The sequence below is a fragment of the Lissotriton helveticus genome, chromosome 6 (genome assembly GCF_964261635.1).
Source record: "Lissotriton helveticus chromosome 6, aLisHel1.1, whole genome shotgun sequence".
NCBI classification, from domain to species: domain Eukaryota; kingdom Metazoa; phylum Chordata; class Amphibia; order Caudata; family Salamandridae; genus Lissotriton; species Lissotriton helveticus.
The window spans coordinates 142,098,421-142,386,778 of record NC_136067.1 but is presented as its reverse complement, the minus strand read 5'-3'; the positions used below and the strand labels follow the sequence as shown (position 1 = coordinate 142,386,778).

At 45.2% G+C, this 288,358-nt stretch overlaps 2 protein-coding genes and 1 pseudogene across 2 annotated transcripts; 2 read left to right on the top strand and 1 right to left on the bottom strand.

The window, feature by feature from the left end:
* The first annotated feature begins 93 nt into the window (after positions 1-93).
* LOC144761254 (ubiquitin-conjugating enzyme E2 G1 pseudogene) lies at positions 94-1,157 on the top strand (annotated as a pseudogene).
* A 45,439-nt stretch (positions 1,158-46,596) lies between these two features.
* SLC4A1AP (solute carrier family 4 member 1 adaptor protein) lies at positions 46,597-165,734 on the bottom strand. The gene is made up of 14 exons (XM_078647497.1): positions 164,354-165,734; positions 149,537-149,729; positions 130,566-130,697; positions 117,363-117,423; positions 113,555-113,694; positions 110,936-111,096; positions 109,585-109,654; positions 102,715-102,904; positions 102,090-102,183; positions 98,592-98,838; positions 91,057-91,161; positions 87,461-87,531; positions 51,327-51,399; positions 46,597-47,154 (listed from the first exon to the last, which is right to left on the bottom strand). The coding sequence occupies exons 1-14, from the start codon at positions 165,515-165,517 to the stop codon at positions 47,105-47,107; spliced, it is 2,751 nt and encodes a 916-aa protein (XP_078503623.1). The 5' UTR covers positions 165,518-165,734; the 3' UTR covers positions 46,597-47,104.
* A 391-nt stretch (positions 165,735-166,125) lies between these two features.
* On the top strand, positions 166,126-259,502 carry SUPT7L (SPT7 like, STAGA complex subunit gamma). Its single transcript, XM_078647498.1, has 5 exons — positions 166,126-166,239; positions 170,253-170,914; positions 201,942-202,266; positions 206,309-206,546; positions 259,160-259,502. Exons 2-5 carry the CDS (start codon positions 170,499-170,501, stop codon positions 259,420-259,422), a joined length of 1,242 nt encoding a protein of 413 aa, XP_078503624.1. The 5' UTR covers positions 166,126-166,239; positions 170,253-170,498; the 3' UTR covers positions 259,423-259,502.
* Positions 259,503-288,358: the final 28,856 nt, after the last annotated feature.

The window sequence follows — 288,358 nt, the reverse complement described above, 5'->3', positions numbered from 1 at the left end:
ATCTCTCAACCCACTCACATCTTTTGCAAGCTTTCTGTCACTGGTGGATCTGCTGGAAGTACCTCTCCATATTCAATCCTGAAGGGGGAATTGAGTCTGTCTGGGCCGGAGATATTGGAGTGCTTATGGCAGCTGGGCTCCTTGCAGGCCCTGTGTTCTGACCCGGAGCGGCTCCAGTCCACGCCCCGCACTATGGCCGACCAGTCAGTACTTCTACTGAGAAAGCAGTTGGCAGAACTGAACAAGAACCCTGTGCAGGGGTTTTCTGCTGGCCTCATCGACGACCATGACATTTACAAATGGGAGGTTGTTGTAATTGGACCACAGGATACTTTATTCGAGGGTGGATTCTTTAAAGTGCATCTGACATTTCCTCACGATTATCCTTTGAGACCGCCAAAGATGAAGTTCATTACCGAAATCTGGCATCCTAATGTTGCAAAGAATGGGGATGTCTGCATTTCCATCCTTCATAAGCCTGGTGAGGATAAGTTTGGTTATGAAAAACCTGAAGAGCGCTGGCTTCCAATCCACACGGTGGAAACCATCATGATCAGTGTTATATCTATGCTGGCAGATCCTAACTGCGACTCTCCAGCAAATGTTGATGCTGCAAAAGAATGGAGAGAAGATCCCAACGGTGAATTCAGGAGAAAAGTTACTCGATGTGTGAGAAAAAGTCAAGAGATGGCGTTTGAATGAGGTTTCTGCAAGCAGATTTCAGCGCAAGAACATTTTCTCAGTACTTGATCCTTAAGCAATAGTTTTCACTTTGTGGATAAGAAAGATGGGGATTTCATGCTCTCGCCGTGAGCTTGAAATTTTGTATTTCATGCCCCATTTCTCTTCCTCTTCTGAATACTTTGCCTTTTTTGTTTTTAGTTTTTTAGTGTATTCACTGCATAAATTATGAATGATTGGTATTCAATCCCGCCTAGGACTGTACATTTATTTATTCCAAATAAATATACCTTTTGAAAATGTAATTTTAAAATGACTTTTATATGTTCCCCTTTATGCAGTACATAATGTTTGCAAATGTCTTTTTCCCCCCCATGTCTTTCTTGTTGGTGTAGTTTTGGAAAGGATTTTTGTCACTGTTGGTTGCGATGGACTATTTGTTAATGCAATTCTTGGTTATTAAATAAAATATTTTTTCAGCAATCCTGGAGATACTTAGCAGATACCAGTCTCCAACGAAACCCAGATGATGAGATGCCGCCATTGGGTGGGCTGATGGGTATTATTTCTCTCTCTCTACTCTCCTAATACACACTGCTCATGAATTAATTTGTTCACTGCAGTTCCTTGCCTTAGACCCTTAGCATCCCTGTTGTTTTTAATAGGACTGAACTTAGTCTGGTTGCTCGATTTTTTGCGTCTATCTTGCAATCCACATTAATAAGGGATATGGGTCTGTAGTTCCTGGGTGCCAAGTGGTCCTTACCCTCCTTTGGGATGACTATAATGTTGGCTTCCGACATGGATTGTGAAACCAACCCAGTCTCTGCACAGTGATGAAAGACCCTCTTCATGGTGGGTTTTAGCTGCTCTAGAAAGGTCTTGTAAAAGGTGGCTGTGTAGCCATCTGGCCCGGGGGCTTTGTTATCTTTCATTGATTTGACCGCCATTTTAATCTCAGGGATGCTAATCTCTTGCCCTAATCTATGTGCGTCTGCGCTGGAAAGCTGTGGGAGTCTGAGTCTGTTGAGGTATTTTGTGCAAGCCTCCAGATCTAAGGTCTGGTTGTTTTTGTAGAGTTCCTGATAGAACTCCTGAAAGGTCTTTAGGATGTCTTTGCGTCTCATGTGGGTTTTGTTGTTTGAGTGTGTGATAGATGAGATGGTAAATTGGTTATGTTTATGTTTCAGGTAGGAGGCCAGTAGTTTCCCCGATTTATTAGCTTCGCATAGGTTAATGGCCTTGTATTTATTGAACCACAGCCAAGCTCTCTCGCTCAGGATCTTGTTGTATTCATACTTTTTTCTTGTCAGGTCTGTCAGGAGTTTGGTATCATGTGTGGCCCTAGCATGGGCCGTTTCTAGGCTTTTGATGTCCTGCTCGAGCTGAGTCAGCTGCAGATTTGTGTTTCTGTTTATTTTGGATTTAATGTCAATTATTGTACCTCTGACGGTCGCCTTCAGTGCGTCCAACACAATGAAGGACTCTGAAGAGAAGGTGAGGATCCATATCCTCCAGGGATGCCAGTCGGCAGAGCTATGTTCCCTCATCAAGGGAACTTGGAGAGTCTCTTTCACCTTGCTGTGCTGGTTGTGCCAAGCCTTAGTTTTCCATCCAGTGACTCCTAAGATCTGCTTGAAAATGTAGAGATGAACTCATCGGGACGATGTGACATGAACATCAGAAGAGGGCAGTGCCTTATTCAGGAGTGGTTGAGCGTTACTAGGGCGAGAGGTAAATTTGAGCATTTGGGTGCCCATGTCATTGTGTGAAGTTACTTTATCCTGACTATGTGCCTGGATCTAGGGAATCACTGCTGTACATGCATGGGGTTATTTTTTTCACTGTGAGTAGGCCAATAGAATATGGTGTACTGTATCCAATACTTTTATAGTGCGGACCTAGCCGAATGGCAGCACGGATACTGCACATGGTCAATGGCAAAGACACAGTTAATGTGTGACTGGAGAGGTACCTGGTTCCTAAGGGTGCAAGTGGACTGCTAGTGCATTATAATGTAGGGTTCTTTAAAGAAGTGAGCACTTAGGCCTTCTCTAGATTAATGCAGGGTAGGGGGGTACTGTTGGATACAGGGAAGTCATTCCACATCATGGGTGCATTGGTGAAGGTCTGTTGCATTAATTGTTTTTTTCTGTATTACCGCATCCGTAAAAACACGGTAACACCTCATATTTCCACTGTTGCAAGGTGCAAAACCGCGACCTTTGTATTTTACTTTAAACAACAATTTCTCCACAGTTTAGGGGTGTGGGAGGAAAATCTGTGTGGCAAACTCTTCTTTGTGTGCCATTTGGGGGCTACCAGGTTACTCAGAATGAGGCCCTTAGTGTTCATGGAGCAGATTACCCAGATGGTGGCACCACCGGCGATGCATTATGGGATTGGCTGAGACTCCTGTCAAAACTACGCAGAAAGCACCCGGCACCGCAACGCACGTCCTGTTCTTGTCAGCGTCAACAGCACGCAGCGCCCAAGGGCGGAACTGAGTGGAAACCAGGAGCCACACAGGCAGTTAATGCGTTTGGACCAGGGTGCATTGTGGGATGACTGAGGGGGCGGGACTTGTGAAACTGAGCCCGCGTGGGGTGTGCAGCCTGAAATCCAGACCATAAGGCACAATGGAGGGAGCTAGCGCTCAGCTTCTGTCAGACGCGTAAATAAATATCCTAAGTTAAGGTCATGGCGGGCAGCAATCTGCGGCCTCGATTGAGCTCTGTAAATTTCTGTTATTCTTTACAAGGTTTAGCAGGAACAGACCTGGTTCAGTTTTCTCCAGAAGGGCTGGTCAAGGTCTTCTGACAGATCATTTATCACCGACTCATGGAATATGTCAGACTCCGTGCACTGCGAGGTCTCACGTTGCAGCGACATTTCACTGGCGTGTGTGAAGCCGGCATCGGAGAAAGAGGTTACCACACGGCTGCAGAGACCAGCTTCCTTCACCGAACCAGTGAAGGATTCAGGCTAAAAGTAGACTGTCTGACTGGGCGCAAATAACTAAACTATTATCACGGAATACACTGGAGAGAATTATAAACACAACTATGGGATCCATTCAGAAGCGGTATAGATGTCACACATGAAGTCATCACAGTCGGCATAGGTACCACCCTTGTAGTCACTCGGGAGTGACTTAGGTTCACACATGAACTCTTCAGAGTCGGCATAGGTGTCACCCATGGTGTCAGTCACAAGTGGCATAGGTGTCACCCATGGAGTCACTTGGGAGTGACTTGGGAGCGACATAAGTGTCACCCTTGGTGTCACTCGGAAGCAACACAGGTGTCACTCTTGGAGTCACTCAGGAGTGGCATAGGTGTCAACCCTGGAGTCACTCAAGAGGGGCATAGGTGTCACCCATGGAGTCACTTGGGAGTCACTTAGGTGTCACTAATGCTGTTACTCGGGAGCCACATAGGTGTCACCCTTGGAGACACTCGGGAGCGGCATAGGTGTCACCCTTGGAGACACTCGGGAGCGGCATAGGTGTCACCCTTGGAGTCACTCGGAAGCGGCATAGGTGTCACCCTTGGAGTCACTCGGAAGCGGCATAGGTGTCACTCATGGAATCACTTGGAAGGGACATAGGTGTCACTCATGGAATTACTTGGAAGCGGCAAGGATGTCCCCTATGGAGCCACTCAGGAACGGCATAGGTGTCACCCTTGGAGTCACTCAAGAGCAGCCTAGGTGTCACACTTGGAGTCACTCAAGGACAGCATAGCTGTCACCCTTGGAGTCACTTGTGAGTGACTTAGGTATCACTAATGCTGTTACATGGGAGCAACGTAGGTGTCACCCTTGGAGTCACTCGGAAGCGGCATAGGTGTCACCCTTGGAGTCACTTGGAAGCGGTATAGGTGTCACCCTTGGGGGTCATTGGGAAGCGGCATATGTGTCACTCATGGAATCAATCGGAAGCGGCAAGGATGTCACCTATGGAGTCACTCAGGAAGGGCATAGATGTCACCCTTGGAGTCAGTCGGGAGTAGCCTAGATGTCATCCATGAAGTCACTCTGGGTAGCATAGATGCCTCCCATTGAGTTTCTCCGGAGCGGCATAGGTGTCACTCATGGAGTCATTCAGGCACATTATAGGTTGGAGTCACTCAGGAGCGTCAGGTGTGTCACCCACGGAGAAACATCACCCAAGAAATGGAGCGTCTTATATCTAATAATCTGATCTACCCAGAAGCAGCAGGGAGATCAGAAACCATTAAATGAAGATACTTATATCCAATAATGTGATCTACCCAGTAGCAGTAAAGGCGAGACCCAGGGAGATCAGCAACCAAGAAATGGAAATACTTCTATCCAATCAATATTTCATCTCCATGCTTGGGCAGATTAGGTGCTACCTAAGAAGGCGCAGTTCACGAAAACAATCAACTACCTTCAGCCCATTGGCCTTCCCAGGAGCGCTACGGATACTGCAGATAAGGACTCCATGGACCATTTGAGTTTAATGTTGATGAAGGAGGAGGGGGTAGTAGACTGGGAGGGTCAGGAGCAGAGATATGGCAGGCTAGTTTGGAGAAGCAAGGTTCTGGGCATTGACTTTACTTGTGAATGAACCTATATGGATGTAGGGTCTCTGCCCTCAGGCTCTCCTAGGCCTGAACAGAGCCAAGCAGGGGAGTCAGCACAAAGAATTGCCCTATACCTTCGATGCCAGGGGAATGGACATCTTGGAAAGGATGAATCTAAAATCTAGAGCCTTGTCACGTGATCTACTGGCCTGGGTCTGGCTAGCCAATCACAATATAGTAAGCAACTATTTTACACTACAGCAAACTGTGGACCCAAGAATTCTATAGAACTCTGACCCTCTGATTGCAAGCAGAACACAAGTGTGTGTGTAATACTTTATTCAATATATTTCATATCATAAAAGTACGAACATAGAAATACATAAAACCAATTTACAAGTATTACAATCGTCATCACTTAAAAACTTTAAAAAACTATTTACAATTAAAAAAAAGGTTACAAAGAGGGTGCATTCCTATAAATTTCAATCATCTCAAGGGGTAGGCATTTAGTTTTGAATATTGCATAACAATTTAGACCGAATGAACCAAGCACTGGCCAAGTACTTTGCAATCCCACAAACAATATACAGTGATGTAGTATCAGATAAAAAAAATACGCAACACAACCCTAAAATCTCTGATGCCCATTTCCCTGCACACAGGTTTCCACCATCTTGCTCTAAGAAGCTTGTAAGCCTTACAAGCAAACAGGAAATGTGGCAGGGATTCTTTCTTACATGGGCAGCCAGGGCAAGTGAGATCATGGTCCCTCACTCCTTTCCACCCCTCTGTGAACTTTTTAAGGGGGAGTGTACCATATCTCATCTTCAAGAAGAGGGATCTGTCTCTTGGAATTTGTATGTAGTCCAGAAAGGGCTCTAACCTCCTCATTGGCTTATGCTCGAGGAATTGGTTTGTCAACTGCCCCCACTTTGTGCTTTTTAATTCCTCTGAGTCAACCCACTCCCAATATATTTTCTTAACAATTTGTTTATTGGGCGGGGACTGGGAGTTCCAGAATTCAACCATTCCTAAGCTCACAACCAACTGTCTCAGATTGTTTAGCCATTTTATCTTGTTTGAGACATTCAGGGCAATCAGCTCATCCAATACCAAGGCATATTTTGATAATTCAGGTGTCCTTCTCAGACGCACCCAAAACAGTAGAGGGCGGAGGCGTACTTTGTCTGCAATTGATCATTTGTCCATGTCAATAAACAGGGGTTTCAATGGGGTTGATAAAGGAAGTGAGACCAAATCTCTCACAAACTTATTCTCGGCTATTGTCAAATCCCTTACATTCTCACACCCCCACAGTTCTGAGCCGTAGTCCGCAGAGGCCAGTGCCTTTCCTTCGTAGACCGCAAGGGTTGCAGCTATTGGCCTACTGATGGACAACCATTGGTTCCTCAGGATAATTCCAGAGACCCTTTTTAGGTTTAAAAGCATTTTTGCTACATGGGAGTCCCATTTCATATTATTACTCAACCTGACTCCCAGTTAGTCAAACTCTTCCACCACCTCTAGAACTGACCCATTTAGGGTAAGGCTAATCTTCCTAGCTTTTTTCTTAGAAGATAAAACCATCAGTTTTGTTTTTGCAGTATTTACAGTTAGCCCTCGTTCATTGTAAAATGAACTAAAGCAGTCAAGAGGTTTCTGCAGACCCGATGGGGTTATGGACATCAGGAGGGTGTCGTCCGCAAAGAGTAGGGTAGGTGTTTTTCCCCCGGCCAGGACTGGGGCATCGGCAGGGTCCCCCCTCAAATGGTCTACCACCCCATTGATAAAGAGGGAGAACAATGTCGGGGCCATCACACAGCCCTGGCGAACCCCTCTGCTAACTGGCACCCTCTCTGTTAACTGGCCCTGACTCCCCCAAAGGATTCTGGCATAATTACCCTCCAGGAGTCTAACAACCATCTGCAAGAGGTGACAGGGAAGCCCCATATCCGACAAAACCTTCCAAAGCTTGTCACGGGGAATGACATCGAATGCGGTTTTGAGATCACAAGTACAAACACAGCAAAGGGAAATCTAAACATAAAAATCACATTTTCTATAACGACCATCAGTTACTTCATGCATTAAAAATATGTTAGTTTTGAAAACAGTGGCTCCTCAACCTTTAAATAGAAAACAATACGAGCAAACTAACCCACTGATAATGACGTGAGAGCAGCAGGAAAAACGTCAGGGAGGGCTTCACAGAAATGGGTCGAACTGGGAACCATCCTGCATGAAGCTTGCGTAAAGATCTGCCTTTTGCCAAGCCTCTGGGTCCTTGACTGCGCCTGCTGGCCTAAATCCTGGGCACCCATCTCACTGGCCGCCTACTACTAGCTGGATGATGCTCAGGTCCCTCTTCATATTGGGAGAAGGCACCTGTCACCAAGAGGCAAAGTGCATGCATGATGACAGAAATACCTGCAGCTCCACTCTCATGGGCCAGTGGACCCCACCCCTGTCCTACTCCCCTGGGCCAACTTTCGGCTTCATTCTACTCCAGTTCAGAAGGTGTGCAACCTAGGGGTAATATATATTTTTTAATAACAAGATGTTATTGAGGTTAATTTTAGTGGATAGCATCATCCACATAGAAGTACAATCAATGAGTATCAGCTGAACAACCTAGGGGTAATATTTAATAAAGATCCATTCCCCGTGTCATCGCAACCATCTAGAATGCTCATTGTGACTTGTGACTGGCGAGAGTGGTTCTTCCTCAGCTGCACTCCAGCACCTCATAAGGCTTTGACTACTCTACAGCCACATACTAAGGGCCTCTGAAACTAAAGGACAAGTCTCAGATCTTCGATACTGAGATCGCATCAGGACCACCCTGAAAATCCCAAGGTGGGTACCTGTTAAACAAACCAATCTAAGACACTGTGCATCACTCTTAAGGCACTCAAATGCCACATGGGATCAACTTCTTGCCTCACAAACCTTCCAGGACCCTGAGTTCAGTGACATGAAACCAACTTGTCATATAGCCAGCAAAAAAGAGAATGTTTTAGGGGTCTAACCCTTCCTTAAAAGAGTTGTCACCTTAGACAATCGCCCCTATAGGACCAAGAATATAAGATTTCCCGAAGTGCCACAGGAGTCTCAAGAATTATCGCTTATGGTCTGCAGGGCATTTTACTACCCAGTGCTACGCAAACAAATGATGGACAGAATGCTGAATAAATCCTACATTCACCCCCAGTCAAGAGATCTGGGTTAAATCCATCCTTCTTTCACTCAGTCTTGACCCTGTGCCTCATGGGAACAGTTCAGACCGAACTGCCACGCCAGGTCCTCCCCGGACCAGAAACAAGCATCCTGCAACCGGTTTCTGGGTATTACCCTTCATCAGCCAGGCTAGCTTGAATCCAGTGGCACAGTGAGTAAGGAACCCACGTCTGGGCATACCCATCCCACTTAGGGTGAATGGTGCTACACAAACAAATGATGGACAGAATGCTGAATAAATCCTACATTCACCCCCAGTCAAGAGATCTGGGTTAAATCCATTGTTCTTTTGCTCTCCATGCCACCCCAGTTTAGACCGAGCCATATGCAAATCTGTCTTGACCCTGTGCCTCATGGGAACAGTCCAGACCGAACTGCCAAGCCATGTCCTCCCTGGACTGGAAACAAGGATCCTGGGACCATTTTCTGGGTATTTCCCCTCATCAGCCAGGCTACCTTGAATCCAGTGGTACAGTGAGCAAGGGACCCACGTCTGGGCATACCCATCCCACTTAGGGTGAAAAGTGCTACACAAACAAATGATGGTAGGAATGTTGAATAAATCATACATTCACCCCCAGTCAAGAGATCTGAGTTAAATCCATCCTTCTTTCGCTCACCATGCCACCCCAGTGTAGACCCAGCTATATGCAAATCAGTCTTGACCCTGTGCCTCATGGGAACAGTCCAGACTGAACTGCCACGCCAGGTCCTCCCTGGACCAGAAACAAGCATCCTGGGACCGGTTTCTAGGTATTACCCTTCATCAGCCAGGCTAGCTTGAATCCAGTGGCACAGTGAGCAAGGAACCCACGTCTAGGCATACCTATCCCACGTAAGGTGAAAGGTGCTACGCAAACAAATGTTGGACGGAATGCTGAATAAATCATACATTCACCCCCAGTCAAGAGATCTGGGTTAAGTCCATTGTTCTTGGCACGGTGAGCAAAAAAACCAATGGATTTAGGCCCAGATCTCTGTACTGGGGTGAATGTATGACATTGTTCTGCATTCTGTCCATCAATTGTTCTTTTTGCATCTGACCAGCCAGAGCCTTTGATCGCCAACATAAGTTCACCCACTTGTACGACCACCTGATTAGTCAGATGCCTCTGACTGCCCCTCATCACCCTCATCAACAAGCTTGTATGGCAGTTGATGCAGTATGAAGATTCAAGGCTAGTCTTTGCATCCTAGTGTGTGGTCCAAGGTGGGCTCACGGGGGACTAGACAAGAACACTAATCGACTCAACCTACCCAGCATCGTGCCCAAATCCTGCCTAGTGTGCCAGGAGCATTCAGCAAAGGTGACCTGTGACTCCTGGCAGAGCATTACAAGAGTATAAACAATATGCACAATTTCTTGTCAATATTCGAGAAGTGATATTATCTGCAGTGGAAACAGATCCATCTTAAATTTGTTGTACTAGTTCTGAGCACCTTCATCAGTTTCATGCCCATGTTCTGATTAAGTGCATCATCAACAAGAAAAACAAGCCAAACATTTCTTGGAACACACTGGAGCTGAAAAAACACCCAGGAACATAAGGACATCATTTACTCATTCCCATCTGATCGCTGTGGGTGGTTTTGTTTAGTGGCTTCATAAATGTCATTATCTGTGTCCTAAACTGACTTTTTTTCCACTTTTACTTCTTGAAAAACAGAACATTATTGGATGTGTGGTTCTTCATGAAGCATTTGCTGATGCTTTACAGCTTGGATAATAGCACAGTCAGGGGGCATCAGGGCAGACATGGCCAGACTGGCAATAAAGCACCACTCTGGCATGAATGTTGCACCATCACACACTGCATCGAGGAAGTGCCGGGATTAAGCCCGGGAGAACAAACTGACAAGGAAAAGAGGCTGCTTCCAATCTCTGGTATGTAATGCCCGCAAGAGGCTACCGGATAGAGCCTCACTAGGCCTGGGTAGCACAAGTACAGAGGTAGCAGTACCCAGAAGGAGCAAGCCTTCACTTCTGGTAGATGTTTAGCAAAGAGCTGACTGACCGTCCCGGGCACTGGGCTATTGAGGTCAGATCAAGCACAGTGTTCTGGGCTTGCTAGGTGTGGTTAATAGGTTAATGCAGTCCTCTGCTGTTTTGTAATGATGATCTGGCGCAAAGCGCCATCTGTATCTGTGGAATACCAAGCACTACTATCGGGTGATTTCCACTAAGAGGTACTTCCAAGTGCCTGCATTGAGAGGGTTTGCCTGCTGAAGGTGTCAGCTGAGAGGCCCCTGAATGGGTGCATGGCACTCTCACAGGACCATATAGGAGATGCAGAAATGGGCAACCACCCACAGTTGTGAATCTCGCCCACCTCCTGTCAGTAGTATCCCGTAGCTCTTTTATTTTCATGCTTTAAGTGTGCCGGGCATGCCCAGATGTGGGTCCCAGGCTCACTGTCCCACTGGATTGAAGCCATTCTGGCTGATGAGGGGTGAAACTCCAAAACCGGTCCTAGGATGCTTGTTTCCGGTCCAGGGAGGACCTGGCTTGGCAGTTCAGGCTGGACTGTTCCCATGAGGCACAGGGTCAAGACTGATTTGCATATGGCCAGGTCTAAACTGGTGAGCAAAAGAATGAGGAATTTAACCCAGTTCTCTTGACTGGGGGTGAATGTTTTGATTTGTTCTGCATTTCGTCCATCAATTGTGTGACTTTTGCTGCTTTCAACATGGACAGGAGTCTCCTGCTCGGCGATCTCCGAAGGATGTTCGCACAGATGGGATAGGCACCCGCTGAATCCAGGTTTTATGAACGTGACACACAAGCCTTGCGCGCACCAGCAGATAAGAAGAAACCACAAGACCAAATATACTTGCAGCTGGTCTTCAGCACAAACGAGAAACGGGCAATTTGTTTTTACTAAAGCACATCATAATTAAAGAATTGTAAGAGAAATCCCTCTTTCAATAAGGGAAGACCATGTGTTAGAACCCCTTTCAGGGGGCCGTGGGGCAGGCACGGCCTACTGGGCCCAACCGTGGAGGTTGAAGACATTTACTCCTGATGTCCCGGACCCGACCTACTATGGATCCTGCACAATTGGGGCAAGAACCTCTTCTGCATTTGACTCTCAGTAGTAACTGTAGTAGAGCAGTCAAGATACCCTCAGGGGAGAGGGATATGTAGGGGGGGTGGAAGATGTAGATTCATGTCAGTGAACACGACTCATAACTGGAAGTGCAAACAGTGCGAACAATAAGTTAATGCCCAGCCAAATACTTGCTTTTATAAGAAAAAGTTACATTTTATTTCCAATTTTACACATGCAAAGGAATATGACATTCAGAATCAACAACACAATCTCAGCTGGTCGAGGCTCTAATAGATGCAGGCTGAAGAGGACGTGCCATGGAGTGCACACCGAAGGACAATGCTTCTCCTCTCTAATGAAAGGAACAGTAATACCGCACCTCTGCCCAGACCTATGAAGACCTTCTAAAACATAAAGTAAGGACTGAACAGAGAGTCCCAAATGACCAAAAAAGAAGAAGAAAACTTCAAAAGTTGAAGGGAAAGTGTCCCAGTTGATTTGATTTAATTTAACTTCATGAAGAGATCCTATAAAACAAACTTTCGGCCCTGACGAAAGCCATCGACCCATAGGGCGCATAGTTGGCTGAAACATGTTGACCTGGTTCTTCCAGAGACAGATGTGAGAGACACCTAATACCTCTCTTTTCACATCCAACATTTTTTCATCATACCACTACCTTTGTACTTCTTAATAAAATATGCCTTTCTAAAGGTAGGAGGTATTTTAAAACATTTTTGTGTATCCCATATGGTCTAAGATTCAATAGACAATCCCTCTTGGTGGAGGAAAAGAACCAATGATGTAACGATCAGTGGTTAAGTACGCCCTCTGGAGACATGCCTTTGGCGGAACAACACTGTTGAGGGTCTCACAACAATTTTGGTGTTTCCCTGCCAACCCCCTGTCTCAACACAACTCTTCCACTCCTTGTGATTTTACACATCTAATAGTTGCCAGACAAATTCCTGATTCCACTCTCCTTCGTGTGACGTGTCCAGGTTTATCCCCATTCACTGGTGGCCGCATCAGGGAAGGAAAATTATTAGCAAGACTCAAGAGTTCTCCCTTCTGACCTTATAAGAGCCTAGTCAAAAGTGTCTATAGTGCTGCAGCACCATTAGCAACAAGCCCCCGGGACCCAAAATTCGTTTTCAGTCTTACCCACATCAGCAGTATGGCAGTGTTCAGTGAGTGCCATCTGATCAAGCGCTCCCAAGTCCGGATCCTTTAGGATGAAGTCAGGTCGCTCGCATTGGACGTGGCAGCACCTAGTGGTTGTGAGAAAGTGGCTCTATATGTACTGGACCAGAATAAGGTACAGTGTGTATATAGTCCACAAACCCCAGAGGTATACCAGAGGTTAAAGCCTGGTGTGACCTTATTCTCTAAAGTGGTAGCTTGGTCGAGCAGTAAGGCAGTACCAGAGGACAGTACACTGCATTTGTTGTACACACTCAGTCAGCAAAAGGTTTCACACACTCAAAGACTGAACTCCAGGCCAATTTCTTTTTACATCAAAGATATAGTTGTTTTATTTCTAGAACCAACAGGTATCAAAATATACTGTTCTCAATATAAGAGGTCTCAGGTGAGTACTTTGCAGAGAGGCAATAAACTTTGTAAGCACAATAGGTACAGGGGTTGCAGTAGGCAATACAATTCTACACACAATTTAGCATTGAGCTCAATGGATTTTCTTGTATAAACACAGTTGATTACTTGTTAGATTACTTTGGTAATTCCAGGACTGGCTCCTAGATTCAGTCCTGGGGTCTAAGCTGGAAACAGTTTAGCAAAAACGTTTTAGGTATTGGAGTGATTTTTCAGGAATAAAAAGCTATTTTAAAAGTTCACACTTAGAAACTTTTCAACAGAAATCTGGCAATGTTATCCAATGGGAGAAAATTCAGGTTGCAGCTAAAGTCCGATCTCGTTACTTTCGTAATCCAGTACTGGGCTCCTGGGGCCAGCACTGGGATCTCAACTTAAAACAGGTAAGTAATTACGTTTCAGTATTTAGTATGATTTTTAAAGAATATTTCTAGTTTTCAAAAGTAGACACTTAATTTCATAGAAAAGCAGACAATGGATTCCTATGGAGAAAATACGAGTCACTAGTAAACCCACTAGGGATTACTTTTGCGGTTCAGCACTGGGCTACAAGGTACAGTACTGGCTCCTCTCCTGATCACAGGGGAGTATTTCGAAATTCGGAATTCGGATGATTTTATATGAATATTTTAAGTTTTCAAAAGTAGACAGAAGATTTTTCGAGTCAAACCAGTCAATGTTATTCAATGGCAGGTAAGTGAGTTACCGGTTTCCTGGTGAGTGCTCGACTGGTGAAGTTGTGGTTCTGGGCATAGACTCAGGGGTCCCACAGGGTCAGGTAGGTAAAGTTGGTTCACCCTCAGCGGCGCAGGGGCGGCCGGGTGCAGAGGTAGTTATGCCCAATGTTATCCAATGGGGGGACAGGGAGCCTCCGGTTGGTGGCTGCTGGCTAGCAGGCCATGCGGCTGTGGGAGCTGGGCTCCTGGTCACTTGCTCAGGACAAAGGTGGAAGCAGGATAGGACAAAGGTGGCACAGCCAGCGGTACTCGGGCGGCTGGGTGCAGGGTGCTTTTGAGCCGTCGGGCGCTCAATGTTATCCAATGGAAAAGGTAAAAAGGGAACAAAGGCTGCAGGCTCGGGGGCGGAGACTCTCCAGGGGCGACGGGCACGTCGAGAGGTAAGTTGGGATCCTGGAGCACAGGTAGGTACCCCAAAGTGAGGCACAGGGGGCTGTAGGGCGCCGGGTTCAGGGGTGTCGGAAAAGCTTACCCTCAGCTGGTTGCGGTTGGGGGGGCCCTGGTTCTGAGTCTGCAGGCGTCGTCTGGTTCGTCGAGGAGGGTCTTTGGGTACTGGACTTCGGGTCCCAGTCGTCGGGGGGACGTCCTCGTGGTCTTGGATCACTGGGTCACGGGCCGGGCTCGGCGGGTGCAGAGTGGGCTGGTCCGGAGCTTCCTGGCTGGCACCAGGGGGGTTGTTGCAGCAGAGCCTCTGCTGATGGGAGTCCCAGTCTTTAAGAGGGTCAAGGCAGGCAGGTCCTCTGGGTGTCCCAAGGTTGCTGTCCGCAGGAATCGCCGGGATTTAGGCAGGAGCAGGTTCCAGGATCGACAGGACGGTAGGGCTGGGGCCAAGTCAGTTGTTGTCGTCCTGTTGTTAGCAGCTGCGCGGCGGGTCGTCTTCTTGATCTTCTTTCTTCTTTTGGTATTGGGATCTGAGGAAGGAAGGTTCAGGGAGCCCCTAAATACTGAATTTAGGGGCGTTACAGGTAGGGCAAGGGCATGGACCTATAGGTCCCTGTCCTGTGGTGGGTACACCCCTAGCCTGCTCCTCTCCTGTGAGGGGCAGGATCTTAGCTGTGATTGGGCAGGGCTCCCCATCTTCAAGATGGCCAGGGCCCCGGGGTCGTGCTTTACCTCGTCTCCCCCACCTGAGGGGTAGGGTTGGCACCGGCTGGCACCCCCCTTCCTGACCTTTTTCCCACCAGTCTTCCCGCCAGAGTGGGGGTCAGGACTGGTGGGGGCCAGTTGCTGGGTACAGCAAATGGTCTGGAGAAGCTCACAGAGGCGGCATGCCTTTGAAGCTCCCCCCTGCCCATCCTGGGGGAGGAGACCTAGCACCTCGCCCAGGATGTGCATTGTTGCAGGCCCAGGAGAGCGGGGGCTCTCCACCCAGGGGTCCAGCAACATGTCTGCTGTGTGGCAGCCACTCAGCCCAGACGTGGATTGTAGGTTAGGTTTTCAGGAGGCATCTCTATAATGCCCCTCTGGTGCATTTTACATTAAATCTCACACTGGCATCAGTGCAGGTTTAATGTGCTGAGAAGTTTGGTACCAAACTTGTCAGTCTTCAGTGTGGCCATTATGGTGCTGTGGAGTTCGTAATGACAACCTCCCAGCACCATATACTCTAAATGGCATCACTGCACTTGCAGTGCCCAGGAATGGCCCTGGGTACTGTAGGGGCACAGGGCTCATGCACCTGTGCCCACACCTCTGGCATAGGGCACCCAGCTAGAGGGGTGACTGAAGTATGCCAGGGCAGTGGGTTCTGTGGGCATGGCACACAGGGATGTGTGCCATGTCGACTCTTTGTTTAGTTCTGTACTTAGACACTCAGCCTGCAAAGGCAGTGTGTGGGTGTCAGGGTACAGGGCCCCTGAGGGTGGCACAATAAGTGCTGCAGTCCTCAAGGGTCTTCTCTGGTCACCATGCCCAGGGTACCTAGGGTACCATTTACTAGGGGCTGACAGGTGGCCAGAGATGCCAATTGGGTTTTAGTTTCAACACAGCTTTTAGGGAAGGAACACAGGCCCTGGGTACCTGGTTGGCAGGAACCCAGGGCACACTCAGTCAAAGCACATCAGCAGTTCAGAAAAAAGTGGGGGATTAACAGTACAAGAAAGATGGCACTTTCTCACAGTGGTGCTGGCTCTTTCTGTGGACCAGAGCCACCAATTGGGTTCCAGTGATTGGACCTGCTGCCGCTTAGTGAACAAAAAAAGCAACTTGGTCTTTCCCCTATCAGGGTAAGAGAACTGATGTGATCATCCAGCTCCCAACCGGAGCTCCAATGAGGGTGTGATGCACTTGGTGGTGTCTCAGGAAACATCATGGACTTCATCAGAAGCAGATCGCCGTGTGCGGGCTTGACCCGCTGTTCACAGCAGTTCTTCCTTGGTCCGGGGCAACGCCCGAACTCTAGGCCAAAACCAGTACCGGTAGTCCCTTCTGGCATAGAGGGTTGCTGTGGTACTCACAATCAGGGTTCAAACACTCCTTAGGCACTTGGCCCCCCTAGCATACGGGGTAACAGATCTCAGAAGTCACAGGTCCAGCGCAGCTGGCAAAAACTCAGTTCAATGTTGACCCCGTCGGGCATACAGCGTCACTGCAGCACAGTGATTCAGCTTTGTGCTTCCCGTCCAGCACTTTCAATATGGCTCAGAACAACATGGCCCTCTCCAGGCATACAAGGGTCGTAGAGCCGATACTGCACACGGGCAACAGCTCGATCAGTGCACAGCCTCGCACCCCGCTCAGGGAATCCTTATGCAAGGCTCCCCACAGGCTCTTTCTCCCTCCAGCGCTCTCCTCTCCCTCACAGGGCACACTGGCCTTGGCAGGCAGGCAGGTGATGGTGCTCCAGGCTCCAGGGCAGGAGATCTTCGTGTCCGGAGTGATATCCCCTCACCCCAAAGGGAAACTAGCAGACCTTTGCTCCCTAGTCCTGTTCACATGCAGACACCAAATATAATTTAGGGACTGGGTCTTTGAAATGTTATGTTGGGTTCTGCTTCTTTTGAAGTAGGCACTTCTTCCTTTCCTCTTCCTTCGTGAAAGCGGTCTGTCACAGCAAGCACAACTCCGAAGCTGATCGCCCACAACATAATTCATGGGAGTGACCAGAGTTTACACCTGGATGTCAGGCACATTGATATGTGCATCAAAGAGTTATTCCCAGACTCTCAGCCTACTCTTTACCTTTCTCTTATTAGCCCCATCTCCCTTGCTGAGATGTATCCAGGCCCCTCCCATTTTGATCTATCACTGAATCAAAGAGTAGTTTGTGAAATGCAAAGGGAGTCGGTTCCCTCCAGTGTGTCCTCTCCCAGATCTCAGGAATGCAGCAATCCACAAATCTGTCTGAGAAGATTTCTCTACTCCTCATGTCTTCACCAGGCAGGCTTGGGCTTCCCAAAATGGAACCCATGGCCCTCCATGTAATGTGCCATTGCAGGCACTGCACTCAGTATACATTCATAGCACACTTTCAGTTCAGCATTAATGCCTCTATGCATTGTACCCTCGCATGTATCAATGCGTCCAGCACACACATTCCATGTGCACTACTCAGCACTAAAACGTTCCTTCCTTTAGCCAGTGAGTGTTATTTCTAACACATGCACTGTCAGCACACACATTCACCATATGCATTGCACAACTCTTCACCCTTCATATATTTTACTTCATGCAAGCACATATACATCCAGCACATGTAGTCCCCACGTACATACTGCACAGCACTAGAACTCTCAGATAATACATTCCTCTCAGGCATGCCTACACCGAGCACATGTAGTAACCGCACGCACTGACTAGTACTGCTCCATCCTTGTACGGTACCCTTCCCAGGCACACATACAATCAATGCACAGTCACTACTCCTATGCTGTACAGCACTTAACTCACCCTTGGCCTACATCAGGTAGTTGTGAAGCACACTGAACCATAACTTATAAACAGTTGAGTGATTCTGTAGGCCTCTCCCTAGTCACACAAGATAAAATGGTCCTGTTCATCACTACTGATCACTATATGATAGGCTGACACCAACACACTTGGCTGCTTAACTCTTGGTGAAGACATTAGCATTCGACAACTCGGAGGGTATCGCTTTGGGCACCGCTTCCGGTCCAACAAGACCGCACTCAATGAGACAGGCCCTATGTTATGGCACACATGCACGCCCCTTGTTCCCCATAGAAATAAAATCAGCATTAGAGATCCACACAACAGCACATTCCACCAAAGTAGCATGCTTCATCATCGGCCGAGCTCCTCGCTAGGTGGGCGCTGCAATGCTCAAAAGTATCCTACGGTGGACTCTTTGCCGGAGATCTTTTAGTCACGCCCTCCAAAAAACTAAACGGTTGAGTGTGTGCCTATGGGTTAGTAACTGACAACCTGTATTGTTCAGAAATCCCATTGCAAAGGTTAAGAACAAGTATAAGAACCTACCAAGGAAACCATGGGCCTTAGGTTCTTAAGATGGGGTAAAAACCTAGAAAATCTACCACTTTCCCTTCCGAGGCAGGCATAAGGCATCCACTCAACCGTTTCATTTTTTGGCACATTCCCGGATGTACTAAAACTTGTCAACCAGGAAATGTGTAAAAGGCTAGACTTTCCTTGCAGAGGCGTATTGTGGAGAAATATGTTTATTTCCTCTTTCTACACGTGAGCATTCTGTGCCACACATAGAAAGAGGAAAATGCCTTTGAGGTAAATCCTGTCTGTAATAGAGGCACCCTTGCACCATGAAGCAAGAGTTCCTGCGTTAGCGCTACGCTGCACTGTGTGCGCCAGCGCAGAGAGAGAGCAGTAATGCACCATATGTTAGTAAATATGGCGTATTTCTGCTCTCTCCATTTGACGCAGCAAGTTATCTTTTTGTGTTGTGCTGCGCCAAATAATAGTAAATCTGGGCCGCGGTTTGACTTCTACTGGAAGTAGCCGTAAGTCTAAAACTTCAGCTGCATGTCCGATCACCATGGCAAATGATGCAAATTCATCTGTTGAGGGACCAGGGTTAGAGAGAGTGGTGTTAAGGGAAGTGTACAAACCTGTGTCAAGGGAAGTGTCCAAACCACTGGCCTCTTGTAAATCCATAAACAAGATTGCTATCATCATAATAGTGGGATGCCCATCCCCGTCATCATCATTGCCATCAGCCACGCAATGTTGTTTGTTCAGAATCTGAACCAAAAATGTTCTAACGTGCATGTGAGTGACTACAAAGTAGTGGCTAAGTTTTGTCTGAGTCTGAATGAAATTGGACCAGTTGCTTTGCGGCTTGTTAAGGACTCGACTTCGGGTCAAGGCCGAGTAGGATTCGTTTTGGAGTTTTACAAAATATTCAGAGTCAGACATTGGCGATGTCAGGACCGGCTTCGACGTGGCAGGAACAGGAGTGGGTCTTGGTGCCAGGATAAGAGTTGGGTTGGGAGTTGTCGAGGGAGTCAGGGTGGAGTTAAGAGTCACAGACAATGTCAAGGAAGGATCCACCAACAGTATTCTGACCGGAGGTACCATTTGATTCGCAGGGCTTGAAAACGCACCAGAGGAGCCAGAAGGGTGCTATATTTACAGCACCGCTCCTGCAACTCTAGTTGCATCAGGATCAACTGGAGATCAGTTCCTCGGTAGGCGACCGTGATCGAGGTAGAGAGGTACCTGGACGTCCATTTGACTTCTCTGGTTAAGGGTGGTGGAACAGGGATGAATCTCCCTTTGATTTCTTTCTTTTCGTTTTCTTCAGCGTACCTGAGTATTTCCAATAGGAGTAAGTTTTGTCATGGCAAGAGTCTCAAGAGTTGGTACACGCTATCAACTTTGACTGGGAGTGGGACCTTTGCACTTTCCATGAGTGTTCGGCAACATAGGGTTTAGCTTCACGGACCCAGATTGCCTTGGTGTTCATCCGGGCCCGGTCCATGCAAGCCACAGAGTTGTGCGAATATACTAGGTACTAGAGATGTACCTTATGGAATTCTGGCACATACATCTGCAATGCTTACACCCAATGGTTTTAGGTGGTGACAGGTTCTTGTCCACCATGAAAAAATTGTAGCAGAAAAATATTGTCAAAGACAAGGGAACATTTGTAAAGGAGCTCCAGTTCTGCATCCAAAGGCATAGAAAGAATTGCTGTCAGCTACCATGGTTGGTGTTTATATGTGTCTCCGATGTCACTTGCGGGGGCAGATGAAGCTGATGCGAAGCGGATACCCGGGCATATTTACAAGGTGAGGAATCAAAGGCTAGAAATTTCCACCAGAATCCATTTTAATCAGGGTAGTACATTTGCACATTTCTGCAAAGCGTGACCTAATTTCCAGTATCGGCAACTAGGAGACACATTTAGCTAGACCTTTGGTCAGTCAAAATGACAATTGTCTTTTGATTATTCGCTGTGCTGCTTGCTATTATTGTATTAAAAGCATGTTAGACAAGAGGAATTCCTAATGTTTTGTGTTCTGTTTTTATTAACAATGGTAATCAGGGTTGTGAGACATGGGGGATTTATGGTGAGTTGAAAGATAGTGAGCGGATTGGTGGATGTGGACATGGCAGTCTATGGACGCCGCCAGAAGGCCTTGCAGCTTTTGACTGGAGCTCAAGGCTTGAGTCTTAGGTAGACTGGACACTCTACAATGTCTCTTCAGTAATACCATTTGTTGGGCTCTGGAAGGGTTGGGCTTACAAAGAGCAATGGCAAAAGCAAGAAACCTGGCAATGGCAACTTAGGTGCAGGCTGTTTCCAAGGGAGACTGCCTGGTCAATTTTGCAGCTGACAGAAGATTCTTGTAACTAGTGCTACTAGCCTTCATATCACGGTCTGACACTGAAGTGTAAGCGCTCAGCAAGTGATGGCCACTCTTCCACGATTTTGGCAAACTACAGCACTTGCATGTACATCCTCTGGATATTTTCTCAGAAATGTGTGTGAGCTCCTGCCCCGTAAGTCTTTTAATGCCCCCCCCCCCCCCGGTTAACTTAGAAAAATGCCCCCCAGCACCTTGAATCAGTAGGTACAGAGCTTATCACAGACAGTGTCTGTGTCATTGGTCAAGTGGTTGCAAAATGTCATTGGACCATCTGACGTGGAATTTATCTGGGATGATGCAGTCAGGCTTACACTGTTTTACCTTACCGTCCAGACCAGGGATACATGACTGTACCTACAGCCTAATGAACCTATCCTCGTGGGTGGTAGTGGGCATTATTTCCCACTTAGCAAAGGAGCCATTGCTAATCTGGAGATTTATTGTATAATGCACTAATCACCCGCGAAGGTATTGATGCGATTGAGCAGGTGTGCATGCATGAAGTCCCCGTAGAGGTAGTTGAAGAGCCAGGTCTTCAGCTTCTTGTGGAACTCCAGAAGTGAGGAGAGACTATGATGTGTTGTGGGAGGTCATTCAATGTTTTGGGTGCAATGTAGGGGGACGGTCGACTTCCTGCTGTGCTTTTGTGAAAGCTGGGGTGGGGGGAGGAGGGGTGTGCAAGTGAGAGGGAGGCTGAGTGTAGATGTTTGGCAGGCTGGTGAAAGTGTATGCAGCAGTTGAGGTATGCTTGCCCAGTGTTGTGCAAGGCTTTGTATGTTTGCCTGAGGAGTTCGAATTGGCTGCGTTTGTGAACAGGCAGCCAGTGGAGCACTCTGAGGTGGGATGAGATGTGGGTGCGGCATGGGAGGTTGAGTATAAATCTTGCGGTGGCATTCTGGATGGTTGAAGGCTGTGTAGAAGATGCATAGGGATTCCAGTGTAGTGTGTTGCTGTACTAGAGTCTGCATGTGATGAGTGCTTACCTGACGGTCCATTTGGTGCTCTGTGGCAGCCACTTGAAGGTCTTTGGTAGCATACGTATGGAAGCAGGCAGTGCTCACTACATTGACGTGTGCCGTCATGTTGAGTTTGACGTCCAGGAGGATACCCAGATTTCTGGTGTGGCCAGTGGGTGTTGGTCCTAGCTCTGTGGGCCACCAGGCTACGTCCCACAGGGAGGTCCTGTTTTCAAAGACAGTACTTCCGTCTTGTCGGAGTTCAGCTTCAAGCTGTTGGCTTTCATCCATTCCGATACCATGGTCATGCAATTAACTAAGTTGGCTCTGGTCGGTAGTTGTCTTGTCCACCAGGGAGAGGATGAGTTGGGTGTCATCAGCGTAGGAGATGAGGAAGATGCCTTGGGATCAGATGATGTTGGTGAGTGGAACTATTTAGATGTTGAACAGGGTAGGGCTTAGAGCGAATCCCTGGGGAACACCGCAGATCAGGCTCTTGGTTACTGCCCAGGGAGGTGTTTGCCCAAGGCTGAGGGGAGAATGATCCTTTGCCTCTTGACTGCGCCTTGCTCTGAACAATGGTATTCAACTATCTCTACACTCTGGCCCACTACAGACCAGCAGTAGAGATATTCTAGTCCTCCCAGGATTACATTTGTGACCAATACAGGACCAGTTCCCTGAAGGTTAAGAAAATGCTTTAAATGGGCTGGTACTCACTAGTGGAGTACTGGCACTTTTTCATTTTCTCCCATTGAGTACCAGAACTTCTCCTAAGACAAGGAGAGTACCAGTACTGCTAGAGGCCTAGCATCAGCACAGGTGCTGCTCTGCTCAACAATGTATATTCAAGCCGGCATGGTCAGCATGCCAAGAAACTTGATTATACACCAACCCCCAGTCCGAAGGTAAACCATGCAGAGAGCAGTATAGCTAACGCTGGCATTCACAGCACCTCTACCAACCACTTCAAATAGCTGATTAGGTTCAGCCGAGGTGGAATGTGTAGGCTGTTTCAGGAGCAGTCTGTGTCTACCTCTGCTGTTCAGTCTTGGACTGCCTTTGTACCGCCTGGCCTTGCCTAGGACCGGTTAATCAGAGGGTGAGAGGACCCAGGTCTGGGCTGACAACCACAGAGCTCCAGGACTCTCAATCGAACCCCCCAGGAGACAGGAAGACTAAGGGGGCCTTCAGCTTCTGGTAAACTGCTGGAAACGAGCCCTGTATTAGCCATTGGCACTGCAAAAGTGACATTTTCTAAAGACCAATGACAGGTACTCGCTGTTTCTGTGTTTAGCCCGTAATATGTCTAAGTGTTGTACCCCTACAGTAACATGCCGTGTGTGCCTTGCGCAATGTAAAACTTGAATCAATTCAAAACCGTGTCAGTGAATGGCCAGAGGTGCCAACTTTCAAACTTGGGCGCAAGGTTCGGGTCCTTGCGCCGGCTCAGTATCATGTGATTCTGAACAAAATACCTAATGTCCCTGTTCTTAATAAAAAAATCTATATGACCACGTGTAATGTAAAGCCTTACAAAAAACACACACACACAAACATGTAGATTAGATTTTTACCAAAATTATTTCCCAACGGCAAGCTTTATTGTGATAAAATTCTGTCCAGTCCAAGTGTAAAGGTTACTTTGCGTCTGGTACAGAACCTGACAAAGTGTTGATCTCACCTCTGGACCCTCTTTTGTTACAACATGAGTAGAACCATTATTGTTGCATCAGGTATTTAGGAGCCGGGCTTTACACTGTCATTCCTGTATCAGGTCCTTTTAATTGTGTCAACAGGAAGAGGAGGCAAAGGGAGAGGCCCAGCAACCATGTTTCCCAGACCCATGTAGGAGAAGCTGACACAATCAGTTTTTTTTCTTTGCATTCTGGTGTTGATTTTTTTATAACATAAACAGGACTATAAGTATAAAGTGCAAATAAAAAATCTTGACTGGATGATTAACTTAGCAACATCAATATATAAAATGATGGACGGCGGGGCGTGGCCAAGATGGCGACTGAGGAGGACGTGCCTGTTCGTCGCTCCTGCTCGATTCCCGGGCCCTGGCATAAGTCTTGAGAAACGGACCTACTTCATCTGCCCCGGAGTTCTGGGGCGGGGCAGGTGATCGCGTGGAGTTCTCTGAAGGCTGTGAGCGGTGCCTGGTGCTCAGCTGGGACAGAGAAGGAACCGCTATGGTGCGATCTCGAGTGGGGCCTGGTCGAGCTGGCCTGAATGGCGGTGCCGTGGGAAGCGGACTGACCCCCCTGATGAGGGGCGGATTACATGCACCAGCATGTAGCAGCAGAGGTGTTGGTCTGGACCTAGCTGTCGCAGCCGTCCCGACATCTGGCACAATTGCGGAACGGAGAGGTGAGGCGTCCGACCCAGCGAGCTGCCTGAGGGGAGAGAACTGTGGCTTGCGGAGTGGCGAGCCACTAGAACCGAACAAGCGGTGAGCGCTTGGGGAAGCTCCCCCCCTGCCCCCCACCACTCCCCCCCCCCCCCCCCCCCGAGTGTCGATGAAGCCTATTCAGCCTGCACAGAGGTGAGCAAGCGGCTCTGGGCAGGAGTGACGCAGAGATCCAGGCCCGAGGGTCTAGCATGCAGCAGCGATATCCCGACCCGGCGCGCGGATGAACCAAAGGCTCAGGTGCACGCAAAGGAGCCGGTAGTGAAGGGCTGTCAGTGAGGGAGGCGTGCTGGGACAGCGGACCCCCCCTGCCCTCGATTGGCCTGCTCAGGCCGCACTCGGCCCGCGAGTATCGACTGGGCGGCGCGTTGGGCACTGCTGAGAGGCCCTACCCAAAGAGTGATGGCATCGGGACCGGCCGGAGGGGCGAGAGAAGATAGAGAGAGGAAGCCGGGACCACGATCCTCAGCTGGACACACCGGGAGCATTTAACCGCCTCACTGCCATGAGCCAAGCCCTGGTGGCCTAAGAAGAACCCGGATTGCTTGCGTACCAGGGAGGTGGTGAAGCAGAAGGTGGGGGTGCTGCAGGGCCCGACCACTGAGAAACTACACAAGTGGGCTGTGGCTGGAGGTGAGAGTCAATGCCCCAGAGAAGGGACGTGCTACAGAGCTGAGGCGCCGGGCCCCCCCACACAATATGGCAGCAGTAATGAAGAGCAAGACATGGCACGATCTTCTGGTCGAGTACTCCATAACTGTGATCCCGGGGACCCCCCCCGAGAAGACAGTGCCTAACGCTGCCATCGACTCAACACATGTACCTCCACACCAGAAACTCATAGGTTCAGGGCAATCAATGCAGCAAATGGAGGGCCCCCCTAACCCCCTGCAGGAGCAGCAACAGGGAAACCCGCCCCCGGACCACGCACAAGAGAGAGGAAGGCCCGCACACCAAGAATCTAAACCATGGCAGCTGCCAAAGGGGGGGGGGGGGGGGAAGAGACAGAACAGTCAAAGAGATGTTACTTCAAACACCGGCAACAACCAATGTGGAAGCAATAGAGTTGGCAGACGTTGGTGAAGCCGAGGCCCCACTCACTCGAACATTCATAGAGACCCTGTTTATTCCTTGCGAGAAGATCTCAAACAGATGAAAACTGAAATTGAGCAGGAAATCAGAGAGGTGAGGAGGGGTGTGGACTCCTTGGGAGACAGGGTAGACACATTAGAGACTCAGAGCTCGAGCAGGGAGGAAGAAATCGAAACCCTTCAGCAGGAGGTAATTCGACTGCGGGACCAGCACCTTGACCTTCAGGACCACGAGGAAGACCTAGAGAACCGCTCTATGAGCAAAAACATCCGTATCCGCAATGTCCCTCACGGGGCAGAAGGTCAGAACATAGCAGAGTTTGTGGAGGGTCTCTTTTGGTCTATTCTCGGCGCCCCAGAGGAAATGGAGATCAAATTAGAGCACACACATCTGGTGGGACCCGGGAGGCCAGCTCCGGCCCCAACCCCGATATTCTAACTTGCATGCATGAATTCCAACTGAAAGAGCAAATCCTCCAAAAAGCCAGAGACTGCAGTTCTCTACAATATATAGGGCACCGGTCTCTTCTGTTCCAGTATCTAGCAACGTCAACCCTCCAGAAGAGGAGAGCGTTCCGGCCCTTCTCCACGCATCTCTGGGACAACCAAATTCCATACTCATGGCGGCACCCGTTAAGCCTTATATTCCGCCTAAATGGGAAGATCCAGAAAATTTGCATGGTCAAGGAGGCTCACCAACTGCTGAAGGCTGCAACGGGCCCGCCCTCACCTGTTGGTCCCGGCAGAGGTCGCGGTATGGGTAGTTGGAAAACAATAGGCTCAGATCCTCTGAAACGGCATCCCGACCCAGATTCTATAGCGAGAGAGAGACAGGCTGTCTTGGCGTCATTGGAAGACTCCATGAGCCCGGCCTGAATCGGTCGAAAACAGAGCTTGAACTCAAGTATGCCCCACACACTAAAAATCAATCTGGGGCACTCATACCTTCCTAACAAGACTGGGGCCCGGGGAGACCGGGGAGACTTGAAGATCCGCTGCATCTGTGACCCTTATACTTCTTACACGAGCACCAAACTTGGACGATACACCATGCCAGTACACACACAATATCTTAATTAGCACAGCGTAGTTCCTTAGCTCCCTCCCCCGTAGTGCAGCGATGATCCAACCCCTTAAAATATTGACCCTGAACGTAAAAGGGCTGAACAACCCCATCAAACCACGGGCCATCTTGTCAAACCTGGAGCACTCTAACGCCCATATATGACTGCTCCAAGAGACCCACCTCCTAGCAGGTGATACCCATAGGCTCCTCACACGTGCATTCTCACACCAGCTTTTTCCTTCCCTTTCCACAAAAAAGGCAAGAGTCGCAATCCTTCTATCTAGCAAGTTCCCTGGCAAGATGGGACTTAAACAGGCAGAACTTAAAGGACGGCTTCTAGCCTATTCCTTTTCTGTGGGCTCACAAAAGCTTACCATAGGGCCAGTTTACGTCCCTAATGAGGGCCAGGAGGAATACCTCTGGAAAGTAGTGCATGAAATGAGAGCCTCCCAGGATAGAGTGGTCCTCCTGGGGGGAGATTTAAACATCGTTTTTGACAGCTCCCTAGATACATCAGTCCAAACACAGGGACAGTCAGGGGCCTTTTCCGAAGGTGGGAAGCAGATGCTTGCGAATGCGGGTGTTAAATTTGGGGGTCTCTAGTTGGCACAGGTAGGTACTTGTGACAAATAGGGACCCTTGCCTCCAGTCAGGATAAGGGGATTACACTCCTAAAATAACCTCTGCTCACCCCCTTGGTAGTTTAGCACGAGCAGACAGGCTTATTTCAGAGACAGTGTGTAAAGCATTTGTGACCACATACAGTGACAACACTACAAATGGACACCACACAAGGTTTTTAGATAAAAAATAAGTATACTTTATATTGAGTTACCACTAGACCATAAACGACAAAAATACACAATACTGTTACTTTAAGATGGTAAATTTAGCTTAGTTAAGTTCAGTTCATAAGATGCAACACTTTGCGCCCATGTACCTTAGGTTCCGTTGCGCTTCCACGACAAGCAATGTTGCAGCGAGGGAAATGCGGCAAAGTTCTAGTACAAAGAAATAAAGATGTGAAGATCTTCCAGATGCGGCACGCTTCTCCGGGGATACGAGAAGTTCTCGGTTCGATGCGTGGACTGCAGCGGCGACACCCTTGTTCCGCGATGCGACGGCAGCAGGTCCACCTGCGACACTCTTCTCCCATGATGCGTTAAGCTTCCGCATGATGCGACAACTACAGCGGCGACATTCACGATGCGACGGCAGCAGCTCTGATGGCAGTGCGCTTTTCGGGGATGCGAGGCGCTTTTTCTTCGATGCAGTGCAGTGCGACATACCAGCGGCGACACCCTCCTTCGGAGTTGCAACCACAGGCACAGCGATGGTGACACGCTCCGACCTCGTTGCGAGACTCTTCTCTTGATGCGATGCAATGCGACAGCAATAGCGGCGACACCCTCCTTCGGAGTTGCGACGGCACCAGCAGCGACAGCGACAGCGACAGGCTTCCTCTTTGTTGCGGCACGCTTCTCTCGATGCGGTGCAGTGTGACAGTTCCAGAGGCGACACCTTCCTTCTGAGTTGCGACTGCAGGCACAGTGACACACTTGTTCCTCGATGAGTCGCGCTTCCAGCTCCTTGCGACACGCAGTTCCTCAGAAGGCCCAAACCAGCAGCAGGCACTTCCAAAAGAACTCTGGGGAGCTGGGGGTTGAAGTCTGTTGTCCCTGAGACTTCAGCAGGAGGCAAGCTCTTTTCCAAGCCCTTGGAGATCCTTCACAAGTTGAAAGTAAAGTACACAAAGTTCCTTTCTCCTTCCTTTGGCAGTAAGGCAACCACTGCAGGCCAATCCCTCAAGCAGCACTTCAGCTTGGGAATAGTCTCTCCTCAGTTTCCTCAGGTTCCTCTCCTCAGTAAAGGTTTCTTCTTGTAGTCCAACGTGATCTAATTTCATGGGATCAGGGTCCCAATATTTATACCCCAAAATCCTTTGCCCTCTGAGGGGAGAGGGGCCTTTGCCCAGTCCAAACCAGTTCTGAAGCACTCTGTTTACCAGACCTCTCCTTTCCTTTCACAGTGCAGGGCAGAAACATCAGACGCCCCACAGGAGGTGGAGCCAGCATTGTGGCAGGCAAGTACAGTCCTGGAGCACTTTGTTTACAGGATTCCTTCTCTTCTTTCAGTGTGCAGGACAGAGACATCAGCCGCACCCCAGGAGGTGGAGCCAGCATTGTGGAAGGCAGGCACAGCCCTATTCAAGGTTCAGGTGCAACTCCTCCCTCCCATCTAGATGCAGATCTCTCTATTCACAACTGGGCTGACTCATCCTGCCTCTTGCAATCCCCCAGCCCTGTCACTCACAGAACCAGACAAAGGAATACACAACCTAGCAGAGGCAGGCTTGAAAGGTTAGACAAGCAATTACCTACTTTCTAAAAGTGGTATTTGCAAACACAGAATGTTAAAACCAACTTCACTAAAAGATGCATTTTATCATTCTGAGTTCAGGCATACTAAACTCGAATTTCTACCATGTTCTCTGAGTCAGTTAGGATTATAAAATGTAATAATTCTAACAGCCCATTCTGGCCTATGGAGAACAGGTAGCCTTGCAATAGTGAAAAACGAAAATGGTTGTAATTCACTATTAGGACATGCCACACACACACCAGGGCTTGTCCTACCTTATACTTACAATGCACCCTGCCCTTGGACCTACCATAGGGGTGACTGATATGAAGAAAAGGGAAGGTTTAGGGACTGGCAAGTGGGTGCACTTGCCCAGTCAGCATGACAGTACCAGGCTGCACGCAGGCTCTACAATGGCAGACCGTAGACACACTTTACAAGGCTGCTTTGTGGGTGGCACAACTAGTGCTGCAGGCCCACCAGCAGCATTTGGATTTACACGCCCTGGGCACACTCAGTGCACTAGACTAGGGTCTGACAAGTAAACCAAATAGCCAAACATGGAACCACTGATTAATACATCAATTTACAATAGGGAGCACTTGCACTGTGGCACTGAATAGCAGTGGCACAGTGCCCAAAGCATCTAATACCAGCAAAAACACATGAGGCAACAGCAAAAATGGAAGGGAGACCCACACCAATGGTGCCAGGTCTAACCGCGGGGTTAGTGGAAATATTGAGGGATAAGCACCCTGAGTCTAGAGAATATTCCTTTTACTCCTACTCCCACAAAACGTACCCTAGACGTGACTATTTCTTGGGCACATCAAGTTTAACACCTTATACCACGCAAATAGATCTTCAACCACACACTCTGTCTGCCCACTCAGCAGTTACTCTGTCCCTCTCATTGCCTCATGACTTGACCATGACAGGATGCTGCATAGACCGGCGGTGGTTCAACATATCGCTACGGCACAGCAAAACTATTTGGAAGTGAATGATACCCCCGAAACCCCGATAGCCGTCCTCTGGAATGTTCTGAGAGCAGTGGTGAGGGGAGAATTCATTGCTATCACAGCTTCAGACAACAAATTGCGCAGGGAGAAGAGAGAGCTTTTAACACAACAGACACATGAGCTAGAGCATATACATCAAAGGACAGGGGCCTGAGGGTGTGGCGACAACTGGAAGCGGCCCGCTCTCAGTTAGCAGTGCTTGACCTAGACAGAGCAGAGTACACAGCACTTAGGCTCCGACATAACTTTTACACAGGAGGCGACAAAGCAAGGAGACTATTGGCGCACAGGCTGCGAACGCAGAGGCAGGCAGGCATCCAATGTCGCCTCTGTGATGGCTTCCAATGGGCAAGAGATGATGACAGATCAGCAAATTGCCAAAACCTTTCGTCAATTCTACGCATAATTTTATACTGCACAAGACCTACACAGGGCCAAACGCAATATCTCATTGAAGTCCCCACCTCCAAAGTTACAGCTGACCAGGCAGAGGAGATGGCAGCCCTGATAAGAATAGAGGAAGTTATCTCATCTCCAAGCTTAAACCACTATAATCCCCAGGTCCAGCCGGCTTCTCTGCAGCATTTTATAAAACCTTCTGTCCCATACTGGCCCCTATACTCAATAGAGGGTATAATGCTATAGGGTGAACATCTGCCCTCAACAAGACGATGCTCGAAGTTTCCATGATTGTCATCCCCAAAACAGGGAAAGACAAACTGCAGTGCGCTTCATACAGACCCATCTCTCTCCTTAACATCGATTTTAAGCTGTTCACAGGCGTTCTTGCATTCCAACTGTCACCTCTCTTGCCTGGGTTGATAGTTCCGGACGAGGCAAGATTCGTACCCAACTGCCAATGAGCAGACAACACCAAGCGCATACTCCACATAATTGACAAAGTGCAGCATTTCGACACAGAGCAATTGTTACTGTTAATGGACGCCGAGAAAGCATTCAACAGAGTGGACTGGACGTACTTAAAGGCGAGGTTTGTTGCGTGGGTCTTCAGTGGATATACCAACCCAGAAGCTACTGCCCGTGTAAACGGCTACACTTCCTCCCTGTTCCTTATAAAGAGAGGGACCTGCCAGGGCTGCCCTCTTTCCCCCTTACTTTTTTCCTTATACATGGAGCCCATGGCTCAGCATATCCGAGACCACCCTCTGGTCTGTGGCATTCGCTTTGGGGGGGACACATACCATCAGTCTATACGCGGACTATGTCATAGTGACATTAGCAAATCCCCAGACCTCTATCCCTGCGGTGCTGTCGGAACTGGAGTGCTTTTCCCAAGCCTCGGGATTAAAAATAATCATCCATAAATCACTAGCCCTCAATCTCACCCTGAAGCCTTTTACACTTAGCTCCCTAAGAAATGCCCTCCCTATTCAATGGGCCACATTGCAATCCCCTACTTAAGGATTCAACTCGCAGCGTCAATTCCTGACACCATACACTAAATTATACCATTCTGCTCCGACAGGTTAGGGACGACCTACACAAATGCCGGTCACATGCGCTGTCTTGGCTGGGCCGGATAGCGTCCGTCAATATGGCCTTACTGCCAAACATCTTATTCTTGTTTCAGACCTTGCCTTTGGATCCATCCTCAGGCATGTTGCACACGCTCCAGCAAGAGTTAGAGGCCTTTGTCTGGGCGGACAAGAGACCCAGAATGCAACGCAACCTTAGCTACAGACCTCCGACTAAAGGGGGACTGGGGATCCCCAACTTACTGGATTACTTTCTGGCTACTCAGATCAGGGCGTTCGTGGAATGGGCACGCACACTCTACAAAAAGCACTGGCTTTTTATAGATAAAGCCTAGCAGGGAAGTCATTATGGCAGATTCTTTTTCTGCCGAAAATGGCCAGACCAAGGAATCTCTATCTCTCTTATGCAACGAGAGTTCCCCTTAAGGCTTGGGATAAAATTGCGATCAAGAGAGACCTTACCGGGGGCGTGGTCTGCAGCCGAGAGGAATGGCCGCACTCTAAGGCGGCTCCTCCACCCTCGCCGCTAATCCTGATGTCGATCCTGTGCCTGTGCTCTTTTTGCCCCTGTGCGAAGAGGCAAAGCTTCGCTGACCTGACTGGACGGGCCAGTCTGGTCCCCGCTTGCCTCCGGACTCCCCTTGCCGCGGCTGGCTCCTGGGACCCGGTAGCCCTTCGGGCCCAAGATGGCGGCCGGACCCGCCGGCGGAGATGGGGCCTGATGCCGGGGCCGCTGCGAGACCCTGAAGGCCATTGAACTGATTCTCCGGCCCGAGCGGAACTTGGAGGGGCGGACGCTCACCGACCCATGCCGGTCCCATCCTGCTGGGCCCCACAGGTAGCGAGCGACACGGCCGGAGCTGGGCCCTCCCCGGCGCCCGGGCACTGATCCACGTGAGTCCCTGGCTTTGGGCCTACTGCCGGGGACCGCTTCTGGGCTTCCTGGACCTGCCATGGCCCGCTCGCTCCGGTCGCAGCCCTCTGCGCTGCTTGGGATGACCACCCTTTATCGTCGTGACCTGCTGTGACAGCCGCGCAACACTCACTGGCACCCTGTGGAGCCGCGCCACATACCGGGGACCGGAGCACACAGGAGCTTGGCCCTGCGGCGAGGGGGCTGGTACTCGCCCTCCCCGCATCTACTGACCAAAGCGAGTGACCTGTGCCCACCCCGGCCTCTGGAGCCTGCGGGGACTGGGGTGTTTCGATCTGGGGGAGACCCTGCACATCCGGCGCGGAGAGGGCCGGTTTGCGATCGTTGCCGAGTGACGTCTGGTCACGGCCCTGGACCTGGCTCTGGCGCCTAGGGGGAGCCCACTCTGACATCTTACGGCCTGGTGCGCCGGCGAAGCGGTCTCTCCCACGGATCCTGATATTTGCTGAGTGAACTGGTCCCGGGGTGTCTCCCCCCCTCACTCTACCTGGACGGACTACATGGCACCCCCTGAGCTGTGAGCCACAGCACGTGATCTAGGACCTACAATAGTGTGAGTGGAGCGTTGTTCCCCCTGTGCCCTACTGTCGCCTAGCCTCCTTTTTCCTTGCTCACGCTAGGTCCCGGGACTCTCTACCTGCATCGTGTCAGGGACCCCCTCTTGCCTGCACGCGCCTCGACCCTGCCCCGCTGGGACATACTGTACGCTTCGGGCTCTACGATGGCCTCTAACAGAGGAAGTAAGCCCTCCACCCAGAGACAAATCAATAAACTCTCATGGGGTTCTAAAGGAGAGACTAAAGACGCTAACCCTGACAATGCACCTAAAACCGTGACTCCTCCTCCTGCAGCGCGGACCCTTACTCTAGAGGATGTGATGGAGGCGATCGCTGGTGTCCGTACGACGCTGGAGACCCGCATAGACTCTGTGAACATCGAGGTAACTCTGTTGCGGGCGGATCTCCGCAAAATGGACACCAAGGTGAAAGATATTGAAGTTAAGAACACGGCGCTTGTGGACGACACCTCCACCCTTCAACAACAGGTGGCCCAACTCCAAAAGCAGCAGCTACAAATGGGGGAGCTCCTTGACGACTATGAAGGGCGCGCTAGGCGCAACAACCTCCTCATACTGGGAGTTCCAGAACGAATGGAGGGGCCTACTGCTGATCTCTTTGTGGAGAACTTGGTGCTATGACATCTACAGCCGAAGCAGCTCTCTAACTACTTCTCCATCGAACAGGCACATAGGGTCCCGGGTGGTAAGCCGAAACCGGGTGCTCCCCCCGCCCCATTATAGCCTAAGTGTTTAACTTTTGCGACCGTAATGTCATCCTTCAGACGGCGCGGGCGGGCCCGCCCTTGCACCTAGACAACGCCCAGATATTGTTCTTCCCTGACTTTACAGTCATGGTCCAGGCTCGTCGGCGCAGTTTTCAGGAATTCAAAAAGGCACTCCGTGATCAAGGCATAAAATATGCAATGCTTTTCCCCGCCAAATTGCGAGTTGAGTCGGACGGAAAGACTTGGTTCTTTGAAACCCCCGCTGAGGTTTGAGACTGGCTCGAGGGGTGGCGTCGGCCGGATTCCACTCAGAACCGCTGCCTACGATCGGCCGATCACTCTGGCCCAGATGCTCTGCTGGAGAGCCAAGATTTGTTCACTGACCCTGCGTAATGACAACAATGATGCCCTCAACTGTCTGGCTCCATTTTGTTGGTAGATCGGGAGGGATTTTTGCTCTACGAACTGCTACTTCTTACGGAAATCTGCTACCCTTGACCAACCCAGGGATGATTGGTTTGTATTGACTCCTGGTCTCCAACCACTCTCCTTTGTGAACTTGACCCGGGGGTCCGTCCAGTCTTTTCTTAAATTTTGGAATATGTAAATGTCACTGCTGTCACCATTGAACTTCGTTGCACTAGGCTCCAATATCTTATAGTATCTAGGCGGGGGCACTCTTGGCTCTCCACACACCCCATCTATGCTCGGCATCCTGCTTGCTAAACGCCCCATAGCTATGAAATGGGGCTCTGTTGATAGGCCACTGCTGGTGGGTTGGACGGCAGAAATGGACCGCTGTATGCTTGCCGAAAAAACAGTATACAAACTTAGAGGTTGCCCCGCAAAGTGGGATAAGAAATGGGGGCCCTGGAATAGGTACCGTGGCGAGTTATGTGACTCCCCGATGGTGGAACTAGCCATTACTAGAGTTGAACCCTTATCTCGAATTTTGCATTGATGTACCACTGTATCCATTTTGTACCTTGATCCTACTGCTGCATATTATATGTGATTGTTTGATGACCCTGCTTTCTTTTCAATAAAATCTTATGTTAAAAAAAAAAAAGAGAGACCTCACCACCTTTCTGTCCCCTTCACTCCTGTTGTTGAAAATTCCTACTTTTCTCCGGGGATGGATGCAAAGGCTTCTGCACGGTGGACAAGGGAGGGGAGTAGATCGATATGAAATTTTCTTGACAAGGACTTCCGCACCAGTCGGACCTCCCCGAATCAGAACACTTTCATTACCAACAGATAATACACTGGGTCATGCATCCTAAGGTCTGCCCGCTGGCGCAGCATCACCTCACTGCCTTTGAAAAGTGGCTACTATCTAAAACTGACAACGCCCATCTCAGACCACAATTATATTGCTTAATTAGGCAGGCCCCTGCACCTCACAAGACGCCGAGCCAATAGAGGTGGGAACTAGAACTGGAATACACGCTCACCCAGCAGGAGTGAGAGGATATCTACTACAGAGCCAAACACACCGCGCGTAATGTGCCTAGTGTAGATACAGCCACTAAATTAGCTACCTATTGGTACTACACCCCTGTCAGGCTCCACAAATGCAATCCATCAAAAGACCCTCTGTGCTGGCGCGGGTGTGGTTCACTAGGCACACTGACCCACATATTGTGGGAATGCTCTAGGTTAAAATCATACTTGGTGCAGGTACTACAGGACATAGACACTCACTTCGATACGGAACTGCCCCGACTCCCAACATACATTCTTCTAGGTTTACCGAACACTCTCATGTTCCCACTCAAATCGTGCAGGGGTCACCAGATAGCTTTGGCCTTGGGGGCGGCTCTTCAAAATATTCTGACACATTGGTGAACCAGTTGCCTTCCTACTCACACGGGTTGCTTGCATCGCATGTGGTCCATTCTTGGTATGGAGAGAATCTCCCTTTCCCTTGTTGATAAAAGTGCTTCCTTTCCCACTCTTTGGGGACCCTTTTTATCAGTGTTATCTACCGAATGTAATGAAATCACCTGCCCTAAATACCTGAGGTTACTGCGCCTCTCTTCACGGATGCAGGGTGAGCCCCAGGGCACAATATATAATTGTGGTGAAAACTTTATGGCGGTACATGGGGGAAGGGGTTGGGTCTTTCTTTTTAGGGGTGGGGGATGATGTTGGGGTTGAGTTATTGATACTACAGCTTCCTCCATGTTGAGGAAGGTCAAGATGGATATTCGTCTCGCTGATGTTGTGTCAGTTGAATGTAAAATTCAATAAAGTAATTTAAACATAAAATGATGGATGGAGTGTTGAAACTTTTCAAACACTCACAGATTTGGATTTAATCCATGATTATTTTGCTCGCCACGTCACTCCAGTTTAGACCCAGCTATATGCAAATCAGTCTTGACCCTGCTTCCCATGGGATGGGAACAGTCCAGCCTGAAATGCCAGGTCCTCCCTGAACAGGAAACATGAATCCTGGGACCGGTTTCAGGGCATCACCGCTCATTAACCAGGCTAGCTTGAATTCAGTGGTGCAGTGAGCAAGGGACCCATGTCATTGGACACTTACAATGCATGCAGATTCTTTGAAGTTTGAAAAAACTATTCATCTAGCCTGCACTCGCCCTGCCCTTAACCCTGAAAAAACAGCGGCGGAGTGTGGTAAGTGCTGCTGCTCGCACTGATTTTTAGTGGCGGGAGTTTGTCTCCCACTGTAAAATCACCTCAAACTGCACTGCGCGGCGCACCAAATGGAGCTTCTTCTTTCTGCCGCTCGAGCAGATATTCTACTCAAGCGGCACCTTCCTCAACGTGAGAGGCAGATTTCTTAGCTCGACCTGCATTGAGGAAGGTGAAGGTCTAGCACGCAATTTTTTTCGCTTGCGCTCGCCAATTTAACACTGGCGGAGCCGCGCAACAGAAAACACTCTGCTCCACGTCACGACACAGAGCTTTGCGGAATTCCGCGCAGGGCAAAACTCAGCAAACTTCGCCAGCAGAGCGGCATTCTTTGCCCATTTCTAGTTCTCATAAGCCAATGGGGGCGATTTCCTTCCTCTGTGCACTTCTAATATGTATACTAACTAATTCCGAAGCACATTTTGAACCAGAACTTTTCTTCTGCGTTGGAAGGCAAAGATACAAGAAAACGCAGGCTTTAAAAACCGTCGCCAAATGTAGTCATCCAAAGGCACGCAGTGAAAATCGTTAACTTGCTATAAATTACGAGGACCTTACTAGACCCGGGGAGAAGCACGTATGAGGCCTCGTCTCAATAAATCTCCCTGAAAACAAGCACCGTGCCTTTGAAAGAGGCATTTGTGAGGCGGGTTTGGGCCAGCTCTCGGGCTGTGGCATTCGAGAGCGCTCATACTGAGAGCAGTTAAGTAGGCAATTAAATGGTTCACGAGGAACCGCAATTGTTTCTTTAAATATCAAACATGACACTGTTGAGGGCAAACTGGGTCTTTGGAAAACATGAGCAGCTGCAGAACTGGTTTCGTTTGCACGATGGGGAAGCTGGGCAGGGCAGTGCAAGATAAATTAAATGCATTCCTGCACAACTCCAGGGGGAAGGAAACAAAGGGAGTTCTGATGGCTTTAGCAGACACAACCTGTAACGTTACAGAAAGAGTTTGAGCCAGCAGCGCCATCTACAGGTTACATTGTGAATCTTTGTAGATCCAGGTTTGCACGGATTCAGACATACTTAGATGAGATTCTATGGTTCTCATTACAAGTTGCACGAACACCACTTATTTGTGTAGGGTTGGCAAGTATAAGGGGGCGATCATAATGTAAGCCACTGTAATGAAGGCCTAAGCCCCCTTCAGATGCGCCCGGAGGACGAATTTACTATTTTAACTCCAGTCCTAGAATATGTGGAAAAAGTACAACTGTACCTACCCCATGTAGTCTCGGAGGCCCATTTCCTGTTCTAACTCTGACCCTGCAATGCTTTGTGGGAAAGATTAAAAATTCTCCCAATATGTTTTTTAATTTAAAATAATGAATGAAATGTTGTGATTTACAATTGTTATAGGATAGTTAGTTAAAGAAAAAGACATGCAAATATTCTGTGCATGGGTACCTGAGGCCAGGTGAGCAAAACAAGCATGTTGTAATGGTAAAATCCCAAACCTGGTTGACCTAAACACGATTTTTGCAGTTTTAGGTTGCTGTGTGCAAATGCAGAAATTACACCAGTTGGTTGAAATTACACCATTCGTAAATTTAAGGACATGAATGGGGTGTTTTGGACGGACGGCCAAGCAAAAACGCTCACAATTCTGCAAGTCTGTGGATTTTCAAACACCTCTTGTAGGTAGTAGTCCACACACCAAAAAACACATATAAGTACAGGAGAACGGGTGTACTCTACTGAATAAAATAATTTCCCTTGAAAAAAATGAGACGTCCAAGATCACAACACTTCAGATTGTCGACTTGTCTAATTTCTTCCGAATGTCTCTCTCCTTCCTTTCCATTTTCTGCATGCCTTCTCTCTCAGGGAAGTTTCCGTTGCAATATACCCACGCCTTACTGCAAAGGTCACAACCTCTGCCTAAAGGTCATACCCCTGCAGTCTACCAATACCTAATCCTCTGTAGCTCATCTATTAAAACAGCCAAACAATGCTTGAATTCACGTAACCTAAACCCCCACTGCTTGACACTTAAACACTCACATAAGACAGAGCTGCTAATGGGCATGTCTGCCACCAAGTACTGTGCCAGTCCACAGCAACAAACCACCCATCACCAACGGAACGGGCAGTGAATATCTGAAGAAATCGCCCATGCCGCTGGTCCACCACTGCAGGTCCCAACTAGCTACACACAACTGCTTCTTGCCATCTCAGAATGGCACAAAACATGCGTGTCACAGTGGTGAACAGTTGCACAATATAACATATTGGACTTAATCTTGATTATTTAATCAAAATACGACATCACCATATGTCCATTCAAAGAATGATTGTGATTTTATTTCATCACAATATTCACAAAAGATTAAATCAAGTAAAAAACACAATACATGTCACAATAGACGTTTAAAATTGGTGCACAGAAGGTGGGGAGACAAGTGCATAGGAAGGATTTGTGATAGTGATGTGGGAAGGGAAGGTAGTGTACATTCTATACATCAGCAACCAACATTTTCAGCCTATCCAGCCAGACACCTGGCAAATACACCTATGGCAAATCATAACATAATTGAGAAGATGCAGATATACAATCTCTGTCATCTATGTTCGACACAGAAAAAAACAACACTGTTGACGTTTCAACCCCTATGGACAACAGGAAACTTTGCGCCTTAACAGGGTGTCTTCATCAGGACCAACGTGAAGGAGGGGGGAGGGAGGAGGGAGAAGGCACCTATGGACAACAGGATAAGGTCAGTTTGGTGATGCTAATATGTGAACGTATCAATGGGTAACAATCTGTAAAGGTATTTACCAACATGGAACAGCAAGAAACTTCAGGCTGTAAATATGATGAGTGGGCCCGACAGACTCCTAAAGGAAGGAAGCAGAGACTGCACCGCTAGGGTAATTATTCTCACTAGCCGGTGGAAAGGTTATAACGAGCAAAGTGTCAACCCATGAATCGAAAGGTCCACAGGTAATCAGGGTGATGAATCGGTTTCAGAGCCAAGGTTGATCACTAACCTATGGCTGGGGGAGGAAAAGAAGAGAACCTGCGTCAGGGGACTGTACATACCAGTACAGATTCCCACCTGAATTTTGCCGGACAGCAAAATATGGCATTGTTTATATGGTAGTGCGCTTAATAAAAGCTTATAGATTAAGGCAAATTATGAGTGCAAATAAAGCAGATATACACACAGTGGTGCGCTTAAAAATTGCTCAAAATCATGGTATGCGAAAAGTGAATAGATAGCATCGGTGACATAGTGAATTAAGAGTTAGCAGAGGCTGCTGCCACTCAATCAGCCTTGTGGGTGATTAATTCCAATATGTTATGTTGTGCAACTGTTCACCACTGTGACACACATTTTTTGTAACATATTGCACCCGGGTCCAGTGGTCCTTCGGGTTACCCCGTTGTTATATAACTATCTCAGAATGGCAATCAGATATGGAATTATATTAACAAAGTCCATCACAGCATATCTCTTCACTATTTTTCCCTTAAATCTATGCCTTCTCTGGACTATTAACTTTAAACAAAATTTCTCAGAATGGATAACTCTGTGCAATAACTAGCTATGTGGACTGTGAACATAAGAACGACAATTAAGGGACCTGCAAAGCTGCCGGCTTGCTGAAAACCGTAAAATACGTGTCTTCATCCATTGCACTATTAACCCGTAGACCGTGGCGCGAATTCTGCCGCGGTGTGGGCATTTTAATCAGTAGGTGGGGTTTGGACGGCCCCTGGTCGTCCTCCACACACGCCCACCATCACGTGGGAAGGCTGGGGGCCCTCCTCAACATCGAACGGGTTAAGTGCTGCGTCCCATCACATGATAAACACACCTCAATGGTCCTCACTAAAACAAAGACGACACACTTCCAACCACACATACATGGTGTAGCGTGCTACCCACACAGGCAAGCCCTTCAGCGCTCCACATAGAGGTAGTAAGTACTATATAAATATTAGAATATAATACAGCTGTGTTACATTTACACAGGTAGCAGTAGCGGTCGGCAGTAGGAGTTACTGCAGGGCGGTGACGTGGGCAGGGGGTGGGGCAGGGTGGGAGGTAGTAATGTATGGATTACGGAGTTTTACAGGTAAGTAAACATTTAAATGAATAAAACGAATTTCGTGGCGCGCACTGCATCACCAAATGTGATGCAGTGCGCGCAACTAAATTAATTTTATTTATTTAAATGTTTACTTACCTGTAAAACTCCGTAATCCATACATTACTACCCCACACCCTGCCCCACGTCACCGCCCTGCAGTAACTCATACTGCCGACCGCTACTGACAGGTAGAGTTTACACACTGTTGTAAATCAGCAAGAGCAAACGTTACAAATCGGTGTCTGACTTCAGTAGATTTTTTGGAATACTCCTGGAATCATTTTGGAATCACTGATCAGTTGGAAGGTATTCCAATCATGAGTGATCATATTGGAGTAAGCGTCCGGCTTTGTTATACAGGCATAACATGATTTTTGATTGCTATCAGAAATAATGATTCAGGGTCATTGGTAGTGTGGTGCTCATGGTTGCTAGGGCAAGTTGCCACATAAGATACAGACACTGCCATGCGATGGAATCTATCTGGTGCATCATGAGACTTTTAGTGATGGGTATCATGACCGCTGAATGTTTACTGATAGGTACAGCCTTCATGGGCTCAACTGTATCTTCGGAATGAGAGATGTCAGTGAGGTTGACAGCTCCAGAGAGGCCATCTTGGATTTGTTAGAGGAAAGGTCTGAGAGTGACAAGCTGAGCAGACAAGCAGCTTTACACTTAACGTGCACTATGAAAAGTTATGTTATGTTATGTTAAATAGAATTTATTGAGCGCACGTACGCCCGTAGGCTTCATGGCGCTATTGGAAGATTTGCAGAAACATAACACAGCAACAGAAAGAGGCAGAAATTAACTATGGGTAGGCTTGCCTAAAAAGCCAAGTTTTGAAAGCTTGTCTGAAAGCCAGAAGGTCTTCATGAAGTCTCAATGTCAGTGGCAGAGAATTCCAAAGGGAGGAGGCTAGATAGTGAAAAGAACCGCCTCCCTGGCGTTGTTTCCTAATACGAGGCACAACTAGCAAGTTCTTGTGACCTGAGCGAAGAGCACGTGAAGGAATGTACCTAACAAGCAGGCTGCTAATAAATCCAGGGCCCTTACCTTGTAGAGCCCTAAAGATAATGCATCCAGCTTTAAAGGTTGCTCTCTGCGCTACTGGCAACCAGTGGAGACCGGCCAGACCCGGCCTGATGGACTGCCACTTGGGTATCTTACAAATCAACCTGGCCGCTTGGTTCTGAACCAGTTGTAGTCTCTTGAGCTGCCCGGCTGGAAGACCCAAATACAAACTGTTGGAATAGTCCAGGCGGGACAGCACGAGAGCGATGATAACTTGGATCAGAGCAGAGTAAGTTAACAGGTGGGCAATCTTCCTGATCTTACGGAGTTGGAAAAAACTTGAGGATACCACCGTCCCTACCTGACTTTTAAGAGAAAGGTCTTCATTAAAAGTAGCCCCTAGGCTTTTTACCGTTTGGGACTTGGCTGGAGGATTTCCCATTTCTGGAGGCCAAAAATGTGGCCCCCAGTACAGTTCACTCTTCCCAGGCAAAATCAATTCAGTCTTGCCTGGGTTGAGTTTTAGGTGATTTAGACTCATCCATCTCTGGATGTGGACCATGGCCTCCCGAAATTTGGTGGCAGCGGCAGGGGAGTCCAGACGGAAGATCAGTTGCAAATCATCCGCATAGTTAAAAATTAAAACTTTAAACTTTCTTAGTGAAAACAACAAGGGTCGTAGATACAAATTAAATAAAAGTGGGGACAAGGACGATCCCTGAGGGACTCCGCATTCATTTTTAATTTTAGGGGCTGTAAAGGTTCCTAGTCTCACTGCCTGGGTACGATCCGAGATAAATGACTTCAGCCATCTCAAGGCCGAGCCTCTAAGGCCCGCCTGCTCGACACGGTCGACCAGGATGGTGTGGTCGACCGTGTCGAATGCGGCCGACAGGTCAAGAAGTACCTTGAATATCCTTGTCCGCATTGCATCTAAGTACATTCTGGACCGCCAGTGTCACCATCTCGGTGGAGTGCCCCAGTCGAAACCCAGCTTGATTAGGTTCCAGATATCCAGTGGATTCAACAAAACTAGAGAGACAGCTAGCAGCATGTGCCTCCAGAATTTTTTAAAGGAATGGTAGCAAGGATATCGGACGATAGTTTGATGGATCGTGAGGGTCCAGGCCAGGTTTTTTAATCAAGGGAATGAGTAGAGCGTGTTTAAACCCTACGGGTACCTTTCCCTGATCAAGTGAATCATTTAGCAGAGGAAAGATCCCCTGAGGGATAGATTGCCCTATTTCTGTAAAAATGTGGGGTGGCAGATGTCGTCGGGTGAACCAGACTTGACACGTGCCAGGAGAGCAGAAAAGATTTTGGAGTCTATGGCAGGGAAGGCATCTAACGTGGCGGGATTATTAAAAATATCATCCAAGGGAGATGATGTAGGAGAGCTTGCGATGTTGCGTTTTATTATTGCAATTTTCTCTCTGAAATATTCATTCAGAGAGTCGCACAACTTCTGAGTGGGAACTATTGAGGGGGCTGTCCTGTCATCGTCGCAGAGCTTATTGACTATATTAAATATATCTTTAGTTTTATTGGAAGAGGATAAAAAATTTTGGGAGAAGTAATTGGTTTTATGTTGATGCAGAATTTTTTGGAACTCCTTCCTAGCAGCGCAATACACTTCTCTATCTTGTGGGGAGTAATTTACTCTCCACTTCCGTTCCTTTTGTCGTACCCCTAATTTAAGATTTTTCAATTCTTGGGTAAACCATTTATGTAAATGTAAATGTAAATGTAGTTGAGCTTATATACCGCACAGCTACCCGGAGTGGGTTTCCCGGCGCTTGCTTAGGGAACCCTTCCTGGTATTCCCCTGTGAAGATAGCAGGGTATCCACAAGGTGAAAGTCAGGCATCCCGCCGCGAGGGGCCGTTGTGGAGATTAAGCAAGCTATTGCCCAGAGTCACAGAGTGTGAACCCGTGAGTCGAGGAGGCACCGGGGCAAGAATTATCGAGTCCGTGGAATTTTTAGCCCAAGACCCGCCGAGGCGGGGAATTGAACCCTGGTCCAGGACCGATCTCAGCTTCCGGGTCTGCTGCCTCTAACCCCTGAGCCACACTTCTCCACAGCCACACTTCTCCACAGCCACACTTCTCCACATGGGCGTCGTTCTCTCTAATACTGGAGACCAGTACAAGGGGGGCTGAAAGGTCTGCTGCGTGGCGTAGCCAGTTTGACAGAGATCTCTCGCTAGTTGGCTACAATCTTAGATTTGCTACACCTCTGTTCAAGCAATTTGTCCACAACAATCTGGGAACCCAGATGCTGCCATATGCCATGACTCTCCCACCACATCCATTGACAGTCCTGGTCATGCACATGCAGCCACATATTTTAATATGCACAGTACAAAAAGCTGAGATTTTCAGACTTTTAAGTGGAATCCTGTGACAAAAGAAATGCAGGCTCTAGCTAAAATCCTTCTGATCTGATCTGATCTGGCACCTTCAGACCGAGGAGCTTAACTAAGCCAATGTGAATTGGTGTGGTAATGTTATTATAGCTTGCCTGGTAATGTTATCATAGTAATGTATTAGACATGTTGCTCTTTACTTTTTAACCTTTTCTACTTCCCAGCAGAAGTACTGTTTCTAAAATATATGGTATAAAGTACCACATGCAGTATATTATTAGCCTATTGCAAGCCACCGACGAGTTCCAGTACCTTATAAAAGAATGAGGTTGACAGCAGAGTACCTTTAGAAGGTTATGGAATGGCGAGGTGACTTGCAATTTCTTTAGCATGTATGGCAGAGGTTACTTTCTTTATTCCTTAAAATACAAGGTCACACCATCGCCATTCCCACAAAGCACTTGTCTCTGGCCTGTAGCTCTTTCATATGAAAGAGAGGGTAGGCTTGCAAACATGAAGAATAATAAAAATAGAATGTCTAATTAAAAATTAAACACATCAAAAAAGTTGTTAGATATTTGTTGCAAAAAGATATTAGAATTAATTTAATACATCACTTTTTAAAAGAAGGTGCAGTAGCTCAACATGTATACAAACATGCAGAAAGATTCTAACTTTTATATAATCACCTAAGGAGCGCAAAAAATAAACGTTGCCATAAATATCTCCTTTCTGCAGGTGAGTGTACAGATAGAAAAACAAAGCAGAAGAAAGAAAACCAAATGATTCGTTTTCATTCTCTAAACAGCTGCTTTAATTATGCTCTGTGACTGGACCTGCCTTTCCCCATGGCTCCTGGCAGCAGGCACTGTGATGTCAGAACTCAACTGTAACAAATTATTACAATTGAGCAGATATGTAATTTGTTCACAATAGGCAACTGGGCGCATCGCAAGTCGATGCTTATAAATAACGTAAATAGAGACTTTTTTATACAGGTGTTGCAGAATTCCACGTATTATAACTGTTTATTTGTGTCAGCTTTTTATAACACTAGCAGCCCGCTCATGTTGTTTTGCTTTCATTCTGTACTTGTTTAAATTGTAATATGAATGCTTTTTCTTCTGGCTTGCACAAGACGCGCCATGTAATCCATATATTACATCATTTGAGGTCAGCTGCCTTTCTCTATCAGCTTGATATTTAGGCTTCCACATGAAAGTGAGGCCCATGCCAACTAATGTAAGGAGGGTAGTTGACTTTCGCTGACCGAGGTTCACATCCAGTGATGTAAATCAACCAAAGAATGCAACTCCTGTAGGCCCTGACTTCTGAGGACAACACAAAACAGCACAGGGGGTCCTCCCTGATTGGGCACAGTACAAATAAGAAGCACACAATACGTCGATGATATTGTTCTCCTCGGTAAGACCCCACTGAGCTGCATCAGTTGATTAATCAGCTACTGGGATACACCAAAACCCTGCGATTAAACTTCAATTATAATAAAACAAAGGTTCCTTGTTTCAAAGGGAGAGGCAGCAACAGGCAGATGAAACTTAGGTGGCGGGCTGATGGTAATGTATTAGAACTGGTAAACACCTACAAGTACCTTGGTGTACATCTAGACTCCCACTTAACCTATAAAGTCCATATACAAACAAGACATTCGATTGCTTTTAAAACCTTGAAGCGTAAGACTTTAGATACCTCTACGTGCCACCTACTTCAAGTTGTGGGAGCCAAATTCCTGCCTTCTATATCATATGGTTGTGAATTGCTCAAGGGGAAAGAAGTTGTACCTCCAAACAACTTACAATCAAGTCTTTTTAAGAAACTCTTCAATTCCAAGGTATGTGTCGCAAGCCCAAATTAGACTGGAAGTTGGCCTATTCCACCAGGGTCCACATAGGCAGGGTGCCCTGGTAAAATTGTGATGGAGAACCAGGGCAGCTGAGGCAAATTCGCTTGCACATCTGTGTTGGGTGGAAACAGAAAGGCAAGCCCTCACAAAGAACTCTGTGTGCTCAGTAGTACGGGACTCAATCGTTAAACTGAATCCAGAGGAACCTTGGCACACCTCCATGGACCACAACGCTTTTAAATGTATTGCAAATAAAGCTGCCAAATTATCATCCTTTACCGTAGACAAAGCTGCAGTAGCAACTAAAAACTTTGGCTGGACAATCTTGCCGTCGCATGAAACTAGGGGTTCCCAGCAGTATTTATCCGCACATTTTTCAGTGCATAAGAAACATGACCTCCTGCTGCTTCGATTGGGCATGTTTTTATCTGAGGACCTTTTGCCCACATGGAAACAGCAATGGCTAACTTCAAAATGTCGGCTTTATGGCTACACAAATGAATCCCTGCTCCACTTGCTGTGGGGCTGTCCAGCCTTGTTCGTGCAGAGTCGAACACTTCTACGACCTACATTGAGAATTTTGCCAGTTAAGTCATGTCGACCTGCTGTCATCACATCATATGTTGCAAACAGAGAATGATGCTTTAAAGATTTGGTCCATGTTTTACAAATGTATATTCGGGATGAACGTGAGATCTTGTTTTTTTATGTACATGCACTGGCTTTAACTAGCGAACACTTTAATGATTTTGCACTTTATGTCTGCACTACTTTGACATTTTTAGTCGAATAATCCTTAAGTATATTGCTTGAATGGCCTGCTTGCTCTATTTGGATATTATGTTATGAAAAGCTATTGGGTGCAGGAAATGTTCTTAATCACCGAACCAGATGCACTTTATGCAAACTTTGCACTGTACATACGCACTTACAAATATTAGAAATAAAAAAGGGTTCCCCGAAAGGTTGGATTCAGTCTTGTGTAGGTTTATGGAGTTTGGTTTTTTGGTCCATTTTTGATAGTTTTACATTGTCATTCTGTGAGATTGCTCTGGATGCAAAGCAAAATAAGATTTTGTATGTTAACTATGCATTAATAAACTTACTTACAGTGCTGCCAACCCTCGTAAGGCTATCTGGAAAAACTGCCTTAAATTTTAACCCCAAGTGCATGAGAGGAAGCATACTGGGGTAGTTGTGGTTGAAGTTACATGAATAGTGGAGTTGGGCACACATGCATCTCTTCAGCTGTATAAGTTCTTGCTTCAGTAATCCAAATGTATTTGTCTGTGGATTTGGTGCATCAGGATCTTTTTATTTATCTATTTACATATTATAAAAAAAGCAGTGTTGACCGGATCTTAGTCACTGACCAGACCACCACCCTGGCAAGTGAAACCCGAATACCGGACCTGGCAGCTGGGTCCATGTAAAGTGCAGGGTACATTTGGGAATAGTGCAAACACAAGCTTTTCTCAACAAATCTATCCATATCATTTTTGACAGAGTTCATACATTTAGGTGGTGATGATTTTGTATCCAGTAACAAGAACGTAAGCATAGAACGATGTGTACATTGCACAAAGCACAAGTCCATAATATAGTTGGGGTTCCGTGGCACTCGAGTCCAGAGTGTCATAAAAAGTCATACAACAGTTGCAGTAAAGGATCTCCCATCCATCTAACACCGTCACAGACACTGATGCGGTTCAACAAGGCGGAGGATCCATACCCGCAGAAAACACCCGGATACAACCATCCAGACAATCAGATTTTGATATCGATGGAATTTAATATCCATATTTCTCGTTTAGATGGGTCCTGCCATCCCCACTTTGCCCTAGGAGGAGGGAAAAGACAAAAAATCATTTCCAAAAAAACATGTTCAATTTCCAACAAACACATCATCGTCAAATAAAAGACAAATCTATCATGAAAGGTTGAGACATCTTGGTGTAAAAGAGAAAGACTTTATTGGCCAAAGGCCAGATAAGCACCAACAGATACCAAGATCTAGTTATAAAAAATCACCAGCAATTCTCAAAAGTCCCTGCCATGCTGGCGGAAGAGTTACTCTCAGCTTTGCGAAAAGTGTCCGATACCATCATATCTGCGCACACTTGTCTACCCTACAAAAAAAAATATATTCCATCTTGGAAAGGAGACTTTTAGAACCCTATTTGAGACTTACTTAAAGAACTATTTCCTGGGAGCTGTCACGTGATGTTGATGGCTATGGTTCCAAGATTGTAAGAGAGGCCCTGACAGCTAAAGTTCAGGTTCTGCCCTCCTGTAACAAGTGGTACAAGTGGTTGCCGGTGGTCTCCAACAGCACTGGTTTTTTTGGCACCCCAGTGGATGGCAGTCCAGCCTGGCTGAATCTCTCAGTAAACTGGAATCTCAGGCTGGCTGCCCCTGAGTGGGAAGTTGGTACCGGAGAGGGTCCTAATCGCTGATCGATTAGGGGCACCACCCAATACTACTGCTGACTGTCATGACATTCCACAAGGCCCCACATTCACATGTGGAGTTTTGGAATCAGCACATTCAGGATGATATAAGACCCAGATTAGGCTCCAATACTCCACTGAAACTTGTTGCATAGCTTCCGAAGTTTACGTCTTCCTTCAATTAGCTTGTGCTGAGAAGAGAAAAGCTTCAAAGAAAGTGAGCCTCATCCTCAAAGGCATGAGAACATCTGCAACCAGAGGTTTACGACCTTCTATGGGTGTAGGCTTACTCATTTCAAATACGTACATCTGCAACCAGAGGTTTACGACCTTCCGTGGGTGCAGGCTTACTCATTTCAAATAAGTACATCTGCAACCAGGGGTTTACGATCTTCCAATGGTGAAGGCTTAGTCATTTCAAATACGTACATCTGCAACCAGAGGTTTACGATCTTCCAAGGGTGTAGGCTTAGTCATTTCAAATACGTACATATGCAACCAGAGGTTTACGATCTTCCAAGGGTGTAGGCTTAGTCATTTCAAATACGTACATATGCAACCAGAGGTTTACGATCTTCCAAGGGTGTAGGCGTACTTATTTCAAATAAGTACATCTGCAACCAGAGGTTTACAACTTTCCATGATGTAGGCCTACTCATTTCAAATAAGGACATCTGCAACCAGGGGCTTACGATCTTCAATAGGTGCAGGCTTACCCATTTCAAATAAGTACATCTGCAACCAGGGGTTTACGATCTTCCAAGGGTGTAGGCTTAGTCATTTCACATAAGTACATCTGCAACCAAAGGTTTACTTCCTTCCATAGGTGCAGGCTTACCCATTTCAAATAAGTACATCTGCAACCAGGGGTTTACGACCTTCCATAGGTGCAGGCTTAGTCATTTCAAATAAGTACATCTGCAACCAGGGGTTTACGACCTTCCGTAGGTGCAGGCTTACTCATTTCAAATAAGCACATCTGCAACCAGAGGTTTACAACCTTCCATGGGTGAAGGCTTTTTACTTTCAGGATTTCAACAAAAACTTGCAGGTGATGCTTGAAAACCTGTGCCACTCGTAGATTTCCAGGTCTAATTCTTGAAAGGTTTTGTGTATTTCATTTTTTTTCGCAGGTGAGAATTTTTGTATTTTGCACGAGAAACAAAATCATCAGCTCAAGTGTAAATGCACTTGCTAACTTTTCTGTTTTTTCTCCAATTTTTATCTCTAGGACAAAACCCTTTCATCAACACTTCGAATTCCATTACCGTTCCCAACCGGTTAAGAAATGTACTCTTGTCGTTGACAGCAGCAATCTCCAAAATGGCTTCTAACCTCAAGAGAGAGGTTTGAGAGTCAAATGCATTTTGAAAAAGTCTCGCAAGATGTAAAGCTTTTCAAAGTGTTGAACAGATGCAAACAAAAAGACATGATGCTACCTGAGCCTTGGAGAAAGCTCTTCGTACACATGTTTTAATCTGCCACTTGGACTTCCTTGGCTTGTTCAAGTAGCTGAGGTGCACGAGGACTAAAGGGAGATGAGGCTGTTGAACTGAGAGTGAAATTAGCAGACATTCATAGGAGTAATCTGAGAAAGAAGTTCTGCAACTAGCAGGACGGGGATGTTGAGTATTTCACTGCTGCTGGGCTCTACACATAGAGCAACAACCCATAGTCCTTCCAGCTCCAGTAGGAAGCCAATAAGAAAGACCAGCATCTTGTTCGACTGGTTCATATCCAGCTCTACACAATCTGGTTCATGCTCCTGGTCAACACTGTGAAGGGACTCGCTCCTGAGGGACAGATTTCTTGCAATTCACTTTCGAGACCCAGTTTGGTAGGAGACGATGAGGAGCATTCAAAATCACTAGAGCTGTGACACAAATGGAATTCCTAGTCATCCACCCACTTCTATGTCACCCCTGCATTGGTTGCAACACTGGCTCTAGCACAAAGAACTGGTGGGGAGCAATTGACAGTCTTGGCAACCTAGAGCTCATGAATCACGGCACACAACACATTGGACCCGAAAAACCAAGTGGTAATGGCAACTCCCAAGTGGTTAGACTTAAAGGACTGTAGAGGCTTCATGAAGCCTACAATGACTCAAACGCAGCTAGAAGTGGAAGAAGTCAGAGACAGCCCCTCCCCGGCCAAACATTATGTAATATGGCCAGTAAATCTGTATATAATAAGCCCCCAGAGCTAGGCACCAAGCCCACACAGTCCGGTTAGCAGGTGCATAGCTGGTGGCAGAAAGCTACGTGGTTGCGACATAGGCTTCCCAAGAAGTGATTGAGTCGGCGATCAGAATTTCAATATCTTGCATAAGAGGTCCTTCTCCATACAATTATGTAGAAGCTTCATCTGATTCCTACCTCAACGAAACTTCAAATTTCACACTACAAAACTATCTTTGACTTTCATAGTGGTATCAGGGAAGTGACAGGGTAGATATATCTTTCTGTCTCACTGACAGCGACCAGGGAGCACCCTTGAACCATAGTCCAAAAGGAGCGTCATGTCGCCGTGGGGCATTACGGCACAATCCGGACAAAACAATGGACCTAGAAATAGGGGATCATTTCAAAGAAAACCACTTACAGTTTTTTGCCATTATGAGATCTAAAACTCTCAAGGGGTCCGTCCCTCAAACGCTATGCCTAAATACGCTCAAAAAACCAAAAACTGCACAAAAAGTGCTTAATAGTTTTAAAAGGTATAGGGACATGAACGGATCCACAAATAAATATAATCCAAGGATTTGAATGCATTAATAATGCTGAAAGGGCGATGCTCCATTAATACTACTCCACAGTAGCCGGACTCCATTCACTCTATTGGGTGAATAACAAGTGGTCGCCCACAAGGACGGAACCAGTCACTGCCCAGCTCTTAAATGCGCAAAGCCACAAGATATCCAGCACCAGGCCATGAGAGGACTTACAACTGGGAAGGCTGGAAATGGTACCTCTGCAAATCTTATCAATATAAAAAGGTGGTAAGTGAACTCTAGTCCAGACTGTTTGGATACTAATACTGCCTGCACAGCTGAAAGCCTTCTGTGAAAACTGCCTTCGATGTGGATTCACATCATGCATCGCAGGTAACTTCTCGCCTTCCCGATGGCTTAACGGGTTAATAGTGGTCAATATAGCTTTTTTTGGAAATCAATGAAGTACACAAATGGGAAGGCATTTGTATTGCTGCAAAGTTAAAAAAGCGAAGGGAGAGAAATGGGAAGAGAGGGGAGGGAGACAGAAGATAAGCGGAAGGGAGGAGGTGCGGGGCAGGCAGGGGAGAAAAAAGGAAGTCAGTCAAGAAAGAGAGTGAGACCATGGAGAGGAGAGCGAGAGAAAAGAGCCCATTCTTATTCACCCAGCCAGGAGTATGAACTTAGACAGAAAGTCACATAAAAGGTTATTTTATTTTTGGACTTGTGTAGAAAATGCAGGTAGGCAGCTTGGTCATTGTAGTCCAGACTTCTTTTATAATTAACTTTTTAGGCATGTTTGGCATGAAAGGTCATCAATGAAGTGCCTCAACTCAACCAATAACTCACCTGCAGGGGGCGTCCACACACAGTAGTCAGGGTCATCCTCTGGGTAACGTTTGGAAAGGACATTGCTTGGAGGCTGCAAGAGACCAAATCACAGCTCATCACTTTAGGCCGCTCCTTATATTAATATCATAAGGATCAAGCAAATGCAAGCAACAAGAAGCAAGGATAACAGTGTGGCCTTTTTTTATACAAACCCACACAATTAGCATTAATGCACACAGGCAACAGTACTAAAAAAAAAACTTATACAAGCATGTACACACACACAGACAGCAGAATTACAGGACCACACACACTCACAGACAACACACAACAGCACATACAGGTGGGTAGAACTAGAGCTGTAACAGTATAGGTGGAGATAAAATGATGGTTGGTTGGTTGCTGGTGCTTACATGTATGAGGGTGGCTTTGTGTATGAGGCTCAATGAACGTGGGCGAATTAACAGGAAGATATATGGGTGTGGGTTGTCGGGTGACTACAGGAATGGAGATGGACAGAGGTGGGTTGATGGCTGATTCAATGTATTCAATATTGGTTTTTTCACAGTCAGGGCACAATCCGAGTAGGATGTTAGAGTACTTTACAAAATAATTGATCAAGATAATACAACCAAGGTGCACAAAGAACAACTATCAGGAAAGCGAAACACAAGCTGCAAGTAAAAACACTTCTGAAAGATACAAGCAGATAAAAGTTGGAGGTTTTTGCAGGTATCAAGTGCAGCGTAAAGTTTAGCGGCTGGTACTTAGCTGTGGGTGAAAGGATGCATTACGTCAGACGCATGGGTGCTTGGATGTGGATGGAAGGCATGTGAATAGATGTATGTATAAATGAATACATGGGTGTTTGTGGAAGCATCTGTGGAAGTGGAAACATGAGTGAATATATGCGAGTGGTTGGAAGGATGAATGGATGTGGATTGATGGATGAATGAACATAAATTGATGCACGGGTATGAGTTAATACATTAATCTATACATAGGTTAGTTGGTAATGTATGAGTAGTGGGTGGGGTGTTGACTCACACTTTAATGCTCTCGGTTTAATTTTCCCTACTTTTGACTTCTTGTTGATCCGAAGCCCATAAGGCTCCATATCAAGTCCAATACTTCCAGAATATATTTTTCCTGTCAGCGGAGTATATGAATCTCTTTTCTCTCAGAGACAGCTATTAGCAACCCAGGTGCTGGAAAGGTCCTGAGGCTGAGCAAGCTCACACTGCCATTAAGAAGGGTGAGCTTGTTCAACCCAGGCCCTTCCATCACACCCGCATGGGGCAATGGCACAAACTTTGGACCAGCTCTCAGGAGGGACAGTCTGGACTTGCATGCCCAATCCATGAGCTGACCATACTATAAATAAGCACCAGGATTGGAGGAGAACCCGGAATTTTGAAGGGTACATCCTTCCTGATTGGCCAGGTCTGGATATCAGAAGCAGCTTTCTTCGGCAATGCTGTGTTCACTGGTTGACTCTACTGAAGTGGAGGTCCATTGCTCCAGCAGATGTAAAGAAAACAGAAATATAGCAGAGTTGGTCTACAACGGAGCCTGTGGACTGGACCAGAGTCTGGAAAACCTGGACAAGTCAGGAAAATATGACCTGCTTCTCGAGACCTTAAAGAAACTCTATGGGCGAGCCTGGATGGACAGAACAGTCAAAGACAGTTGGTTGCCCCAGCCAGGTACCCAACTGACCAGCACAATGACCTATGGGTCTAGGAGGCATTCCACCTAATCAACGTTTCTTTAAGGTTTCGAGAAGCAGGTCATATTTTCCTGACTTGGCCAGGTTTTCCAGGCTCTGGCCCAGTTTACAGGCTCCATTGTAGACCAACTCCAGGTCTAGATTTCTTTTTTACATTTGCTGGAGAAATGGACCTCCTCTCTGGTAGAGTCAACGAGTGAACACAACATTGTCGAAGGAAGCTACTTCTGATACCCAGGCCTGCCCAATCAGGGAGGGTGTACCCTTTCAACTTCGGGGTTCACCTCCAATCCTGGCGCTTATTTATTTATAGCATGGTCAGCTCATGCAGTGGGCATGTAAGTCCAGACTGTCCCACCTGGGACCGGCTTAGGCTGGTCCAAAGTTTTGTGCCATTTCCCCAGGGGGTGTGTGTTCATAAACAGTATTAGGGAAGGGGGAGGCTTCACAAAGTCAGGGAAGATGCAGCTTGGATTTGGATGGCACCCTCACCCAGTCAAGAGATAACTGGTTTGGGGAGAGGCGTTAGGAGATATGTGCATGTAGATACTAATGTGCAAGACAGAAATGTGTAACCAAGTACACAGGAGGCTTACTATCTTATGCAACACATACACACACTCTTCTAATGGACTCCATTAATCACTCGTCCAGGCTCATATAGTCATGAAGGCAAAAGTCACCAGTTAAGGAGCACTCAACAGACTTTACATGGAGGCGCTGGCATGTTATTCACCCCATCCAATGCCCTCTCTCTCCCACCCACCCTACAGTGGTACTGGTGAAAAGGTCTGTACCTTATATTAAACATTAGCCTGACACCGCTACCAGTTTTAATTTGCTGGTTCATATTTCATGCCCTGAACTGCGCCCATAAGGTAGTAGTGGATGTGGCAGACACTGGAAGTTCAAATTTACTATTCTAACTCCAGCTCTAGAATATTTGGGCAAGAGCAAAGCCCCCCCTCCCCATCCCCCCTCAAAATAAAAAATATTCCAGGAGGCTTATTTAATAGAGTAACTCCAGTCCTGGAATAGTTTGGGGACAATTATACATTTTCCAAGTATTTTTAGGAAGGGTTGAAAAGTAGTAATTTTGAGTTGCAGAAAGTGCTGCCCTGAGGGTACTGCTCAGAGCTAAAAACTATGAATACCTTTAAATTCAGCATGTGCAGTTAGGCAGTATTCAGCTTCAGAAAGAATGGCACATTTTGGTCCCCTCCCACATCAAAGCCCATCTCCTATGATGCAGTCAATAAACCAGCAGTACCTTTAGTAAGCTAACAGGACTGTCTGCCTCTCTGAGGGTAAAAATAAATCACACAGCAGCTCAGAAAATGTACAAGCACTTTCTTTCTAGCACCAACAAAGTTAATTTTTGTAGAGTGTGGTTGAGGCCTCGAGCACAGGGCTTTGCCAGTCGAAAAATTACATAAATTAATACACTGAACAATTCCTTCCGCTAGTGCTTGCACACGAATGGCTTCCCTACTCCTAAGGGAACATGCGAGGGAAACAGGTGGCACATCTGGGCTTAGTTCTGTTCATGTAACGCATAACTGCCCATTGGACACAGACGGTATGCAATGCCCTCTCTGCACAGATTAAGAAATATGAAAGTAGTATGCTATGGCAAAAGTTTAATTAATGAGGAAAAGAGAGACCAACTTTGGACTATGCCTTGGATGCCTACGTAGACCCGTTTTACCTATATTCCTAAAGGCAGGGGGGTGTAACCTAATCCAAGATAGCTCACCCTTCAAAGTGAAGTAATAGCCACTTATAAAGCCACCTTGACAATCAGATGTGTAAAGCATGAAGTGCAAACAGGCTCCAAAGGCGGTGGCATTAAAAATATTAACACCGTACATAAGGCCCATGGAGGGTAGACACATTTTGTGGCACATGTGAGACTAGTATGTTAAATAAAGTCATATCCTCAGGTTTCGGATAGGACAATTGTGATGAGAAGTGTACTTTAATTGTGCATACCCTATCTGACCATCTAACAGAGTAAGTATAGAAGCATGTGTGATCTTGACACAATTGAAGGCAAAGACTTGATCATGGGAGTTCTTTTGGGGAAGAATTAATTTTCAAAAATGTTTTGCTGGACAAAATCTCAAAATAAAGGATTGCTTTGGAAGAACCTTTGTCTGTATGCACAAATTTGCAAATGCTACGTTTTTGCAACTTAGTTAAGTTTGTTACATTTGCAAACATTTATGGGGGAATTTGTACATTCTGTACTAGTAAACCGTCTGGAGCGTCAGCCTGCTAACAGTGCACTCCAAATAAGGAAAAGAGAAAGACTCATATCTTCAGAGTATAATGTAGATGAGTCAGCTAAAGTCAGCGAGCACTCTCCAAGACAAAGAAGAGACGAGAACTGAACAAACAGCTAGGAAAAAAGAGATAGAAAGTCACCAGAGGACTTCTACGAGGACTTATATGCTAAAAACGAATTGGTAGCTGGAGATAAGATTCAGGAATACCTACAGGAGTGTGAATTACCAAAGTTAAAACCTGAACAGCAACTTAGTCTTAATGAACCGATCTCAGCCAAAGAGGTGCAAACAGCGATCAGGGGATTGAAATGTGGGAAAGCACCGGGGCTGGATGGCTTTACGGCTAAATTTTATAAAAGCTTCGCAGCAGATTTGGTTGATCCTCTTTTGAACCTCTTTCATGAGTTTACGGAGTCGGGGGAGGTGAAGGGCACGTTGGCAGAAGCGACTATTGCAGTTTTGCCTAAGGACGGCAAAGTCCCGTCATTACCAAAGAATTATAGGCCGATTTCCCTGATTAATCTGGATTGTAAAGTGCTAGCCATGATCTTGTCAACCCGGTTGCAAAAAGTCCTCCCTACCCTCGTACACCCGTCTCAAGCGGGTTTCTTAAAACATAGACTGTCTAGTGACAACACTAGAGTACTAGCCCATGCCCTAGAGAAAGCAAAACTCTTGAAAACTCCCACGGTAGCTGTTACACTAGATGCAGAGAAAGCCTTCGACAAGGTAGATTGGTCCTTCCTTGAGGCAGTTTTACACAACTTTAATCTAGGAAAGACGTTTACTAAACTTGTAATGGCTCTGTATGCCGGCCCTACTGCTAAGGTCAGAGCGGGTGGTTCCTTCTCTTCCTCCTTTTGTTTAAAACAAGGGACGAGACAAGGTTGCCCGTTATCACCATCTCTGTTCTTACTAGCAATAGAACCCTTTCTGTGGCATATTAGACATAATGACGCCATTGCTGGGGTCCCATTTGATGACTGTACTGTGAAATTGACTGCATACGCTGATGATGTGCTGATACTAACGGAAAAAGCTGACGAGGCTATCCCGGCCTTGATGAACACAATTGAGGGTTTTTCTAGAGTATCAGGATATAAACTGAATAAAGATAAAACAGAAGTTAAGTTACTAAACAACATCGGGGGTAAGGAAATCCTGGGATCATCCGGTCTTACTTGGCAACCAAAAGCTTTTAAATATTTGGGGCTAGATTTCGAGAAGGACTTGATTACAACTCTGAAATTAAATGAAGACTTAACGTTAAAAAAGATATCCATGCTGCTAGACAGCTGGTCACCTAAATTTTTGTCCTGGTGGGGTAGGGTTGAGACTCTTAAAATGATGTGCACGCCTCTAGTCAACTACCTAGCTTGCATGCTCCCCATGACTTTCTCAGAAGAATTCATCAAGAAGGTAGACAGGTTGTTCGGAGAGTTCCTGTGGCGAGGGAAAAAAGCCAGGATATCACAAAAAAAGCTGCAACTAGCAAAAGAAAAGGGCGGCCTGGGCCTGCCCTCGTTCAGGAACTACCAAACAGCCTTCCTCTGTAAACAGGGAGCCCTCTGGCTGGTTGATGGTACATCCTACACTCCAGTATGGCTAACTATTGAACGTTCGCTAATGGCACATGCACCCCTCTCGGCTCTCCTCACCATGGACTTGGCCCATGTACCCCACTCTAAATACATCCTACTTAATACCAGAAGAGCACTTCTCCGACTCGACCAGTCCCATAAAACTGCTTTGGTGGTCAAGAGATCCACCCTGCTCTCATTATGGCATAATCCTATGCTCCGGATAGAAGGGAAGACCCTTTTCTGGGAACTATGGGCTGCAAAAGGTATACACATAGTGAATGACCTCTATGATAATGGTAGGCCCCTACCCTTTTCGACATTGCAAGAAAAATTTGATTTACCACCCATAGAATTCTACCAGTTCTTGAAACTAAAAGCTGCTATCTCCAAATGCTCCCTCAATAAAGACTCGCCCTGGCTGGTGACCCGCCTCCGAATACTGTACCATGCTGATCATTTTGTTTCCAGAATATATAAACTACTCCTCCCCCTGCCCAAGAAACCACATAGGTTAACCGAAAGTAAGTGGGAGTCGGAGCCTAACTCCACAGGCATTGTGTTAGACTGGGAGGTGATACACAACACTGCGCTAACAAACAAGATATCCCCGATCCTATGTCAAACGAAATATATGTTGTTAAATAGAGTGTTCTGGACCCCTCAGAGATTGTTTAAATGTAAACTGAGGGATACGCCTAACTGTTGGAACTGTCAGGAAGCACCTGGTGACTTGGCACACATGCTTTTTAATTGTTCCCTATTGCGACCATTTTGGAGTAAAATATTTACATACATTCAACAAGTGCTTGGAATCACACCTACCCAAGAATTTATATACGTCATTTTGGGCCCTCTGGAAGCGCAATTGCCGGACATTCATGACAGACAACTGCTTGATATTATGCTGACATTGGCGTGCAAGGTCATACTTTACAAATGGAAAGATTTTGCTGGAGTCAGCTTCAAAATGTGGCTAGAATGGCTCTCCTTCTTAAGAGGGGCGGACAATCCTGCACTACAGTCAGCCACTTGGAAGCCCTCGAACTCCAAACTCTGGTCATCCCTGGATGCGTCATCCTCCCACTTTGAACCCCCGTGAAGCGCATCCCAATAGATAGCTTCCCAATATAGGATCTATATAGAATTTGGTGTGTCTGATTATATATGCCTACTGTATATTTCCTGTTACGCATGCAACGTGTTAGGTCTGGGTAAACCAGTTGCTATTGCTCTATGGATACACCTGTCCTCTTTTCTTCTCTCTCTCTCTCGCCTCTTCTCTCCTCTCTTCCCTCTTTCTCTCTCCCCCCTTTTCTTCTTATCCTTCTCTTTGATTTGCTTTTTATTAGTGTAAGCGTCCTTATGCCAACATTTTTGTCCATTTGTACACTGTAAGACTTATTGTATTGTCTTTATTTTCATCTTTACTCTTCAATAAAAAAGATTTGAATTAAAAAAAAAAAAGAAAGTCACCAGAGGCAGATCAAGGATAAGAAAAATAGCATAGAAAAGTAATAATTGTTTCTCATCAGAAGCAGGATTGACAATAGAGAGGAAGGAGAAAAATGCTTTACTGATATTCTCAATATATTGATCAGAAGAACTGATCACGGCTCAAGTGTGGAAAAACCTATTGCTACGCTGTTGGACTTGGCCCTTTCCCCCGAAATTTGTCGCCTTTCACCCCCCTATTGTAGGATGTCTCCCCCTTGGTAAATAAAGTTGTATAGGCCATGTGTGGTATGAGATGCCCTGTTTAATGTTAAATGTGACGCAATGGTGTGCGCACCGGTAATACCCCTATTGTGGAAATGCACCCTGGTGAAATGCTGCATTTAAAATGGATGCCATGGCAAGGTGTTGTGCCACCTGACTGCAGTAGGTTAGCGGTCTAGTTGTTAGGTACCCAGCCGCCCCAGCATTTGGAGGGAAAGCCTGGCACCCAAGGTGCTCTACTCCTCCCCCTGTGCCAGTGTAAACCAGTTCACCACAGAATTCTAGAAGGCTCTGGCACTGTCTGGAAGGTGGGGTGAATAGAATATAAATAAGGGGGATTTGCCACCATGTGCTGAGACAGAGCTGGGACAGGAACGTGAGGGGACCTGCTGCCAGGGGATACCGCCACTTGGGCCTGTGTGCTGGACCCTGCACCCATCTATCACCCCCCTACTGGCCCCAGGGCTAGTGGAAGCCCCACTTCAGGAGTTCAGGCTGCTGTTCAGGAGGAGGCCCACGCTGCAGTGGAGGATGGTGTCAGCCTATCGCCCTGTTTTGATGAAGCCCCCACTGACTTGACCTGGCCCAGTAGTGGCTGCTGCTCTGTCCCCCCCGGCCCCCTGAAGTAGGAGGGCCCTCTCAGGTCCCTGAGCTGCCGGGACCCTGCGCCATGCAAGTGCTGTGCCCAGAAGCGCCTGAAAGGGAAGGAGCGCCTTGGACTGGACCCCCCACCACTCAGTAGGTGAGAAGAGTTACCCCGAGGCTGGCTGCTGGGACTGCCTGCCCCCTAGGCGCGGTAATCTTCAAGCGCTGTGCCGTGAAGACGCTGCTTGGCCTGTGAAGCGCTATACTGCTGGAGGTGCTACTGCCTGTACTGCTGTGTAGCCCTGGAAGAGTGCTGCCTGCTAAGCGCTATAATCTTGAGCGCTGTGCCCCTTGGAAGCGATGTGGCCCTTGGAAGCGCTGTGTGGCCCATAGGAACTATTTTGTTGGGAGCGCCGAGGGTGCCTAACCTGAGTAGTGGCGGCGCTCTGGATGCCTCAAAGAAGCTGGAGCCTACCCCGCATGTTACAGCCTTTAACGGGTGCCCACCCCGTGTAGTGCCACCTTTCTGTGCCCATTGAAACTGACGGGAGCCTACCCCGTATTGCGCCACAAGGAGCAACTCACCGCGTTATCGCCGCGGCCCCCCCCCCTGAAGCCTGGGAGGGCCGCCAGAAGAAGGAGAATAGCGGGTGCCTACCCCGCGTGTGCGCCGGAGTCACCGCCGCGGCCCGGGAAGAGCCCGCGCCGACGACGCGATGCGAAAGTCAGGCCGCCCGGCCGGAACAGGGGTGGAACGTCGTCAAGGCCCGGTTGGGCCTGGAGAGCCGCGCAGTGATTGGGCGCCGGTCGCTGCGAGGCCGGAAGTCCCGCCCTGTGAAGGCGGGAGCAGGAAAGAAGCCGACCCTAAGCCCCGGGTCCCAGGAGGGAACCCGGGTGAAGACCGGAGCAGGAGCCCACCCCGCCGGTCCGAGCCCCGCAGGAGGACGCCGGAAGCATGCAGGTGTGCTGCCGGGGCCCCCGCGGTGGAAGGGGAGCCCCGCCTGCTGCCGCGAGTGAGGGAGGCCATCCGAGGAGCAGCGGGACCGACTAGCAGGAATGCAACTCTGACGTCCGCGGGGCCCCGCAGGGGAAAGGAGAGCCCCGCAGCCGGTACCCAGGAATGCAATGCTGACGTCCGCGGGGCCCCGCAGGGGAAAGGAGAGCCCCGCAGCACCAGCCCAGCTATAACAGAACCCCGGGACAACGGCGGAGTCAGCGGTCGTCTGCAAGAGCACGGAGGTGGGGGGCCTTGAGGCACATTGTCGATGCCTGCCCCCTCCCGTCCCGCGCCCGCCACCAGCCGCAGGAGAGGAGTCATCCTAAGGAGCCCGGTGAGTGGGGGCTCAAGTAGACTGTGTTGGGGGGCGGAGGGCCAGAGAGGAGAGCGGGGCCCCCGAGGAGCGAAGAGGGAGCCACCGTGGCCGCCCCTCCCCGCGGGAGGAACTGTGGTTGGGCCCAGTTGGCCCCAGTTGCACGGACAAGGACCCCCGGACTGGGCAAGAGCCCACAGTGAGAGTTGGATGACTGTTTGGCTAGTAGAGTAACACCTTGTTAGGGGGTTGTCCTTGGTAGGCTGCCCTCACGCAGGAGCTAGGAGACCCGACTTTAGTGATTCCCCTGAGGTCCCAAATGATTACTGAAGCCTGCCTAGGGAAAGGTTGCCTGTCTCTCCACAAGTGGGATTTACTCCAGCCTAATGAAATGTTTACTACGGCCTAAAGAAATGGTTCTGCCCATGGCCCCTTTATAATGACAGGTGGCCTGAAGTCTAAAGGAAGGTGAATGCACATGTTTCTTTGAAGGAGTATTACGTGAGTCCCAAGGCTAATGCCCCATAGGCCTACTGTTTTCCTAGGATGGATTCCGGCCTCGTGATTTAGGCCTGCTCCGCCCTGTGCCAGATGTTGATGCTAGGTGTGCAAGTTTCTTTTTGCAGGAGATGCTGATGCAAGTTATGCTGTGTCTTCATACCTAATGTGCTATTTTATGCTAATGCCTCCTGCCGAGGATTAATGCCTACGTTTTCCTTGCAGTATTGACCCTGATGTTTCATGCCATTGATAACGCTTTGTTTTTATTTCAGCCCTGGAAACTCATGGACTTACCTCTTTATTCTTTCTCCCATTTCCCGTGTAAAAAATCCCCCTGGTGTACATTGCCCTGGCGCCCGTTGGCGCCCCACTGTGATTACTGTGTCTTACTTTTGCAGGTTTGAGACAATACAGGAGTTATTCTTTTACTTCCAACCCAGTGTCGTGTCTCTTTTGTAGTGTGCCTGGTGTGTCGTCTGTGGGTACTGCGTGGATGCTTCACACATGTCCTCAGGAGTTTGGCCTGCCCGCTCTGCTCCATGCTACCCCCCGAAGAATTGGCTACCCCATTTCTAACATACGCTAAATAAAAAATAAGGCTCTTTGAATTATTGTACAATGTACTCACTTATTGGGCCAAAAATTTGAGAGGTAAAAGCTCATGTGGCTTGGCTACAAGATCAGACGGGTCTTTCAACTGCACAGTGGGAGCATAGAGTACTCCTTCCTCCAACTCATAACCATGTCTCATTAAATGATCCCTCGGCACCCACTGACCCCCTTGACCCACACACTGCCCTCCCCTCCTCATTTACCACCAGTGTAGGTGGTAAATGAAAGCATTAATCTGCTTGGAATAGGGAAGTGCATGCATAGTATGACGTGCAAAAACAGTTCTACACGGTTATTCCCCATTTCTGGGGATTAACTCGAAGGAGCCAGATATGGGTCCGAGGATAATGGCCACATGGTTTCCCGGCACTTAAATCCGGCTCACTCATAATCAAGGCTCAAGAGGTAAGATGCGATGCAGTAGTCAGCAAGCAAAAGTACAGTGTTGTACCTTGTGTTAGCTGAATATGTTGTCAGGTGTGCTGAGTGTGTAAATTAAGGAGTAGATTTACCTGGATTTGTGGATGATACACTTTTAATACAAAGCAAACACAAGGAGATGATGGACGGAGTGCTCACTCACCCCCAGTCACAGATCTGGGTTGAATCCATCATCATTCTTTAGCTCACTTTGCCACCTCAGTTCAGACCCAGCTATGTGCAAATCAGTCTTGACCCTGTGCCTCATGGGAACCGTCCAGCCCGAACTGCCAAGCCAGGTCTTCCCTGAACTGTAAAAAAAGCCTCCTGGGACTGGTTTCTGGGTAACACCCTTCATCAGCCAGGCTAGATTGAATCTAGTGGCAAAGTGGGCATGGGACCCACGTCTGGGCATACCCTGCCAACTTAGGGTGAACAAAGCAAACACAAGGAGATGATGGACGGAGTGCTGAAACTTTTCAGACACTCACCCCCAGTCACAGATCTGGGTTGAATCCATCATCATTCTTTAGCTCACTTCGCCACCTCAGTTCAGTCCCAACTATATGCAAATGAGTCTTGACCCTGTGCCTCATGGGAACAGTCCAGCCGGAACTGCCAAGCCAGGCCTTCCCTGAACTGGAAACAAGCATCCTGGGACCGGTTTCTGAGTAACACCCTTCATTAGCCAGGCTAGCTTGAATCCAGTGGCAAAGTGAGCAAGGGACCCACGTCTGGGCATACCCTTCCAACTTAGGGTGAACAAAGCAAATACAAGGAGATGATGAACGAAGTGCTGAAACTTTTTAGACACTCACCCCAGTCACAGATCTGAGTTGAATCCATCATCATTCTTTAGCTCACTTCGCCACCTCAGTTCCGACCCAGCTATATGCAAATCAGTCTTGACCCTGTGCCTCATGGGAACAGTCTAGCCCGAACTGACAAGCCAGGTCTTTCCTTTTAATACAGGTGTGCATGGTTTGAAAAAGAAATGCCTGCATTTATGCCAGATAATACACATAGGAGATTGTTAATTGCCCAGGGAACAGACATGGAAGTGGCAGCCACCATGAAAGGAGCTCACAAGATAAAGTACAAAAATGTAGATGAAGAGCAATTCTAGAGGTTATATCAGGTATGCAATCTAGAAAAGCATGCGTGCCACCAAGAAAAGCTAAAAGAGGATAGTGTAGTCCCTCGGGATAATGTCAAGGTTGAGAAGCTTTTCAAGCAGAGAGCTACAGCATGGTTAAGGAGGTTACTCTTACAGGGGCTTCTGACCTTCCTACGACCAGCAAATACTAGGTGAAGGAAAAGAACGGCAAAGTTCAACAAGGACACAATGTAACTAATGTTTGGCTTCAGTGGAAAGGTGGAGGCCAACACAAAGGCCAAGTATGAACGGAAGCTAAACCAAAGAGTTTCTGGGGAAGGAGATTAAGTTTTTTGACATCAATGAGTGCGGGTGAGGGGTGACTGATTTAAGGCTCTCTGGATGCAGCGGATTATAATATAGGTGTTGGGTAGCTTTTGGGCTGTGAAAAGCAGATTGTCATGTGGATCTAATGGCATTCTGCTCAGCTCATTATCCTACAGATTAAAGGTTCTAAGCACTACACAATCAAAACAGGTCAGGAAGATCTGAACAGCTGAATACTGCTAGGTCTAAAGATTTATGGGGTTTGAAGAATACATTTCTGAGGTTACTATATATATGCGAGCACAGTACAAGTTCCTTAAAAGCGATTTCTTTTCTTTTTTTACTTTGTGTTGGGCAAAAAAACAAGTAGAGACAATAGTGGAAACAACACGGCTGTAAGCTTTTCAAAGCTTTTTGGGCCAGTTTCTGCATGCGCAAACGGGTTTGCGACCCGTTGGCGTATGCAAAACCTACATGGCCAATGTACAAACACTATTTTCCGACTCACAAAAAATTGCGACTCGAAAAAACAGTGTTTTGCGACTCGCTATTAGGAAGGGGTGTTCCCTTCCTAATAGCGACTTATAACTCATGTATGAATGTTTTGCGACCACAATTGCGGTGGCATACCACTTGCCACTTACCGGCTACTTCAAGAGGGTGGTAATGGAGTCGCAAATGGGAAGGGGTCCCCAGGGGTTCCCTTCCCCTTGTGACTGGCCCCAAAAATATTTCTTAAGGGCAGGCAGTGGTCCCAGGGACCACTATCTGCTCTTAAAAAAATGAAACGAAAACGTTTAATTTTTAAAAAAAAATGCATTTCGTTTTTCTTTAAGGAAAAGGGGCTGCATTAAAAAAAAACAGTTTTATTGAAAAGCAGTATCAGACATGGAGGTCTGCTGAGCCGAGCAGGCCACCATCCCTGGGAGGGCCAGCCATTTCCAATGAGGTCTCAAACTGCAAGTGGCTCATTAATATTCATGAGCCTCGCATTTTGCGACCTCATTGGGAATCGCTAACAGTGTCTCTAACACTGTTGTACATTTGCTTTTTGACACGCATTGTTTCGCAATTAGCGAGTCGCAAAAGCAAATGGCCGTACATCTGGTCCTTTGATATTTAAACACTACTCAACAAATATGGATATTGTAAGACCATAACTAAGGACTCACAGTCCCGCAAGTTAAGTGACCACGGGAAATGGGGGGTGGGAGGGAGAGGAAAGGGGCTCAACCATGGACTCTAAAGGAGAAACCAACTACAGAAAAGCGATATCACCCCTTATCGCCAAGCGCATATACAAGAAACAAGAGCACCCAATACTGATGGCAAAAAAAGGCCGATCAAGTCTTAGAGCCCCCAAGAGATTGGCCCTTGTGCAATTGTGTTTTATTGTTCACGAAGTCCACAGTAGCATGGGGCCAAGTGAAAGTCAGGGTCCTACTTTCATTTGATACTCAAAATAATGTGGGTAACTGGAGAGGCATCGACTTTCAAAGCAATCACATCCTTTTTAACAAGCTGGAATTTCTCAATGCTGTCTCAGAGTGCACAGCTTAAGTTAAACAAGCATTGAAAATGCAATAAGCCAATTGCTTTGCTAATGGTATTGTATAGCAACGCAAGTGGCTTTAACTTAATGAAAGGCGATACCGTTTGCATTTTTAATGCTTGTTTATTTTCGTAAGGCACAGGGAGACTATTTTGTCCAGAATCACATAATGCTGAGACTAGAACCTGGTTCCTCAGTTCCAGATCTGGCAGTTCTGGCCGTAACGCCACATCCTCGTCTTGAAAGTACCACCGGGTGACCTCTACCAAGAGTAATAGAGTGCAAGAATAGCCATATATTCATTTAATCCTAATGAACGGGTGGTATATGAAATATAGTCAATCAATCAATCAATCATAACATTTGTATAGCGCGCTACTCACCCGGAAGGGTCTCAAGGCGCTTGGGGGATGGGTCCGCTACTGCTCGAACAGCCAAGTCTTGAGTTGTTTCCTGAAGGCGAGATGGTCCTGTGTAAGCCGGAGGTGGATGGGGAGGGAGTTCCATGTCTTGGCTGCCAGGTAGGAGAAGGATCTTCCTCCGGCGGTGGCTCTTCGGATGCGTGGTACGGCGGCGAGGGCGAGGCTCGTAGAATGTAGCTGGCGGGTGGGCGTGTAGAAGGTTAGGCGGTCGTTGAGGTACTTGGGGCCCAGGTCGTGGAGAGACTTGTGTGCGTGGGTAAGGAGCCTGAACGTGATCCTTTTGTTGACGGGGAGCCAGTGCAGGTCCCTCAGATGGCTGGAGATGTGGCTGCGTCGGGGGATGTCCAAGATGAGTCAGGCGGAGGCGCTCTGCATGCGCTGGAGTCTTTTCTGTAGTTTGGCTGTGGTTCCCGCATAGAGGGTGTTCCCGTAGTCCAGTCGGCTGGTGACGAGTGCCTGGGTGACCGTCTTCCTGGTTTCGGTCGGGATCCATTGGAAGATCTTTCGGAGCATACGCAGGGTGTTGAAGCACGATGAGGAGACGGCGTTGACTTGTCTGGTCATCGAGAGGGAAGAGTCCAGGATGAAGCCCAGGTTGCGTGCGTGGTCTGTTGGCTTGGGAGCGGTGCCCAGGGCGGGAGGCCACCAGGAGTCGTCCCAGGCGGAGGGCGATGGTCCCAGGAAGAGGACTTCCGTCTTGTCTGAGTTCAGTTTCAGGCGGCTGTTCTTCATCCACTCGGCGACGTCTTTCATCCCTTCGTGTAGGCTAGTTCTGGCGGTGGCGGGGTCTCTGGTGAGGGAGAGGATCAGTTGGGTGTCGTCGGCGTAGGAGATGATGTTGAGGTTGTGTTGGCGTGCGATGGCCGCGAGGGGGCTCATGTAGATGTTGAAGAGGGTGGGCTGAGTGATGATCCTTGTGGTATGCCGCAGATGACTTCGGTGGCCTCGGATCTGAACGGGGGGAGGCGGACTCTCTGGGTTCTTCCGGCGAGGAACGATATGATCCACTCCAGTGCCTTCTCTTGGATTCTGATGTTGCTGAGGCGCTGCACTAGGGTGCTGTGGCAGACAGTATCGAACGCTGCAGAGAGGTCCAGGAGGATGAGGGCCGCTGTTTCCCTGTTGTCGAGCAGGGCTCGGATGTCGTCGGTGGCTGCGATGAGGGCGGTCTCGGTGCTGTGGTTGGCTCGGAAGCCCGACTGCGAGGAGTCGAGGGATCCGTTCGACTCGAGGAAGGCTGCAAGCTGTCTGTTGACGGTCTTCTCGATGACCTTGACAGGAAAAGGGAGGAGCAAGATGGGGCGGAAGTTCTTGAGGTCGGTGGGGTCCGCTGTTGGTTTCTTCAGTAGGGCGTTGAGCTTGGCATGCGCTTCCAGCTCTCCGGGAAGGTGGCGGTGTTGAAGGAGGAGTTGATGACGTCCCGGAGTTGGGGTTCGATGATGGAGTCGGCCTTGTTGAAGACGTGGTGGGGGCAGGGGTCGGTTGGGGATCCGGAGTGGATGGTGTTCATCGTGCGGGCTGTGTCTTCGGTGGTCACCGTGGTCCAGGTGCTGAGGGTGGTGGTGGGGGGCGTTGGTTCGACGGTTGGGCGCGTGGATGGTGCGCCGAAGCTGTTGTGGATGTCGGCGATCTTGCGGTGGAAGTACGAGGCGAGAGAGTAGCAGAGATCTTGTGAAGGAGTGATGTCGTTGTTGCCGGTGCTGGGGTTGGAAAACTCCTTGACGATGCTGAAGAGTTCCTTGATGTCGTGGGCGTTGTTGTCCAGTCGTTCCTTCAGTGATTTCTTCTTGGTGGTGCGGATGAGCTGGTGGTGCTTGCGGGTGGCGTCTTTGAGGGCGGTCATGTTGTCTGTGGTCTGGTCGAGGAGCCAGGCTTTCTCGAGGGTGCAGCAGTTCTTCTTGGAGTCCTTGAGTTCGTCGGTGAACCAGGAAGCTTTCTTGCTTCTGAGTCTGCTGGGAGGGTTCTTTAGTGGCGCGAGGTCGTCGGCGCAGGCGGTCAGCCACTGCGTGAGGTTGCGTGCTGCTTCGTTGGGGTTCGTTGTGCTGGCGGGTGGGTTCTGGCTGAGGGAGGTGGTGAGCTGCTCGGCGGTGATCTTGCTCCAGCTCCTGCGAGGAACCTGTTGCGGGTGGCGGTGGGTCGTGGTTCTTCTGAAGCTGAAGTGGACGCAGCTGTGGTCGGTCCAGTGAAGTCCGGTGGAGTGGCTGAAGGGGATGTGCTTGCTGGATGAGAAGACGGGATCAAGCGTGTGGCCGGCGTAGTGGGTGGGGGTGTTGACCAGTTGCTTGAGTCCGAGGTTGTCCAGCAGGGCGGCGGTGTTGCGGTCTTTGTTGTTCTCCAGGTGGAAGTTGAGGTCCCCTAGGAGGATGTAGTCAGCGGAGCGGAGGGCGTGCGGGCTGATGAAGTCCGTGATGTCTTCGCTGAATTGTGTACGTGGTCCCGGGGGTCTGTAGACGAGGGTGCCTCTGAGGGTCGTCTTTGGATCGGTGTGTATCTGGAAGTGGAGATACTCGGCGGCGGCGAAGGTGTCGTTGGAGTCGGTCGTGATGCGGATGGTGTTCTTGTGTACGATGGCGATGCCTCCTCCAGTCTGATTGACGCGGTCTCTCCGGATGATCTTGTATCCGTCTGGGATGGCGATGGCGATGTCGGGTGCTGAGGAGGCGTTCATCCAGGTTTCTGTGAGGAAGGCGACGTCTGGTGAGGTTGTGTCGAGCAGGTTCCAGAGTTCGATGGCGTGTCTGTGGATGGATCGGGTGTTGAGCAAGATGCACTTGAGGTGGCTGTTGTTGGTGCTCGGCTTGGCAGATGTCGTGCAGGTCGGGAGGCAGGTGAACTTGCAGGCTTGACAGGTGAAGGGTCCATGGGTGCGTCTCGGGGTGGCTCGGTGGCAGGCTCTTGGTCAGTCGGGTTTGAGTGCGATGAGGGTGGCGGCGCCGTAGGTCCGACGGGGGCCAGGGGCCCTGGTGCTGGGCGCGGGCGGGCGCAGACGGGCTTGCCTTTGGCGCGCCTTCGGCGCACAATCGGTGCGCCCGCGTGAACGCTGCGCGTACGCGTGCACTCTGCCATAAATGGAGAGTGCGGAGGGGAGGGGCGAGCAGCTGGGAGGCGGCAGCGGGGTGGGGGAGAGGGGGCAGCGGTGCGGTGCTGCTGGAGGGAGCGTGGGTGGGGCTGGGTACACACGGAGACACGGGGCACAAAGCGACACAACAAGTACAATCCAAGGGGAATTCACAGAGAGTACAATATCACACAACATAAGGACGGCGGAAATTCACAAAGAGTACTGTATCACAAATCACAGGGACGGCGGAACGAGTGCCCTCTGTCGCGAGCTACATGAATATAGCAAGTGACTAAGGATTGTAGCGGGCTGAAGGCCATGGATTAAGATGTTTAATAGAGCTATGGAGAGCGATGTGGCTCGCAATTTCCTTATAATACACTCTAGGTATAGTAACAGAGGATCATGGACTACATATCATCTGACAAAAATGTTGTGTCATGAATGTCTTTTAAAAGACATATCACCCATTAAATTCTATAGACAAAATTGACACCAAAGGATACGATACTTTTGTAAGCAATATTTAGGACACACTATTATGTGAGATGATCATTTTGTCATCCATATCCTGACAAACGATTGACGATATGTTAAGATGTTATTTTAATCCTTATAAAACTTAATTACATTACTACCGTTCACAGAACCCTCTTTAAAGTCCTTGGTTTCATGTTCCTTCTTATGAAAGAGATCTTGAAGTTCCGGGGAGTAAAACACGTGGAATTTGTGCTGTGAAAAAACACTTACCAATGTACACTTTCAAATTTGTTGCAAAAATATTTTTTCAGTAGTTAAATGATGCGTCACTTTGAAAACTGACAGTTAAAATATGACGTACGACACAGATATAGTCCTGATTGATTTATGAAACTCCTACTGTGCAATAAATAACCTACCTTTGATGTGTCAAAGCCATTTAAAGATAAACTAATTATTATCGTTAGGTGCTGAGGATGTGTCGTTCTTTCACCACACCCGTTTCATTTGAAATGAAAGTCGTTTGAAAAAAGACACAGAGGAGCTCGACCAGAGAGAGATACCGAGACACATTTAAAATGCATTGAATCGAAAGGTGGCAGTTAGTGGAGGGAACATACTGAGCAAACATATGATCTTGATGAGTGAATATACAGAAGACCTCTGCCTCCTGCACCCAGCACCGTAGCTAGGAAAGCTCTGGAGCTGTTTCCCCGACTGCACAGCTGTTATGATAGGTGGCTGCGTGTGTGTGTTAAAGCTCCTCCTCCCAGAAGCGCACTTTTGGGCTTGGGACAAATTGCTTGCAATTTACATTTTATCTGTTAAAACAGCAGCTGGGTCAAATAGCCGCAATTGAAACTGAATCCGAAAAAACAGAAGGGCAAATAAAAATGTTGGTTCTTAACCCCTTCTGTGCTGCCGTCGGCGGCACTACCTCCCCAGTGCATCGAGGCCCCGCCCGTTTTGCGGAAGTGCCGCACTTCTGCAAAATCGAGGCCGCCGTAATCGGGTTAAACAGAGCCACAAAGCAGACGGAGAATCACAAACAGAAAGCAAACTTTGCAGAATAATAAGGGACGATGGTGTAAGTGTACCAACATGCTATGCACTACATGTTCAAGTGACGCTATGCACGTTCACATTTACACCAATGCACTTATTAGCACTACGTTCGAAATTAAAGAGGGAGTGAGCACCAACAGCCCTGGCTACAGCGAACTTTCCAGTGCCTCGAATATTCGTAAAAATATTGACACACTTTTGTCAGACAAGAATTAGGTAGTAAATCTTCGAAAACAAAAGTCATCCTATGGGCAATTCCAAAATAACACTATTTGAGTACAAGTATCAGATTTTTATGTTACTTATTTCACATATTAGATATCAAAATAATTCAAAGTGTTCCTTTAGAGTTTGTTGAGCGGCGCCTTTACATAATGAATAAAGCACAAGAAAGTGTCCAAAGAAAACATTATAATCGGATGTATGGGATAAATTTGTGTCCATAAGCCCAAGAACTGTTTTTTAGTGCTCGTATACAATATAGCCTATGTCCAACCCAACCGATGGGGGTGGTGGAGGGAAAAGAAAACCCCCTCAGAGGAGAGCAACCAGAGCTATACAAAGGGAGAAAGAGGACCCATGGGAACACGAGCAGTATAAAGCCCGGCGGGCGAGCAGGAGTTCATAAATCGATTCCCCCCCCCCCCATTAATTGCCTGTTCAAAAACCACAAAATGGAAGCTAAGTAAATCCCACTACAACTGCATAACCCTGCAAAGTGCGACTGGGAAAATCACTCCCCACCATGCACGCAGTGCAAACCAAATAACGCACCCGTTTCAATCACAGCCCTCCTATAGTACCTGTAAGCAAAAAGAACCATAACCCAGACAGCTTACCATGATAAGCAGTGGAAAACTGCTACTGAGTCTCGCCTCCTAACGCGGTAGAGTCGGGACAGATGGTTTGGCTCCCGCGCACCATTTTTAAAGGCGGACGGTGATCACAATATGGAACAGCTGCGGGGGGCGTATTCCAACACTGCCTTCATGTAAGGCTGCCGTACCCTAATACCATGACAGCCATTTTGTAGTGGAGTGCACAAAACAAAGTAAGGAAAATGCTACTTACCAGTATGCATCTGTTCTTGGCATGTAGAGCTGCAGAGTTACACACTATGCATAGATGGCCACCTAGTGTTGGGCCCGGATGTTTGCAGTTTGTTTTGTTGTAGAAAAGTCTTTGGAAGTCACAGGATAGGTGACTCCTCCTTTGGATGATACTGCGCATGGGGATCGGCTCCATCTCCAGATTGTTTTACGCCATTAGGGAAGTGATGGAGCTGTACAAGAGGTAGTGATGTCCATGTGATTTGTATCTAATTAAGATAATACTGGAACAGATAAAGGTAGCCGGGGAGGCGGGTGGGCGTGTGTAACTCTGCAGCTCTACATGCCAAGAACAGATGCATACTGGTGAGTAGCATTTTCCGTTCGATGCATATGAGCTGCAGATGACACACTATGTATAGATTGTATAGCAGTACCCACACCTAGCGGCGACCACCAGAATCTGTTGCAGTTGTTTGAAACAGTGTTTTTAGTACAGCCTGGCCCACAGTGGCTAGTTGTTTAGTTTGCACATGTAGCTGCTCTGCATATATCATCTAGGGGAATGTTCCCTAAGAATGCCATTGAAGCCCCTATTTTCCTTGTTGAATGGGCTTTTGGAGGAATTGTTAACGTACGTTTGGCTTTCTGGTAACATATTTGTATGCATTTAACAATCCACCTAGCGATCCCCGATTTTGATATGGGGTTGCCTTTATGTGGCGGTGAAAAAGACACAAAAAGTTGATTTGTTTTACGGAAAGTTTGTGTCCTTTCGATATAGTACAGTAATGCTATTTTGACATCTAAGGTGTGTAGAGCTCTTTCTGCGACTGTTTGAGGCTGCTAGAAAAATACGGGCAGCTCAAACGATTGATTTAGATGGAATGGTGAAATGACTTTAGGAAGGAATTTAGGATTAGTACGAAGAACCACTTTGTTATGATACATTTGCAGAAAAGGTTCTTGAATGGTAAATGCTTGTAGTTCACTAACCTTTCTGAGAGAAGTAATTGCTACTAGGAAAGCTACTTTCCAGGTTAGGAATTGCAATTCACATTTATGTAATGGTTCAGGGAGGTCCCATTAATCTTGTGAGAACAATGTTTAAGTTCCACACTGGTGCAGGTGGCGTTCTGGGAGGAATTATCCTTTTGAGTCCTTCCATGAAAGCTTTTATAGCTGGTACTCTAAAAAGAGATAGATGTTGTCTATTTTGTAAGTATGCTGCAATGGCAGCAAGGTGTAGTCTGATAGATGTATAGGCTAAATTACACTTTTGAAGGTGTAATAGATATCCTATGATGTGTTGAATAGACACGTCTAAGGGATTTCTTTGGTTGTTTTGGCAGTATATGACAAAACGTTTCCACTTAGCAGCATAACATGCTCTAGTAGTGGGACGTCTAGCTTCTTTGATAATGTTCATACATTCTGGAGGAAGGTTGAGGTAACCAAACTCTATGACCTCAGGAGCCAGATCGCTAGATCGAGCTGAGCTGGGTCCGGGTGTCTGATCTCTCCATGGTTCTGTGTTAATAGGCGTGGAGATAGGTTTAGTTTTTTGTGTGGTACTAGAGACATCTGCAATAGCATGGTGTACCACGGTTGTCTGGCCCAAGTTGGAGTGACTAGAATGAGCGTCAGGGAATGTTATTGTAGTTTGAATACCACTAACTGAAGTAGTGGGAGAGGAGGAAAAGCGTGCGCAAATAGTTTTGACCAGTTCATCCATATCGCATTGCCTTTGGACAATGGGTGTGGGTATCTGGCGGCAAAGCTTGGGCATTTTGCATTTTCGTGGGTGGCAAAGAGGTCTATCTGAGGTTGTCACTCGTGGATCTGCTGTGTTTGTCGACTTAGCAGATCTGCCATAGTGTTTTGTACTCCTGGGACGTGTTGGGCTAAGAAGAAGATCTTTAGTGGTAAAGCCCATCTCCATATCTGCTGTGCTAACTGAGAGAGCTGCAGAGAGTGTGTTCTCCCTTGTTTGTTTATGTAGTACATAGCTGTCATATTGTCTGTGTGGAATAAGACAGCTTTGCCTGACACTTGAATGTGAAATGCTTTTAGGGCTAGAAACACAGCTAGCAACTCCAAATGATTGATGTGGAGTAACTTCTGTTGCGGTGTCCACCTGCCTTGCATGGTGTGATGCAGTAGGTGAGCTCCCCAGCCGGAGAGCGATGCGTCCGCTGTCATGACTATTTGAGGAAATGGCTCTAGAAACGGTCGCCCTTTGGATAGGTTTTTGGTGTTTCACCATTGCAGAGAACGATGAGTCCAACCGTCTACCAACACTAAGGGCCCGATGTAGGTGGCCATTACCGGGCGGTAACGGCCGAATTCGACCGTTACCGACCGGTAAATGGGTCATTGAGATGTAGGGGCCATTATTACACTGATTCGGTAAATTTACCGAATCGGTAAAATTACCGATTCTTTAAAATACCGAATCGGTAATTTTACCAATTCGGTAAATCCCAGATGTGGGTAGCACTGTTTACAGTGCTACAGGCCTTCAGAATTCGGTATTTTACCACCCAATCCAATTGGGTGGTGAAATACCGAATCCAGGTGTGCATGCACATGTGTGCATGCACACCTATGCCATGTGACAGACAGACATGCCTTTAGGGCATGTCTGTGTGCCACATGGCACACATGCCTGTAAATAGGGTGCCAGAGGGTGTCAAAGTGACACCCCCTGCACCCTTGCAAAATTCGGTATTTACCGATTTGGTAAATACCGAATCGGTAATGCCCATTGATTCCTATGGGCTTCAAGGGAGAGGTGTGGCGCCGCGGCCAGGGCGACTGACGCTGGAATCTGGGGACCACGGTTCGATCCCCGGCTCCGGCGGCAGGTTAGCCCAGCACCATGTGACTCTGGGCAATAGCTCGCTTAATCTTCCCGACGGCCCCCAGCGCCTAGAGACCCTTACGGGTGATTGTGCGCTTTACAAATGTGGACTTTACTTTAATACCCATAGGAATCAATGGGCATTACCGATTCGGTATTTACCGAATCGGTAAATACCGATTCCTTCCGATTCGGTAATTATTTACCTACATCTGCCCTCCTCTTTTTTACCACTTCTTAAATACCGATTCGGTATGAATCGGTATTTAAGAAGTGGTAAAAAAGATTTACCTACATCGGGCCCTAGGTCTGTTAGTTGATCTTGAGCCTGGTTCCATTGGCGTGCTAGGCACTCTTGAAGTGGACGCATTTGCAGTCTTGCGTGAGGTACTACAAATATGCAAGATGCCATCATTCCTATGAGCTGCATGAACACTCGAGCTGGTAGCGAGTGTTGCGGTTTGAATTTTGTTAGGAGAGTTTGTACACTTGTAATCCTGGCTGGAGAGGGATAAGATAGTGTTAGTTGGGTGTTTATTGTAGTGCCGATATACTGTTGTATGTGCGAGGGTTGCAGATGCGATTTGGTGTGATTTACTGTGAATCCCAAGTCTTGAAACAGTTGAATAGTAGCATGAGTGTGTTGTACACACTGGCTGTATGAGATGGCTTTTATGAGCCAGTCGTCTAGATATGGGAAGACATGAATATGTTGTCTTCTTAAGTGTGCTGCTACTACTGCTAGGCATTTGGTAAACACCCTTGGCGCTGTTGTGACTCCGAATGGGAGCACTTTGAACTGGTAGTGCTGCCCGTCTAGCACAAATCAGAGATATTTTCTGTGCGCTGTGTGGATGGGAATATGGAAGTAGGCGTCCTTGAGCTCTAGGGTGACCAGGAAGTCGTTTAGTACCAGAAGTGGAAGGACTTGTTGGAGTGCGACCATGTGAAAATGGTCCAACTGTATGTAAATGTTTAGAGATCTGAGGTCTAGGATGGGTCTTAAAGATCCGTCCTTCTTTGGTATTAGGAAATATAGGGAGTATACTCCTTTGTTTTTCTGATGCTCTGGAACTATTTCTATTGCATTTGTCTGCAGGAGGGATATTAGCTCTTGTCTGAGCAGTGTTAAATGTTCTTGTGACATTGGACGTTGCTTGGGTGATATGTTTGGGGGGGGTGGGTGTTAGTTCTAGACAGTAACCTGACTGAATTATTTGGAGCACCATCCTGTCTGATGTGATGTTTTCCCAAGCAGGCAGGTATTGTTGAAGTCTTCCCCCGACAGGAGTGGAATGGGACGGGGGGAGGGGAAGGGAGTCATTGGGCAGGGGTAGAGGCAGAGCGGGAGTTGTTATTTTTACCTCTGCCTTTGTTATTGTTACCCCTGTAACCACCCCTTTGGTAGCCGTTGCTGTAAGTGGACTGTGTAGGGGCTTTGTACGAGGTAGAAGCTGTGTCCGAAGATTATCCCCTGGTGGCACCTCTATAGGATGAGCGATGAAATGAACGTCTGGGAGCCTGCGACTGCAGGGCTCCCATAGATTTGACGGTATCTGTATCCTTTTTCATTTTTTCAAGTGATACATCTACGTTAGGTCCGAATAGGTGTTGCTCATCAAAGGGTTGATTAAGAATGGCACTTTGTGAGAGACGCGCGAGCGCGTTAACCAAGATGGCCGCCGCCACCGGAGCTCCGTGAATTCCACAGCCCGGTTCTTCAATTTATGACGATATTTGTGTCACAAAATCGGCGAAAATAGCAGCGCTTGCCTGCTTTTGCTATTCCTTACCTCCCTGGTGAATTTTGGACGATTCTGTTCGGCTGAACTTTTCTCTTTGGTTCCATGGTTCCTGCTCCCAGCCTATCCTGCAGGTACTACCGGCTCTGAATGCTTAGGGGGCGGAGTAATATTCATGACAGGGCCTGGCTTGGGCCTAGCCACGCCTCCAGTTCAATATAGCTGCTGCACCAGTAGTTTTTGAGGGGTTTTCTGATGGTTCTTCAATAATTACCTCATTTTCATCACTTTTTGAGGCTGTTTTTTTTTTATTTATTGCTTATTCACACATAATTGTGAATTGTTTTCACCTCAAAAATGGATTAAAAGAATTCTACTACTAATAAACGGAAGCAGCACGTTTCTCCTCCTCCAACCAAATCTAAAGTGGTGGAATCTTCAGAACCTTCCCTTGCATTAATTTTGGAGGAAATTAAAGCACTGCGCCTAAATACTGATACTATCGCCTCAGAAGTCAAGAATGTCCGTAAAGATATGGCCTCTATGTCAATGAAGGTCTCTGATAACTCTATCAAAATCCAAGATAATAAAAACAAAATTGACGCTTTCACACCTTTAATGGCTAAAATAGTCCCAATGCATACTCAGCTGTTGGACATGGAAAATCGTAATAGGCAATACAACCTTCGTATTTTTAATCTGCCTGAAGATGTTGAGGGGTCAAACTGTCCTTTATATCTGGAATCTCTACTTCCTGGTCTTTTGAGGTGGATAAAGCCCATAGAGTCCCCTCACACCGAAATCCTCGACATACTAAACCCAGGCAAATGATATTCAAGGTCCTGCGTCATCATCATCTGGTTCTCATCAGGAAAGCTGCGAGAGAAATTCCATCCTTACTAGTGAATGGTACCAAAATCTTTATTCATCAGGACTTTGCTAAAGAAACAGTTGCTATTCGTAAGGAGTTTACTACCTTTCGCCCGCAGCTGAGGAGCCTTGGATTCAAATATGGTCTTTTTGATCCTTCTACGATGCGAGTATGGAAAGACAATTTTTCCAAATCTTTTCAGCGACCTGAAGATCTACGGTTATTTCTTGATCAGCAAGCCTTGCCATCAATGGACACTCATGATCCTAACACTTGACTTCTTCTTGGTTGACTTCATTCAACACATATTTGCATAATCTTATACTCACGGGCTTCAACGGTTCTTGGCCATGCTTGTAAAATGGGTGTGCGTTTCTTTGTCTTTATTTATGTTTCTTGTTTGCTCCCTTTTCTCTCTTTTCTGTTCTTCCTTCTCTTATATCATATATAGAGTTACTTTCTTCACTTGGCGGTTTCTTCCTTCTTCTTATTCTGTTTCCTTCTTCTCTTTCCTTCTAATTTCTAATGGCTAATATTCATAATATCAAAATTGTTTCTCTTAATGTGAAAGGTTTGAGACATCCAATTAAACGCACAAAAATTTTAGATTACCTGGGTAGTTGTAAGGCTGATATTTGTTTTGTTCAGGAAACACATGTTGAGGATAAGGTCCTACAATATATGAATAAAAAACGGGTTGATACTATTGTTTCCTCACCTGCTACAGGTAAGAAAAACGGGGTCGCAATTTTCTTTGCGAAGAGATTACACTGTCAAATCCGCAGTAAGGTTTCAGATTCTGAAGGCAGATACGTTATAGTCAAAATTGAACTGTATGATTCTGTTTTCTTTTTATTTAATATTTATGGCCCTACGGCAGATGATCCAGTATTTTGGTCTACTATTACTACTGAAGTTTTAAAGTTGGGTAATGTTCCAATTATCATTGGGGGGGGATTTTAATGTTATTGCTGACCCATTGTTCCCCCGACAGGAGTGGAATGGGACGGGGGGAGGGGAAGGGAGTCATTGGGCAGGGGTAGAGGCAGAGCGGGAGTTGTTATTTTTACCTCTGCCTTTGTTATTGTTACCCCTGTAACCACCCCTTTGGTAGCCGTTGCTGTAAGTGGACTGTGTAGGGGCTTTGTACGAGGTAGAAGCTGTGTCCGAAGATTATCCCCTGGTGGCACCTCTATAGGATGAGCGATGAAATGAATGTCTGGGAGCCTGCGACTGCAGGGCTCCCATAGATTTGACGGTATCTGTATCCTTTTTCATTTTTTCAAGTGATACATCTACGTTAGGTCCGAATAGGTGTTGCTCATCAAAGGGTTGATTAAGAATGGCACTTTGTGAGAGACGCGCGAGCGCGTTAACCAAGATGGCCGCCGCCACCGGAGCTCCGTGAATTCCACAGCCCGGTTCTTCAATTTATGACGATATTTGTGTCACAAAATCGGCGAAAATAGCAGCGCTTGCCTGCTTTTGCTATTCCTTACCTCCCTGGTGAATTTTGGACGATTCTGTTCGGCTGAACTTTTCTCTTTGGTTCCATGGTTCCTGCTCCCAGCCTATCCTGCAGGTACTACCGGCTCTGAATGCTTAGGGGGCGGAGTAATATTCATGACAGGGCCTGGCTTGGGCCTAGCCACGCCTCCAGTTCAATATAGCTGCTGCACCAGTAGTTTTTGAGGGGTTTTCTGATGGTTCTTCAATAATTACCTCATTTTCATCACTTTTTGAGGCTGTTTTTTTTTTATTTATTGCTTATTCACACATAATTGTGAATTGTTTTCACCTCAAAAATGGATTAAAAGAATTCTACTACTAATAAACGGAAGCAGCACGTTTCTCCTCCTCCAACCAAATCTAAAGTGGTGGAATCTTCAGAACCTTCCCTTGCATTAATTTTGGAGGAAATTAAAGCACTGCGCCTAAATACTGATACTATCGCCTCAGAAGTCAAGAATGTCCGTAAAGATATGGCCTCTATGTCAATGAAGGTCTCTGATAACTCTATCAAAATCCAAGATAATAAAAACAAAATTGACGCTTTCACACCTTTAATGGCTAAAATAGTCCCAATGCATACTCAGCTGTTGGACATGGAAAATCGTAATAGGCAATACAACCTTCGTATTTTTAATCTGCCTGAAGATGTTGAGGGGTCAAACTGTCCTTTATATCTGGAATCTCTACTTCCTGGTCTTTTGAGGTGGATAAAGCCCATAGAGTCCCCTCACACCGAAATCCTCGACATACTAAACCCAGGCAAATGATATTCAAGGTCCTGCGTCATCATCATCTGGTTCTCATCAGGAAAGCTGCGAGAGAAATTCCATCCTTACTAGTGAATGGTACCAAAATCTTTATTCATCAGGACTTTGCTAAAGAAACAGTTGCTATTCGTAAGGAGTTTACTACCTTTCGCCCGCAGCTGAGGAGCCTTGGATTCAAATATGGTCTTTTTGATCCTTCTACGATGCGAGTATGGAAAGACAATTTTTCCAAATCTTTTCAGCGACCTGAAGATCTACGGTTATTTCTTGATCAGCAAGCCTTGCCATCAATGGACACTCATGATCCTAACACTTGACTTCTTCTTGGTTGACTTCATTCAACACATATTTGCATAATCTTATACTCACGGGCTTCAACGGTTCTTGGCCATGCTTGTAAAATGGGTGTGCGTTTCTTTGTCTTTATTTATGTTTCTTGTTTGCTCCCTTTTCTCTCTTTTCTGTTCTTCCTTCTCTTATATCATATATAGAGTTACTTTCTTCACTTGGCGGTTTCTTCCTTCTTCTTATTCTGTTTCCTTCTTCTCTTTCCTTCTAATTTCTAATGGCTAATATTCATAATATCAAAATTGTTTCTCTTAATGTGAAAGGTTTGAGACATCCAATTAAACGCACAAAAATTTTAGATTACCTGGGTAGTTGTAAGGCTGATATTTGTTTTGTTCAGGAAACACATGTTGAGGATAAGGTCCTACAATATATGAATAAAAAACGGGTTGATACTATTGTTTCCTCACCTGCTACAGGTAAGAAAAACGGGGTCGCAATTTTCTTTGCGAAGAGATTACACTGTCAAATCCGCAGTAAGGTTTCAGATTCTGAAGGCAGATACGTTATAGTCAAAATTGAACTGTATGATTCTGTTTTCTTTTTATTTAATATTTATGGCCCTACGGCAGATGATCCAGTATTTTGGTCTACTATTACTACTGAAGTTTTAAAGTTGGGTAATGTTCCAATTATCATTGGGGGGGGATTTTAATGTTATTGCTGACCCATTGTTAGATAGGTTATCTGCTACCAAATTCCGACCTCCCAAGGTTTTCCATGCTTTTAAGGCTTTTACTAATACCACAAAATTAGCTGATATATGGAGGCTACATTTTCCCACTGATAAATGTTTTTCTTTTTTCTCCAACCCTCATAATTCTCATTCCAGACTTGATTATTTTCTGCTTTCTCCTTCTCTTATTCAATTTGCAACTAACCCTGTCATTGGTAACATTGATGTATCTGACCATGCCTTAATATCCTTTGTTTTAAATGTTTCTTCCACTTTTACTAAACAAACTAGATGGCGTATGAACACTGGCATTGTCCTCAAAGATATTCACAAACCAAAATTATTACAAGCTATTCAAGATTACTTTTTGTTTAACCCGGAACATTCTACTTCTATAGTCAATAGATGGGATGCATTTAAGGCTTATATTAGAGGCACTACTATCTCCATTATGGCTCATGAGAACAAACAATTTAACTCTAATATTAAACTCCTAGAGAAGCAAATAGCTAAATTTGAGCGTTTATTCATTACTTCTAATGATCCTCAATACAAACTTAAACTACAAAAACTTAGATATGAATTTAATGCTATCCTTAGTACTAGGGCTGGGGTTCAACTCTCTAAATCCAATGCTAGATTTTGCTTCAACTCCAATAGGTCTGGGAAACTCCTCGCAAACTACTTGCGCATTAAAAGGGATAAAACGCAAATAAATTCCATCCAGGGTCCTCATGGTAAAGTTGCTCTTTCCCATAAATATATTGTCCAGGAATTTTTGCATTTTTACTCCACCTTATACAACAAGCCAGATTTTTGTGATGATTCCTTAATTGATTCTTTTCTAAGTACTTGTGATATACCCCACATTTCTCCTTCAGATCGCCTTGGATTAGAGTCACCAATTACTAATGATGAGATCCTGAATGCCATTAAATCACTTTCAAAGAATAAATCCCCCGGTCCTGATGGCATTCCTGCTGAATTTTATCAAGAATTTCAACCTCATCTTTTACCATATTTGTCCCAACTTTTTTCACATTTTGGGTCCTCGGAAACCATTTCAGGCTCTTTTTCGGAAGCTTTAATTATTGTGTTCCCTAAGCCTGATAAAGATCCTACCCTTGTCTCTAATTCCCGTCCCATTTCCCTAATAAACCAAGACTGTAAGCTCTATGCTAAAATCCTTGCCTCTAGATTAGCTCCTGTCCTTCATTCTATTATTCATCCAGACCAATCTGGTTTTATGAAAAATAGATACTCTGCTCACAATACTAGAACATTATTACATGTTATTGAACAGAGCCCTTCCCTTCTTGTCCCTGCTGGTGTCATGGCTTTAGATGCGGAAAAAGCCTTTGATAAAATTCATTGGCAGTTTTTATTTAAAACTTTGTCATTTAATTTTGGTCCCTCTTTTATTCGTATGGTTTCTGCCTTATATTTTGCTCCCACTGCCCGACTGTTTATTAATGGTCAAATTTCTACTCAATTTTCCCTTTTTAGAGGCACACAACAGGGTTGTCCCCTTTCCCCTCTCCTATTCCTACTAGGAATAGAGCCTTTTCTTAATTACATACGTCATTGTAAAGACATTTAGGGTATCACAATTAAAGATGTTACTGTCAAAACTTTAGCTTATGCGGATGATGTTTTATTGTTTATTAGTAATCCGATTTCTTCTGTTCCATCCTTATTAGATATTATTGCCAAATATTCTGCCGTCTCTGGGTATAAATTAAATGTTACTAAAACTGAATTTTTCCCTTTAAATGTGCTTTGTACCCCCGATATGTTACCTTCATCTGATATTATTTGGCAAACCAGCAAATTGAAATACCTTGGCATTTTATTCTCATCTTCATTGCATGTAACGTTAAAATTAAATTGTACTTTTCTATATGAATATGTCAAAAACAAAACTTCTAAATGGTCTTCCCTTCATCTTTCCTGGTGGGGGAGAATGGAATTTATAAAAATGAATCTTGCCCCGAAAATCTTTTACTCCCTTGCTATGATCCCCACTCAATTTCCCCTAAAATTTTATAAAGATATTGATAAAATATTGTCCAAATTTCTTTGGAACAATAAGCCTCCTCGTATTGCTTACAAAAAATTGAAAATCCCTAAAAGTCAGGCAGGATTTGGACTCCCTGACTTTTATCTCTACCATAAGGCTTTCATATTAAAGCAGAGTTCGTTATGGTTTACTGCTTCTCACGTTGTTAAACCTCCTATTTGGTTTCATATTGAAACATCTCTGGTAGACCCTTTCCCATTACCCTACCTGTTAACCATGTCTCATTCCTCCAAGGTTGTATATTACTCGACCATCATCAAATCATCCACATTATTATTTAATGATTTGGATTCTAATTTTGCCTCTCCTTTACTTTCTACGGTACATTTATCCTTGTGGCACAGTGCTCTCATAAAACTGAACAGAAATGTCACTTTCTGGTCCTCATGGATTACAAAGTGCATTGTCTATCTTAAAGATATTTTTTCGAATGGTGCCTTTATCCCCTTTGCTCAGCTTCAATTGCAATTTAATTTACCAGAGTCCGATTTGCTTAAGTACCAATTTTTGTGTAACTCTATTTTAGACTCTTTTCCGAATGGTATCCCTTCTATGACAACAACTGATTTGATGATATACCTCAATGTTGTTTCTGTTTCCTCTAAAGCAGTTTCTGTCTTTTATAAAAAATTCACCACTTCATTAGGAACCAACATTGATGCAATTTCAACCTTTTGAAATACTGAGCTCTCCATTTCTCTATCTGTTGACTCTTGGTCATTAGTTTGGACCAATAGTGTTTCTGGATGGTTACCAGTATCCCTCTATCAAACAAATGCTTACATTTTGTTTAATTCCTTATGGTCCCCATCACAACTGTTTCGTGCTAAATTGCTTCCATCAGATCTATGTTGGCACTGTAAAGCCTCTCCTGGGATATTACGTCATATGTTATTTGATTGCCCAGTTATTCTGAAATTTTGGACTGAAGTTTGGGATGTAATATTGAACATTTTACCTATACGAGATGTACTTTCTTATAAATTGTTAATTTGTAAATCACTTGCTTTAACATACCCTCTTGATGATGCTGAAGCAAAGTTATTCAATTTCTTGATTTCAGCAGCGTTAAAATCAATCACTTTTTGTTGGAAGGACGCTACTTCTCTTTCAGTTCATGCCTGGTGGTCCTGGATTATCTTTACAAGAAGAGGTGCTCAATTGTCTCTACAAGGCGTTCATCACAATTCAGTTTCTTATCAATCTTTTTGGTACCCTATTGATTCATATTTATTGCGGTGATTCCAGTTATTTATTAATTGTTATATTTAATGCTGTTCCATTTATGGTAACTCTATTTTTCGAGTTTATTGTAATATGATAAGTTATTTCCATCCCCCTCCTCCTTCCCCCTCCCTCCTTCTCCCTACGTTTAGTTCTTCCTATGATAGACTATTTCTTATTGTATTTCATTTATTAATGACTGCCATTTGTAATTTTGATTATTCAATTTCTTTGTAATTTACTGACATATTGTATATTTTTCTGTTTTGTCTATCTGTGTTTCTTCTTGAAAACTTCAATATTAATATATATTGAACACAAGAATGGCACTTTGTACTTCAGGTTTGAACCCTGATATGTGTAGCCAGGCATGTCTACATAATAGGACGCTGGTGTTAACTGCCCTAGAGGCAGTATCTGCTGCATCAAGTGCACACCGAATAGAGGTGTTTGTAATGTTTTTCCCCTCTTGGATAAGTTCATTTGCTCTATCCTTGTACTTATCCGGGAGGTGCATCATTAATGATTCTAATTCTCCATAATGTGCCCTGTCATATCTGGCTAATAATGCACGTGTATTGGCGATACGCCACATGTTTGCTGCTTGAGACGCCGTTCTTTTCCCTGATGCGTCAAGTAGCTTAGACTCTTTATCTGGTGGTGGAGCTTCACCTGATGTTTGTGAGTTTGCTCTCTTGCGTGCATTGGAAACTACAAGTGAGTCTAGTGGTACAGGACCTTTAATATATGCTGGGTCTGAGGGAGCAGCTTTATATTTTTTCTCTATGCGAGGGTTAATGACCCGAGTTCTGACTGGGTCTTTGAAGACTTCAGGAGCATGCTTAATCACTCATTTAAGCATTGGTAAAATGGATGAGGACCTTTGTGCACTATCAAAGGTATCCATTAAGAAGTCTTCATTTACAGGGTCTGTATGCATGTCTACCTCATGATATTGCGCAGCCCTGTGAAATAATTGATTGAAACCCATAGTGTCTGCTGGTGGGGAAGGCCTTGAGAGGTATATGTCATCCTGAGGGACATTTGGGACATCTGGGGTGTTATAATCATCCCACGGTTCAGGTGATCCTGTAGGAGTAGCTCGATCAGGCATGTTACCCCCCCATATCATCAGAGCTATCATCCCTGTTGTCATCGTCTGGTATGATAGAGGATGCTGGGGAATGTTGTGGTATGGGAGGATGTGGTGATGGTACAGGTGAAAGAGAAGGGGAAGGCAGTCTTAAAGGAGAAGTAGCCATGTCCTTCTTCTTTGAATGCGGAGCTGGAGCTGGTTAGTCCAGTGGTCGCTTTTTTGAAGCCAAAATCAGCTGTCCAGTGATTGGATCTTTAGCTAGAGTCTTCTGAGCAGGGTCTGGATAAAGTAAGTCCTCTGCAGGAGGCCGATCTTTTGGTGCGGAGGAAGGTTTTGGCACCAAAGCGGTTTATTTTGTTTTTTTGGCAATGTCTTTAACCGGAGAAGCAGGAGTCTTTTTCAGCTCCGAAGCTTTTTTCGGCTCCGGTATGTTTTTTGTATCCAATGGTTTTTTCGGTTCCGGTGGTTTTTTCGAATCCGAAGCGGGTGGGTGTGACCGGGGCCTTCTTTGGGTGTGTCGAGGAAGGGTCGGGGTCGACGGTCTTACTTACGACCCGCTGTGCTGGAGTGATGTCCTCGACTTCGGAGTCTTCTGCCTCGGAATTGCTGTCGACGTTGTGTTGTTCTGGAACGTTGACGCCTTCCTCAAAGATGTCGTCCGGAATCGAAGCTGAAGATCGAGCCATTGTTCTCCTCGCTCTTCGGTCCCGGATAGTCTTCTTGGAGCGGAAAGAGTCACAAGCGGAACAGTCTTTGGCCTCGTGCTCCGGGGAGAGGCAAAGGTTACACACTTCATGAAGGTCGGTGTGGGGAACCTTCGACCCACATTGAGAACCCTTTTTAAATGGCGTCCTTTAGCTGGAGTCGAGGCCTAGTTAGGCCCGAAGGCCGTCGACGACGACCGGAATCGAAGTTTTAGGTGTTGAAGAGTAGCGTCGACTGTAAAAGCGTTCGAAACTTAATTTCTGTAAGTTGGTGAGGATTGCGCGCCGAAGGAAATCGGTTCCAACATGGAGCGCTGGAAACACATCTGAGGCCGGTGGCGGAAAAAAAACAATCTGGGGATGGAGCCGATGCCCATGCACAGTATCATCCAAAGGAGAAGTCACCTATCCTGTGACTTCCAAAGACTTTTCTACAACAAAACAAACTGCAAACATCCGGGCCCAACACTAGGTGGCCATCTATGCATAGTGTGTAATCTGCAGCTCATATGCCTCGAACATTAACGTTCCGCTGTATTAATATAAATAACCGCACATATCTAAGAGAAACTAATGACAAGCATGGAAGTCCGAAAAAAATAAGTTGGGCATTAGAACTACGTTGCAAAATTCTACACACATAACATTTTAATAACTAATATAAGTTCATAAAATCACATCCTAACACCTCAAAAGATATTAAGTTGGAAATGCCAAATCGCCATGTTATATGATCATGTACCGAATGTAATCTCATTTGCCTCCTCCGCGTACCAAATAGCGTACACACTGGATTTTTCAAAGAAGTGGTCAGTGCATAAAGAAAGAGGGGGGGGGGAATTTATGTTTACACACATGGCCCCATACAGATAAAAAATCGTTTAAGACAGAAGGAAAGCAGGCGAGCCAGTCCAAGTGGGCCGGCACAAAAAGCCAAAGGGAGGCAATATAGATAGCTCATTTCCAATGGCTGGCCACCGTTTAGCATAAACGGCGACGCCAGCCAATGGAAATGAGGGGCGGGGCTTTAAGCCTTTTTCTAAAAGTCCTCATCTGCATTAAATCTCACTGAGTGAGCTGCGCATGTGCACAGCAACGCTAGGCGAGACCTAAAAAGACACAGATCTTACCAAGTCTAAAAATACAACATCATTTCCGGAAATCTTGCTCTCCACTGCTTACCTTTGTGAAGGATTTCCCTGTTTATCCAACATAATACCAGTTCCTGAGACCTTTTCACTTGAACCCTGCAGGAAGCTGAATGTTTTGTGGAAGTTCGAATTGGTAACGTAATCACCTTGTATCCCCTTATTACAGGTTCCTTCTGAAAGACACACTAGACTGAAATGCATGGACAGGCTGGACTTCTTATTTACTCAGGTAGCACAAGAAATAGGACATGATGTTGTATTTGGAAGGGCAATCACTAGCTCCCCACCCAACCCCAAGGTCAGGGCCACCCAGGGTCCTGGTGCTGGACTTATTCTCCTGTCTCTTATTGTTGGCCCACTGGTTGGGCAGCATGGTGGAGAATACTGCACAGCAGCAGTTATATAGCTGGGGTTCATAGCACATATGTTAGCCACATTTCAGGCCCTCTAACCTCATGAGAACAGGGGCACTCTCTAGTCCTTACCTCCTTGTGTTTTTAAGCCCGGTAACTATGGATGGTCTGAAGAAACAGGATGAAGTGTTATCCTTATGTCTCCTTGACGTCCTGCAGAGGAAGAGGTTTGCTGGCAACTCTTGGTTCCAGGGACCGTGAGGTCTGCAATATTCTGAAAATAATGTGCCACCTGAATACAAATGTCTCCTGCATTCAAAACTGTGGAACATTGATCAGGCCCTCTGCCGCACAATAAAGTCCCAAAATGGGATCCATGCTAGAATACAGCTGAGATGTGATCCTTCCTCATAGGAATTTTCCAGTGAGTTACAAATCAGAAAAATATAAATATTAAACTGGGAACATGAACTGCATTTATGCAGAATATGCACATTTGTGAATTTAAACAAAAATGTTTCAACAAAGAGAAAACCTCACAATAATAGGCATTCGCTGCTAAAATGTAAGAAAGGCTAGACAGAGCTAAGGATATTGTTGAGGGGACAGTACCAATGGGCTAGGATTTCTCATCACCTTGCATTGGATGTATGACGTTACAACGCAGGCTATTACAACGCCTGCCTTTACAACGCGGTTTTTACATCGCATACCATTACACCGCATAGCGCTTTTGGGTACTGGATAGTGAATAGTTTAATTTACTATTCCAACTCCAGTCCCCGTGGACACTAGGGAAGGTGTTGGATAGTAAATTAAACTTATTCCCTATCTTAGAGCGCCCCCCAGCGTAATGCGTTGTAATGGTTTGCGTTGTAATGACCGCGTTGTAATGGTAGTGCGTTGTAAATGTTTCGTTGTAAGTGATATTTACCCCTTGCATTATAAATTCTCAGGGTCAGTACTTACTCGGCTCGGACCGTAAAGTTTCTTTTTTTTCACAGGCAGCTCTTTAGCTTTATTGTCCGCTTTCTTAGATTCTAGGAAAAAAGAAAATGTATTTAAGACCGAAATACTACATTTTTTGTGTAAATTAAATAAGATAGTAGTTTTCAGCAACAACAAATCACATTAATTAAAACATATTCAGCTCAGATAATTTAAGACTTACAGTGCAGATAGAAATATTTGTGTATTTTGCGATAAACTACAGCTGAGATTAATGAATAATGCTCAACTCTATTTGAAAATCTGAAAAACTATAGTCAAAGGAAGGCAAAATAAAATGAAATTCAGACATTCATGGGGCAAATACAGAAAGACACTAGAAATGCAATTACTGATCTTGCGATCCAAAAATATTTGCAATCGAAGGGACGCAAGGGTGGAATACAGTCTGCCAACCAGTGCTCAGAGGAAAAACACTGGATATTTAGACAAATTTAGAACCTACCTATTTGTAGCCTCTGCTACAATCTCTTGATTAGTGGCAATTATAATTTCCTTTACAAATGTACAAAATAAAAATAATATCAATATGTTTATGTTCTGGTTTTCTTTTTCTTTTTGCCGGTCACCCCAATGTACTGTATTTAGCATGATGATTCTATCCTTTCTAGAGAACACAACCGGTGCAGCATACAGAGAAAGAGGTGAAGCGTAAAGAAGGCAGGCAGAGGAGCACAGCTTGAACAGTAAAATGGACACAGGCGCTTCACAATACTAGAATGTCTGTTCTTCAAGGTTACGTCAAAAACTTAGCTCAATTTGCCTTGGTTGCCTTTCAAGGGGTATATTAACTTTTTTGCTTGTGCATTAAATACTGTCTGACTCAAGCTACAGGGGACTGTGTGGTTCTTCCTTCTTTCTGAAAGAGGCATACCTGGAGATATCAGCAGCAGCGGGTGGGCAGTGCAAGCATAATACCATTTATCAGCCGTGCAAGGGCGGGGCATCTGACCCTTAAATCAAGTCAGAACTACGAATATGTGACTATATGCACACTCAAACAGATATTACACAGACTGCAATAATGGCTTTGTAGTTATGGTAACGTATTACTTTCAAGTGAAAAAGGAAGGTGATGTCACAATTATGCCTTTTCTGATGTAATGTAAATTGTAAATTGATACTTGTATAGCGCACTACTCACCCGCAAGGGTCTCAAGGCGCTTGTACGAATACCGCTGTGGAACCCATCCTGGCTTTCCATGTGAGGTGTCCACTCCTGGGCACCCCCAAGGTGGAGGCCAGGCATCCTTAGCGTTGTGGGGGCCGTTGTGGAGATTAAGCAAGCTATTGCCCAGAGTTGCAGAGTGGGACTCCATGATTGGAATAGGCACCGAGGCGAGAATTATCAGGTCCGTGGAATTTTTGAGCCCAAGACCCGCCGAGGCGGGGAATTGAACCCTGGTCCCGGGCTAGATCTCTGCATCAGGGTCTGCCGCTCTAACCATTGAGCCACACTTCTGTCATGAGACACCATGTCTGAGATCATGAGCAGTGGATTGGGGGTGAGTTAGGATTGCTTGCTAACCATGACTGGCACATTTCGGTGTTTTTTTTAATTGCGTTGGTTTAGTTCAGGATGATATTTTGCCTGCAGTGCTGGGTGACAAAAGGCATGGGGAAAACAGTAAAGCTGATAACGCAACCTGAACTTCCACAGCGAACAATTAGAATAAAGCAATGAGTATGTTGCTGTTCTGGGGATGTGATGTTATTTACTCACATTTGCATGATACTGTTGCACTTATGTGTATGACTTTTGGTATAGTGAAGACGTGTCATTGTATCTTATTAATTACTTATAAGACTGTAGGATTGTTGTTTGTATTGTATTCTGCTACACGTTATCAATTTGTAACTTTGATGAAATTCATTTCTCAAAAGCAGTTGATTTTATTGATAATATTGAATGTGTGATATGTGTAACACTGTATAACGTTCCAGACAGAGCATGTCAGAAGAAGGTGCCAAATCGACTGCAAATCGAAGAAACCCACTAAAGTGCAAATATCCTTCATTGCGAGGCAAATATCCATACAGCTGCGCTTTCCCAAAAATATATTCGGCCTTTGCAACAATGCAACTCTTTCACAACGTCAAGGCACATCTTGGCGGCATCATAAGAAGAATGTTATTGCCGTTTTGGTATTACATAGACTAACCAACATCAAATATAAGTAATCTTGGAAATTTGCACACAGAATTTGAGATGGTATCTTTCAACATACAGAGGGGACATTAAAAATGTATGTATGTATGGGGTATTTCTACAGCACTAGCCAAAAGGCAGTGGAGAGCATCCATTCAAAACATGATAGGAGAAGTAACTGGTTTTGACGACGGTTAATGCATTGCAATGTCTTAAAAGAGGTGCGTCTTCAACTCTTTTGTAAATTGGAGCACCGTTGCGGCAGTCCTAATGGATACAGGGATGTTGTCCCACAGCCTGGGTGCTCAGATGGAAAAGGCCGGGTGCTTTGTTTTTTTGTTTTGCACTACTTAGTCTGCAGTCCGTGTTATCATGGCTGCGGGTGTGCAGAGAACCACCAAGGTGAGCTGGTCTAAAGGAGAAAAGGGGTTGCGGGTAGGAATGTTTTTGTAAATTATGAACCTGGTTTTGACGACAGGGTGGGCTGCCAAGGGGAGTCAGGAGCCAGTTGAACTCCATCATGATAGGGGTGATGTGATCATATTTTCTTAATTCCCTGATGAGATGTGGTGTAGCGTGCAAGATGCCCTTGGGGGAGCCAGACTGGAGTGGGGGAGGCCATGGAGCAGGGAGTTACCAACATTCACCTGTGAGCGAATGAGAGCTTGAACAAAAAAGCAGGACTGAAGGCGCTTCCTGGAGGAAAAGGTTTCACTTTCTTTAGAAGAGAGAGATGGTACCAGGCTGTCGGTTTTTTGGTCAATGTGTTACCTGAGGGTGAGGCTGGTGTCCAGGTTGATTGCAAGTCACCTGGCATTGGATGAAAGTTGGTGTTCGTAGCTGTCAAGGTTCATGTCATTGAGCTAGGTTTGTACTGTTGCTCTATTATTGTTCTTGGTAACTATTGGGAATTCTGTCTTGTTTGCGACGAGCTTCAGGTAGGACCTGGACATACAGCTCTGGATGATGTGCAGGCAGTGTTTGAGGCACTGGATATCTGAGACTTTTAAGAAGAGATGTGCATCATGGGCTAACAGGTGAATTTTCATTTGTTATTTCTGAGTAAAGCACAAAGCAGCTCCATGTATAGGTTAAAACTGACATGGGGCAAAATGGAAACCTGCGGGGGCTTCGTGGATACACAGTAAATAATTTAGAAGAAACTAGTGTGAGGGGGCAATATTCATGTTTTGGTATTAGGATTTCTAATATCCGGAGGCAACTTTGCACTAGCTAATAAGGCAGTGATAGACACAGAGGGAGAAAAGAAAATTGGAAAGCTAAAGAGTTGTACAGCCAGGTTTTCAGAAGTTTCCAGAAACCCAGTAAGTTGGGGCATTTTAAATATGCAGTGGAAGTGCATTCCATGGTTCATGAAAACAGAAATGCAGGTGATTGGGCTGCTAACCTGGGGAATGATGCTGGGATTGTGTTACTGAGTCATCATGACATCCATCTGCTTTCTTCTGAGACTTTGTTTCACCACCAACACCTTGATCCCGTTCAGTGGTTCCTAAAGGAAAAATCATAAAAGGTCAACAGAGAATGCAGTATGTGTAGTAAAAGAAAATGTAGAAGAGTTCTACATTAATCTGAATTATAAACCTTCTTCAAACAATGTACAAGCATGACTATCAAGTATGTGGTTATAGTAGGGATAATGGTGCGGAAGGCGGGGCAGAGCCAGGAACATCCAGGGAGGCGAGCGGTTAGCGCTCTAGCTCTCCCATACTCGAGGGCTATAAAGCAACTCGTCGGCTCAACGCGCAGTGTTGACGCGCAGTGTGGCGCCTACTCCTGCGCCTAAGACGAGCCAAAGACCTGCCCGTCTGCGCCCGTCCGCGACAGGACAGGGCCAGGGGCAGGGGGCTATGGCAGGTACTACCCGGTGCTCGGAGTCAGTCCGGTGCCTCGCTCCCTCGTATACCAGCCAGACCCTAAAGGACATGGGCAGGTATGTCACAACATTGTGCTCCCATAGGGTAGGGAGTAGCCTGGAGGGACCGTTTACCTGCAGGGAATGTTTAACACAATTTACCATCAGCGCTGTAATCACTCCGCGTCAGCTAAGATCTACCTTATTTGTCCCTGCTAAAGACCCTATAAAGTTGATTGGCAGCCCTCCTAACGACCCATTTTTAAATTGTAAGAGCCTTCTGTGCAATGTTCGCTCCTTGGTCACTCATTCAACTCAGGTTTGGGATCTCCTAACATCAGAAAACCCACATCTTTGTTTTTTAACTGAGACCTGGCTTAAGCCCCACACTGTCCCGGCCATAACATTGGGGGTACCGTCAGGATATAAAATGGTAAGGATGGACCGCCCTATTAAAACTGGAGGTGGGCTAGCCATTGTTTTCAGACAGGAAATGGAGGTGGTGGTTACCGAGACGGTGTGTAATCCACAAATGGAGCTCCTAATTTTTACTATTAACCCTAGTTCCAGGGAAACCAGGAAGGGAGCATTAGTCTATCGACCCCCAGGTCCCCCTGGGAATTTCTCCATTCATCTTGTTGAAGCTCTAGCTCCCCACATGCAGGTGAATTCAGATTTTATTTTGGTAGGGGATTTTAATGTCCACAGCGAAATAGATACATGTGTGGAGGCACAGACATTACTGGCGGATCTGGCCACACTTGGCTTCAACCAAATAAATCAGGGACCCACACACTTAGCTGGCCATACATTGGATCTTGTGTTATATAATTCTACAGCGATAAAATGTTTGCCTCCCATTCAAGTGGACTGGACTGACCACTCCATCATTGAGTTCTATACTCGCTCTAATCAGAGGGTAAAGGGCATTCAGAGGACTATGGCTGATGTCAGAAGACCCTGGAACAAACTTACACCAGAGAGTTTTAGGGGGAAATATACAGAACCCAATTGGGTTGAATGTGGGGACAATGTCACCACGGCATTAGCCAGTTTTAATGAAGCTGTAATCACAACTATAAATCATGTTGTTCCTCTTAGGACATATAAACCACGGCCTGCCCCTAAACAAGAAGTTTGGTTCACAGACGATCTCAGACAACTAAAGCTAACTGCGAGGAAGTTAGAAAAACGATGGAGAGTCACACGCAAGGTAGAGGATAGAGATAATCACAGGACTTCTCTAAAAAGCTACCATAAAGCTATTCGGACTGCTCGGAAACACCATATAGCAGCCCAATTATCATCAGCTGGTAAAAATGTTAAAGTTCTCTATCAAATTTTACAAACTTTCACTAAGCCCATAGCCTGTGAAACAGAGGGGATTGAGTCCCAGGAACTCTGTAACAACATCTCACAGTTCTTTGTCAGAAAAATTGAAGGCATTTACACTAAGATCTTGACCTCAAAAACCATCCCTAACAACATGGGAACTGTTGACAGTATGGTTTATCCACACCTTAGCACAGCAGAAAACAAGGCTAACAAACTTGTAGAATTCCCGCCAATATCTTTGAAGGAGATAACTATTCTAATCACTCAAATAAAGAGTGGGTGCCCTTCAGATATTATTCCGGCACGGATCATGTCACTTCTGAGTGACGATCTGGGTGTTGGAATTCAGCAGGTTGTTAATCTATCCTTGAGTACAGGGGAAGTTCCCCTTGACTGGAAGCATGCTCTGGTGAGGCCTCTACGGAAGAACAACTCCATTCCGTGGACCGACCTGACAAACTTGAGACCCATTTCTCTCCTCCCTTTCTTAGGGAAGCTTACTGAGAAGTTTGTAAATCAGCACCTATCCAAATATATTGAAAGTACGGGGGGACTAGATCCCTCCCAATCGGGGTTTAGGCCAAGGCACAGCACTGAGACCGCCTTGCTGTCCGTCGCTGACGATCTTCATATGCTACAGGATAAGGGTTATTCCGTTATCCTGGTGCTTTTAGATCTGTCAGCGGCGTTTGACACTGTCACATGAGATCATGACCTCCAGACTAGTTGACATCGGTCTGGGAGGCAAGGCGCTGGCCTGGTTAAGGAGTTTTTTCACCACACGTACTCAAAGAGTCATACTGGGTCCCTACCAGTCAGAGGAGGTGGAGATCTCAAAGGGGGTGCCACAGGGCTCCTGCTTGAGCCCAACGTTATTTAACATCTACGTGGCACCCCTAGCTAACATCATGAGATCCCACGGGTTCATTCCCGTATCGTATGCAGACGATACCAACTCCTTTTTCCGTTTAAAACCATGACTCCTGAAGTACGTATCTCCTTTGCCCAAGGGATGAAAGAAGTGGCACACTGGATGGCAGCAAACTTCCTTCAGTGCAACGTCTCTAAGACTGAGGTGATGCTCTTTGGGGAAGCCAAACACCTGTGGACTCCTGACTGGTGGCCTCAAGACCTAGGCCCAGTCCCTGAGCCCAAAGTGGTTGTGAAAGATCTAGGAGTTAAATTGGTTCAGGAGCTCACCCTTAAACATCATGCTAATCAAGTGGTGAGCTCCTGTTTCCATGTTATTGGGCTTCTCCGACGGGTATTCCCCCTGCTACCTGATACCACCAGGAAAACACTAGTTCAGTCGCTCGTGTTGAGTAGACTGGATTATTGTAATGGTTTGCTGCTAGCCGCAAATGAGGGGATCACTGCCAGATTACAAGTGGTGCAGAACACGGCTGCTCGCCTTGTCCTTAATGCCCCGGCCCGTACTCCCTCAAAACCACTACTGAACAAACTTCACTGGCTTACAGTGAAACAGAGGGTGTTGTTTAAAACTTGCTGCATAATCCACAAGTGCCTCACTGGGAATGGCCCTCATTATCTAACAAAAAAATGTACTCCATACATCCCCTTAAGATCTCTGAGATCTGGTGATCGTGAATTGTTAGTTGTCCCCAGGTTCTGGAAGACAAGACAAGGGGGAAGGGCTTTATCAGTAGCAGGCCCGAAGTTTTGGAATGAACTTCCTTACGAAATTAGATCATGTAAGGAACTTTTTTCCTTTAGGAAAAAATTAAAAACTTTCCTGTTTAATTACTAGCTCTGGTTGGACAATTAAAAATATTAGATAGGGCCTTTTTGCTCTTAGGTGCTGCCAAAGGCGCGGAGATACTCCTCAGGGAGTCGATTCCCAGCGCGGTACAAGTGTGCAAATAAATAAATAAATAAATAAATCAGCAAGGTATCCCTTCCATTGTCTTGCTTTCCTGCAATCTGTAGTGTTGTATTAGCAGTATCTTGAAAGTATCAAGGCATTAGCCTTTAACCACCTGGTTCCACATCCCTATCGAAAGCAGCCCAACCCTAGGTTTGAGAGATGGCGTTTGGAGTGTCAGAAGTCAACAGATATTCAGAAAAAAAACTTTGTGTATATCCAGATTTATGAAAATACAACCATAGCATTATATTAATTAGTGTGTGAACTGCCCACTAGGTTTCATCAGCAAAATGCTATTAACCTATTGTTGTGTTTGCTATGTTTGCCTTAAGTGGCCATGGGTATGCGCAGGCGTAGGTCCCCTGCTCACTATGCCACTGGATTCAAGCTAGCCCAGCTGATGAGGGGTGAAACCCCGAAACCTGCCCCAGGATGCTTGTTTACTGTCCAGGGAGGACCTGGCCTGACCGTTCGGGCTGAACTGTTCCCATGAGTAACAGGGTCAAGACTGATTTACATATGACTGGGTCCAACCTGGGGTGGCATAATGAGCAAAAGAACGATGGATTAAACCCAGATCTGACTGAGGGTGAGTGGCTGAAAAGGTTCAGCACTCCGTACATCATCTTGTTGCATTTGCTATTTTTCCTCAAGTGGCCATGGGTATGCCCAGGTGTGGATCCCTTGCTTACAGTGCCACTGTATTCAAGCTAGCCTGACTGATGAGGGGTGAAACCCAGAAACCGGGCCCAGGATGCTTGTATCCGGTCCAGGGAGGACCTGGCTTGGCAGCCCATGAGGAACAGGTTCAAGACTGACTTGCATATGGCTGGATCCAAACTGGTGTGGCATAGTGAGCAGAAGAACAATGGATCAAACACAGATATGTGACTGAGGGTGAGTGGTTGAAAGGTTTCAGCACTCCCTCCATAATCTTGTTGTGTTTTCAAAAGGCTTTTGGACTGTCAGCAGTCATCAGATATTCAGGAAAAAACCTTTAAGTAGATCCAGATTTCTAAAAATACGACCATAGGGTGTATTAACTAGTGGGTGAACTGCCCACTAGGTTTCCTCAGCAAAATGCTATTACCCTATTGACAGAGGTTTTTATAACTGCCTGCATAGTGATGTGGGTAAGCGCCTGTTTAGACATTTAGTCCAGTGTCTATAAAGACAACAATCGGACATGGGGTACAAACTTATAAGAGGAAAATGCAAAACTTCTCTGATAAAGGACGTCGAAGTAGCAGTGGACATTAGTCTGAGGTCATGTAGGCAAATGGGCAACTTATCTTCTTAAGCACATGATGAGGTTAAGTTTTCATTGCATGCCCAATGGTCCTTGAGTAGGAAAATTACATTCCCCTGCACCTCTATTCACTTTTCTGTGAATTGCCATTGCTCTGTTGATGTATGCATGAATGCAGCTGTTGAGTTCTATGTGTCTTACTTTTTAGGCAAAAGGAAGATGTTGCAGGGGAAAGAGCAATTTGTGGCCAAGAATAAATATATATAACATCCTAGCTAGTATCATACAAGCTCTTTGTTATTTTGGTCATGCACAGAGTCTATGTTGTTGTATATGGAGTGCATGATCATTCTCAATATCCAAATATCCAATTACTTAACATGCACACTGTAGGCAACAGAAAACGAAATACAATCTGCTGACATATTCAAGTCAACTATGGGTCATGATCCGCATTGAAGCAATCTCCCACACCCTCACTCTCAAACATTTGTCCTACTTTCACATAGCTACTCTAATTCTGGTCGATTTTCACAGTGGGAACTGAGAATCTAATTGAAAATCAGTGAGCATTTGTAGAGCGAAGCACTCTCAGGGGTATTTAGGTCTGTGAATGCAACGTCAGAATAAAGGTCAGAAACGAGCAGAACGAGGCAAAATAAGGGTCAGAAATGACCAGAAACAGGGAAAATAAAGGTCAGGAAGGAGCAGAAAGGGGCGAAATAAAGGTCAGAAACAAGCAGAAAGGGGCAAAAGTAAGGTCAGAAACGAGCAGAAAGGGGCAAAAGTAAGGTCAGAAACGAGCAGAAAGAGGCAAAATAGAGGACATGAGCGAGCAGAGAAAAGGAACAAAAACAAGCAGAAAATGAGTAGAGGAGGCACCAAACTGAAGGCAGCAGAGGGAAGCGGTCTGTAGGCAAGCTGGACAGGAGGAAAGTCGCAGGGGGAGCTGGCATGAGGACCTCCAACATAAGAGCCGGATACCTTTGAGTTCTCTAGTTTGTGGAAGAGCTTTACTCCCCACATACTTTGCAGGGGGCAAGGAGATCAATTTTTTCTTTTAATACCATTAGGGTATCCTGGGTTACCCAAAAACTTCCCATAAAAACTAGGGCTGTGCTGTGGTCTTGAAAAATCTTCCTTTGAAAGTGCAAAATAGCATCAGCTACAGAGGCTGAGAATAATGTTTTTTAGATCTATTTGTGTTTAGGGACTCAGAAAGAAGCGAGACGGGGCTGCGTGGTAAATTTATTTGTCTGACAATCAGTCATACAAAAGAGACACTGAAAAGCTATTTGGACAGGAAACAGAATATTCAAACCATTATCCCTCAGGTACTTTTGACTGGGACACTATCACCAGAATCCTCATTTTTTAGTATGCCCTTTTCTGAACTATGATGCCATTTTCTACATTTTGAGCAACACAAGACCATGCTTTCTTGAGAACATTTAAGAAATCAACAATCATCTAAAACCCAAGTCCACACCTCCAATGCAACCAGACTGGGTGCCCTATACAACACAATGTTTAGGACCTAGCAGAAGACTTCAACTCATTTTCATATTTGCCAAATGTACATAGGTTCTCTGGGAAAAACAAAGGTAATCCAGATAAAAAGTATTTTAAAGGATTTTTCCCTCAAGGAATGTTTAGTATTTTAATGAGTTCTCCCTTTATCTAGCACGAAGCCCTCCATTCAGCAGGACCTTCATCAAATACCAGAAAACTATTTTACAGAACGTGCCTTTCCATGTTCTGATACAACACCTGTTTTGAAATCATGATTTTTCAGCCCCTTTTTAAAGTATATATATTTTGTTTTTTTAAAGGTTTAGTTATGTCGATTTGTTCATTACAGATCCACAGTAAACTAACATAACCCCCATCCACCCCCTTGTGCTGGGAGAATTCTTAGCTTCAGTTAAACCACCTTAATGCCACATCTTCCCAATTTAAGGACCCTCTGTTGGCCATCTTTTGTCCGTAAACATGTCTCTACAGCAGCTTGGAGGAGTATGGAATCAGCCAGGCAATTATAATAACAAGCAACTGTCTCCTAAGCTTGTTCTCAAACACTAACGCATACAAGCAACATGCAACACATTCATTGTGTTTACTGCAACAAGCTGATTTAACTCCAAAAGAGAAGAGGCAAAGACATCTTTTGTAGAAGCCTAGGACTATTGATCCACTGAGACACACATTTTTCACAGTTAAGCCCAAATCTCGCTCATCGATATTCATGTCGCAGCTTCTCGTTTTAGAAATGGTCTTTCATAGAATGAGACTTGGTACATGAACTCTGTTCACTCCCTTCAGGAACATGAAGGTTTATCTTCCCTTCCAGTTCCCTTGAGTATGCACATCTCAAGTCTCCAGCCTGCACTGGTGGAACATGAAGGTAACACAAAAACTGTCCTAGTCTACCCCAATACTTCTGATAATGTTTGCCTCAAGAACTGGACACAATATAATGGATAAAGGCATGTGTACAAAGGTCAAACAATCAATGAGGTATGTCAATAAGATGCATGTGTGTTGAATGCTTGCTACTGACAACTACTGAGACAATGGTCATCAGCTCAAATAACTTGCCGATAGCAGTATCCTCATCCGATTTTGAGCTGGAGGATTGGCCACTGGGAGGAGAAAGCCTCTTTTCTAGATCTTCCTTTGCTTTCAGTTCCATTCCTGAGTTTTGAAACCTGTTGGCAATGTCTTTCCCTTCATGTTCCTCCTTATCCACGTCATCCTCCTCCTCCTCTTCCTCTTCAGGGTCTGATCCACCCCCTTTCATGTTAAATAGGCTTCCAGGAAGGTTTGTCCGCTGGGGAGGCAGATTCTGAAGAAAAAGTAAACGCACAATTTATTGTTGAGACAATCTCATTAAATATGAATTACACCATCTTGATTGCATTGAATATTTATGCTATTAGAATTAACAATCCCACTATCTTGGAGGCATATGCCAAATAACCAGAGACTTTACAGACATATTTGCCCATGGCTTTAAAATATGTTACCTGGACTTTTCACTGCTAGCCTTAAAATGTCTCCTGTTTAGGGGTTCCTACTCTGAAGTGCAGCTCTTTTGGGTAAGGAAGTCATAAAATGCAAACTCAAAAATGTAGAGGAGATTTTTTTTTTCATAAAACAGGTCTGTGCTTACATATAATTTCGCCCTGAATTTTAATAACCAAGTTACTTATTTTGAACACCTAAATAAGCTTATTCTAGCAGATAGTCGTAGGTTAAAAACTCAAGACACAGTATGGAAGATCATTCTTACACAATAAACTCCATGTGCCTATCAGAGACAATAAATTACAACAGAAAGCTGGTGCACAATAAGTGACAAAACAAACAAGAAGGAAATCACAGTCCCAGCACGACTTACCTCATAACATCTGGATATTAGTTCTCTCACTGTGACTTTTTTTTTAAGTCTTCGGTCAATGAAACTAAGGTGGCAGATAGGATACTGCAATGTATCAAGTAAGGTTTTGCACATCTGCACTTTGTTCTAGTTTATCATTGGGGGCTCTGTGTGCATGACAGGGGAGAGGGGGCTCAGTGGATTCAGCCTGAACTACTGAAAATCTGTCAAAAATATCACTGAGCTCAAACATATTGTAATAACCCTAAAACTCAGAACCTAAAAGCGAAGTAGAATTCCACTGTAGGCAAAAATGATGGTTTCTGGGTGCTAAATGACAGATTTTCTAAGCCACTGTCCGATGTCCAGTTGAAAGGTCCACTGGAGTTTCTCTGGTCAGTGACAAGTGTAAACAAGAGACACAGTTTAAGTCATAGCTCCAAAGTGGTCTAGAAAGTCAAATGTTCTAACAGGGTGACTACTTGTAGCTGTGAATGGCGGAGCACCCATGGTAAGTCCCTCAGGGGTATGAAACTTTAGGTGCCCATATCTTAAAGACCAGTAATAGCTTAAATCTTTAGGTGACCGAAACTTCTCTACTCTAATCCATTGGTGCAGGTCATAAGTAATGGGGTGCTTCAGAACCCTTTCCTAAATACAGAGGTAGGAGGCTAGGAGGGGCTGTGACCTAGCCATAGAATCCTTAGCGCGGCTGATATGATGTGACACCCAATTAAGCAGCTGGACCTGGGAAGGAGAAGCAGAAGACGGAATAACTGTATGCTGGTGATATTCTGCTATATCTCTAACTCCCAACAATCGGGCTCTCTGGTCCCCACATCCTTACATTATATGAAAAGGCATCAAGACTTGCTGAACACTGAAAGACCATCGAGAAAACATTCACCCAGGTCCTGGCAACATCACTCGAACTAACCCCTGAAATGGCTCTTGCAGGGATCTTGGATGACCTCGTGGGGATAAGAGCGGATCGAACCTCGGTGGGACTAGCCACGGTCTTAGCTAAAAGGGACATCGCCCGTTGCTGGACATCTCCACAAGCACTTACACTGTCAGCGAGGTGGAATGCTGTGTACTGATTCGCAAAAGTGGAAAAACGACTTACCTGGCTACAGGGTGCCCATGCAAATTTAAGAAAGTATGCAGGATGTGGTGAGAATATTACTGATTTTACAGCCAAAATATGATAAATTATTTGGGATTGTTTTATAGGGAGATACACGGGACATGGTGTCGATGCACAGCTGATTTACAAATTGTCAACTGTAATGGTATCCTATTTTTAAATAAAATTTACTTATAACAAAAAAACCTTCAGGTGACAAGGACACCTCTGATACTGGACTCTCCATTCTTACTGAAGCAGTGAAATGAAATGCTAGATCCAGTCATGTTGTCAACCCCTGGCATCTCTATAATTGCATGTGATAGAGAGATTGATGGTTCAATCACTACTGGATTTATGATAACTGGTGTCAGCCAACATGACACCACCCTAAGGTCAAGATTTCGAAACAAACTCCCAAGTAATCCTGTTAGAGTGGAAACACCGTGATACAGGCCCTATGAAGACAAGAGTGCTATGTGTCAGGTCAAATCAATATGCAGCCTCACGGAAATCACAGTTCTGGATTGTCTACTGCAGCTCTTAACCCTATTGAGAAACCGATGTTTCTGGTTTCATTCAGGCTAGCTGACCGGCCAGGTTCTGGGAGGCACTGGTTCCTGAGAACACAGACAAAGGATTTAGTCAGTTGACACTTGCTTGTGCCACCTAATCAGAAGCAAACCTCCCATATGCTGGCTGTAAAACCTATTTTCTTACACAAGAAATATAAATTGTTAGGAAAACAGACAGACACCTAAGGACCACAGATTAACAATGGGGACCAATTTGAAAAGAAAACACTCGTAGTCTTCTGGGCGCATGTTCAAGACCAAATACTACACATCCCAGACAAGACTCTGGGATCCTATGCTAAGCAGAGCATACAAGATAATTATGACAACCTAGAAAACGGCCGTCAGAGGATCAGCACACATTTGATAATCATGAAATAAAAAAGGAAACATGATGAAGAAATGGATGATGATAATTTGTAAAATACAGCATTGCGGAGCAGCTAAAACAGTGAGATTAGCATCTCTGCAGCTAACAAATTTGAGGCAAGCCGCTTCAACCAAATAATGTTGCTGACCTTTGAAGATTGTTCTAATCTATTTTTCCATCAAAATGGGTTCTTAGATTAACCTTAATTTGTTGTCACCATTTGATATTATCGGTTACATTTTTAGATTGTCCAACACTGAGTTAGACACGCCACACTTTACTCACCATTCAATCACTCATCATTACAGCAAAAATTAGAAGATCTCCGTAAAGAGTCTCCCTGTGGGGCCGGATGTGCATTGCAGCGCCAGCTCGACGAGGAGCAATCCCAATGATGAAGCATGACACCCCTTTGAGTGTGTGAAGCTTTATTTTCTGATCGTTAGGATCCTTCTCCTCCTGTAGGGTTCCAATCTCTATTTCCTAGCTTTTTCTATCTTTGTAGGAACAGTCCCCTCTTCATGTGTGACTGATTAGATGGGGGCATAGGTGCTGGACCTTTAATAGCTCCTAATCCCCTCTCTCTTGATTAACTTTAACACACTCACTTCACAACCCAACGCCAAAAAGAAAAAAGAAATCTTACCCCTATGGCTCCAGTTTTCAGTTTAAACTTCTTTCCCCCTTTCATTGCACCAAACATGGGAAGAGATAGTTTTTTAGGTTTCTCAGCAGCATCCCTTTTAAAGTAAACAAAGAAGGAAGTTAGAAAAAGGGAAAAGCGAAGCGATCAAACATAACTAGTGCATAATTAAGCAAGTCACTCAAAGTAGAAGCATTTAAGCACCGTTCCAGTACAACGCTTGACAAGTGCTTCATAGAATAATTGCTTATATAGCCCACTTGTCCCTAATCCTAACTTACTAGAAATCAGCAAACTGGGCAGAAGTTTGGATAATCTATTCCTATAGTTTTAGAACTATATGTCAGTGGATTTGAACAATTACAACTCCTCACTTTCCGGAAAAGTTGTTAATAAAAACCAAATGACAACCCCACAAACTAAGGAATTACCAAAGGCATTACCTTTCACCTGAAGGTAATGTGAAACCAATAATGTTAAAAAACTACTAACACTGTTTTCTTACGTACACTGCAAGGACCCTGAAGTACATATCCCAGGAATAAAACCCTCCTCGACAGGCAGCCATGATGCCAGTTACACACTACAGTGACCAGCCCACAAAAGCTGCAAGCTTGCCCACACTTACTGAGGCTTCAGCTCAGGCAACGAGGTCGGCTTCACCATCTTGACCAAGACCTCCAGCCTCTGCTGCTCCTTCTTCAGCTCGGAGGATCGTAAGTGCAGCTTCTTCCGCGTCACACTGTCCAGCGCTTCGCCAGACCTTATTTCCCTCATAAATGCGTCCAGAGAATCTTGGGCGGCGGACTGGGACTGGCCTGGGGAATAAAGCAATGCTGATCACCTTGCGTCGTATGCCCAGATAGCAGTAAACTGTGCTCTATAGCCCTGATTCTGAGTTTGTCAGAGCAATAGGTGCTATTTATTGCATCTGATAAATAACAATACTATGCGGTACGTTATTTATCGAGAGCGATAAATGGCACTATTCCAGGTTTTGGAGGACCAACATGCAGATTTTTTGTGTTTAATGCACCACAATACACCTGGTACAGTATATACCGTAAATCTTTAAACTGTTAAATTCTGGCAAGTTTGAGCTGCTGGAATTTAACACGGGATGAGGTTTTTAACTCACCCAGCATTCACCAGGTGAAATAAATGACACCCATTTCCATCTCCTGAGCAAACATAGGTTTGTACAAGTGTTGGAAAACTCCAAACAAGTGGGATCCAGGAACAAGTCTCAAGGACGCACACATCCAACATGTAGATTCCTTTGAAAGCAATGCAAGCTTTTTAATATGTGGAGCTCTGGCACTTCCCAGATTTAAATTATTCAAAAGTGCCATGAATCACTCATCTAATGTGTTAAATCTCACTCAACAGCCGCTTTGTCCAGAAGAACAGTTTCAAAGGATCTGGGACAGCATGCCCAGGAGACTGGAGGCACACCGCAAACATTTCTCCATTTCCTCTTTTTAAATACAGTTAATTGTCACCGTTCGGCTGAAGCCCACTTTGTCACAGTGAAAAGGGGTTCTTAATAATATAGAAGATAGAACTAAAAAGAGCATGAGTTTAATTATTGTTGGTTTCTTCATTAATTCTTATCAGTTAAACTTTAAAGGAATTATTAAGGCTCTATAAATCTTAGCTCAGAGAGGTAAGCACTTCCTGCAGAACTAATTCTGTATTTCATGCTTCAAATGTCAATAAAGTGGAGTACCATGAAGTTGGGTAATAGTAACACATGTAATGACAGTTCTACGAAATAATAGGTTGCTGTATTAAATGTATTCATTAATCAAGGAAACGCTTTCTTCAGTTATTTTGTATATGATTGAAGGTAACAAGTATATGGAAAAATGTAGCAGTATGGCATTACGGCATCTCTCTGCTACTCCCCAGGGTGTGTAGCTCCACTAACACTCGTCTACATGAGCTGTACATGACCACAATATTTAAAGCAACTCTTACTCCACATTACAGAGTGTAGAAACAAGGAGGGGGACCCTGTGTGCGCAAAAAGTTGTACACATCTAGGCTCCTAGGTAAACAACAGTTTCAGATTAAATAAATCTGCATGTACCAAAGCGTTATATAAAATAGAGGAGAGACTCAGAAAAGCGAGGACAGCCAGGGAAGGATCTGGTTCAAACTCAAGTAGGATTGGTACATCCTATGGAAATAAACTGGACAATAAACATCATCAAAATATGGAGGGTGTGCTGGCCTCATGAGACATAAATCAGGCATAAGAAAGGGTGGGTATGGACCAGCCATTAGGAAGTGGGCATGTTAAATGTAAGTGTGGCAGGCTTGTTCTGTGCCCATCATAGTCCTTTCTGTAAGGTATGGAGTCCAAGTGTTTGTAGTCTTAGCAAGATATGTCATACAGTTTAGACCCAGAGACTTCCTGCAGCTATTGTGTCCCTCAAGGGGTCTTTTGAGCTCCAACTGATAGTAAGCAACAATCTAGCCAGAACGCAAAATGGACGTTTGACCTACTAGTGTGGCACCCTTGGCTGGTTCTAACAAACATGGAGTTCCAAGGAACAAGGGTGTTTGAGAAGAGAACAATTTTGCCTCATGTTAAGGCAGCAATCAGATACTACTAAGTCAGTGGGCCTATCTTTTCTCTCACCGGGTCTTGCACCTACTGCCCTTCCACCCAGCTAGGTTTGTTGGGACAAACGTTCCATGAATAGACTGCTGAAGCTCAGCCATCCTGTCCTTAAAGCCAAGTGCGTTCACCCCACTGAGCTTGACAATACGAGCGAGAGTGTCTACTGAACTTTTTGCACAGGGTATTTGGTGATGGACAGTGGCTGCAGCAAGATTCCAAAGTAACAAGTTTCTTTTACCTGTAAACCTGTCGGGAGGCTGCCTACACAATCCTCCCTTGTAAGAGGCTTGTTCAGACCCCATAAACAGGATCCTTAGACATCAAGTACGAAAGACGCTTGCTGATGGATTGGCACGTGTGAATTGAGAATGAAGTGTTTAGTGCTGGGTCCATTGGACTTCATATGTGTGTGCTGCACAAGCTGGTGATGTCCATATTGTGCGTGTAAGCCCATACAATATCCCTGTCCCCTTCCCTTAAACCTGTAACCTTGTGGGTGGGAGAGGTATCTAGCACTTTCCCTTTGTTCCTAATGCCTGGGCCAAAGTCAATCCTTCCCCATGTCTGAGTTGTAGCCATCTCCCCTGGCAAAAGGAAAGAGCAAGGCGCCAGAGAGAGGCTAATACACACCACACAGAGGAGACCGACTAATGTAGTCTAAGGGTGGAGACTTGTAGGAAACCCACAAAATTTGCCTGGAACAGAATGCAGGATTGGTGGAACCGACTGAAGTTCTAAAGTGCCAGGCCATCCCAAAGGTTCTGGCGTGAAGGCGTAACCACTAAAGCGGTGTTTGTACTGGCCCCTTCAGACAGCACTTGGTTCATCTTCACTGACCTGACACCAAGAATACTTCTGCACTTGTGTCACAAAGAAAGACAATAGAACAATAGAGTCACCCTGCTTCACTGTCATTCTCCCTCTAGGTCTTGGCACCATCTGGGAAAGCTTGCAGAGTCAGCCTGCAGCTGCGAACTGTCAAGAGGAGAAAGACCCACCTTTTTGCAAAGGAGCTGGACTGCTTGTGCCAGGAGTGACCAGATTCAGGGGGAAATCTGCATAAGGCCCACCTTACTGATTAGACCTGAATGAGGACAGCTTGATAGCTATGATGTAACCACTATTAAGCAGCACTGGTAAAAGCTGAAGTTCTATCTGGGTTGTGGAGCTGATCTGTTACCTTCAAAGAGAAGGGTTTACTTGTTGCACTCTGCCCAGACTTTTCCTTTTTCATCTCAAGTCATGCAGGTTAGATGAGGTAACCCTGATTCTGGGACCATTTAGACAAATGTTCTAGAGCATATGGTTTCAGAGATCTCATCAAATAGAGCTATGGTTAAGACTAACTCTAAAAGTTCCAATAACCAGTGGCTACTCGAGTCATCAAAGGCTATGATGAGTGCTACCTGTCTTGTGTGTTCAATCGACACATTAAAGCTGTATGGCAGCTTACAGGTATTCAAACAGAACCAGCCCAATATTTTAAGCTTTCCCCCAACACTGGTCAAAGATCATAGCCAAGGAAACTGATCACTTGACTCCAGTTACTAACTAGGGCCCCTAATCGGAGTAGCCTTTGTATAGCATTATTGCAAAGGAGGAATAAAGATGTTGAACATAAGGTGCTTTTGATTTTTATGGATAAAATTGTATTTTATTTTTACTAACTATCCACATGTTTCAGCAACACGGAGAGAGGAGATGAATACAAATGTTTCAAGAGTATATTTATGCATTATGTAGAAATTGTTTAGGATTGTTTCATGCCCAGTAGTGTATTTTAGCACTAGCAGCTCCTTCAGCAGTTCTTCATAAGGCTCTCAGAGTCCTCTGCCCTTGCTCCCTTGGGCCGGTAAACACTGAGTTTATGGCTGTAGTACATGAGAAAAAGGGATCTCCTTTACCCCCCTAACTGCCTCTTTAATTCTGAAGAAAGAAAGTTGAGCCAATCGGGAATCCCATCAATACTTCGGGTTTGTATCCTCTCCCATGCGTTTTGCCTACAGGACATTGAGGCGTTAACCTGTTTTCACTTGCCTGACAAAAAGAAGGAAGGTAAGTCATTCTTTCTGGGTCTTTTTGCTGCTGTGTAAGCATTGTAGGACTTCCGTACTCTGGAATACCATATTTTCCTTTGATTGGTTTTCTGGTAAAGCAGGGGTGAAGCATGATCTAAGTCTCATCGGGACTCATTCCAACTTTCCCACCTCCAGACGTCACCATAGCTCCATTATATGACTCATCCCTTTCTTGTTAACATTTCAACTGTCAACTGTGCAATAGGCGATGCAACTTGGTTCTGAAATTTTCAATCAAACCCAGGCGAGTGACGGAAAATCTACTGTCCCCTTCAAGAAGGCCCTAAGTAGGGGTTGCGGCTCCCTTTCCATCCTGTACACATCACTGGCTCTTCTCCACAAGGACGGGTTCTTCTAATGCCGGCATCAGGAGGGTTCTATGACAGAGGTGGTAATGCAGCAGGGAAATGGGTGGCATAAGTGCACTGAATCGGAATGGTAAGCCCCTACATCACCTGGAGTAAGCCTTGATTGAGTTAGTCTGCAAATAAAATTATCTATCCAATTGGTGTACATCTTTATTGTGGGCCTAGGATACGAGTGGGAAATACCAATACCCATATGGGATGCTGACAAGTAGTCTCCGAGTGCCCCAGAACCTCAGGAAAAGGCCTCACAAGTGGTGAGAGAATCAACCCACTCTCCATGGAGGTTCTGAATTTCAAAGTCTGCTTTTGATATAGTAACAAATGGCAAGGGAAATGCCTTTCCTCTCATGCCAGATGTCCCCATTAAAAAATTCCTCTAAAGCTCCCTTCATCAAAAGATCAAGATAATCACATTGAGCAAATTATTCCATATCTTGCGAGCAAAGGTTATAAATATAATACCCTTAACCACATGCCATTCTTCCTGAACTAATGCCAACTGACTCTGCAATATCATTATGAAAAAAGAAATGCCATTTGGAGAACAACATTTCACACTATCTTCAGTCCTAACTCTAGCTGAAGTGGCTTCACTCGTGTCCAACAGCTAAGTCAAAGATATATCTTACAAAGTCCTCTTCCTAATTGCATGACTAGTTTAAAGATAAACAATAATAAGAGGGGGAAGGATCACTGGTCCTGCATATCCAGGGTATGCAGGTCTTACGGATTCGTGTGTCCCAAATAAAAAACCCTTTTTTGGAGGCAGCGTCAGCACAAGCAGTGCTAGAGGAGAAAAGCCGCAGGTAGATAGACACAAGTCCTGCCTGCCTTCACTACAAAACCGATAATATCTACTCACTTATTTTCTTAAATCCTCTATCAGTAGGCACCCTCGCCCTCCCAAATTAACCTGTTGAAGTGTGAAAACAAAGCATTTAAGGTATGTTTTACAAAAGCGCTCGTATAACGTTTTCACGCGCTCTGTCGCTTCAGCACTAGCGAAGCCTCGATTACAGCAAGCATGGCGCCCTTTTTCAAATCGAGTCTGATAGATCAAGTATGTGAAGGGTGATAAGAACGAAACAAGACACCCGCCCTTTTGAGCATTAATATCGGTACCATTGAGCTGAGCAAATATGTCTAACTCTGGTGGAGAAAACTTGAGATCATACACAAAAGTTAAGTTTGACAGCAAATGTCATAATAACCAGAGACATGCAATTATAACAGTGTCTATATGTGTTAACAGACAGATATGAGAGAGTTGAAACTGCCAATTATTGTGGGGTCTATAAAGTATCGCTATTTTTTAGTTGCATCTTTTTAATTATTTTTTAATAATGTTCTGAGTAAACCCAAAATTGACTATCACGATAATGTTGCAGGATTAAGTCATTGTTTATGTCCGCAATCCCCATCTCCCCACCCCTTAATGTACATACACTGTCTATTTGTATTTTACAGGTACAATGAGACCTTCTTGAAACTAAGGAGAACAGGTCACTTTACTCCTCTTTCTTTTTCTTTATAATTAGAAAATATCTATTATAAGACACTCACTATTTACCACTCACCTTGGTCCTGAAGAACGCCTGATAGACCTACCTAGGCAATAAGGGCAGAAACATGTCGACCACTTTTAATTACTCGTATGCGTGCATTTGAATTCCTAATAATTCTCAAAACGCACGACCTTTCATCAACGGGCTATCCAAATCCAGACCGAATAAAGCATAGAATCTGGCTGTCCGGATATTTTAATCCCCATTGCGCACTGTCACATCACTTATCACTACTGCTTTTAACCATGGGTAAGAACCTCCGGGTGGAGGCTGCATAACAAACTAATCCAATGATTATGCACACACGTGTATGAAGAGCGGAGAAACAAGATATACCGCTACCTCGACCTTCCGAACACGTGCATGAGGGTTTTTTATTTGGGACACACGAATCGTAAGACCTGTATACCCTGGTTATGCAGGACCAGTGATCCTTCCCCCTCTGATTATTGTATATCTAAGCCTAGGAAGCTGAATGGATCAAAACTTCCTTCTCCCTCATATGATAAAAGTAGTTTAAAGATAATCCTGGCCCATTCCACCTTCACAGATAAAAACATTAAGCAGTCTTTACATGATCATCATCATTTGCCAGATCCCCTGTCCCGCATTAAAGTATTTAAACCTAGACACAGCTGCCTTTTCTTTTCAACCCTGTGTTTTGGACATGTTTTTGCTAGCTACGTACAACAAGGTCATTCTAAATCTCACAAAAATACAGATCAGCTTTCTGAAACCACCTTGGAGTGTAATGTGTACGTACCACGTAAGAGCTTGCCATTGTCAAGTTGCGAATGGACACATTTAACACAGTGGCACCTTATACTAGACCAATAGATATACAAAGTAATCACAGACCTGTTCTGGAGGGCTTCAGCTTCTCGCTTATTTCAGCCAGTTCGTACTTCACCTCATTAAGCTTAGACACCTACAAGGTAAGGAAGACTTCATTAATGAACTGCCTTAATTCTTTTCAAAGCCTCTGTTTGAAGGAGACACAGCACTTAATCATATTAGACGAACGAGGTATAATGGCAGGAAAAGAGATTCTGAAATTAACTAGCATGATTATAAAGAGAAGGATCAGAAAGTAAAATCACTTAGGAACTGCATGCATAATTTTTTCAGGCCTCTTTTTGTTTTTGTGCTCTGCACCGGTTGACAAGAACTTGTAATTTCAGCAGGAGCACCAGAAGTACCAGAAGACAAAGAACAAATGGAAATGAATGAGCTACACACATATGGAACTGGGAACTCAAGAGTTCTGCCATTAGCAGTATGAAAAAGGAAGTAGCACTCTAGCAAGAAAGGAATTCAGTGAAAGCAGCTGCTCCTACTTACTTATACACATTACATGTAAAGCACAGGCATGTGGCAATGCAAGCAAGTTCCACACATAGGAGTAGTGAATGCTAAAGAATAATGCCTTTGGGTATCCCGGAGCTCAGCAACAACCAGCAGCACAGGCAGGCCAGCTTCCTGCATTGGAAAACATAGAACACCCAAGCAGAGCCACATGCCAAAGAGGAGGAGGATGCAGGGGAGTACGCAAGGGCAGGGAGTGCTACAGTCCAGACTCAAAGGCGCAGGAGGAAAGATAGAGGGAGCAGGATCCGCAAGAGCAGCGTGTTATCTCAGCCACTGCCCTCTCTTTTGGCAGTGTCTCCATAGTAGAGCCCCATGGTTGCCACCTCACGGTGGCTGCCTCCTCTAAACATGCCTCAGCCATGTGATTGAGAGTTAAGTGAGTTTTTGTGGGAATAGAAGAAAATTAGACTAGAAGATACTTTTAGATCCAGTGGCCCATGCGATAAACTATGACACTAGCTGCTGGTAAATTCAAAAGACAATGGCCTAGAGTCACAGGGGCATGTGGTTCGACTAGTGACAAGGGACAAAGTGTCAACTGAGTAAATGTACAGTACCTACCTTGAGGGGCACTTATTGAAAACAAGCAGCTGTTGCATACCTCCCTCACTCACCCCTGAACTGGGATGTTCAAAATGTGCCTTTTAACTATAATAACAAGGCACAATACATTGTACCCCACACCTAAATTCATTAACTAACAAAGTATGCAAACCAAGGTAACCATCCCCTGAATCTGCTGTCAGTTGACATATTGTGATCTAATGGAAAACAGTATAAATAAATCAATACACTTGAGGCCACCAGAGGGAAACTTATACTTACTGTACACGTGTCTTACCAGCGTGTCGTACGTTTCTGCCTTCTCCTCTATGCGCCCTGCTTTCTTCATTCTGTCAATGCGTTTCTTCTCAACGGCACCTGTGCGGTCTAGAAAGGTGTCGTCATCGCTGTCATAGAAGTCCTCGTCCTCCCAGTTCTTGGTCTTTCTTTTCCGTGATACTGTAGGAAGAAAATAAACATACAAACAAATTAAATGTAGCTGAACATACCCACAGTCCTACATGTTTGCCTTATCAGGTAGAGATAGTCCTCCTGAAAGAAAATGTGCCTTGCTGATAAAGTCTGCTTCAAGGCTAAGGGCTTTCAGGACGCTCCCTGCTGTACTAAGAGCCTCCACAAGGAACACCCAGGCTCCCTGTGCTCATGAATGGATAAATGCCATAGATTGCTTTGTGTCGAGGATCTACCACTGCAGCACCTGTACCTTGTTACCCAAAGAACAGACCGCATTAGGGAGCAGATGTCAGGCATCTAGTCAACAGTTCAAAGAGGCAGTATGGGCTGCATCTGTTTAATCCTCGTGGATAAGGAAAAGAACTTTGTGCATGCCTTGACTGGAATCCAGTGCAGATATAGGAGCTACTGAAATAATAATAGAGTTTTTAACTCAAACACAAAGCAAGTTGCATAGTTTTAGTGAGTCTTGTAGCTTTAATATGGTTTTGGCCACATAACCATTGCTTGGGCCACATAGATGGGAGATGTAGCAATGGGAAGTCATAAGCAGTGCAATATCTGTGTTAGACTATCACAAAGGCAGCAGTAGAAATGAAAAACCCACACAATCCCCTATTATTGTGGTCTATGTTGAAAAAAGCCAATTTCAAACTGGTGTTACAACAAACTACACTCCTGCTATCAAGAAGTGTAGGAATGGTGGCTGCAAAAGCAATCACAAATATATAGATCCTGGTTTGTCTAAGGCACACAACAATATTCTAAAGACAGTATTATGCTTGTAATTAGAAAATTATAAGATTTATTCTAACAAATTTGAAAAATACAATAACTATTTGTGTTAGTACTGACTTGCTGGTGGGGTTGAAATCGAAGATTGATTACAGAACTTCTCTCAAGAAGCACAATGGTACACGTGGACAGAGATCAATTAAAATGTAAGCATTATGATCATCTTGGCCGAAGAGAGGTATCTCTGTCTTTGATGGATTAAGGCAAAATTAGTTGGCTTACGATCAGTTCTAGACAGTGCCAGAGTGATCTGTGATTTGCTACAGGACCAAGCTGAAGCACTACAATTCCTCAGTCATTAAGGAGTTTTGAGATTTAGTTATAAAGTAATGATGTCTCGTGAGTTTTGCACTGCGGTATGGACAGATCACTTTGAGCCTGCTAGTGCATTTCACTAGACAGATTGTTAAGATTCTAGAGAGCAACTGATGCCATAAACATAGCAACATAAATGAAAACCAAACAGAACCACACCTGAAGCCAAAAAGGAATCAGCCAAGAGACAGCCTTCATGATTCAGTCCGGTAATAGAAGACATAATGAAAAAGTTGCACAAAGCGCAGAACCTGACCGTTGACACAGTGTTTGAAAGTTCATAATTAATATAAATAGCAACCCTTAGTCACTGAGAACTATCTAGGTAGACTGCTCGGTGAGCTATCCAATTCCAGCAAAGATTGTGTTTTTCTAACAAATAACGTCTTTATTAAGTGTTGATTGTGCCATACTTGATTTTATAACCCACTGCTACCTCCTGGAGAGCTGCACCTGGGTACCCCAACAGAGTCAAGGCGTAAATAGGAGCCTGTGACAATTTCTGGCTGACCAATATTACCCGTGGCTCTGCAAAGCCTGTGTTAAATAGTAGAAATACGCAGTAACTGACTCCTACCCCATTAGTCAGAAAAAAGGCCTGATGTGGAATTAATGTGTTTGCCTCCAGCTGTTAAAACTCTAGTCTATGGAAATCTGCATCCTAGCACATCCACTGTCGCCACCAACCAATGCTTTATGAAAATACCCAAATCCTAAGCAGTTACTAACCTACCTTACGCATCATCGTTATCGGATCAAGGACAAGTCACAGCCCACTGCCATCCTGCTCAAGAGTTCCTCTATTGCCTTCCTGTTCCTAGAGTGTTCTTGAAAAACCAGGATACTAGTAATGCTACTCTATGCTTGGAATTGAGTAAATCAGCTGCAGAGTGATACTCTGGTCCCTGGATGGTCTATGTACTAATAACTCTACTAAAGCTTAACTCTTAACTCTAAAGCTTAACTCTACTTAAGCGCCAGGAAGCCTCGGTGTCAGCGCGCTCTATAAATTGCACTTAAGATAAGATAAGCAGGACCATGTCTGGATAGTAATCCTCCTCTCTGGTATAATAACAACACTAACGCTCATTCTGCTCCAAATAATCCCTCTTAACATACGTGGCTACTAGACATCTCCTCATACATTCATGTTATAATACGGACAAAACTTGGGTATTTTCCTCCCTTCTGACAGGAATGTGCTCGTATTATAATAGTCCATACACTAACCCATCTGCTTACATAGCAGCATTGTGATTTATGCGTAAACATGCACACAAACATGTTTCCACCCACTGTGCTAGTCAAGTATAAAATAAGCCTGGGTACAAACCTGCCTCTTGGCGTAGTAATCCTCGCATGTCTAGTATCCGACAGGCCTCCAGTGCACACAGAGCCATAGCCTCTTTTTTCTTTCCAGAAAGTGTGGCCTCTGCAATCAACTGGTTCCCCATTGCATCATTTACAGGCAACCTGCACAGCACAAAGAAAGAGAGAAAATATCACACTACGGTATCAGACACTCCCTCTTGAAGTAGAACTGAACTGAATCCTGACCTCAGCTTAAGTAGCAGTAAGTACAGGAGCTGGCAGATAGACCTCTATAGGTTATTAAAGGTCAATGGACCAGAAGACCTAATGTGTGTTCTGCACCATAAACTCTTCTTCATGATGGCATTGCTTAAATTGTATTGTAATTGCATTTATATAGCGCTTACTACCCCTGACATTTGCTACTCCGGAACCATAAAGGATTAGTGGTGAATTAGAATAGTGAAATATGAAAGTAATTTGAGTGGTGGATATGTTAGCCAGTTATTTGGATTGAGAAGGATGGTGGAGGGATAGAAGAGGGGAAAAGGTTTGACTTTATATAGCACTTGCTACCCCTGATGGGGTGTTGAAGTTATTTTTTGGCGAGTAGCAGGCTAATCTGGAACCCATAAAGGATTAGTGATGAATTAGTAAAGTGGAAAATGGAATTAATTAGTGGTGGACATGTTAGTCTGTTATTTGGATTGAAAAGGATAGTGGAGGAATAAAAGAAGGAAGGATTTAATAATATATATTTTTTGTTTGTTTGTTTTGGAGCTCAAAGCAGTAGGAGGAGGCTTGGGATGAGTAAAAGGGAGGTGGAGGGGAAAGAGTCAGGGCGAAGGGTTTAGAAAGGCTTCTTTTGGGGGATCGGAATAGTAAAAGAGGTATGAGATGATGCAAAGAGGGGTAGAGTAGGAAAGAGTCTAGACGGAGTATTTTAGGGTTCAGAGAAGTGGTATGGGGTTTGGGATGAATGAGAGAGTGGATGTAGCCTTATGGCTACAGCTGTCGACGTTGAAGCTGGGGAACCGGGTTCGAGTCTCGACTATGACGCTCAACATCCTGTGATTCTGGGCAAATCACTTAATCTCCCTGTGCCTAACAAAAATTAATGTGTCCTCATGTAAAGAAACTGGTGCTATGTAAAGCGCTCTGATACCCGATATCTTCGGATCTAGTTTGCGCTATATAAAACACACACAAAAAAAAGAGAATGGAGGTAGAGGTTATACTGATAGAGGTATAGGGTGAGATAGGGTAGTGCATTGGAAATAGTAGTAGAAAGAGGTTTGAGATGAGTCAGAGAGTAGAGGTAGAGGATATAATGAGAGCGGTATAGGGTGTAAAATAGGCTAGTGGATTGCATATGCTGAATTAGAAGAAAAGTAATAAATATATTGATCCATAAGTACATGGAAAGTATATAGATGCATAAAGGAAGGTAGTATTTGTAGATTAAAGATGCATTAAATGAACTCCGGCTTTCAAATGTTGTTGTACTTAAAATTTATTTTATTTACATATGTATAATTTTTGTAAAACAATAGTGAAGCAATTATAGATAAATAGTTATGATAAAAGATTTACTTATTTATGCAGTCACTTATATACATGTTAAAAACTTAGTAAAATGTAACTATCAGTAATATGTACATTTGTTAAGCAGAACTAACAAATATCTATATTTTTTTCAAACAATTATTCTACACGTTTATACAAAGCTGTTATGTGTCAAGTTCAAGAATGCTGTTAAAGAGGACTGGCATTGTTCCACCCATGGTTTACACCTGTACATCTAATTGGCCTTTGTGTAGATTTTAACTCATTCTGAAATGACATAGCACGTCCAACAAGGAAAACGTTACTTACTGTTACGCTGGTACTTTCCCCGTTTGCGTTTGTCCCCTGCATGCCCCTGTCCCTGCCGCGCGACTCCCCGCATTTGCATGCGTTACGTCAGAGTGCGATCTGACAGTTGGTTGACAGTTGAGCTGACCATTATTGTGAGCTGGTGACCGGAGCGCTCTCCCTAACCGGTGTGTCGTATGACAGAAAATAAAGATACATCTTCAAGTTAATTAAGTGTCTTTCTTAACAAATTTGGCGACGAGGACGGCACACCGGAGAACCCACAACCTGAGGAATTATTTAAAGGTGAAGAGGAAGAGGCGCAACGGCATCGTGAAATGTGTATTGCAATACACAAAGTAACAGTGAGTTGAGGAAACTGTACAGTCTCCGTGTTCTCGGCAAGTACAGATTGAACCTGTGGCTAATTTGAGTGATGAAAAGAAATAAATGATAACCTGCAGTACTTTATCTGGAACATCTGAGTGAAGTTGATAAAGTGAGCCTTGGATGCGTAGCATAAGAAGCGTGACCGGTGAATAAAGATTGGACTTTGGGTGATCGTGAGGAAAGGAAACGTGATGATAAGGAACCCGAAGTTGCTGAACACTGGAATCTGCGCTAGGCTTATGTGGTGAGCCTTGGTCGCTGGGAGGAGGAGAAGTGAGCGGGGCAGGGAGCGAAGTAATTCTCTGAAACCGCATTTTGAAATTGATGTGAAGCAGCGCATTAAGCGTTTGAAGTGAGATTCTCCTCAGATCTTCAGCGTGCAGCCAAGAGCAAACGTCATAACGTACTGGCGTCAAGGGGCCATTTTGAGTGAGGAAGACACCGCGTAGTGAAGCAAATTAAATGCGTGTGTTAATTTTGAAGGGAAGTTAATACCCTAAAGGCACCAGTAGTGTGTATAAAGATGAAATGAGATAAATAAATGAGTAAAAGGTGAACTGAAGTTACAAGGTGAATAAAACGGTAGGAATTTCTGAAAACAAGTACATGAGTGTCAAACTTCTTTGTAAAAGGGAATAGTACAAGAATTTAAAATAAAATAAAACAAAAGGAGATACATGTAACCAAGCAATTTAAATTTGGCCTATCCTTTGAAAGAGAATTTAATTGGTTATCAGAAGTTTCGGTAGTTAAAGGAGAATGTAAAGCAAAAGGTGAATAAAAGCAAAAACAAACAACTTGGAACAGGTGGACGGTGACTAATGGAACGCAAGTAACAGATCACAAATATTCAGGTGCCAGAATCTCATTAGGCGTAAGCATTTAAGTAAAAAAAAAGGAAAAAGAAACGTAACTACTGGCTGAGACATTGAGCGGAACAAGTACTACGTCGAAGAAAATTATAATAACATTCGATTTAAGGAAACTGTAAGTAAAAATATCTTTAGTTAGTGTAAACGAAGAACACTCACTTCAAACGAACAATTTTGTGAGGATAAATCTGAGGGAGCTACATAAGGAGAATGCGAACTGTGCTTCAGAGCGCATGACGTCATCGCGCTGGGCGACATTTCGAGAGTAAGAACAACTAGACTAACACGCATCACCAATAGCGTGCAACGCTAACAAACAGCGTAAACAAAAGAAAAAAAAAGTATCCTTTACAGTAATTAACAAGGAAAAAAGTGAATTTAAGGCAAAATTAACAGACATTTAAAGAGGAAAAAAAAAAGGATAGTTCTGGGAACTGTAAATTGGAAACATGGCACACAGCAACATTCATAATTTACAACCACCTGAGCCATTTCTGAAAGGGGATGAAACACCTAATATAAAATGGGAAAACAGGAAGGAAATCCCAATTTTGCAAAATATTTGCTTTTTGGTGGATAGGACAATTAAGGCAATGCGATGAAGGGCAAGAAAGGGACTTCAGCATCCTTCCAGGCCATAATAAGGGGCTAACAGTATATCTAGGCTGCTCTGTCTCCCAGAGGAAAAAACTCCAATATTACAGAGCTGCATACCTGATCCTGCACAGCCAGCTGTTGTGTCCTTTGTCATCAAATTCACACTCTAACTCTTCGCCTGCATTGGAGAAAGAGAAGGTCCATTAATTTCAATTTATACACAATTCACCAGGTTTCAGCTTATGAAAATGCAGTTTACAATGTGTCCCACTAGCTGTCTTTTCACCATAGGCACACAATTGTCCTCTTCTGAGTGTCTGCAGAGAACACCAACGGCGACTCCAATTAATCCCCAAGACCTAGGCAACTAGTGTACCTGCAAGCAACACAAGAATGCCTCATATCATTTCTATGTTTATGGGAGTGACAGGAAAGGTGAGGTTACAGACAGCACATTTGCAGACAGACAACAGTACCTAACAGCATCCATGCAAAAACACAGGAGCAAATTCCACCAGCCACCCACAACCATGCACCTATACATCTACTAAGGATTCACCCATCCACCCAACCATATGACTGCGTTAATCTGTCCACTTACATCCATTCATTCATACATGCGCCCAAGAGCATCTGTCAATTGAATGATCCATCAGTCTATAAACGTATGAACCTGACAGTGGAACCTTCTGACTACCAGCACCTAACCTGTTATCCCTCCATCAATCTTATCCCATCTATACTAGCTGGGGTCTGTGTGCACACTGAATTGCACCCACCGTCACAATGCTTGTTCCCTCAGGAACCTAACAATTCAAAACACAAGCACAGGTGCACCACACATCAGAACTTAAACAAGAAGAACAGTTATAAAGTCCATATCCAGTAAAGATGTTCTTTATTTTCTTTCTTTTTATTCCATTTGCAGTAGATGAAAAATGGAGTCAAACTTTTATGACTCTACATACAGTACAGCTGACGCGTTTCCTTCTAGTGCAAGACTTCTTCAGGGCACTAAATGTTGGATGGGTCAAACACATCCCAAGGCTGGGGGGGCATGGCTTGGCAAGCCAACATGGCGGACATGTGCTAAGTGAGCTTCGTCCAGCCCACCGTATACCAGTCGTCATCCTGACTCCCTCAACTTTTGAGACCCCATCGAGGCGGCCCAGCAGCACTACTTTGCCCCTATTTTCGTCCTGAGTGGTTTTGAGGAGCCTACCATGATCCTTGGCGGTGCGATCAGACTGCGCATGGAGTGAGGCCTGACTACCAGTGGTGGAGCCGGGGAGTCGCGCTTCGGGCCACCGGAGGCGGCTGGAGGGAGTGCGGCGCATTGGGACTGCCCATCGGCATATCGACAGGTTCGGAGAACCCTGGTGTCGGTGGAAGGCTTGGATAGCCGGCGTGGGTGCTGAGCGCTGCTCCGCTGTTCTACAGCTTGGCCCGGGACACAATCTGCGGAGGAGACCCGGCGGCCGGATCGGGCCGCGCAGGTGAGGGCCGCGGTCCGCGATTGGGCCCCCTGGCGGTGAGGGCGGTCGGCGGCGCTGGAGGTTACTGAAAGGGTCCCCAGGCTCGAAATCTACGGTGCGGCCCCCCTGTTTGTTTTCCTGGCATTGCACGGAGGATCGGCGGTGCAACCAGACCGCGGGGGAGGTGGCTGGGAGGTCTGCCATCTGTTCTTCTCTCCCCCCTCTCTGAACTATTCCAGGCCCTTGCGGATCCCACAAAGGCGGTCTGTCGGGCCGCGTGGGGCTGGCTTGATGCCTATGGGGCTCCCTCATCTTCCCGGTGGCTCGGTGGGGGAAATCGGCGGCGGACTCGGGCAGCCGGGGTAGAGCCCTGGTGATTTGCGATCATCCTCTGTCCCTCCCCCATATCGGGTCGTCGGGATGCCCGCGTTGGCGGCCGCCTGGATTGTGGATGGCTGGCTTGCTTCCCCTGGAGCTTCCCCCTCCTGTATTTGATGTGGTAGTGGAGGACCAGGCGGTGCAGTCGTGCCGCGAGGGGGGGGGGGGGGCTGTGAAGTCTGCTGTCCGGCTATCTGCCCATCTCACCCCTCTCCCCCCAGAGTTGACGCGGGGGCGCAGACACCGGCGGTCGGGCCACGTGGGCCTGTATCGGGCCCCTGGGTCTAGTTGCTGTTGCTGCTCCTGGTGGGACCGCACGGTCAGGGTGAGTGCGGGACTCTCCCATCCATCTACAGGGATTTCGCCCCAGCAGTCAGTTAGAACGCACATACGTGCCCGGGAGCCCCTGGTGAGGTAGGGCCCCTGAGAGGTCTTGTTGGCCCTGTGGATTTGAAACACCTCCTGTTCGGTGCCCATTCAGCGGTCTGGTCGGACCGTGGGAGCTGGTGGTTCCCACGCCTGCGCCCTGCCCGGTTCTTCCTGGGATTGTGTGGGGTCTTCGGTTCAGCCATGACAAGGGACAAAGGAGGCAGCGGATCGACCAATCAGGGCTCCATTGACAAGTTCACTGGCCTGCGGACGGCAGCTGGGGCCTCCGGGGGCTCGTCGGGAGCCATGCTAGACAATGCAGCCCTCATGGCCGCAATCACCCAATCCAGGGACATGTTGGACGCAAAATTTGAGCAGTTGGTGCGGACGTCCCGGATCTCTGGGGTGGAAGATGATGTCACTGTATTAAAGCAGAAGGCTGCTAAGATGGAGACTGTCCAAAAGGGTCATGCGCTTCGAGTGGAAGATGCGGGGGTGGAGGGCTCGATGGCACAACCTCCGATTTGCCGGGTTTCCGGAGGGCTGCGAAGAGGGCAATATGGAACGATTTCTTACGCAGTCGCTGGAGAGCTGGCTTCCCCCTGAGGCCATGTCCCGGTGTTTTGTCATGGAGCAGGCCCATGGGGCGCTTGTGAAAAAGCCCCCGGCGGTGGCTCGCCCGCGGTTATTGCCAAACTGTTGAATTACCTCGATCGGGATGCTATCCTGAAGCAAGCTAGGGCTAAGGAACCTCTGCAATACAATAATACATGCATACTTATCTTTCCTGACTATACGAGACTAGTCCAGCAGCAGCGCCAGTCATTCACGGTGGCGAAGGCCCGCCTGAGAGACCTTAAGCTTCCATAAGCCCTATTATTTCCGGCTCGCCTGCGGGTGGTATTTCGCTCCCGCACCCACTTCTTCGACACCCCAGAGGACGTATTCAAATGGATGCACGAGATGGTGCGGGTTAGGCCACATATGCCACCTGGAAGGGAGTCTATTTCCTCATCGAGTGAGGTGGCACAGGGGGGCCCTCGGGGTCAACAACAGAAGAGCAGTAGATGATCCAGATCCCGGCGACACTCCCAGTCCTGCAGCGCCTCCTCTCGAGGGGGCTCTACCTCAGGGCGACTGACTTTTAAACCCTAATGTACGAAGTCAATCGGGTGCTGTGCAGCCGTGGTAGCTATTACTAGGGGGAGTCACGATGTGGGCTGGTCTCTCCGCCAACACCGCATTGGTCAATCGGAGACAAGCCCAGAGGACATGGGCTGTGAGTTGGGGATCCATTGTTTGGGGCGGTCTTCATCCCCCCGTTGGGGCTTGGGGACCAGCCGTGCCGCGACAGATAATTCAGTGTTTTTGAGGTATGGGGTGGGGTGTTTTTTGGGTGGGGGTTGTTTTAGGTTCCAGATCGCAATTCCGCTAGTTGCTTGTTGTTCTCTGCACATGCACTACCACAGTTCACTATCCGCTCTGCAAGAGCATACATCCCCTCATTGCTCGAGTGCCAGATGATAGCCGGAAAATCCCGGGCAGTCTCCGCGTTATCAGCTGGAATGTGCGTGGGGCTCTGGATAAAATCAAACGTGGGGCAATACTCCACCAGGCAAAGAGGGCTACGACTGATGTTCTTATGTTGCATGGAACGCATCTTTTAGGCACGAAGGCCCTTTGCTTGCAATGCTATGGATTCCAGCAGGATTACAAGGGGTTCGCGGGAAGTAGCGATCCTAGTACACCGTAAGGTCCCCTATGTACACCTACAACAGTGGACTGAAATGCACGGGCGCTATCTATTTATCCGGGACAGGATCGGGGAGGAGCCCTTGACATTGGGCAGTGTATATGCACCCCTCCTACAATGGAGACTGGTATAGAAACTGCATTCCTTGTGGGCCGACATACCAGATGGGTTATCCGTGGTGGGTGGGGACGGGAATGATGAAATGGATTTGGCCAAAGATAGGACCAGAGTTTGGGGTAGCCCCGGGGGTGGTATTCCCATGAAACTGCATTCGTTAGTGACAGGATTGGACTGGATTGATGTATGGAGACATATGCATGGTGATCGGGGGGGGTTCACATACCTCTTGGCGGTCCATAACTCACTATCCAGAATTGACTACTTCTTTGTTCCTCGGGTGGCAGTCGGTGGAGATTTTGCCTCGCAGCCTCTCGAAAGCACTCACACATTTCCCCTGACCTGAGAGCCCTGAACTGGCTGCCTTTTGAAGCCAGAATTCATCTGAAAATCGCCTGCATCACGCACAAGGCTGTTCATCTGAGCTCACCCGGATACCTCGCCCAAAAGCTGACGATTTCCGGAGGCTCTAGGAACACCAGAGGCACAAACAACCTTCTGCTAAAGCCCCAAAGATTCCGCAAGGAAAAAACGTATAAACGCTCCTTCTCAGGAATGGCACCCAGGATCTGGAACTCACTCCCCCCTGAAATCAGACTCATCTCCTCTACCATGCTTTTTAAGAAAGAAGTAAAGGCTATCCTCATGGCTAAATACACTTGAATTATTACTGGGGACGATATTCACAGACGGTGCACCATTCAGTTTTACTAATCTTTTTTTGTATTTTTGTATGACGCATGTTATTGACCTGCCTGAGTGTTTACGCTATCAATTATTTTGCACCTGTATCATTATTGATGTATCTGGCTGACTATGCTCCCACATGTATCTTCCCCACCCCAATTGCTATTTTACTCACACGTTGTTCCTTTCGTCTGTAAAGCGCTCTGATATCTGCAAAGATCTTGTTCGCGCTATATAAAACTTTCAAAATAAATAAATAATAAATAAATATAGGCAGAGGGAAACAACTGTTTTCGGTGGCCTTTATCAGTTTGGCACTTGTAGAACGCAGAGTATGGGACGCATATGAGTGTAGCAATTGCCCAGTACCTGTCGGCTAATGAGGGGTCTGTTTCTGGCGCTGCGACGTTGTGGGAGGCGATGAAGCCTACCTTGCTCGGGGTTGACATATCCTGGTGCGCTGCGGCCCGCAGGAAGCATAGGGAGGAACTGACTCGCGCATAGGCGGGACGTGGAGGCACCCGAGCGCCGATGTCGGGAGGCAGGGAGGGATTAGCACGTGCGGCAATTGCTTTTTGCACAACAGACCTGTGCCGCCCTATTGCTGGACTAGGCGCGCCAGGTCTGGCTGGCGACACGCAGCAGGGTATACCAATGGGGGGACAAGACTAGCAAGATGTTGCACCGACTCTGTCAGGGTGCCTTCCACGCCCAGGCCCTACCGGGAATTCTGGACTCGGCGGGGACGCCGAGTACTGACCCCTCCGCCATAGCGGAGAGTTTCGCTGCATACTATGCGGAGCTCTATGCCCCCCGTGAATGTTTATTTACAACAAGGGGTGGTGATGGACAGAGTCTCTGAATTAAGCAGAATACTCTCACCCAGTCAAGAGATCAGGGCTAAATCCAACACCGTTTTTTAGCTCATTGCACCATCCCAGTTTCAGAACCTGGCTGTATGCAAATTAGTCTGTCCCTGGCCCAGTGCATCATGGGAACAGGGCAGACCAGACTACAAAAGCCAATTCTTACACTGGGAAGGAAACAAGCTTCCGGGGACCGGTTTCTGGCATTTCAGCCGTCTTCGGCCCGGGAATGTTTGTCAGAATCCACCATCGATAAGTTCATTGCAGACCTGCCCCCCAAAACAGTGCCGGATGAGGTGTGGGACCAGTTGGAGGTCCCCTTGACGGATGAGGAGCTAGATGCGGCCCTGGGTGAGCTTAATCCTGGTAAGGCACCTGGACCAAATGGGTTTCCTAGCGAATTCTTCCGTCGCTACAATGTGCAGCTAGCCCCTATTACCGGGCGGTAGTGGAGGAGGGCCGGGGAAAGGGCCTACTCCCTCCAGATGGGAGGCATGCGGAGGTAGTGGTGTTCCATAAGCCCGGCTGACCCCTAGAACAACATGCCTCGTATCGCCCCATTTCCCTCTTTAACGTGGAGGCCGAAATCCTGGCGAAGGCATTGGCCAATCATCTTCTGTCCCACATCTCTGCTCTTGTACCTGGACCAGGCAGGGTTTATGCCCCAGAGGACTCCAGGCACAACATAAGGAGGGCACACGTGGCGGTGGTGGCCATACGGCAGACGGGAGAGCCAACGGCGCTTCTCTTGGCAGACATGGATAGGGCGTTTGATTCCCTAAGCTGGGTTCACCTCTTCGCTCTGCTACTCAATCTTGGCCCCCGCTTCCTCTCTTACATAATGCTCCTCTACACGGAGCCAACGGCGTCGGTTCTGGTGGCTGGCGCGTCCTCCTCCACTTTCTCCATAGGACAGGGCACAAGGTAGGGGTGCCCCCTGTCTCCATACCTCTTTGCCCTAGCCATGGAGCCGTTGGCGGCGTAGGTACGCATCGATGCGCAGGTTCGGGGATTTGAATGGGCCCCGGGTCTGTCCGACCGAATCGCGCTATATGCGGATGATGTCCATTTTTTTCTTACAGCTATGGATAGGACGGGCCGCGGCTTCTGCGCATCATGAAGATCTTTGGAGAGACGCTGGGTTTGTATATGAATCCTCGCAAATCCACGATGTGGGCCCTGGGAGATCGAACAAGAGTGGGTGCATGGGTGTCCTCGGTCCAGTTGGCAGTGGGGGGCTTGAAATACCTGGGGGTGTTCCTTAAAGATATTTCGGCTATCTCCTGGGAACGGAATGTGGCTCCAGTGTGGGAGCGAGTTCGGTCAGACCTTAAATCCTGGTCCCGTATGCCTCTGACTCTGTTTGGCAGATCGGCAATATTCAAGATGGTAGTGCTTCCCCGGCTCCTCTATCAGCTACAGTATCACCCGTACCCGATCCCGCCTAGATGGTTCCGGCTGGTGAATCCTGTGCTCGGGCAATTTTTGTGGGAGGGGGGTAGGGTGCGCGTGGCACTGCGCACATGCTTTCTGTCCACTTATTGCGGACATCCTTTCGTACTACCAGGCTTCGCAGCTGCTGGTTCTTAATGAGTGGTGGTATGGGGATAGGGGAGACACGGCGTATGCACTGGAACGACAACTCATGGGGCGCCACTCCTTATACACACTCTTATACTCTGCGCCGTTGCGGGGTGCGCTGCCTTCGGTCACACGGGTGGTGTTCCAGATTTGGATGCAGGCCCTGCAGCGTATGCGTTGGTGGAATACCCTGAATCGGGGCCCCTCTGTGGAACAATGGGCGCCTGCCTCAACTGGCGGCCCTACAGGGTTTCCGGGGATGGGACGACATTGGCATTCCAACCCTGGGAGATGTTATGAGGGGCACGACACTCAAGCCCTTCCAGGACCTCCAGAGGGAATTCCGTATGCCACAGTCAATTTTTTCGGTACCTCCAGTTTCGCCATGCCCTGCTTGGAGGGTTTGGAGTCTCTCCCTGAATTTAGTCCACTGGAGGCGAAAGTCTTTATGGGGCACCTACAAGAAAATAAGATCCCCCGGATATACCAATCCCTGGTAACTCACTGTTCCTCCACACTACAAAAGCGTCTAGGAGACTGGGAGGCTGATGTGGGTGCCCTAGAGGAGGACTGGATGGAGGCACTGGCGGTGCGGCAAAATCGATGCGACTTCATCTTGTTCAGTTTAAGTATCTCCACAGGGTCTATTTTACTAGAACGCGACTGTGGCGGGCGGGTCGGATTCCTTCCCCGGAGTGTCTTCGCTGTGGTCGGGAGGGCACTTTCCTTCATACTGTTTGGCAGTGTACGTCCTTAGATCGTTTTTGGAGAGGGGTCTTTGCATGCCTCTCGGAGGTGCTGAGGTTGGGACTCCCCCCAACACGACAGCTGGCCCTACTTCACGTCATGGAAGGGATAGGGGGCAATGTCTACAAACGACATCTCATGTTATTGGGGCTTACACGGGCAAAACGAGATATTGTTAAGAAGTGGAAGGCGACACGGGCCCTCTCAGTGGCTGCATGGAAGAATGACGTCGATTTTTGTATGGGGTTGGAGCAGCCCATCTTTGTGGCCAGGGGATGCCCACGCAAGCACTATAAGATTTGGAAACGATGGGCGGACTATCGGGCCTTATGGTTAGAGCCGCCAGCAAAGGCGGAGACTCATCCACTGGAGTAGTTGCTGGCTCTGTCCAGGTGCGGAGAGGGGGGGGGGTCGTGGGGGTGCATGTTACCAGGGTGGGATTCCTTGTTTGTTTATTTAGACTGTGGGCAGGATTAAGCGGATGCAGTGCGATCTCAGGGGAGTGGGGAGAGGGAGGGTGGGAGTTAGGGGGGATCTTTACCATTCAACATGCCTTTTGTTATGCACCTTGAGCTTACATATAAGCATGTTCATTGCTTTCGTGTTTACATATGTCTGATTTGGCACATGTCTCTGGAGCACAGAGCCCTGCGCTGTAACTGCTAATTGACGAATAAAATATGTTAAAAAAAAATAAAACACATCCCAAGGCTGATGAATCATAGGCTTCCTTGGTATTAGGCTGTTACCCATCCGGTGTTTATATTGTATCCAAAGTTAAAGCCGTCTGTATCTAGACCTTGACCAGAATGAAGTCTAAAAGGCGCAACCCACACTAAGGATGTCAAGCACCACCATGTTGTATTGCGATGAGGCTCAGCCACAAATCTTGCAAAAGTTAATCTATAGTACGTCCGAACAGAGGAAACGTCCCATTATAAATGTCGCGTAAGTTGAAAAGAGTAAAAAAAAGGGCAGGAATCCAACAGCCGAAAATAAGGCTGTCGTGGGCAGTGGGAGTGCTGGGTGACGTTGCAGCAAGCAAGGAAGCCTATAATCCATCAGTCTAGGTAGGGAACCATGTGGTGGTCCATCTACTCATTCATGAAATCAACCTGATGTATCAAAACAAACTAGGTCTCCATTTGTCTTGCTTAGGTTACTATCAAATTTCAAAATAAAGATGCTTAGAGTTTGTCTCAAGACATAACAGGAAAATATGGAAAAACATCCCACTTTTAAACTATCAAATGTGATTTCAAAAAGGATGAAAATGCAAATTAGGAGTAACAGGTCAACCACATATCAAATGTTATCCTCCCATCAATGTCAAAAAGCACAAACCATAATGTTATACAAAATACATTTAGGCTTAAAAATGTCCACAAAATATTTTTGAGAAGTCCTTAAACTTGGAAAATTACTCTGAAAATAGTGTTAGTCTGTGGGGGTAAGAATTTACCCCTCACATTTTTTTTTACCAAAATCCATTTCTTTCCTTGGATTATGAACTCCTATGTTTCAGGTTTTATGGACTGTTCATGAGCACAAGCAGATCAACTGCAGACAAGTACTAACATACTGTGATCGCTCATTGTCTAGGGCACAACCGGTATTGAAGAGCATCACCTTCATTAGAGGCACCGCCTTGACTGTTGTAGCTCTTGGCAATGGGCTTAATGCTATATTAGTTAATGTTTATCATGAGTAAAGAGTTGTCATTTCCTGTTTTCGTTATTTATTGTTTTCTTTCTCAGACTAAATACAGGACATCAGAGATCTCCTATGTAGACTCCGGTAATGCTGCGCAGAGTGGCTGAGAGGGCCTGGCCCTTGCACTCTATCAGAATATCCCATTTAAAACCTCTAATCTGGCCATATTGTAGTTGATGGTTTGAGACATTCTTGACCTTTACCTCCAATAAAACAGTGGTTGACATACTGCATATACGCACTGTTGGCAGGCCATGTTTCAGGAATACATGCTATGGTGCACTCTGATACCACAACTCATAATTAATTGGGAATATATTTCCTATAAGGTAGTATCTGGTTCACGGACTATACAGCTTAAGGACTTGATGGCTTGTGGTGATACTTCCCAATTAGTCTTAGGTACTTTTCTGCTTTATCAAATCACTCACCCCTTTTTAGGTGCTGTCTTTCGCTGCTATGAGAGTCTTATTGTCTCCAGCGGTCACATCTCCATTCCCTCCCTCTACAACTTCCAGGAGTAATGTGTACACATTCCTATAAACTGCATACAAGTAATTTTTTCCTTTCTGTTTGCTTCTGCATATCCTTAATCCTTACACGCTGTATTTCTGCAGTTCACATTGTCATGAACAGTGCTGAGTTGAAACTCCCAAGATAAGTCGTCTGAGGACCGGAAACCATTCAGAAAGACCATAGTGAATACATTCTTTTCCAGAACATCATACAGGTGCACAGTGCCTCAGCACTAACCTAAAACCTTGCAGACTCTCACTCCAATTCTGATGAGGTCAGTAATTCCACCATTGTTTAATGGGACTTGTTTGACCTATTGGGCATTGAGTCCACAGTCAAGAAAGGACAATATATTAATGCGCTGCCTGCGTTACTTTGTGCAAACTGCATTTGTCTTTGCGGTAGAACACATTACAACTGCTCTTTAAAAAAACAGACCTCTTTGTGGGCCTCTACCTTCTAACGAAACGATTTATTAACTCACCCCTTAGCTAATCTGGGTCCAAAAGAACACTTAGGCCCTTAAGTGCGAAAATCTCATTTTGCATTTCCTCAATAGCGAATCCTAAGAAATCGCTATTTAGGAAGTGAAAATTGGAATGTACGAAATTTGTGATTTCCTAATAGCGATTCCTATGGAGTCGCATTCAGTATTAGGAAATCGCAAATTTAGAAATGGCAAACCATTCATACCTATGCGACTTAGGCATTTCTAAATTTGTGATTTCCTAACAGGAAATCGCAAATTTGGAACTTTAAAATCATTCGTACCTATGGACCTAAGGCCCCCTCTTAAATGTAAGGGGGGGAAATGGTGCTCGTGTAAAGTGCTCCAATGCCCTTGGGGCAAGTGCACGCTCTATGGCACTGCAAAAAATGAATTTTGGGTAAAAAAATTTAAATTGCATCTGGTTACCATTGCATTGGATTAGGCGGTAACAGCATTTCCTAAATGCCATTTCGCATTTAGGAAATGCTACTTGCATGCAGATAGGAAATTGCAAATAGGAAATCCCCATTTTCCTATTTGGGAACTCGCAAAATGCGATTTCTATTGGGTAGAAATTGCATTTTGCAAACACGTTTCTACCTTTTGTACATAAGGTACGTCTATTTACCATTTCTTTACGGCCCAAAATGGTGATTTGGTTCGTTAAGAAATGCTAAATAGCTTTCTACATATGGGCCTAAATATTTATGTATGGATACCAAATATAGTATCAGAAATGTAACATTTCCCGCAAGTGTTTAGTACCCACCCATATCAGGCATCTCTGGGAATGCAGAAACTAGATTTTAAAAACACGGGTGTGTGGTTAGGACTTTTGTTGCAAAGGGGTTTATTATCCCGTCTGTTGGATTGTCACTGCAAAGCAATCCCTTCAGTCGCTGGATGCCCAAATATTTTCACTTTGTTCCGACACTGAACAGTTCTTTCACCCAAAATGTTTTATGACTCTTTAGATCCCTAAACATGCTGCTCAGGTATCATTCTGCTCTGTTATCAAAAGAGAGAAACCTCATGTAGCTGGATTGCCTTACACAATCAACTTTGTTTATGTATTCCATTGTGGCCACGTTTTCTACCATCTCTACTTGTGTCCCAAAGCTCAATAACATGTTTCATGAGTGTCCTAAATATTGACTTGTGGAGCTGTAAAAGGTCTTGCTAGATCTTGATAAAGTACAACGGTCAGACCCTCTCATCCACTCTCTGTAAAAGGTCTTCTCTGTGAAGCTATTTAGTGCCCTGTTATCGCTGGATAACACTAACACTTCATTTTACAGACAATAGAAACTGTCAACAACACATGAGCAAACACAGGTCGTTTTCAGCACACTGTGTGCACTCTTAAGCAGCAGGTCATTGGAGGAGCTCAATGCATACCTTGTGAGCAAGTAGGCACTCATTCAATGAGCCTTTAAAGCAGTATGTGTGAGGTCTCAAGAAGCACCTCATCAGCTGAGCCATTCCAAGTACAAACTATGCAATAAGCCCAGCACTAAGCCAATGTAGCCTTTATGAGAGGGTACACATAAAATAGGTTTAAAATTACATATCTATTTTTAAGTGGGCGGAGTAGAACTACATATTCATCGTTCCGTGAGCCGCTATTTTAAACAAAGGCCTAGGAGAGAAGGGATATTGGTGATGTTGGGTGCCGAGCAGGAGGAGATTCCGCTAGCTTTGCTGACTTCTTTTATGCAGATCAAACGTTATTTCCTCTTTGCACTCCCTTTTGGTAAGTGGCTGTACCTTGAGCACTTGTCAGCCCACCGGTCTGAAGCCGTCGGTCAGTGCTGAACACTGACTGTATTTGTTGAAAGAGGTCAACTAGCACATGGTTGGACTACTGAGCCTATATTCCACAGAGGGTGCACTGCTGTGCAACTTTACCTGGGTGTGCTGGGGGCACACCAAGTCAGTGCGCTGTATCACAAGGAACTACCGGTCCTCAGCGCATCTGCAAACTCGTGTCTGCCCTAGAGGCAGCACATCAGTAAAAGGGAGACCGCTGGTCTGCCTTTCACTGTGGAGGTGGCATCAAATTCTCCATTTAAATGGGGGGTATAGATCTCCCTGCAGTTGGTTGCACTGAGTGACTACACGCGTCTGCAGGGGGGTGTCCTCGGGGCTGCGCACCACTTCTCCACAGTCTGTACGTCTCATGCAAATGAGGGAATGCCCCCTTGAGATGTCGCTCGTGCCACATGTGTTCCTGCACAAGCTGTATTAGACCAAAGGAACCCGCGCAAAACATCCACAGCCACTTCTATAAAATAAAGAGTCCTGAGGGGGAGACCTCTAAACTGCATTATTTGAGACAGCATTCAAAGAAGAAGTGAGGATGAGTAAGTAATTCCTTCAGGTAGTATACACAGAAGAGAGATTGTTCAGATGAGGAGTAGGTTTTCTGGGAAGGTATGAAGAACTGAATTACAGGCAAATGACCTTTACCAGTACAGCTGCCTGCACTGCGGAAAGAAAGTATATATTCTGGATTTTGACAAAACACTCAAGAATATTTCAGCTACAATGAACTGCATCTGAGGCATTTCGAACCCCACATGAACATTTTCAGCTTTGAGCAGCACTTTAAGAAGCATTCGCGTGTACCTTCACGGTCTAGGAAGCCTTGCAGGGCTTTCTTGGGATCTTTGACATAGTAGGCCTCGCGCTCTTCTTGAAATTCCATAATTGGTTCCTCTTCAACCACCTCCTCCCCTTCCTCCTCCATTGCATCATCCCCTGAAAAACAGAAACGCGTGGAAAAGAAGTCAGAGAGACATGAAACTACTGAGAGCTGTTTAACTAGTTGGAGCACAGCCCACAATTAAGAGTTTCTAAAATCCCTGTCTTGCTTATTTGCCCTCACTGATCAAGAAGGCAAATTCTCAAGAAATCGAAGGTACAGTAATGTACTATGACAACAGGAAGGCAAGGTCTCATTTTTGTGAGTTACGTCATTACCAACAGTTAATCTCCAGCCCAAGAACACAATGCATTTCTTGAAGATCACAGAGGTTTATCAGAGCAAGAAAACAGCTGGGTAACAGGTGAGGCAATACAGGGATGACAGAAGGAAAGTACACCATCTTAGGATGTTATGGCTTTACATATTAAGACATACATGTTTATCATCCAGTCGCCATCACTTACAAACTGTAAATAAATATAAACTCTTGGGACAAAGAGCAAACACAAATTTACAAATGTAATTTTCTTGTACAGTAGTCTTGTGTGAAAGTGCAGTGATGTGTGACAGAGTTCTTCTATGCACAGCTCCCTTCAGGCCCTGCAACATCTCAATGGAGATGAGGCGACCTTGACCCTGTTCTCAGGTCAGGTCGCCACCCACGCCGCACGGCTCCTCCTTTGCGCCCGTGACTCTGCCTATCTACTGCCGCGAGTTTGCCGCTGGTGTGCCCCTGAGGTCTGGTGACTTATTTTCTTACTGTGCTGCTAATTGTATTCTCGTCTTGGCATTTTATTTTTCTGTTTTTATTTTTGAGTCTCTTCCTTGCGCCCCTTACCCTCTGTGCCCCCCCCGCTCCCCGCCGCTGCTCCCCTGCGGCACGCCCCCTTTTTGCCCTCTGGGTCCCATCCCCTGGCCCATTGGCCACCCCGCTCCCGCCTCCCAGCTGCTCCTCCCTCCTACTTGGCCTCTTATGGAGGACGCCGCTCGGAAGCACAACGGACGCGCGCAGCGGGCGTGCCTAAGGCAAGCCTGTCTGCGCCCGTCCGCGCCCAGCACCAGAACCCCTGGACCCCGCAACGCTAGACTGCACTACGACTCCAGCACCCTCCACGCACTCAACCCCGGACGACACCACCCCTGCCACCAGGCCAACCCGAAGCACACCCAAGGGCCTTTCACCTGCCAGAACTGCAGATTCACCAGCATCCAGCCCGCCAAACCCCCAACCAGAGAACCCAACCACCTCCGCTGCATCCTCCTCAACACCCGCTCTGCTCGCAAGCACGCCATCGAACTTTGGGACCTCCTAGACTCTACCGCCCCCGACGTCGCCTTCCTGATGGAGACCTGGCTGAACACCACCTCAGCACCAGACATCGCCATAGCCATCCCACAGGGCTACAAGATCTCCCGCAGAGACCGCACCAATGGAGTTGGAGGGGGAATCCCCATCACACAAGGACACCCTCAGAGTCTCGACCAACACCGACGACACCCTCACCACTGCCGAGCACATGCACTTCCAGATCCACACCGACCCCAACACGACCCTCAGAGGAACACTTGTCTACAGACCACCCGGACCACAACCAAAGTTCAGCGACACCATCGCCGATCTCGTCAGCATCCACGCCCTCGCCTCCACGGACTACATCCTCCTCGGGGACCTGAACTTCCACCTCGAGAACAACAACGACGCCAACTCCACCGCCCTGATCGACAATCTCGCCAACCTCAGACTCAAACAGCTCGTGACGACACCCACCCACGCCGCTGGACACACGCTGGACCCCATCGTCTCCGCACGCCCCCACGTCTCCTTCAACCACACCACCGAACCCCACTGGACCGACCACAGATGCGTCCACTTCACCTTCAGGAAACCCACCACCGCACCCAACAGTTGCCACGCCGCTGCTGGGGCAAGTTCACCAAGGACCAACTGACTACCACCCTCGCCCTGAGACCACCCGCCGACCCCATCGACCCCGACACCGCCGCCACCAACCTCAAACAGTAGATCAATGACTGCGCAAACACCCTCACCCCTCTAAAGATCCCCACAACCAACCACACAGTGGAGAAGTGTGGCTCAATGGTTACAGCGGCAGACCCTGATGCAGAGGTCTAGCCCGGGACCAGGGTTCAATTCCCCGCCTCGGCGGGTCTTGGGCTCAAAATTCCACGGACCTGATAATTCTCGCCTCGGTGCCTATTCCAATCATGGAGTCCCACTCTGCAACTCTGGGCAATAGCATGCTTAATCTCCACAATGGCCCCCACAACGCTAAGGATGCCTGGCCTCCACCTTGGGGGTGCCCAGGAGTGGACACCTCACAGGGAAAGCCAGGATGGGTTCCACAGCGGTATTCGTGCAAGCGCCTTGAGACCCTTGCGGGTGAGTAGTGCGCTATACAAGTATCAATTTACATTTTTACACCAACAAGAAAGCCGCCTGGTACACCGAAGACCTCCGGACCTCCAAGCGCACCTGTCGGAAGCTGGAGAAGAAATGGCTTCACGACCGAACACTTGACAGCCACACAGCCCACAAGAACGCCACCCGCAGACACCACCAACTCATCAGGACCGCCAAGAGGAGCGCCTTCAAGGACCGCCTGGACAACAACGCACACAACACCAAAGAGCTCTTCAGCATCGTGAAAGAACTCTCCAACCTCAGCTCCAACACCAACGACATTCCACCATCACAAGACCTGTGCGACTCCCTGGCAACCTTCTTTCACCGCAAGATCACCGACATCCACGACAGCTTCAACTCCGACACCCCCGCCCACCGAGACCACCACCACTGCGAACTCCACCCGCACCAGTCGCCTGACAGCCTGGTCCAACGTCAGCGATGAAGACACCATCAAAACCATGAACTCCATCCACTCCGGATCCCCATCCGACCCCTGCCCTCACCACGTCTTCAACAAAGTCAGCACAACCATCGCGCCCCTCCTCCTGAAAACAATCAACATCTCCTTCGACACAGCAACCTTCCCGGAAAGCTAGAAGCACGCCGAGATCAACGCCCTACTGAAGAAACCCAAGGCGAACCCCAAGGACCTCAAGAACTTCCAGCCGATCTCCCTGTTCTCGTTCCCGGCAAAAGTGACAGAGAAGATTGTCAACAAACAGCTAACCCGCTACCTCGAAGACAACAACATCCTGGACCCTTCCCAATCCGGTTTCCACAACAACCACAGCACCGAGACCGCCCCCATCGCCGCCACCGACATCAGGATCCTGATGGACAAAGGAGAAACAGCCGCCCTCATCCTCCTGGACCTATCAGCAGCCTTCGACACGGTCTGCCACCGCACCCTATCAGCACGCCTCCATGACGCCAGAATCCAAGACAAGGCCCTGGCCCGGACCACATCCTTCCTCTCCGGCAGAACCCAGAGTGTCTGCCTCCCAACCTTCCGCTCAAAAACCACGAGATCATCTGCGGCGTCCCACAGGGATCCTCCCTGAGCTCGCGCTGTTCAACATCTACATGGCACCGCTCGCCCACGTCGCACGTCAACATAACCTCAACATCATCTCCTACGCCGACGACACCCAGCTGATCATATCCCTCACCGAAGACCCCCACACCGCCAAAGCCAACCTCCACAGGGGAATGAAGGCCGTCACCGACTGGATGAAGGACAGCAGACTGAAGCTAAATTCAGACAAGGCGGAGGTCCTTATCCTCGGACCCACCCCATCAGCCTGGGACGACTCCTGGTGGCCCACATCGCTAGGCACAGCCCCGGAACCCACCGACCACGCACGCAACCTGGGGTTCATCCTCGACTCCGCCCTATCCATGACCAACCAACTCAACGCCGTCTCCGCGTCCTGCTTCAACACCCTCCGAATGCTCCGCAGGATCTTCAAATGGATCCCTCCCGACACGAGAAAAACCGTCACCCAGGCCCTCATTGCCAGCAGACTCGACTACGGGAATACCCTCTACTCAGGAACAACAATCAAGCTCCTGAGACGACTACAACGAATCCAGAACGCCTCGGCATGACTGATCCTCGACGTCCCCCGACGCAGCCACATCACACCCCACCTCAGAGGCCTACATTGGCTCCCCGTCAACAAGAGGATCACCTTCAAACTCCTCATCCACGCACACAAAGCACTACACAACACCGGACCAACATACCTCAACGACTGCCTCAGCTTCCACACCCCCACCCGCAGCCTCCGCTCTGCCAACCTCGCCCTTGCCACAGTTCCTCGTATCCGAAAAACCACCGCCGGCTGCAAATCCTTCTCCTACCTCGTCGCCAAGGCCTGGAACGCTCTCCATACGACAGACCCTGGACCTGCTGGCCTTCAGAAGACTTCTCAAGACCTGGCTCTTCGATCAGTAGCAGCCCCCCCCCCAGCACCTTGAGACCCTCACGGGATTGTAGCACGCTTTAAAAATGCAATGATTGATTGATTGATTGAGGTGTCAGATGTGACTTGGCTATTCCAAAATTGTTATTCTTTTTTTAACCATGCTGTCCCATGATCCACTTTCAGCTATGCTTTAGTCATTGGACAGATGGCCTCACATTTTACACTAAAATGATCTGATATAGAGAGGATTTTGGGAGGACGCAACAACTGTGAGGTGTCCAGGTCCAGTCGCTGCAAAGCAAGGCTCAAACCATCACCACATCTGATGATCTGTATGAGGATGTTGTTGTGATATGCAGTGTTTGATTTTTGCCAAAACATTTCATTGAGCAACCCTACTTTGATCTCATACATAATAAAGTAACTTGTCTTTTTCTGCTATTGTTTTCAATGGATCTACTGACCTTATGGTAAGCACTGGCATTAAGAATACTGTTTCATGTGTTAAGTGCTCCTACACCAGGTTGTTTGCTGTACATCACCTCCTTCCTTGGGGACTCTTGCTCTCCTGGTGCAGGATCCTGGCTGCCCCTTGTTGGACTGGGCTCAGACTCCTGGTAGGGACCTCTACCAGAGATATATAGTTTGTTTGGCTGTGTGCCTCCTAGACTATCTGCAACAACTAGACCATTAACCTAAGGGCTAGTTCTGGCATAGGACAACATGAGTTAAATATGATGGCATGGTTAGAAGGAAAAAGGATGCCCACCCACTGTAACTATATCAAACTCCATACTGACTTCAGATCCCACCTGAATCAATCCTCAACGTTGCTCTTCATCACCTCTTCAGATTCCTCTGACCTACCAGGAAGGCTGACAGTTTCTCCCATTAAATTAATGTATGCCATGAATTGGCCTTTAATTGTTGTAATGCTGGAATGTAACAGTGCTTGATCCTGGCATGGGATTCAAAGCCTTCAACTGCATTAATCACAGATGAGTGTGGGCTGGCGACATCTCTCACACAGATACTGGGTAGGTAGATTATATGCAAGGCTCCCAGTTTTTTACAGATAAATACAGATAGAAAACAATATGTTTCCTGTCTGTGTTTATTTTTAAAAGCAGTAAAATAATGAAAAGTGTGCTTCTAAAGAGTGACTTTCCAAGCTGTATGTTGTGAATTACTAGACAGCGGATAAGCAGATAGACATCATGGGTTGTAGTGTAGTTCCTATTATCCCAATAGGCTCTGCGCATTGGAATAATACCTCCAATAGTATAGACCTAGACCAGACGTTAACTAGGTCTTCTACTGTCGATATTAGACTTAAAGTTTTGGGTTTGCCAGCTAGCTCAGAGTTCACTAGAAACTTTCTCGAATAGACAAGGAGGAGTTGAACCTCCCTGGATAGACAAGAAGGGATTTAGTTTCTGACAACCATAGAACATGACAACTTTGCTCTCCCCTAATCAAGAGTGTATCTCTAGAGTCGTGTGAAAACAAAAGACAACTTATTTTACTCAGTCAGTACGTGCATTCTTAGTTTCACCAGATTGTAGAGAAAAAGAAGAGACGGGCGTGTTCAATAAAAGATGTTATTTATTGATCAGTCTCTTTTCTCGTACAAGAGAAATGAATCAATATTATTGCAATACTTATGGTTAAGTAAAGTGCATACAATAAAAGCAGAAGTATAAAATAATACTGTAAAAACATTTATATGGTTTCTAAGCCATATGGTGGTTTAAAATGGATAAAATAGATACATACATATAAACATTTGACTAATCGTACTCAACTGGTGCTTCTAACCACGCCTACCCCAGTGTACCTGACCTAAGCCTAATACGTGGGCGGGGATAGAAAGTAGCAGTCTAAGTTAAGTTTGTTTTGCCAAGTGACTGATTCAAGAATTCTCTGCAAGGGGTTATTCAGTTCCGTACCTTGAATGAAGGATGATTGAGGGATGGTATCTCTCATCTTTGGTCTCGATATTCCAGGCTGCCTGCAAGGGCTGCTCGGAAGCGCCGGAGCTGGATTTCTCGGCAGGAGAAAGGCAGCGTCTCGTTCTCAGCGCGTCAGGAAGGCGGGGCAGCTAGTGGGCTTCGCTCTCTGCTGGGCTTCGGCAAGTCTCGCTGCTCCGGTCTCGTCACCACCGCGTGTGTTTGCTTAAGGCAATATCGGTAATATTTATACCTGTAAGGTGCCGAGATTGACGTAAGGATGGACATAGATACGTCAATAAGGATGTCATACGAGCTGCTCGTTAGCGCATTCTTTTACTGAAGTTCTCGGTGAAATCAAAACAATGGCCGCAGGGTTTTTCCCAGGTTGTCATGGGTTTGATTTGTTTTGAGAACTCCGTATGCCTTATCAGGGGCTGGAGGAATATTGCTTGCCTAATTAGATGGCAAGCGTTATGACCTAATCAGATAACGCGCTCCTGTGCCGTGGTCTGGCGTAATCAGATAACGGTTTCTGCATCATGGGATGGCTGCTAGTTAACTCGTTAACCAGAATAGGGTCAGGAATAGGGGGATCGATACAGAACCTATAGGAATACATCACACCCACTCCACGCTAACTATGGCCATATTTACGAATCTAGGCATAGTAAAACATACTGTAGAGTATCGTGTATACCTTACCACCCCAAAATACACATAATGCATTTTTAAATTATGTAACATACGGGGAAAAAAATAGTCATATGTACTATATGCACTGAAGCAGTAGAATAATGCTAAAATAATCACGCATATGTATACATTATTAGTAATTGAATATTAGAATTACACATGAAATGGCTCTTAATACAGAAGAAAAGTTCGAGACCACTTCATCACAGTTCAAAAATATTTATAAACATACCAGCGGGCAGCTAATGTCTATGAAGTTTCTAAAAATAGAAATTAGTTCTCTAAGAATAGTTCTTACTTTAAGCAGAAGAAAAGTGTCCCGTAAAATTTAACAAAAATATTTTGGGGCTGCTAAAAAATTGCTGTCCGTGAACTGGAGGAAAAGTCGATCTTGCTACTTTATCATTAAAGTTGAAAGGCCAAATTCAAGGTGTCGGGAACGCCGTGTGCTAGCTTGCTCAAGAGTCGTTATTTCTGCTCTGGTGAGAACATCATATCATTGAGACTGCTGAAAAAGCTGTCAACAGCTTCCTGTGAGAGTTCCACTAACTCGGAAAAGGATGTAACCATGCATTCATGTGCATGATTGTCTCCATTGACGTTTTGATTAGTATTGCTGACAGAAGGTTGTACCTGATCGATGCTGCTTTCATCTTGATCTTCACTACCCCTTAATCGTAGTGGTGAAGTTTCCACGAATGCCGTCATCAGGATTGGCAGCCGTTGAGGGCAGCACAATGCATGAGCCTTTACCGGACCCAACAATGTTTCTGCATCCATTGGCGCATCCGATTGTAGCGTCAGACAGGTGTCCAACACGCATTCTTCTCCGCACAGCATGCACCTTAATACAGGTAAAACACATCTTTGCCATATCGGCCGAAATTAAAGAAACCAAGTCATGTTCAGGTCTCTAAGCCGGGTTAGTCCCAGGATTTTTGATATCCGGTCCCGGTATCCAATGGCTCGGATTGTTTCTTCCCTTGTCGCAGGTGTTTTGTCTGTGACATGGTTTGCCATAACGAAATATAAGGACTAAGAATAGGATTCCTGCAATTAGTCCCAAAATGAGGGGAACTCCTCCAAAAATCAAATGGACGAAGTCTGGAAAAATACCCAGTATGGCTTTGAATGGTGTTAATGCCATCGAAAATACTGTCTTAAATACATTTGAGACTCCACTGGTATCAGAAATATTTAAGATTTCATTCAGGATTTCTGCGAAATGTATGGGGGAATTAGTTGATAACAATGAGTGAATCTCTGCAGTCGTCCTTGCGACTAGGAGATCATACGTTTCTTTTGATGACGTGAGCCTGGTCGGCGTCTGAAGAAGCACTGTTTTCATTCTGCTTAAAGTATCAACTCGAATAGAAGTAATTTTCAAGTGAGGCCATGCCCTTGCCTCCCTGACTGGAAAGGAGCTGGGGAACAATAAGCGTCCACAGCACATGACCTTCGCAGTCGTACTAACGAGATAAGGAACCCCGGGCAGTAGACTACAACATCTGCGATCCACAATTAGAATGTAACTCCCGTTATAGAGTCTTTTAAAGAATGGTTCTATCTCTGTTGCAGGTGTGCCTAGCTGGTGACATGAAAGGTTATTTGAGTTCCCTTCACAGGCTCCATGCAAACTAATTCCATTACACAGAAGTGTACCGCTTAGTGACATCGCACAATTATTGCCACTAAGAAACACTTTCTGTCCTTTATTACTGACACATGCATGTGAATAGGGCAAGTTCCATGTTGTCTTAATGTACCCTTTTCCCAATTTTTCGTACATGCCAGCCTGTATATATTTTTGGCAGTATTGAAACCTGAAAGTAGATATCGGAATATTAATTATCCCATGTATTATCCATTCAATGACAGGTCGTTCTGACATTGTCAATGGTAATCTCTCGAGTTTCTCAATGCTCAGGATTGTATAATCAGCACCCTTTTGTGCCATACTGATCTGTTTATCAGTAAGGTTAAAGATAGTGAATAGTGACGTTGTGTTGATTAAACGCCAAGGCACATAGCCTGAACGCAGGTTTTGTAACGTCCAGCCAAGCTGTACAATAGAACGCAATTGAGACTGACCGTGTTGTAACAACAGTAAGTCTTGCGATATTATGTCGATTGCTGATGACACAATGCTGTCCAATGAAAAGATTCTGGAGGACAGAGTCATTAACCCATTGTCCACTACAGAAAGCGATTTTTCCAAATTAATACGGTCAATTTCCCGTATACTTTCTGCTGTCTCAATTTGAGTTATCTTCCAGGCCTCGTTGTAAGCTGCATATATAGAGGCTGCTATGAAGCGTTTTTGACGCTGTTTGCGTGGTCCCATAATGAAATCACGCAAGTCAGCACCATCAGTAAGTAAAGTTAGGTGTTGCTTAATTTCTGTCAGTGTGGAAGTTTTTAGCCAATGAAGGCATAGTTTGTCCACACTGTAGGTGGTGATTATCCCTGGGTGTTGTCTTTGGGAATATCTAGGGTCTGGCCTGGTCAATGTGAACCCCTGTGTTTTGTTCAGGAATCTGTCTTGACAGTTATTAGTATCTGTGGGCCAGATTAACCATTGTTTCCAATCAGGATTTGTTCTGTTTTGGTTTAATACATAGTTTACGTCTATCTCTTCATCGCAGAGTTATTGCTGTTCATTGTTGGTTTTGGAATAGACGGTTTATTTAAGTCTTTGATTTTGGCTAATCCAAGACAGGTAGTTTGTTGAATAGTTTCATTCAAGAATATAATTTGTTCTGGGATCATGCAGGCTCTAAACAATGATTCTATACCTTGTACTTGCCATTCTTTTGTACCCCAAACACTTTTTACTTCAACATTTTTGTCCCAATAATCAAAACCAAATGTATTCATTTGTTCAAAAAATGAGTCCGAATATATCAATTTTGTGTTTGTAAGCATGGTTTTTGTTCCTGTCTTATTTGACAATTTGAAATAAAATGTTTCAGCATTACTTGTGTTGAACCCTGAAAAATATGAATATTTGTCATAAACGGTTCTTGAGCTTCCTTTTTGAGGGGTTGCACAATGTTCCCATTGATTATAATTTAAAACATTTCTAGGTTGTGCTGATTTATGTAAAAAATGGTTACCATAGTGGTTGTAGCAGTACATACTATCATAATCAGACGAACCCTGCAAATAATCATGTTTGGTAAATTTAGCAGACATCACTAGATCAGACATCATGTTATTAATACTTTCAAAGTCCCAATCATCAGCAAATGAGTTTGGTTTTATAAAGTCACTCAACGAGATCTTGATTTGGTGTGGATATTTGAGGATCTCTACCGGACCATAAATTTCATAGTCAGTATTGTGCCATGCTACCCCACCCGGTATAGGATTGGCTGTGAAATTGACTGAAGAAAGTTCTCTTTTCTTGACGTGTGAAGACGTGTGTGGCTTGAGGATCAAGTTGATTTTCTGGCTTGCTGTGTCCATTTTAGCATATTTTCCCTCAATGAAGCGTCCCAAACATAGTATCATGATGAGCCAAAGTATCAGGATAAATACACCAAATGACACCCAAAATTCAATCCACGGAGAAATCAGATAGGTTTCTTTCAGCTGTTTCAAAAGTTCCTTAGCTTTATCTTTAAAAGTTTTTGTTGATGGCTGTGTCTTTGATTCACTTAGATCTTCAGAAGAATCTTCAAAGTTGATGAAGTAGCCGGATGCCGTTCTGTCTATTGTTCCAATTGCTTCAGGATTACTGTTTCTTGCAGCTTCAGCATATTCATTTGTTACTTCATTGTAGGTTGGTGTGTCTCTACTAAATGTTTTTATTTGGGTTTTCAGAGGTGTGAGTTCCATTGCATTGTTGCATAGTCCTTGTCGTTGTTCTGTAGGCGTTTCGAATGTGATTAGCCTTTTAGTTAGCACCTCTGTACTTGTAGCAAACCTTGGTGTTCTACTACTTATCGGGAGTCCACTTGGCCTACTGTTTGTTATCGGCCACATGATTGTGGTTTTACCAGGTCGATGGATACAACTCAGTTCTCCTTTTTACCAGCAAGCGGCGGTAGTACAACTGATCTTGTCCCGTTGATGGACAAGACAGGAACTGCTTTTCTGTAAGAAGGCCCAAATTCCTTCTTTACCGCGATCTTTTCTCTGACTAGATCCCCGACTTTTGGAATCCAGACAGGTCTTGCTGGGACAGGTGGTGGTTCTTCAGTGGTTGTTGGCTGCTGTTTCAACTTTATGTTGCTCAGGTCTTTTCTTGTTTCGTTTAAGTCCTGTAAAATAGCCAAACGATCTTTGATATCAAAGCTTTTTTCTTTTACCACTGAAGTCTGACTGTCAAGATCTAAGACTAGCATCCTAGTTCCAAACAGTAATTCGTACGGACTGAATCCCCTCAGAGAATTTCTTGGCAAGTTGTTTAGACTACGTTGGACACTTATTAGATGTTTGACCCACCCAGCTCCCGAACCTAATACCTTTGCTGTTATAGATTGCTTTATGTCACGGTTTTTTCTTTCAACAATTCTGTTTCCCTCGGGATTAAATGGACAAGAATACCGCAATGTAACGCCCATGCTGACCATGGCCTCCTTATAAGCTCTAGAGCTAAAAGCAGGACCCTGGTCCGAATGCAGCATGCCAATTGCGTATGTGCCGATAAAGACTCGCAAATCTTTTATAACAGTTCTGGCGTCAGCCGTTCGCTGGGGCCACATCCATATGAATCTCGTGCATGAATCCACTGCGACCAAGATATATTTATAGTTACCATCCCTTTGTAAGGGACCACAGTGGTCCAGGTAAACACAGGCTAATGGTTTATCCGAGATTAAAAGGGGCGTCTGTGCTGGTCGTCTCACTGTTGATACTTTAATTTTTTGACATATTTCACATTCTAGAACATAGTTCCTGGTTTGTCTTCTCATTTGTGGCCACCAGTATCTCTGTTTTAATAACGATACTGTGGCTGAGACGCCAGCATGTACAGAAGCAAGTCCTTCGTGTGCCGCTATGATGAGTCCTAACCTATGTTCCATGTTTGGAATTACTCTATCCCCCACTCCAGGGATTCGAGCAAATGGAACGTTATTTGCATCAGTTATGTATGAGTACTTTACTGGAAAGCCTTTCGGGAGTGTTTCTATCGCATCTTTTACTGTAGCGCTGACAGCTTGTAATATATCGCTGTCTATTTTTGTTTTTGACCGAGTGATGGCAGCTACGGAAGCCGTTTGCACAGCTGCCTTCGCGGCCTCATCAGCCAATGAATTCCCTGCAACGTGAACGCCATCACGTTGATGACTCAGTGTATGTATCACGTGAGTCTTTGGTAGTTCCTTTTGTAAAAGAACTACTTGTTCCCAAAGCATTTTATGCTTGATTGTGCCTCCTTTTGCATCCTTAAAACCATTCTGAAGCCAGATCTGTAAGTATTCATTGTAAGACTGAACGCAATAATACGAATCACACACTATGAGTGTGGGGAATTCTCGATCGGTATTTTCAAGCGCCATCTTGAATGCTAGTAGTTCTGCTCGCTGAGCTGTACAATCTCCTAGAGATTGTGTTTTAGTGACCGCTGGTTTGAATTTCCCATCGTGCCAGCGACCTTTTACAATCGCACACGCAGCACTGTAAGCTTGTTTACCTCCTACTGCGGGTTGTGCTGATCTGTCTGTATATATTATACAGCCGTAATGCTCTAGAGGCAGAATTTCGGTCGGCGTCGGACATTCGAATTCGTATTGGAGAAACTCTTGTGTTTTTAAGTTAGGATCAAATTCGTATGCCACGTCTGTTGCAGCAAGAGAATTAGCCCATTGTATCCATCTCGGATGGAGCGCTTTAGCATTCGGTATGCTTGCTTTTGTTACAGCCTCTAGGGCTGGTATCGGTGTAACGATTATTATTCGTTTACCTTGTGAAAGGGCTCGTTCTTTTGCTATAGCTGTCTGTGTTGCAGTAAGAATTTTTTCCGTTGGGCTAAATTTCATTTCAGCTTTAGTGTACAAGTGCGATTTGAATGCAATTGGTACCTTTTCTCCCTCGTTAGAGGTCAGGTATGTGAATCCGCATCTCCCTGGGATGACTCGAATCACAAGGTTGCGTGTGTTATCACGTGTTTCTAATTTTGTTTTAATTAACATATCTGTTTGTAAGGATCTCAGAATTTCTGTGTGTTTTTGAGTCCAATTTGATTTTTTAAAATCTGGTTTTATTAGATCATAAAGGGGTTTGACCCTTTCTGCGTAATTTGCAATGTATGTTCTTCCGAAATTTAGGAAGCCTAGAATTGACTGTAGGTTTTTTAGTGTTCTAGGTGCTTGGAGTACGGCACATTTCTCTAGGAAATTGTCAGCCAGGCTTTTGCCTTCACTTGATAATTCATATCCTAAGAACAGGACTGTTAGATGGGCAATTCTAGATTTTTTAAAGTTGAATTTGTAACCCTCTGCTGCGAACCCAAGTATTATGGTGTTCACTCTCTTCAAGTGAGTATCCAAGTCATCATCTGTTAGGTATATGTCATCGACATAAGATAATGCTTCGTCATCATATGTTTGTAGTAACTCTGTTACCCTCGCTGAGAATACTCCTGGGGTAACCGACAGAATTCTTTTTGAGCGCCATTTATTGAGAACGCTGATAAGTATCTGCTCTCTGGTGCTATATTTTGACAAAAGAATCCATTAGAGATGTCTAATGTTGTTTTATATTTTTTGCGCACTATGTTATTCATTAGTGCAGCACTATGCGAGTTTTGTACTGCAAAAGTTTTGCAACACGAGTTAAGGTGTCTGTAATCCAAAACTAGACGATATGAATTGTCTGGTTTGGAGACAGGAAACAAAGGGTTGTTCATTTGTGAGGTGCAAGTTTCAATCACCCCCTGGTATTCTAGTTGATCTAGAATTTCTTTTACCTGTTTTTTAGCTTCTTGCTTGATTGGATACTGCCTTTGTGCAGTAGGTTGTGATTTTAACTGGATTTTGTGAGGAGAGTCCTCATCCCATCCTACATGATTTTTATATAGAGCAGGAGCTTGAGCTACTGCCCACTTTCTTGCAAGTGTATATTTTTTATGAATTGGAATATGATTTGAGAAGGCAGGCATAATTATTTCTTCGCCATGTGGGCACTCCCTGACGAACTCTGGTGGCCAATCTTTTTCAGCTAGAAGGATGTCATAGCCCTCAGAGAGATTATCCCAAAAAAGGCCCCTTATTTTCCTAGTCTTATCCCCTTCTATACGTAAAGTTATTTCATATCTTTTGTGAGGTTTGCTAACTCTGGTGTCTGCAGTTTCCACCTGAATGTATTCATTCGTGTCCACTGTCTCCAGATGATTCATAAGGACTTTGCGTGCTATGCTCACTTCTGCTGCGCTGTCTAGCATTGTCTGAGCCCACTCTCCGTTTTTCAGCTGTGTCCTCAGTATTCTCGGCATTGTTGAATACTTTAATACTGGCTACCTTCTTTTTTGGAAACTGTAATTTTTTATTTGGATGAGCAGGTTCCTTGTCTTTGGACTTGACGTGCCCTTCCATGGGTTCCGATCGTCCTCTTCTTTCCGATTTCTGCGAGGAAGTCTGAAAAGATTGAGAGGGACGTGTATCAAAATCTTGATATCTATCCGGTTTCTTTATGTTATCCCTATTTCTAAGGTTGTATTTTTTCAAAGAGGGCTCCCTTTGGGGAGACTTGGGTCCTTGGTCCGGAGATCTTTCTCTCCGCCGAGGAGACCTTCCTCTGGACTGGAATCTCTTTTCTTTTGGATTGGATTGTTTGTTTCCATCCCAGTTCTTCTTTTGACTGTTTAGATTATTTTTAATAAATATTTTTTCAGGACTTTCAATTAGTTGGGGCTTTACTGGTATTCCACCCAAACTATCTCTACCTAGTTCTTCATAGGATTTTTCTATAATTCTGGCAATTTCAGCTGGTTGGTCTGCTATATCTGTCTCTTTTAACCTCTGGCGGATCGCCACATTCGCTGCTTCTCCTTTTATGTTGGCTAGTAATATTGCCGAGACCTGCTTGAAGTCTTTTAGTAATCTCATACCAAGAGTTAAAGCGGGTTCTGGACCGTATTCGTCTTGAATTTGTTTTAGCACATCTGGCATTACTGACATGGATGGAACTCCATGTGTTTTTGTGTAAATGGAAGCAAAGACTGTACCCCAAGTGTCACAGTCCTCCACGTGTGGTGCGATTCCCATTGGAAGACAGATAGTCAGAATCCTGTGTTTATCCACAGGGGTGGTGTCTGGAAACACCGCCTCTATTTGGGTAATTTTTTGTGCTAACCAGAATGGTATTTGTTCCCGTTTAGCTGGTACTTTACCTAGGCAGGACTGTATGTTCTGTGGTGTAATTTTATTTGTGTTCCCCTGATGAGGGGTCAGCTGTGGGATTTTAACTACAGGTTGGATGGTTGAAGTCCGCATTATATATTGGACTAGTTGTCTATATATTTTAATTAATTGTTTTAGTTGTACTAAAACATCTGCTGCAGACATTCTTTCGATGTCTGGATGTGGTGTGTATCCGGCTAGGACCGGCCACGTTGCTCCTGGTCTACCTAGTGGACCGAGCCTGGTGATGTGATTATTATGTTTTAGGGTGCCATTAAACAAGAGCAGATGCTCTTGGAATTTGAGTGGTACTTCCACTTCCTCGAAAGGAGTGTAGGTATCCGGAGGTTCCTCTATTTTATAACAGTGGAACTCCTTTGTTACAGCATTTGCTGCTGGAAAGTTTATCCATGAATAGAATACCTCTGTCTGCCGATATTCGTGTGCCTCAATTACGAATATGACTGTACCACCTCTTGGTGTCAGTCCATTTTCTATAAGTTTTAACGTTATAGATCTTCTTATGTTGACCGGGATGAGTATTATATCCGGGTCTGCTTCTTGCATAGTATTATCAGCTGCTACTCTAGCTCTCTCTCTTTCATCATCACTGTCTGGCATTTTACTGTCAGGATGGTTATTCTGTTTGTTTGCAGATCAGGTTTCTTATGGAAACAAAGATGAGATGCACAATATTTTGGAACAGTGTATCCTTCAACGTTGATTAAACCAAGAACCATACATAGGAGTTCCCTCCTGCGAGGTTTGGCGGATTTTACCTCTCACCCACTCCAGACGTCTTTGGAGTATTATGGGAAAAAGGGGTCTGAGTGAAAAAGCACGACTGAGTTACTCTAAAGTCTTGCGTTAGTTTTATCGCCTATCCAAACACGTTGGGCGCCATGTAGTGTAGTTCCTATTATCCCAATAGGCCCTGCGCATTGGAATAATACCTCCAATAGTATAGACCTAGACCAGACGTTAACTAGGTCTTCTACTGTCGATATTAGACTTAAAGTTTTGGGTTTGCCAGCTAGCTCAGAGTTCACTAGAAACTTTCTCGAATAGACAAGGAGGAGTTGAACCTCCCTGGATAGACAAGAAGGGATTTAGTTTCTGACAACCATAGAACATGACAACTTTGCTCTCCCCTAATCAAGAGTGTATCTCTAGAGTCGTGTGAAAACAAAAGACAACTTATTTTACTCAGTCAGTACGTGCATTCTTAGTTTCACCAGATTGTAGAGAAAAAGAAGAGACGGGCGTGTTCAATAAAAGATGTTATTTATTGATCAGTCTCTTTTCTCGTACAAGAGAAATGAATCGATATTATTGCAATACTTATGGTTAAGTAAAGTGCATACAATAAAAGCAGAAGTATAAAATAATACTGTAAAAACATTTATATGGTTTCTAAGCCATATGGTGGTTTAAAATGGATAAAATAGATACATACATATAAACATTTGACTAATCGTACTCAACTGGTGCTTCTAACCACGCCTACCCCAGTGTACCTGACCTAAGCCTAATACGTGGGCGGGGATAGAAAGTAGCAGTCTAAGTTAAGTTTGTTTTGCCAAGTGACTGATTCAAGAATTCTCTGCAAGGGGTTATTCAGTTCCGTACCTTGAATGAAGGATGATTGAGGGATGGTATCTCTCATCTTTGGTCTCGATATTCCAGGCTGCCTGCAAGGGCTGCTCGGAAGCGCCGGAGCTGGATTTCTCGGCAGGAGAAAGGCAGCGTCTCGTTCTCAGCGCGTCAGGAAGGCGGAGCAGCTAGTGGGCTTCGGCAAGTCTCGCTGCTCCGGTCTCGTCACCACCGCGTGTGTTTGCTTAAGGCAATATCCGTAATATTTATACCTGTAAGGTGCCGAGATTGACGTAAGGATGGACATAGATACGTCAATAAGGATGTCATACGAGCTGGTCGTTAGCGCATTCTTTTACTGAAGTTCTCGGTGAAATCAAAACAATGGCCGCAGGGTTTTTCCCAGGTTGTCATAGGTTTGATTTGTTTTGAGAACTCCGTATGCCTTATCAGGGGCTGGAGGAATATTGCTTGCCTAATTAGATGGCAAGCGTTATGACCTAATCAGATAACGCGCTCCTGTGCCGTGGTCTGGCGTAATCAGATAACGGTTTCTGCATCATGGGATGGCTTCTAGTTAACTCGTTAACCAGAATAGGGTCAGGAATAGGGGGATCGATACAGAACCTATAGGAATACATCACAGGGTAGTTAAAAACAGATTAAAATATCTTTGGATAGAGGGATATGTTAAAATATATTTGCAGTAAATTGCTAATATTTACCTGTGGGTGTCGTGTTTTGCTATATTTGATTGCTGAATTTGCTAAAACGTGAACGGTATCAAAGTATGAGTACACTTGTATCAGTTAAATAAATGTGGAAATGTACCGTTTTTGACTCTACTTATTTATAAACCACAAAATAAATATGGATAAATATTAATAAGACGGCCAAAAAATAAATATGGATAAGTACAGGCGGAAAGGTGAAAAAAAAATACCATAAACCCGGGAGCCGTAATTATAAGTCTTGATGTCCACGTAAGGATTTTAAATGGCAAACTTCCTTTCTTGCTTGACTTTAACTTAACCTCAGTAAGTTATAACAAAATGAACCAAAAGTGATTTTGCGTTGTATTTTGTTCTTATCTAAAGAGTTCTGACACCCATTTGGGTTAATTTATTTCTATATAAAACTACAAAAATCAAAATAAGTATATTAGTGTCTTTTGTGGTGTATCTGGTAGGTGTTATGGTAATTTTTGCCTTTTCACTTTTGGCCATTTGTATTTAGTGGTATTTATTGTGCAAGGCTGCGTTCCAAAACCCTGCTGTACTTCTTCTGTTGCGAAGTTGGCATCAAAATGCTGTCATCAGCATTGACATGCATAAACAAAAAAATTGCTCAGAGACAGTGCTCAGAAAAAGAGCGTTTCAATTGTGTGGACGTGGTGCAAAGAGCGCTGGACCAGAAGGAAAAGGAGTCTATCAAAGAGTATGCAGAACAGTGGGCCCTTCTACAGTGAGTAGGTTTGGTGTGTAGGCTAAAAGCCATTGAGACAGACATGAAGAATAAAATGCCTTGACATGAGGGACAGCAAGAATGAAACGTCAGGGCAGGAATAGGCCAATATTGGGTCACAAAAAATAGGAAATACTTAACATCATTAAGACTAGGCATGAACAAACAAACTGAAATGCTAAACTAGAAAGAGAGGAAAGGAGCAAAATATTTTTGTACAGTAATGATACTGGAAGAATAAAAATACATTTCTTCTTTAACAGCACAGGGTATGCCCGTACATAAATCATAATAAACTGCATAACTATAAGCATACTGGATTTTTCTAGCACCCAGTAATATGCAGGCTGTCTCACTACTGGCCAAGTAATGTTGTCTGGTCTCTTAGACATTTCAGAAACGTGCACATTCTTGGGCACTGGAAAAAAATTGGATTGGAACAAAAAATAATTAAGGTAAATCCTTGAATCTTGAAGACATACTTACCCATTCCCCATGAACAGCCACCATCATTGCTTGGGCCACTTTCAGGCTTTGCTGTTTCCATCTCTTCCTCCGGTGGATCAGCATCAAAGTCATCCCCTAACATCTTCTCCTGGAGACTCCGCTGTCGCTGGCGGGCTTCGATAAGCTGTGTCACGGACAGCTCAGACTCCGACTCCTGATCGTCTTCGGGGCCCTGCAAGGACAGTGGCAGTCACCAGTTACCCTTATCAATATGATGCTCTGATCCATAGTACTGAATCATTCTTTGCCTCACCTCCACAGGAATGAGACACGCTTCATGAAGACATTCTGGAGCAAAATGCCTGAAATATAATCTTGTTGAAAGACCAGTGGCTCCTATCATTCTTCTCTGCTAACAGAATTCAGCAGCAAAGTACAACCAAGAAACCTTCTGTAAAAGAGCAGTTTTGATAAGCATGGGACTTGACCCTGGGGGACTCCGGTAACACGGCCCCAGGTAGGGAAAATAATCGCTCCATAATACTGGATTTTGTAAAGCGCAACAGCTCCACCGAATCGGTATCAAAACCAGGAGGTCGCTCTGCTGGTTATACTTCCGACCCAGCAGGGTCCATAACCTTTAGATGTAAACTTTCAGGGAAGTGACGTCCACACCCTGCAATCAGTTGCGGACGTTCAATACGACGAATCTCGATTAAATGTAGGTACCGTGTAGGACACTTTAAAAACGTTCAATTCTCTAAATGGGTTTAGGAGGTGTAGTCATCGCGGCTTCTCTGCACTCACGCACGCAAGACACTCCGACAGAAACTTTGGTGTCTTTATTGAGTTCTTACTCGACTCCTGATGACTACACCTCCTAAACCCATTTAGAGAATTGAACGTTTAGGTTATGGGCCCTGCTGGGTCGGAAGTATAACCAGCAGAGCGACCTCCTGGTTTTGACACAGCCACGGATAGCCCTGAGGATTCGCATAGGCGATGAAACATGTGTCGGCTGGCTGTCTAACACAATAAAGGATTGCATCAGACTACTCTCCCATTGGAGAACCCTACAATTTTCTGTTGCTTTGTTTTTTCTGTACTTTGTCTTATGATTGTTACACAACGTTTGATTAACTTTATGTGAGTGCATAGGGTACTCTTGTTATTTCCTTGGTTGGTAGTTTTCTCTACTAACTGCGGAGTGGTTCCAAAGGTTTCCCACTCACCCAGTTTCACCACTTTCACATAGCACGCTTTACATTGATGCATTCACAGATGGTAGTGCACCCTTAGCGATTCTGACATCTAAAACCTTTCAGGATTTGTTTATATCCTGGGAATGTGCAGATCTAAGAGACTCTGAAATGGTTTTCCCAATTTAGCTTTTGACATTGCCATTACCCCACTAATGCCCGCAATTAACCCACCATTCGAGCTGGGTTGTCAATGGAGTGGACATCAGGGGCTGTATTACTGGAGTGCCCTGGGGGCACAATGAGCATTTTCGCCCACTTTGTGCGCCCCAGGGCCCTTTGGTATTACAGAAGGGACCAGAGATGCTTGCGCCTCCCCTACTGTACTAATGATAGCGCAGGTGCACATAAAGTGCTAGAGCCATCATCAGAGGGCGTTCCCTCATTTGCAGGCGGGCATTGCCCCATGCAAAGGGGGGTATCCCTTTGCCTCTGTACTGTATTACAGACGCGGGTGCAGAGGCCAAGAAGCTGTCAGGAGGTGCGCTGTCAGTGCGCCTCCCGATGGCAGCTCTCCGAAGGGGGGAAAGGGGCTTCATGGACTCCCCAGACATTCCCTTGCAGGCGGGTGCACTCACTCACTATACCCACCTGCAAGGGGATCTCTCATCCCCTTTAAAAGTGCAGGCGGGTTGTCACCTGCACAGAGAAACACAGAGCGGATTTTTTTTTTCACTGGAATGCGCTGCCCCCAGGGCATCCTGAGTTGTGGCTGCCCTGGTGGGTAGCGCATTCACTATAATGCGGTACATTATCCTGGTGAGCTCTGAATGCACCTTTTGAAAGGTGTGCGCAGCACTAACCAGGAAAATGCGCCACACCCGTAATACGACTCCAGATTTCTGACACACATCTGCTGAGAGACGATGGAGACTTCCACAAAGGGTCAAACCCTTTCAGGAAAAAGGAGCTCAGGCTTTATTGTTGAATCCTGCAGGGTTAAAGATTGTATATAACAAAATAAACGTGCATGTTTAGCTCAGAGATTAAGGCTAAGGAGTATCTAGACAATTTGTGGGGGGTGAAAAAGCCCTATAAAATGAGGAGGGAAGGTAAATTGTCATCTGTGGCGATCTGTTTGTTAAAACTTGGTAAGACAGGTGGTTTGGATGGTCCAGGCTAGAGAGGTCCATTTCTTAACCTCCGCCATGGAAGTGATGGTAGCCCATACTTTTGGTTATGGCTAACTTATGTATCGTATTATGTCGATAATTCATGTGTAAAAAACATCCGATAACAGAATTAGCGACCTGGCTGACCCGGATTATTTTGTATGGCGATCTCATTTGTCATATGGTGGTAATTTCGACCTCCATGGAGTTAAATGGGGGTCGAAAGCTGAAAGTGTGTCGAGCTGTCAAATGCTTGGTGGAGTTGCATGGGCTAAGAGATGCATGGCAGATTTAAATAGCCCAGAACCTGGTTTTACCTATTTTTCTTTCCCGCACCAAAAGTGTGTTTGCTTGGCTTACTTCTTGGTATCTGCCTGTCTATTGGCTAAAGCCTAGCTTAGTAAACTCCCCCAGGTTTCCTTGGACCATAATCGTTTGCTACTCAAACTGTGCCTCTTTGAAATGATGTACCTGCAGTGCCAGTGGATATTTAATAGGGCATTACTTCTGAATCTCGAATATGTTAATCTTATAACGGTGTGGTTGATGGACTGTCTAAACATCAATAAGGGCAGTGCTCCAATCGGGGTGGTATGGGACTCAATAAAAGCAGGGATCAGGGGCAAAACATTTAGTGTTTTCTTATATAGCCAGAAGGACAAAAGTAATAAAATCAAAACAAAATATGAGGACCTTACCAGCCTAGAATCATTCCATGCGAGGCAATATATAGAGGGCAAGTGGATCATGAAAGTCTATTAAAAATTGATGCTGTAAAGAAAGATATTAATCGCACACATGTCAGAAAATGCTGAGATATATTAGGTACGATAATTTTGAGAGAGAGTTACAAATACAGTGATACAGAAGAGAAGCGACTGACTCTCAAAATCAGGCAAAAGATGTTCTGAATGGGATTAATGCAGTCTAAGATAAATCTGGCAAGGCGGTTAATACTCTCGGAGACATTGCTAGAGTTTTGGGGGAATAATAAAAAAACTCAGTATCAGGAAAATCATTTTCCCACTACGGATCAAATCAACAATATTTGGGGCAAGTGAACAGGGATACTTTAGAGGAGAAAGATATGGCGGATCTAAACATACTGCTTACTATAGAGTTAGTTAAGAGGCACTGGACTCCATTGCATCTGGGAAAGCCGCTTGTGCAGATAAGACCCCTCTGGAAATGTCATCACACCTTTTGTCCGTGCTATATCCTGACAAGGTGGTTACATTTTTGGAGGCACAGAGTGGCAGGGCTGCTCAGGAGTCCTGGCCAACAACAAATGTAGTGGTCTTTAAATACAAAAAAAGAGAGAGAGACACTGTTGAGCCCAGGGTCTTATAGGTCAGTTACACTCCTGAATAGCAACAATAAGATCTATTCTAAAGTGCTGGTATCTTGGCTAGGCAGGGTCATTAACACACGGACGATATCAAGGGTCTTGTGTAGTAATTCACTATGGTCGGTACCAATTTGTAGTATCCAGACTCACACATACCAAGGGGTTATCAAAGAGGTCACATAGGAGAGAAAAATGAAAGATCAAAGATTAAGACAAGAAACCCATCAGCCCGCTCATTGGCGGAACTTCATCATCTGGGTTTTAGTGGAAAGATGGTATCCGCTAGACACTTCCTCAGAAGAATTCTTGAGGATTGCTAGAGTCGGATCAGCAAGTCTAACCATCAACACAAAGATGAGAGTTTATAGGCTGAAGGGGCTAGTTGCAGTGCTCAAAAAGTGTGAAAAGTGAACAGATATAGTGATCTAAAAATACCTGTTTTGATGTCTAAGAAAACTTTATTAGATGCGACCATCAAAACGGCATGTTTAAAAACAGAGTGAAAATAGTATATAAAGAATTACTATTCATCATGGATTGAAGTTGGTCAACATGTTTCAGCCCCACGGGCTTTCATCAGGACCTATGATGTACACTACTGCAACACTTACCACTTGACGTGGTGATGAATATAGATTATGTAGACCTACCAGTTGGGAAGTAGTCTCATATCTTAATTTTCAAACCTCTCCTATGAAACAGGAAACAGAAGAAAAAAGCACATAACAAAGCAGATATCAGACATGATAGAATCGCTTATGGTGTGTTTATACTAAATGTCTCCATCATATATTCCACTCACCCATTTTTATAGGGGGGGGAACCTCACCTCGCCTGGCGCTCGCTCAGGACAAAAGAGGCCACGCACTGGAACAGTCAAAACAAAAACAGAAAACGCTGCACGTGACATGAAATGATGCCAGGATGTAGCATACAATGGCTCAAAAATTAGAACTCAAGGCAGAGAAGCAGGTCCTAGGCTCCGATGACCCAAGGACTACATCAATACAACAGATCTCAGCATGCTTAAAATTGGTTACTAATCATGAAGAGAAATGGGTGTGAGTGTATAATACATCACACTTCACTCAAAAGATCATTAGTTGTAAGCTATTATTTGAAAAACGAGGTGTGTATCAACTGCACGATCTATGAAAGTCTAGACCTGCAATGTAGCACACCTCTGGGGTTTGGAATGAGACCCACCACTCAGAAACGTAAGCACCGTTATGCATAATGGCCCTCTAGTAACCCAGTTTATACAACCACACACAGCCCGCACTCACCTGTCCGTCGTTACCTCGGTCTGGCATCTGAGCCGAGGGGAAGGTGGCGAGGCTGTGTGTAGCTGCAGATTATAATACTCGAAAGCGGACCCCATCTTTAGGGGATGGCTCCCTCTCTGGTCCGCTTTCGAGTATTATAATCTGCAGCCACACACAGACTCGCCACCTTCCCCTCGGCTCAGATGCCAGACTGAGGTAACGACGGACAGGTGAGTGCGGGCTGTGTGTGGTTGTATAAACTGGGTTACTAGAGGGCCATTATCCATAACGGTGCTTACGTTTCTGAGTGGTGGTTCTCATTCCAACCCCCAGAGGTGTGCTACATTGCAGGTCTAGACTTTCATAGATCGTGCAGTTGATACACACCTCGTTTTTCAAATATTAGCTTACAACTAATGATCTTTTGAGTGATGTGTGATGTATTATACACTCACACCCATTTCTCTTCATGATTAGTAACCAATTTTAAGCATGCTGAGATCTGTTGTATTGATGTAGTCCATGGGTCATCGGAGCCTAGGACCTGCTTCTCTGCCTTGAGTTCTAATTTTTGAGCCATTGTATGCTACATCCTGGCATCATTTCATGTCACATACAGCGTTTTCTGTTTTTGTTTTGACTGTTCCAGTGCGTGGCCTCTTTTGTCCTGAGCGAGCGCCAGGCGAGGTGAGGTTTTCCCCCCCTATAAAAATGGGTGAGTGGAATATATGATGGAGACATTTAGTATAAACACACCATAAGCGATTCTATCATGTCTGATATCTGCTTTATGTGCTTTTTTCTTCTGTTTCCTGTTTCATAGGAGAGGTTTGAAAATTAAGATATGAGACTACTTCCCAACTGGTAGGTCTACATAATCTATATTCATCACCACGTCAAGTGGTAAGTGTTGCAGTAGTGTACATCATAGGTCCTGATGAAAGCCCGTGGGGCTGAAACATGTTGACCAACTTCAATCCATGATGAATAGTAATTCTTTATATACTATTTTCACTCTGTTTTTAAACATGCCGTTTTGATGGTCGCATCTAATAAAGTTTTCTTAGACATCAAAACAGGTATTTTTAGATCACTATATCTGTTCACTTTTCACACTTTTTGAGCACTGCAACTAGCCCCTTCAGCCTATAAACTCTCATCTTTGTGTTGATGGTTAGACTTGCTGATCCGACTCTAGCAATCCTCAAGAATTCTTCTGAGGAAGTGTCTAGCGGATACCATCTTTCCACTAAAACCCAGATGATGAAGTTCCGTCAATGAGCGGGCTGATGGGTATCTTGTCTTAATCTTTGATCTTTCATTTTTCTCTCCTATGTGACCTCTTTGATAACCCCTTGGTATGTGTGAGTCTGGATACTACAAATTGGTACCGACCATAGTGAATTACTACACAAGACCCTTGATATCTTCCGTGTGTTAATATATTGTTTAGTTGGGGGACAAGATACAAGCTGGCCTATAAATACTAATTCCCCTTGGGCCCCTTTCATACATTTTTTGTTTCTGATAGGCAAGGGTCATTGCCAAATTGGTCTCTACATGTCAACAGTGTTTTCTGCCAGGGTGTAGTACGGCAGACCGGGTATGAAGGGCTGTTACGTAGTTTAACATAACCAAGACTCGGAGGACCCATATGGCATTGATCCTGTTCGATGTTGAGAAGCCCATTGATTGCGTCACATGGAAATACCTTTGGGAAGCATTAGAGACGTTTGGGGTCGGGCCTGGTTTTTGAACTGCTATTCGCAGAATGTGCCATAATTTGACAGAAAAATGACAGCTAATGGGTATTGTGTTGAATAATATAAAGATCACTCAGGGAATTGGATTGGATGAGCCTGTTCTCCTCTACCATTTGAGCTATATATCGACCGCTGTTTTTGTGCTAACTTTCAATGATCGTACTATAACTCCTGTGACAACTAATGGCTTTTCTATCAACTTGTTAATGTACGTGAATGACATCACTTTTGTCAACACAGATCCAGATAGTGGTGGTCGAGGAGGAGGCTGCCTGATTTGTGCAAACATTAGGATATCTCCTCAACCAGGGCAAAACTCAGATTTTGTGCAATAAAGATACTAATTGTCAGGAGTATTAAAGGAGAGATAGTGTATTTTATCTGGGACTCGAGATACCCCTAAAACAGCGAGTATTGCTCCATCCAATTATAAAACTGCTGTTTGGAAAATGAAGTCTGAGCTGGCACGCATTAATAATTCCCATTTAACACTCATGGGGCGTTGCAATGAAATCAAAATGCTGGTGCTTCCTAAGATCCTTTATCTGTTTAGGGCTAGTCCTTCTTTAATTGGACAGAAGTGACTAAAGAAGCTTGATGGGATCCGCAACAACTTTATTTAGGAATAGAAGAGGGTGAAGAGGACTTTGTGATTTTTGGTCATGCTCTTGGAAAGTGGTGGTTGTGCTGTACCTAATTTTGAGTATAATTATTGGGCATCTATGCTGCAGAATATGGAGCTGCTAATTACAGACACAAGTAGTAAGCATTCTGCAGCAAAAAGTCTTCCCAGTATGTACGATTATTTTTGGGCAATAAGGCAAGAGGTTCTTTTTTTGGAATATTGTACCCCAGTTATTGCCTCAAACTCAACGGAGACAAGACTGAGCTCATGCTCCTAGGTCATACTGTACCATCCTCCATAGACACTCTCTGGCCATCCAGCCTAGGCCCTCCCCCTGTCCCCAAAGACGCCATTAAGAGTCTTGGTGTCTGGCTGGATAGGTCCCTGTCATTTGATCAACAGGCAATAAAACTATCAGCCATCTGTTTCGGCATCTTGAGAGTCATTAGGAAGATCTTATCTTTACTCCCTTTTGAAGCAAGAAAGACTGTGGTTCTGGGCCTGATCCAATCACGTCTGGACTATGGGAATGCTTTATATCTTGGAGCTCCTGATTTTACGCTGCGCAAACTACAGTTGATACAGAACTGTGCAGCACGAATGCTTCTACAAATCCCTCGCAGATCCTCAGTAAAAACCGGACTAAGGAAACTGCACTGGCTTCCCGTTAGGGAGAGAGTCAATTTTAAATCATTATGTATTGCTCACCAGGCCTTTTGGTCCTTAGGTCCGGCAATCAATCTCCCCCTTATCACTCCCTATCTTCCCACCAGACAGCTGCGCTCTACCTCTGCCAATCTGGCAATTGTGCCGCAAATAAAGAGATCAAGATCTGGAGGTCGCTCCTTTTCTTATAACGTAGCTAGGCTGTGGAATGGCCTTCCCCACTATTTAAGATCTAACCCCGACATCCTCTCCTTTCGTAAACAGCTGAAAACGCTCCTGTTCATCAATTAAACAGCTCAGTTGACTTTTCTCTTCCCTTTTAGCTCCAGCTGGTATTCTTAGCGCTTGGACGCCTCAGGTCAGCTATCTGCGCTCTAGAAATCTTAATTCATTCATTCATTCAGTTATTGTATAAAAGTTCCGTTCAAGAAAATGTAGGCGGCCCATACAAGCTGGTCTATCTTGTGGGGCAAAATCATTATGATCTGGCACAACCTATATACACTGCTTTGGGGCTCCCGGTTTCCTCTGTTCTTCCATGGCTGTCACTTTTTGGCTTGGGAGAAAGCAGGGATACGTAAAATATGTGATCTCTTTGCTGGCGGTCAATTTTGTTTCTTCGGAGATTTGTAACAGGAGTATGACCTATCAAACAATACTTTTGTTAAATATTTGCAAATTCAGGACTTTTCCCCATCTAGACAAAGGCACAATATAATTAAATATGAGTGCTTTGGTGCAGAGTCCGAAGCCTGGGAGCGGGGTAAAATTAGGGGTTATATAGGTTACTCACTGAATTCGATCTTGAAGATGTTGATTCCCAATGTGAGAAATGGCCAATAAGGTTGAACATTACTGCTGATAATACTTTCTTTCAGCTGCCTTTGAAATCGGAGGAAGAAGGCTCTGCTATGTGCTGGGCTAAGAAGCCAACATTATAAGACACTGTTTAACCTATATTATACCCGTCAGAAGGTTCATTGCTGGGGAAAACAATCAGACTCAAACTATTATTCATGTTTTATTCCTCTACAAAGCTGGCTTCCTTAGAGATGAAATAGCAGAGTCTCTTGGGGAGAATATTATACATTTAAATGAGGATTACTCCTAAGATGATGCATCTAGGGATAGCGCATCAATATCTGAATGACAAATGCAATCTATATATTATATTGTAGCCATGGCAGTAGCTTGCATCCGCCTGAGATATTATTTTTTAAAAGCTGCTGCCATCAGTTTGATAACCTTTTAATTTACCTAAACTATCTTGACAATTATTCTGGATTCTTTGGGAGATTGGATTTACGGTGTTGGAAGGACTGTGTGAACTCGATAGTGTTTTTTCCACATTGTTCACGCATTTTAAAAGAGCAGCTAGCAACTACTCATAGTCATCTGGGATGTGTAGCTTTCTGACCGCTACAGGCTGCGCATTTTGGAGGAGCAACTTTGGGGGATTTTCGTTGGTGCTTTGGACACTCTCTGAGAATTATCCATTGATATACTGACATTATTTTCTTTCCTCCGTGTATGCGCTTGTATTGGCAGTTTAACTGTCATTCCCCACACATTCAAGATGCCTCGTGAGTCACTGCTCGCGATCTTACCTAGAGCCTTCCACCGTCATGAGATTATTTTCGACGCATCACTATCCAAGCCTTCCACCATCATGGGATTCTTCTTGACGCTTTACATCCAAGTATACTGGACTGCAGTGGGACCTTTGCTGCCATGTCGTGAGCCACTCTGCATGCCGTCAATTAAGTGACGCCATTTAAATTAGTGTCTGTCTCTTCATCTCGGAACTCCACTTTTCAGGTCAATTTGATGTGCAAAGACTCCAGACTTCAACACTTTAACCAGGGGAAGTATCCTTAAGAATTTCGTGTTCCTAAGAGCCTTCTTTCCCCACAGACTACGGTGACTAGCTTACTTATTTTAGTTATTTGTTTTTTCTTTTCACAGATGGTTATTTTCTATCACGGTTGCACATCGTGTTGGCACTCATGACATTCTTTCTCTTTGCTTCGTTGCTGGTACCTTTCATTTCTTGTGCTGCTTTCTTCAGTTCCGAGTATACCTTTGGCACAGTTAATATTTTGATATATTTCAAGGCAAAGTTACGATATTGCAACCCATTCTTTGAATATGTATGTGTTTTTATTATTATTAATGCCAATTTATTTTATATTGTGCTTAATCCGCCATCTTCTGGCATATTCTGGTACTGTACACTACATAATTTTAACATTTATTTTTATTTCGTAGTTGACACTTGAGTACTTCAGTTGAGTACCTGTGAGATTATTTCCTGTTTTGGTAATGATAATTATTTATGCTATTTGTTGTGCATTACACTTACTGTGCACTGCTGTTTTTCTTCATGTTCTGCCTAGCGCACAGTGTAACTCAGGTATTTCGGAGTTGTTCTTTGTTCATTCTTAATGGGTGAGTGTATCCCTGTACTTTCTGTTCATAGGTGAATGTATCCTGGATTTTTGCTTGTGGGTGAGTGTATCCCACTTTTTGTTTTCTTTACTTGTCGGGTGAGTGTATCCCGGTATGTTACTTGACGGGTGAGTGTATCCCGGTATGTTACTCTACTGGTGTGTGTATCCCGGTATATTGCCTGTGGGTGAGTGTATCCCATTTATTTTTAGGTCTCGTGACCTACAATGCGCGCAAGTGCATTGAGGGATCGAGAATTCAAGTGCTCAAAATCCTCATGAAACCACCAGCTTTTTGCTGGCGTTTTCATGAAGTTCACGTGGCCACAGGCACGCGCTTTTGGGCCATAAACTTGCATAGCCAGCTTCCCCCAGGCCGTAGCAGCACTCCTCCCACACCAGCACCTCCCCTCGCAAACACAGCCTTTACTTCTCCTCCCCTAACTTTGCCATCAGAACTCTGCTCTCCCCTCAGGCGCGGTGACATACTTCAAAGGCTTATCACTTCACACGGCCACAGGCCGTGCAAAGAGCACTTCAGTTGGTGCGCAGCCCCCCTCCCAGCACTGCCTTGTTTTCCCTTTCTTTTCTTTTTCTTTACATTTCCTTTTAACCGTTTTACTTGGTCGTTAGTCGTTTATTAGAAGATTCTTAAACTATCAACAACAATTACAATACAGCAGCTGAAACAACAGCACTTTGAAATCGAGCGTTTTGTGTTTTTTACAATATATTTAGTATTGTTAAGTTATACTGTTTTCTTCTCCTTCCTGCTACCCAGGCTCCACATTTCACCCATTGAAATAACTTTAGAGCAGCATAAAAGGGTATACAAACAAAGTAATGTAACTAAACAGAACATATATTCTTAACTAAATGTGGCATATACATGGATAATATATGGAACGTATGTAAGCATAACATACCATATGTAGAGTGCAGTGTGCAGAGTGCAGATTGTGAGTGCAGATTGTGGGTGCAGATTGTGGGTGCAGATTGTGGGTGCAGATTGTGAGTGCAGATTGTGAGTGCAGATTGTGGGTGCAGATTGTGGGTGCAGATTGTGGGTGCAGATTGTGGGTGCAGATTCAGAGTGCAGATTCAGAGTGCAGATTGTGGGTGCAGATTCAGAGTGCAGATTCAGAGTGCAGATTGTGGGTGCAGATTGTGGGTGCAGATTCAGGGTGCAGATTCAGGGTGCAGATTCAGGGTGCAGATTCAGGGTGCAGATTGTGGGTGCAGATTGTGGGTGCAGATTGTGGGTGCAGATTGTAGGTGCAGATTGTAGGTGCAGATTGTAGGTGCAGATTGTAGGTGCAGATTCAGAGTGCAGATTGTGGGTGCAGATTGTGGGTGCAGATTCAGAGTGCAGATTCAGAGTGCAGATTGTGGGTGCAGATTGTGGGTGCAGATTGAGGGTGCAGATTCAGAGTGCAGATTCAGAGTGCAGATTGTGGGTGCAGATTGTGGGTGCAGATTCAGAGTGCAGATTGTGGGTGCAGATTCTGGGTGCAGATTCTGGGTGCAGATTGTGGGTGCAGATTCAGAGTGCAGATTCAGAGTGCAGATTGTGGGTGCAGATTGTGGGTGCAGATTGTGGGTGCAGATTCGGAGTGCAGATTCAGAGTGCAGATTCAGAGTGCAGATTGTGGGTGCAGATTGTGGGTGCAGATTGTGGGTGCAGATTGTGGGTGCAGATTGTGGGTGCAGATTCAGAGTGCAGATTCAGAGTGCAGATTCAGAGTGCAGATTCAGAGTGCAGATTCAGGGTGCAGATTGTGGGTGCAGATTGTGGGTGCAGATTGTGGGTGCAGATTGTGGGTGCAGATTGTGGGTGCAGATTCAGAGTGCAGATTCAGAGTGCAGATTCAGAGTGCAGATTCAGTGTGCAGATTCAGGGTGCAGATTCAGGGTGCAGATTGTGGGTGCAGATTCAGAGTGCAGATTCAGAGAAAACTCAGCAGCACCACCACCACAGCATCAATCTGTGCAACCATTCAACAACAACTGGTTCAATTATGTTCTCTCAATGTTTCAAGCTTTATTACAAATGTCACAAAAAGATGTTATTTCACTTCTGTTCTTGGATTTTCATCACAATAAAATACACTGAACATAATCTTCACAAACGTTATTTACAAAAGTTTAAGCTATTGCCAATATAAATTACAATCACTTTTATTTAAGTATTAATTATTTAAAAAAATTAAAAGCTGTTGCTATTTGTAATATCAATACATCTAAGTCACGTAAATACAAAACATGTTGCATTACAAATGCTATAGTCGTCACATGTGCGAAAGTTATTACTATTGGCATTGAAAATGACAAAGCTATTAATTTAGCTATTTTCAAAATCAACACATAAATAAAAAAATTGTCATTTACAAGACCAATAGCTCAAACTTTCATAATGCGAGACCTATTGCATTGCAAATGCTTGTTTTCTATCACGGGTGGGTGTATCCCGGCACCATTCTTTCAGGTACATTTTATGTACCATTCTATTATTTATTTTCATTCTTTATTCTTCACGTACGTTCTTTTTTCCTATGTTGTGTGTAGTGTGTCCTGCTATGCTTAGCGTGTTGGTTCACTGTGTGCTATACTGCGGATTTTACTCACTCTTCATAGGTCTGCCGGAGACGTCTGGCGTTCAAGTTCTGTACGTGTTGTTTATTTCCTGAAACTTCTTGTCCTTTCAGGGTTCTTTTATGTTTTGTATTGCATTGTGATCCTGTGTGTCTGTTTTGGTGTGTGTTCTGTCATTTCAAGTTTTGGCACAGTTTTATTGGTTTTATTGTTCCCTTGGGAAAATGGGGGATGGTGTTCGTGCCTTGTTTTTACTACATTTTCTTGATTGTTGTAGTTCATTTTCTTGACTTGGTGTTTGTGCCTTGTCTTACTACAAGTTTCTTATTGTAGTAGTTCATTTTCCAGATTTTAGCAGTTCATTCTTGCTGTTTTGTGCGTTTCTTCTTATTCTGTTATTCTGTTGTGTTTGCATTTCTGCATTCTATGATATATTCATTATTACATTTTACATATCTGTATATCAAAATCTCATCCTATTTATTTTTCTTTTCTTTCTATTTATAAGGAAAGAGGATATGTTATAAGGTCTTTCCTTGTCTTTCTCCTGTCTTCCTTTCTTATTCAGCCTAGGAACACTTAGAATGTTCATTGATGTCACAGAATGTGGTGTGACTGGTGTGTGACAGTTGACTCCTGGCTGAGCTCAAGGAAACAGTTCCTGATGGGACCTTCATACTATCTTCATCTTGACCTACCAACTACCATGACCTCCTACCTACCACCCCTGTACCTCAACTCTGAATAAATATACTTCCTGGAATAACTACCTGGACTCCTGTGAGGTATTTACTTTCAACAGTAGGCCCCACCTATTTGAACAGCCACATCTCTTTCCATCAACTGCCTGGACTCCTCCACATGGCCTGCCTCCTACTCACACACATCCACAGAAACAAGTCCGGAGGCTGGGCTTCTCGTACATTGACTTTAAAACTTGGAACAAATTCCCACTACACATCAGAGCCTCCTCATCCCTACTTGAGTTCCGCAACAAGTTGAAGATCTGGCTCTTCAAACATCCCTCTGTCATATTCGAGACTAGGGACACACACCTGCTCTGCGCCAGGACACCCTCATGGGTGTCATTATGCTTTACAAATAAACATGACATATTCTCCAACTTTCACACAATATGACCATGTTATATTCACATTCACACACATGCACAAACATAAACCACATAGCCCTATTCCAAGTTCTTTGAAATTACTGGCAGCTAATGTGATACTGTGGTTTGCTATGCAGTGAATAGTACCAATATTAGCAAGTATTTCAGATGTCAGATTGAGGGATAATCTGCAACAGTGATGTGCTAGTGCACACAATTTAGACCAATTTTCCCTGTGCCAATTTTGACAGTTATTAACATTGCAAAACCTGAACTAGGAACAAATCTTGCAAATGCCCAAATATTGTAACATTTCTCAAAGCAAACCTGGAGCAAAAAAACTGTATGCTCACAATTCAAATATTGCCCGCCAACTTTGAAAGGGGATTTTAGTAGTGTATTTTATGTATAAGCAAGTCAATGTATGAGTGCATATCACATCTGGGTGCCCAAAAACACTTTCTGACTCTGGCCCAGGAAATACAAAACGTCTGGCTCGAGAGTAAGTTTGATTACGCTAGAAAGTATTCGCTTTTTAAAGTTTTGAATGTACTCTGTGCATTGTAAAGGATATGTGGGCAGGAAGTAAATGTGAATGTCAAATATTTTCTTTAGATGAAAACAAAATTGTAGTGTTGCTAAAGATATTTATGGCCCCTCTGCATTACCTGCAAGATGAAGAGCCGTGTGCTGCCCCCAAGCTTCAGGACGTGTCCCACTCGCAGGCGGCAGTAGGTTTTGGGTGGAATCTTCTTCTTGTTCACGAATGTGCCATGGGTGCTCCCCAGGTCGTACATGTAGAAGCCGCGGTCCTGCTGCTCCTCAGACCCGGCTGCCCCACGGTACTGGAGCACGGCGTGGTACCGGGACACAGAAGGGTGTTCCATGGAGACGTCGCACCCAGGCAGCCGCCCAAAGACAAACCAGGTCTGCCCTGCCAGGTGCAGGCTGGACAGGATGACCCCGTTCTTCAGCGTCTCCAGATGGTAAGAGGCGCTGGCAGATGGCACGGCGGCCCATGGAGGTTCGTGGTACGGGATGGGAGGGGTGCTCCTTGCCAGCACTGGTGGCTTCCCCGGAGGTCTCATCCTCCCCAGGCTACCGTCCTGTGGTGTCTTCTGTGAAGAGCCAGTGGACTGTGGCACTGCCAGATTGCAGTGATTGGCTGCCTTGCCATCACCAGTAGATCGTTCCCTTTCATCACTTGGGCCCTCACTTTGTGCAACTGCATCCTGACTGGGTGTCCCTTCAGAGTGACTGTCTGGCACCTTGTGATGAGCTGACAGCTCCCTGCCTTCATCTGGCCCCTGACTGGATGTGCCCTCTGACTGACTAGCTGGCACCTTGTGGTGAGCTGACAGCTCCCTGCCTTCAGCTGGCCCCTGACTGGATGTGCCCTCAGACTGACTGGCTGGCACCTTGTGGTGAGCTGACAGCTCCCCACCTTCAGCTGCTGGTCCATCTTCCAGGGCTGATAAATCCTGGCACTGACTGGTTTCCTTCCCCTCAGCTGCTGGCCGGTAACATTCTACCACTAGGCCCACACCATGCACTGTTGACCCATCACCCCCTACTGCTTGTACCTGCCCATGAACAGATAATCTGGCTGAACATTCACTGCTATCTGCAGATGAGTCTCCCTGAGCCACTGAGCCATCACCCTGAACTGCTGAGCCATCACCCTGGACTGCTGAGCCATCACCCTCTCCGTGTACTCCTGTCCTCTCACTCTGCTCCTTTGACCCCTCGCCCTTCTCAACCGGCCTCTTGTGAGTCTGTTCTCCATTTTCTACATGCGCTTCTTGTTGCCCGCCGTCCCCGGCTCCCCCCATGTCCAGTGCGGAGCCTTTGATTACCTGGGTCACCCCTTCTTCTGGAAATGTCTTTCAACCCCGTGATTGGGTTCTGAAGTCCGTTGCCTGTTACTACGCCTTTCAAAGACACGTTTTGTGTTGTTATGGTATCATATTTTGAGATCACTGTGTTTACAGCCAGAAGGACCAGAGTTGTAGCACTCCTGTGCTTTACTCCAATCACGCAGACGTAGACACATTCTAGTAGGGGTGGGATGTGTGGTGATCTCGGATTGGTTGAGATAACTCGTTTCATGCGATTGGCGGAGGGAGCTTCAGTCAGTTGCAGCGAGCGACTCCATTTGTACCGTGGCTTGCTGTGAATATTTCCCAGGCATATGCCCGCTGCTTATTGGGTTTTTGGAGGTAGGTAAGAGTACCGGCTTACAGGACAATAATAAAATGCCGCACATTGGAATACTCTGTCTCTTGGTTGGGTCCAATGGGCTATTGATTCCAGAGATAAAGCGTATTTATTAGGTGAACACATGTACGCTTAATGCTAAGGTACAGCTTGAGCCTCAAGATAGCCGGAACACGACAGTGACGCCATTGGATTGACTCTTCTGCAAGCCAGATAACGTTTACAGCGGTAGCGCAGCGCCTTTCGAAGCCGAGAGCCACCCGGCCAGCATTACGTCACGGGTTACGTAGGGCTGACGCCCCCTCCTGCCCCCAGTCTGTCTGCTGTCAGATACGCGGTAAGCTTTGTATACTTACACAGTCTCTCTACGGGTTTAGGAACTAACTAGCCTAGCCGTTCATGTTTCCGTATGCAGCCCATCGCATCTTAGGGAGTCTGTGCCCGACGGCCAGCGGGGTAGTAGCGGCCATGCGGCACCCATGATGGCCCAGATAACACCTGGCTTATTTGTCAGCATCACCCAGCATTCTGTGATGTGTGGTTTTTATTTATTTATTTTATTTAATGCATTTTTATGAAGCGCGGAATTTACCCGAAGGTGTCAGAGCACTGTACAGTAGAACCAGTTACGAAAGAACTGTTACAAGAATGGAACAAACAAAAATAGCATGCCATAGAGACGAAGCGACGCAGGCAAAAGGCACACAATCTCAAGCACAGCATGAACTGACTGTACAAGCAAAAATAAGACCTTGAGACCTATAGCCATACAAATCCAGGACTCGATTTACAAAGGCTTTTTTTTTGCTGTAAGCTTACATTTTCTGCCGAAATGCTCGAGAAACTCCTGCTCTGTATTTACAATAGATAGGAAGCAGCAGGACACAGTTATACTCTCCTGAGTGATTGTAAGCTAGTGCAGCGTGTACAACACGCAAGAGTAACGCAGAGTTGTGTGTATTGTAATTTTATTGTAATTGCATTTATATAGCGCTTACTACTCCAGACGAGGCGTCGAAACGCTTTTTTGGCGGGTAGCACGCTACTCCAGGACCCACAGAGGATTAGTGTTGAATTAGTATAGTGAAACATGCAAGTACATTTTAAGTGGTGGATAGGTTAGTCAGTTATTTGGATTTGGAATGATAGCAGAAGGATAGAGGAGGAAAAAAAAGGTTTGTATTTATATAGCGCTTGTTACCCCTGATGGATGTTGAAGCGCTTTTCTGGCGAGTAGCACGCCAATCCGGAACTCATAAAGGATTAGTGTTGAAAATTAGTATAGTAAAATATGAAGTAATTTGAGTAGTGGATATGTTATTCAGTTATTTGGGTAGAGAAGGGTTGGTGGCGGGATAGTGAAGGGAAAGAGGTTTGTACTTATATTGCGCTTACTACCCCTGATGGGGTTTTGAAGCGCAAGTAGCTACTCTGGAACCCATCAGGATTAGTGTTGAATTAGTATGATGAAACACTAAAGTAATTTTAGTGGTGGATATGTTAGTCAGTTATTTGGATTGAGAAGGGTTGGGGAGGGGTAGAAAAGAGGGAAGAGTCTAGAAAGGGTTATTTTGGGGATCATAGTAGTGGTTTGAGGTTAAATGAGAGAGTAGATGTAGAGGATATATTGAGCGAAGTATAGGCTGAGAAATAGGGAAGAAATAGGGAAGTGCATTGGAAATGCTAAATTAGAAGAAGGTGATAAATATATAGATCCATAAGTACATTGAAAGTATATAGATACATACATAATGGAGGTATGTATATTGGGCAGTATTTCTGGCCCTGGTCAGTCTCGAACAGGCTCAAACAGGCAACTGCCCTTGTCCTCTCCGCCCTTAACAGGCTCATATAGGCAACTGCCCTTGTCCTCTTTGCCCTTAACCGGCTCAAACAGGCAACTGCCCTTGTCCTCTTTGCCCTTAACCGGCTCAAACAGGCAACTGCCCTTGTCCTCTCTGCCCTTAACCGGCTCAAACAGGCAACTGCCCTTGTCCTCTCTGCCCTTGGCCTCAACGCCCGGTTGAGACGCCCTAAGCCTGGTCTTTTATAGCCCTAGTAATCAGGTGACCCCGTCAGCCAATGGGAACCCTAGCCCTAACACTATCCAATCACAACACTAGCCCTAAAACTCTAGAACCAATAGGAGATCAGGACCTTACAGCCAATCTTAGCCCTATCCCAAGCACCCAATCAGTTCATAAACCCTAATCTCTACGTACAGTAGAGGCCCTAGCCCTACCAGTAGTCGCTCCCCAAGTCCAAGCAACCAATGGCACAGGAAGCCCTTGTCCCTACTTCGAATAGATAGCCTAACCCTACTCTTAGTCCCACAACCAGTCCAGCAACCAATCACACCAGAAGCCCTAATCGCTACTTCAAATTAAATGTCTAACCCTAGCCCTAGTCCCAACAAACAATAACACAGGAAACCCTAGTCCCTACTACAATAGAAATCCTAGCCCTAGTCCCAACCCTACATTGATTGAATCACAGACCCAGAAACCAATCAGAAAACTTAAATACCCAACCAATGAGGACACTAACCCTAATCCAATAGAAACATCAGATACAACCACCAATCAGTGTACACATGTACAAACAATATCAGACCATATAAGGTTCCAGCAACCTCAGACAAGGTTTGCTGGCCAGTGAGTTGGAAGCTGCTTTTCCTGTTCAGAATCTCCTAGGAGACAGACAGGCTCAAGCCACACTTTGGACTTCTGCCGTTGCAATGCATATAAGAGATAACATATATAAGCAAAATGTTAAACTAATCATTTTAAAATGTTTTGTAAACGTGAAGGAATTTGAAATTGTAAGCTAAAAATTAAGTTAGCATCCTCTGATTGATTTGTGGGAGCAGTGCCAGTGCATGAAACAGAATATAATATTGACCGATGGGTGGCCTCAATTGAATTTAGAAAAGCTGTAACCTTCCCATTAAAAGTAAAATTTAGATTTTTATGTATTTGTGAATTAAATAAAATATTTTATAATTTGTGTATTTGTTTGCTAAATGCTTGTTTCCATATGTATGTGTATTGTTTTTCCGTTCAAATCATCAGCATTGCTTAGGCTGGGATCCCCAGATTCAGTAGGAGGTCCCCGGTTTCCAATAATGATTCAGTGGGGGGTTGCCAGATTCCAGTAAGGCTTAAGTGGGGGTCCATAGTAGTCAAAAGGCTAAGAACCACTGTTTATAGGCTATTTTAAATAAAATATATTGTAAAAAAAATGTTAACAAATGTTGTACTTTTAACAGATTTCCATAAAATTAATGTGTTTTATTGTAGTCTCCTTTGTATTCATGAGGGGCTCAGCAATTGTCTGCTGAAAATGCTGTACATCGGTGCAGAAATACATGAGTTTGAGATGGTTGGGATTATGTTTCCCTTGAAAGGAGCTTTGCCTGTCAGTTCGGGATGGACGTGAGCAGGATCAGTACTGATTTGCCTAAGGGAGGCCTCTGTCTAAAGAGCAGTTTGAGTGAAAAACTATGGATTGGAATGCTACCTAGACCGATTGCCAATGACAGAGACTATTTGCAAGTATTCTTTCCATCACCTTTTACGCAGAGGACATAACATCATAATAGAAGCTAGTAGATTCTGAGGGGAACTGCAGTTCATATTTACAGGGAAGTGTAACTTGTGAGACTATTTATTTACATTTGAGACTCATTCAAACAAACGCTGTATTTGGTAACACATACGCGCACAAGGGCTGGTGCATATGTTGGTGATTACACATGAAAAATGTAGATCATTTATGATGATTTAGATTTGAGGATCACAGAAATTGAAGAATCACTTTATGGTGACAAGTGTAAGACACAAACGTAAGCTCCATTGTATTAGCAAATATTTTATATTTACAGTTTGGGGGGTCATCGGTCAGGATGGTGATATGACATTGGCTAGTACATCGACAGATCAAGTTTTCAATTTCTAAGAAGTGAGACTTCAGTGTTGCTTACATTCAGTAAGGGAATCGGGAACTATTAATTGGATGGGACATTTGTTTTCCTAGCAATTGCAGAAGTCTGAGAGGCGATGGTGCACTTGGGAAAGTTCATACTTATTTACAGAATAGTTCATGGTGCAAGTGTGCATTTTGGATTCTTCATTCACTGTCTGTCAGTACGCTAGTCTCTGCCTAGGTTGTGTGGTCGTTACTTATTGAATTAGGTGAACTGGTTTCATAGAGAAATTTCGTTTTGCTAGTTACATATTTAGTAGGGCTGCGATTCTGCAGCCTCATTAAATCATGTAGCTTTTGAGACATTATGAATTTATAATTATGTGAATAAACACTAAATATTCTGCTTTTCTTTCTCTCTGGCAGGCATGTTTTTTTGTGGTACACGGGTATCTTCTGAATTCAAATTGGCGAGCTTGTGCAGTTTCTAAAATCAGGACAGTTCAGTCGATGGCCTTGAATCCTGGAAAAGTTCTCATCTGGACATCTCGAGCCTACAAATTATATGCTCTATTTGAAAGATCTTAAATATATTTTTGTATCAACGTTACTGACAGGCCACATAGTTCATCATTTCACACGGTCCCTATGTGATGCTTTAACACCAGAGGCATGATGATGAAATACTGGGGTGAAATACCAGCTTCCTCCAGCCAGGCTAGCCGAAGCTCCTTTGATCTGCTGCAGCGTGAGTTCAGGACTGTGGAAGTGCAAGACCCTCCATTACACCAGCCCTCCGCCAACAAGCCTCGGCATGCCACCATGCTGGACATCCCCTCGGAGCCCTGCAGCTTGACCATTCACACCATCCAGTTGATCCAACACAACCGGCGCCTGCGCGGTCTGATAGCTACAGGCCAGGCGCCGAACCCGCAACCCACAGAAGGCATCAAAGTAGAAGAGAGCGAGCCACTGCCACCCCGCCCAGTTACCCCGTTATTGCCTGATGACCTGCGTCCCTTGGATTCAAAGATCCCGAAGTTGCCGTTCCAGCTGCGCCACAGTGACCCGGAGAGTGATTTTTACAGGTATGTGCACACTTCTTTCTGTCATCCACAGGCATACGTTTCTTTGGCATGCTTTAAAAGAAATATGACTTTTGGCCTTACTAGCATCAAATATTGCAACAACAAAAAGTGTGTATAAATGCTCGCTCCAAAGCTGTATATTTACTTTAGTCCTTGGAAGGAAAATAGGTTTAATATCTCTGGCTAATACATACTCGTTAGGCAGTGGCGGTAACACTACCTTGACTACAAGTGTTTCCATTGGTAGCAGGCGGGGCATAGTTAAGTTCAGTATTTAGAGTGCTCTCTTCACCCAGTGTGTCCCTGGCTTCAGTGGGAGATATGACTAAGATCTGATGTCGAGCAGACTGGCTGAAGCTCTCCCTGCCTTGTGTCTGATGAGAATGATGGTGATGTCTATTTTCTTTAGTAGATTCACATTGTTTGTAGTGAACATAGAACATTATTTGATTAGCTGATCACTTCTAAGTCGACTGCTACTACCTGTTCGTGTAGGTCAGAAGTAACCGCTACTTGACACTAAAGTAAGGCTGCTTTTTCATTTCTGGTTCCCTGCCCATTCAAAACAACGATACATGCATAGAAAACTTGTAATGGAATTCCCACCTCTGCACTTCCTACCACATACTTGTCTGGAAGGAGCTTTCATTTCCTGTAAAGAGCCCATTCTGAGATAGATGGGGGAGGCACATATCAGTGATGGGATTAATGCTCATCCTTTCATTCGCCCTTGATTCCAGCCATGCTTCTAGGCTGATGCCTGAGAGTTCATTTGCGTTACACTCTACCACTTTAGAACAGTAGGTACATAGGTGGGTGAGAGAGAAAGTGTTTCAAATTAGTAATGGCTAGAGCGTATTGCTTCTGGTACAGTTCATATTTGTACACCTGATCTGAAAATTGATCCCTTTTTAAACTTGTTTTGCGAGGGCTGATGCAAGTGTCAGAAAGTTCTCATGTGAGTTGCTATCAGACGTGGTAGGCTCTCTAGAGACTTGTCAGATGAGTTCTTTAAAGCGCGTGCACATGTTTATGGGCCAGTGTCCTAGACCTAAGAGCTCCGTCTATTTGTAAGCATATTTCTCCAAGCTTCCACTCCTACACGAGTACCATCAGAAGTCTATCAGTAAGCACTGTAGCTCGCCATTGAGAATCCCTCTCCCGTCTGTGTTCAGACCACATGAGTAGAATAGAATAAAAGCCTTCTCAGATTTTCTTTGAGACTTTCTTGAGAATCATCAAAAGGTCGTTGTTCCATGATTTCAGTGGAATTATTATGCTGAAGAAGGATAAATGCCTTGACCCAGTAACCCTTCTGGTAGCTTTGGTCTACTGCTCCATGCCTGCTTTTTTTGGAGTACTTTTAGATTACGACATACTGTAAGTTCAAGAGGTGATCACAGTTAGAATACAGAATGTGGCATTTAACCTCCATAGGCTTAATGATCAAGCCATGGTTGTCCCAGATCAAAAGAATGTAGAGCACTTCTCAGAGAAAAAGAGATTTTGAGCCTGGTTGTGACGAAGTACAAATACCAGGAGTTGTAATCCGGATGCAATCAGATATGTATCAGTTATGTTTCCATTTAATCATGGAACGCGTGTTCGTGAAAGGGTTGCCTCCCCTATTTCATACGCTGGGATGAAGCTATTTGCCAGTGTTTGTATGCTTCGAAGAAGGAGGATGTGCCTTGTGGCCTGTCGACCAGTGATGCCTTGCTACCTTTCATGTTGTTGCTTGCCCTTAGTCTTCAACTCATTAGCCATGCACTGAGATTTGATGTTGACCTGTTCTTCATGCCGCACCTCAGCTTGGCAACCAAGTCAACATTTTATTTCTTGAGCCTCTCACACTGCATCTTCGTAATGGGCAACCTAGTTTTTCACCATCCTCTCCCCATCCTATGCCAAAGCATGGAATAATCAAATTAAGGTAGTCCCAAACCCACACTTTTTACTTTCCTGACTACATTTGACCATGACCTCTGCCAACTTGCTGCCAAAGAAACTGCCTGTTGATTTCAAAAGGCATTGCCCCGCCCTCAAACCTATTTAGCTAACTAGTTTCCAGCCCTCAACAAATCCTGTATCCCAGGAACATGAGCTACAGTAATGCTGGAACTGAAGCTGATAAATTGTTCTTTGGGAATTCAAAGACAACATCTGATGTAAATTCAGAGAGTAAGCTTTTAAATAAGAAACTACTTTCTCTGAAAAGAATTGGCTCAGAACTAAATTGATAATGGTGAAAGTTAATTTATATTGTGCAGTATAGTTTATAAAGACAGTTCAGTGAACCTTGGAATGTAGTTGTTTATTAGGGACTCCACAAAACCACAAAAATACAATTGAAGTCGTCAAAATAATACATGGAACCTCTCATTTATATTTGCCCCTATCCCAATGTCCTCCAATACGACCCCTTCCCCATGAATGTCTGATGTATGTACCACTTTCTTGCAACCCGGGATCTTGAAGAGCAGAGCCAGACTTGTGCCAATCTTTCTTTAGCTTTGCTAAATCCAAAATTCTTTTTAAAAAAACCTCACTGGTCAATGAAAACATCTCCTGCCACAGCTTGCTTTTCCCAATCTAATTTTCTCGCAACACACAGAACCGTCCAGGCACTGGGACGAGCAACCATATAGAGTTTGGCACTCTTTTTTTCAGTAAATGTGAGCTCACCATAGGCTTCCAAAAGCACAATTCACTGTCCTACTAAAAACCCTGTTGCCCACATCAACAAGTGTACGAATTTACTACTAATTTCTCCATTTTTAAACAAATAGAAAGGAAAGGCATATGCCTAGTACAGCACCATTGTAAAGTGTGATCTGCCCTATGTAACTGCCAATCTGGTTTCGACCCACTCAGCAGTATTGAGTCACAGTTCTGGCAATCTTTGAATACCTACATTTGCAAGGCAAGGACAGGGTAGCAGCACTGATCTCCTTGTCCTTATCTGCAACCTACAGCATTCTTGACTACAACTGTCTGTTCACTGTATCCATATAAGAGAATACGAGTGCAACAAAATCACTGGTACATGCAGGGTATCCAAGTGTCATGTTGGTCACTTCTTCCTAAAACGTCAAATGTATGTGAACTGCACAAATCTGCTCCCACCCCGCAAACATGGCTCATGTTTACATATGTGACAAGAGACCTGTTTATCAGCTGTCTGAATCTTATTAGCTTTTTGAGCATTAGAATGTATTGCGATTTACAAAGTCCAACTTTATCACAGCACATTCCAACTTCACTATATTCGTCTCCAGTGAGATGTGGCCTACCTGCCAGAGCTGGAGACTTTGGGGCTGGGGAACAGTTCAGGATCCTGTGATTCTAAGCAAATCACTCAATCTCCCCATGCCTCATGATAATCGTAGTTCTAATAAGATTGCACTGAATTCCTGCGGAGGGCCTGCCTTTTGGCGATGAAAGGTGCACCAGTAACCGCATGAAATCAAGATGTTTCTCCAACTCTTTGGGTTTACTGGAAAATCCAGTGCCGTGAGGGAAGTTATTTGTCTCCTGCTTTATTTGTGTAGTAGTCCGATATCAATTTCTAGACTTTATAAGGACGTTGCAAAGGTTCAGGCCGAGGGTATAATGCATTGCTGAGTATTTTTACAAATCTCAAGTTGCAAGCAAGGGTGGAGACCTCCGCTTGTGAAAAGCATACTGCCGAGGCCGCTACGCAGTTTTCTCGGATCATAGCTGGAGAACAGACAGCACAGACGGTGCAGCCATGATTTGTGCTTATAATTTCATAACCTGTAAGTGCCTCCGTTGTCTTGGTTGGCCGATGTTGGATTGAAGTCCAGGATCAGTAGGCCCAGCAATAGCATATACATGAACTCTCTCTGGGTTCTAACTTTGAGGGTAGCAATGTCATAAAACTCTAATGATCTACATATTCTTTCAACCAATCTGGTTTCCTGACAATCCTACCAAACCTCCCCGTCCTAACTCCCAGTTCTCCTGTGCTCTTTTCGGAAGTTGTAACTCCTCCTGCTCCAATTTGTTATCCACCTGTGGTGGTGTCCCTTGCACTCTCTTCTCCTCTTGGGTTGACACCCGTTGCATCATTGGTTTCCCTAGGCACATTGCTATCATCTGTCCACCACGCTCCAATACTTCTTCCACTTTCAGTGAACTGTACTCCTCCCCTGTTGCAGACTGACAATGCGCTCAAGTGTCACACTTTCCTATTGCTCAATAACGCAGCATTGCAAAGTATTTTGACCACCTTATGCGGTATCGAAATGTGCTCCGTCCACTTCTTAACACACCGGTCCTCTTAACTCTTATCAAGTCTCCTACCTGCAAACTGACCGGTTTACATCCATGTTTCATATCAAAATACTGTTTGTAAACCTGCTTAGCTTTGGCATTACGTCCCTTCACCACTTCCAATTCACTGTTCTAGTACTTGGCATCCACCCAATGTTATCCTTCATAAAAGCAGTTCTCCCTCTCATCAACTCAAAGAGACAGTGTCCTGTTGAAGCACAAAGCGCTATTCTGAATGCCCACAAAGTCTGAAACAATTTTACCTCCCTCTCCAAAGCATTGCTCTTAACTAGCTGTATTGACCCCTTGAGCCCTCTATTAAACCTTTCCACTGCCCCATTTCTAGCTAGGTGGTAAAGTGCAGTAGTACAATGCTTCACCCCATTCCGTCCCAAAAACTTCTCGAATGCCGCAACCACAAATTTTACTCCATTGTCAGTGGTCACAGACTCTGGCAATACTTCCCTCAGAAATATTCGATCTAGAAATCTAATCACAGTATTAGTATCCACATGATCAACTACTTCCACCTCTGGTTACTTGAAATAATGGTCAACCGCCACCACTAGATATTTCTGGATATCTCCCTCCCAAATAGGACCTGTAATGTCCAAACCTAGTTTCTCCCATGGGATTCCCGGAACACTAATCTGACACAAAGGTGGTCGTAGTGTGATTTGGCTTTTATCTGCATTCTCACACAAAATGCACTCCAGGACTTTTCTCTCAATGGCCAACCCCATTCCGGGCCACCTCTATAGGTCCTTCATACAGTTTTTCGTCTTTGCAATTCCTAAAAGCCCCTCATGGCACAAATCAATACTCCGGTTTCTTAACTTTACAGGTGCACAATCCTGCCATTCCATAATAATTTGTTGTCTTCCACCGACAATTCATGTTGCAGCTCCCAAAACGCTTCCAACTTTGTGGAAACATGGTCCTTAGTAGGCCATCCTTCCCTGAACCTGACCATAGTTTCAGCCAACACCAAATCATCCACATAAGCCTTATACCATTCCTTAGACCGAATACCAGCCACATCTTCTCCTAGACATGCTACACTGAACTGCTCAATGTCTTTACCCATGGCATCCTTAACAGGAAGCGGTAACCTGCTCAAGAAATCAGCTACTTTATTTTGTACCCCAGGCATGTACTGCACACTGAGTTGATAAGTTTCACTGACAATATCACCAACCTTAGTGGACAAATCCTTGGTGAGTGGTTTATGATCACTCCTTAATACCACACAACTTCCCCAAATGAAAGGTCTGGAATGCTTTAAGCCCCACACACATGCTAAGGCTTCACGTTCTATCACCGAATACTTTTCATCTGTGGGTGTACACATTCTTCCCCTTTCTCATTCCTCTGGGTGATTACGGCCCCAATGTCCTTTCCGCTTGCTTCAGTCATGATTTAGACTTCAACGTGGCACATAGCCACACACATCTCCTGCTTAATAGAACCAAACTCCTCCTGGCATTTAACTGACCACTCACATTTTCACTTGTTCTCTAGGAGTTGTCTCACATTGTACGTTTTGCTTGCAAAATTCTCAATGAATTTGGGATAGAATTCCACAAGCCATAGGAAGGCTCTTACATCATCCTTGCTACTAGGTATTGGAGACTTCTCTATGGACTCCAGCAATTCACTCTTTGGTTTAATGGGCTCGACGGATACTACATGACCCAGGTACATCACACTCTGTCGAGCGAACCTACACTTACTGAATTCTGCTGTAAGACCCTTTTCCTTTAACACATCCAGCACTTTCCTCACTGTCAAATCATGATCGGCATTGGTTTTACCCATTATCAAGAAATCCTCCTGCCTTCTGCACACCTAGACGTGTCCCAAGATGCTGCATCCTGCACACTTTCTGGAAGTGACCCAAGTTGCTGCATCCCGCACACTTCTGGCTCCTTGCAAATGCCCTATCTTCCCGCACCTAAACATCTGCCCTTGAATGCAGAACGATCAAATTGCTCACAGGTTTTACCTTTGTTCACAACTTTGTTGACAGGATCACAACACAGTCTCCACATTCCCGGGCTTAGTCAGATGGCACACTCTGGCTCTACAATCCAGTTGCCATAATAAGAATGTTGCAACCAGGACCCAGTTGTGCCCAGAACGGCAGAACCCACATCACACGAGTTGTGGCTCAGGATTATAGGACACTTCCTCCATTTCGACTGAAGGTACCATCACCTCTGTCAGCCGTTATAGGTTTCAGCTGAAACAGCTGCCTCTTGTCGCACATACTTTAGCATGACACCCACCCACCCCTCCCATCAGGCCGCGGTGCGCGTCTGAGTGCGCAGGCACTCTGAGTCGCTGAGAGGTCCCCCAGGTCTGTAATTCTCACAAGATGGCTACCCCACGGTGAATATCCTGAGTGGAGCTGAGAGTATATATCAGCAACAGGATGATGCAGGATTATTGTAAGAGACGTGCGCAGGAGTGGAGCTCTTTCAACATGCATTCGCCACCTTTGATGGAACTGCCGCCACTGTTAAAGGTGCACTCAGGGTACAGAGTTTAGCTGTGTTATAACTATCTCACAAACACACTCATAGGTTATGCATTCACTGTAAACATTAAGTGCAAAATGACAACTTAATTTAAAGTATATCTCTAATCATTAACAGAAAAACATTATTGACTAGTAGAACATATTTAATTCATTAAATACATTCCTATTTAAAAATCTTTATGGTTGCTCTTCAGATGCAACTCCTCAAATATAACACAGAAGAACCTGCCTACTTACATTTTAATGAACTTTGTACAAAACTCATTTCTTGGTTTAGTGCAAATCGGTATCACCAAATCTCTTTCCCACATGTTTCCCACTCAAAAAAGTACACAACATTTTAGCAACATATCAAAAGATATATGTTTTGAATTTCAGATCATTTCAATAATTTCCAATTCAATACAATTTAAATGTATATGCTTTTGCCACACAAGGTATTTACATTGCTCAGCTTGAAGAGCCTTTTTGTACTACAAGATTTTAATATCATATTTTCAGATATGAACATATCTTGCAAATAATTATAATACATTAGTTCAGAAGACAAATTCCCATTCTAATTTGTGCAGGAAAACGAGGTAATGCTATCGTTCATTTATTGAGAAGGACTGTGTCTGGATATCCCTTAGATGCTGAATGGGAGGTGTGTGCAACACTTCAGTGGCCATCAATTGTTTGCCAGAGAAACCGTGGCAGAAAGGTGTCCCAAAGCAGGCAACGCTCTAGCAACGCGTTATTCTTTAGTGATGCTAATGAGAATGCCATGTGGGCGTTATCAGCCGGCCTAGGAAGTTAATGTAATTCCCCTGGTGAATGCATGCAGCTGCTTCATACCTTTCTTTTGTGTGTGCAGCACAAAGGCAGGAGCTGAACGGGCACCTAAGCGTGTCTGTTAGAGGGAACACAGCTCCAGGGTTTGGCAGCAGTGACTTGAAACTTGGCTTTCCTAAATGGTGGAATTTGCATTATAAGATCTGAAACTGATCTTGGCTGACGCCATGACTGGCAGATGTGAAATGTACTAATCGCACCGTTTACAGGTGAGCATTAGGAACTTGGAGGCAGGCGCTGGAGCAGGTTCTGCTTGCTCTGACTCCAGCCTCGACTTCCTGTTTTCATAAATAGGCTGACGTCGGAGCTCAGAGGTCGTGACCTCCGTGGCCTACCTGATTGCCCATGTACAGAGCGCCCCAGCGTAGCCTTTTTTTGTGGCAAATGTTGTTAGCCTGCAATGAACGGACACAGTAGTCTGTGGAATTATGGCAGCTCTCAGATTCTTTCAAGGTCTAATCCAAATCCTTCCTTTGGGCTTCCCAAAACATCGAGGGCTCCTTGCAATCAAAGCACCTATTCTGATCCAGCTGTCCTATTTTGATTTCTCTATTGACCTTTTATTTTTTATTTGTTTTCCAAGGCTAAACCTCGGGTACCGTAGTGTCAAAGAAATCTTTTTATATTCCAAGTTCAGAATCTGAAAGGGATTTTAGGGTTTCCACAATTCAATTAGAGCTAATTAAAGGAGTATTTTATTGTGAGCTAATTATAACTTGTAAAGCATAGCCAACAGGGATATTTAGTTTTATATTATTTTACATTTATTTTTCAGAAGAAGCGGGAAAACGCCAGATTTTGCTGCACTTTTGCTGCTTTTGAAACTTCTGCTGCCAAGTATTACAAGTAAATGCCCTACTCGTAAGCCCTTTTTGGTAATTCATAGCGCCACTTAGACCCACTCCAGCCTTGTTAAGGCACGTATAGGCCTGTGATCGTCTGCATAGTCCCTGGATCCCAGTATATACTTCACCCGCATTTAGGTAGCATGTCTCACCTCCATCTCACATTCCTTCATTGCTTTCATTTACTCAGGAAATCTACCAGTTAGTGTATGAGCCGTACTCAAAACAGTTCAGAAACGTGTAGATGCAACCTCTGATGCATGTTTGCTTGTATATGATTTAGGAATTGCAAATTCAGCAAAAAATAAATGCACGCTCCCCTCTGAACTTACACACTGACGGCATTTATTCCTACTCCCTCATCTTAACATGATGCTTGGAAATTATGGTGCAGAAACAAGGCTAGACATTTGGCAACATTACCTGTACAAACATCCATGAGCACATTTAATGGAAATATATTGAGCCGTGCTTGTTCTACCCCTACATGCATTAGAACAGTGCATGGTGCACATAACGGAAAGATAAAAGTGCCTTGTGTAACTCTCATGCATTGCCCGGCAAGAGCACAGTTCCCACAAGCTTTAAAAACAAAATGCCCACTAACAGGGTAAAAGTCCATGGGTAGTGGTTGTTGCGCTGGCTTTCAAATAAACACAAAATCCAATAGGTATGGCCCAATAATGTTAAATAAAATTCGTAGTGTGAAATGCAGAGGCAAATGACTGAAGACATGTTGCAGAGCATAAAGCTTCTGTTGTCTTGCACCTGCTGCTCATACAACCGCAATATGCTGTCACCAAAGGACCTACAAGTAACAGCATGCATATTTATTCCTTGACAGGCTCCCGCCTCCCCCCCCCACCCACCCCCATGACCAGATAGAGCAGGTAAAGGCCAAGATTAGACTGTGATAATACATTTATTTGCCCTGTCCCTTATGGTATCTCAAAACAAAGAACAGAGCAATGTGGCTCTGGCTTTTAAAAACAGAGACCGCAGCTCCCCATAGTATATACATTTCATATACTAAGTAGAACATTTTCATTCAGAAGTTCTTTGTTATTTGTCTGAAGAAAAAAATAGCAGATGCCTTTAATGGCTACCATTACACTTTTTTCTGGTGCAGTGAGATCTCCATGAAATGCAAACATATTCTCATCTATGAATGTCAGTCACGTGAGTGGGATTGGACTGCTTGAAAGAGGAATGAGAGTGCTGGAAAATGAGACCGCGATGGAGGTGAAACAAATAATGAAATATTACTCAAAATAGTACATTTTAGGAAAGCGTACAAAAAAGTGAGTTAGAAACAGGGACAGGTTAGAAGGAAGGTAGAACGTCTAATAGGAAAGAATGAGGGATATAAAAATAAAAGCAAAGTTCGTTTCTAAGCACCAGAATAACACGAGCCCGTGTTTTTTCTTAACAGAACATGAACGAGTCAACACTAACAACCACTGATTTTCACAATTTCTATAACATTGGAAAGCACTGAAAATCCACAACCAATAGAAACTTAAAATGGAAAACCCCAGGGATTATTGACAAAAGATAAATTAAGTGTGTTATTCACACATTCAGTAAGCCAGGGATTTCCTTGAAATGATCATTGTAGATAAACTCAGTAATTCTACAAATATATGTGTATTAGAGTATGTATTTGTCATATGGTACAACTGCACAGAGAGAAAACAAGCCGGTGCCTAGCTGAGATGAGAACCCAAGAATAGCTGTCATTAATGACAAAAATGAAAACTGTTTAATCTGAGAAAGGTGTTCACTTATTTCATGCCTCAAGATCCAAAATGCAGGGTGCTTCAGTGTCCGAGATGGCCATTTCCTACGGGCAGCTTGAGTAAAGAAACAAGGCTGAAACAGGTCATATAAACAATTATAAGCAAAACCATTTAACGTTTTTCCCAGTTCTTCCTTACAGCGCTAGTCATTTGCAATCATCAAGACACTTCAAAGATAATTCTTCAAACAATTCCTGCTCTTAATCACTTTCACTACAACAACGATACAGCTGCCAGTACTGGAAAAACTTTTTTGCTCTTTACCTAAACAGCCATGAATCAAACATAGCAGTCTATTCTCACTTTTATTCCTTATTTATTATAATAATTTTTTCAATCAGAAAGCTTTTTCATTTTTTCAAAGACATTTCTGTGCATATACAGATATAAATATACAAAATATACAACTTTATACAAAATTTACAAACACCATGTGAAAGACAAAGTCTGAATTTACGCGACACACGACCACACAAATCTTTCTCACTACAGTCACTCAATTCACATTCACAAACATAGACAAAAACAAAAACAAAATAATACCTCTGAGGTATGGGTCAATGTCAACATGAAATATTTGCATTGAAAAAAGTTGGAAACAGTAAATAAATTCCAGATTTACGAAAGTTCTAGCAGTTAGAACAATTATATTCAGTCTTAATCCAGTCTTGAAAATCTATTTATTTTGTTGACAGTTGACCGTAAATGATCGACGCGTTTCGAACTCCCTAACTTATGGGGTTCTCCTCAGGATCAATATGATTTCTACAAAACAAAACATATGAACCAAGTTAGGCTCCCTCGTCTGTCAAGTGTTTAGCTACTATCTAGAACAGACACCAATCGGCTTACACCAACCTACCTTAGAAATCCTCTGGGAAACGTCTCTCAGGACTGATGGAATTCGGTGTTATGTGGACACTGTAACATAAATGGTACGCACACATGACATGCCATTCCTTCTCACCTACACAACTGCCCGTTAGAGCCACAAGTACACATTTACACTCACCTCGCAAGCTCTGAAAGTCGCTTAGAGTGTCTGAAAAGAGTTGAAGAAATGATGGTTGGTCCACTCGCATTAAAAGGTGCTTCGAGAAATGAATGAACTTTGGACTGAATAAAGCTTAGGTTACCTACCCGGTGTGGGCGTTGGAAAATGCTTCACCGTGATAGCATTCGAATTCAGCGTGTGTTTCAGTAAAGGCTCTGTACTCTCAGGGCTGCAGTAGATGCACGATTCCTTAAAAAAAAACATTCTTCTGTTCTCATATTTAGCCATGTTATAAATTCATTTAGTTTTTCGTATGATTCAGACCATAGAAAGACCCAGTAGAGTCCCCACAGATTACATCATGAGACTAGCTAAATTCGCCTTACAGAAAAATTACTTTGAATTTGATATAGAATTTTTCTTCCAAATCAAAGGGGTAGCCATGGGCTGCCCCTTCGCACCGGAGCTAGCCGTCTTATTTATGGGGCTTTATGAAAACCACTGTATTTATAATAACAACCCGTACGCAGAGCATATTACAAAATATATGCGGTATATAGACGATGTTTTCTTTCTATGGTCTGAATCATACGAAAAACTAAATGAATTTATAACATGGCTAAATATGATAACAGAAGATATTAAATTCAGCCATATTGCAAGCAACAAATCAATTACCTTCTTAGATGTCCAAGTTTACGCAACGGACGGCACACTAGGGACAACTCTATTCCGAAAACCGACGGATAGGAATAAAGCCTTGCATTACACAAGTCACCACCCAAGAAGCCTTAAACAGAATCTGCCATTTGGACAGTTTTTAAGAATAAGGAGGAATTGTTCGAACAGAGAGGAGTATTTTATACATGCTAATGCACTCATGGATCGGCTACTTCTTAGAGGATACCCCAAAAAACTTCTTAAGCATTCATTAAAAAGAGCTTGGTGGGTCCCAAGGGAAACATTGTTAAAAAAGAAAACACGTGAGGAACAAAAACGGATTGTATGCGTCACCACCTTCAACCCCAACACACACCAACTACGTAAGATGGTTATGCAAAATTGGCATCTAGTTAAAGACTTACATTGTGAATTCCATGAACCACCCCTGTTTGCATACAAAAAAGAAAAAAGTGTGGCAAATCACATTGTGAGAGCAGCTTTACCCCGGGAACCTAAATCAACACTAAGAGGCATGCTGGGATTACCTCCAATAGCTGGACACCACAAGTGCGGCAATTGTACCTGTTGTTCATCAACAGAGGAAGGGTCAGTTTTCACTTTCGAGAGGATACATTGGAAACATTTAACCTTTACCAACTGTTTGACTAAGAACATAGTGTATGGAATCTGGTGCCCATGTCCAAAATTGTACATCGGGACAACCACCCAGGAGGCACGGCAACGAATAACCCAACATAAATCAAGAATAAGACGTCAGGTCCCTAATGCACCATTAGTACAACATTGGGCCTCTCATGGACATAAAGAAGATGACCTTCGATGGACGATTATTTCAAAAATTGAAAATGATGCTCGTGGAGGAAATTTAGATTCAAGACTGACGCAACGTGAGGCTTTCCTTATAATGAAATTCAACACTGCCACCACAGGATTAAATGAGATTTCAGAAATCTTCAGAGGAAACCACTAAATAAGAATTTATTGGTCCCTTCTCTATAAATGATGCAGTCTTACTGTCCACTTTTGAACCTGTTTTCTTTAATAAACTACGTAAGAATTTGTTTACTGACCCATTTAACAAACTGGGAGATGAATCATCTTAATCTGTGGTTTCCAAACTTCAGGGACCATAATGCCTCCTTCCTTGCTAAACCCCGCAACTGTGTGTCGACCAATTTATCCACATGGATCTCATCCCTTCGCATAGATATGCTTTTAAGATTTGTTTTTGATAAACTTGTCACACGAGTTGTGTGTTTTTCACCTCAAAACGGGTAAAGTCTCCACAATTTCAATACGAACGATTCCTCTTTAAATATACACCAGGTCACATGACCAGAAACGGAGTCGAGCGGAAGGATCGACTGGAGACGCCGCGTTGGTGCTACACTTTGAGAGGCTGTCAAGTAAGTTTAAGATCTCAAACTAGCCTGTTTTTTCTGAAATCGGTCGGAACCCAGGGAGCATTTAAGACTATGTAAATAAAAGACTGCAATGTAATGCATCTTTTTTACGGATGTTTTTTTTGAAGGAATCGTGCATCTACTGCAGCCCTTAGAGTACAGAGCCTTTACTGAAACACACGCTGAATTTGAATGCTATCACGGTGAAGCATTTTCCAACGCCCACACCGGGTAGGTTACCTAAGCTTTATTCAGTCCAAAGTTCATTCATTTCTCGAAGCACCTTTTAATGCGAGTGGACCAACCATCATTTCTTCACCTCTTTTCAGACACTCCAAGCGATTTTCAGAGCTTGCGAGGTGAGTGTAAATGTGTCCTTGTGGCTCTAACGGGCAGTTGTGTAGGTGAGAAGGAATGGCATGTCATGTGTGTGTGTACCATTTATGTTACAGTGTCCACATAACACCGAATTCCATCAGTCCTGAGAGACGTTTCACAGAGGATTTCTAAGGTAGGTTGGTGTAAGCCGATTGGTGTCTGTTCTAGATAGTAGCTAAACACTTGACAGACGAGGGAGCCTAACTTGGTTCATATGTTTTGTTTTGTAGAAATCATATTGATCCTGAGGAGAACCCCATAAGTTAGGGAGTTCAAAACGCGTCGATCATTTACGGTCAACTGTCAACAAAATAAATAGATTTTCAAGACTGGATTAAGACTGAATATAATTGTTCTAACTGCTAGAACTTTCGTAAATCTGGAATTTATTTACTGTTTCCAACTTTTTTCAATGCAAATATTTCATGTTGACATTGACCCATACCTCAGAGGTATTATTTTGTTTTTCTTTTTGTCTATGTTTGTGAATGTGAATTGAGTGACTGTAGTGAGAAAGATTTGTGTGGTCGTGTGTCGCGTAAATTCAGACTTTGTCTTTCACATGGTGTTTGTAAATTTTGTATAAAGTTGTATATTTTGTATATTTATATCTGTATATGCACAGAAATGTCTTTGAAAAAATGAAAAAGCTTTCTGATTGAAAAAATGATTATAATAAATAAGGAATAAAAGTGAGAATAGACTGCTATGTTTGATTCATGGCTGTTGTTTAGGTAAAGAGCAAAAAAGTTTTTCCAGTACTGGCAGCTGTATCGTCGTTGTAGTTAAGTTTGGTTCAGCCTTACTGTTGAGGAGCCAAGACCCTGTTTTGTTTTCTTAATCACTTTCACAGCATTCTAGAGTACCACAGTCACACTCCCAATCACCACAGTGGTCTTTATTGTGTAGTGTCAACATATACTTTGTGGAAGTAGTGTTGTGTCTAGTAATGCCTGAGCTCGAGGCAGTACAGACTTGGACAAGGATGGAAATCGGTAACACAGTATCAAAAATGATCAATGATTATTTTTGATCTCTATCCTCCAAAAATACTTTTCAACTATGATCAGAGTCCTACCCTTCAAAACCCTACAGTCTTGTGTAAGTCCGTAACACTTTCACAAAGTTTGTTCATGAATATTGACTGGAAGGTTTGAAATACAGTTGCAACATTTGACTAGTTATCGCACAAACCTGTTTGCTGAGCCACTAATTGGTTTGTAATTATCTCTCTAGCATTTGCAGTTGAATTTCTAAGGCCTCCAACATCTTGGCATATCTCACTGATGGAGAGCCCTATTCCGTAGCTGGTGAACGAGATGGCAAAGAATTGGGCAGGTTCTGAAATTTCATTGGTTTCTTGTCTACACATGGCAGGAGTTTGAGCGTCTAGTGGCAGCACATATATACAGGGCTCGACGAATCATAAAAAATGCTCTAGACCTGCAGGTCTAGTAAACTACAAAATCTCCTCGACCTAACTGAAATGAACTTGACCTCAAACTCTGTAAACTGAGCAAATGTGACAAGTTAACAAGATTTAAAAGCATTTTTATTGTTCATTTACTTTGTGAGCAATAAAGATGCCTTTAAATCTTCCTATCTTGTCACATTTCCTCTGCTTTCAAAGGCCGAGGTCAAGTGTCAAGTTTGTATTCCTACTCGCCAGAAAGGGCGAGTAGGACCTAAAAATAGCTCGTCCTTAATCAATCTCACTCGCAATGCGAGCGGTCGAGTGAATTTGTCGAGCCCTGATATAGGGTAACAGAATTCAGGAAAGTGCCCCATTCAGCCTCATGTAAGTGCTGTTGCCACATAAATAATCATAAGCAATGCCATTACGACCTTAAATTACAGTACATCGGAGGTTGAAGACTGTTCAAGGGATTAGGACTTGGGTAAAGACTGGAAAAGGGATTGATGCAGTGCATTTGAGGATGGGCACATGGCATTCACTGTGTTCCAAGAAAATGTTGTCAATTTCGCAAACCAATCCTTGTGCGGTAGGTGCAAGATAAACAGCAGAGAGACATATCTTGTTCGTTGAGCAAGGGTATTGTAAAGTTAGCAAGACCTGACTAACCATTACTTCCACTCCATGAACATGGTATTAGACTAAATAGCTCCTCTACAATTGAAAACAGTCTCCACAAAAGACTCAAAACCCTGGTATGATGGTAGGCTAAATTAAGACAGGCGATCACTAAGATTAATTGAACGACAATGGAGATCTGCTCCATCCTCTGATAACCTCAAGCTACTAAGAACCGCGAGAAACTCCTACTTTAGAAAGATCAGACGATCTAAAGCCGACTTCTACAGTAATCAACTAGACCAAGCCAAGAACCAGCCCAAAAAGCTATTCGAACTAATCAAAGCTCAAATCAAGGGTGTACCCACCCTCCCCCTGGCTATCCCGACAACCTACCCAACTGCGAGGAATTTGCCTCCTTTTTCACCATGAAGACAGAAACCATAAAAACTGACCTGCTCAATGACCATATATCCCTTACTGACACTCAGAGGAACACTTCTCTGCCCCCGACAGGGGGGACACTCATATGCTCCGCAAAATTCGACATTAAAAACAACGCATCCTGGTCCTCATTTAACACTCACAGTGAAGATACTATACTAAAAACACTAACGGCTTTGAATCCCTCCAGCCACTTCACAGACCCTCTTCCCGCAAACTACTTAAAAGACTTCATTCCATTGGTACTACCTCTATGGACCAAGATTATAAATACCTCACTCCTTCAAGGAACCATCCCAGAAATCCTTAAAACAGGTCAGGTATCTCCTATCCTAATGAAACCAATGACCGACCCATCAGACTTAAATAACTATTGCCCGAAATCCCACATCCCCACTCTGGCCAAACTCTTGGAAAAATGTGTACACTCGTAGCTTAGCAACCTCATTGAACAACTCAACCTACTCAACCAATACCAATCAGGCTTCCGTGCAGGGCACAGTATGGAATCAGCCATGACCCACATAATAGATAATGCACTTAAAATCCTCGACCAAAATGCAGCCTGTTTATAATTTTACTTGACCTTTTATCTGCATTTGACACCGTCAAACACGACAACCTGCTAGAGCTCCTGGAATACGGAATAGGATTATCTGGCTCTGTACTTACTTGGTTAACCTCTTTCCTCCAAAATAGATCTCAGAGATTCAATGTTAATCAATCCTTATCCAACTCTGTCCCAGTCACTTTAGGAGTACCGCAGGGATCTTCCCTTTCACCCACTCTTTTCAACCTGTTCATAGAACCACTCACTGAACTTCTCAGTCTCTCCTCCACTTTCACATGTACGCAGACGACACCCAACTCTACTTAAAGATCCACTCACTTGAGGACATCAAATATCTCAACTCAACGCTACAAAAAACTCAAACATGGCTGGCCGAAAACCATTTGAAACTAAACACACTCAAAACTGAATTCCTCTTAATCGCCCCTACCCAACCAATCCACCATCATCCTCAACTGGCTGAATCACCTAACAGCACTCAAAGGGCAACCTCTCACTGTCAACTCAGCGAAATCACTGGGATTGACACAGTACAGAAACCTAAACATGCATAAACATATCAGCGCCTCTACAAAAGGAGCAAATTTCCACATGAACACGCTGAGAAAACGGAAACCCTTCCTGCAAGAAAACGACTTCAAGCAGGCAGTGCAAGCCCTAGTAATCCCGAGTGTGGAATATGGGAGTGTCGCCCTATGCGCCCTCACCAGATCGACGACCGCCCCTCTAAGAGCCTCAATCAGCTCAGCTGCTAGACTCATCACTGGCTCAAAAATAAACTGTCACATCTCCCCAGACCTTAGAACCCTGAACTAGCAGCCGTTTGAGGCTAGAACTCATCTGAAAATCGCTTGTATGACACACAAGGCAGTACATCACAATATTCCGAGTTATCTAGCTCAGAAACTGGTACTCTCTTGTGGTAATAGATCCTCCAGGAGCTCCAGGAATCTTCTGCTGAAACCACAACAATTTGCCAAGAAGAAAACTTACAACCGGACCATCTCAGGAATGGCTTCCAGGTTTTGAAATGCTTTGCCCACAGAAACAAGACTGAACCCTTCTACTGCCTACTTCAAAAAAGAAGTGAAATCGATTCTCATGGCTAAATTTACTTGAAATACTTACTTAACGATGTAATATAATTACTAGATTGTACTAGTTATCACTTTGTATTTGAATTACCTATATTTTTATTTTCGTTCTTTCTCTATGCTTGTACCTGTGTACAACATCTACCTAGTAAAGCGCTCTGATACCCAAAAGGGTCTTGTTTGCGCTATATAAAACCTTCAAATAAATAAATAAGAGTAACACGAGTGATGTAGTTGTCACATTCAGCGGTAAAGTGCCCCTTCAGGTGTAAGTCCTCACATGGTGCTTTCTGTTGAAAGGAACTGGCATTATTGGCTCTGTTCCCCCCCCCCCCCTCCCCCCCTGAAGTCAGTGTGTACATGTAAGCTGTGTCAACACGAAGAAAGCATTGGAGCCTGCTTGGTCTGGTCCAAAACTTAAAGGAAAATATTGTCCTTGTAGATTGAGCATTTGTTATACAAGTGTGCACTGCTCTTTTTGCTGTTCACTTATTCCAACCCACCAGCTCTACCCCTGCCTGAGACAGCCACATGATGATCCAACTTAGCAAACTTGCAGCAAATAGGCTGGTCAGACCCAGCAAGGGATCAGCTACCTGAAAGGCTTTCCGCTACTGGGCCCAAGCCGTAGCCTATTTCAGTGCACTTGGACAAGCATTTTGGTTAGCAGGTCTGTAGTCTATTGGTTCAGTTGTTCGCTTGCAGTGAGATTAGTGGATCCAGGCGGGCAGTCCCAGACACTCAACAGCAGTGTTTGTGGTGAGCAGGACTTGATATTGGCCTCATCACCAAGCTTGGAGTTCTGACATGGGTAAGCTCTGACCCTCTCAGAAAGCATGTAGACTAATATTAGAACATAAGAACTGCATCAGGGCATCTGGAGGAAATCGATGTGTGTATGGAACAAGAGACCCAACGGGTTGAGGTGTGCAGCGGAGGTAGTTTTCATACTTTTTCAGTATTGTAGGTGTTACAACTGGTAACCAACACTTCTAATTCAACACCCTCCTCTTCTGACAGTACAGTGTAAAAGGTTTGGTGTCTTTGAGGAGTCTCAAAAAATGTCCAGAAGATAAAGCATGTTTTACACATGCAGGCTTGTTCCACCACCTTGCAGCAGGGCAATGGTTTGGCGGTTTCTCTTTTAAGGAAATCTTGCAACGGCTTAAAAATAGAAGCATATCTAGGGGTGCACGTCTCCAGATCATGCAATACGCGACGATATTGTCTTTTTGGACCATACATGAACGGGTCTACAAAGAGCCCTCAATACTCACAATGCAACAAAGAAACTCCTGGCGAACCAGTCAAAAACCAAAGTTATGGTTTTCCGGAACCATCCAAGAAAGAAAACTGCTCCTGCGTGTAGACGGGTCGTGAGTTGTAACCTGTACCAGTTATAACTATCTAGGAGTCTGGCTTAATGGAAGGGCAAATCAAGTGACCCACTGCAAGCACCTCAGGTCCAAGAGAGCCGGGGTGATACACAGACTGAGATGCATAAACCATCAACGGCACAGCTCTAACGCTGAGCCATTATTAAATGCCCTATGTGCCAGACTGCTGCCAGCTCTGTCTTATGGCCATTTGGGCTTCCCAGGTAAAATGGGCCCATACCTTGCCAACTATCAAATAATGGCCTACAAGAAAATACTCTTAATTTCCCCAGCATGCAAGGAGGGCCTTGCTGAGGCTGGAGTTGGGCCTGGCAAGAGCAGATATTCACTGTTTAGGTGATTTAATGACATTTTACATCTGCATCCTGCGTGCCCCCAGCCCAATCCCTGAAAGTACAACTACAATCTGTTTGCGGACGTTCTCTACCACTGGCACCCACAGCTGCTACCAGCATACTAAAGATCGATTCTACTAATCTGTCTAATCCAAACATCCCCTTGTCAATGTGGAAAAGAACAATCAAAAAACAAATCACTTGAGTGAGACATTGCAAGGCTTCCACAAAACCCCCTTTTTACAGCCGTGGACGCCTGGTACATTCAACCCGCTCTGGACATGGAAGAACGGTCGGCTATTTTGCAGACTTTGCAACTACCTGCTGTGTTACTGCCCTCACCTTGCCAATGATCAACGTCAGCTTCTGCTCTCACTCTTCCGGGGCAGGCCCCTCAGACGCTGCAGGGAAGCATCAGACGTGTGCTTTACTAACAACACAGCTCAAATTTTTGTGAGGGCAGGGAAGTTTATCAATATTATCCTAATTACACTGCACACAGGTCAGCTCCAAGTACTCTGCTAAAGTCTACTCGTGGGCCCTACATTTGAGCATGCCCAAGTCGTAATGATGTTAGTAATTGAACACGAGCAATGGCAGCGCAGTTTTGAATAGCTGCAGTCTGGAGGAACACAAGGGACAGTAGCGAAAATCCATCATAATGACACGTAGGCTCTAAAAATGCTTGTTAGTGCCCCTGTATTTTATATGTTGCTCTTAACATGCCGTCTTTTACAATTACGGTTTTATGTCTCTCTTTTTGTAAAGTTTTTAAACATTGGTACTTTGTGCAAAGGTTTTAATTAACTGTGCACTTAATAAAGCTACACCGATTACTAGCATATCTCATGTACGACTGCATACAGTCGCCCACCATCCCCAAAAGAGTGTGTACACAAACCAGTGCCCAAGGATAAGATAGCAACACAGGCCTGGAAATACATTAGCAGCCTAAAGCTAGGAAATCTCTTGAAAGTAACCGCCCACATCCTTCCCTCTAGTCTAGAGGAAGCTACGGCAGCCTATACGGAATGGGTAAATTCCGTTTGCAGTAAATTAGGCCCAGCTATAATGTGCACTCCCCAGCGTGCCCTTCCTTCAGCCCCTTGGTATTCAGAAATTCTAAAAATGCACAAACTCGATTGTAAACGTCTAGAGCGAGCCTGGAGAAGAGGGCATAATAACACCAATAAAAAGGCATATAAAGCAAGTCTTATACAAAAAAACTACTCCTTGATGCCAAAAAGATATATTTTGGGGAGCAGATCAGGAAGGTTAAATCCTCCTCCAAAGAACCTTTTTAAAACCATAACCAAACTCACGACCCCCACCAGCCCGAAAACACATAGCAGCCCGAACTATGTGAAACACTCGCTGCCTCCTTTCTGCAAAAGGTGGAAGTCATCTTCTCCTCTTTCACTCATCAGCGAACCGAGGACAACAAGGTTTTAGTCAAGGTGGTGCCCACGGACACCAAACTAACTCCCATATTAGACAGCTTTACGCCATTGGAGACACAAGATATTATCAAACTTCTGTCGGCGATTCGATCCGGATCCCCTCTAGACCAGTGTCCCGCATCTGTGATTAGACAAATTCCTGACATTATTAACTCTGCCCTTACCCCTCTGTTCAATCCCATTCTTAATTTGGGTCAGTTCCCTAAATCCTGGAAAATAGCATTGATTTTCCCATTATTAAAAAAATCCAATCTGGATCCCATAGACCCAAACAACTACAGACCCATGTTGTGTCTTCCACTGCCGGCAAAGGTAATCAAGAAGGTCATGAACATCCAACTTAGCACGTTTCTCCAGACAAATTGTCTGTTGGATCCTACGCAATTCGGCTTCCGTGCTGAGCACAGCACTGAGTCGTCCCTGATCAAATCCACAGAGGATCAGAGAGGAATTGGACCAGGGAGGCGCTGCGATATTGATCATGCTGGATCTCTTGGCGGCCTTAGATACGGTCCATCATGAACTTTTGATGGACCGATTATCTGAAGTGGGGGTTCAAGGCAAGGCCTGGAATCTCCTAACATCCTTTCTCACCGATAGAATCCAAACGATGGACCTGGGCAAGAACAGATCTCAGCTTTTTTCCCTTCCGTGTGGGGGGATCCCTCAATCCTACACTTTTTAACGTGTATGTGTCCCCGCTGGCAGCCTTGATAAGATCCTTTGGGTTCCAACTGACTTCCTATGCGGACGACTTGCAAATTCTGCTGTCCCTTCAGCACTGCAAAAAAGCTGAGACTGGATTAAGATGCCATGATTGCATGAAAGCCATTGCGGGCTGGATGTCATCAAATTCCCTGAAACTTAATGCAGGAAAAATGGACGTCATTATATTTGGCAACAGCGCAAATCTTTGGATGCCTGACTGGTGGCCAGATGTCATGAGGAAAATAAAATTCCTTCTTCCAGAGGTTAGCCTGAGGACAGCAGTTACAGCGCTCATTTTGTCACGACGGAACTACTGTAATAATCTCCATTTTAATGTCCAGAAGAGACACTTGAACAGACTCCAGATCATACAAAATGTGGCAGCCAGGCTGCTAACGGACACACCCAGGTTTGTCGGAGTGAGAAAGGAGCTTTGAGATCTTCATTGGCTTCCTGTAAATCAACCCCCACAATTCAAGGCCCTCTGTACAGTTTTCAAGGCCCTTAAGGGCACTGGCCTTGCTTATTTGAGACAACGCCTACAATGGTACATCCCAGGAAGAACGCTGCGCTTCTCGGAGGCAGAACAAGTTATTGTCCCCAGTGTTAAAAAACCAGCTGGGGTGGTGGGAATTTTTTCACTTGTGCCGCAAAGTCCTGGAACAGCTTATCCATGTACCTTAGAAATTCTACTGAGATCCTCTCCTTCAGGAAGGGGCTGAAAACCTGGCATTTCTCTGAATAGTTATGTCATTGTTGGCAACCATTTAGGCAGTGCTCAGCACCAGGACACCCTTGGGTAACAGTTGCGCTCTAGAAGCTTTATTAACATAACATAACTTGGAAAATAGTATCCGGATAGGGATAGCTTACTTACAGCCTCGATGTGGTCAGATATCAAACACGTGGGGTAGACCACATTTCTTCAAAGCTCTCTGCCCTATCTTAGCTGATTCAGTGAGCAGATAGAGGGAATCAAATTTGCTTTGGGACATGGAGTCTGAAGCAACCATTTAAGATTGTACTGCTGGAGAAATCTTGTCCTTGTTAATTGGGACACTAAGGAACTAAAGCCAAGAGGGAACTGGCTTTTGGAATGTATAGGAATGGAGAAAAAAGCAGAACATAAATCCGCATCAGTGAGCCATGATGCTTTAGCTGGAATGCGTGACCATACAGTTGCTGAGTTTTGCACGACAGGTAAATTCTACTGCACAACAACATTTATAGCATGCAGGCCTTGTACAGTTAAGTAAGTGTCTTTACCAGAATGTTTGGTAGGCAGGATGTGTGTTTAACAGATGCTTACTGTGGGTACAGAAGCCTTTTGCTTCAACATAGCAGCAGTCTCAGGATGCAGAGGGCATTGGGGTATGCAGGGAATTTCATCATTCTGCTCAGCTGGATTTTGACTGGTTCAGCAGTCGCTAGCATATTGAGACCACAAGAGGCCAGGACTTAAGCCAAAATATCAGTCATAATTAAGATATGGTATTCATAGAATCATCAGAGACCGAGAAATGGTAGTTTTCACACAGCTTAGCTAAAGCATCTTTTGTATTTTAATGGCACTTTCAAAAGACCCCATCACTAATATAGATTACAGTACATTTCAATTTAGATGGAGGCTACCTGTCAATGGAGAGGTAAGACTCAAGAGGGCAGGCAGGTCTGTGATTTTATCTAAAGAAACGGATACAAGACCATTAACACAGCAATCGGCATGAGCGTTGGAAATGTCCACCTCAACATGTGTTTTGCTTGAGAGAGGAAGAGCAAGAAAGTCAAAGGTTTTTAGGACTGAATGGCCAGCAACTTTATCTGGTAGATATGTGGTTAGATTTCCATTACTGACATTTTATACCTATGGCCATGACCTATAGGAATCAAAGCATTTGTACAGAATAGCTAGCTATCTTCTGGCTGTTCTAAAACATTGATTCACTATAGAAGGAGTGACATCGGATCATTCTAACTGATCATATGAACTCAGGGGTAGGTTTAGGCGCTCTTGCTTCCGGTACCCTACTTGATCACAAGTGAAACATGAAACATTACCAGGCAGATCAAGTTCTCTCCCTAACCTGACTCATTCCACGGTTGCTGCCTCCCTGTCCAACATACCCTTCATGCTCACCCTGTCTCCTCACTCTTCTCTGGCAGTTCCCTATGACCATGTGTTGGAATAGTTGCCTTTTTAATGATATCAGTTTAGTCAGTAGATCCACTCTTACCCTCTTGTACCACAGTGCAGTCATTTGATTCCTACACCAATCAATAGAACTATTTGTTTTGCCAACATATTGTTCTTGAACCTTTGAAAACTGCCCTTGTACAAAAGCAGCTCCTACTATTACTTGAGACAACCCAACAACATTTATTCAGAAGAGCAATTAATAACATCTTTGAAACAATCAAGGAAATGTGCATGAGCTTCTCCCATGACTTTCCTGCGATTATTTATGGTAGTTCTCCAATTCATTTTTTAGGTCTCGCCTGTCAATGCGCTTGCGCATTGAGCTTGCGAGAATATAGGGGCTTATCCACAGCATAACCAAACTGGCGATTTCATGCTGTGCCCGCGAAAAGCAAGCTCAATGCGCAAGCGCATTGACCTAAAAGCGCGTGCACATGAAAGCCAGCCATCTGCCGCCAGCAGCTTCACTTGGGATCCGCTCCGCCCCCTGCTGCATCAAAGGCTTTAATTTCGACAGGCCGTGTCGCATTTCTCCTCCCCCCTCCCCACAGCAATGCCAATTCTCTCGTTTTCGCCCCCCTCCCCACCACCTTCCTCCTTCCCTCTTTCTTTTTCTCTCTCTCGTGTGTTTCTCTCCCCAACCCTGCGCTCCCTGTTACTCTCTGTATAGCTTTCCCTTGTTTACTCTTTGCCTTCTCCTCAGTCTCTGTTCAGCTTCTGTCTGTCTCTGCGCTCCTTCTCATCTGCAGTTTCAGCTCTTTCACAATTTTCCCTGTACGTCCTCCGTTTCTTAAAAGTGCATGTTCTCAGCCTTGCTGTGTCCCTATTTTACTTCTGTATTTCATTCTCTCCCTCCATTTCCCTATCTAGCTTCCTTAAAGCCGGCATCCTCTGCCCTTCCTAATTCTTTAGGACACCCGTCGCTTTTTGCCCTCTGCAGTTTTTTTGCGCTCTGAATTTTCACCCCACCGCCGCCCCGGCAGGCTCCGCTCTTCATCAGTTCTACCTTCTCCCCATGTCTCATCAGCAGTCAGCAGTCTGATTTCCCTCGCTGTCTCCTCCCTTGTTTCTCGTACTATTCCCGCGTTTCCACGGTCGCCATTTTCCTCAGCCGCTCTTGTTCTGTTCAGTTCCCGTGTCCGTGTGTGCTTACCTGGATTTCCGTTTGTCTGATTGATGTGGCCTTTGTCAAAGAGGCAATCCGCTACTCTGTCCAACGTTTATGAAAACAAGCATTACTGTGAAGGCGATCGCCACATATATAATTGGTTTGGGGCTGGAGTACTTTAGTACAACGCTTCCGGGCAACGTAGGCCATGGTGCTGCAGAGCCAGTGGTGTCGTGCCCTCCTTTATTAGCACCCCGCCTCCATCAGTCCCTTCATCCTGCATTCATGGTCCCGTGTGTAACATATTGCAATAGTGCCTAAAAACAATTCTATCACTATGCCCTTGTTCTGACTTGTTTTTATTATCCTTTTAGGCTGTTTTTTGCATTTGCTAAAAAAAAGCATTCTCTGTGGAACTTTGGCTTGTGTTATAGTGATTTAAACGTGATTGTAGATTTTTGTTTTCACTTTTGCGTACACCTTTTCTTTTTGTAAAAAATCGAATGAAGCAAAGACCTTTCCTGTCACTTGTTTACTTATTTGCATCTCATTGATGCTGGGAAGGAAGAGATTACTATCTTTAGTGGCGATCGTCAAACACTTAATTATCTTGCCTGTTTCGTTTCTCAGCTTTCATTTCAAGCTGACATTTCACACTCTACCAGACTTTCTGTCGTCCTGTTTTTTTTTTCTTCTTCATTCCTTTTAGCATCCTATGCCCAATTGAAGCGTAATGCAAAGTGGCTGCGTGCGCGTTGTATGCACCAGGTCAAAAAACACTTATGTTATGGTGTACATCAGTGCAGCGCATTATGCAGTCTTACAGTTCTTCCCTGTCCTTCTATGAAATCATCTAAAATGGCACGTCATGTACTGACTTTGTTAGGCTACTAGGGTGAATTAAGTGATGTAAATATTTAAACAAATTAGAATAATTAGCCAGCATGAAATGTGTTCACATGTCGCATGGCAGTGCATTTTTCACAAAACTAAACGTTTGTATTTACAAGCCTGTTTACAACTGGTTCTAATATGTTTTCTCAATGTTTAAAGCTTTATTACAAATGTCACAAAAAGATGTTAATATTTCACTTTTGTTCTTGGATTTTCATCACAATAAAATACACTGAACATAATCTTCCCAAAAGTTATTTACAAAAGTTTAAGCTATTGCCATTATAAATTACAAAAAGTTTTAATTAATTATTAATTATTTAAAAAAATAAAAGCCATTGTTATTTGTAATATTAATACATCTAAGTCATGTAAATACAACACATATTACATTACAAATGCTATAGGTGTCACGTTTGCGAAAAGTTAAAACTATTGGCATTGTAAATGACAAAACTATTAATTTCGCTATTTTCAAAACCAACACATAAATAAAAAATGGGTCATTTACAATACCAATACCTCAAACTTTCCTAATGCGAGACCTATTGCATTGCAAATGCTTGTTTTAGTCAATCAAAGCATTTATAAAGCGCACTACTCACCCAGAGGGTCTCAAGGCGCTAGGGGAGGGGGGTTCCGCTACTGCTCGAACAGCCAGGTCTTGAGTTGCTTCCTGAAGGCGAGGTGGTCCTGGGTCAGGCGGAGGTGGGTCGGGAGGGAGTTCCAAGTCTTGGCGGCGAGGTAGGAGAAGGACCGTCCCCCTGTGGTGGCTCTTCGGATGCGGGGGACGGCGGCGAGGGCGTGGCCGGTCGATCGAAGCTGGCGTTTGGGAGCGTAGAAGTTGAGGCGGCTGTTGAGGTATCCTGGGCCTTGGTTGTGTAGGGCTTTGTGTGCGTGGGTGAGGAGACGGAAGGTGATTCTCTTGTTGACCGGGAGCCAGTGCAGGTCTCTCAGGTGTCCGGAGATGTGGCTGCGACGAGGGATGTCCAGGATGAGTCGTGCTGAGGCGTTCTGGATCCGCTGGAGTCTCTTCTGGAGTTTGGCGGTGGTTCCGGCGTAGAGGGAGTTGCCGTAGTCCAACCGGCTGGTGACGAGGGCCTGGGTGACCGTCTTCCTGGTCTCGGTGGGGATCCATCGGAAGATCTTACGTAGCATGCGCAGGATGTTGAAGCATGACGAGGAGACGGCGTTGACTTGTCTGGTCATGGAGAGGGAGGAGTCCAGGATGAAGCCCAGGTTGCGTGCGTGGTCTGTTGGTTTGGGTGCGCTGCCTAGGGCGGGGGGCCACCAGGAGTCGTCCCAGGCGGAGGGTGAGGATCCCAGGATGAGGACTTCCGTCTTGTCAGAGTTCAGTTTCAGGCGGCTGTTCTTCATCCATTCGGCTACCTCTTTCATCCCTTCGTGTAGGTTGGCTCTGGCGGTGGCGGGGTCGTTGGTGAGGGAGAGGATCAGCTGGGTGTCGTCGGCGTAGGAGATGATGTTGAGGTTGTGCTGGCGTGCGATGTCTGCGAGGGTGCTCATGTAGACGTTGAAGAGGGTTGGGCTGAGCGAGGAGCCTTGAGGGACGCCGCAGATGACTTCGGTGGCTTCTGATCTGAACGGGGGGAGGCGGACTCTCTGTGTCCTTCCGGCGAGGAAGGAGATGATCCACTCCCGTGCCTTCTCCTGGATTCCGACGTTGCTGAGGCGCTGCACTAGGGTGCGGTGACAGACAGTGTCGAAGGCCGCGGAGAGGTCTAGGAGGATGAGGGCTGCTGTTTCTCCGTTGTCAAGCAGGGCTCGGATGTCATCGGTGGCTGCGATCAGGGCGGTCTCGGTGCTGTGGTTGGCCCGGAAGCCAGACTGCGAGAGGTCGAGGGATCCGTTCGTCTCGAGGAAGGCGGCCAGCTGTTTGTTGACGGTCTTCTCGATGACTTTTGCAGGGAACGGGAGCAGCGAGATGGGGCGGTAGTTCTTGAGGTCGGTGGGGTCGGCTGATGGCTTCTTGAGTAGAGCGCTGAGTTTGGCGTGCTTCCAGCTCTCCGGGAAGGTGGCGGTGTCGAAGGAGGTGTTGATGATGTCCCGCAGGTGGGGTGCGATGACCGCGTCGGCCTTGTTGAAGATGTGGTGAGGGCAGGGGTCGGTCGGCGATCCGGAGTGGATGTAGTTCATCGTGCGGACGGTGTCTTCGGTGCTGATCGGGGTCCAGGCGCGGAGGGTGGTGGTGGGGGGCGGTGGTTCGGTCGTGGCGTGCGTCGGTTGAGTGCTGAAGCTGTTGTGTATGTCCGCGATCTTGTTGTGGAAGTAGGAGGCGAGGGAGTTGCAGAGGTCTTGCGAAGGGGTGATGTTGTTGTTTCCGGCGATGGGGTTGGAGAGCTCTTTAACTATGATGAAGAGTTCCTTGCTGTTGTGTGCGTTGTTGTCCACACGTTCCTTGAATGCAGTTTTCTTGGTGGCGTGGATCAGTTGGTGGTGTTTTCGAGTGGCGAGCTTGAGGGCAGTCATGTTGTCCGGTGTTGGGTCTCTGCGCCAGGCTCTCGGCAGTTCTTCTTGGAGCTCTTGAGTTCGTCGGTGAACCATGGGGCTTTCTTGCTGCCGGGTCTGCTAGGTGGGGTCCTCAGGGGGGCGAGGTAGTCTGCGCAGTTGCTGATCCACTTCGTGAGGTTGGTGGCCGCTTGGCTGGGGTTCGTTGCGCTGGTGGGTGGGTTCTTGCTCAGGGAAGTTGTGAGCTGGTCGGCTGTGATCTTGTTCCAGCTTCTGCGTGCAGCCTGGTGCTGGTGGTGGTGGATCGTGGTCCTTCTGAAGCTGAAGTGGACGCAGCTGTGGTCCGTCCAGTGGAGTCCGGTGGCGTGACTGAAGGTGATGTCCTTGCTGGATGAGAAGACTGGGTCGAGAGTGTGTCCGGCGTAGTGGGTGGGGGTGGTCACCAGCTGCTTGAGTCCGAGGTTGGCGAGGTTGTCCAGCAGGGTGGTGGTGTTGCGGTCGTTGTTGTTCTCCAGGTGGAAGTTGAGGTCACCGAGGAGGATGTAGTCAGCGAAGGGGAGGGCGTGCGGGCTGACGAAGTCGGCGATGTCCTCGCTGAATTGTGTGCGTGGTCCCGGGGGTCTGTAGATGAGGGTGCCTCTGAGGGTGGTCTTGGGGTTGATGTGGACTTGGAAGTGCAGGTGCTCGGCGGGTGCGAGGGTGTCGTCGGTGTTGGTCGTGATGCGGATGGTGTTCTTGTGGATGATGGCGATGCCTCCTCCAGTCTGGTTGATGCGGTCCCTCCGGATGATCTTGTAGCCGTCTGGGATGGCAATGGCGATGTCGGGCGCTGAAGAGGCGTTCATCCAGGTTTCCGTGAGGAAGGCGACGTCTGGGGCTGTGGTGTCGAGCAGGTTCCAGAGTTCGACGGCGTGTCTGTGGACGGAGCGGGTGTTTAGCAGGATGCATTTCAGGTGGCTGCTGCTGTTGCTCGTCTTGGTCTTGGTCGGTGCTGGAGTAGTGCAGGTCCGGATGCAGGTGAACTTGCAGGAGTGGCAGCAGAAGGGTCCGTGGGTGCGTCTCGGGGTGGCTTGGTAGCATCCCAGGATTCGGCCGGCGTTGAGTGCGTAGAGTTCGGTGGCGTCGTAGGTCCGGCGGGTGGGCTGGAGTCTGCGGGAGCCAGGGGTCTTGGCACTGGGCGCGGTCCAGGCGCGGACGGGCGCAGATGTGCTTACCTTTGGCGCACCTTCGGCGCTCAATCGGTGCTCCCGCTGCGCGCGTCCGCTGCGCGGTCGCTCTGGGGGCGTCATAAGAAGGACATCCTTCAACAACAGCATTCAACAAAGCACCTCTGGCAGTGGTTAAAAGGTTCAGCATTTGCAAGTGGTGCAGTGGCCAATTGGCTTTGATTACCAGACTTTTATTTACGTCTCTTGGCATAATAACATATAAAAAATGATTAACGTCTGCTTAGTTAGGATTACAACATTTGAAAAACGCTCGGAATTCCCCTTTGAATTTCAGGGGAATATTTGGGGGGGATTAAGGAGTGATATTCAGAAGGTCTGATAGGGACCAGTTGACCTGAATAGTGAGTCGACACACTTCTTCAGGGCGAGGGTATTCTTACAAGGATAAAAGAGCATCAGGTTATGTGTGCAAAAGGTGACTGGGGTCGTCCCTCTCCACATCACCAGGTAAAGGGGCCTACCTTTCAGGCCATTCCACATGCTCAGGGTCACTAGTTCTTTGTCTTGCAATCAGCCTGAGAATATCCAGGGTAATGGTCAGACTGTGTGCCTAACTACTCCAAACCAGCATTTCAAATGAGTGTGAAGAGGACTGAGTTTGTATGAAAGGTGGTGAATGTGTTGTCGTCGTGTTAGCCACTCATCTTGCTCTAGCACTTGCTGTGCCATTAAATGTGATGCCGCTTGCAGCTCTGACACACACATGGTCCCTGCCTAGGCCCTTCCACATGACCACATGACCATCTGACCATGGTGCTGCACCGTCTTTCAGCACAATTGGCTGTGGACTCCTAGCATCACCTGCCAAAACTGGAGATATCACTATTACTATAGCACTCGAGAGTTTAAGGGAAATAGTCAATTTGTTTCTTTTATGTTACTTTGTGTTTGACATGCAGTCATAAGTCATATGGGAAGGCTTGTACCCCCTTTGTGTTTGCTCATGATCACCAATTTTCACATTTTTCATTTTCCTTTCTAACATCCGCTCCCACTATGTTATCATTTTGCATCTCCAAGGCAGTGTCCTCATTTTGCCTCTGTGAGGCGCCCTGTTACTTTGATCACAGGTGTCCTCTCCCCCATTATAACTATTGTAATTTGTTGTGATTTTTTTTTCTTGTACTTTTGGGATACCGACACTTCTTATACTTCATTTTTTTTAATTTACTGAAAATCATTAATTCTGTCATATTTGTGGTGCGAACAAGGAAATGTACAATCTCCACAAAGCAGCTGATGAAATACTGATGTAATGCCCAAGCTTTTCTCTAAGCTCTTAAAAATACAAATGTGTAAAAATGTGTCTGTTTTTAGGGGCAAAGGGGAACCTGTCACAGAGCTGAGTTGGAGCTCCTGCCGACAGCTTCTGTACCAATCTGTGGCCACAGGTTTGGCTCATGCTGGGTTTGACTCTGCCAATGAGAGTGTCCTGGAAACCCTGACGGACGTTGCTCACGAGTACTGCTTGAAGTTTACCAAGCTGCTGAGATTTACAGTGGACCGGGAAGCCAGGCTGGGGCAAACCCCATTCCCCGATGTCATGGAGCAGGTTTTCCATGAAATGGGAATTGGCAGTGTGCTAACCTTGCAGAAGTTCTGGCAGCAGCGCATCAAAGACTATCACAGCTACATGCTACAGGTAAGACCACAATCCTCATTGGCTGCTGGGAGGAGAACTGATGATGCTAGTATCCACTTTTTTTTAAATTCTTTTTTTTTAGCGTTTTATAAAGCGAACTAGACCCGTAGATATCTGGAATCAGAGTGCTATACATAGCACCAGTTTCGTTACATGAGGACACATTTATTTTTGTTAGGCACAGGGAGATTAAGTGATTTGCCCAGAATGTCCTTGCCGAGACTCGAACCCGGTTCCCCAGCTTCGATGTCGACCGCTCTAGCCGTAAGGCTACATCCTCTCCCCACCTTTAATGCAAGTGCTGGAGTTTCTAAATCAGTAGAGTTCGTTAGCCTAGCTGTCCATCATTTGCATTAAAATATGTGCCCATTTAACCAACTCTTAACACCGTTTACAGTCTAGTTGTTGTTTGTGGCCAGAGGGTGTTAAATTATCCTTATTGAGCATAGATTTGGTGACTAGGAGCCTGAATTAGATCTTGGCAGATGTGTTACTCCGTCACAACGGTGTCTGATATCCCATCTTCCAAAATATAAATCGGATAGTATATAATGGGATTTATATTTCGGTGGACAGGATGTCCGTCACCATTGTGAAGAAGTAACCCGTCCCCCAAGATCTAAATCAGACCATAAATTGTCATTATTGTTCCAGTGATAAACTGTGCACAGGATATTCGTTTACACATTTTAAGGGGTTAGAATTCACTATTAAATCTCACCACATTTCTCAACATATTGCAGGGCAAAAGTGAAACTAACTTGTAGTTCATACGTTCTCCCTCAATGCCCAGAGGTTTTCGTACACAGTATGCCTAGTGATTGTAGAGCCAAGACCTTCCCTATTGACAGGTCATTATCTGTTCGTTCCTGAGCGCACGATCACAAAAGCCTCTTGGTGCTAAACGTAATATCTCAACTTCATAGAAATAAAAACAAATGAGAACTTTTTAAACAAGGTGGAAAACAACAGCTTTGAATAGTAAGGTTTTCAAATTGTTTTTTAAACCTAATCAAAGAGGTTTGGGTGCGCTGCTCTACTGGTAAAAGAATGTATTCTATAGCAGCCGCATATGAACAGGATGAAGTCCAAACTTTTGGAACCTCCAAATAAATTTGTCCCCTTATCAAACATTTCGAGAAGAGGCATGGAAGTTGCTTTTCTTTGAAAAGAAAGATTGAGCAAGGTCATGCACAATCTTATGAAGAATAACCAGAGTTTTAAATTAGATCCTTTGAGCCATGGTAGCCAATGGAACTGGAAAAGATTTGGGGTGATATGATCTTCAGTCAGTTCCAAGTGATTAGCACATTGGCCTTAGCGGGGTTCAATTATAGCTAATTAGTGGCCATCCACTGCTAAATAAAACACAAGGTTATAGGGATATTAGTGGAGGGACTTGAATGCGTGGGTAAATTGAATTGGGCCTGAACAAGGTTTGCGTATTGTCAGTGCTTATATATTTCTGTACCAGTTTTCTCTTTAATCGCCAGTTCAACAGTTAGCGAGATACAGAGTCCACCTCGATAAATGTTCAATTTTCCCAATTTTTTGTCCCATTTCCGGGGGCACCCTCTGTTTTTGAACACTGTTTTCTCTGCAAGCATAGATTTGTCCAGTTCTTTTGCCCATAGTGTCAGACCGGGTCCCCTCACACTTCCCCAATGCATTGCTATACATTTTTTGGCCAGCGTGTAACCCAAGGTAACCCATTGTTGCTTTATTGCGGTGAGATCTGTGGCTTCCCATATGTTAAGGAACCCTAGTCCGGGATGGGGAGAGGGTATTACCCAGACCAGAGGTTCTGGTTTGTGGAGTAAGCCTCCTGTGCACTGCTGTGGGCATGTAAAATCACTGTTTAAAGATGATCCATGTAGTGGAGGAGTTTCGTCCTCTTTGCTATTTCTTGCCTATTTGACAACTGTTCTCGTATTAATCTTCAAATATAAAGCAATAGTCTATTTGGCCTGATACTCCTGTTACATATGACCCACACAGGACTCCAGTGGTGTCCCCAGAGATGAGGATGTAACCAGTGCTTGCACACATGAGTGAATCCGTGAACCAAGAATGTGCTGCACAAGATTAAAATGTATGCACCCAGTAGACTGCCAAGAACAGAGAACTGGGTGTATATGAAACTGCCTGCAGGACGACGATTTTTGCAGACAAATAAATGCATGTGATACAAGGAGTCCAGAGGTTGCATTGCTTTTGACCACCCTCAACAAACGGCTGTCTGCTTTGACAGACATCTACCCACAACTTACAAAATATTGAGATCAGATCACTTAACAGCTATGTTTTCCCCAGAAAGCACTGGTGGGCCTGTCCACATAGCAACGTGATTAGTACTGGCTTCAGACCATCAGTGTGGAGGAAACCTAAATCTGTCATTGAGCACAATTTCAATACCATGAGCTCTCTGAAACTGTGACCATTACCGTATAGGGTTTGTAAATTCAAAGTTCTGCAATCATGACAAGTAAAGTTTAAGGGATGCCGTGAGATAATTTTATATGTAGCTGTGCCTTGCATTGGGGACTCTACACGATTGTGTAGATAGGCCTGTGGCTTTTGGGTGCTGCGTTCAAGACATTGACATGGGGACCATTTAAGGGCCTACATGGAAGTCCTGTTCTCTGTGACACGTCACACATAAGAGATTAAAATGACACGTTATTGCGCCTTAAACAGGGAGGCATCACAGATTAGGATATAGACATGAGCACTGTCTGGCACAAGGAACATCAATTTTTTACAGTGCTTTTGAATCATTCTGCAGCATGACACACAACTAATTAGCATCTGCCTATTTCTGAATACAATACTACCTGTCACTTTTCTAAACTAATGCTGCACTCATGCTATGCCCACTGGTGCTGCTACACAGGCTGCACTGCCTTAATAGTAAAAAGGCAGGGACTTTTGGACGACATGCACTGATCAGGCAGTGGAAAGCTGGTGCTGCAGGAACTTGGAGACAGGCAATGGGACCTGGAGACCGGCATTCTGTCCCAAGCCAAGCACCACCAAAGACAGCTAGCATTCAGAGGTCCATGGTTATATACGCAAGCAGGCAGGCAAAGCCAGTGCATTGAAAGTTGGAGTCTAAGACCTGACTTCGACTTGGTGAAGAGTGGTTCCCAGCCTGAAGCCACCTCAAAGATGACTGGTGCTCGGCTTCAAAGTCAGCAAGGGGAAGTTGGATAACAGAGATAAGCCTGAGTGTTTATATCCACTTCTGCAAAATGGTCTGGGCTGAAAGCAAGACTGAAGGCCAGGCTTGTCGGTAAACACCTAAAGCCAGAGTAAGCTTAAAGAAGGCCTGGCCAAAAATCCTTTTCTGTACCTGTTTTGTGTGGTGCATATTTATGTGGGGTGTGTATTGTGTGATGGCCTAAAGCAGTGTGTAAGTAGGACCTAAAAACACGCATATATTTAAAGATCAAAAGGCAGAGAATATATCATTTCTACTAGGCATAAGAAGAGTGCATATATTCAAAGTTTTCACATTTTGGCTTGAGGTGTCAATTTAACTGATCGCTAGGTTTGTAAAGACATGGTACAAGTGCAAATCTACAGGCTAGGAGAAAAACGGTGGTCCAAACGTGGCTTGATAGGCAAGAATAAGAAGAACCATGTGCGGTATCACCCTATGATGAAGACATGTGGGATAACAGCCCTGGGAGAGAAGGTGATAAATAGCTGGTGTCGTGGGTAGGCAGAGAGAAAGAGATTGGAGAACTTTCCTAAATCAAGATGATTGTCTCTGCTATTGTGTTTGTGCCACAAAACATCTCAAAGTGACAATACCAATGTTTTGTGCCTTATTCATTTTAAAGGTTCAGTAGGATTACATGTGAAATATCTTAGATATAAGTGGCAATTGTACAGATGATAATTATACACGGGAAGGTATTGCACAGAAAATCGGTTGTCCTTTTATCAGAGATTGCTGTATTATAGATAGCTTTGAATGTGTTATTTGGTTTTTTTGCCTATCACATCTATGACCTTTACATTTTAAATCCTCCTGCAGTCCAGCAAGCAGCTCTCTGAAGAGTATGAGAAGCTTGTTAGTCCAGAGAAAGCATCAGAAGACACTAAACCCCTGAAGATTAAAGAGGAGCCTGTCAGCGACATTGCCTTCCCGATCAGTGAAGAGCTGGAGGGGGATTTGGCTTCTGGAGACCAGTCTTTGCCGGTTGGAGTCCTTGGAGCCCCAAGTGAACGCTTCTCTGCCAACCTGGAGACAGAATCCTCACCTCAGGCTTCTGGTAGGAGGTTGCTTTCTTTCAAAATAAATGAAGTGAGCAGAAACGCAGGCTCCCACAAGGCGTGCCTGTGATGTGATGGTTTTAACAATACGGGCTTGATGAATATTGTATTGCAGCTTTATATAGAGCTTACTACCTCTGTGTAGGGCACTGAAGCACTTGGATACATGCTCAACAATCTACACCTTGTAGGATGTGTGATTGGAAGGGTTTTTTGTTTTGGATCCTATTTGCGAAGTGTGATGACCTCAGAGAAACCGTTATCGTGTTATGGGACTCAGTGCTTAGCAGTGTGATGGATGAGAATCTGTGAGATATAGATGGGCAGTTTATGGTTTTCAGTACGTTGGCAGCTTTGAGCAGTTTCCAGGTCCCTTTTTTGTATTTCTTATATTTCTTATGGTCGGTCTGCTTAACTTGTTACCTCACTGTGTTGTCCAACCTGATATTTTGTGTTAAGTTTAAGCTTCTGAGCAGCCATGGTTGGAGAAAAACATGGTGACGAGATCTGCTGGGATGGAATTTGTTATCATCCTATATCTGAATATCATTATGAGATATAAACAAGTGGTCATAATATGTAGCTAGTTGGGAATCTGTAGTGGTACACTTGTTGAGTCCTTCGATTGGCCAGTAGTATGTGACCGATCACTTCAGTTAAACAATGCCTGTTCAATTGGTGATGGCTGCTTTGTGGGCTTTTAAAGTACTGAGTGATGGACAAGACCCATAGCAGATACGTCTTATGTGAGTGTAAGAGCAGTAAGCTCTATAAGGGAGTTATTGTACAGCCTGTATGAGCTCCGGTTGGCTGCCAACTGCTGAGTGTTATGGTTCTAGTATTTGGTAAGGCAGAAGGGTTATATCTGAATTGACATTACTATATATAGCACAGGGTAGCCTTAGGTCAATCTTCCTTAACTTACCTGAATTTAAAGATTAGTGTGCTTATTGGGCTGTTCCATATCTGTTCTCTGTAAACTATAAATTGTATTTGAAGGTGTAATTATATTTCCAGGTTCTATACCAGGATTGTGGGATTATGTTGTTATCTTTGAAATAGGCATGTTTTCTACTGTATTGTCCGGCCTGTATGGTCCTGGATACTTTAAATCTTGGCTGCTAGTGAGGGCCAGAGCTTGGCGGCTTGTACTGAGAAAGTAGTGCCTCTATGGATTTCATATAGGAAGGTGGTAAGATGATTCTTGATGCAAGCATGGAGAACAAGGTCCTGTTTTGGTATGTTCTGTGGACTTGGCTCTTTTATCCATATGTCCATATGTAGCCAGTAGAGTGATTACAGTGCTGTACTCATATGTTCTCCTGGGTGAATGCTGAGAAGGAGTCTTGCACCAGCATTTTAGATTAGTTGTATTTTGTGTGTGATGATGGTGCTCCAAGGAATAGGCTGTTGGCATAGTCCAGATTGGCGATTACAAGTCTGAGGGACACCAAGGTGGATGTGAAGAGCTTATGTGAAAGGAGGTAGGTAAGCCATACTTTGTCACTGAGTGGAAAGAGTAATCCATTTTAAAGCAATGTCATGTATTATAAGGATGATGGAGACTTAGTAGCAGCATGTGGATATAGACGGGGTCAAATGCAACTGCTGGTCCAGAAGCAAAAGGGCGGCCACTCTGTTCTTGTCCACTTTGTGTTTTAGGTCATCCTTCTTGGATATGATGGCTGACTGCTCTAAAGCCAGATTGTTGGTCTTACTTCAAGGCATTTCGTCTGTAAATTTTGGAAGTTGAGCAAACCAGGTTCTTTCAAATATTTTACCTAAGATTGGGCCGTTCAATATACGTCTGTAGTTTTCTAGGTTTGATGGTTTGAGGTTTTTCTTTAAGAGGCGTTGTCTAATGTAGCAAGTTTAGAGTTTGGGTGGGAATGAACCTAATTCCAAGTACTTGTTGAGTAAGGTTTTAGAAACCTCCTCTGCACAGGTTGTACGAAGGATATTACCAAAGATTTTTTGGAGGTGCCAAGTCTGATGGTGATCCTGATGGTCTGCCTGCGATGCTAACGTTAGACATTTTTTTCTGATAGCATTTTGAAAGTATTTAGTCGCTTTCTGTGGTAGTTGGGCCATGTGTTCGGGTGGTGTTTGTCTGTGTTCTGTTTAAAGTAATTTTCTATCTTTCTATTTTTTTGGATCAGTTATATGGAGACTTTATCACAGACGTCTTGAGATTGCGGTGCTTCTGTGTTTTGGAATACATGATTATGTACTTATGGTAGAATCTCTTGGATTCCTCAGAATGGCAATTGGCTTCAGTTCTGCATAGCTTTTGTGGCTCTGATGGCTCTTCTGTAGGCTCTGTTATAGTGACAGTGTGATTTTGTCTTTTTCAGCTCACGATTCTCCCCACTAGCGTTATAATAAAGTTCTGTTTTCATTCTTTTGATGTTATCATTAATCCATCTGGTGTTCTTTTTGTGGTTAACCGTGGATGTAGTCTTTATCGGTATCTATTTCTCCAAAGCATTGTAGTTCCATTTGTAGATGGTGTGTATGTCATGAGGTCACATTTTTGTTGGGGTTCTTTCAAGATGGAAGTTTGAGTGTTTGGAGGCCTAGTTTTTTCCATTATGTGAGCATTAGTTGTCGGTGTCTTTAAACTTTTGTCGTTGATAGATGTGCTATTTCTGAATGTAATGAAATAGTCGCTCCAGCTTACTTGTCTGTCAGTGTGTCTTGTCCTGGGGGACAAAATTACACCCGGTGTGTGTCCAGCAGAGTGAGGTGGTCCATAAACAATTTGTTGGGCTTGGGCGACCTCAAGGTTGGTTGTGAGAGCTGTAGTTGTTGGTAAATTCTTCTTTTGAAACTATATGTTGAGATCTCCTATAACACATAGGTTTGGGTGTTTTGGATGGCTCTTGGTTACAGTATCTAATAATAAGACTTCTTTAAAGCTTTCATTGCTGGGTGGTGGTCCATAGATTAAGAGGAAGGAGTAAGTGATAGTTGCATTGGGATGACATCTTATCAGCACAGATTTGCAGTTATCCATGTTGCGGTTCCCGATGTGTGTTATTTTTAGTGTTTTTTTTATGGATGATAGCCAGGCGTTATGATACAATAAGATTTTGTTGATGTTACCATATTCAGGTGGGGTGGCGTCATTGCATGTGAGTGCTGAGTGTTTGTGGAACCATGTTTCAGTAATGAAGATGAGGTCTGTTGTTTGTTCATGGATCTTCTGTTGAAGAGTAAGTATTTTAGTTGTATTTCTTTCCTCTTGATGTCATGGTGCTTTGGGAGACGGTGTGGTGTGGTATGGTATAATATATTTAATGAACCCCTTCAGATCCAAATAAAAAAGTGCATTGAACTTTGACTTCAAAAAAATTTGCAAATTTTGTTTTGACTGAGTGTAATGGCCAGCACGGGTTACTCCGCTATCTCTGAATATTTGGCAATGTGAACATTTGCATTGGAAATATGGGTTACATCCTCAGTGTCCTAAACCTTATAGATTTGAAAGTTAGTTATCCTCTCACCTTTATTGTTGCTTTGGTAGCACCCCTGCAATTTTCAAGTCAGCCCTTTTCAATCTAGACATGAATGTGCAAGTTAAGCAGGAAGGGAGAATAGTGCCAGAACCTTTATTTCTCCTCTCTCTTGGTCGATTGATGGTCTCGGCACGAGTAGAAGCTTTGCTAGGACTTCCTTATACGGATCTCAGGGGTGGGGTATGGGGATAGTGCTGCCCTGTCCCCCGACTCTCATAGACTGTTGACCATCCCGCCATGAGGAACCCAGGAGAGGTAGGAGCCTAAGGTTTTAACCCCTTAGCTGCTGAGGCTTTTATCAGCAAAAGGCTTGCTGTGCTATGATCACCATCTTTCATGAACAAGCAGAGTTGTGAAAGAAAACCATTTTTTACCACAGTTTTAGCATTTTTCTGTTAGTCCATTTGTTCTGTTTTTGTCCAGTTTCAACGTACTTACAGCAGTGTCAGCTGGTGAAATTTGTGATTGGTTGCGCTGGGCTTGGGTGGGGTTGGTAACCTGTTAGAGGTGGAGAATGGGGAAGTAGTAGTAAAACTTTATTTGGTTTCGATATTCAGCAAACCATAAAAGTACATATATAAAAAAGTCATACATTGATCAGAAAAAGCAAACATTAATGTTCAAATATAAAATACCTGTTTAGTAAAATGCACCAATACGAATTAAAAATGTCACAGGAATGCAGTTAGAGATTTTTTCTATGTCTGATACAGAATTTAAAAAACCTAACAATGGGGAGGGCAAAAGATTCAAGCTATAAATATTGAAGGGCAAAAAGGGCGGGGCGACAGAGGCGTATACAGAGAGTTTTTAAAATAGGTACTAGATAGCACTTTCTCGGCTCTAGATAAAATTTACAGAAAAGAGTCATGTGTAATGTGGATTGAGGGGAAATACCATCACAAGGGCACGAGATGAGGAGCTGCGACCAATCATTTGTTTGAGGGAATGAGGTTAGCCTAAAGATTATATCTAACCTGAATCTGGTCAACAAGAATCTATCATAATTTGATAGGGACCAGGTTAAATATGGGTGGATCGGCAGCGTGGTTTGGATCGATAAAGAGTATTGAGTTGAGGGTTTACGGGCTACATCAGACAAGCGTAGCTCTGCTAGATGGGATAAACATTTTGTTTTCAACACTTTCCTGCTGATGTTACCCATTTTATGGGGGTTCAGGTAGAATTGCTCCAGGCCCATATCGATCAGAAGGTTTTTTACGTAATGGAGCCATCCAATCTTAGAAACATTTTCTAGCGCAAGACAATCCCTCACTATGCTTTGAGAAAAATACAACTTTTCCGAGGTCCAAATGCGATGCCACAGGAGAATGGGCTCTGCCTTAATAAGATCGGTAATATAAGGCAGGCCCAGTTCAAGGTGGGAGCTAAACGTCGATGTTCCCGGGGGGACCGCAAGAAGGAACCTCAGAAAGCTGTTCTCCACTATTTGGAGGGATTCAGCCTTAAAATGTCCCCACAACCCGCCCCATAGTTGGCCGTGCTGATACGTTTGGCCTGGTATACTCGTATCAGTTCCTCGGGTGCTCTTTTACACAGTCTCTGGGTGAACTTTACCAGAGCCATGGTAGATTTTAGGAACTGAATTTTTCTGGCTTCAATGGCTTGTTTCCAGGTGCCTTTTTCATCAATCAGTATTCCCAAGTATGGATATGTGGGGGTGTTCTCTACTCTGGAGTTATTAATATAAATCTTCATCCCTTTGCCTCCTCTTTTACCACAGTTCATGATAAAGGTTTTTGTGACATTGATTTTTAAATCGAGGTTTGCCCTGAACAAGTGGTAGCGGGACAAAGAACGCTGGAGTTCTATGGAAGTACGAGCTATTATCACAGCGTCGTCCGCGTAAAGGAGGGCGGGGATCGGACGTTGCTGCATTAAGGGTAGATCCTTTGCCCAGTCCAACATGGCTGTTTCTAGGCCGTTGGTGTATAAAATAAAAAGGAAGGGGGCCAGGGCACAGCCCTGTCTGACCCTCCTCTCTACTCTGAACGATTCGGTCAATTCACCCCCAGTGCCAAATCTCACTCTGGCTGTGGCGTTAGAGTACATTTCCCGAAGGTATTTTACTAACAGATCGTCAACTCCCAGGTCAGTTAGTATGGCCTATAACTTCGAATGGCCCACGCAGGCAAACGCGGCTGTAAGATCTACGTAGGCCAGTCGAAGACTCCCTCCTTTTGCATCCACGTATTTCCCTTTTATTAATGACAAGTTTAACACCTGCTCGACAGTGCCCAACCCGTCTCTAAAACCGTACTGGATGTCGGATATGATCCGGTTTTCTATGGACCAGGACTGTAGTCTCTCTAAAATGATGCGGCCCACCATTTTTTCGAAAGAATCCCGTAAGGAGATAGGACGGTAACAAGTAGGGTTTGAGCGGTCACCCTTTTTAAATATTGGAATAAGAATGGATTGTGCCCTTGAATCTAAGAGGCCAATTTTGCAGGTGGCGTTTAATACTCTTAATAAAATGGGGGCCCAGAGATCTGGCATGAATTTATAGAGATCCACGGGGACCCCGTCCGGGCCGGGGGCTTTTCTGCCTTTACTGGCTGTTCGTGCTTTCTCCACTTCGTTTAAGGTGAAGTCCAGGTCCAGTGGAGTGAATGGGAGGGTGGAACTAGCCACGTTCAATGTTCCGAGGGGCTGATCAGAGTTTTGATTTTCTGCTATTCCAAATATTTTTGAAAAATGGGCAATCCAGGACGATTCATCTATGCTGACCTCTATCTTGTTTGTATCTCTGGGTCCTGTCAAAAAGGGAGAATTTATCACTTAGAAACCTAGGGGTCTAGACAAGAGAAACTATCTCAATCTGTCATACTGGTTTAAACAATACATAAATAACTAACAACTAGTTAGAAAGAGTGGGACGACATTAACAAATACAAAGTCTACAGTGATTAGTGAGTAGAACCCAAAAGGTATTCATAGGATTCCCATCAAAAACATGCGATGATCAATATTATCATTTGGTCATCCATGCAAGGTAATGAAGTCTCTTGATCATTGAGACCGTCTTCTTACCTTGTACCATGGCTGGGTCACTACCCATAAACACTTTTTGACCAAGTAGTATCAAGCTGATGGGTTGTAGTGCAGTGCAGAAAAATAATAAAGATGGTGAATGATAAAACAGGATAGAGGACAGAAGAGATACATTTATTAAGGATATGGCCTCTTCCTAATTAAAAACAAGAACAGTGCAACAGAGCAGTGTTAAGCAAATAACTGCATAAGAGCCAACATGTTTCAGCCTGAATGGGGAAGACCCAAGGCTTTCGTCAGGGCTTCTGTTCTAAACGTTGCTACTTCAGAGTGATAATGTCACATAAAGAAACTCAGTTGACAAAAAAATGATAAAGTGAAAAAATCAACAAAGGATACGGTAAATCAGTAGCATATCCTCCGTGTCAGTAGATGATTCAATGCATCTAAAACCACAAAACACAAAACAAACAGAATATTTGCAATGTAACATGTCCCACTCATACATCTCATAGTGAGAAAAGATAAAACATTTTTTTATAACACTCACCCAGCACGACCGGGGATTTTAGCCTCACCTCACCTGGACACACACTCAGGAATAGTGAGACCACGCTCTAAAAAGTAAGGATACGGGTGCATAAAGCAGGTAGGTGAAGCAACTTAATTACCCTCTATTCAACATTAATATGAGCATTCCTAACGTTATCCTCAACTTTATGTTCAGAAAACCATTCAGGAAACCTCAAAAAACTAAGGGCTCAGACCTCTCAAGAGGTCTCTTAAACTCTGGACCTGGACACCATCACTCCTGTCCCTTTCATAATGTCTCTAGCTAAAATCGCTATGAAAGAGAATTATTTCAGGTTCGAGGATATGCTGTACCTCCAAATCTCGGGCACGAGTATGGGCCGCATTTTTGCGCCGAGTCTGGCGAATCTCTATGTTCATGTGTTTGAACAAGAGCAAGTATTAACAGCCAGTAACCCTTTCTTCTCGTCAATAATATGGAGGAAACGCTATATTGACGATATTCTGGTGGTGTGGCGGGGTGAGGTGGATTCGATTAATTGCTTCCATGAGTGGTTAAATACCCGAAATAGATTTTTACGTTTCACAGTGGAGATGAATAGAGAGAGGATTGCCTTCCTTGATCTCTCCATATATGCCACTCCCACGGTTTAGACCCCTAGGTTTCTTTGTTGTTTACATATTGTTTAGGGGGTGTAAACCTAGGCTAGGTCTTTAAAAATTCCCTCAGACCCTTTCTCTATCAGTATGTTGTGTTAGAATTTATCACTTGCCAAAAAGCAACGCTATTGTTAAGGTGACAGCTTTTATGCAGGTCTGCCCATAATTCCTCTTTTAATACTAATTTCCTTGTCCTTATCGCCTGATTAAAAATTTTTATTAAACGAGCAATCTCTTTTCTATCCCTATCTGGAGCTTTTAAGGCTTTTTTTAAGCTTGACTGGGCTTTAGTACAAGTAGAATTAAATCAACCGGGCTGTTTGTTTGTTATTCTTTTGACTTTCATAGTTAAGGCTTTTTGGATAGAAGTGGTAACTAACAGAAAATTATCAACAATCTCCTATGGTGAGAATAGATCAGTCAAACAACTATTAATTTCAGTCTGGGAATTCTTTACAACTTTTTCTGTTGTTAGTAGTGGGTCAAGTTTTGTCCACTTTACGGCGTAACCGTTCGTTCTACCGAGGGATATAGCTTCTTCTCGGTAGATATCCCTCCGTTTGTTCCTTTTTCCTAATATAGGAAGGGAGACGGATATTGAAATCGGAAAGCGATCACTAAAATCAGAATTATGCATTTGAAAATTTACAATAGTGGAAGAAGCAGTGCTTGTTAAAAATATGAAGTCAATACAAGTAGATGCCCCATTTCCATGGAAGGTAGGTTTCAAGGGGACAGTTTCATTAGCCAGAGTTAATTGGAGGCTCAAAGGCAACTCGTTTAAACAGGCCCCGCTTTGAGAATGGGTAAAATGAGTAATGTTTATGCCATTTTCATCTGTTAGGCCACATATATTATTTTCATTATGGGAACAAAGAGTCAAATTAAAATCACATCCCCAATCGAATATAGGATTTTTTCCTTGGTGTCTAACATTATAATCTAAAAGGAAGGTGCGAATTTCATTAAAAATGACAATTAACTGTATTTGGGATAAGTAGTTATAAAAATTAACTATCAGAATGGGGTCCATGTTATTTATATCGAATTGGATTATCTGGTAATTGGGCTCAGTTTTTAGGGCCGTAATTTTTCGGAATTTAATTAGGTTGGAGACATATACCACTAGACCTCCTTTTGCACGTCCCGAAGAAGATGGAATAGCGGGGGAGAAGTAGGTTTTATAGCCATTTACATGGATGGGTGAAACTGCCCAAAGTTTCTTGTAAACATATGAAATCATAATCTCGAAGAAAATGAAACCACTCGCCGGTATTTACCTTTTGGCGAAGGCCTGCAATATTCCAAAAAATGATTTTAAAAAGGGCCCCTCTCTCAGTTGGTGCAGCAGGGGGGGAGTCTGCTAAGTGGCTAGAGTCAGCATTTCCCTGCATGTGATCGAGCTGCAAGGCCAAGTTTGGAGTACTGGGAATGTTGTGTGATCTATGCTCAATAATGTGGTGAGTAGATGAGTAGGGGCGCGGGGCTGTGTAATTCCGTTCTGGGGGATCCATAACAAGATCCACTAACTTCTGTGGATAAGTAACTGCCCTAGCTTCGCTCACGGGTGAATTTTGAGATGGGATATAGGGGTTTTCCCTACCCTTAGCTACCTGTTATCTCGGTATAGGCCCATGCTCAGCCATTGGTGGTCAATCTATTTCTTCTAGAGATTGTAGCTGGTTGAACCTATTTTGGGTTATAACTGAACCATTTATTTCTCCCCTAAAGTTAACAGTTGGTTTATAAAAATATCCCAAAGGGACAGCCATGACGGTAGAGTCAGATAAGGAAGTAAGCTCTTTGTGGCCTAAAAGGGAGCGGACCATTCGAGGGGACCTAAAATTAACAACGATACAATCGCCCTGGATTGTTTTCCCTGAAGAACCTAGCCAGCCCACCCTGCGAACCATAAGGATTTCATTAATGTTACTGGGGTAGAATCGCTTGTGCTTTATCAGCCAGTCTGCTACTTTATTTCGAAGCGATAACCAAGTTTCATTTTTTGGTTCTTTCAGGGGTTGGGACCCCCGTAAGAATTAGAGCATAGGGGCATGACGCTGGGGGAAGATCTAAAGTTTCTGAGTTTGGTTGTGGGATTCTGGGGGATTGATTAGCCTTATTTGATAGGTCATGCCATTTATTGTGCTCTACCCTGGGAGTAATCATTAAGGCGTTAGACGCGAAATCTTGGTTTTTCTGGCTCTCTGTCTGTGGGTCCCTTGTTGTAGCTGTCATGGTCTCCTGCGGACTCTGCCTAGGGTCTTCGTTTCGTGAGGGTGCGCCTACCCTAGCATCTTGAACTGAGACTTTCGTTTTTGAAGATATTTTATAAATCTCTAAATCCTTTTTTAATTCGTCCAGCTTACTCTCAAGAGTACTAAATCTTTCGTTTATGAGGGAGCTCATCAGTGTCATCATATCCTTGGAATGTGCTTCTAAAAGGCCCCTAATGAACGTTTCTATAGTTGAATTTGAATCGGACAAACAATTGACTAGTGGGTTGGACTGGGAAGTTGATTGTTCTATGTGTGGGTAATTTGCCGCATCAGTTTGTGATTCTACTGAGTGCACTTTCTTGCAGCTTGGTTCTTGGAGGAGCTTTTTTCTCCCTGCATCTTGCCCCTTAGTTCTCTTAGTATTTATGCATGTTTTTGGCCCTTTCTTTGTTTTTAGACGGTTCCGAGTTTGTGGGCCTGCTTGTTCTTGTGATGACCGGTTCAATTCACTAAGATGATCATTAGGGGAAGAAGGCAGGGGTGATGAATTAAGACTTGGGGTTCTTTGTTGGATTATAGCCCTCGGAGTTGATGAAGTACCGTTTTCTTCCCCCCTAGTTAAGGGGAACAGTGTGGGGTCTAGCGAGAGTCTTCTTTCCGTTAACTGAATCTCATGGGTGAGAAGGGACTCCGCTCTGACAAGGAAGGCGTCCAAAGTGCCCACGGTACTCCTACGTTTATCCATTTTGCTTTACTCGTGTTAGGGGGCGTGTGGTGTAGGGTTTTAACAGATCTGCATACTCTGCAAAACTCACGATACCTTAGAATAGAAGTTGGCACGGAAACTGAAAATGCAAGAGACAAGTTTATTAAGACCCCATCGGGTGGTGGTACAATCCTTACAGCACCCTTCGGCAATGCAAGAAGTATCACCCCGAGCATTTGAATACATGGCTCTTATATACCTTTGCAAGAGTTTGGAAATTAGGCAGTACACACATAAAACAGTTTTAGGTACATATAAGGGCATTTTTGGAACACAGCCAACATGTGGAAGGAGTTTCAGTACCACTGGTCAGTTTGAAGAACATTCCTGAGCAATGACCGATCGTTAACCTTAATGCCTGAATACGCATGTGCAGGCTTGACCATTACTAAAAATAGCCTGTTGCTGGGCAGGCCAAATGATCATCGGGAGAGAGAAAGGAAAAAAGGGCATGCTGAACACTAGGCAACGCATTCAACTAAAATGGAGGCCAGGAATACAAAATGGCCCCTGGAATATAGTCACGTTAACAGTGAAAAACTCGTATAGCTGAAGCAAATGCTAACCCAATCGCTATCAAACTACGGCAGACGGCCCTTTTAGCATTTAGCTGAAGCTACTTCATATCTGAAATAATCTGGGTGCTCATCATCGATATTAATTAACATGATATTCGTTATTTCTTTGCTAATTGTTTGTTCATTTTTGGCAATAGTTCGTTTGGACGGAATGCAAGCAGTGATACATACAGAGCATAGTGTAGGGCCACATTGGATATATAGGCAAAGCAAAAAGAATATCCCAACAATAATACAAAGGATAGTCAATAGTTTCCAACCCCAGGTACTAAATAAAGTCCAGAACCAATTGGAAAGTGTCCATGTACCATTTCCGGGATGGATTTCAGCAGCAATTTTATGCAATTTAGAAATAGCATCATATACAGAAGGCGAGTTGTCGGGGACATATACACAGCAACTACTACCGATAATGCGACATGCACCCCACGATCAGCTAATACTATATCTAAAACCATTCTATTCTGGAGCGCCACAATTCTGGTAATTTGGAGCTCCTCAGTTAAGTTCCCTAGGGCAGAGGCAGTTTGGTTGGCGACAGCTTCCAGAACACATGTTAGGCGTCTTATTTTCCTACTATTTAGAGCCGCTCCCACAAATGAAAATAGGCCTAAATTAAAATCAACATATTGCTGCAGAGTAGTGTCGGTTTGGTCAACATTATCAGCATCAAGTGTCCTTTTAACTCTATTCAATATAAAATCGTGTTATAGTACAAAATTATTATGGTACATTGGCGGAGCGATGAACACAGGGGGTAATACAAAAGATATATAACAGGTTCCTAGCCACCCAACTGGAAGGCGGTGGTAGCCCTTATTCCCACAAATGAAATATGTGTTACGGGATGCAACAAAAGCAATATTATTTGGTGTGTCAAATGTTAGTGTGATAAGACATTCGCTCTCTCCGACTGAGATAGTACCTTTATTTCTCACACAGAGTTCAGCCTTTGCTTTAATAACTGTAATCACGAATAAACTAGACATATTCACAGTTTTCAGATTAGTGAAAATACGAGGTGAAGATACATTGTCCGGTCGATATTCTTCCCATTCAAGTTTAGTCCCTTCTGCTTGTGGCTGACCATCGTTATCGTTCTGGCAAATTTTATTGAGTCGAAAAAGAAGTCCACCTTTTGTTGGCTATCTCAAGGTAAAGAGAAGGGTATACCAGGCATTGCAAGAACCATTATGGGAAAATGGAAGAGGAATAAGTGGAGTTCCTCCTCTCTTTTGATGTCCAGGTAACATTCCACATACCCAACAGTTTGTAATGTTAGTCATGTTGTGGGTGTGGTGTAGAATTTGGATAAAACTGTTATTCAAAAAGGTCTGTCTATGCTTTTCTTCATGATAAGGCAAGGTAAAATGGAAATGCTCAGATGGAACTGGAGTAGTGAGTAGCAAATATTCTCTTGCTGGCGTCATTTGTTCTACAACCCATGCTATTGTTGCAATTACCACTATTGTAGAAACAAAAATCACAGCACCAAGAATCTTCTTATTCCTCTTTGTCATATTAGATACCATTGTTTCAAGACAACTAATTGAAGTAAAGCTAAAACAAAAATGAGCGCTGAGCCCGGGGTAGCCGCTGGTTTCTTCTCCGAGATTCAAGACGGGCGCCTCTACACTGGACAAAACTGATCCTCCCCCCTTGATATTCTCGGCTTCCGTTTTCACAAACCCCAGGGCGGTAACTCAACCAGTCTCGTACAAAACAGCTGCTTTTCTCGATCGCAGATTATATTTCGCTGCACCAGAAACAGTGTGGTCCGGAAAGGCTTCCTCAGTTTTGCTGGGCGTACGGGCTGGACTCTTGTCCGTATCCAAGATGTCTCGATAATCAGACAACACAGCAGGTTTCACCAGATCTGGAGAGACGCGGCGGCAGTGCGTGGAATGCACCCACCGCTTCCTGTTCGTGACTCGCACTGCTGTCTGGGTTGCAAGCAGCACTTGCTCAGGGCCACGCCACCTCGGCTCTAGACTACTGGACCTCTCAAACGATCGGACCATTACATGGTCCCCAGGTCGAAGATTGTGAGCCTCACCCGTTGATCTGTCTGGAAGAGCCTCTCGAACCTGTTGATGAATGGAAAGCAAATCATTTGTTAATCGTGCCAAATAATCGTTCATCATTATACAAGGCACATCATGTACTGGGCGGGGCTTAGGAACTCCCCAAATATTCATAGGCCTTCCAAACACCACTTCATAGGGTGTGAGGCCAGATCGGGAGTGTGGCACTGATCTAATAGACAGTAATGCTAAGGGCAAGGCGTCCGGCCATTTCAAAGACGTGGATGCCACAATCTTTGCTAGCTTCAAAGTAGCATTGTATCTCGCCACCAAACCTGCTGACTGCGAATGAAACACAGCATGGAATTTTTGCTTTATTCCTAATCCTTTCAGAACATACTCCACAATCTTGGCCACAAAATGTGGCCCATTGTCGCTCCACAAAAATTTACAAACACCATATCTGGGGAAGTACTCCTTAAGCAGCACCTTAGCTGTTGTCAACGCTGTATTGTCCTTCGTGGGGTAAGCCTCTATCCACTTGCTAAATGCACATACCACCACTAGGACATATCTCAAAATATTACAGCGGTTGAGCTGAATATAATCCATCTGCAGTACTTCGAATGGTGCAGTCGGTGGAGCGAACCCTCCTTTAGGAGTATAGGTCCCTTTTGCAGGATTATGCTGTAAGCATATCAAGCAGGTTTGCACTACTCTCTTGGCCGTGCCGGCAATCTCAGGATGCTCCCAAACTCGTGAAAGCAATTTAGTAATTGCAAGAGCTCCAACATGTGCCAGCCCATGTGTCATTTGGACCATTGCTTGCAAATAGGCGGCAGGCAATTTCCTTCTCTCCATATCTTTGCTACGCCAACAGCCCTCATCATCCAACACTCCCTCTGTGGACCAGCTCTTAAGTTTGCTTCGGAAGCTGATTTCTGTATGTCTAGTACTTCATCCCTAGCATCATGCCATCGCTCAGCCTGTGATTTCACCACGTACATAGGAGAGGCATTCTTTAACATTGCAGTCTCTCATGCTATGTAATCTGCAAAGGCATTTCCTTGTCCTATTTTGTCTGTCACCTTCTTATGTGCACTGCATTTGACTATAGCTATTTTCTTTAGACATAGCAATGCATTCAAGAGATTGTGCACTAAATCTCCATGCATGATTTGTGACCCATGTGAAGTCAAAAATCCTCGCTCCTTCCAGAGTAGGCCAAAATCGTGCGCTACTCCGAAAGCATAGCGACTATCCGTGTAAATGTTCACACATAATCCAGCACTTAGCTCACATGCTTTCGTTAAAGCTATCAGTTCAGCTGCTTGGGCCGACTTTTGTGGTATACGAGCTGTTTCTACCACTGTCTTAAGTGTCGTGATTGCATAGGCTGCAGAAGTCGTACCATCTGGCAGCTTCAAACACGACCCATCAACCCACAGTTCCTCATCTACATCTGGAAGTGGCGTATCCTGTAAGTCAATACGGCCCTTTGTTTGTTCTTCAGTCAGAAAAACACAATCATGTTGTTCTTCCTCTTGGGATTCAGAAACAGGATATGGCAATAAAGTAGCAGGGTTCAAAATGGCACACCTCTTCAGTGTAATATGTGGCGCCAAGAGTGTTAACTCGTATCCTGTCAAACGAGCACTAGTTAGATGCTGTGTTTTCGTTTGGTTCAATAAGGCATCTACCGCATGGGGCACTAACACCAACAATTTGTGCGACAAAACTATTCCCTCACTCTGTCGTATAGATACCGCTGTTGCTGCAACTGCTCGAAAACACCCTGGTAATCCTCGTGCTACGCTATCAAGTACTGCTGAAAAGTATGCACAAGGTCGCTGTTTATCTCCGTGTGTCTGCACTAAAACTGACAATGCACACCCATCCTTCTCATGTACATATAATGTAAAAATCTTCGTGTAATTTGGTGTACCTAACACTGGTGCAGAGCAAAGAGCCTGTCTCAAATGTTCAAAAGCATTCTGACATTCATCTGTCCATTCGAGGGGAGTCGGTACATTTTTGGACAGCAAAGCTAACAAAGGTTTTACGATGTATGAAAATCCCAATATCCACTGCCTGCAAAAGGACGTCAATCCTATAAAAGCACGAACATCTTTCTGAGTAGAGGGAACTGGAATTCTATCTGATGTCAATGCACGTCCCTCCTTAGACAGAAGATGACGATAGGTCACCTTTGGTCTACAATATTGTAATTTCTTCTTCGACACCTTGGGGTTGTTTTTGGCAAGGAAAGAAAGCAGGGAGAGAGTGCTCTCCTCACATTGGTCTTGCGTATCTGCTGCTAACAAAATATCATCAACGTACTGAATAAGAGCCACTCCAGACAGTAGCTCAAAAGAATCAAGCTGTCTTTTCAAGGCCTGGCTGTAAATACTGGGACTTTCTGTATAGCCTTGAGGAACTCGACAAAATCTGTATGATTTATTATTCAAAGTGAAGCCGAAAAGATATCGGCTATCAGGATGAATAGGGATCGAAAAGAAGGCATTTTTTAAGTCTATAACAGAAAAAGTGGTGGCCGTAGGTGGAACCAAAGTAAGTAAAGTAGTAATATCGGACACCACAGGATATTGGGGCACTACTATTTTATTGATCTCCCTTTAAATCAATAATAAAACGGTAAATCCTAGAGTCTTTTTTCAAAATCGGAAGAATAGGGCTATTACAAACATTATAGGGAACTTCTTCCACTACTCCTACCGTGATCAAGTCATTTACAATATGAGTTAAAGCAACTTCACCTTCTCTAGATATTTTATACTGTGGTACGCGTTGCAAAAGCACTCCCTGTTTAACAGTGATATGTACAGGAGGGATAATCATCTGTCCTACATCAGTATCAGAAGTGGCCCACAAAGTACTTGGGAGGGAGGCTATTGCATCAGCTTCCTGAAGGAGGCACGATCTCTCAAATTCTGGATAATTCTCGTTCAAAATGACCCGCACCCCTTCAGGGGCACAGCGTATTGTTGCTCGAAAATGCTTGAGCATATCGAGTCCCACAATATTATCTGGTGTATTGGGAGACAACAAAAATGGACATGGGGCAGAGAACTTATCAATGTGAAATGGAAGAGGCTGAGACAATGGGCTATGGGTAGGTGTTCCATCAAACCCTATCGATGTAATCGTTTCGCCGGACAGGGGAGCCCTTGGAACCAATTGCTTAGACAGAGCACTACGAGTAGCCCCTGTATCGACCAGAAACTGATCAGTAGAACCCAAAACATACGCTGAAATATATGGACCCCTTTGATCTACTGGTACTTCAACCGATTCCGTACCCCATCCTATGCATACGTATTATCCTGAAACTCAGAAGACTCACCCTCCGCTATCTGATTTCGTCGATCAAAAGTATTATAGTCAACCTGACCACGACCCCTTCCTTCAAACCTACCACAATCATTCGCACCACCCCTGGGACCTGAATAACTATTCAGAAACCTTCTATTTCCTCGACCACGCTGATTACGCTGTTCTCGGAGCACCGGACAATCTGAAAGCCAATGCCCAAACTGTTTGCAATAGGCGCACTGATCTACAGAGAGATCAGGGCGGGAAGAAGGCAGGCCATAAGACCCACGTCTACCCCTATCATTGCCCCTCGGTTGTGTAGCATAAACCTGAGCCAACATCACCTTCGTCTTCAAATCTTTCGCCTTCTTATCATTACTTTCCTTAGCCTCCAATTCCTGCCGTTCATAATACTGAGCCATAGTTAAAAGAGAAGCGGGAGTTGCAGTGGTCCATGAACTTTCACTAGCCTTTAAACGTTTCGCAATCTCCGGTAGGAGATTAGTCACATACTTATCAACAAACAAATGCCTGCCCGTGTCCTCTGTTAATAATTGACCACTGTAATCATGAAACTCTTCCTCGAAGCGTGTAAAGAAATCAGAGACCGATTCGTCTGGCTTCTGTTTACAAGAGGCCAACATTGTCCAATCAATCTTTTTAGGGGGAATGAGCACTTTTAATTTATTCAAAATAGCCCCCGGGAGGTCTAAAATTAATTGACATGGCTTACACGCGGGTTCTCTATCCGAATCAGCCTGTACTAAATCCTTCCAATCTGCACCTAAAATCTGTCGATCATCAAACTTACGAATTGCCCTCCACATATCGGGAGGCAATATCAAACCAAAGAAAAGATCAATGTCAACTAACGTCATAACACACGAAGAAATAGCTCCGTCTACTCCTTCATAGAAAGCTGCCGGATTTTTGCGCTGGTCAGGCAAAGCATTTTTAAGAGCCATTACATCTGCTCTATTCCAAGGAGTATAGACCCAATTATATATAAAATAGCCCTTCGAACCGGGGACGATTTATTATCATCTGTACATTGGCCTTTAGGAGGGACATACAAAGGCGCAGCTTCTCGCATAGGCATAACATGCACTGTATCACTCTTATCTGTTCCAAAGATAGGACACTCCCTGTTCTCGATCGTCAATCCAGACGCAGTCGAACCCTCCGCCTTTTTCAAAGCACGCAGCCGTGTTGCCTCGTCTGGCAGCGTAATCAGACGCAGGAAGAAATCGTCTGCGTCTGTAAGGACAACAACACCGTAAATGATCACAATCAACCTTTATAGACTTAGGTTCCAACTCAGGTGAATACTTCCTAAAGCGGTCAACAACCTCCTGCCCCAAGTATTCCATAAAATACAACCGCTCTTTATCAGACCACCTACTCATAAATGTTTCAATCTCAGAAACGGAAATAACATCGTTATTAAGTTTGCGAGCCAACCCGCGTAATTCCGCAGATCGAGCAGTAGTAAGCATAGAACGAGTATCCCTCCTTTTATCCTTCTCCTCCGATGAATTAAAGTCCATATCCGGAGCCGTAGGTACGACATATGGAGGCGGAGAACGATCTAATAATACAAAATCATCAGATTCATTATTAAGGACAGGATAGAGAGGATGTCGAATGGGAAACTGACCAGTAGCTTGTAAATTACGCTCTCTCATCTCCCTATCTTTTTGTTCCTGCAGTTCCTTATCATGTAGCTGTAAAGCTTTAACATGAGCAGCTTTCCGTTGCTCCTTGTCCGCCAAGGCTTGTTCACTCTTCATTCGTTCATGCACCGCTTTTTTCCACATACACACACAATCAAACATATCCTGTCTAGACCTGCGCTGAAACAAACACTGCTCCACATACTGAACCTTTCGTAAATCAAAAGGCCCATGCAGTGGCCATTGTAATTCTAAATCGGCTTTTGTATATTTATTCCATAACGTACTATACATAATAGGGGGGAGGCCAAATTTTATGTACATTTCACGGTTAGGCGTCCCCTCTGGGGGAGCTGGTTGAGATTCATTTAATCGATAACTGGTACCATTTCCAAGACAGCACATTCCTCGGAGCGTGCTAAAAACAGGCATGTCAAAAATATCACAAACGTGATATTACACAAAATGGCACTTAATACGACGTGCCGTTCAAACAAATACAAAGTCAGAGAAATATCTCCACATTCCCTTGCTATGTGAGGTGCACTCCACATATAGTACAAATCATAGATCCAAATGTTGGCTAACTCAAACAAATCCAAAAAGCCACAGTAAGTGTCAGTAGACTACCTTACCAATCCAAAGCTTACCAAATATTCCAAACTTCCAGGTTCCAACTGCCAAGTTCTCAAATCGACCAAACAGTCACTGCACAACAACCCAACGATCAGGATCTCAGTCGAGGACCGGCACCACCTGGAAGGTCAGATTGGAAGAAAAGGGAAAACGTTGTGGATGCCAAGACTCGGGTCACTCAGTGGCAGCGTTCTTAGAATAGAAGTTGACACGGAAACTGAAAATGCAAGAGACAAGTTTATTAAGACCCCATGGGGTGGTGGTACAATCCTTACAGCACCCTTCGGCAATGCAAGAAGTATCACCCCGAGCATTTGAATACATGGCTCTTATATACCTTTGCAAGAGTTTGGAAAATAAGCGGTACACACATAAAACAGTTTTAGGTACATATAAGGGCATTTTTGGAACACAGCCAACATGTGGGAGGAGTTTCAGTACCACTGGTCAGTTTGAAGAACATTCCTGAGCAATAACCGATCGTTAACCTTAAAGCCTGAATACGCATGTGCAGGCTTGACCATTACTAAAAATAGCCTGTTGCTGGGCAGACCAAATGATCATCGGGAGAGAGAAAGGACAAAAGGGCATGCTGAACACGAGGCAACGCATTCAACTAAAATGGAGGTCAGGAATACAAAATGGCCCCCGGAATATAGTCAAGTTAACAGTGAAAAACTCGTATAGCTGAAGCAAATGCTAACCCAATCGCTATCAAACTACGACAGACGTGCTCAGTAAGAGCCTCTAATGGATTATTAGATTATTAGATTTCGTGGGAGAAATTCCCTGTTCCTCGGGGGCACCAACGAGAGAATCACTGAAAGGTTTATTGTGCTCAGGTGACCGTTATGACCTCAGGACACGAGAAAGGGATAATTAAACAAAAGACCAAAGGGAGTGGACCTGCCCTGTCCCTTCCTGGGAAGCGGGGGCCGCGAGCCACTATGTAGTGGGAGAAAGCGGGGCTGGTAAGTGCGCAGGTGCGCGTAGTCCCGGGGCAGCTGGTCTCTGTGGTTCTGCTCCCTCCTGCGCAAAGAACAAAACTGACCCGAAACACTGTCCGTGGCTGCGAGCTGCACCCGCGATGCGGGAGCCGCGAGCCGCTATGTAGTGGGAGAAGGCGGGCTGGTAAGTGCGCAGGTGCGTAGTCTGTGGTTCTTCTCCCTCCTGCGCAAAGAGCAAAACTGACCCCAAACACTGTCCGTGGCTGCAAGCGGCTCCCGCAAAGCTGTGTGGTGGGAGAAGGTGGGGCTGGTAGGTGCGCAGGAGCGCGTAGTCCCGGGGCAGCTGGTCTCTGTAGTTCTTCTCCCTCCTGCGCAAAGAGCAAAACTGACCCCAAACACTGTCCGCGGCTGCGAGCGGCTCCCGGGGGACCGGCAGGCAGGGCAGGTCAGGTCAGGATGCAGGATGCAATTACTTGTTTTCCAAAATGTGGCGCCATTTCCCTCACGGCAATGGCGAGCTGGCCTGACGCGTCCCGCGCTGCGGGAAGGCTACGTGTCCTTTGAGGGCATTTGGCGCCCTCTGCTGACGCTCGCAACCGGCGACCAGCAGGGCACCCAGGGAAATATAGTCTCAGCTTTGACCGACTCTCCTCTCGACGGTATAAACAGCACACTTCACTCTTTCTTATGCAGCAAAATGCATATAAATACGTTTTGGGCAGCCTATCCCTCCAGAATATGTTTTTCTTTTTTTCCCCCCGAAATGAATCTTCAATCTTTGGCCAACCTGCCTTCCTTTCCTCCTTCCCTCCACACCTCATCTCCTTTGCCTCTTAGAACTCTTGCTTCCAATTCCGGGTGGCCTTCAACTCCTCCTTCACTTCACCGTGCAATGCACTCCCATTTCGAAGCTTTTACCTGCATTTCATTGTTCAGCCAGCAGGGGGCCGCCAAAGAAGTAGGTGCACGCAAGGCAGGAATCCGATTATCCTGCCTGCCTTCCCACAAACTCTTCAGCTGACCTCCTTGTCTCCCCGGGCACAAAAACCGCGTCACCTCCAATGGACGTCGGAGCCTGCCATCAGAACCGCCGGAGCCTGAGCCAGCAATGCTCCAGAGACCGCCGCGTGTTAATCACCGCCGAGAATGCACCGCACCAATCCCTCGGCGTCTTGAGCTGTAGGAAGACCTCACCCAGAAACGAGGTTTTATTGATATCCTGAAGTGTTGTTCCGATTTCTTATGGATGGTGTATTAGCCAGAGTCTTTAACTGTGTTTAGAGTAGGAACTGAACTGTGTCCGTGCTACCTGCAGTTTAAGTGGAGGTACCGCAAAAGATCAACTGGCTTCTCAATCAGAGCACGACTCCCATACACATTGCAGGTTCTTTTCCACAATCAGCTCCTTAAATCAGAAGTTCGGAACCGGGCACTGGCGCCTCTCCATCGCCCCCACCGGACCTCGGTATATTTTTCTTAATTTTTTCTAAATTTTTCGGGACCCCTCTGTCATCCCCGCGGGCCCCGGTAAGGTCACTACCGGCATCTTATACACAGAGTCCACCGGATATCACTTGAGAATGGGGAAGTAACACCACCCTCCCTGAAGACTTTAATCAGCTGATGCACAGAGACATAGTTACACTCCATGAAATGTATAACTAAGGTAATCCTACAGTTATCCAAGCATCACCAGGTCATGTGTATCACACTGCCATGTAAAGCAGCTAATGCAAGCGTGCACAGATGTCATCAACTCTCTAAACCGTAACACTAATTTATCTGGCCATGTCACAAGGATCACCAGAAGACTCTGTCGAGAGTGACCTTCTTTTATAAGGCACTGGAAATGTTTCACAAATAAGCTTGAACATTTCAAGAAATGTCTAAAACTCGTTACAGATAAAGGTTGCACCTACACAATCAGTATGGGTGTCTCCTGTGGCACAGAAACGTGCGGGAATTCTGCTACCACAAATTCTTCACAATTAAATCAGAAGGACTATGCGAATGAGTCTTCAAAGTATTTCAATCATACTTCTTTTTATTTCCACGTAATCTTTTTCAATTCCATAATTGGACATATGTTATGATGGTCAAAAGCAATTTAGATAAACATAATTCCATGGTTTTATTTCATAACTTAATATTCCAATGCATTTCGGCAGTAAATGCCTTCATCAGGGAAATCTACAAAGGAGAAATAAATAAATAAACATTCTAATGTTCCACCTCTAGAATTCATAGTGTCAGAAATGTACTTACACATTCTTAAATAAACTATTGAACAGTGGAAAATGCATGCACATTAGTATTATCGGTTTCCATACCACAGTATTCTGATATATAAATTCTAAATTAAACCTAATAGCATAAATGAGTGATGACAAAGACATATGTTGAAATGTATTCAACCTGTGCACGAGGGAACTTTGAACTGAATCAAAATGAGGACTTAACACAGTGGCGGGTATGGTTATCTGATTCAGATTATCAGCATTTCATTAGTGGAATCGGAATCGCTGATGGCGTAAAATCACAACTCACTCATACCTAGTAGCAAAAAATCGCTTCACAAACGAAGGACACGGTATAGTGTTGTGCATGGCGCTTAACTCGTAAAACAGTATTCAACGAAATGCCTTCTTGCTGTATTATTAAAGCCGCTCATTATGTGCTAACGCTTACCGCTAAGAAACAAGGTGTCTCCAACACGCCTGGATACGTGCTGTACGTTAATCCAGTCTGTAAAGGCGAGTAACCGGCAAGGATTCCCTTGTCGTTTGAAGTTGGCGTGTGACGCGCAAGGGGGAGTGGCTAAATACATGATACTACAATGCTCCGGGTAAATTAAAGGAGAAGTGTGAAAAAACGGGTGGTGTGTTCTCTTAAACGAACAATAAAGTAAAAAACATTCAAAACATTGCTGTAGCAGCGTGGTATAATCATTATAGGAGATAAGGAGAAGTATCTCTACATGTGAATCCTCACGGCTAACTAAATATGGGTGACTAGAGTGCAACGGACTAAAATAAAAATAAGTATAACTCGTTACAATCACACATCTGGTCAGGTGTAGTAGCTCGGAGCCCAGCAGTAGACTGAGTCAGCCACTCTCGCCTCTTCCAGCCCCCATCTCTCCTTTTCCACTTCACCCAGTGTGCAACCTGCCTTGGCTTTAAAATTTCCCCTGGTGTAAATTGAAGGGAGAGGTGTGGTGCAACGACCAGAGCAGGCCACTTTGAAGCTGGGGAACCAGGATCAAGTCTCAGCTGTAGTTCAACATCCTGTGATTCTGGGCAAATCACGTAATCTCTCCGTGCCTAAATGTTCGCTTGTAATGCAACTAAAGTGCTCCAAGATCTTAGGATCAAGTTCGGGCTATATAAAACTGGGAAAAAAGAGAATTTTGTGTTTGTGAGGGTGGGAATGGGGGCATTACTGGCTTTACCACTCCCTGCAAGACTCAACTTCACTGCAAACAGACCTATGCCTTTCATCAGTCATGTCTAAATCTGGTGGACACACAAAACTATGAAGTCTTCTCAGAGACCAGTAACCAATGTGGTGTTACTCAGAACATATCGGTGGAGGCAGGTGAGGACTTGTTCAACCACTGGTGGCAGTAAGAGCACAAACACCCTACATGACAAAGAATGAGGGACAAACTACAAATTAGGTTGAAAAGGACTGGGTCAGAAGTGCCGGGCACCGGTGCAAACTAATCCAGTAGAAAGTTGAGTACTGCAGAAGGTCTGTGTACCTCAAACCTGTACAGACCATGTCCTGGTTGTAAAAGGTGTGTTTGTGTATAACCCGAAGGGCTTCACCTCCACAGACATGGCACTCTTCCAGACACTTGGGGGTTGTTGTATTGACAGGAGGCGGTCTGTTGAACTTTATTCCTGTGAGACCCTTCAGCAGGGGTCCTGGTTCCATCTGCACTTCAAGGGCCCCACAAGAGGAGGTGGTCTCCACAGACCACCCACCCAGCATCACCAATACATTCTAGGAGCGCATGGTGCATTTACTGGGGGGCACACAGCAATGGCGTCATACTGCAGCTTGGTGTGTGCAGATGTGTATACCATGCAGGATGAACTCCAGAACATCTGAGGGCACACTGCACATCCAGGCTTCAGGCAGGAAAGGGTGCCAGTGCTGATGCAAATGTTATTAGCCTCAGAAACACGGTGTCCTTTGGCACAACACTTGCGGAATCCCTCACAGAGCAGTAAAGCTGCAGGAAGTGGGTAAGGAGGAGTCGAAGCATGTGTGAGTGAGGGCTCACGTCCGGGAGATGGGTGATGTTTTAATGTCTACCATTGCCCCTGCAAAGACAGCCTGCGCATTTGCTGTGAACCATCTTAGTGGGCCCAATTACAACTAACCAAATGACCGGGCCCGGCAGATGGCACTTTTTCTACCTCACCTTGACTTGAAGCTGCCTTCAACTTGCCAAGTTAGGTGATACCAACTCCTCCACAACATGAACTGCAGTGTCCAAAACCAACACCTTGTCCTTTGCTCCCCTTAAGTCTAGCTGTAACATCTCACCGGAGCTAAAATGGCATTGAGCTCCAACATTAACTCATGCACGGGAACCAAGTTGAGTCTGCGTATTATGTCAAAGTCAAAAATAAAAATAAGCTTTATTCGATTTTTAGTTGCAAAATCATAGAAGCACATAATAAAAATGCAATTAAAAACATGATAAAAAGAAGGATTAAAATTAACAATCATGACTAGATACACGAGACTAAAAATCATCACAGATGACAACAGGCGAGTTATATCCTTTGGATCAAAGTCAAAGCTATCCAAACGGAAACATACCAATATATACATCCTCAATACCAACATTTTACTGGACCATTCATGGATCCTATTGATTACAAGTAGATCATTGATTTTCCTAATACCAAAATCATTTAGAAGGAAAAAATGAGGAGGTGCTACACATGAATCACATAAATCACATAGTTTTCCTGAGACTGAGGACTATCCTTAAGTGGGAGGAAACCGCTTTTATAACAAATTCTGATTCCAATTGTTTTAGCTTGAGATATGCCGCTCGACATCCCCTTATTCCCCATTTTGCAAGGATCGGTTTTAAAAACCTTTTCCTGGGGGTCATATAAAATTTACAGAACAGAATGCAGTGGATGTTGGTTTGGTGGGATAAATTATCGCATGGGCACTTCACCAAATGTGTGGACCAGTCATTATATTCTGGAAATGTCACCATACGAAAATAAGTATCCACACGAAATCTTGTAAGCAGCATCCGTGCGAAGCAACTGCAATCTAATAATAGGTATGGCTGTACCCCTTCATGTGTAATAAGTAACTGATTCGAGATGGCGGTATGTTTGCCAATTTCCAGTAACCACCTTTCTTTATCCAGTTGTTCCAAAATCAGTTTTTTTAGCGTACGTCTTGGAACCTTTTCCATACATGTAGGGTTATCAAAGTATTCCCTATGCCCAATCACAGACATCATGTCTTTGACGTACTTTAACCATTTAATGTTTACAACTCCATCTTGTGCCATAGGAGTAACGGAGAAGCTTTGATCACATCCGTGATAAATGGTAACCCAACTTCGCTGTGACTAAAATAAATGGGCATGGATTTGGGGGCTGCCAGAATGTAGCGAATGAAATCATTTTCAGAGCGTTGTATCTGCTCTACTTTAACAATCCCCCATATCCCGGCCCCATAAGTGCCAGTCGGAACACATTTTGATTTATAAATTTGTATGAGTTCACGCTCCGGTCGCCCACCCAATTTCCTTGCAAAATTTATCAGAGCACCATTTGCCCTAGAGAGGGCCAATTTTCTTGGAAACACTGCCTCATTCCAAGTTCCTCTACTATCAAAATTAATTCCCAGGTAGGAGAATCTACTGGTATTCTCGATCTTATTTTTTCCCAGGAAAATTGCCTTGCTGAATCTAGTCGTGGGGCCACATGTCATTGAGTACGTCTTCGAAACATTAACTACTAATCCTCGGGTACTCATGTATTCCGAAAATTTAACCACAGCCCTTTGTAGGCCGATGACAGTTCGTGACATAATTGCTGCGTCATCCGCATACAAAAGGATGGGATTCGGGTTTCCCCCCACAGAAGGATAGTCAAACTGAAATTCCTTTAGATGTTGTCCCACACTGTTGATGTATAGGGTGAATAAGAAGGGCGCCAAGATGCACCCTTGTCTAACACCTCTTCTTATGTTGAATTTATCAGAGCATTCTCCTTTCCGCCCATACCGTACCCGGGACCCTGCGTCCCTATACAGCTCCTGGATAAATGATAGGATCTGTTGATCTATGCCCATGTCTCTAAGCGTCTTCCATAACATAGAGTGGTCCACACAATCAAACGCGGAGCTTAGGTCCACGAAGGTAATAAATAATCTTTCGCTCTTTGCTTGGGTATATTTAGCTGTTAGTAGTGCTAAATTTAGGCACTGTTCAATGGTGCCCTTAGCTGTGCGGAAACCATATTGTGAATTTGTGATATCATTTTCCTCCGCCCAGACCTGCAACCTATCGACGATTATCCTGCCCGCAACCTTCATTAACGCGTCTAAAAGGGATATCGGTCGATAGCAAACGGGGTTGTTCCTATCCCCTTTTTAGGGCTCGGACTCCTCCCCCTGGGGGAGGAGTTAGAGAACTAATGTTAAAGGAGAAAAAAAAGAAGAAGAGGGCCTTGGAGAGAGAAATTCCAGACATTCCTTAGCGTTTTCTGGCATCTGGTCAGTGATTCGTCTTCCCTGTGCTGTGTATGTAGTAGCCTTGAAGTGATAGGCTGTAAGTAATGTACGCGTGCCCGATGTGGCATTTTGTGTGCGAGAGCGAGCATGGCAGAGTGATTAATCTTAATTACGAGCTGTCAGAGTGCCCGTGTAATGCAAGCCAGATGATGCGAACGCGTTCACAGCGGTGAGCGCGTTCAATGTTAAATGACGAGAGGCAGCAGGCGAGGCTCACAGAAGATGACTCATACATGCTCGTCCACACTGTAGTTCTTGTTTTAAGTTGCTACGGGGTGTCTTTTTTCTGCCTCTGCGTGACAGTCTGTAAGAATAAGCGATGGTGTGCTGACTGTTTAGCATTGCGTGGTGTACTTTTTGCAGCGTTTATTTATTTATGCATTTGTATATAGCGCGGACTTTACCCATCCACCCCGACCTTCTAGCCTTCTCATTAATCCCCTGCTCCAATTCCTGCGTCTTTCTGGCCTCCTCTCCGCGTATCCACAGATTGCACCTTGCATCTCCGCAGTCTTTTTGCGTTGTTACTATCTTTGGCAGCACTGACAGGGGCACAGTGTCATGCAAGCAGCAGTGGCCTCCTGACCAGAGCCCTGACACATTTCTTATTTGCAAATTAAGCACTGGTGACGTGTATATATTATCTCCGTATGTGGACGATCCGAGTGGATTCCGTATGCCACATGTGATCAGGGCTACAGAGAAACCCATTCCGATGCCCTGAACCCGGGTACCCGTAGGATGAAGGTTGAAGACAGCCCCAAAGAGCCACGTGCAATGCATGGCTGCCAGGGCTGAGATTCTCTGTCAGGGGAGACCTTTCTGGTGAGGACGCAGACCGCGCCACCCTAGGGGTCCATGCCAGCCGACGCCCTGTCCCCAGGCTTGCATTCGCGCTGCATTGTGGGAGTTGTAGTCTTCGTCCGTCCAATGCAAGTGTCAGTGAGAGGACCCCCGGGCCTGGACGGCCGATGCTGTGCCCTGGGGCGCTGCTGCTGGCACCACCTTCCCTTTCCTTGAGGAGGAGGGGAGGTCCTGGCTCTCGCTTTCCCAGGGACAGGCCGGCTCTGGGGGGGTCGCAGCTGTCCAGCCATTGTCCACCCCGGGTATTTTTAACCCTGCCGCCTGCGCTGCGGTCAATGGGCCCTGTGTTGGGCAGAGGGGGGTGTGTTGCCCACATGTGTCGCTCTGCCCCCGCCCTGCCGGCTGGGGGCCCCCAGGGAGCATGTGTGCAGAGTTCAGCAGTTTAAAGGGGCATTGCTGCGGGGGCGGCCTGCTAGTCTGGGGCTGGAGTGGGACAGACAGACAGACAGACAGGGGGTCTGTGGAAGAGAGGGGCCTGCGGCTGGGTGTGCGACCACCACCGGCGAGGAACCCAGACAAGGTGAGAGGGGTCCGCGCTGCAGCTTTGAACCTCGCGCCTCGATGCCTTTCACATAGCTCCAACATGCCCTCTTTAGGCCCCTACAGCAGTGAGCACTATGCACTCACTTATTGCGCCTCTCTTTCCCGATGTGCGCTATGTTGTAGCGCTACGACGCCTCGTCGGCGGTAATAAGCGCTATATAAATACAATTACAATACAATCTCCCTCTTTCCGTATGGGCGCTATGAGTGATCTTGGGCGATCTTACTCTTTCCTGATGTGCGCTATGAGTGATCTTTCTCACCTCCACCCCCTGCCATTTCTGATAATCACCCTGTGGATGCCTCAACGCGTCAGCAAGGCCGGCCTGACCAGAACAGCATGTTTGGAAATCATGTATCTGATTGCATTTTTAAAAGGGGTAACAGAACTTAAATGCAATGATTATTAAACACTGACAATTTAATAGAATAATTGTAAAAAAATCTGCGGGGCCCTAAATGATTTTTTTATTTACACTTTTGGGGGGCGCCTCATTCAAAAGTTTGAGGCCACTGCCCTAGACGTGCAGCACTTCCATGAGGTGAGGTGAGGCTGCAGCTCTACAGCCACACCTCTAGGTGGCACCAAAGATCAAGAAGAGGTCCTGAAACATCCTTTATTCTTTAGTGAAAATGGAGAGCTCAAACAGCGATATTATATTTTGCCTGTAGGTCCGGACATCCGTGCAGGCTTCTCTTTCTACCCCTAGACAGTGTGCGCCGGGTGTGTCTCTCTACCCCTGGACAGTGTGCGCTGGGTGTGTCTCTCTACCCCTGGACAGTGTGCGCTGGGTATGTCACTCTACCCCTGGACAGTGTATGTTGGGTGTGTCACTCTACCCCTGGACAGTGTGCGCTGGGTGTGTGACATAACAAAGCACAACATACCAGTACCACATAACACAGAACAGCATACTACCAGTGGCTGTGGGTGTCCAGGGGTGCAGCAGGTGCAGTGACACCGGGGCCTCGAGGGTCTCCCTTAACCCAGACAGTGCTGTATTTTACTACGAGTGGCGGTGGAAGTCCAGGGGTGCAGCAGGTGCAGTGACACCGGGGCCTCAAGGGTCTCACTTAATTTAGACAGTGCTGTATTTTACTACCAGTGGCTGTGAGGGTGCAGCAGGTGCAGTGACACCGGGGCCTCGAGGGTCTCCCTTAACCCCGACAGTGCTGTATTTTACTACCAGTGGCTGTGGGTGTCCAGGGGTGCAGCAGGTGCAGTGACACCGGGGCCTCGAGGGTCTCCCTTAACCCAGACAGTCCTGTATTTTACTACCAGTGGCTGTGAGGGTGCAGCAGGTGCAGTGACACCAGGGCCTCGAGGGTCTCCCTTAACCCAGACAGAGTAGTGAGTGCAGAGTAGTGAGTAGTGAGTAGAGTAGTGAGTAGTGAGTGCAGAGTAGTGAGTGCAGAGTAGTGAGTGCAGAGTAGTGAGTGCAGAGTAGTGAGTGCAGAGTAGTGAGTAGAGTAGTGAGTAGAGTAGTGAGTGCAGAGTAGTGAGTAGTGAGTAGAGTAGTGAGTAGAGTAGTGAGTAGTGAGTGTAATAGTGAGTAGTGAGTAGAGTAGTGAGTAGTGAGTAGAGTAGTGAGTAGAGTAGAGTAGTGAGAAGTGAGTGCAGAGTAGTGAGTATTGAGTAGAATAGAGTAGTGAGTAGGACATCACAGGCAGCAGCTGTGCAAGCTTCTTACACTCACAAGGAGACCACAGGCAGCTGAGTTGCAAGCTTCTCCCACTCACAAGAAGGACATCACAAACAGCAGCAGTGCAAGCTTCTCACACTCACTAGAAGGACATCACAAACAGCAGCGGTGCAAGCTTCTCACACTCACAAGAACGACATCACAGGCAGCAGCAGTGCAAGCTTCTTACACTCACAAGGAGACCACAGGCAGCAGCGGTGCAAGCTTCTCACACTCACAAGAAGGAAATCACAGGCAGCAGCTGTGCAAGCTTCTTACACTCACAAGGAGACCACAGGCAGCTGAGGTGCAAGCTTCTCACACTCACAAGAAGGACATCACAAGCAGCAGCGGTGCAAGCTTCTCACACTCACAAGAACGACATCACAGCCAGCAGCAGTGCAAGCTTCTTACACTCACAAGGAGACGACAGGCAGCAGAGGTGCAAGCTTCTCACACTCGCAAGAACGACATCACAAGCAGCAGTGGTGCAAGCTGCCCTTACACACTCACAGCAGGTCCGGTGCCAAGGCAGCAGCAGCAACAGAGCAAGAGTCCCTTACAAAGAACAGGCACAGCACAGAGATGCACAATGCAATCTTCTCATACTCCCAGGCAGCAGCGGTGCAAGCTTCTCACACTCACACGAAGGACATTACAGGCAGCAGCTGTGCAAGCTTCTTACACTCACAAGGATACCACAGGCAGCTGAGGCGCAAGCCTTTCCCACTCACAAGAAGGACATCACAAGCAGCAGCGGTGCAAACTTCTCACACTCACAAGAACGACATCACAGGCAGCAGCAGTGCAAGCTTCTTACACTCACAAGAAGGACATCACAGGCAGCAGCAGTGCAAGCTTCTTACACTCACAAGGAGACCACAGGCAGCAGAGGTGCAAGCTTCTCACACTCACAAGAAGGACATCACAGGCAGTAACGGTGCAATATTCTCACACTCACAAGGAGATAACTGGCAGTACACACCACATGAACACACTCCATAACACATAGCAACAATACATTGCCATTTACAATGCCATTAGCTCAAACTCAAATAAATCCGAGCCCGATTGCATTTCTAATGCTTGTTTAAAAATTGGTATAACAATTGCTTCTGCCCAGGTTGAAATAAAGCCAGAAGCATTAGAGCAATTTAGGACATTTGTTAACAAGGGTGACCAAAGACATAACTCAGATTTATATAGGTTGATTGGAACACCATCTGGTCCTGGTGCATTCCCTGAGGCACTATCCTTGATTGCCTTGATGACCTCTGCATGATCAAATACGATCCCCAATGGGAAAGCCTCAGATCGCTCAACCTCTTCAATTGGTACCATCTGGTTAGCCGCAGTCGCCAACTGGATGACTGCAAACTGTCTACAACTAAATGCAGGAAAAACCGAGGTGTTACTCCTGGGCAAGAACACCAGTGGTTGGAATGACCATTGGTGGCCCCCCTTGCTGGGCCCCACCCCCCCTCCCAAATCCCTGGTGAAAAACTTAGGAGTATGGTTGGACTCCGCACTGAATTACCAATCGCATACCAAAAAAGTTGCAGCCACATGTATTGGGTTGCTGAGAAGCCTTAATTCCATCTTGGGCTTCTTCGACCCCAAAACACGGCAGCTCATTGTCCAATCCACTATCCTTGCCAGGCTGGACTATGCGAACGTTCTTTTATTAGGCGCTAACAAACCCGAGATAACCAGATTCCAGCGTATTCAGAACTCGGCGGCCAGGGCAATTGTAGGCCTACCCAGAAGATGCTCGGCTAGAGACACCATACAGAGGCTCCACTGGCTGCCTATGGAAGCTCGCATGCAGTTTAAGGCTCTCACCATCGCTTTTAAAATTCTTAAAACTGATGGCCCCGAACTTCTTCGATCATTGCTAACACCTTACACCCCCCAACGCAATCTTCGCTCCATGGGTCAACACTTAGTTGTGGTCCCTTGCACGAAGCTTTGCCGTATCGGAGGTCGCTCCTTCAGACTAATGGGGGCAAAATTATGGAACTCCCTGCCCCTCCACATTCGCTGCCTCAACAATCTGTCTGCTTTCCGTAAAGCACTAAAAACGCACCTCTTTCCACTTCTGTAGTCTCTTCCCCCCCCCCCCCCCCTCCTCAGTAGGTTGTGTTGTGGTTCTTAGCGCCGGGACGCCCCGTTGCTGGGGCAGCTGTCGCGCTCAACAAAACACATAACATAACATATATCATTATTACTCTCGGGTGTATTAGAATTATCATACAAGTTGGAAAAATGCTTGACCCAAGTGTCCCCTGAAATAGCTAGATCAATGATGTCTGTTCCTTTATCTGTCAGAAAGGGTGCATTAACTGCTCTCCAGAAATCTGTGTTATCATTCTTTAAACATGCCTCGTGAAGATTTTGCCAAGTTTCATGTTTTAACTCTTTTTTCCTTCTTGCTAAGGCAGCATAGTAAGATCTTCGTGTGTGCCTTACTAGCTCCATTGATCTAGGGACTTCATGAAGTGCAGATTTCAGATTGTGATGTGCCTTGGAACAACCTTTGTCAAACCAACCTTTAGCTTTATGTGTATGATTTTTATATTCCCTTGTCAATTGGTTTTTAATTTCGCCCGTAATTTTACCAAAAGAATTAAGAACATGATAATTGTCTCCGGACAATGAAAGGCAAGTTATCAGGTGGTCAAAGGTATTAGTCACCAATTTACGGTTAAAAGCTTCAGGGTCTACTTTTGCCCATTTAATTGAATAGCCGTTAGTACTTGCCAAATTGATCGGGGTATTATGGATAACCTCAGTATTTGTTCCTGGTCCCTTTGTCTTCAGGCAGAAAGAAATGGGATAGTGGTCGCTCATGGCGGTATCGAGTGTTTCCCAGGACAAGACAAGTGACCAATATCTAGAGGACAGAAGAGTGAAATTAATTATGGAATTTGCTCCCCTCCCATTAAATGTTGGTTTAAACTCCTCCGCCGGAGAACAACTTTCATTTACAAAGCTTAAATCGAAATGGAATATCACTGTATTCAACAAATCGCCCAGTCTAGAGTTCACAAAGTGAGTCGGAACGTCTTCCCTGTTCTCCGCGAGGACACAGGTACCAGTAGCGCTGCAAGTACAGAGTGTACAATTAAAATCACCCACCCATAGAAGTACCAAATCTCCCTCCCCCAATTTTTCTAAACTAAACAATGACCTTCTAAGACTATTAACCCCTTCGGCGCTGATGACGAGCTCAGCTCGTCATCAGTTGCGCCGCTCGCACGCTGATGACGAGCTCAGCTCGTCATGTAACGCGGCTTTTGAAAAAAAGCCTTGTAGCGCGAAAATCGCCGCAGTGCGCATGCGGTTAATAGTCCTTTCCCATGAAGATGCGTGGGCATTGTTATAAAAATTATTAATGGCCATATTTTTCAATCCTGACCAATTAATTAATAAAATCTGATAACATGCCGTTGAAATAAATTTAACGACTAAAATCCCTGCTATATTTGAAATGTAGGTGCACAAGCCCCCTTTATTTCTGCCGTGATGGCTTACAATAGCTGGTGTATTGAAGGTTTGGTATCCTAACAAATTGATTTCTTGGACCATCCAGGTTTCTTGAAAGCACAATATATTATGGTTGTTAACTATATCTAACCATTCTGGGCGGTCCACTTTATCCTTTAGACCAGCTAAATTCCATGATATAATAGGCTGCCCTTTAGATGTTTTCCTAAGAATGGTCACATTCTCATCCATCTTGGATCTTAAATTAGGTTGTCCTTCACCCCTATATATCGTGTCATTGACTGTAGGTGACTCATAATGTGTAGATGGCTCATGATCCCTAGAAACCTCTTTTGAGAGTCAATCCACCCCCTCCAGTCCAGAGAGAGTAGCAAAACCGTTGAAAGTAGAGATGTTGTAAGAAGGGGCCACCGGGGTGCGCATATGGGGGTACCGTGATCTTAAAGGGTTGCTTAATAAAGCTTGTGGATAGAAATAACTTAGATCACGGGTAAATATACCTCCCCCGTCATTCTCTAGGTACCAGTCTCTTATATGGTTAGTCGCCCTAGGATCTCTGAAATTGATGATAATTACATCCCCCTGTACATCTTTCGGTCTTTGACCCACCCAACCTAATCTTCTCACATGTAAGATTTCCCCGTCTATATTAGGGGGTAATGGCCTGTTCTTTCTCAGCCAGTGCACTACTTTATTCTTAAGTTCTGGGTATCCCTCGGTTTTCCCTCCCACCAGCTCTGGGACCCCAATAAGAATTATGACATAAGGAACCGCCTCTGGGGGAAGATCTATTTGATGGATAGTTCCTTTTAAGTTTTTATCAGGATGAAATCCCCTGGCGGTATTTCCGTGCTTTTAATCTGGCTTGCTTACTTGCCCTCCGGGTCTCTCTTCTCTAGGTCTCCTCGGGTCAGTTTCTATATTAGTATTAAGAGGGGCCGGTGTGTTATCATGGGCTGGGGGTAATAGGTCAGCGCTATTCAAAGAGTTGGTTATTTTTGGTATAGCACAGATCAAATTGTGTCTATTGGCTGGCAATTCCCTGAGTAGTTTAGTGTTAGTAGTAGTCATTTCTTGAATAGACCCCAGTTGCTCTGCCATTCTTTTCACTCTCTCCACAAGTGGTAGTAATAAAGATTTAACCAACTTTTCAATATTTCCCATTAGATCTTGAACGAGATGGGAATGTGGGGATGGGTGATCAGGCGCAGGCTTCTTTACTGCTGGACATTGACCCTTTAAGGGGCTCGGAGCTATTTTAGGTATTTTTCCTCGTCTGCCAAATTGGTTGTTCCCCCCTCGCTTCCTTTTGTTTGGAGGTCCTGACCCCGATGTTTTAGTTGATGTAATCTTATCATTGGTGGGCTTCCTAGGTGTCAATAGTATTAGCTCTTCTAGAGAAGTTTCAATTTTAGATCCTATATTCCGGTCTGTAGGATCCGGCTCCCTACTTATCTCGGCTAAATCCGCTGAATCTTGTGTCTGTGGGGCAATACCGATGTCGTTGGAATGTTCTATATCAATGTCGCGGTTGGGTGGTGTGGTTGCTAGCTGAATAGCACCCAAGGAGGAACGTTTATACAGCAATTCTGAAGACAAGCGCCGCTCGGTGATGGCTATTTCACGTTCTAACACATTTGCGGCCCTTGTTATAAACTGGTCTAGGGTCCCTCTGACCGTCCCTCCCACCAGGGATTTCCTGCCAATACTGGGCCGTGAGTTCATTTTTAGGGCTTGCACTGCGACGCAATCGCGAAGTGATTGTCGCAGTGGAGCCCTATTGCAGTCAGTTTTGCTTTCAAGGACTAACGAGGTTTGGGACAACAGACTGGCACGCGCACGCAGCCTGTCGGAATCGAATCAGGTCGCGCGCTCCGATTCCGGCAGGCTCTTCAGTCACCAGGGATCACGCACGCACACAGAGACACACACACGAGTGCACACACACATACACATACACACCACACCACACCTCCCCAGCCCCCCCGCTCTGCCGGCGCCCCCGCCCACACACCCACGAGCGCACACACACAGACAATCCCCCCCACCGCCCCCCCGCCCACACACATGCGCAGATACAGCGACGCCCCCCCACACATGCGCACATACAGAGACGCCCCCCGTACACACACACACACACACACACGCGCACATACAGAGACCCCCCCCCCCCCCAACTAACCCCACTCACCGCATCGCCGGACTCTGCAACCTCCGCGGGGCTCTACCTCGGGCATGGAAGCCCCGCGTCACCAGCACTGCTTTTCTGTCCAGGCACTCCGTGGGCGCGGGCTTCCGAAGACGGAAGTCCTGCCCCACGGCAGGTTTCGTTTTTGCACACGTCTTGTTTACGGACGTTAGCAGGCAGACAAGGGAGCGGTCTGTCGAACAACGTACTTTTCAAAGAAGAGAAAATACACGAATTTTAAGCCTGTGTGAAGGTGTAAGCATACAATGGATTTCGGATGACAGGTATTTTGTTCTTCATATTAAGTCTCCAGTTTTTTTAACAACTAGTACTTCCGCGTACTCGTAGCCTGATCCCGAAAGCTCTACCTGCTTTCCAAGTTCTTCCTGTTGCGGGTTTATTTGTATTATTTCGAGAAGAGCAGTGATTGTGCTAATGTCACATTGTGGGGACAAAGTGACTAAAATATCTCTAAAGCGCCATACTCCAGATCGCTGCTGACGTCACCGCCAACCTGACACACATTGCACCAGTGACCAGGCTGTAAACAAGCCACGCACGTGACTAGCCACGTGGAGGCACTGCGTGCGTCACAGCTAGATTGGAATGTCAAGTCCCGGGGAAAACGAGCAAGTGCCTTGCAGCAGCGTCACTGACCTGCGATTACCCGGGAGAGGCTCCCACTGTGCTTTGTGACCATACCCGTATGCCCGATCACTGATCTGCGTGACACATTCCTAACATTGCACTGCATCGCCTGTCACGAGCTCATCCTAGCCAAGCCAACAGTGCATTGCGTACGCATTATGAGACCTTACCATAAGGAAAGTTAATCCAGAAGTTCCAGAGTGCAACGACGTTGGGTAAAATGGTAGAACTGTCTGAAGTTTTACACGTGACACTTTTCTTTTTGATGTACGTGTCTCTATGTAGTAGTGTGTGTAGCCCTGGCGCCCCTGATGCTCTTCTGACAGAAAGAGGGTGTCCCGTGACAGTTGATCGCTCTGAAATATGCGTTACTAGATGAGTTCAGCTCAGTTATAAGGGGTCCTGTAATTTTATTGGCTAACCCAGTCGGATTGGGATCACAATTCGGCCAGGGCACTCACTAAACAAGCATTTGCAATGCAATAGGTCTCGCATTACTGAATGTTTGAGCTATTGGTGTTGCATTATTATTAGCAATGCCAATAGCTCAAACTTTAATAATGCGAGACCTATTGCATTGCAAATGCTTGTTCTATTGTGTATTGATTGTTTACATCTTGTGGTACAGAAGATGGAAACCAGGTACACTCAATTATATTAAGACAAAATATTACACAGTTCTTATGTGATCTTACTTTAGTCCATAAGTCCTAGGACGATGATATAAGGTCCGTGGCCCAGCCCAGCCTCGGACGGCCACAGACGGCCCGGGCTTCGCCGGGCTTAGCCGCGCGCATCCCGCGATGCGGAGGAAGCGCTGCAGTTTTCAGCGCCTCCAGGTGCGGAAGTGGGTGTGGGTGGGCGGGCAAACCCCGCGAAGGATTGTGGGGGCTGTAGTCCCCCCCCGCTCAGGGGCCGCGTGATGCTGTAGGCGGCGGCGGTGGGGACCAGCAGCCGAGGGTAACCACGCGCTCACATCGCGAAACGGGTGGCAGGGCAGTGCTCCCTCCAGGTGAGAGTCTCCTGGGCAAGTGTTCAAGTGTGCAATCGAGTTTCCCGCTCCACCGAGGGAGCGCCGCAGTTTTCAGCGCCTCCGGGCGCGGAAGTGGGCGTGGGTGGGCGGGCAAACCCCGCAAAGGATTGTGGGGGCTGTAGTCCCCCCGCTCAGCGGCCGCGTGATGCTGTAGGCGGCAGCGGGGGGTGACCAGCAGCCGAGGGTAACCACGCGCTCACAGCGCGAAACAGGTGGCTGGGCAGTGTTCCCTCCAGGTGAGAGTCTCCTGGGCAAGTGTTCAAGTGTGCAATCGAGTTTCCCCATTATGTCTTAAGACCTGATGACAAACTGTGCAGACTCGATTTACTGGCTTCCCACCTGTCGCCTTTACCACACTCTTTCCCAGAGGAGTTGTGAAAGGGTGGGGTGCCAATGGTGTCCACCCCCAGATTGACGTGGAGGCTTAGCGCTACAGGGCTTGAGTTTCAAACGCCCAGGGCTAACTTTACCCCTGTGTCATCAGTGTGTGGAGACTGGCCCTTGATCCTATTTTTTTGCTTAGCTGATGACCTCACAGGCCTCAGGGCTGTGAGATTGTCAGCCCACCTAACACTCTCTAGACTTTAGGCTCACCGAGGGGAGACATATTTTTTTTTTTAAACAGCAGAGTTAGTGTTGCTTTATTTTTTACAACAATTTCGATAATTGTAAAGGGGCAGAGTCCCTGCGCCCTCGCACAGAAACTGCCACTGACTTGCAGTTCATGGTGGAAAGAGAGGTGAAACACCTGGTTGAACCCAGAAAGCTATACATTTCTGAAAAACAGACACAATTCTGAATTCACCACGGCATCATTTGTATAGGTTGCTTATGGTTTCCTAAAAGAAAGTACGGTAATAATGAAAATAAAAAATTATTAAAATGTTTAGAAAAAATATATAGCAGTTAGCCCTGATAGCATATTTACAAAAGTAAAATATTGTTATGTCCATCATACTCTTCTGGTTGAAGAAATACATAAGGTTTGTTTCTCCATAAACATGAGACATCTAGAGCCAACAACATTTGCAAAATGTCATCCTTCTTTCTCACCGGCTTAAATTTGGAAGCTAATAATAAAAAGAAATTCAGTTTTTAGTAACAAATGTTATACTATTCTGTTTTCTTAAACTTTTGATAAAAACACTGCCCCAGTTGTGTGGCTCGGCATGGCGTCCGTGATACAGAAGGCTTCAAAAACACAGCGTGGAGACATCAACATTTTCTGACAACAAATTAACTTGTATTTGCAATGGAGATATGAGCCTGGGCACAGCTGACACCTAAGGAAACCTACTAAACCCAAACATGTTTGAAAAGTTGACACCCAGGGGAGTCCAGGTTAGTGTGCCTTGCGCAGATTCCACAACGTTTTCTTACACACAGTGGCGTACAATTCTCAAATGTTGCCTAAACTCACACATGTTCATGTGACTGAAACTTCCGAAATCTACTGTGATCTACAAAATTCCTCCCACTCTGACTTTCCACCCTCCTTCCGATATAAAACCTGTACCCCACTTGTGGCCTAGCAAACGCGACAGCATACCTCAACAAACTACTCACCTTCTACACCCCGAACTGCCAGCTTCGCTCCGCTGACCTCGCCCTTGCCACTGTTCCACGCATCGACCGAATGACCACCTGCGGCAGATCATTCTCCCACCTAGCCACCAAGACATGGAATACCCTTCCCATCCACCTACGACAGACCCAGGACCTGCTGACCTTCAGGAGACTTCTCAAGACCTGGCTGTTCGAGCAGTAGCAGCACTTCCCCTCCCCCTTTAGCGCCTTGAGAACCCTCATGGGTGAGTAGTGCGCTCTACAAATGTTTGATTGATTGATTGAACTAGATACCATGCATGGTGAGAAGTGGCTGTGTATTTGTTCGCGCCTTCCATGCTCAGAGGTGTTTGGCTCCAGTAATAGGGTGGGTATCATGCTTGGTTCAGTGATGTCTGAGCTTTTGTGAGGGTGAATGATCCTGTCTGGTAGTTGATGGCACCATTTATAGCATGTTGGGGAAGAGCCAGATTTTTAGGGCCATCCTGTATTACAGGTGGTTTTTGATGTTCCTTCTCTTTGCAAGAAGCAGTTTCATATTTTTGGGAAGAAATAGGTTTACAGCAAGGCCTTTCAGTTTGTACTTCAAGACAATAAGCTGAGCTGCCAGTGTTAAGAGGAGGGGTATCTTCTAGAAGTATCTTTGTAGTCTATAATGGCATGTGAATAGTAATATTTTTTTCTGTTTCCCGAATTTTGATTAACTAGCACCAGCCAATGATGGCCATTACATCACCTGGAACATGCATTACTTCATTCTGGAGTAATGTCGCCCGGCATGCGCTTTATAATTGACATCTTGTATGGGAGGGGAGTGCCACACAGTATAAGGCAGAGTGTTACAATTGTCTTTGCCACATCCCATGTTCCTATCATACACACATTTTATATGATTTATACATGCATAATTAGTTGTTGCTTAGAAATGGCGAGCTGATTGATTTTTGCCAGTGCATTTATAAAACTGTACTGTAGAAGGCACCATTGCACACATGCATCATTGAGAACTGCATTCGCAAACGGTGCGAATCGCAATTTTCGGCCGCTTGCGAATGCAATTCTCAAATTTTGGATGCATCATGCTTTTCGCAATTTTAGGAATCGCAACCATGTTGCGATTTCTAAAATTGCGTTTGCATTTAAGAAATCGCAATTTGAGATTTCTTAAATGCAATGCATGATAATTTTTAAATTGCGAATTCGCAAATTGGAAGGAGTAAATTAGCATGAAGTTGAACTTCATGCTAATTTACCGAAAACTTTCAAACATGCACAAGTTACATATTTGAAAGTTTTAATTTACACACACACAAGTCCTTGGGGCATGTGTGTGTGTAAATTGCATTTAAAGTTAAATTTCAGGGGTGCAGGGAGGGGTTTTTGGACCCCCCCCTGCACCCTTGAAATTGCATTCACATTTTGCGAATTCGCAAATTGAAAATCACAAAATGTGAATGCCTTCCCATTGATTCCTATGGGCCTTTTGGCCCATAGGAATCAATGGGAAGGTTTTCCTTAATTGCGATTCGCAAATTGTGAATCGCAATTAAGGAAAAATAAGGAATCGTAAAAAAAGTTGCGATTTTTTCATGCATTGCCGTTTGCGATTTCTAAATTGCGATTCCTTAATTTTCGCAATTTAGGAATCGCAAACGGCAACAATGATGCATGTGGCCGCATATGACCACAGTTTTCTTTTTTAACGCCTGTAAATAAAGGCTGTGTATGCAGGCTCCATGCAACATCGGTTTGTGGTTTCCATTTACCTCCCACCCATTTATGACAAGGTGCACCTTGCAAGTCCTAGTGAGCAATCCATTTGTTCTCACTGCTTGAGGCAGATGAACGTTTTGGAGAAGAGTTGCAGCACTAGTTGTGCGCATACGCAAGAACATTGACAGTGGTCTTATTATTCAGATGTTATCAAAGTCAATATACACTGTGCATTTATTGTGTTTTCTATTTAATTATATGTGCTTTTTATATATTTTCTTTTATGGAAATGTTATTATGTGAGTTATCATGGTTTTAAAATGGAAAACTGAATAAAGTATTTTCTGAATATACACTGTATGCAGATGTTGCCCTGTTCCACATTGCAGTCTCCTCTGTCTGCCCCTCACGTTCATGCAGGGGTGTATTTAAAGCTCGTATTGAGGGCATATTGCTGCCCTCTTTTTAGGAAAACCTTCCCCTTAACTCGTAGTCCTGCGATTCTATTTGCCCTCAAAAAGTGGATTTCTGTCCTCGGGAATAATTCTAACCTTGAAAACGGAGAAATAATCATCCTTTATTAAATAGGCCGTCGTTGCATTTACACAAGTGTAGAGGTATATAGAACACAGTGTCTCTGCAGTACTTGATTTTTAATAACCTAAAAAGCAGGTTAAGAAAATTCAACGTTGACAAAAGGTTATTATTATGTGCAGTTTACTTTGTACTATCGTATTCCTGTGGAAGTGATATTCACAGTCTGTGTTCAAATTGTCTGTGTGCTCGGCGGGATCTAAAGATTCAGAGCGCCCCCCATGCGGGAGCGGTTACCTGCTGAACGCCTTTGTCCTCTGAACGTCGCTTCCATTTTACTTCAGCAAAACTCCTTCACAGCTTTGCTGACAAGTTGTGCGCGAGATCCCTCTGGCGGCTTTAGAAATAACCCCGGCTCGCGCGAGGCAGCGCGCGACGGTGTGTCAAGGCGCTTTGAAGTGTCGCTGCTTTCATTGCGTGCGAGCGGCAGAGGCCCCAGGGGACCCCCTTCTGGACGCTTGGAAGGGAGCACGCATTACCGCCTCCCGCAGGCCAGAGCGCCGGCAGGTCTGTCTACCGAGAGCCGCCGCCCCTGTGATCTCCGGCACGTCCCGTGATTGTGGACGCTCTACCCCTCGCAGGAGAGCCCTCTCCGCCATGCGAGGCCTACTTAAGGACATTTGGAGCAGAAACCAATCGCCTCCGGCAGTTCTGTCAGCCCCGCAATTGGCATTCCTGTCAGGGGCACCTACCGTTCCGCCAAAAGTAGGTTAACGCGTGGGAGCCTGCAAGCCGGATGGAAAAGCCCGCTTGGAGTTTTCTTATTACATGCAACGTTTGACATCTCTAGTCGGCTGTAATAACTAACTGGCATAGTTCCTCACCGTAACAATTTATTACGTTTGAAATCTGATGTCACACTGCTTTGCGCCAGCCAAGGTGAAAGGCAGGTCACAGCGCCGAATTGCAGCTACAGTTTAGGAACCAGATTTTCTTTCAGCTGCTATATTTCTCTGAAGACAAAAAGTGTTCAGCAGAAATAAGGCATTATTAGTAACTTTTTTTTATACACTTGGAGGTCATTGAAAGAAAGACTGAATCCATATTTCTTCAGTCTGAGCAACAGCATTTTCTATTATCCTGACTGGCATTAAACTGATTTTAATATTTGAAAGTTACTAACTTCTTTTTGGTGCATTTAATTTCTCAGTACCAGAGTCTATTTGTATTCTGTTCTGCAAAGAATATGAAAAAGCAAGACACTAAAATATAAGCGGTTCGTGGGAAGTGTGATGGTGTGACCGCAGGGCATAAGTCCTAAAGAAAGAATTGGGGGGAGTAACCTAGTTAGGCAGTATGCAAGTGACATCACGGCGTATATCATCATGGTGTACGAAATCACGGTGCACAACATCACGCACATGGCATCACAGGAATTGTAGCAACACAGAAAGTGGCATCAAAAGCCCTGACGTTACAGGAAGTGGCATCAGATCTAAAGCCCTCACATATATGTTTAGCAGGTCTAGCATGTGTACGTTTGAGCTCATTGCGAGGATAATTGCATAGTGAGCTATAGAAGATGATTTGTGACTTCTACACCTTGCAATCCCCTAGTTTTATGTACCACATCCTGTACATTAATTTACATATGTATATAGTTTATTGTATATGTAATATGCGCGTCTGATGTAAAGTGCTCTGACACCCTGCATTAGGATAAATAGGACTATAAAAGAAAAAATAGTGCTACTTAAATTACTTCAAAACCTCCTCCGGGGAAGTAATCTCTATATAAATGCAATTTGCTGTGTGTTAAATACTGGGACATACCAAGACATTTGACATTCTTACAGTGCATGCATATCTCCTAAACAGGGACTGAGCAAAGTGAAAAGCTGCCTCTCTTAAGTATGTGTGAAGTGCTAACGAGGTGTGAGCCTTTGTTTCGCCTCCGCTTCATTTGCATCAGGTGTGAGGCTCCTGACTGCTCCAGCCAAGAGACTCCAGCAAAAGGAGGCCTGATGACAACTCAAATTCGGCCTTTGTTATGGGCCCAGCAGTCTGTTTTTGGCCCAGCAGAAAGCCTGTCCCCTCCTTTACGTTGTTGTTTGTTGTAGATGGAAAGCAGACACCATGCAGGTCCTGCTGAAAGTGTCCCGGGACGAGTTTAGCACATTATTCAGTGGGGCCCAAATTCTTGGCAGGGTGGACAGCGTTCACCCTGTGAAAATAGTGGGTGGATGGCATCCACCCGCATGTACCCCTGACTCGTGCCCTATGTGACGGTATATTATAAGGTGATGGTGTAATCCTGTATTATAGAGAAAAAATAATTTTGCAAGTTTCTTCGTAGTTCCATGATCTTATAAAGCAACTCTGCCTTCCACCATGTTCCTTTAAATGCTTACAGAACTCCCTAGTGACTCGCAATATCCTTATAATGTGCGGCCAAGGTACTTTATTCCATATATAACCCTCATCCCAGGCGATTATAGACTGCAAGCTCAGACTATTGGTAATTGCAGGCAGTGAAATGCAACAGTGAATACAGTGACGCCTACCATGATTGCATTGGGTACTTATGCAGCACAAACATAGTCGTGGGGCAACAGTGTGCTACCCAGGAAGGCTGAGTTGGGAAGGGGGAGATTACAGGCAGGAGAACAATTGGTTCATGCCTAGAGCTGTGATGTCAGCGATGTCATTCTCATTGGGGAAGCCACCAGAAGTCAGATATGTGTGCATGTCCTCATGGCTACTTGTAGGCAGTTCTCAGCATCAAGTATTTTTAACTTCTGCATACTCAATAATAAAACCAGGCAGAGGTAGATCTCTAGGAAGTGCATGACCTGATTAAAAAAATCCATAGATGTCAGCAATGGCGAATAAAAACAGCTGCCTCTACTCAAACCTTTATAAAAAAATATCAGATGGTGTCATACAGATCTGCTATAGCCTGCTGTAGTGGCCTATACTGGCCATTAAAGGCCGAGTTGAAGGCGAGGTCCTTTAACAAGGGAACATTGCTTTAATGCCTGTATAGCCCAGCTACGGAGGGCTACAAGGCTATGAGAACATTCCGCCACTAGAGGGGAGAATGTTCTAACAAATAAAACAAGGGTCTCATGAAGCCAGAGGGGTTTGAAATCCACTCTTGCTCAGTGAGGCCTTTGTTCGCAGCTACAGCTGTGAACGACAACTTTGGAAAGTTGGAGCTCAGGGCTTCTAGCGATCGCTAGAAGCCCAGAGCACTCCATTGTTTTCAATGGAGCTCCCAACATTCCAATGTTCTGATACTTATTCAAAAATACTAGTCCATGTGCAGACCATCGCAATAGCAAAAAAAAAAGCCAAAACAATTCAGAGTGACACGTGTTTCGTGGGCTAGCCACAAAGTCTGGCCAGATTTTCAGATTATGTTCCTTGTCTCCAAGTGGCATTGCCCTGCCAAACACAGTAGTTTATTACCCGCCGTGCACCATTTGAATTCACAGGACACGCAGTGTTTCCCAAACTGTGGGGGAGCCGATGTTTGGTGAGTCATAAAAGTCCAAGCAATAAATAAAGGAGCCTTTAAATTCTGTATTGTTACTGTCCTATTTGCTGCACTTCAGAGATAGTTGTCAAATGTCAGACTACGTCTTCTGACAATTTGCCGCTTATGTTGTTTAACACGAGGATTGGTGTTTAGAAACTCCTTTCACTTAGCAGCCAGAGAGAGAAAAGTAAATGGAATTATGTGACACTCTTGCTGGGGTACCGGTAGTGTGAAAGGAAACGCTGTAGGATGTCATGTTTTGTAACGCACAACAAAATGTTAATGCCAGTAAATTAACTGTACACATTCAGCAGTTAGGAAAGCAAAACAGAAGCACATTTTTTGTTATTCTGAAGTGTGATGAAAAGAAAGATTTTAATAGGATCAAAGCAAATTAAGACACTTGGTGTTGTGCAAACGATAACTACTCACTGAAACCCGATTTCCACACATTATCATTTGTGTGTGATATTATTTATAGTTTTATTAGTAAAACTGTATGTCTGTGCTAATTTAGTGGCCATTTCAATGGAAAATGGGCTCTCTGTAAATGACAGTGGGCTATCAAATGATGCTTTAGTAACATTAAAAAAACAAGCATTGGAAATGCAATAGGTCTCGCATTAGAAAAGTTGGAGTTATTGGTCTTGTAAATGACATATTTTATTTATTTGTTGGTTTTTAAAATTGCTAAATTGATGGCTTTGTCATTTACAATGCCAATAGTTATAACTTTCGCGAATGTGACACCTATAGCATTTGGAATGCAACATGTTTTGTATTTACGTCACTTAGATGGCAGCTCTGGTCGTTAGGCCACATCTCTAGAGAGCAGGAGAGTGCAGCAGGGGAGAGAAGCACAGCAATGCAATAGGTCTCGCATTAGGAAAGTTTGAGCTATTGGTATTGTAAAGGACACATTTTTTATTTATGTGCTTGTTTTGAAAATAGCGAAATTAATAGCTTTGTTATTTACAATGCCAATAGTTTTATCTTTCGCAAATGTGACACCTATTGTAACACAATATGTGTTGTGAGGGTGAGTGAGGGTGAGGGTGAGGGGTTGAGGGTGAGTGAGGGTGAGGGGTTGAGGGTGAGTGAGGGTGAGGGTGAGGGTGAGTGAGGGTGAGGGGTTGAGGGTGAGTGAGGGTGAGGGGTTGAGGGTGAGGGGTTGAGGGTGAGTGAGGGTGAGTGAGGGTGAGGGGTTGAGGGTGAGGGTGAGTGAGGGTGAGTGAGGGTGAGGGGTTGAGGGTGAGTGAGGGTGAGGGTGAGTGAGGGTGAGGGTGAGTGAGGGTGAGTGAGGGTGAGTGAGGGTGAGGGGTTGAGGGTGAGTGAGGGTGAGTGAGGGGTTGAGGGTGAGGGGTTGAGGGTGAGTGAGGGTGAGTGAGGGTGAGGTGTTGAGGGTGAGGGGTTGAGGGTGAGTGAGGGTGAGGGTGGGTGAGGGTGAGAGTGGGTGAGGGAGGGTGAGGGAGGGTGAGGGTGGGTGAGTGAGGGTGGGTGAGGGGTTGAGGGTGAGTGAGGGTGAGTGAGGGTGAGTGAGGGTGAGGGTGAGGGGGTGAGGGTGAGGGGTTGAGGGTGAGTGAGGGTGAGGGGTTGAGGGTGAGTGAGGGTGAGGGGTTGAGGGTGAGTGAGGGTGAGGGTGAGTGAGGGTGAGGGGTTGAGGTTGAGTGAGGGTGAGTGAGGGGTTGAGGGTGAGGGGTTGAGGGTGAGTGAGGGTGAGGGGTTGAGGGTGGGTGAGGGCGAGTGAGGGTGGGTGAGGGTGAGGGTGGGTGAGGGTGAGGGGTTGAGGGTGAGTGAGGGTGAGGGAGGGTGAGGGAGGGTGAGGGGTTGAGGGTGAGTGAGGGTGAGGGGTTGAGGGTGAGTGAGGGTGAGGGAGGGTGAGGGAGGGTGAGTGAGGGTGAGTGTGAGGGGTTGAGGGTGAGTGAGGGTGAGGGTGAGTGAGGGGTTGAGGGTGAGGGGTTGAGGGGTTGAGGGTGAGTGAGGGTGAGGGGTTGAGGGTGAGTGAGGGTGAGTGAGGGTGAGTGGTTGAGGGTGAGGGTGAGTGAGGGTGAGGGTGAGTGAGGGTGAGTGAGGGTGAGGGTGAGTGAGGGTGGGTGAGGGTGAGTGAGGGTGAGGGGTTGAGGGTGAGGGGTTGAGGGTGAGGGAGTGTGAGGGGTTGAGGGTGAGGGGTTGAGGGTGAGGGGTTGAGGGTGAGTGAGGGTGAGGGGTTGAGGGTGAGTGAGGTAACCTGGCATGGTAACCTGAAAAAAATGTGGGTGTGAGCCATGTGAAGGGGTCTGCGGTGAGTGTGAGACCCGAAAAGGCAGAAGTCGGGAAGGAGAGGCTGCGGGTAAGGGTGTGCACGAAAGTGAATGTGCACAAATGGGGCCATGCGGTGGGCGACCAAAGCAGAAGCGGCTGGCAGAATAAGCGGGCCAAGGCCGAGAGTCCACTGGGTGCACGCGTCCTACCCGGAAATGACTGGGGGATAGGTGGGGAATGGCATGGTAACCTGAAAAAAAGGTGGGTGTGAGCCATGTGAAGGGGTCTGCGGTGAGCGCGAGACCCGAAAAGGTAGAAGTGGGGAAGGAGAGGCTGCGGGTAAGGGTATGCACGAAAGTAAAATGTGCACAAATAGGGCCATGCGGTGGGCGAACAAAGCAGAAGCGTCTGGCAGGATGGTGGTGCCGGAATAAGCTGTGCACATGTCAGGCCATGCTTCGAGTAACTTGTAGAGATGCGGCTGACAGGATAGTAGGAGTTGAGAGCAAAAGCGCCGAAGGTGCGCCTGTGTATATGCTGATAATAATTAAAAAATGCATATGAGAACTGTATTATCGCAAATGATGGAAAAGATATCTCACCTGAAAGAAAAACAAGAAAGGAAACAAGACGGAGGGCATTGCTGTGGGGAGGGGGGGGAGGAGAAATGCACACGGCGGGCAGGGGAGGGGGCGGAGCGGGGAGAGCGGCATGAGGGTGTGAAGCAGCCGGGGCCTTTGAAGTGAAGCTAAGCTTCACTTCAAAGGTGTGGGAGGAGTGCGGCTGAGGGAACAGACGGCGATTTGGTGATGTGCACGCGCATTTTAGGTCAATGCGCTTGCGCATTGACCTAAAAGCCACGGGCACAGCACCAAATCGCCACAGTTAGGTAAACTTTGTTTAAAGCCCTATAGTCTCGCTTCTCTCAATGCGCATGCGCATTGATAGGTCACGAGACCTAAAGCCCACCTCATGTTCATTTAAGCTAGGTTGGTCACAAAAGTTTCTCGTTCTAAAAATTGAGTCCTGGTTCTAAAAAGTTTGGTTGTTTATGCGCCGTTGTAAGTCCCCCGACCCCCCGGTTGCTAAGGCCTGGTATCACTCCCTCCTGTGCTGGGCACAGGCGGAGAGTGTTGCACTGCACCGAGAAGACGCGCTTGGGTTGCGTTAGCAACCATTGGAATCAGCATTGGATGCAATATTGTCGGATTTTCGCTTGGCAAATCAGGACCCTGACGTGACAGTCGATGCGGCAACGGGTCTATTCTAGAATGCTTTGTGTTTTTTAAATGCAAATTGAAATACGTATCTAGTTTATTTTTTAATTCGCAAACTCTTCTAGCTTTAGTCTGGCCTTCAGGCTTTCCAATGGCTGCAAGTGAAACTAGCTTTGGCAAAGCCAGTTTGCCTGGCATTGTCTGCCAGTCTTTTGGCTTTGTCAATGCTGGTTTTAGAAATGGTTTGCAGGGGGAGCTGTCGAACCTTCGCCAATATAAAAAGAAACCCTGACTAAAAGCAAAAATATTTTTGCGGGTGAAAAATGCCTACATGACCTGAAGGAACTACTTTGAGGGCAAAAGGGCACCCTGTGAAAGATCAGAATGCCATTACTCACAGGGAAATTAACCAGTGGCTGAACTATTACCTCATTGCCCCATGCTGTATGCTCAAGTGGGCGGAAGAATAATGTGAATGACTCAGCCAAGGTAGTAGCCAGAAAATTAAAATAGGCCCCACTTTAAACTAATGTGCTGATGCCATCATGCAAGTGAATCAAGTGAGACAAACCTGTCCTAGAACAGCTTCCCTGTCTCTTCCAACAATGCATCTGTCCATTGATTCTTTCACTCTTCAATACATGTGCTGATATCCACGGTCACCTATACATTCTGTCATCTAATCATTCTTTTATCCACCATTCAATCTTTCCCTATTCCATCAATCCACTCTGCCACCCGTCCATCCACTCTGCCACCCATCCATAGACTCTGCCACCCACCCACTCATCCACTCTGCCACCTACCCCATCCATAGACTCTGCCACCCACCCATCCACTCTGCCACCCATCCACACTGCCACCCATCCACACTGCCATGTATCCACCCATCCACTCTGGCATTCGTCCATCAACACATTCACTCTGTCATGTTAGGTTATAAAATGTATAGAGCGCATAGCTGCCCCAGCAACGGGGCTTCCCAGCCCTAGTCCGTACATTAAATGAACAACGGAGGCAGTGACCTAAAGAAAAGATGTCAGAGGGAACACCTGAGATGAAAAAAAAGAAGTTTTCCTGAAGGACAAGTGGTTCTGGATGTTCTTGATAGACGGAGGGGAGCGCAGTCCAGAGAACTGAGGCTTTTGCGCGGAATGAACAGCCACCCACTCTAAGTCTCTTAATACATGGGATGGAAGCCAGATTAAGCGATGCTGAATGCAGGGGGCATAGAGGTCGGTAGATGGATAGTAAATGATACAGAATGGGAGCCCCCAATTATAAGATTTTATGGGTAGTACACAAGGTTTCAAAGTGCACACGCTTCTCCACAGGGAGCCAATCGATGCACTTTGCGAAGGAGGCTGGAGGCAGGACAGAATTTTGGAAGAGAGAAACAGGCTAGCTGTGCCATTTTGAGTCCGCTGGAGTCTTCTAATCACTGACTTTTTGACTCCAAGGTATAGGATGTTGCAATAACCCAGCTGGGAAAGAATTGCGGCCTGAATAATAATTTGATGAGTGCCAAGGTCAAAAAGTCCAAGAATGGGTGTAAGACTTCTCAAGAGCCCAAAACATGTGCCTGCCACTGATTTTGCCTACGCTTTAAAAGTTAAGGTGTAATCCACACAAACACCTAGATTTTGGACAGCAGTCTTGGGGCGAGGCAGAGGCTCAAGGGAGGCAGGCCATCAATGGTCGCCCCAGGAGTTGGTATCCTTTCCTAATAGGAGGATTTCAGTTTTGTTAAAATTCAGTCATAGACAGTTCGCATCCATCCACTGTGTGACAGCCAGCACTCCTCTTTGGAAATTGGGCGGGTTTTGCTCTGCTATCCTTTCGTCTGTCCATCTACCTATCCATCCATCTGTCCGTCTACCTATCCTTTTATTCTGCAATCCTTTCACCTATTCATCCACCTATCCATTCACTTATTCATTCATCCATCCACCCACCCATCCCCAGTGCTTTAAATGAAAAAAAATAAGCACAGGTACTCATTAAAATGAGCTAGAGGTGTAATGAGGGGGCGGGGCTAAGGGCAAGACATGATGAAACTTAACTGCTATATTAGTTTCAGCACACAACAAAACACATGACAAATGTGTTTACATAAACAAAGCAGGTTAACTCATTACAAAAAAATGAAAAAGAAATGAGATAATATGTTAACATGTCTTTTTTTTGCAATAGTTGCACCTTCTTAATGTCATACTTTTAATTGCTGTTGTTTGGCACAATACTTTATATTTTTGAGCACGCGAGTAAAAGCAACTGAAAATACTACCATATCGCACCAAAGCTCTTATGACACCAAGCCAATGAAGCAACTCATCATGACCCTCCCCAGAAGATGTCTTGTCTCTTCCATCGATCTATCTATTCATCCTTTCACCCTCCCCTTCACACCTCTCTCGCTCGCATGCCCCTCTCTCTATCTCACACCCAAATGGGCTCTCTCTTCAATCCTCTCTTTCTCACGTTCACTCTCTCGGTAGCCTATGTAGCTGACGTTGTCACCTTTGCGTCCCTCCCAGCTGCTTCTCTTTCTGTCTTTCACTGGCACCCCTCCCCTCCTGTTTTACGCACGCCAGGAGCCCTTCTCTGTTTCTTCCACATCTCTTTCGTTTTCATTTACACATCGGATTCCTTACCTGCTCCGCTGTCCACCCTCTCTCACTTCTCTGCTCGCCTGAATGGACCCTGCTCCATCAAACACAACACAGCGTGATGGCGAGCACCCGGACAATATTCAAAGGAGCCCTACTGAATAGCTCAGCAGGGGCTCAGATCGGCGCGCCTTGGCTGCCAGAGGCACATTCCACTCCTGCTTCCCAGCACAGCCAGTGAGCCTACCTTTTTCATGAGTACAGGTACTCTCAAGGGCAGTAGAGAAGTGCTGGTACTCGGAGCGATAATTCTAAGAAGTGCCGGTACTCAGTACCGGTGAGTACCGGCCCATTTAAAGCACTGCCCATCCCTTCACTTTTGCCATCCTTTCACCTGTCCAACCACCTATCATTTACTCATCCTTTCACCCACTTATTCATCCTCATATTAATTCATCCACCCATTGATCCATCGTTCCTTCTTTTTGGGCATTTTTCCAATATTCCTTCTTTCTTTCCCTGTTCTCTGTACCCTGCTGTTGTTTGTTCTTGCTCCTGCTTGCTCTTCTATTGATGCTGTAGTCCAGCCTTAATGATGAGCTTTTATCTGCCCAGGTGTAAACACAAGAGGCCCATAAAGAACAACCCTCGCCCGCTGTAGCTGCTAAAGCATTATCGCCCCCCCCTTGGATACAACTGACCAATTCACTGGCTGGCCCCTTGAAGAAACACTGAATGCTCTTCTACAGAAATCCAAAACCTCTACTGCCCTCTTTTGTGTCTGAGTTAGGGCCACATCTCCCAGAGTAGCCAAGCGATTTTCAAAACAAATTTAAAAAATGCACCACATAAACAGCTTATGCCACTTCATCTACCTACCTGATTCAAAGCTATGACGGTGTTGGAGTTGCTACTTTCTGGTAGTATAGTTGTTTTAAAATCAAATGTTTCAGTAGCTCAAGGCAAGACAATGTTAGCATTTGACCCCTGCTGTTCGTCTACCCTCATTCCTCTTCGGTCTGCCTCAGTGTGTCCAGACAATTGGATATTTCAAGCTGTTTCATGGTGACTTTAAAGGTACAGCTGGATTTCAGATACCATCAAAGCAATTCCAGTTTAGCTTTCTTCTCCTCCCCTTTAATTCCCCCCTCACATATTCTTAGACTGCTGTCTTTGAACATTTGCTTTTTTGTTCCACTTACACATTTTTTATTTGTTACTGTTCTCTTTTGTTACATTGAAGTCCGCTTTTGTTTCAGCCTTTAGCTTCAAATCTCTATCTCAGTATTTCCTGTGCCTATCTATCTTATGTTTTTATATTTTAAACAGCCAGATTTGTGGCGCTCTACTGTTTGATTGACATTCAGTAATAGTTAACCCAGTGCTTTTTTTGTAAAAGAAAAATAAGTGGGACAGGTTAGGAGATTACTTCAGCTCGCACCACCCATTGCTCCTTCCTGCGCAGCCATTGGCCGCACCAACGCAACCACTAACCATCACCCAATTCCAAGTTTGACAATTCAGACTATTCCAGGGCCTCAAAGCTATAAGAATGGATTGGGTGTCAGGGAGAAGTCATTTTAATATATATAGAATTAATAAACACCAATTGTTGTGCTCACCTCTAAATTAGAAAGACAGCGCCACCATGTGGCACACTGTCATAAGTGCTGGTGTTGGCAAGTAAGCTCCGGTGCTGAGCACCGGAAACCACTGGCACAAATTAAACACTGAGTTAACCTCTTCTGAAAGGTCATGGAACTTGTTCTAGTTCACATGTAGAGCTGATGGGCAACGTCTAGACGCACTGATTTATAATCCTAATTGCATTGCTGCAGTGTACTTGTTCTTCGTGCTGGACTCTGCTCAGTCGCCCACACTGTGGAGTCTAGGTGCCGCACATGAAGAATGTGGGGTATATAGTCCTGCTTCATTATTGCACCCTCACTTGATGCTGTGTTGGGCTATGTTTCTACTGTGCTCTGACGTGAGAGTTGGTCGTGCTTCAAGTGCTGTGTCAGTAAATCAATCTTTCTTTTTTAGGAGCTGAAGTGAATGCCTCCCCTCTCTGGAATCTGACGCAAGTCAAACTGGAGCCACAAGAGACTGAAGAGCCGACCGTGCATGGACACAGCGTGCTAGGCAACAATGTCTTCGAGGAGCCGATGTCCGCCATGAGTAACACCGGCTTGCCGCAGAGCCCCGATGACTCTGAGGGAAGTTACAGCTCCCACTCCGCAGACAGCCTCATAGGATCCTCACCAGTCTTCAACCAGCAGCCCAAGAAAAAGATCAAGAAAATATGAAGGACTAAGGGACATCTTTTCTAAAACATTGTAATTCATGCACACTTGGCAGATATTGGGATAAACTTTTTTCCATTTTTTCCAGCTAGTGTTTTTTCTTCAGCACATTTACATGTCTTTATCTATTTCGTATCCAGCGTAATTCCCATTGAGAGTAATGATTTTACAAACGTTTAACAGAAGAATCAGGATTTTATTAAAGACACGGAGGCCTACATTATGCAATAAACACTTTATTACCACTTCAGAACACCTAGGTTACGGAAAAAAATAACGAATGTCCATAGCGCTAAGAAGACCTTCCACGTTATATAATCCTCCCCTTAAATACTCAAAAAAAAACAATATGGCTAGTCAGAAGAACTTTCACAATAAATGTATTCTTCCAGCTTTTCCTCCGAAACCAACTTTTTTTAACTGCACAGTACCTTGTCTCTGAAAAATATGTAACTAATGAAAACCAAATCCTTAAAACCATAAAGAAATTGCATAATCAAAACCGCACTATACAGAAACAAAATATTTATTTGCTACAATTTCAGAACATAATATGTACATTTAATTTTTATTTGACTGTATTACAGATTCTTATTTTTAAAGTCCAAAACTTACCTGTAAGATGCAGGCGGAGAGGGATAATATTAGCCTTTACAGCTTTAATAAAATTCTAATTCTCCGGTCACATATTTATAAAACTGTTATTTTATGACCCAAAGCTAGAATTATGCACGGTCAGAACTTTTATAAAACCAGAGAAGAAACATACCCAGTAAGTTTGATTCTCCATGTAGAAAGAAGTAAATGTCCCTGCATTAGACCGGTCGGCTACCTTCACAATGTCTCCCACCCTCACCCCTGAAAAAACACACTTCCTGCAGTTTCTGTATGGATGGAATGAGCCATAAACGGAGTCATATCCACACCAGCTTCTCTTATAACTGTCTTTACCCAGCTACATTCCTTTAAAAGTCATTTTTTTTATTTTTTATTAAATAAATAGCCGAACATCCCATGGTGGACAATTTTCCTTTCCTTTCAAACTAAACACCTGAGGACACACAACTGCGCATAGTTTGAAGAAAGACTGAAGCTGACTTGGTCTTAGTTCTTTTAGTCAAAACAAGACTAACTCCATCCAGAGTGCAAAAACTGGAACTTGCATCTGAGAGTTTACGATACAAAACTTAAAAAGAAAAACATTGTTGACCGTTTCATGGAAAGCTGCCTCAGCTCTAGAAACACCTTTGTAAGGTCAGCCAACAATTAACGTATATGCCAAGGGGTATTGTAGCTTTGTCTAAGTGGCTGATGAGTCCTTATACCCTTCGTAATCCTGCCATTTAGTCTTTCTTTTCAAATCAGTCTTCCTCCTTTTAAGCAATGTTGTCCTGAAATAGCAGACGTGCAGCAGTCGGAGGATCAGTAAATGAACTTGCTGCAAATAGGCATATTTCCTGATTTAGGAAATACTGGCATTACCAGCACCACAGAACATTTCTTTCTTGGTGGTGGAAAACTCTTCAATGCAAAAGATCCTTCATCAACGCTACATAATTGCTATGCATATGCTTTACCAAAATAGACCATTGGCTGACTCTATTCCTGCCTCCCATGCAAGCAGCCTGACACAGCATTCCAGGTCTCTCAATTCTCTCCAATCTATCAAGCACTTCTTTGCCCTCTGTCAAAATGAGTTTGTCCTCATTTTAATACCCAGTGAGTAAGTTTGCTGCCTTGAAGCATTTTGGAGCGGATGGTTTAGTGCAGCCGTTCTTAACCTTCTGACTACTTTGGACCCCCACTGAATCGCTACTGGAGTCCGGGTGCCCCGGCCTAAGCAATTTCTATGATTTGACTAGAGTACTATATGGACCAGGAATAGAAAGAACTTGTGGAGCGCCCACCACCAACAAATCATCTTGGTGCCTGGGAGAAAACACCAAAGGGCTCAGCGAGTTATCCTCATTACATGACAAAATAGGTGGATCATTAATCCTTTTCTATATGAATCCTGACTAGAAATTACTTTAATACCTGTTGGTACATTGTACCAGAGCACAGGGCTCATCACAGAAAAGGATCTACCACTCAGTGCCAGACCAAAGAGTCCTAGTAATGTTGTGGTGCATCAACAGAGGGCAAGTGGGGATTTCTCCATCCCGTAATGTACCCCAACTATCAAACATAAGGTCTTAAATACCCCTCTTCGCTTGATCTGTAGCTTGTGCAAGGAGATTCAGGCCTACAAGATGTGCTCACATCTTTTTTAGTTCTCAAGCTCAACGCACTGCAGGGTTTTGGATTCTCTGCCGTTGAGATAAGGAGGATTCATGGAGCCCAAAGTGAAGCGTATTTCAATAGTGTGTTCCAGGAAGTATACGTACAGATGGCATCTGGGAGTGTTATTGAGTCGGTAAGGATGGAAGTGTCTTTCTTAATATTCTATGGTAGTAGAAACAAGCTGCTGAGGCTGCATTAATGTGGGGTTCCAATGACCTCGACTCATTCAACACTAGCCCCAAAGATTTGACCTTGGTTGCTATGGGTTTCCCAGGGAACTAGGCCAGAAGGAACTCCGCCATCTTTCAGTTTTGATTCCCACCACCTAAATCTCAGTGTTGTTGCTGTTCAGTTGTAAGAAGTTGCATGACCTCCTCACTTCCACTGTTGAGAGGCACTTAGTCACCTTTCCACCTGTAGTCTATTCTGACTGATCCTGCCAGGCAATCGGCTGGATGTCATTCATTGGAGATGACCTGTAAGCCAATCCATATGAGCTATAACAATGGCAGGATATTGATTCTAGTAACATAGGTGATAGCGAGGAGCCCTGAGGGACTCCACACACTATCTTATGGGCATCCAAAGAGGATGGAGGAATTTCCATTGGTTGAATGTGATGAGACAGGAAGAACACAAACTACGACAGGACACTCTCCTCAAACTTAGTTTCCGGAAGTCTGTTCTACAAGATGCAATGTTTCACAGTTTCAATAGCTGCAGACAGATGTAGCAGCAAAAGTGCCACTGAGCCCTGGCCAATATGTAATCTTAACTAGTCTAATGATGGGGCACGAGCAGATTCTGTGTCTCCCACCGGGAAGAAGGCCCGTAGCCAGGGATCAAGCCAGTTCGAATCATCCAGGTATGAAGCCAATGTTTTGACCATTGCTCTCTCCAGCATTCTACTCAAAGCAGGTAGAAGTGTTATAGCCCTATATTGTTCCCATGGTTGAGATTATTTCAATTGTTTTTGTTTGTTTTTAAAGCAGAAGCTTGACCACACCTCCCTTTCATTCATCGAGAATGAGTCCTCTCAATAATGATGGATTGCGATATTAGTGAGTGGAGGTATTAATGGCTAGGCACATGCTTGTAGAAAGGATACTGATTAAGGGTCATCAGGAGAGCCAGACTTGTGCTGCTTAAGTAAAGATCCAACTTCTTCCTGTGTGGCCCTGGTAGAAGTAGACAATAGCCTAAGAGGCTTTATATGCTCAACTAGAGGCCTGTCATAATTCAGACAGGAAGATGCATTCTGTACATCAGAGTAGAACCTTTTAATTCTGGTCATAAAAAATGGTCTCTTGTCACAGAACTCCTATTAAGGCTGAGGAGGAGGGGCCTGCACAGAGAAGAAAGGACTATGGGCCATATTTACAATGCCCCTGCTGTACTTTTATGCTGCAGAAGCGTCACTTTTGTGAAATGTGCCGGCCCATATTTACTAGGCCACGCAAAGTCACCCTCCGTGGCTTTTCATGGCCTTCTAAATATGCAGCAAGACCGTGCCTTACTCTGCACGGAAGGGGCGTTCAATGAGTGTTGCTGTGGGCGTTCCCTCGCAACACCCATGGTTTTTTACACCGCCCCAAATTTACAACATAGTGTAGTTCTGGGGCAGCGGCAAAAGTAATGTCTTCCCATAGCAGGCGTGACTAGGAGAAATGTTTACATTCCTCTTTGCACGTGCATTCTGCAGCACACATAAACAAGGACAACACACCTCTCATGATTGTTTTTACACAGGAAAGGTGTCCCATCCTGCACAACAACAATCATACCAACAACACAGACCCCCTTGCACCATGGGTTCCAGTGTTGGCATTCAGCTGCCTTTTATGCGCCAGCATTGACAGAAAGGACAGGAATGCACTGTACCTTGTAGATATGGCACATTCCTGCTCTTTTCTGTTGATGTAGGGCAGTGCAGCTAGAAAGCATTGAATAGTGTTGCAAAGATAAAACTTTGCTAAAAAGAAAAAGGTCCGTTTGTATATAATTTGAGTATGTCCCTGTAAACAAGAGTGTTCTCTGGCTGACCTGATGCCCTTCACTCCCTTTTAACCTGTCTTTGGGATAACCAACTATTTCTCTAGGCTTCTGGGGGACTTTTTGGTGTGATTGTCTCTTCTGCTGCTTTGCATGAATAAAATAGTCCAGCATTGCTACCAAAGTCTCACTGAAGCAAACTAGTACGGCAGAGGCAGAGTCAAACTCCGTAAACAACCTACAAGCAGTGTCTTGGCTTTCAATTAATTTTCCTAGATTGATTTTCTTCCAGGCTCATGTTTAGACCAATTTTTGTCCTCTGGACCGGGCTCTTTTCCTTCTTTGCGTCCAGAAGGAACTTAACAAATGATTGGTCCAAGGGAGCGGAAGACTATTTCTGATTTGCAGGGTTTCCCTTAATTTCCCAATATGGTCTGAAATGTGGTCCATCTTTTGAATCGAGGATCTAAGAAATTGGGATAATCTATACAACTTCAAGGAATGCGTAGTTATCAGTCAAATAAATGGGCAAAAATACCCACTGCAGCTTCATTCAGAAAACACAAAAAAATGAATAAATACAGAAAATACGAGCAAAAAAGAAATATGGATAAATACAGGCGGAAATGTAAAAAATAAATACCACTCATTGTCAGTGAAATTGCTCTCCCTCCCTTGCAGCTCCACCATTAAGTGAGGCCTTCCGCCGAGCCCCTGCACTCTTGAGTGTTGGTTTTTGAGGCCTTCCTCCACCCACAGGTTTTACCTGCGCCTCATCCCTGGTGGTCCAGTGGACCTCTGTCTCCTTTCTCTCGCTCTGCTTTTTCTCTCCTTTTTCCCTCGTTTTTTCCCTTGTTTCTATCTCCCCCTATCACTCTCCTGTATCTCTCCTCCTTTTTCACTCGTTTCCCCCTCTTTTCTATATCCCCCTTTCACTCTCCTTCTGTGTCTCCTCCTTTTTCACTCTCTTTTTCCCTCATTTCAAGTTCCCCCCTCACTCTCCTTCTGTGTCTTTCCTCTGTTTTTCACACATTTTTAACCCTCATCTCAATCTTCCCCTTGCACTCTCCTCTGTGTCTTTTCTCCACTCTGCGTGCACTTTTGCTGCCTTATTCGCACTTCCCCTCTCTTTTTGACCATTTTCTCTGCCTTTTTCCACCCATTTTTTTCCCCGCCGCTGCTGCCCCCGCGGCCTCTCCCCTCCCCCACCACAGCGCGACTGGCCCCCAGCTGTCCAGCCCTCCCCGACCCCTATTTAATGGCGGCCGCTGCGCAGCCGCACCGCTGGCACGCCAAAGGTGCCCCAAAGGAAAGCCCGTCTGCGCCCGTACGCGACTAGCGCCAGGAACCCTGGATCTCCGCCTCGCCAGCACTATGACTCAACGGCACTCCACACACTCAACCCAGGCCGCAACAACAACTGCAAGCTAGCTCCGCCGGCCGACACCCACGGACACTTCAGCTGTCACCACTGCCATCAAACCTACAGCACCACCAGGAACACGGACCCAGCACAACCCGACTGCAAGAACACACCCGAACTGAAGGCCCTGCAATGCATCCTCCTCAACGTTAGATCACTCCACAAACACTCTAACTGAATTAGATCTCTACAACACCTGAACGGAACAAGAAGACAGACAGGAAAAACAGGAAAGAAATAAAGGAGTGTCACTTAAATCACACCTAGGGTCTCCTGTCACTAAGGGAGAATTCCCATCAGTCACCACTCGGATCCGCCCTTCATCATCTGGGATCCTGCACCCTCTGAGCCACAGATGTATAGACCCACAGTGGATTGGCAGATGTCTAAATGCCTAATCCTACATGTGGCGGACCAACAAGAGGGAGAACATAGGTATTTACAAATTTGGTGTTGTAAATAGGGATGTGTTAGACGCACATATAGGCGACCACATCTGACAAGCACTGATTACGATAAAAGGTTGTCTGGTTTTGTTCACTTACATTGTGATCTGCACTTAGAAATGTTGATTTTTCTTCTGTTTTCTTTCTCTACATATACGTTTTCTGAATGGACCTGCTTTTGGCATATGAATACTATCAGCCAGGAGAAAGATGGTATCGCTACTTTACAGGTGATATCCATTTACTTTTTTGTTTTCCCACTTATTCTTTGCACAAGCAGTAGCGTAATTTGGTCCTGAAGAAGCAGCTGGATACTGTTTGATCTGATAAGTCTGCAGAAACATGTCGACCCTATTTTCCAACGGTGGATATTTGTTCAAACCACCACGCACTCCTTTCTTTTAATATTTAGGGAAGAAGCGAACTCTAATAAATTTCCTCTTTGCTTCTTTACCTAATTTTATAACCAGTTTTTCACTATTCACCGTGCACTTCACGTTTTTTGCACTTATAGCACTGCTTCAAGTCACCACCAAAATACCTATGTTCTCCCTCTTGTTGGTCCGCCACATGTAGGATTAGGCATTTAGACATCTGCCAATCCACTGTGGGTCTATACATCTGTGGCTCAGAGGGTGCAGGATCCCAGATGATGAAGGGCGGATCCGAGTGGTGACTGATGGGAATTCTCCCTTAGTGACAGGAGACCCTAGGTGTGATTTAAGTGACACTCCTTTATTTCTTTCCTGTTTTTCCTGTCTGTCTTCTTGTTCCGTTCAGGTGTTGTAGAGATCTAATTCAGTTAGAATTTTTGTTTTGACCCCTTACTATCTTGTGTTGTGCATATGGTTTTGGGATATTAGTATTGTTGGGTCATAAAAACTATCCCTTAGACCCTCCCCTATCTGGTTTGTGTTACACTCCACAAACACACCACCAAAATCTGGGACCTCCTCGACAGCACCACCCCGGACATAGCGCTCCTCACCGAAACATCGACCAACACCTCCACGGGCCCAGACATCGCCATCGCCTTCTCCATCCTCGAAGGATACAAGATCTCCAGGAAGGACCGCCCCAACTGCCCGGGAGGAGGAATCGCCATCATCCACAAATCCACCCTCTTCCTGAGCACACACCCCGCGAGTCCACAGACCTGATGGAACACCTTCACTTCAAGATACTGGCCAGCTCCACCACCACCCTCTGAGGAACCCTCATCTACTGACCCCCTGGACCCGCGGACCTTTTGCTGAATCCATCACAGACATTATCTCCCCGCAGGCCATCGCATCTACCAACTACACCCTGTTGGGAGACCTCAACTTCCATCTCGACAACCTACTGGATCCCAGCACCACATCCCTCCTGGACAACCTCCACAACATTGGACTCCGCCAGATCGTGACCGAAACCACGCAATCAGCAGGACACACCCTCGACCCCCTCTTTACAACAGGAAACTCCATCACCTTCAGCCACACCACCGAACTCCCATGGACCGACCATCGATGCGTCCACTTCACCTTCAGAACACCCACCATCCACAGACACCAGCACCTGCTCCCACGAAGAAATTGGCCCAGAATCACCGACGACCAGCTAACCTCATCACTCAGGAACTCCACCCCTACCGTCATGGAAAACAACGACCCCAAATGCCGCAGCCCGAACCCTGCACAGATAGGTCACCGACAGCGCCAACACCTTAGCCCCCCCTCAAGAAAAACAACACCACCCATGCCAAGAAAGCTAAATGGTTTACCACTGAACTTCGAGAGTCCAGACGCATCTGCCATTGCCTCGAAAGTACTGGAAGAACACCAAATCCACAGAAGCCCACAACAACTTCAGAGCCGCCACCAAAGTCCACCACCACCTCATCAGAAAAACGAAAAAAGCGATTGAAGACAGAATCTCCACCCACGCTCACAACAGCAAAGAACTCTTCAACATCATTGGGAAGAGGTGTGGCGCCGCGGCCAAGGCGACTGACGCTGGACGCTGGGGATCACGGTTCGATCCCTGGCTCCGGCGGCAGGGGTCTGCCCAGCACCATGTGACTCTGGGCAATAGCTCGCTTAATCTTCCCAACGGCCCCCAGCGCCGAGATACCCCTTCGGGGGTGATTTGTGCGCTATACAAGTACTGGATTTACATTTTTTTTTATCATCAAGGAGTTCACCCAACATTCCAGCGAGTTCACCGACATCCCACCCTCACAAGTCCTCTGCGACAAACTAAGCACCTTTTTCCACCACAAAATCAAGAGCATCTACGACAACTTCGATGGAGACAACCAACACACTGAAGCCTCACCAACCACCCCCGACACCATAAAGCCAACGATCGACAATGGACAGCCCTCACCAACGAAGACACACTGAAGATGATTAACTCAATCCACTCCGGGCCCCCCACGGAACCCTGCCTCACCACATTTTCAACAGAGCCGCCGACACCATCGCACCCACGTTCCGCCACACCATGAACCGCTTCCTGGCAACCGCATCGTTCCCCGACGACTGGAAACACGCCGAGATCAAACCCCTCCTCAAGAAACCCTCGGCGGACCCCACCGACCTCAAAAACTACAGACCCATCTCCCTGCTCCCCTTCCCAGCAAAAGTCATCAAGAAAGCCATCAACAGCCAACTCGCCACATTCATTGAAGAGCACAACGTCCTCGACGCCTCCCAATCTGGCTTCAGAAAAAAACACAGCACGGAAACCGCCCTCCTCGCCACAACAGACGACATCCGCACCCTACTGGACAAAGGCGAAACAGCAGCCCTCATCCTCAACCTCTCAGCGGCGTTCGACACAGTCTCTCACCGTACTCTAATACACAGACTCCACGATGCAGGGATTCAAGACAAGGCCCTCAACTGGATCCGCTCCTTCCTCTCCAGCAGAACGCAGCGGGTCAGACTCTCCCCTTTCCTCTCGGACCCTACACCAACCACCTGCGGAGTCCCCCAGGGGTCATCCCTCAGCCCTACGCTCATCAACGTCTACATGGCTCCGCTCGCCCCCATCGTCCGAACCTACGGGCTCAAAATTGTGGCATACGTAGACGACACCCAACTCATCCTCCCTTTATTCAACTAACCCAACACCGCCAGACACAATTTTCGAGAAGGCATGGAAGCCGTCGCCAACTGGATGAAAAACAGCTGCCTTCAACTAAACACCAACAAAACAAAAGTTCTCATCATGGGCCCACACCCCGATGTCTGGAACAACACCTGGTGGCCCCCAGCCCTCGGAAGTCCGCCAACCGCCACGGACTACGCACGCAACCTGGGAATCATCCTGGACTCCTAACTCGAAATGGACCGCCAGATCAACGCCGTCTCGTCCTCCTGCTTCCACACCCTCCGCCTCCTTCGCAATACCTTCAAATGGATCCCCCTCGAACACAGAAATACCGTCACTCACGCCCTGGTCACCAGCAGACTCGACTACGGCAATGCACTCTATGCTGGAATGAACAAAAACCTCACATGCAAGCTACAGAACATCCAGAACGGCACCGCAAGACTGGTCCTCAACCTGCTTAGACACTGCCACATCCCCCAGCATCTGCGCACACTTCACTGGCTCCCCATCGAAGCTAGGGACACCTTCAAGATGCTCACCCACGCTCACAATGGCCCTCCACGACACCAGACCAGCATACCTAAACAGCCGACTCCAATTCCACGCACCCCAAAGGACCCTACCATCAGCCCAGCTCTCCTACGCCGTGGTCCCCCGCACCAGAAAGACCAGATCAGGCGGCCGCTCCTTCTCCTTCCTCGCAGCCAGAGCCTGGAACGCCCTCCCTCTCTACCTCAGACAGACATCTCTCCCCATCTTCACAAGAAACCTCAAAACCTGGCTCTTCGACAGACCCACTCCTTGATGGACTAGAACCTGTGAACACCCACCACCCCCCCAGCGCCCTGAGACCCTCATGGTGAGTAGAAGCGCTTAACAAACATGTGATTGATTGATAAAACCGTGAGCCCTAATTATTATCCTACTGTGAGGTTCCAATGAGGTAGACCCTCTGAAAACCTCGTGGTGTCCTCTAATCCCTCCATGAGGTACTAATGGCGATAGATACACCTGAAAGCTAAACTCGGAGACAACAGGGAAAAGGAAGTAGGCAGGGAGAAAATCATGTATGTAGGCTCGCAGTGGTGGTGTTGCCTCCGCCTTCTTTCCGGTATCCTCGTAGTCTTGGGAATGGAGGAGTTGGCTTTAGTGTGAGAAGGATACAGCACAGTTAGAAGTGATGTAATGATGGAATTGAGTAAGCCAATGTATAGCAACAAAGTGGGGTTCAAGGGCTTACCCATTGTAATGGTGGATTATCCCGTAACGAGCTCCTACCAGACCAGGATACCAGACAGGAGCCCCAGCACGCCTGAGGATGTGCAAGGCACTGCTGAGGAGAAAATGTAAGCAGGAATACACAAGGGAGGCAGAAATAGAACAAAGAGGCCAAGTAAGGGTGAAATCGGGATACCCTAACCTTACGGGGACACAAAAGGGTAAAAAGGCACAGGGATTGTTGAAAGGGTGCATACTAGAATGAAGTGGAAAAACCACAGCAACAACGCAACACGTTTCCAAGTATTTGCTTGATTGTGTGAGGTTTCTAATAACTAAGGCTGCCACTAATGACCCAGAAGTGATTATGTGCAGGAAAATTGTTGATTGGTCTAGTGTTGTGAAAACCCATTTTCCAAGTCCTTGTATTCTAAAGTTTTCACCCTTTTCCGAGCTTGTGGGTGACTGGATGTCATTGAATCTTCCTAATCTGCTATTATTTCATTTTCTAACCTATTGCGAATGCTTGAGTAGGCATTTGCAGCCAGATTCATCATTGAAAAATGGGCTTGCAAAGGTCCAGATCCTGAAAATCTGGCCCTTTGCGAGCGCAATTTTTGCACTTGGGATTCATCATCCCAAATGCAAAAATCGCTAATTGCAAACTCGCAAAATTGCGAGGAATTGCTTTTAAGGAATCTCTATTTGAGATTCCTTAAATGCAATTCATTAACCATTTTCAAATTGCGAATTCGCTATTTTTGGCCGCTATTTACCGCGAAGTCTGACTTCGTGGTAAATAGCGAAAACTTAGAAAAATGCACTTTAGTGCATTTTTCTAAGTTGTATGTTACACACACACATGTCCTTTGGACATGTGTGTGCGCAACATCAGTCTACATTGACATTTCAGGGGTGCTACATGGTGTCCTTTGGACACCCCTGGCACCCTTGAAATCGCATCCTTATTTGCGATTAGCAAATTGCTAATCGCAAATAAGAAATGGCTCCCCATTCATTCCTATGGGCCTTTAGGAATGAATGGGGAGTCATTCCTTATTTGCGATTAGCAATTTGCTAATCGCAAATAAGGAAGCTGTAGAAATCGCAAATAAAATTGCGATTTCTACATGAATCCCGTTTTGCAAGTCCTTAATAGCGATTCCTTAATAATCGCTATTAAGGACTCGCAAAACGGGACAATAATGAATCTGGGGGATGGTTCCTCATGGGTCCATGGAACCTAGGTTAAGACCACTCTGGTGTAGTGGCCTATGGACCAGAACCAGAAAGAAGAGCAATTGCACAAGTGAAAACCTACAGACTAAAATGACCAGTGTCAAACTAATATTGGATTGCTTTGCAGCATTTGTATAGTGCTTACTTATCCCTAGGTGAGACCCTAAAGCGCTTGCGAGCATAGATAGCAAGCTATGCACATGTGGGTAGTGTTTACATGTTGTGCAATATGAACACCTAGATGCAGTTGTCGTGTTATGGGATGCAGCTCCAAATTTTAATCAAAAAAAGGATTAACCACAGCTGATTTTATTTCCACTTCGAAACCCATTCACTCCTCTTCTTGCTCGCTCTAAACTTGGCCTTGTTCATCATCTTTCTTAAACTCTTTAATAGATTAATCACCACGATCAGCTGTTCCTTCAGGTACCTGAATTCCTCAGACACCATAAAAAATTAGATATAAATTCACTACCAAACTTACACCCCTCTCTCACAGGTAAGCTGCTATTGCCGAAGGAATAATGTGAAAGTTACATTTTACAAATGAAATATCCTGTCTGGTCATCCAACTGCTGAGAGCCTCCGCTCCCGCCCCTCCCCCCAAACAAATGGTAAAGTGAAATAAGCATGTTTGCATAAGTAAACACCGTCCTGATGGACATCTTTTAAAAAATGGGTCTCCTCCATCTTGAAATGCCTGCACATCAGGAATGTGTTTGCCTCCCTTGAGTTTATAATGTCTCCAATCCATGGCCTCCTTTCCTACCAGTTGTAGAATACTTGCAGAATCTTTGTGCTGCTTTTGAACCTCTATAATTGCACCTTTTAGAAGCATGTATTCGAAATCTGACCTTGCCATAGATTCCGAGGCTTCAAAAGCATACCATCCCAGGCTTTCTCTATTGTAGTGATGCTTACAAACTGTTCAGTCTAACCCATAACGCACTCATTATTTTTCCCTATAGAGCATACATTCTGCTAACCCTTTCCTAACTTTAATGGGAAAGATTTTGAAATGGATTCCATACTTTCCATGGTGGGTTGGGGTGGCAGGCATCTGAGCCCATCCTCTTCTCCCTGCTTTGTTTTGGCACATGCATATCTACTTTGTTTTGGCACATACATGTCTACACACAACTGTAACTGGAGCCTTCTCCAAATAAGATTCTCTTCCCATTTGTCCTTCATTTTATGACTTAATTTAATCAGAAATGCTTTCCTCATTTATGTGTTGTTTAGGAGATGTATTGGTCTCTGCCCCCAACCCCAAAGCATTTACAAAAAAACTTCCTTAGATTGTGCCAGCAGTGCCATATGAAAGTATCCACGGGAAAGGCATAATAATATCAAATGACATGTCCTAGCATTGTTTAAGCGATTTCTCCAAACCCTTTCTAGGGTGTTTCCCAAGTCTGGCCAGAGAGCTAATCAAATTCGAATTTAAAACAAGAGTAGCACACTGTTTGGGCTTCAAACTGTGTTGTGAACATTCCCCTTGCATAATCTTCCCAGCACTTTGTCAAGTGGTTCCCTAAGTCACTTCTTTATAAATTCTGAAGCCTAGGGAGGCGTGGCCTGGCTTCAACCAAGGTGGCTGCACCTTAGAGGAGCTAACACGAGCTAGCTGCCTGGGACCCACCATCCTTCCAGTAATCCGGGACCATCGCAGCTGTGGTCCACACCCAGGGCAGGAGGAGCACACAACAGCCCAGATCCAGTTAAGATAGGCCTTCTGGGTTGGTCGGTGGACCCAGGCACGAAGAAGAAGCAGGAAGGCTGGGCCCGCCGATTCGGAGAAGCCCGGGTAGCAGTAGGGCTGGGAACCATGAGAGCCAGCCGGAAACAAGCAGCTGATACAACGAGGACCCTGTCGGGGCACCAATTGATGGCCTGGGAGAGTGCCGACCCGAAGCGGCTGAAAAGGACCGCCCTGACCCGGGAGGTAAGAAACCGACCTCGGGCGGACGGAGAGAGGGCCGAATGATGATGGGGAGATGGATGCGGGGCGGCCCCCTGCAATTTACCGGCCGGCGCCGCAGGGCCAGAAAGACTGCAAGAGGAATGGAGAACCAGCCGGACCGTAGCAGTCAGGAAAAACTGTGGCTTGTGGGCCGTTGACTCGCAGGTGAGGGAAATTGAACGAGGCTGCGACTGGCAGCCAGAGACTGTATCGGGCGGGCCTAGAGGAGGGAACAGGGCACCAGTACCAAAGAGGAGAGTGGTTGGGCGGCCATTCGAGTTAGTGGAATTCAAAGGCCAAAAGTAGCAAGGAAGGTACCTCCCTGGCTGCAGGATGGCAAGCAACCGGGTTAGGCAGAAGTAAGCAAGGCAAACCGAGGAGCACTAGAAATAAGGGAGCGGAGAGGGTCTCATCTGAGATCACTCAAACGAGAAAGTGAACCGGGAACCAACTGACCCTGAAGATGTGGGTGTCCCCCGGCAAGGAGGGGATTCCCCACTCGTAACAGCGATTGAGACCGGACAGCAGGGGTACCTACCCGGCCAGAGCTAAACGAATGGTCGGGGGCTCCCCACACTAGTGAGCAGCGACGTTGTCCCAGGCCCCGGTGGGGGAGAGGGGCGATCAAACGCCTAGCCAGGAGGGGAACCGGAAGCGCACGAAGACCACCCCCACGCTGCATAGACTTGGAGTGAAAACCAGAGGGGTACCACCAGAGCCGGACCAAGCCACCCCAACCCTCCACTTGACATTGAGGCGGTGGCAAAGTGCAGAGAGAAGGCAACAGCTGCGCACGCACTCCAGTGAGATGGTGAAGCCCAAGGGGCAGCCGCAAACAAACAAGATGGACGAATGCGCAGCTCCCAGACAGAATTTAGAGGACCAGCTAGGAAACACGGTGGCCTCCCCAGAGCCTTTCCTTGGGGCAAGAATGGCAGCAATAAAAGACCTTAAGGCCTCTCTTGAACCTAAAATAGACTCAGCCACTATTAATGTGGGTCTCCTGCAGGCGGACTTTCAAAAAAATGTCTGATAAGGTGAGAACAGCGGAGACACATATTCCCGACCTTCAGATATCCTCTAAGTCATTGGAGGAACAAGTGTGCAGGCTAAGGAAACAGAACGAGGTGCTAGTGGCAAGAATCGAGGACCAGGAGGGATGCTCTAGGCGCAATAACATACGGATAGTAGGGGTACCAAAGGCATAAAATGTTGACCTGTTTGTTGAAGACCTGATTGCGACATATCTCTGTCCCAAGGGCCTATCAAAGTTCTTCTCGTTGAAAGGGCGCATAGAGCACTGATCCCGCAGCCAAGACCAGGTGCCCATCCATGCACTATAAAAGCTAGGATTTTCAACCATAGAGACAGAGATGCTTTCTTACAGGTTGCCCGCATGCAGCAAGAGCTAAAATACGAAAATACTACAATCCGCTTCTTCTCTGACTTTACCCTCCAAGCCCAGAAGCAACGAAAGAGCTTTGAGGAAGTCAAGCGGGTGCTCGGAGACAAAGAGCTGAAATATATGATACTGTTCCCTACCAAGCTGCGAGTCCTCGCTGAGGGCAAATCCTGTTTTTTCAACACACCAGCGTAAGTTTGGGACTAGTTGGATGTGTGGCGAATGCAGCAGGACTAACCTTGAAGGGCCCTGGAAAGGGCCCCCCCGTAACAGCCGTGAGGGGGGTTGTCAGAGGGGAGAAGAAAATCAACAAGATTTATTTTATTTATTTATTTCAAAGGTTTTATATAGCGCTAGCTGGACCCAAGAGTATCAGAGCGCTTTACAGGATCTGGTTAAACAAAAAGACAGGCCAAACTAAATACAATTGCTAAAATAAGGTAAGGGAGTTAAACTATAAGAGTGATTTAAGGTTATGAAGTTAAAAATCATGTAGCAAATAGAAGATAGTAGAATCAGGAAGACAGAGAAGAATTGTATAGTATTGTAAATAGTTGGAAAAAAAGGCGAGAGATTTAGGTACAATTGTGGAAGGGAGGGATGAGGTGAGTTATAAGTAGAGGGGAGCCTGTAAAAGTAGTGAAAAGAGGAGGAGATCAAGGCCAGAGACAGTAAGTATACTTAGGGACCCCAATATTTGTTGAGAAGGAGCAGCTTCAGGTTTTTTTTGAAGCAGGGGTAAGATGGGTTACAGCGTAGGTCTTTGGGAAGAGTATTCCAGATTGAAGGGGCGTTACCTGAGAACGAGCGAGATTGAGCTGTTTTCTTTTTTAGCTGAGGAGGGACAAGGACAAGAGCGTTGGTGCTCTTCAATGTTCTAGTACACCCAGCTTTTTGGAGTTTGTCAGATAGGTAGGAGAGGGTATTTTGGCGAAGGGCTTTGTGTGTGATGCAGGCAATCTTGCAGGTGGACCTGCCTTCGATTGGAAGCCATTTGAGGTTTTTAAGAACAGGGGAGATGTGATCGTATCGCTTACAGTCAGAAATGTGCCTGGCAGCAAGGTTAAGAACGGATTTGATAGGGGCTAGGTGGACTTTAGGGGTGCCAGCAAGAGTGGCATTGCCATAGTCTATTCTAGACAGGACCAGTGATTGTACAACTGATTTAAAGTCCTCAGCTGGAATGAAGGGTTTAATTTGTTTAAGTTTAAGGTGATGTAGTGTGTAGAGAGCACCTTTTGCTGAGTTTTTTATATGGGGAATGAGATTGAGGTTCTGATCAACGCTAATGCCAAGGGATTTGACCGAGTTGAAGATGACGAGAGAGCAATTGAGAGCTTTAATGTCTGTGATCCAATGTTGAATAGGGAGCAAATTGTTTTTGGGAGAGAATAGGATGATTTCTGTTTTTTTGGGGGTTTAGTTTGAGGTAGTTTCGATGGATCAAAAAACATACGATAAAAGGAAGGTCCTAGGGCATATTTATAGACCTAAACACAGACATGGCCCCCAAACAGAATCATCCGAGGGCCTTGAAGAACAATTTGCCATACGGACAGTACCTACGTATTCAACGGAACTGCTCGACTAAGGAAACTTTCTACGAGCATGCACACACCTTGGAAAAACAGTTGAGAACAAGAAAATATCCAAAGAAATTAGTACGACAATCGTTGAAATGTGCTGCCAATAATAACCGGGAGGCTCTCCTTGAACCTGCGATTCCAAAAGAAAAAAACTCAAAGAATGACGTTCCTCAACACATACAGCACGATGTCTAACCATATGCACCAGAAGGTGATTGCGCAACAATCCTATCTGTTTGCGCGTTACCAGACTTGCTGCATTCATATCGTATGACGCTTTCATACTTGCTTATGCTCTTCGATATGAATTCACACCAAGTAAGACTGGAACTCCCATGAATCCCTATTAATATGTGATCCACTCTTTGCTGATACGAGCTTGATTTACTATAATGCGGGGCTCTCACAAAGACAATATTGGTGGTTGCTATGCGCTACTTGTTTTGCGTTGATCACATTTCACGAAGTTCCTATATTTGGTAATGTCTCTCGATGTGGCAATTAATTGATTGAATAACACAGTCTCATTAAATTTCCTTACTCCTCTTCATATGACCAAACAGTGAGAAATACTATATATCCCATGAAACCCTGAAAAGCGTGACCCGACGCTTGCCAAATACGAGCATAATTTGCTATAATTTGCTATTATGTGCGGCTCTCATTAATACCGTATAACCGCACTGATGGTTACGACACGCCATGCGTTTTGCATTACTATGTTCGTATAATGTCTTTTCGATGTGGAAACAATACTACAATTCCCACTTCTACTCACAACACACGTGACCCTACGCCGGCACGTGACCCACGGGCCTACGTTGGTTCTAAAAATAAAAATGGCGTCGATACCCGACCGGTCACCTCCCCGAGTCGGCTCAGAGGGACGCCAGGAGTACCGATGGAGAGGGGAGCCGACGGGGTATTGAGACTCTACTTTTTGTTGGGTTGGGTTGCAATACTAGCTCGTTCTTCGCTCACAGTGAGCGCGCCAGAGATATTGCTGATTGGGTCCGGGTGGAATCGTTTGTTTACTTATCTGGCCCCTTCTGCATACGCGGGTGGCGCATTACTGCCGATAACATATTATTCTGTTCAAATTGAAACGGTGTTTCTCCTCTGCGAAACACACAGCCTCGTAAATATCTATAGAACCATCATTTAATGAATCTCTTAGGCTGGTTGATTTTCCCGATAATACCGAATCAGGCTATAATCACACAAGATGTATTTCGAATTGAGAATGCACGTAACAATAGTGCATTATTGATGTACTGCATAATGAGAACGTGTATACGCCGAGCACTCTTCTTTTTACTACTGGGCCTCAATTTCTGCATGTATGAGAAAGTGATGGTCGGTATACATTACTCTTTTACATCTCATTAGGTCGATTATTTGGTACACTGTGCATAAGTAAGGACAGGTGGGGTAACTTTCATCTGATTCCTCACCTTCCCTCCTCTTTGTTTTTACCAGAGCGGTGCTCCACTTACCTGAGCTGCAGCCAGGTGAGGCGATGCCATATCCTCCTACCCAATAGGTAAGCGGGGACACGGTTACATTGTACACGTGGGGTCAGTATGTGTACTATTGACGCACCTGGACCTACCAGCATTTGTAGCTGCTTTTGGATGTTTTCATGACTATGACACCAATACTTCTGTTTCTTCTTTTTCCTTGCTTCCTGCATTTGGCATGAATTCTTCTGCTTCTGGACATGATCCAGCACTCCGGAGGAATTACCCTATGTACCAAGGGTTTCCAGGTGACATAGTCGTTAACTTTATTATCATAATTTTTATCACCTTTAATTTTTGCAGTAGCAAGTATTAGGTCCTGACGAAGGCAGCGGACAACTCTAGTCCTTTTACTGCTGAAACATGTTGACCTCTAGTTCCTTGTAGCAGATATTTGTTAAACCTGCTATCTCTCTGCACTGTTTTTAAATATTGGAAGACTGAGGGGCATCATTACATTTTCACTTCTCTCATATCTCCAATTTTATACACATCACCACTTTTTCACTTTCACCATCTCATGCACTGCAAATCAGTTATCTTAACATATTTTTCCTGATATCTCCATACTCTCCTTATATCACTGGCTCAGTAGTATCCACATTTACATCTAGTAGCTACAAGTATATTCTCCTTGGTGTGAGGAGACCCAGATGATGACAAGGGCGGTATCGGACGGTAACTGATGGGTACTTTTTATACCCTAGAGATATCTTGTTGTGCCTCAGTCACACAGGGTAGCATGTCCCCTTCCTCCTCCCACATTTAGTTATGTTTGATTCATGCCGTATAGAGGACGTATAGTTGATCCTTGAGACCCATAGACACCTTTTGTTATAAAGTGGTTTCGATGGAACCATAATTGAATCTTGGTCAGGGTATCGTTAAGATGTAAGATGTCGTCGTGGGATTTGATTTGTAGTATAGTTGTGTGTCATCAGCGTAGAGGTGATAACAGATTTTTGCTTGTTTAAGAATAAGGGTGAGGGGTTCCATGAAGAGGTTGAAAAGAGTTGGAGAAAGGATAGAGCCCTGTGGAACGCCCAAAGAGACAGGTTGAGGTTTGGAAAGGCAACCACTGAATTTGATTTGTTGAGTTCCATTTTGGAAATGAGAGGAGAACCACTTGAGAACATCCCCGTCAAAACCGAAACGGTCTTTGAGAATGTTGAGTAAGGTGACATGGTTAACAGTATCGAAGGCAGCAGAGAGGTCAAGAAGAATGAGGTGGGAGGATTCTCCTTTGTCCAGGGACCGATGAATGTCATCAGTAATGTTGAGCATAGCTGTTTCCGTGCTGTATCCCTTTCCAAAACCTGATTGGAAAACGTCTAAGAGGTTGAATGTGTCGATGTGTTTGTCCAGCTGTGTCAGGATGCATTTTTCGAGGGCTTTGGATAGGAAGGGAAGGTTGGAGATGGGGCGCACGTTATTTAAGTCGTTGGGATCAGCCGCTGTATTTTTGATGATGGGGGTAATTTGGCCTAGTTGGAGGGAAGCAGGAACAATACCTGTGGCAAAGGAAGAGTTGATAATATTGGTCCATAATGGTGCGAAGATGTGCTTCAGTTCTTGTACCACATGGGCAGGAAGAGGATCTCAGGTATGCGAGGATGGTTTAAGCTTGGAGATGATGTTGAGGACATCCCTTTCTGATACTGGACAAAAATCACTCCAAGAAGCGTTGTTTTTAGCTGAGGGTCGGTAGGGTAACGTTCATAGTGGGTGATAGGGAGGGGGAGTTGAGAGGGATCGGGGGGGAGGGAAGTGGAAGGAGGTACAGGGGGAATGTTAAGGAGGGGGTGTTGGCTAAGTGGTGGGGGAGTTGGGGCAAAGTATTGATCAATTTTTGTGACTTTATCAGAAAAGAAGCTAGCAATTTCTTCACACCTCTCAACAGTAGCTAGTAGTTTTGGAGGGGTGCTGCGGTAGTTTGGTTTTTGACAATGTTAAAAAGTTCCCTAGGACGATTTTTAGCCTGATTAAGTTGGGAACGGAGGAAGGAAGCTTTTTTCGTTGAAGATGTGTTTGTTATAGTTGGCCCTAGCAGCTCTTAGGAGGACAAGATTCGAGGTGTGTTCAGTCTGCCTGAGAGCACGTCTCTCTATGTTTATGTCCGAATTGAACCAAGTTTTGGACGGAATAGTTTTTGGGAGTTTTAATTTGGCAGGGGCAATTTGGTCAAGGACTTCGAGGATAGAGTTATTGTAATGGTCAGTAAGACCTGTGGTACTTTGGGATAGAGGGGAGAGCTGTAGTCAAGCTTTTATTGTAGATTCCAACTTGCCTGGGGGAATCAGGTGAAGATTACGGGTTAGCTTCTTTTGTTTGCTGGAGCAAGAGGGAGGAGGTGTCATAGAGCTGTTAATGGTGAAGAGGATGAGGTGGTGATCTGACCAGTCAATGGGGATGATGTGGGAAAGTGAAGCCAGGTCCTTGCTAGAGATAATAGCATCAAGGGTGGCCCGTTTAGAGTGTGTTGGAGATTTGCAGGTTAATGAGTCGGGATGGATGGAAGGGGGTCGTGGATTGAGGAGACAGGAAAGGGATGAGGAGTGGAGTAGATCGCGGCTCGAGAAAAGGGGTAGATAGAGGAGGGTGGGTTTGGGAGGCAGAGGGAGTTGAGGGAGAGTCAATAGAGGGGGATGCTAGCAAGGTAGTTGGGGGTTTAAATTGGGGAGTGAGGCTTTCAATAATGAGTATAGAATTAAGAGCTAGCGAGGTCGAGTGTGAGTGGATATGGGGATTAGGACTTCAGTTAGGGTTAATGGGTCCGGGAATGGATGCGAGGGGCTCGCGTATTGTGGGAACAGGAAGGTATCTTGCAGTTGGGAAGCAGGGAGGTTAGTGTTCAGGAAAGGTATAAGGTTTTGGGATAGTGAACTGAAGTGGTGTTAAAAAATGCTGAGGTGTTTTTTAGACGCTTAAATAAGTATATTTCCTGGTTTGAAAATAGAGATGTCAATTTCACCAGGAAAAGAAGGGGAAGGAGTGGTGGAGAGTTTCAGACCATAGGGAATTTTGCGGGAATTTGTGATAGGGAGGTGTCGGAGAAAGATGTTTTTCCATTTAGAGGTAGAATGTAATCAATAAAGCGTGAAGAATCGCGCAGAATGGAAGATTGGAGTGGTGGGCAGTGAGGTGGTGATGTGGGAGGTTCCAGGGGAAAAGAGGGTACGCACTGTCGCGGTACAAGAGAGAGAAGTGGGAGTGGAGAAGGGATCAACAAGGAGAGAACTAGCCGAGAAGAGTGGCAATAGTACAGAGAGAGATATCAGTGAGTCAATAGGAAGCGTGAAATAAATCAGGACAAATAAAGATATATACAATTCACATTACAACCAAAAGGATAAAGTGATTAATATAAATTACTAGTGTAGATTTAAAAATTACACAGATCAATGAGGTAATAGGAGACGAGAATAAATGAGAAAAATAAAATATACAGGTTTCACAATATAAACAAAAAGATAAAGTGAGGAATTTAAGTTAGTAGTGTAGAGTTAAGGTAACAGAGTACAGTTTCATCAGATAATTTGAAGTAGACATAGACATGAGGTAGACATGGGGAACTCTTAATCATGGTCACAAGAAGAAAAGACAAGTAGGGGGGGTGGGACAAAACAAGGCCGGTCCCTGATCTCAGGGGTTTCCTCGCCCTCCTGGGATGCTGACGGGAGGGGCACACTATTGGGAACGTAGATGTAGACATGGCGCTTCTGTAGCCCACAGAGGGTCACGGGGCTGTGAGAGCTCATGGGGTAGACAGGGCGGGGCAGGCAATCCCCTAACATGGTTAAGTTACACTTAAGGGCAACAGACGCTCTGTACATTGGGATGGTGGGCAGTTCGATTCTCACGGTGCAGGGTAGCAGGGAGGAGGGAGTGGGGGTGGGGGTGGAACCGTTCAGTTACCCGTCGTTCTAGTTGCAGTTGTAAGGAATTTAATAAATAAAACGATATCTCAAGAGACGTGCAGGAGCCTCGGGTCAACAACAAAACCGGTGATCCTGAGAACAAATAATACAACTTCTGGAGTAATATATGGCAGGGGCACCAAACCAGTCTACACTTAGGGTTATGTCCTGGAACATAAACAGACTCGAGACCAAGATCAATTGCACACTGGTTCTGCAGTACAAAAAGCATCAGAAGCCTGTCCTTGTTTTACTGCAAGAAACTCATCAAAGGGGACAGACGTGCAAGGCCCTGGGTAGGTGTGGGTACACTCTCATTGGGGTAAGTAAAGGACATAATTAGCAAACAATGGGATATCTACTGCCCTAAAATGGTCAACGTATCGCTTTCATATAACAAATGACAATCAAGCAAAGCACATGATAGGTTCAATATGAGTTTGAAATATAATTTATTTTTTATATTTTTTAGAAAATTATTATTTTATCCATAATTGTATTTCTTTCGTATTTCATACATTTTTTTTAAGACATACATTTTATGTAAACAAAAAACACACAAAAAGACATATACAAAACGTGATTTTGGTCGATGTATTTACAGATGTAGGCAATATGCTGTTAAATCACACAACGTGCGTTTCGGCCTGTAGCCTTCATCAGGTGACCGTCCTACATATACAACACAAACACTCGCAAGACAAAACAATTTTGCATAAAGATCTGTAAAAAAGTGAAAAATAAACTCTCATTGCACATCCGGGCTGCTACTCTGGATCACAGGGCACGGGCATCCTACTTCGCAGAACAAACGGCATTCTTGCTGTTAAGGATTTTCTGCTCGCTAGCGCTGTGGGGGCTTGTGAATTAAGGGAGAATTCCTGACGCTCTGCGAATGTGATTGCTCTCCCCTCGCTTTGTTCGCCCTAAGTGTGGCAGGGTATGCTCAGACGTGAGTCCCTTGCTCACTTGGCCACTGGATTCAAGATAGCCTGGCTGATGAGGATTATGAATCCGAAACCGGTCCCAGGATGCTTGTTTCCGGTCCATGGAAGACATGGCTTGGCAGTTCGGGCTGGACTTTTCCCATGAGGCAAAGGGTCAGACTGATTTGCATATAGCCATGTCTGAAATGGGGTGGCTGAGTGGGCTAAAGAATGGTGATGGATTAAACCCAGATCAGTTGACTGGGGGTGAGTGTTTGATTTGCTCAAATGCTCCGTCCATCATCCCCTTTTGTATCGCTTCGTCCTACATATACAACACAAACACTCGCAAGACAAAACAATTTTGCATAAAGATCTGTAAAAAAGTGAAAAATAAATCAGTCATTTGGTAACCATGCTTTGAAACAGTCATTGCTTTATGCAGATATATGAAAATGTCAATCACTTTATATCTATTACTGTACATGACAGGCAGGGTCAGTCTAGCTTCTACATTGTTGGACTATAACAGCTTCTAACTTTTCTATACTATGGGTGATTACATGATATCTTTTTATTCTTCAATAACATCAACTCCTGGGTCATTTCTAACAGCAATTATTTTCCTCGTTTCTGACTGTAATTCATATTTCATATCTCTATATCAAGTGGCTTTTATAGCCAGTTACTTGAAATTGACTCTCACTTATTGTGGTTCCTTATATCTAATGTCTTATGTACTTAATATATTCATCATGCACATCATAATTCTTGATTTTATTTCAAAGGCAACATAGCTGGTACATTCTGTTTTTTATCTTACTAACAGTTCTTTATACTACATGATTTTTTCAACCATGATTGGAGTAATCAGATGCATTGTCCTGATTAGGTGGATCTGGTTGTGCATAGAAATTATCTGCTAAGTATGGGTATACTTTTTTCTTACTGAAGAACCGCAGATCTTTTTGTAATTTATCCGTTTTTCTTTTAAATAGATAATCACTGTATGAGTTAAGATCTGCTTCAATGTCATCTAGCTTCTTTTTAATATCAGGTATTACAGTGGATGATTTAATTTTATCTTCAAGCTCAGAAATTTCTTTAAGAAGTTGCTCTAACACTTCCTTAGCAGTTTCCACAATGAGCATCATGTGGTCCCTCGAACATCTGTTAGAGATGAGGGACCATCGCTCCAAAAAATGTTTAAGATGTATAAAGAGACCAGGGATGTTTTTGATTTGAAGGCCTTGAGGAATCCCTCCGGCTTTTAAATAGTCTAATATAAATCTGCCATGAAACTCCACTCTTTTAGCTTTTTTCTTAAGAAATGACAAATTTATCAGGTCTTCGTTCTGTTCAGTGTTGGTAGTATTCCTAGAATCAAAATCTACTGTAGATCCTACCATAGATGCAAAGTCCTCTTCTGTGAAAACAAAGGATTTAAGTGTGGCCATTGTCTACAGAATATGAGGCACTACAAAATTAGATTTAATTAAAGTGAATTTGATAACCTACTTACTCATAAATAGGTAGATTTAAGACAATGAAAAATAGGGAAAAAAGACAAGGAAAGCGTGAGAGGAAAGAAATTATATATCCCAAGGAGAAGGCTCATACTATACAAATGTATCACCTAGACATAGTACATTTACAATAACACCTAGACATAGTACATTTACAATAACAGAAGCTGTAATCGCTATGTTACAAATGACTAATGTGTCTAAGAATAAAGTGTTCCCCTCATGGACAGGCCATGAGAATATATTGCTTTGTAAACAGGGGACCCCTACGTTTTGTTGAGTTTGCTAATTGTAGGGACTAATCAAACAGGACATAATTAGCAAACAATGGGATATCTACTGCCCTAAAAGGGTCAACTTATCGCTTTCATATAACAAATGACATTCAAACAAAGCACATGATAGGTTCAATATGAGTTTGAAATATAATGTATTTTTGAAATTTTTTAGAAAATTATTATTTTATCCATAATTGTATTTCTTTCGTATTTCATAAACATTTTTTAAGACACATAAATTTTATGTAAACAAAAAACACTCAAAAAGACATATACAAAACGTGATTTTGGTCGATGTATTTACAGATGTAGGCAATATGCTGTTAAATCACACAACGTGCGTTTCGGCCTGTAGCCTTCATCAGGTGACCGTCCTACATATACAACACAAACACTCGCAAGACAAAACAATTTTGCATAAAGATCTGTAAAAAAGTGAAAAATAAATCAGTCATTTGGTAACCATGCTTTGAAGCAGTTATTGCTTTATGCAGATATATGAAAATGTCAATCACTTTATATCTATTACTGTACATGACAGGCAGGGTCAGTCTAGCTTCTACATTGTTGGACTATAACAGCTTCTAACTTTTCTATACTATGGGTGATTACATGATATCTTTTTATTCTTCAATAACATCAACTCCTGGGTCATTTCTAACAGCAATTATTTTCCTCGTTTCTGACTGTAATTCATATTTCATATCTCTATATCAAGTGGCTTTTATAGCCAGTTACTTGAAATTGACTCTCACTTATTGTGGTTCCTTATATCTAATGTCTTATGTACTTAATATATTCATCATGCACATCATAATTCTTGATTTTATTTCAAAGGCAACATAGCTGGTACATTCTGTTTTTGATCTTACTAACAGTTCTTTATACTACATGATTTTTTCAACCATGATTGGAGTAATCAGATGCATTGTCCTGATTAGGCGGATCTGGTTGTGCATAGAAATTATCTGCTAAGTATGGGTATACTTTTTTCTTACTGAAGAACCGCAGATCTTTTTGTAATTTATCCGTTTTTCTTTTAAATAGATAATCACTGTATGAGTTAAGATCTGCTTCAATGTCATCTAGCTTCTTTTTAATATCAGGTATTACAGTGGATGATTTAATTTTATCTTCAAGCTCAGAAATTTCTTTAAGAAGTTGCTCTAACACTTCCTTAGCAGTTTCCACAATGAGCATCATGTGGTCCCTCGAACATCTGTTAGAGATGAGGGACCATCGCTCCCAAAAATGTTTAAGATGTATAAAGAGACCAGGGATGTTTTTGATTTGAAGGCCTTGGGGAATCACTCCGGCTTTTAAATAGTCTAATATAAATCTGCCATGAAACTCCACTCTTTTAGCTTTTTTCTTAAGAAATGACAAATCTATCAGGTCTTCGTTCTGTTCATTGTTGGTAGTATTCCTAGAATCAAAATCTACTGTAGATCCTACCATAGATGCAAAGTCCTCTTCTGTGAAACCAAAGGATTTAAGTGTGGCCATTGTCTACAGAATATGAGGCACTACAAAATTAGATTTAATTAAAGTGAATTTGATAACCTACTTACTCATAAATAGATAGATTTAAGACAATGAAAAATAGGGAAAAAAGACAAGGAAAGCGTGGGAGGAAAGAAATTATATATCCCAAGGAGAAGACTCATACTATACAAATGTATCACCTAGACATAGTACATTTACAATAACACCTAGACATAGTACATTTACAATAACAGAAGCTGTAATCACTATGTTACAAATGACTAATGTGTCTAAGAATAAAGTGTTCCCCTCATGGACAGGCCATGAGAATATATTGCTTTGTAAAAAGGGGACCCCTACGTTTTGTTGAGTTTGCTAATTGTAGGGACTAATCAAACAGGACATAATTAGCAAACAATGGGATATCTACTGCCCTAAAATGGTCAACGTATCGCTTTCATATAACAAATGACAATCAAACAAAGCACATGATAGGTTCAATATGAGTTTGAAATATAATTTATTTTTGACATTTTTTAGAAAATTATTTTATCCATAATTATATTTCTTTTGTATTTCATAAAAAATTTTTAAGACACATAAATTTTATGTAAACAAAAAACACACAAAAAGACATATACAAAACGTGATTTTGGTCGATGTATTTACAGATGTAGGCAATATGCTGTTAAATCACACAACGCGCGTTTCGGCCTGTAGCCTTCATCAGGTGACCGTCCTACATATACAACACAAACACTCGCAAGACAAAACAATTTTGAATAAAGATCTGTAAAAAAGTGAAAAATAAACTCTCTCATTGCACATCGGGGCTACTCCTCTGGATCACAGGGCACGGGCATCCTACTTCGCAGCACAAACGGCATTCTTGCTGTTAAGGATTTTCTGCTCGCTAGCGCTGTGGGGGCTTGTGAATTAAGGGAGAATTCCTGACGCTCTGCGAATGTGATTGCTCTCCCCTCGGAGATTTGTACTTTGTTTACTGTTGTTTTAATTGCGGCTATTTTTAAAACTCACTTTTGTTGAAATAATTATTGCACAGCGGTGATTACGACCGCCTACTGTCTTACCTTTCTCTGGGCTCCCTCTGCTGTGTCCCCGGTCCGCCACGGCTTGTGCCGGTTGAGCGGAGGGACAGGAAGCTGCAGAGCACCAGGCAATGTCAGCATAGCGGCCCGCCCCTCTTGCCTACTTATTCCCACCCCCAGCGCGGACGCGCGTAGCACAAACGGCATTCTTGCTGTTAAGGATTTTCTGCTCGCTAGCGCTGTGGGGGCTTGTGAATTAAGGGAGAATTCCTGACGCTCTGCAATGTGATTGCTCTCCCCTCGGAGATTTGTACTTTGTTTACTGTTGTTTTAATTACGGCTATTTTTAAAACTCACTTATTGTTGAAATAATTATTGCACAGCGGTGATTATGACCGCCTACTGTCTTACCTTTCTCTGGGCTCCCTCCCCCAGCGCGGACGCGTGCAGCGGTGTTCCGAAGGCGCGCCAAAGGCAAGCCCATCTGCGCCCGTCCGCGCCAGGACGCCGCCCGCCGCCCAGACTCCTGGCCCAACCGCAGCTGTTTACGGTGAGGGGATTATTATTGTTGCAGATATGATTCGTTATTCCAGGCAAGAACTCATGTCTCTCAATTCAAAAATTGCGGCCACCACTCACTATCCTCAACCCCTGCCTTGCACACCCACGAACAACCCCTATATTACCGCTGCCTCCCTAGTGTCCATGTCCACTCCCGCGATTCTCATACCTGCCGTGAAATCAGCAGAAATAATCAGGCCCACTGCGAACACAGGCCCTAATTCTCTCTCTGCCCTTTACATAACTACTAGGTCTATCCCCAAGCACGCCCTTGAGTTATGGAGTGTATTAGACAATGAACTACCGCATATATGTTTCCTTACAGAAACGTGGCTTCATAGCCAAGCATCGCCAGATATCGCCATTGCTTTCCCACAGGAATACCATGTTATTAGACAAGATAGAGAGGGGAGGAGAGGAGATGGAGTTGCAGTGGCTGCTAAGGCCCCGATTGGTATCTCCCTGCTCGAATCCTTTTCAAACCCCCTGTTTGAAATTCTTATAGTCAACATTACGCATCTCAAAACGACGATGGGAAGAGCTGCTTTAGTCTATAGACGCCCAGGCGAAAAATCCAAATTTGTCAATGCTCTTCTGGACACTATTGCCTCACATGTGTTAGCCACTGATTACTTCATTTTAATAGGAGATTTTAACTATCACATGGAACTTATTCACGACACTGACTCCTGTCATCTAAGGACCACTATGAAACCTTGGCATTAACGCAAAGGGTTCTAGGACCCACCCATCAGGCAGGGCACACTCTTGACTTAATTTTTACTAATATGCCCAGCTTCACCTGCGAACCCCCTCTGCCTATGACCTGGACGGACCACTTTTTAGTGAAATTCAGCCTCCCTGGTCCTAATAAGCCTAGGATTTCAAAGTGCTCAGATTCCAGGCTCATACGGCCTTGGCATAAACTGACACTGGAGGCTTTTGAGACCCACTTTAATCCTCTTAATGATACAACCAACAACATTGACCTAATGGCCAACCAGCTGGAAGAATGCGTTAAGA

Coding starts and splice junctions, on each gene's coding strand:
- SLC4A1AP (XM_078647497.1), bottom strand. CDS start 165,517: ATGGGGGGAGCCGGGGACGGCGGGCAACAAGAAGCGCATGTAGAAAAT. Junction 130,698..149,536: donor TGGCTGTTCATGGGGAATGG/GTAAGTATGTCT, acceptor TCTGTTTTTCAG/GGGATGATGCAATGGAGGAG. Junction 117,424..130,565: donor AGGCTTCCTAGACCGTGAAG/GTACACGCGAAT, acceptor TCTCCAATGCAG/GCGAAGAGTTAGAGTGTGAA.
- SUPT7L (XM_078647498.1), top strand. CDS start 170,499: ATGATGATGAAATACTGGGGTGAAATACCAGCTTCCTCCAGCCAGGCT. Junction 202,267..206,308: donor ATCACAGCTACATGCTACAG/GTAAGACCACAA, acceptor ATCCTCCTGCAG/TCCAGCAAGCAGCTCTCTGA. Junction 206,547..259,159: donor ATCCTCACCTCAGGCTTCTG/GTAGGAGGTTGC, acceptor TTTCTTTTTTAG/GAGCTGAAGTGAATGCCTCC.